Source organism: Sminthopsis crassicaudata, chromosome 3 (assembly GCF_048593235.1).
Source record: "Sminthopsis crassicaudata isolate SCR6 chromosome 3, ASM4859323v1, whole genome shotgun sequence".
NCBI classification, from domain to species: domain Eukaryota; kingdom Metazoa; phylum Chordata; class Mammalia; order Dasyuromorphia; family Dasyuridae; genus Sminthopsis; species Sminthopsis crassicaudata.
This window is the reverse complement of record NC_133619.1, coordinates 181,243,435-181,531,792: the sequence shown is the minus strand read 5'-3', so window position 1 is coordinate 181,531,792 and position 288,358 is coordinate 181,243,435. Positions and strand designations below refer to the sequence as shown.

Sequence of the window (288,358 nt, the reverse complement as noted above, 5' to 3'; positions counted from 1 at the left end):
CGCTAGGCCACCTTCATCTGATTTTTTTTTCATTAATTCCTTTGAAATTCTCGATCTTTTGTTCTTCCATATGAATTTTGTTGTTCTTTCTCTGTTTTAATCATGTAACTATTTAGAGATACAAAATTTCCTCTAAGAACTCTTTTTTTGAATGTAACTTTTATTGCATTGTGATCTGAAAAGGAAGCATTTACTATTTCTGCCTTTCTGCATTTGATTGTGAGGTTTTTATACCCTAATACATGGACAATTTTTGTGCAGATGCCATGTACTGCTGAGAAGGAAGGTATATATTCCTTTCTATCCATATTCAATTTTCTCCAGAGGTCTATTATATCTAAGTTTTTAAAGATTCTATTAACTTCTCTAGCTTTTTTCTTGCTTATACTGTGGCTAGATTTATCTAATTTTGACAGGGAAAGGTTGAGGTCCCCACTAGTATAGTTTTACTGTCTATTTCTTCCTGTGACTGGTTTAACTTCTCTAAGAATTTGGATGCTGTACCACATGATATATATACATTTACTACTGATACCATTTCATTGTCTATGCATTTTCCTTTCTTATCTCTTTTAATTAGATCTATTTTTGCTTTTGTTGTGTTGAGATCAGAACTGCTGACCTCACTTTTTTTTTTGCTATTACTAAATTAGCATAATAAATTCTACTCCATCCTTATTCTATATGTAGCTCTCTGTTTCAAATATGTTTCTTGTAAACACCATATTGTAGGATTCTGATTTTTAATCTACTCTACTATCTGCTTCCATTCATATCCAAATATGAGTTCATTCCACTCATATTTACAATTATGATTATCAGGCATTTCCCTCTATCCTATTTCCTCCCCTGTATATATTTTTGTTATCTTTCCAACCTGTCTCTCCTCAGTAATGTTTTGTTTAAGACTCACCTCTCATATTACTCTTTCTATCACCCCTCCTCTGTTCTCTTATTCCTTTTTCCTAGTGTTTGTGCGCTCCCTTCTATCCAACCCCTCCCTTTTCTTTCCCCTTTCTTCTCCTAATTCCTTTTAGAGTAAGATAAAATTTTATATCCAACTGAGTGAATATGTTAAGGTTCTTTTCTGTTTCTTCCTCATTTTCTTCCATCCTTCCTTCCTTCCTTCCTTCCTTCCTTCCTTCCTTCCTTCCTTCCTTCCTTCCTTCCTTCCCTCCCTCCTTCCCCCTCCCTCCTTCCTTCCTTCCTTCATTCCTTCCTTCCTTCCTTCCTTCCTTCCTTCCTTCCTTCCTTCCTTCCTTCCTTCCTTCCCTCCCCTCCTTCCTCTCCCTCCTTCCTTCCTTCCTTCCTTCCTTCCTTCCTTCCTTCCTTCCTTCCTTCCTTCCTTCCTTCCGTCCCTCCTTCCTTCCTCCCTCCTGCCCTCCTTCCTTCCTTCCTTCCTTCCTTCCTCCTTCCCTCCTTCCTTCTTCCTTCCTTCCTTCCTTTCCCTCCCTCCCTCCTTCCTTCCTTCCTTCCTTCCTTCCTTCCTTCCTTCCTTCCCTTCCTTCCTCCTTCCTTCCTTCCCTCCTTCCCTCCTTCCTTCCCTCCTTCCCTCCTTCCTTCCCTCTCTTCCCTTCCTTCCTTTCCTCCTTCTCCTCCTTCCTTCCCTCCTTCCTTCCTTCCTTCCTTACTTCCCTTCCCTCCCACCCTCCCAACCATCCCTCCCTCCCACCCTCCCTCCCAACCCTCCCTCCCTTCCTACCTTCCATCCCAACCCTCCTCCTTCTCCATCCTCTTCCCTCCCTCCTTCTTCTCCTTCCTTCCTTCTTCCCTACCTTCCTTCCCTCCTTATCCTTCGCTCCCTTCCTTCCTTCCTTCCTTCCTTCCTTCCTTCTCTTCCTTCCCTCCTTCCTTCCTTCCCTCCTCCCCTCCCTTCCTTCCTTCCTTCCTTCCTTCCCTCCTTCCTTCCTTCCCTCCTTCCTTCCTTCCCTCCCCTCCTTCTCCTTCCTTCCTTCCTCCTCTCCTTCCTTCCCTCTTTCCTTCCTTCCCTCCTTCCTTCCTTCCTTCCCTCCTTCCTTCTTTCCCTCCTTCCTTCCTTCTCTCCTTCCCTCCCCTCCCTCCCTTCCTTCCTTCCTTCCCTCCCTCTCTTCCTTCCCTCCTCCCCCTTCCCTCCTCTCCCCTCTCCCCTCCCTCCCCTTCCTTCCCTTCCTTCCTTCCTTCCTTCCTTCCTTCTCCCTCCTTCCTTCCTTCCTTCCCTCCTTCCTTCCTTCCCTCCTTCCTTCCTTCCTTCCCTCCTTCCTTCCTTCCCTCTTTCCTTCCTTCCCTCCTTCCCTCCTTCCTTCCTTCCTTCCCTCCTTCCTTCCTTCCCTCCTTCCTTCCTTCCCTCCCTCCTTCCTTCCTTCCTTCCTTCCCTCCTTCCTTCCTTCCCTCTTTCCTTCCTTCCCTCCTTCCTTCCTTCCTTCCCTCCTTCCTTCTTTCCCTCCTTCCTTCCTTCTCTCCTTCCCCTCCCTCCCCTCCCTTCCTCCTTCCTTCCTCCCTCTCTTCCTTCCCTCCTCCCTCCCTCCCTCCCTCCCTCCCTCCTCTCTCTTCCTTCTCTCCCTCCCTCCCTCCCTCCCTCCCTTCCTTCCTTCCTTCCTTCCCTCCCTCCCTCCTCCCTCCCTCCCCTCCCTCCCTCCCTCCCTCCTTCCCTTCCTTCCTCCCTTCCTTCCTTCCCTCCCTTCCTCATTCCTTCCTCCCTTCCTTCCCTTCCTTCCCTTCCCTCCCTCCCTCCCTCCCTTCCCTTCCTCCTTCCTTCCTTCCTTCCTTCCTTCCTTCCTTCCTTCCTTCCTTCCTTCCTTCCTTCCTTCCTTCCTTCCTTCCTTCCTTCCTTCCTTCCTTCCTTCCTTCCTTCCTTCCTTATTTCTTTCCTTCTCATTTTGTGACTTTTAAGATTGAGCTGTGCTCCTGGGGCCCTGGAGGCACTACCCCAAGCTTCTTGTGCAGCTCTGAACTTTGGCTTTGAGCATAGGGACTCCTTGTGTTTGATATCTTGCTCACAGCGAGAGGTAGCTCCTCCTGGTCTTTCCAGATAACAACCTGATTTCCTGGGGTGACAATTTGCCTTCTGTGCTGGGAGTAGAGGCTGCCCCACTGATCTGCTTGTCTACTGAGCCAGGACCGAGTGTCTCAGTTGCTGATCTGCTGAAATTTAAGATATTCTCACTGTGTTTTCCAGACTGAAGCAGGCTGAACACTTCTTTTACCACCAGTGATACAGATCTTTCTTGAAGTCCTAATAATCTATCTAGAGCTGGAGAGTAGTTTCATTCCATCAAACTGTTCAGAAGCTTGTTTACATATGGTTTTTGAGGGAAACTGGAAAGCTCAAGCAGTCTCTTGGCTTCACTCTGCCATATTGGTTCTGCCCCACAAATTCCTCATGTAGAATTTTCTGTCAGGCCTTTAAGAATAGATCAGAATTTCCCTGGTGTTATCTTGGTGGTTTACTTCATATCATTCAGAGTTATATCAGTCATATTGAGGTTTTGTGGCTTTTGGTCTTCAATGGCAGTACAGTTGTCACCATGGTCACCCTCCTAATGCTATTATTAGTTGCTGGAAGTGTCTTCACAGGAACTTGCCACTGGAGTGGCCACTTCCCACTGATTCAGTTTTCAAAAAGTTTCAACACTGTGTAAACTCATATAGATTAAAGGAGTATTAATACATAACAGTTTAAGTTATGCTTGAAAATGTTCTTATGTGGGAAAGTATTGTTTAAATTTTTCATTTGTTTTTATTAAGAAAAATAAAAACTCTATATATTATATATACATATATATATATTCATATATAGGCCTAGGGTCAGGAAAACTCCATGCATGTATGTGCATTTGTACATGTATGTATGTGTATATATAAACATATTTTATATGTATATATATACACACATTACCAAGCTCCTTTGGTTCACAGATCTAATTCCATTATTTTACAGAAATTGAGACTCAAACTATATCGATAGTTAGTCTAAGGTAACAGAACTAGCTTATGGGCAAACCAAGCCTATAGCCTGCCTCTTCTATTTGTAAGGTTTTTCTTGGTTTCATGACTTGTGAAACATAATTTATCTCATTTTGGTGAGAGTGATCTGAACTATGCTCCTTATAAAGTGTAAGGTATATAAGGTATATAGATCAACCCTAATTAGGTGATAAGACAGGATTTATTAAATAGCATCACCATAACAATAATCTGTTAGTGTTGGACAGCTTAGAGATCCAAGATATTGAGAATAGATCCTCAGCCCCTCTTCCCTCAAAGAGAGAGAGAAGATAACAATGCACAAATAAATGTAAACTTTCTGAAGAAGTGGGAAAAAGCCTGAGTCCTCTACACTCTCTGTGCTGCAAAACAGAGAACCCATAACAATGAGTGACTAGGTTAGGGAAACTGTTGTTGGCATGCCAGTCTCTGCATTCAGCAACTTCAATTACCTGTGTTGCCAACACAGGAACTGAAAGTGAAGATGGTGATATGTTCCTTTGCTCCCCCATTCTTATATGCTTCTCACTCCCATGAAGCATATGTATTAATTACAAAGCTTAGTTCTACTTCAAAAAATTTTATATTTTCTTTTCTATTACTATTTACCTAAAAGCTGTTGTTGAGCTAAAACTGTGGTTAACCCAAAAGCATTGATGATATGTAATTGTTACAGTTGCCCAAAGGCACCTAAAAACAGCAAAAGAAGGGAATTGTCTTTCCACTTTACCAAGATGTCTATCTGAGAGTTCAAGTAAACCAGAGCAATTTGTATAGAAAATTGGCCATTAAACTCCCTAAAGGAAGAGATTTAAAATGAAGCTGGATTATTCATGTTCAAACTTCCTTGAACAAAGTATGAACAAATTTTGGCTCATCTTGACTATACTGTCTTATAGTGGTTGTGATGGTGAATTGTGCATTTAATTCTTCTTTGATGGAATTGGATGACTATGCTTTCTAAAACTGAGTGACTTTTACTGTACCTTTGTGCTATTATTATTGCTGATCCCTGTTTCTCATAGAGAAATTTTGCTTTATCAGGCAACATATGTATTCTTAGTTCATACAACAATATTAACATATTTTATAACAATTTTAATGACAAGTATCTCAATGACTTCAGGAAGTTGACTTTTTTGAGGGAGGAGAAAATAGAAAGGATATGGTGCTTCTGTGCATTCGCTTGGTCTTAATATCTCTTTACCCCCCATCCCATATGAAAGAGTGGTGCTGGAGCTATAAACAATAAATGAAGCAGAGTTTGGCAATTATCCAATTTATTTGATTAATATAAATTGCTAACCTGAATAATTTAGACTACAAAGTGAATTTTTGTGGGAGGATTATATTATTCAATTTGGCAACCTAAATTTGTCAAATTGGTTGGATGAAGACCAAACTTATATTTCGTATTGTGCTATGAAGTCAAAGGCTTAAAAGCTGTTTTGCTCTAAAGTCACATCATATGTCTGTGATAAAAATTAAAAGAGAATTTAGGTCTTTGGGTAAACAGCACTAACTATAATTTTAAAAAGTGGTTTCCTTTAGATCTTAAGCTTAACACTGCCCCTCAGCAAGTGCCATTGACTTTTCAAGAAACTGATGTATTTGTGTCCCATCAATGGTTAAGTTTATGAAGCAAATGATCATCGGCATAACCTCACTTCTAGTTCTAGACTATTCATGAAGAAATAAATACATATTAATTATGTAACTCATGGAATTTTCCCAACCTACTGACTGTTCTTGAAGCCTCTCTTCATTGGAAAGGACTACTGCTTAAACCTCCTGTGCAGGGACTAGTTTATCTGCTATGCCCCAGTCACCACTAATTTCCTCAGTTTTAGTCTTTTTCCTTCAAAACTTCACTTATTATCTTGTTTTTGTCAGACACTGACTGTCTCTATCTCTTATTTTAGTCATCTAAGAACATCTCTGTTTTTGTCTCTTATGTCAAAATATCAAAAATACTTTTGAGGATCTAGGATGTCCCCTCTCTTATCTTCCTTGATTTTCTTTGAATTTCTTCTTCATTTTCATTGCCATATCTCTAAGCAGGCCTTCATCATTCCCAAATTAATGAAACAGTTTTCTAACTGGTCTCTCCACCTCCAGTTTTAGCTTATACTCATCCATCTTGCACAACATGGCCAGAGAAATTTTCACAAAAAATACATCACACATGACCTAAAATCTTAAATCTTACATATCAGAAGTTTAAGTAAATACATACAAATAAGCAGTCATCAGAACAATTTACATAAAACAAAGATATTGTAAACACCATCCTTAAATTTTAAACAAATCTTAAAATTTGTAGGAATGCTAATCAGCACAATGATCAATCACAAGTATAGAGAACTCATAATGAAACACGCTACCTATTTCCAGAAAGGAAAATCATGGTCTCAGATTATAGACTGAAACATAATTTTTTGGGGGGAAGGATGGCAAATAGATTTGTTTTACTTAACTATCAATGTTTGTAATAGAATTTTTAAATAATCGCTTTCTTAAATGTTACCCAAGATTGGAACAACGAGGAGAGTAGACATGAAGAAGGAAGTTAGAGAGTGGGGTAGACAGGTGATGACTTCAGTCTTTTAAGTCAAGTAGAAGACAAGGTCAACTGTTGAAAGATAAGAAATTAGATCTGAGCTGGAGGTTAAAGAAGTTTTATAACTGCCACTATGAGATAATTAAAAGGATTGCCATGTAGTGATGAGAGTCTAGATGAAGTTTGATAATGTAATTTGTATATTAGTCCCCAATCTCTTACAGACAAACTATGTTTGTTTGTTTTGAAGGGGATTTTTTCTAATAAGAATCCCTATGGATCTGTCCAAGCTTTAAAAGGGTCCTCAGAAAGAACTTAGGCTAACAAAAGCAATAAATAGTAGAGTTTTGTTTATTAAGAGAAGGGAACAAAGAAGGTACTTATATATGATCCTGTAGTAAAGTAAGAACTTCAAAGGGAAAAGAAAGAAAGTATTCAATGAAAATCACAATGAGAAAGAAAATCAGTTTTAGGAAGAGTGAAATAAATTGTAGAGGTGGAAAAATTGTTGATAATATTTAAAGAAAAGAATTTCAGGCTTCAAGATCTTAAAAGTGATAGAGTATGGGTGGTAGTTGGTAGTAGATAATATTACCAAATAGTGGATTCCTTAAAAAATAGAATGAAGCAAAAGGACTTCACTGATTTGATCTGTCAATAAGAAATATTAGAATAAAATCAAAAGACTGAATAATTAAAGGTCACAGAATATGTAAGCTACAAAACAAGTCAAAGAAAGAACACTTAAAAATAATCAGTCTCTCTGAAAACCATGATCAAACAAAAAGCCTGGATGCCATCTTTCAAGAAATCATAAAAGAAACAAAAAGCAACTGACATGGCTGGAGGAATATTCAAGACTCATAGCAAGCCTGTTTATGACAAAAATGACACTACTACCCAAGGCAATTTAACAGTTGTAAATCAAAATAAACAGAATTCAATACAATAATGACAAAATTCACTTGGATAAAGCCTTATAATATCAAGATAATTAATAAAAAGGTAGGAACTAGGTAGAATAACATTTTCAGATCTTAAATTATATTATTAAATAACAATTCTCAAAACTATTTGGTATTGGCTTAAAAATAGAAGGAGGAAAAATCAATGAAACAGACAAAGCGGTGAAGAATCAGAAATAATGGAATTCGATAACTCAGTGTTTGATAAATTTGAAAACAAATATTGAGAAATAATTCCTTTTTATATATAAATTGATAGGGAAATTGGAGAGCAATCTGACAGAAATTAGGCTCAGACTAATATCTTATACTATATTTCACAATATGTCCAAAATGGATATGTGACCTGAATATTAAAGTCATACTATTAAAAAATTTAGAAGAAAAGTAGCACAAATATCTTTTTTCAGCACTGGATAGGAGATATATTTTTAAATAAACAAAGGATATAGGCAATTACGAAAAATAAAAGGGATCCTTTTGATTATATGAAGTTGAAAAACTTCTGCAGAAATAATCTCTCACTATCTCTCATCCCTCTTTCCCACTTCCAAGCTGTTGCCAAAACTATCTATTTCACCTTTACAACAACTCTTAAAAATACCCCCTTCCCCATACTACTGCACTATTCTGGTGTTAGCCCTCACAACTCACAACTGGATTATTGCAATAGCCTGTTGGGGGGTCCCTGCTTCAGATCTTCCTACTCCACTCCATCCTCCATTTAATCATGAAAAGTGATTTTCCTAAAGCACAGGTCCAACCATGTCATTCCTTTACTTAATAAATTACAATGGTTCCCTATAGCCTTCAGGATCAAATACAAAATCCTCTATTCAAAGCCCCTCCTACCTTTCCAGACTTGTTACACCTTGTTCCCCAACAAGTACTCTTTGATCGAGCCTCTTGGCTATTCCATTAGCAACACACTCACCTCTTGGTTCTAGTCATTTTCTCTGGCTATTCCCCATATCTGGATTATCCCTCCTCATGTTATTTACTGTCTTCCCTGACGGTTTCAATTAAAATCCCATCTGTCTCTCTCTGTCTCTCTCTCTCTGTTTATCTCTCTCTTTCTCAATAGTAATTTATTTTTCCAAATATATGCAGAGTTTTCAACATTTGCCTTCGCAAAACCTTGTGTTCCAAATTTTCCTCCCTCCTTTCTTCTCCACCTTCTCCCTCCCCAAGCAAACAAGCAATCTAATATAGGTTATATGCTGTGTAAATACAGATCTCTTTAAAATGCTGGGGGAAAAAATCAATTCTATAATCATGTTGTAGAACAAGATTATTTCATTTAGTTCTGTTACAGTGAAAATGTAATTAATTGCTATAAATCATAATCAATAGATAAAAAATGCTGACTCCAGTGTCATTCAGTCTTTTTCGTGAGCTCTGATTGACTTAGATTCAGTTTCTAATGTAGCTGAACTAAAATGTGCTGTTTTTAGAAAATGATTTTTTTTTGGCCTAGGGAAGTAAAATTTTTTAGCCATCACAGCAACAAGCATAGAGCTTAAAGGATTTGGTGGTCTTGTTACTAAATACATACATAGATACAGATATAGAGAGAGTGCCATCTTTTTATCCCTCCTGTTCCTTTCCCTTCTGAGTATCCTTATATTTCTGCACTTTCTCTTGGAATGTAGCATTTTGTAATTACAATCAAATCAAAATTATGGTCTTGAATGAAGGACTCAAGATCCTTCTGTTTTGTGTTCTATACATTTTTATACAAGCACTTCAAAAAGTCATTGTTTCCCCATTTTGACTTTCCTTTAAGCCTTCCAATCCTATTTGAGACTCCTCTGACATTTCCCAGCTTTTTCTGAAGTGTGGATCTCTTCTTTAGATTAATGGTATTTGGCTTAATTTGGGGACTTTGATCCCTAAAAAACTAGTTTAAATAACCTCATTAGGTTAATTAGTCTGTCTCTGAAGATACTTTTCCTTTCCTTATGCAGATAAATTTCATTTTGGTCTTTATTTCAGAAGATTATGCCATTTTAAGAAATCCCAAACATTTTCTTTGGCATTGCTTATACAGACAAATGTACATTTGTCTCTCTAGGAACCCTTACTGAAATGTTATTTAAGTACTTTTGTGGTGGTAGCCAAGATTATTTACTGTGATAGAAAAATTAAATATATTTTGATAGCCCCAACTTTCCTCCTTTGGAAGAAAAAACTATAATGCCCAATATTACTTCTTTTTTTCATACATAAGACCAAGTCACTTTTGTTTAGTCCAATTAATGGTTTTTTTTAACTAAATCATCACATATCAAAAACAATGGAAAAGCAATAAAAAAAACAGAAATCAATATCTCTTGTATTTTGTTTTTTAAAGAATATTTCTCTTTAGTTCCAACACACAGAGAGAAATCACAGGAATTTATTTACTATATTTGGAATGAAGGAGAAATGTCCTAAAAATAGAACTTGCTTCCTAAATAAGACCGTATGATGCATCAGATACCCAAATTTATTTTCTAGTATGAATGCTGTCATTCACAAGTCGAAGACCAAATGGAAGAAGGTAGAAAAGCAAAATATGGCTCATATCCTCCTTGATGGTTTGGGGAAAATGAATTCTTCCATTTGATTTAGAATTTCTAATTTTGGAGAGAGAGAGTTTTTGTTTTCAAAGACAAAGTGCTCTTTTATGTGTTTGTGATAAATATAGCACCTGAGACAACCTACCTCCCCTTCATATATGAAGGGGATAGATAGTTGCCACAGGTTCAAGTACTCTATGAGCTCTATCTACTGAAAAAAAAAATGCTCATGAATGTCTGCCTGATGTGTTTACTTTTTACTTGTCTGTCAGAAGACATAATTAATTCAAAGCAAAAAAAAAAAAAAAAAAAAAAAAAGAAACAGCAAGTAAGAAAAGTAGTTCAAAAATCATTTATTCCATAAACCCAGGACAAATTTTCTCTTACCTCTATACATTATTAGTAGGAAGAGTAGATTCATGTGGGAATCACACGTGAAGGGACACACATGTATGGAACACAGCTATAAGGGCACTAGCACAAAGGTACACCTTATACCTCTAACCTTGTGGGACTGCTAGTGGCTTCCGACTGCTTCTGCTGGGCCTGCTATCTGGGGGGGGGTCTCACCTGGTGTGTAGATTCTACCATATGTTTCTGTCTACTGATCTGATAGAGACACTGCTCACTGGTGTTTTATTTGTTCTCCATCATTGAAAATCATGGGATCCACCAGATACATGATTGTGTATCTCCTTTGTGCTTCTGGATTCTGGTCTCAATCACTATTCAAATGAGGTGCTATTTCTTCTTTATAAAAAGGAAAGGGGAGTTCTCACAGCCTTTGCCATGATAGGCCTTTTCTCTTCAAAAGGAGAATTTTGACTCTAGGGGTCAAATTCTTTTGAAATTTATAAACAGCCAGATTGCTTAGTAGCAATTGTAGGAATTATCCATCTCTTAAAATCTTAACTTTTTGCTCACCAAAGGCAGAATCTCTGTATGACTAACTTAGAGTTAGAAAGTTATAAAGTTGCCAATAAGAAACATTTAACATATTTTTCTTTCAGCAAACTACTAAGGACCATCCGAGCCTGAGATCCTCAGATTTTCTAAACCATTTAGATTCTTTTAGATCTTAAAGGTGAGATATAAAGGAATCAAAACTACATTTGGAGCAACTCAAAATCATCTTCCTCCTGAATCATTGTTGTTTTAAATTCTTACCTTTATTATGTATATATGTGTATTTGCAACAAATTTTGAATCTCCCTATATAAAAACTCACCTTAAGGCAACACTTTCCATAACAGCTTAATGAGATAAGCAGAATAAGTATCTTTAGCCCCAATTTACAAATTGGGAAACTGAATTAGAGAAGTGGGCATCATCCAGGTGCAACAACAAGAGGTTAAATCTGGTCTCAAACACTTGTTATATGACTCTAGGCAAGACATTTAACCTCTCTTGCCTCAATTTCTTCAACTATAAATTGAAGATTATAGTAGTCCCTTTGTCTCAGGGTTGTCATAAGAATCAAAGGAGATATGAATTGTCTAGTCCTTAGGAAAGTGCCTGGTATTATAGTGATTACTACATACATACTATGTCGTCATCATCATCATCATCTTCTTCTTCTTTCTCCTCCTCATCCTCTTGCTGTTATTGTTCTCCTCCTCCTTTTCCTCCTTTTCCTCCTTTTTCTTTTTCTTATGGGCAAAATGTACTTTCCTTAAGCTTATCTACTATTCATTTTTTTTCTACAAGGGAGACTTTTGGAGGCAAGGAAGTTATAAATAAAAGTAGGAGTGAAAAAGAATAAACAAAATAAAAAAGAGCATCAATGAAACATTTTTACTTAAAATATATGGTAGTAGATTAATTGAAAGAAGGCACAAATAAGAAAGGTAGTATTTGAATGAGTTAAATCTAATATGTGCTTTTAAAAATTCCTCTAAACAGGTTCATATTGCCATATACAATCCTATTTTTTGAATTTTTTTTTTGTATAAAGAAAAGTGTTTGTTAAGGTTAGTCAAATTCATAATAAAAAAGAAAAAATAAAGATCTAATTAGTTTTTTAGGCTACCATTTCACACTTATGACTAATTTTAAATTGGAAGTCCACAAAAACCATCCGCTCTTGTGAACTCATTATGTTTCTCCTCTTTCATACTGGTAGAATTGATTTTTTAAACCTTTCATTTATCCCTATTTTTATCCTATTGGATAAAAGATTTTATCATGTTAAGATTTTTGGGAATCATAATTATTTTAGTATGTCCTCATCTCTCCTCAGCTTTGTATCATCTACAAGTTGAATAAGTATTAATATCTATGCCTTTATCTGAGTCACTGCTAAAAAAAAAATGCTAATGAGCACAGGGCTGAGCACAGATCTATGAAGTACTTACCTGGACAGCTCTAAGTTGATATGAACCCATTAAATATTATTAATCTCTGGATTCTGTCTTTCAGTAGTTTCTGGGGCCATATAACTTCGTCTACTCTATTATGCATGTCTAGTTCTATTTCAAGAAAAACAAGCACATTTTCCTTTTTAAAAAAAAGCCATTTTCAGGACAAGTGTGACCTTGGACAAATTACTTAGCACCCTTGGACCTCAGTGTCCTATTCTATAAAATGAGAGGGTTGGACAAGATGGCCTTTGAGGTCCCTTCCAACATTAGATCTATGACTTAATGAAGCCTGACAATTGATTCAGAGAAAATAAACTTCTTGTAGGCACATTCCACTGGGACAATTCATATTATTTTTTACAAGTCCCTTCTACATATTTCCTTTCTAGATCTTCCTCTCTTCCTTCCTTTCCTCCTTCTTTTCTTACCTCCTTCCCTCCTTCCTTCCTTCCTTTTTTCCTTCCTTCCTCTCTCCCTCCCTCTCTCTCTGGTTGGTCTTGGTTGGTCTGCCTCTGTCTGTCTGTCTGTCTCTCACCTCACTTTAATATCTAACCTTTTAAAGTAAAAGCTCTTTTAAGTTTCAGTTTCTAATTCCAGGAACTACTTTTGGGAAAGGTGAGATTTTTTTTCACCACCAGGCAGCCTCTTTGGACTTCTACCCCAGGAATTATTACTTTTCCCTATCTCCTTTTGCCAGTCTTTGACTCAGCTTCTCTGGGACTTCCTTGAGTATGAATTTTTGAACTTTGGATCAGATCTCCCAGTTCCCTCTTTTTTTCTTCCTGCCTTAGTTTTAATCACAAATGAACTCCTTTTACTTCAGATTTCACCAGCCTACCTGTGTTATTTGTTGTTCGTTCTTATTCTTCATCTTCTCTCTCTCTCTCTCTCTCTCTCTCTCTCTCTCTCTCTCTCTCTCTCTCTCTCTCTCTCTCTCTCTCTCTCTCTTTCTCTTTCTTTTTTTTTTTTTTAAACAAATGCTCATTTGGTCATTCAAAGCATATATTTATGTTAAAGGCAACCTCAGCCTTATCCTGAAATCAATCTTCCTCGGACCAGAAGCACTTGGCTGTTCATAAAAATGGACAGTTGCATTTTAAATGAGAAACTTTAGGCTTTCTCAAAGAGTCCACAATACACACATTATCTTTGGATGAAGGAAAGCCTTTTTTTTTTAACCTCCTCTTTTGTAACTTAAAAAAATGGAAATTCGGAAGCAGCTTAGGTAAGTACAAAATATATCTCATGATCAATATTTTATGTACAAAATAAAAGGAAACCTGGTTCTCCAACCTAAAATTCCCACTTCACTTTTACATTTGAATTGACTGATTTTCCTTATCACAGAGTTTTCTCATAATTCAATTATGTATAGTCATTAATATTATATTGCCTTGCTGATCATGACAGCCACTGTTTAAGTGTTAACATTAACTGGGCTTTTAAATGGCTGATAAGGTGACAATATTATGTAATTAACTGCCAATATCTTTTAAAATATTGGGTAAAATCTTATTTAAAAAAAGAAAGAAGGTTGGTTGGTAGTTGTCCATAATTCTCAAAGAAGACCAAAATGACATCACTATGTTAGAGTCCAGTTACAGTGTGTCTGACTATGGCTGATTAGACCAATATGAGTTCAGAGTGCTCTGCCACAAGTCAGACCTAAATAGTCCATATGAACATTTGGGATAGCTTCTCTACCTTTGCTCATCTTATGTTTCTTCTGGACTGATTCAATTCTGTTTTGCTTATATAGTACAGCATCTTCTCTGACAAGGGCATGCCATGCTGAGCACTGCTTTGCCACTGCCTATCATGTCATACAATCATTTCCAAAAATCTTAAGAGATACTTTGAGGGTGTCCTTGCATCACTTTTTTTAAAAAGAAAAAGAAAGAAACAGAGACAGAGAGAGGGAGGGAAGAAGGAAAGAAGGAAGAAAGGAAGAAAGGGAGGAAGGAAGGAAGGAAGGAAGGAAGGAAGGAAGGAAGGAAGGAAGGAAGGAAGGAAGGAAGGAAGGAAGGAAGGAAGGAAGGAAGGAAGGAAGGAAGGAAGGTAAGGGAAGGAAGGAAGGGAGGAAGGAAGGAAGGGAGGGAGGAAGGAAGGAAGGAAGGGAGGGAAGAAGGAAGGAAGGAAGGAAGGGAGGGAGGGAAGAAGGAAGGAAGGAAGGAAAGAAGGAAAGAAGGAAGGAAGGAAGGAAGGAAGGAAGGAAGGAAGGAAGGAAGGAAGGAAGGAAGGAAGGAAGGAAGGAAGGAAGGAAGGAAGGAAGGAAGGAAGGAAGGAATGGAGAGAAGAAGGAAGGAAGGAAGGAAGGAAGGAAGGAAGGAAGGAAGGAAGGAAGGAAGGAAGGAAGGAAGGAAGGAAGGAAGGAAGGAAGGAAGGAAGGAAGGAAAAATAAAACATGATCAAATTCCTTATGAGTTACTAAGCTGCTTCAGAGGGGTGAGCTTTTAGCTTCTAGGAAATTTACAGGTTAATGTTCTCGGAGTTCAGCCAAAACCATAAAATCAGGACCCTAGCTCTATGAGAACAAGTCCAGTAAATCTGCAAAGCTAGCCATGGAGTGAGTCAGACTTCTCCCCACCCCAATGTCTTTTTCTCCCTCCTGTGCCCTTTAACCAATTACAAAGCTCAAAGATCCCAAAGCACAGATCTGGCAACAGAGATAACAGCCAGTTAGCAGAAAATGTTTGTCTAAATGAGTGATTTTGTGGTTAATCAGCATCCACACTAGGAAGGGAGGAAAGTTAGCAAGGTGTTATCTGTTATCTCTGCTGCCAGACTGCCATCCATGTCAGGAATTCTCTATATTGATGAAGTCACAGGTCTGGACCAAGGGAAAATAAATTCCAATTATAAGCTCTAAACGTGCAAGGGCTACTGTTTATCTTGCCATCTATGTTGTGTTCATTATTACAGAACTGCTTTACTATTTCACTGTATCTTGGGTCCATGAAGTCAAAGTCTTTGAGTTCAGAATAAGTGAAGATCAGGAGGTCTGTCTCCTTAGTACTACCTCATTTCAGAAATCATCATGAAAGGTGAGACACCAGTAATGAGACTTTTAAGCACAGAGATTAATGAACCAGTTGTTAAGGCATAAAAAAGGTTTTATAGAAATATCCACCTCAAAGAATTCACAGTTCTTTTAACTATTGCATTCTCCATCAGACTCCTTCTCCTGGCTTGCTTTCTTGCCTCTTCCCAGAGGACCTGCTCTTCTGATTGATTATTCCTGCTCAGAACATCATTTCAAGAGAGGCAACAGAAATATTCCACTTTACCCCCCCCCACTTTACTCTTTAGACTTCTTGTCCTCCTTTTCCTTTCTTTCTCCAAGTGAGCCCCTGAGTAGAGGAACTTGGTGCCACATTGGGTAGAGTACTAGCTCTAGAATCAGCGGGACTTCAGTTCAAATCTAATCTCAGAAATTTGTTAGCTGTGTGTCTCCAGCAAGTTACCTAATCTTTTTTTTTTTTTGCCTCAGCTTCCACATCCATGATGTGAGGATAATAATAGAGCCTACCTCCCAGAGTTATGTGAGGATCAAATGAGATAATAATTATAAAGTACTTAGTACAATACCTAATACGTAGTAGGTTTTTATTATTGTTGTTGTTGTTATTATCCTTATTCTTCCCCACTTTCCAGCTTTCTTTATGTATTGATTTCTTCTAATAGAAAGTAAGTTCTTTGAGGTTAGGGAGTGTCAGACTTGCTTACATATGTATCCTTAATAAATAAAACAGTACCTGACACATAATAAACATTTTAATAAATTCTCTAGATACATGCATCAAAAATTTCATTATATAAATGATTATTTAGTGGACATTTTGAATGGAGATGCTCAGTTGTCACATACTTCTTTCAGATGGTTTTATTGTGATTGGTTCGTATTGTTTTTTTCTACAATCTACCTCTAATTATTCAACCACATCCTGGAAGAGGGATTCTCTATAGTTAGAGAGGTCTTCTGGGCACACCTGGCTGTGGTTGATGTGCTGATTGCATCAAGTCTCAGAGCATTGCCAAACCTTCTTAATTAGATCTATACCCTCTCAACAGAGTTCAGCCTAAACATCCATATAAAAGAGAAAACATCCTATTAACGAATGAAGAATGAGTTTTTCTAGACTAAGACATATAGGATGATAGACTATTGAGTTAGCCCGTTGTTACATGTATTATGGACAGGCACTGTTGGATCCAGAATTGAATAAGAGGAGGGGAGCAGGCCAAATTCTGTAGCAATTGTGTGGCTATGAGGGTTTGCTGTGGTTTATTCTTCATTTGTGAAGAGGACCAATGACATCACAGGGTGATGGCTTGACTTGTGCATGTGTTAGATTTAAATGACACAGAATTGCACAAAGTCATCAGCCTCATTCTCTCTTCCAGACATTCAAGTTCAGTGACAAGACAAAGTCTGGACAACTGATGATGGCTTGGGATGCAATGGATGACTTGGATTTCTGACCAAGCATTCCATAGCAGCTGCTTCAGCCATCAGATGCCTTTATGAGTATTGAAACAAATCGTTCTCATCCACCTGGGAAAAGCTTCACATTCTTGAGGCAGACAATCTCCCAGTTAATTCACTGACAGGTTTGAGGCCTGTCTCCTGAGATGGTCTTACTGGGGGGTGGCTACTGTGCATGTTCTAACTTCTTGGAGCCACTGGTAACAGTTGGGTAAATGTAGACACTTAAAAGTTGATGAACAGCCCTGAAAAGGTAAGGCCACACAAATAGGAAGTAGTCTGAGTTGGGACTTCTTGGGTTCCATCCTGTTCCTGCACATTCTGGGGATAAGATCTAATGGAAATCATTTACTAGCTCAATGACCCAGGTAACTTTCTAATAGTAAGACCTGTAAAGTAGCAGCTTGTAGAGGGATTTTCCTTTCCAGGGAAAGTGATGCTATACATCTCAAATCATAGACTATCACAGCCTCCAAAGAATTTAAATTACAAGCAACTCAAAGGGCATCAGGGAGACACAGGTTGGGTATAAAGAGATGTAGTATGACATAATTTGTATACAACAAGTAGCAAAAAGTTATTATCCTAAAAATGCATTATCGAAAAAGATGGACTATTAACACAGCAAAAATGAGATATTGTTTAAAAATGATATAAGATGGATGAGAAGAATCCCATAGAATGGAAAAGTGTGTCCTGCTAGAGAAAGTAAATACTTAAATTATGACACAGGTGACTATTATAGTACATATACTGTGCTCCTAACTTTTACCTTCTCTTCCTCTTTAACATCGCTAATTTTGTTTTTTATCCTCTGCTTCAAAAATTCCTTTGAAGATAAGGTAGAAAGTAGATGTTATGAACAATGATTTAAGGCCATGCAGGCAAAGGAATGAATTTGGAGATATATTTAAATATATCTGTGAATTCATTGCTGTGAAACAGAGAGAAGTTCCTTCCAAAGATATCTCAACATCTCTAAGCTTGCCATGTGTGTGAAACTCTTGTCCATGTATTCTGTTCAGTTCACCAAAGGGAGTCCTTATGGCGGGCAGGGGTAGGAGCTTCTTTATTTTCTCTTTATATTTCAAGCACACCAACGGGGTTCATATGCTTCCCAATGTTTATCCTTTACTTGCACCAGATAACAATTCTCTTTTTCAATCATACATTTCTTTGATTCCAGCCTATTTGTAATGTTTTGAATTTTGCTCACATGCCTCTCTATGAACCTCTAAATGATACTTCATCTTAGGACATTTCTGTATTTTTCTGGGCCCAATCATTAGATTCTGGACTCAATTTGGGGTGATTGTCTAACATATATATATATATATATATATATATATATATATATATATATATATATATATATATATATATATATATTTATTCATACATAGAGATGATCTTGATAGGGTCTTCATTTAACATGCTCCATCAACAAGCATTTATTAAGAGCTTACTGTGTGCCAGATACTAGGAATATAAATACAGCAAAAAGAAAGATATGTCTTATCCTCAAAAAATTTATATTCTAATGAAAGAAGAAAACAGATTAAATAAAGCTGAAATGGGGGGGTGTGTCTTGTAGAAACATAATAGAGGTATCAAAGTTGGAACCTGGTGATAAATGAAAAGAATGTTGGCCTGAGTGCCCTCATTAAACAGAAGTTTGGGATGTAGCCATCCAACCAGAGGAATTGGGTTAAAGGGAACACAAGGGGCTGAGGTTACTTCCAAGGTATGTATTCCAAGGCTAAAGTGACCTTTCAGGATGAAGTGGTTTCTGGAGCAGGATAGAAAACTCTGAAATAGTTGATCAATGATGGACAGAAACAACTACACCCAGAGAAGGAACACTGGGAAATGAATGTAAATTGTTAGCACTACTGTCTATGTACCCAAGTTATTTATACCGTTGGAAACTAATACTTAACGTGCAACAAGAAAATGGTATTTACACACATATATTGTATCTAGGTTATATTGTAACACATGTAAAATGTATGGGATTGCCTGTCATCAAAGGGAGGGAGTAGAGGGAGGGAGGGGAAATTTGGAAAAATGAATACAAGGGATAATGTTATAAAAAATTACTCATGCATATATACTGTCATAAAAATTTTTTATAATTATAAAATTTTAAAAAATTAAATTAAAAAAAAGAAAAGTCTGAAATATAACCTGATGAGAAATGAAAAAATGTTAATCATCTATTAGTGTGTAATCAGTATAAGATGATAAGCATTTTTCATCTACTTGGTTTTTCTTTTAAAAATTATTTAAATTTATGGAATAAAACAATCATTTCCATAATATAATATGATAAAAAGATGATTGCACATGAAACTAAAAATCTATTGTATACAACTTGCTATTCCTTTTAAATATATAATAAAGTTATTTAAATTTCTTTTTTTCTCTCCCTCCCACCCTACCCTATAAATGGCTACCATCAAATAAAAATAGATATATAAATATAAAATCATTCTATACACACTTCTATTTATCAGTTTTTGGGTTTTCTTTTGTGGATAGTTAGTACAATTCTTCTGAATGGCAATGTAACTCATTCATTAATGAATTTTAAGTCCCTCTAGCAAATAAGTTGCCCTTCATGAATATATTAGAATTGAACATGAAAGAAATAACAGTGATAATCTTGTTTAATTGACTTTCTAATCTGTATAATCAGATGAATCATAAAATAAGGAGACCCCTTCTTGCCATATTGTCCACTATTGTCATGAAGGAGATCCAGCATAGAGTCAAAGTTGAAGAGAAAGATTCTTTATAGACGATGAGATACTCCAGCCTTTTTGCCCCCACTGAAAGTAATATGTTTGTAATGTACCTAAGTGCCAAAAACAAAACAAAAAAAAACAAAATCCTACACCACAGCTTATTCCACACATCCTCAGGAACAAATTGATATTTTAAAAGTCTTATTCCCACAGGTAGTGTGAAAAATAAAAGAAAAAATACTGATTTGTTAGATTTAAAGGTACAATTTAAGTCAGGGGAAGATATATTTATTTCTGGTGGCCCTTAATAAAAAAAAGTAGATAGCATCTGAATATCAGATTTGAAATACTCAGATAGGACCACTCAGTTGATACTGATTTTGCCCTAGATATCTTTCATTTTCCTGCCAATTGTCTTTTAAAATATTTTGTCACAAACGTTAGTTCTCATTTTTAAAAAAATTCTCTTAGTCTTTCCATGTTAGTGTAGTGGGAAAAATACTGGATTTGTTGTTGCCCAGAAGATCTGGATTTGACTACTGGCCCTCTTACTTACTATCTATGTGACCTTAAGTAAGTCAGCTAATGTCTCTGAGCCTCAGTAAAATGAAAGAGTTGGAGTATATAATCTCTTTTTTATTCTACTCTATAATTTATGATTTCATGATCTCAAAGTACTAATGCTAGTTATTACATAATCTTTAATCATTGTTGCACAGGAAAAGAAAGCATGTACATTGATTAAAGGAGTAACTCCAAAGAAGAGGATCCATTGAAATACTTCACTGCCAGATACTTCTCCTTTTTTTTTTTTTTTTTTTTTTGCATAAAACCATCCCTTTTCCCCTGACCTCCAACATTGCTCCAATGCAAATGAATTAGTTATCCCTTCCACATCAAGGAGTAAGCACTACTACTATCTATAAAATCCACATAAAATTTTTTGATCCTCCCTTCCTTGATTCAGAGAAGTCTGAATTATTATGGTATTAAAATATAAGATATGTTGATATTATACACTATTACACATTTATTTTCTGCACTTCTGACTTTTAAAACTTTTCCTGTGTTGTTCACTGGCCTCTGTGTGTTATCTCCCCCAAAATTTCCATTTAATTTCTTATGTTGATCCATTATTGAAACCATGATGGGAAAAGTGATATTGAAAGGAATAATTGTTTTTATTAAACTTAGATAATCTTCTAATTATGCCTCTTGTTGTCATTTACCTTCCTAAGTTTATTCATTCCTCATCACACAGTGAACATGGTTCATCCTCCCTACTCTCATAGAATCTCTAGGGAAAACCAACCAAGGATCTATTGGTTGGCAACTTATGTTTGTTGGCTCAGATACCTAGCAGAATAGTGTTCATCTCCAGTCTTCATTCCTTGTTAGGATTACTAAGTGAGAACTCAGGTTGTCTGGACAGTGACAAGGTGAGAATTCAGGTTTTCTGGACAATTACAAGGTGAGAACTCAGGTTGACTTATAGAAGGAGCAAGCTCATGGCTGAAGTGGTTCTTCCCAGAAGCCCTTGCATTATCCCACGCCCATTCTCTAGATATTCATTAATTCAGCTCTTCACGTCTTCATAAGACTCTAGGATTCTGCCCTACTTCCAAGGTTCAGTATTCTTTTAAAATTTATTATCTATTAAAATTCACAATCCTAAGCCCCTACCAATGACTCTGTGCCAAGCTGCGTCATATAGTTCATGTAATCAAAAGAAAAAAAAAACATTTAGAATGCATAATAAATAATAGAATTGAATCAAATAGTGAACATTCCTGACAGTAGAAAAAGGGCACAGAGAAGTGATACATAGCATGATGCTCTGGGTGAGCATTGTAACAGCCTTGTTTAGTCACTTCCTTTTCAGTCTTGGTAAAGTATTCACAAGTATTGACCTCTCAGGAGTTAGGGATTCGAAATGTTTAGGCCCTGTTTGTGCTACTTGCACTTTTTCCTTCCACAAATTGGCTAACCTCATAGTTTCTGCCAAATCAGGTTGACCTTCACAGCCCATAGCTATGCCTTCAGTCTCATCTAGATGTAGCTACCATTTCATTTAATTTTCTTTCTAATCATGCTTCTACTTCTAAATTATTACTACACATTTCAACACCTTGGTGAAGTTCTCATAATGCAATGTAAACTGTTCACAATAGCATTCCTACATATCCGAGTCTGTGCTGGATAACACTGCTCCATTATGCTCTTCTGCCTAGCCTTCTGGGAAATGGAGACCAAAAATTTTCCTCAAAGCACAAGGTTCTATTTTAATCCCAAATATCATGAAAGCACAGAATATATTCATGGGGCTATCTCTCCATGATCTCCCCTACTCTGTAAAAAGTTTTGTAGTCTTTGAGATTCACATGTCTCGAATCACTCTGGCTTTCATTGAATGAGCAATATTAGAGCCTTTATGGCTAGTTGTTTATGTTTTGATGGCTTAGATGAGTATAAATAGCAATATTTTCTGTTCTGATCAGAAACTTTGAGAGTTTTCCCCTCCCAGATTTTTTGTGATGGCAAATTAGGCCATTTTTTCCCCTTAATTCTCATCTAGCCCTTTGTCATTGAATGAACTTTTGCAGAGATCATTAATTTGGAAAGGCCAAGGTCACCCATTACAACACAAGACATGCTAATCATCTTCCCTTTTGTCTTGTCACTGGATTTCAATGAGTCTGGAAAAGAGAGTGTGTCTGACAATCTTATGCAATTCTGTCTCATTTAAATCTAATTCATATGCTAGTCAAGATATCACCCTCATAATATCCTCTTCAAATCTTTGAGTCCTCTTCAAAAACAAAGGACAAACAACAAGAAGTTTACAAATATCCATCAACTGAAATATAACATATTTCATAAAACACATCTGCAGTTACATAGTTCATAGCATCCACATTAAAGTTTTAGGTTGCAGACAATACATAGATATGATACAGACACATGATATGAACCACTCAAGCAAGGGCTGAAGAGTATGGCCTAATACAATGCTCATATGCAATACATAAAATATAGCACCTATACCAAAGTTGTATGGTCTTGAAAGGATCCTGAAAACTATAGCTCAGGTTCCAAACCTGACCAGCTATTAGACATACCTGTTTCTGTGTAGTCTTAATTTAAGAATGACTTTTATACTTTTAAATAAAGTTTTATTGTATTTTAAAATGTAAATCCATACAAAAACCAGTTACAGCTAGATTTGATATTCTCTCTTTCTCTCTCTCAATATATATATATATATCAATCTCTGCTATATTCTAAATACATATTTCATAGGTAATACAGGATCCATAACACATAGAGAAAAGATATATTTCCATAAGCAAAATAAGTAGGTCACAAGTAATGTATAACTTTACAAGTTATGGTTACACACAAAGCACACAATTAGATGTAGTCCCTTTATGCATATTATCTGCTTAAATATGAACACTCTCTCCATTACTTCTGGATTGTCATAAATCAACTCAGTCACTAACCAGATAATATTGGTACTTTCAGTTTTGTATTCCAAGTGTCTCTAGGTCCATTGATCAAAAGTGTCAATCCTGAGTTTATAAATAGCCCAGAACTCCAGTCTCCCACAAAGCAGGATCTGGTGGTGGTGGTAATGGTAGGGATCCAGGGTTTCCAGCATGAGGGGTGGACAACCCCATTGTGAATCTTTGAATCTTCTGGGCTGCATTGGCATGGAGATGTTACAATCGACAGCATTGGATAGAACTATTCAATTAATAAAATCACAGAATTTATTTTGAATATTTTGAGTCCTGAGACTTTTAAAAGAAAATGTTATGATTGTGTCTTTTGAGGAATATAGTCTACCTGAAATGGTATAATGGAAAAATTACAGGAGATCTTTTTTTCCTGAGGGATTTCAAATATTATATATGTGTAAAAATCTTTTCATACTATTAATCTTAAGCTATTCCATGTACTAAATAAACTGAAAAAAATCTGAGAATGAATATGAGAAAAATGCTGTTGAGTCCGTGGAAAAAAATCTGAAATCATTTCCCATTGCCTCTTGTTAGTCACCTTCTATTCTGCACACACCTTTTATTTTACAAAATATGTAAAGAGTTCTTGATTGTTGTGGCTAAGGTATTCATCTTGTAGGCCCATTAGATTTTTAGGATCAACATTTGTATATATTTATCCTTCCTCTTGCTGTTTCTAGAGAGACAGTGTGGAATAAGGGATAGAATGCAAAATTTGGATATGAACTCAGGAAAACTTAAGTTTCAAACTTTGTCTGATTGTAAAGTAATAGACAAGATACTAAACCTCTATGAACCTCAGTTTCCTCATCTGTAAAATGGGGATATCTATGGTACCTATCTCACAGGGATGCTGCAAAGTTCAAATGAAATCATATATATATATATATATATATATATATATATATATATAAATTGCCTTTGTAAATCTTAAAGTCCTATACAAAATATCCCCAAAGTCTTAGTTCAGTTTTAAGCCTTAAGGTTTAATAGCCTACATCTATCCTAAGACTTTTGGGATGTTCCATAAAAAAATGTCAGGTAATATAATTCTTTGCTTTGGTACTGAGTTTTTAAAAAGTGCTAATCTGTTTTTTGCTCACTTATTTCAGTGTTACGTTGATCTTTTCCTGCCTAGTCAAACTGCCTCACTAGCCATTTTCTGTATGTAGAATTCAGTCTTCTCCCTTAGTACCTTAGTGTCATGCCCAATGCTTAGAATGTACTGCTTTTCTTAGTGTATACGCCTTTAAAGCATAGATCAAGATACATCACTCAAACAATGCCCCTATTTGTTAGCATTTTTTACTTTTTGAAATTAATTTGCTTTGTATGAAATTTTTATTTTTAAAAATTTATTTTTACTCATGTGTGTATACAGAATATCTTCTAGTAAAATTTAAGTACTTTGAGGGCAGAAACTGTTTTGTTGTTGTCTTTGTGTCTGTTTAAGGAAACACACTTGAGAAATGTTTCTTGAATTGAGTTGCTTTGAAATGAACAAAATGAATATGGACTCATAATCAAAATATTGTGATAGTGTCAAATTTTGTAATAATAATAATAATACTTTACATTTACATGGCATATTTTCAGAATACTTTCACATGGGTATTCTCATCTGACCCCTGTGAAGAAGGCACAATTATTATCATTCCATTTTACAGATGAGAAAACTGACACATAATGATGCTTATTGAATTGTCCAAAATTTCATAGCTAATAAGTGAACAAAACTTAGCCCTGATCCAAGGGTTTTTTTTTCCATTATCCCATGCTAACAGCCAAAGTAAAGCCAAGAAATACTAGCCAAAGACATCGGCATAGACATTAGGATATTCCCTTCTTGGTTATCTATACATAGTAGATGACATAAAATTAGTCTGAGAATATTTTCTAGTATTCAAGGCTTTAACTCAATGAGAGATAATAGCAAATGCTTCTATATGAGCCATAATGTTTGCAAAGAATTTTCCAAACTACTTATTAGTTAAATTTTACAGCAATCCAGTCTCTATTTTATAAGCAAAAATGCTAAGGCTTAAACAAGCCTATGGTCAAGGTAGTATTTAATCCCAGTTTTCTATTAACCTAAACAGCTTCTCAAAAATATCATGTAGGAAGAGCTCCAGGCTCTGGGTCACATTCACAGCTGACTTCTTAAGTAACTGGGGGCAGCTAGTTAGAGTGCTGGGGCTGGGGTCAGGAATACTCATCTTCCTAAATTAAAATCTGGCCTCAGATACTTACTAGCTGTGTAATTTCACTTACTCCTGTTTGCCTCAGTTTTTACATCTATAAAATGAGCTAGAGAAGGAAATGGCAAACTACACCAGTATCTCTGCCAAGAAAACCCCAAATGGAGTCACAGAGTCAGACGTGACTGAGCAACCACAAATAAGCTAACTATGCTAGTCTTTACTGTTTCACCTTATCAATGACCCCAACTCCTTTTATCCAGGCAGGTCCTGGTGTGCATTTCACAAGTGTAGAGTATTAACCCTGATCCAGTTTTGAACTTGAGTAATTATTCTCCTCCTGCTTACATGCCCTAGCAATCTTGACTGGTTACAAGTCACTTCCTGCAGTACACTATTTCATAGTGTTGGCATTTATTGAAAAGATACTACATGACAGCTTCGAGGAATGCCAGTCAATTTTACAGTGGAAAAAAGCCTCTGTAGTTTTTTTTTCTTCCCTATGCATGCCTGTATTTGTGGGAATGTATTGTGCGTCTGTGCACAGGGCTTTAGAAGGATTCAGAACAAGAGCAATCTACACAGAGATTTACAATAAAGCCATCTGATTCATTCTGTTTGTTGACAATATCTTGGGTGCCAGAAATAATAACAAAGACTGATTCTGATGTTTAAACAAGATTCAAAGGCAATCATCAGTCAGATGTCAGTGGCAGGAAAGTAGGTGCACAGGGGCCTTGATATCTAAAAACCTTAAAAAGGTCTACAAAGGGGTAGCTTTTACAGGGAAAAAACATTCAAATATAGCACCTACCTGAATAAAGTCACCAAACCTGACATCATGAAACTTGTCTGTTGGTGTGATACTGACTTGAGTTTTCTGATGGAGCTAAAGTGGCAAGAAGTTCTTGTGTGAGCTGGCTGACAAGTATGGATGATGCAAGTGAAGGGAAATTTGTGCTAGAATGGTTCTCAAGTGTCTGGAATTTAATAGATGAAAATGGGATGAAAGACAGTGAACATAAGCTAATTCTGATAGGATGTATTTCTAGCTTCAAGGAACAAACACCCTTGTTTTTCTCTTACACCTCATTTTTGCAAATGTCATTGTAAGTATGATAGTCACACAGGAAGGGAGAAAAATAGCTGGGTTACGGTCAGGCTGTATTAGGAGCACTTGCATAAGCCTATATAAGTGGGTTGACTCAGCAGGAACTAATTGAGTATTTGGGATATGTTTTCCCTTTGATGTGTGCATTCAATTTCATTCGGAATTAAAGAGAGTATATGCATGAGGAATATATATGCTCTTAAAAATATTCAATTTAATTCTTCTGGAAATTTAGACCAGTAGCAAAGGTGTGTTTAAACAATGCCCACCAGTCATTTCTGCTTGTACATTTCCTGGGCAAATAACCTCCTCAGAAGGTCATAATTCATGCCAGGGCAGGGGAGAATTGGATGGGATCCTCTTTCCAACTCTCTGTTCCTGTGAACAACACTTTGACTAAACTTGCTAACCTTTGCTCTTTAGTGCTTCTGTTTCCATGACATCTAAAGTTTAGTCTGTCTTAAATTCTACTAATTTTTTTTTTCATCTCATTCCTTTCTCTCTATTCCCAGTACCTTACCCCCAATCCAGGCGTTCATTTGTGCAACAGACTCCTACTTGTTCAAGCTGTCTCCTGCCTTTCTTCTTCTTCCCCAATCCATTTTCTGTACACTATGTTCCTAGAGTACTGCCTTCATTATGCCATTCCCTTGGTCAAGAAAACTACATAATCCAACTCTAACCTTTCTATTTCTTTAAAGCCTATCTGGCCTTCCAGGCTCTGCTCAAGTCTCATGTCTTCCATAAATCTGTCTTTAATTACTTCCACTTTCACTTTGTCATCCTCTTTAAGTTTCTATTATACTTACTTTATTATGCCAATCAATCCAGAAATATTTACTGAGCGTCTTCTGTACCTATCATTATTTTATGTAGAAGACAAAAGAAATCTAAAATTAAAATAGACCCACTAGAGTGTTAGGATAGCATCCTGGAAATTGCCATGAATTTGAAGTCAGAGAATTTGGGTTGAAATCCCAACATTTACTACCTGTGTGACCATAGACAAATCACTAAATCTTTTTAGACCTCAGTTTCCTGATCAGTAAAATGAATGACTACATAAACTCTTAAGGTTTCTTCCCATTCTAAAACTATGTCCCTAAAGAGTTCATAATCTACTTGGGAAGTTAAGTTTCCATAGGAAAAAAAAGTAATATTTTAAACATAGAAGAGACTTTAAAAATGGTCAATCAAAATATGCCACAACCATTTTTCAAGAAATTTTTACCAGCTCACACAATTTTTATTACCAAAATTTTTATTTACCTCTCCACTTAAGAACTGGATTTCTTCCTTGTCCTGTACCTTACACCTCCTATCCTTTTCTCCTTCTTTCCCCCTAACTCTCAAGTCCTACCTTAAGAGCCTGTAAGGTATATGCAGCTTTGGGTTCATGTTGGAGTTCAAATCGTGGCTCTATTATTTACTATTTACATATCCCTGGGCAAGTGCCTTTACCTGTTTAAGTCTCCTCTAAAATGAGGGGTTAGAAAAGATGATCTCGGAAGTTCCTTCAAACTCATATCTAGATATGTTCCACAAGAAAGGAACATTTCCTTTAGAGAGTTTTTGTATTTTGTTATTCTGCAGTAGAGTTTGGGTTCTAGTCCAAATCCTTCATTCTACAGACTAGGAAACTCAAGACCATAGAAGATGTGATTTGTTAAAAATCACACTTACTAATGGCACAAAAACAATAAATAAAAAATTTATAAGTTACAATTAATTTGTAATTTGGTTGTTAGTATCTTTTTCCCATCTAGATTAGAAGATTATTGAAAGTATTGATTTAGTCTTATGATTTCTTTGTATTTCCTATAGAACCCATCTTGGTGCTAGGTACATCATTAATGTTCAATAAATACTTGTAGTGAATTTGATTTAGCCCATATATGGGCAGTAATATAGTCTGCTTCAACATCTTTCTGAAAAGAGATACAACTGTGAAGTAAATTCAAGAGTGTTTTGGCAAATATTTAACAAGCAGCTTCCCAAAAGCATAATGTACTTTTAGGTGTATTTTGTATTAATAACATTTTCTCCATCATTGCCCTAAATCTAGGCAATTGGCTAAATAACAAATCAAGCTTTCATTTCCAGATTCCAACATTTACACATATTCACACCAAAAATTTAATAATCTGCTCTCTCAAGTGGTAAGAGCTGGTTCTAGCACACTCCTGGTTGCTTTTTCTCTGTGCAAGTTACTGATGGCAGAAACTTGGCCAGCAGGAGCTGGAAAATATGCAATGGGAAAGGGAGAGCTACTCCATAATATGTCCACGGAAGTACTTAGCAAATATTTTTTTTCTCCTTTTCTTTTTCTCTTTCTCACTTTTCTTTCTTTCAAAAAATTTAATTAAAACATTTATTTTTCCATTAACCACAATTATTGGTAGAAGAAAATATAAGGTTTCCAACAGCATCATCATGTTCTTTAGATTTTACTACTGATTGACATACCTAGAAATTTATCCAGAAATTAAAAATCTAAATTGGATTTCAAAATCATCACTAATACTTCAGGGGAACATTTTCAATGATGATGTCACTTTTATGAAATTATTTTCTCTTTTATGTTCTTTTTACATAGCAAAAAGTTTTCTAAAGATAAAGGGAAAAATTGAGCTCACTGGTACTATGACTAGCCAAATCTTGAATGTGCTTAAAGCTCACTACTACAACTTTGGATTCCTAATTATACAGACAATGCTTACAAATTTATCTATACTTATAGTAATCAGGTAAAGAGTATAGAAGTCACTTTTTAAAAAGTTTATGCAGTAAATGTAAACTAAAATACAAAGTTTGTATCATTTAAATTTATTTTTCATATTTGCTTCAAGCAAGGATTTAATAGTAATAACTCATTTCTGTCTAGTCATTTTAGGTTTTAAAAGAATGCAAACATCTAAAATATATTTTAATAAATGTCATGTTAAAATAACAGTACACAATACCATTGTAATTCTTTGTTGACATTTTATAATCCAAAGAGCAGAGTTTGCCAATATGACTTATTATTCTCCAAATTATGTTAATATATAATATGCTATTACTACTATACCATCTCAGTGAAGTGATTTGGTTAGTTAACAGAAAAGTATTACTTGCTTCATGTGTATCAAGAAGAAATATTAATTAAATCTCAATAGATATAACACTGTCAATTAATCTTTTGAGATTATATAGTTTATTGTCAAGAGAGAAAAAAATCACAAGCAAGTTGAGAGCCCAGGTACAGAACAGATTCTGTGCAATTTGCCCTCTGTGCTATGTCGATAAGGTATCTATCACAAGGCTATCTAAGTACACACAATCTAATTAGGTTAAGTTAATTTACTTATGTGAGAGGAAAGAAGTTTCTAATTTTCTTCACTGAAAGTGTTCTTGAATGAATCATGTAGGACTCAGAGGGTCTACCATGATTTTGACCTAACTAAAGGAAAATTAAGTTGTCCTTCACTTGCACTCTGTAAAGAATTGCTACAGATCAGGTGGGTCTCCAGTGCTGTTTTCTGTAACTCATGGAAAACTCCACCCTCACCAATTTTTGTCAAGTTTTTCATAGTAACATTAGGAATGATTTATAATATGGCTTATTTGGGGATGTGGAGAATGGCTTGAAAGAGTTCTATATTATTCTAAATTTTAAAGGTTAAATGTTTGATTTCTAAGGTCAATTCAGTAAGTATTCAAGTATCTAACAAGTGGCTCAGTGGAAAGCACCATGTCTCTGGCATCAGATGACTAGCCACTATACAGTTTCTAGGAGATAGTAAGATATTGCTGCTACTTCCCCAACAACCCATAAAGTACAAAAAGTGAAGGAGGCTTTATTGGCCAAAGAACAAAGGTTCTAAAGTCCTTTGAAGTATTTGCCCAGATAGTATTCATAGACATAGAGCTCATATCTTTCTTTTAATGGCTTGTAACCTATGTGACACTGGGAAATTCATTTAGTTTTTCTGGACCTTCGTTTTCCTTCTTTTTTTTTTTTTTCTGTATAGAGTAGTTTTATTCGGTCCTTTTTCTTTGTCCCAGTGGGGAGTTTATTTTATTTTATTTTATTTTTTTATTAATTTTATAATTTTTAACATTTTTGACAGTACATATGCATAGATAATTTTTTTTTTTACAACATTATTCCTTGTACTCCCTTCTGTTCCGAATTTTTCCCCTCCTTCCCTCCACCCCCTCCCCTAGATGGCAGGCATTCCCATACATATTAAATATCTTATAGTATATCCTAGGTACAATATATATGTGCAGAACCGAACTTTGTTGTTGTTGTTGCAAAGAAAGAATTGTATTCAGAAGGTATCGTTTTCCTTCTTAATGAAACAAAGGATTTGGACTAAGTGAACACTGAGGTCCTTTTTTAGCTCTGTATCTGTTATCCTAGGTGCTGAGCATACACATAAACAAAAATGAAAAATTGTACCTATCTTCCAAAAGCTCACATCCTTCTGGGGAGATACAACATGGACACAGAGAAGCAAGAGCAAAGTCAATACTATCACTTCAGGAGGGAAAGGACACTAAAAACTGAAGAGAATTAAGAAAAGGCAATAGGAGAAGAGGGAGGCCTAGGGGCCTTGAACAGAAAGCCTGTGCAAAGATACTGAGCCAAATTTAGGACACAGAAAATAAGCTAGATTGGATGGTACACTGAATGCTTGATGGGGAATAACATGAAAAAAAGCTTACCAAAGCTGACTGGAGCCCATTCTGAAGTGCTTCAATGACAAACATAGGTTGTATTTTTTGTAGATTCTTAAGTAAAAAATCATGATCAGACCTGTGCCAAAGGAAGATTATTTTGGTAGTATCAGTTGGAGAGGTGATGGATTAGAAACAGGGATACCACTTATGAAACTTTTTTCCCAATTATTCTATTTTTTTCCAATCACATGTAAAAACAAAATTCATGTTCTTTTTTTAAACTTTTGCATTCCAAATTCTCTTTCCTTTCCCTCCCCCTCCTAGGAAAGCAAGCAATTTGATATAGGTCATTCACGTGCAATCATGTTAAACATTTCTTTATTAGTCAGGTTATATATAAAAAAAATAGATAAAAAAAAAGAAGAAAAGTAAAGTTAAAAAAAAGTCTACTTCAACCTGCATTCAGATGACATCTTTCATCATGAGTCCTTTAGGGTTGTTTTTGATCACTATTGATGAGAATAGCTAAGTTATTCACAGCTGATTTTATAATATTGCTATTACTATATATAATAATCTTGTGGTATGACCCACTTCACTCAGTTCATGAAAATCTTTCTAGATTTTTCTGAAAGCACCCTGTTATCATTTCTTATAGAACAATAGCATTCCATTACAATCACATGCCACACCTTGTTTTGCCATTCTTCAATTGATAGGCATCCCCTCAATTTCCAATTCTTTTGTCACCATGAAAAGAACAGCTATAAGTATTTTTGTACACATACGTCCTTTCCTCTCCCCCCTTTTTAAAAAAATCTCTTGGATACAAACCTAATAGTTCTATTACTGAATCTAAGAATATGCACAGTTTTATAGCTTATTGGGCTATATTAGTGTCCCAATTTTCCCTTATCCTCTCCAACATTTATCATTTTTCTTTTCTGTCATATTAATCAATGACAGGTATGAGTGGTACCTCAGATTTGTTTTAATTTGCATTTCTCAAATCAATAATTATTTAGAGCATATTTTCATATGACTATGATTAGTTTTGATTTCTTCATCTGAAAACTGTCTATTCATATCATTTGACCATTTATTAATTGGCAAATAATTAGTATTCTTGTAAATTTGACCTAGTTCTCTATCTATTAGAGAAATAGTGCTTTTATCAGGGAAACTTACTGTAAGAAAAATCTCCCCAGTTTTCTACTTTCCTTTTAATCTTGGCTGCATTGGTTTTGTTTGTGCAAAATCTTTTTAACTTAATGTAATCAAAAAAAATTTTTATGAAGCTATTATAATAATACAAATAGGAAATAATGAGGGTCTGTATAAAGGTAGTTAAGCTGGTTTCCTAGGAATCATGACATATATGACTTCAGGAATCTACTCTATCGTTTTAGTTTTTCAAGTTACTGCTAGAATGCATTTAAATAAAAATCATCATGTTATTTTTTTAAAAATCATGATTTATCTAATTCAACATGCTGTCTTCAAAGAGGATATTGCCTTTTCCCAGACATATTAAGAATCTAATGTACTTTAAAAGATCTTCAGAGGAAAAAAATAAGTTGTGAAAACTCTGGAAATATGAATCTCCTTATCACTGGGTGTACAAAATTCAGATGAGAAAGAATTACAGAATGGGTGAAGCGGAAAACTCCACTGAAGAGAAGGACTGGCTAGCTCTAATGATGTGTTTCAAGGCCATATAAAAGTAAGGGCAGAATAAAGAGGTGACCTACCAAACAGATGAAAGAATCCCAAAGCCCTCCCCTCCCTACCACCTCTCTGGCCTTTATGTCATGTCTAGAGAGAGAACATAGTATTAAAGAAGAGGAAGCAAGGGATAAACAGTCATAAAGTACCTACTACGAACCAAACACTGTGCTAAGGACTTTATAAACATTATTTAATTTTATTCTGAAAATAATCTTATGAGAACTATTATTATTTCTATTTTGGATTTAAGCAAAGTAAGGTTGATAAGTTTAATAACTTACTAGGGAGGATCAGCAAGCTATCAGGCAAATATCTGGGGTACTTGAGGCTGTTTTTTTTTTTACTGATAGAGTACCTCTTCTTGATTTTCTAAAGGTCATCAGAGAGGAATAAGGATCCTCTTTGGTTTGGTCATATTGTATCAAAAGGCTATGTCTTTGAAGCTCATAACCAATTGCAAGGCACAAAGTACCTGTGTTCCTTAGGATAGAACCTTGCTACACCAAACAGATTCAGAGTTTCACATAAAAACCTCTTTTTTTCTGTTTTTCTTTGTAACGGAAAATGCTCATTTTTGTTAATATTTGATAAATTCATAAAAAAAGAAAATTTGAAAATAAAAATAGATGTCAATGCATGCTTGAAAAATTACTGAAGGAAGATGTTTAATGTCTATTAGTTCAATTTCAGAAAACTTTTAGGAAATATTCCTAATTGAACATGTGGTTTATGAACCTTATTTACCATATTTCTGAATCCTACTCAAAAATTATCTTGATAAGGAGTAAGAGAATCATAATAGAGTTATAGAAGGGCAAACCACCTTGAAAAAAGATTTCCTAGTCCCTCAGTGATTATATTTAAGGAAATAAAAAGCCTTAAGTTTGGGCTAAAAATAATTTTACCTCTTTTGTTAAATCACAAAGCCTAAAACAGCCCTGGAGAAAAATCTTTTCTTGTTCATCTCAGAAACAGACAAGCTGAACTGAAGGGAAGGGAAGTATAACTCAAAGTCTTGGATACAAGAAAATCATATTGTTATCATCACCGTTTTCAGATGCAGATTGTCAAAAGACAAATAGCTGAGGCATCTCATGTCTGCTTAAAGATTGGTAGAAACTACAATCCATGTTTTCAGGTTCAGAATAAATTACCTGAACTTGTAAACATCTTTTTTAAGTCAATAAATTCCATACAAGTTTGAAATTTCAACTGACTGGAGCAGTTCACAAAGTAGGACTTTTCCATCAGTCATTATTGTTCAAAAAGGCAGCTTAGTTCCCAAATTGTTGATGTGAGGGAGAGAGTCAACTTGGAGAGAAGAAACAGAACCTAGAATAGTTTTGTTGGTTATATATACAAGTGAAAAGAAGAAATATGAGTAGGGAAATGATAAAGACTGTACATACCCTTGGGCATAGTTTTGCCTCTGTGCATTCCTGCCCCTCTGTATGGACAGAATTGCAGAACAGGTTTGAGAATTAAGAAATTTAGAACTACAGAGCTCTTTGCAGTTAGTTAGGAAAACCTACCGTATGTATGATGATTGTATGATGTCTAACCTTTAGCAGCAGTTAAAACTCTGATAAGGGAATGTGGAATGCTAACCTCCATAAGAAGGGCTCTGACAGGGAGATCAAAATTTGAGGGGAAAAAAAATTAAGCAGAATGGTGCTGGTGGTCTTGGAGGGCCCTGCTCACTCTGTAATATGCTTAGTTCCTGGAACAAAGAATCTCCTGCTGAAGACTAAAGGCCTTCTAGCCAAGGAATGGAAATGGGAATAAGCATTTATAACTGCTTATAATGATTTGTATAATTTATAAATGCTTTTAAAAGAACCTACTAAGTGCCAGGCACTGCGCTGAGTATTTTTTAACAAATATAATGTCATTTGATCCTTGAAACAACTCTGTCTGGTAGGCGTCATTATTACGTTCATTTTACAGATCAGGAAACTGAGGCAAACCGAGGTTAAATGACTTGCCCAGGATCATGCAGCTAGTAAATAACAGAGGTCAGATTTGAGTGCAGGAAGATTAGCCAAACTGAGTTCGAGTCCAGGTCTCTATCTTCTATACACCAGCTGCCTCAGTTAGGAACAGACAGATAACTTATCCAATAAGAAGATAAAAAAATAAAACAATGGGAAAGTCCTTCACCCCATTCAACTCCTAGGAAAGACTCTTGATAGACCACAGCTTAACATTGCTGGGTTTTTTAAAGAGCTTTTTAAAAACTTCAGGACTTCAAGCTAAAAGAGCATGACAAAGTCCACTTTTTTTTTTTTTTTTTCACAAGAGAGAAATAGCATCAAAGCCAATAACTTAGCTAAAGATAGAAGCTGGAAAATGAAGAGAGGGTCCAATGAAGTCAAGCCTGGACGTGATGAATGAAAACCTATACATCTAGCTGAGTAACATTTGGCAGAGTCTATACATCCAGCAGAAGAAGCAGTGTTTGATGGAGAAGGCATTTTCTTTGGAGAGCAGCCCCAGGAGCAGCAATGTGATAACAATATCAGAAGAAATCAATGGTCCTAGAGCATGAGGTGCCAGTTGTTTCCCCAGATGTATGTTCTGTGGTCCCATGCATTCTCTGTGTGTGTCCTTTCATATGAGGGTCCTGGACATTTGGTCCATGGGTCCTGTGTCCTATGTGCGTCCACTTTTACCATGCACCCATGTTTATGTTAGATATGTTGAGTTGCTACTTTTCTTATAAAACTAGTTCAACAAATGCATATGGTTTCATTTAATATTTCTCCTATTAATAGAAGATACATTGTGGGGGCTCATGAACCAGCAGTTTTGAAAATAAGACAGGAGGTATTGCATGTGATGGGGGGACCCTGAAACTGCCCTCTCTGACTTTGGGGGGGAAGCCATGGGGTGAACTTTCTCCTGAGAGAGACCACCCTTCGGGGCAGTTAAGTGGTTTCATCAAAGTGGTCCTAGCCCAGGACTACTACTCCCTACTTAGCTCAAACTTAAGTGGTCTCATTTAGATGGAGATCTAGACCTATATTTCTATTGAGCAGCTGCACCCTCTATTGAGCTGAAAATTAGTATAGGACCACTCTTAGTAGCTGGAACTTAAGTGGTCTTGTTCAACTAGAAATCTAGGCCTGGGGGCAGTGACAACATTGAAGGATACTTCAGTCTCAAATTTCCTATATTTCCTTGCAGAATGTCCAAAGCAGGATTATGCCTTGCCAAGGAACCTCTCTCTCCTTGGCATAGCTGCCTGCCAGGATTCCTGCCCTCTGTGAAGTCATTCTCTTCTCAGTGATAACCCTCTTTTATTTCTCTGTCAGGACTTTGCCACTGAGGAAGTCAATCTTTCTAGCAAAGCTGACTTGTAGTGCCGATAAAACTTCCTTTTTACCACTTATATTTCATGTTCATTCTTTCACATTGGACCTGCACCGACTAGAAGGGGATTCTCACATCTCAGTTCTCTGCACTGCCACTAACAGCATCATTTTCCTTTTCTATTTTTTTGTTTTTGCATATATGTGTTACTATATAAATACATTTTATTTATATATAATGCTATATGCATAGATATGTTGCTATATAAATAAATATAAATAAATGCTAATACATATGTTGCTATAAAAATAATTCAAGTTTCTACAGATTCGTTCTCTTTGAGTAGATTATCATCACGACAGTACTACTCATAGCAGCAGGTAGTCAACTGGCAGCAGAACTTCCCACAGCCTGCTGCCTGAGCAGCTGCTAATGGATCGGTCAGAAGCTGGGGTGCACTGAGATGTCAATTGCTATTTTAAGAAGCAGTAAGAACAAAATGAGGGACCATGGGTGATCTCCATCCTTTGGTAAACTGCAGTCAGTAGTATGCAGGAATCATGGCAGAAAGGTCTTGGCTGCAAATATATCTGGTTTATCACCTAACTCCAACTGGGAGAAAGCTTTAGAAAAAAAAAATCTCACATGCCTTAAGTATTAACAATCAGACAAGAACAAGGTGATTAGAATAAAAGATGTTTTTGTTGTGTACTGCAATTTTTATTGTTTATTAGTTATGATTTTGAGATGAAGCTGTTTTCCTGATCATTGTGGAGGGTGGGCCACATGGCCTGGGGAAATTCCTAAAAATGATCCCCACTCACCTGAATCTCCCCTGGGAAAGCTACCTGGTTCCCATGGGAAGTTCCCACTTCCAAATGATCTGGGAATCACTTTTGTCTGGGAAACAATCACCATTCATATTGATTTGGAAATTAGCCCCTAATCGCTCCCTAGACCCAAACCATATAAAGCTAAATAAAAAACAAGATTCTGTTCTCAAAATTTTGCTACCTTCTTAAACAGGAAGCAGTCCACTGAGGGAGTTTTCTCAGTAAAATAAACCCATTTTTGCCAAAAACCTTGCTTGCAGACTGGACTGAGAATTCTTTCCCAAAACCTATGACCCCAGCTTGGGGACTCCCATTGCTGTTAGGGTATCTCTCGCCCCTCAACAAAGCCTGTTAATATACTTCAAGGGTATTGTGTAGCAAAATGTAGGTAAGGGCAGTAGCAGCTGTTTCATAAATGGTTGTTGTCTCCATTCCCTAAGTAGTGACTCAAATGGATTTGAAAAGCCTGGTAAGTATCCTGTCGGCAAAACAGCATCTGCCATGGCCATCCTAGAATCCAAGGAGGGTTTTTGTTTCTATGTGTATGTGTTTTTGCTAAAACAATGGGAAAGTCCTCTACCCCATTCAACTCCCAGGAAAGATTCTTGATAGACCACGGCTTAGCATTGCTGTTTTTTGTTGTTGGTTTTTTTTTTAAAGAGCTTTTTAAAAACTTCAATACTTTAAGCTAAAAGCCCACTTTTTTTCATAGAAGAGAAATAGTACCAATAGCACCAATGCCAATATCAAATTATCATAGGAACACAAGAATTAGTGCTGAAAGGGCCCTTAGAAATCACCTTCTAATACAGAGAAAGTGAGAAAACTAAGACTCAAACAAATGAGGTGACTACAGGTAGTTTAGGTAACTGTCAAATAGGTAGTAAGCATAAGTAAGCATGAGTCCAACTGTATTTGTTTCCTGATTGAAGGCCAGAGGAAAAGGGACAAAGGTTCCTACAGCATCTTTATTAACTTCCTTATAACTTCTTCAAGATTAAGAATGTAGACTACTTGACTTGTATTATGGGATTCTTTCAGTCAGTAGGAATATCCTGATGAAAGATCTTTTTCAATGTAAGCACAATCCTAGAATCTCATTCCCAAGCTGCTAACAAATAGCCAAATTATCTATAATGGATCTCTGTTCTTTTTCTTTCCCCCATTCATTTTCTGGATAAAATGCAAATGAGTTAGAAAATGCCACTCCCAAAATCCCAAAGAAAAAGGGTAGCCTAAGGGAAAAGAATGAAAGGATGGAGGGAGGGGGGAACCATATATTACCACATATTATGTAATCAGAATTGGTTACATGAGATTTCACAATTACTAAAAAATATAATTTTAAAAATAGATTACAAAAGATTGAAGTCCAGGGAACATAAGCAAAAGAAATGTCTATTAGGTTCAGGTTTGATCTGCATAACATTTCAATGTTCCAACTCAATAATTCAAAAGATATATAATTTCATCATTGTGGATACTTCTCAGATCAAAGATGGAAAATGAAGGTGATGGAGGTTGAGGTCCCTTTAAGATTCCTTTCTGATTTCTCAACCCCCATGGCTGAATATCCAGGCTCAGCCCCCACTGGATCTGAGCTGGCTTGGGTTTTCTCAGCCCCCACAAACAGTTTCTTCCCGCCAGAACTTGGCACCGCCCATAATCTTTTAGGTATAAAAGAGCCAAGCTGGAGCACTCTCTTTGCAGGAGCCCTTCCCCCAAACATTGTATCCTTCCGGCCATGTAGAGGTTCCTGCCCGCCTAGCAGCCACCTTTGGCCCTGGCGTCTTTCTAACTTAACTTTACTTCCAAATTCCTACAATAAACCTTTTTTATCAATCTAGGTTTTCAGGTCTGTAAATTCATTTACAGGGGACACCGCGCCTCATGGGATTATCTTAGTATCTTTGTGCAGGCGAATGGGGTTCCCCCTTTACGGGGACCCCAAAATTGTTACCCTGAAAATTAACTTTAACCTTTTCAGGTCTCTCAGAACCAATCTTTGTCCTTAGCAGTTTGAGCAGCTTCCTGTAAGAAACTGTTTGTGGGGATTGAGAAAACCCAAGCCAGCTCAGATCTGGTGGGGGCTGGGCCCAGATATTCAGCCATGGGCGTTGGGAAATCAGAAAGGAATCTTAAAGGGACCTCAACCCCTATCAAAGGGACTAGACAAGATGACCTCTGAAGTAACTTCTAGTTAAAATTCTGCTTTTGAGCCATGACTTTAAGATTGTACTCCTTTACTTCTATTTTTCAGTTGACCATTTCATGAATTACTGTGGCAAAAAATGTTATCACCTGGGAAATAAGGAATGTGGATGCAACTTACAAAGATGCAAGTTCAAGCTCAATTATTCCAAAACAGAAAATGTTGCATTGGGATAATGTTGTGTGACCTTGGAATGGAGTTCTCCAAGTATGACATGGAAAGGTTTCTTTTTCAGTTATGGGGTGAAATAAATAATCAGGAAGTCTTTTCCTACTCTGAAATTCTGTGATTTTGAGGAAGAAACCTGGGAGTCAGGAGAATCTGAGCTTGAATCCTTCCTGTTCTATCATTTATTTCTGACTAAGGGAAATCTTTTAATTTCTCTGAGTCTCAGTTGCTTACTTGTAAATGGGGGTAAAGAATTATATGTGCATTACCTGCCTCATAGGGTTACTGTGTATATCACAAGATACTGTATAATGATAAGCTGTTTCTCTCCCTCTCCCTTAATTTTCTTCTTTCCTTTCCCTCTCTCTCCTTTCTTATTCCTTCCTTTTCTCTCCCTTCCCCTGTCCTCCTTCCCTCCCTCCCTTTCCTTCTCCCTCCCTCTCTTTCTTTCTCTTTCTCTCTCCCCCGCCCCCCTTACCCATTTATCTATCAGAGAAGCTGCTCCTGGAAGTAAAGATATAAAGTCTATGTAGAAAATCTTTACACTTGGTAGGAACTACTAGTTAGTAGAATTTTTCAAGAAGCCACAATTGGAGAAGAGTTATGGTCCAACATGTGATTTTAATGGATCCATACTTTCATCAATGATTTTATATAATTATATATATGTGTGTGCATATATATATATAAATAAAAGTATATATACATATACATATTTGCCATATATATTTCACAGAAGGTCCATTCAGTGAGCTGTTGGATCATTTAAAAAATAGGTTTCCACGAATCCAGAGAACTAAACAGTAAATGTCCTTAATGTCACCCAACTATATACATCTATCTACTGCCAGAGAAGTGACAGACTGACTCAGTGTGCAGAATGAGACATAGATTTTTGGACCTGGTCAATATAGAGAATTTGTTTTGCTAGAATATGCATATTTGTTATAAGAGTTTTATTTGAGGAATGAAACAGGAAAGGGGTTAAATTCTTTTAATAAGGGAAAGCGAGTGGAAGAGATAATAAATGCTGGTTAAAATAAATGAATACATTTATTTAAAGAAAACAAAAAGGTTTGCATTCAAATTGATTCACTTGATGCTATACATTCTCCAAAATACAACCCAGAAGTAGATATGATAAAAATGTAAATGAGGGTCTTGAGTATGATAAAATTTGTAGGAAAGGGAAGAGAGGGATTTCTTAGGGCAAAAAATGATGATTGTCTTTATCACATGAATGTGTCTAGTCCCTAAAAAGGGACTGTAGTGATCCTCTACAATGAGGAAGGGGACTCCACATTAGAGGGAATATAGATTTATGAAGAACCAAGAGATTCTTAGTGAAATGATGGCTTTCAATAGGGAAATGAAATGAATTGATCCAAAGTGAAGTGGTTAAAAAAAAAAGCCATAAGCAGAAAAAAGATGGAATACAGAAAAAAAGTATAGCTGGAAGGAATAAAACCCAGTTCAGTATTCTTTTCATTACTCCACCAGAGACCAATTTAGCTACTTAACTATTTAGATCTGCAATCTCATCAGAGTATTCTTGCTCTCTTAAACAATTCTCCACACCTTTTCATGCCAAGACAGAGAGCTGGACTTCAAGGCAGGAAGCTCTGGTGTTCCAATCCCCCGGATACTTAGCAGTTACATAACCAGGGAGGAAGTTACAATGCCTCTCAACCTTAATTTCCTCATCTATGAAATGGGGATAATTATACCAGCCTCTAAAGCTCAAGCGACATAATTGATGTAAAATTAAATCACAAACCTTAAAGTACTATGTGAATGTCAAGTATTATAATCTTAATAAGTACTGTAGGGGATCCAAAGGAAAATAAAAGACAATTTAAGGACATTTTGGTGTTAGACCAGATGGTGAAAAGAGGGACCTAGCAAAAATATTTTCTAAAGTAATAAGAATTAGAGGATTGATCAGGGGTGTGGTGACACAAAAGTATTGGTTTTATTTAATATTTTAATTGTATGCTAAGCAAGATGAGAAAAATGAAATTATATTAAATAAATCAGTCAATGATTATTTATTAAATTGCTTACCATGTGTCACACATTTTGATAGGTTATAAGAATATAAAGACAAAATTGAAATAAGGTTCTATAGAGGGACACAACATGTTTATGTATATGGAAACATACAATATGTACAAGGTCCTTTTGAAGTGCTAAGAGCTGAAAAATCAGGGAAAGTCCGTATAGGAGCCCATATAGCATTTAAGCTGATTTTTGGAAGAAACCACAGTGTCTAAAATGTGGAATTAAGGAGAGGGTAAATTCTAAAAATGATAGAAAAAGGAGATGGAGTAGCAGCTGGTGTAACAATAAGAAGGCTAGTCTGACTGGATTGATAATTAAAGGAATCCCAATCAAAATTCCACCTCCTGGAGGAAGCCTTCCCTAAATTCTGTCCTTTTCAATGCCTTCCCTCTGTCGATTATCTCCCATTTATACTTTATATGGCTTGCTTTGTAAATATTTATTCCCATGTTGTCTCTATCAGACTGTAAGCTCCTTGAGGAAAGGGACTACATTTTACCTCTCTTTGTATCCCTAACAACAGTGTTTGGCACATAGTAGGTATTTAATAAATGTTTACTAAATTGAATTGAAGAATGCAAGGAAGAAAATAATACATGAGATGGAATGGGCAATTGGAGGTTGGCTCTAAAGCATGGAAAATACCAAACAGAAGAGCTTGTATTTGAATGTAGAAGTAAAAAGGGCCCAAAGGAATTTCTTAAGTAAGGGAGTATTTTAGAAATATCACTTTGATAGCTTTGTGGAAGATGAAATAGTGAGGGAAGTTTGAGGGAAAGAGGCCATGACAAGCAAACAAATATGTACAAACAAGCTATCATCAGAATAAACAGGATATAATTATTGGATGGAAGGGGCAAGAATGAAGAGGATTTGGGAAAGGCTTTTTGTAGAAGAAAAGTTTTTTTCTGGAATTCAAAGGAAATCAGGGAAGTCAGGAAGTAGAGATGAGAAAGAACATGCCAGGCTTGTGGAAGAGCCAGGGAAAATGCCTAGAGATGAAATATATGTTTGTAGATTGGCCTGGGAATCAAGGTCACTAGAATGAAAAGCTGAGAGGATCTGTTTCTATTTAAGTTTTGACACCAATGGACTAGATGATGTGAAAGGTCCCTTTGATCTCTAAATCTAGGGTAAAAGAAATGTTATAGAGGAAAGAAAAAAGACAAGATTTAGCAACTGACTGGATAAATGAAGTAAGGGAAAATAGAGAGTCAATACTGACACAAGGTTTTGAACCTGGCTTTTAGTTCTAAGTCTGGAGGATTGAGTTTAGGGGAGAAAGATGTCTTTAGGATGTTCAGTTTGAAATGCTCAAAAGGCAGTTTTTGATTTGGGACTTCACTATTTAGAGTTTATAGATTGAAATCCCTTTTCACTGTAGTCAAAATTAGTAAATTACAGCTTGTGAAATAGTTAACATATAACTATCATCAATGAACAATTTTTATTGGAATAAAAATGTAGTGTTAGTCTCACAGATCAAGTATTTAAAAAGCTACAGTTTCCACAGAAAGATTTTTCTGTATATGTAAACAAATAAAGCATTTAGATGGAAAAAAGGGGGAGGGGTATAATGGCAGATACTTTCTTAGGAATAGCACAAAGTGCCTTCTTAGGTAATGTGCTTTAGAAAAAAAAAAAAAAGGTTTGACTGTTAACATGGTGGTACTTTTTTTTTTTGATGGATCAGTGCAAAACAAAAAGTCAAAAAGACCCCCCCCCTTAAACCAGAGATAATATAGAAATGAGTTACAAGAGCCTTTTATTTGGGGGTTAAATGACAAAACAAAGAAATAAACAAGTAAGAACTGCTTTCTTATAGCTAGGAAGAATTGAAAATTTTCCTATGGTCCATTTGAAATATAAGATTCTGAGATAGCAGTCCCTGGTGAAAAGGGGTGGGTTGGCATTGGTTTATAGTTTCCTGAACCATGAAAAGCCTGATCTGTTATTGAACTCAAGACTTTGCCAGTCATCTCGTCTCTGCAAATCAGCAGAGAACTAGAACTATTTCATTGCCAGGAAACATGAATTTAATGGGAGGCCAATCTGTTCTTGACTATGGGTGAATTAACATAATGTCAAAAAGGAGTACTTGGCCGAAGGCCCCAAATGTTCCTTTTGGAAGAAAGGAGGAGGGAAATGATTCTGTTTCCAAATTTTTTCCCTCTCCTTTCCCTAGTTTATTTCACTAATTTACTAGATTGTCTTGGGAATGGGAAACACCTTGTTCTACCAGTTTTGACTCAATCTTTGCTACCTGGCCATCAGATAAAGGACCTTTACCCATATGTGGGAATCATAAGTTTCAGGTCAAGACTCAACCTTTGCTACCTGGCCATCAGATAAAGGACCTTTACCCATAGGTGGGGACCAGAAGTTTCGGGTCAAAGCTGCTCTGAGAGGTAGAAATGCTAAAGAATGTGTTCTGAGAAGCAGCTGCTCAAATTTTCTGGGAATAATATTTCTTTGTTCCTCTGAAAAGGGTTTGAACACTTATCCCTTTCCTCTGACCTCACTAACATAAGAAGTTAGGTTGATTATTTGGTTCTCCTAACTTGATTATCAGGTGAATTCTACTTTGCCCAGGCCACAACATCAAGGCTGATAGCTGGCTTGCCTCAATAAATGATATATCCAATTTGGGATCTTTTTTTAAGGGGAACATGCAAAATCCATTCATCATTCATATTTCCATTCCAAACAAGTCCATTGGTCACTTTTGTGTCACAGCTCTCTAAATAATCTGGTGAAAATGTGGATTCCTTCTCAGAATACTATTTTTAAATATTGAATGAACTGTTAAATTTCAGTTATTGGTGAAAATCAAGATCTAATTTTTCACCCCACCCAAGTTCATGGATCCTCTGAAATCTACTCTCACATGGACCTGTTTCCCCTATTTTTAATCTACACTGGTTCTGACTTTTGGAAAAAGCTGTTTTGTTGCAGACAATCCACTTGAACTAGTGCTTGGCTCCCAGAAATGTCTGATTTGAGCATTTTATTACAATAGATTCTAGAGATCAAAAGACAAAAATGAAGCAATTTTTGTTGACAAGGAGCTATCCATAAAACTAACTACCCATAGAACAATGGTTGAGGAACTGAGTTTCACCAAAGGGATAGAACCAATCTTTAACTGCCAACTAATATATTTGATTTAGGCAAATCAATTAAGAAAAGGGAGGGGAGAGGTTTAGGAAAGAAAGTTAGGCTTAAAACTTTCAGGCTTGAATCATAGAAACCTTCAAGATAGAGGAAGGAAGTAACTGCAATGCAAGTTCCATAGGTTTCACCAGACTGCCAAAGGGATCCATAATACAAAAATTATTAAGCACTCCTATTCTCAATGGCCTTAGTTGGGACAGAGGTAGGAGTGATGAATGAATTTTGCTTGTTCCCTTGCCCTTCCCAAACTGGTTCTATCCTTTACCTGATATTATGGTCTGGGCAAAGTGGCAGCCCCATGACAACCAGGCTAGGAACACCAAGGCAGTGCATGACAAACTGAAACTTAGGGTTAATAACTAGGGTGTCATAAAGGGAAATGCCTTTTTCAAGCTCGGCCTCCACACCCAGAGATAAGCTGAGAAAGCAGATTCTGGCAGCCCTGCCAACCCATATCCATCTCAGATGGGAGGCCTGAGAGATTGTGCTAGCCAACTCAAACAGAATAAGACAGCTGATTCCAGACTAAAAGAACTGTGTCAGGGAAAAGGGGTAAGTTAAGAAGGACTAGGGTCTACTTCCATTTTAAATTTCATGGAAAAGTAGTATTAGCATTTTAAGATTTCTTATGATCTTTCAACTCTTCGCGCCCCCCCCCCTGTTATTTTAAATCTCTCTGATTACTAGATGACATTTCAGAGCCATCAGAAAGAGAAAAAAAAAAGGAGAGAAAAGATGGGCAACCTGTATCCTTTTTTTTTTCCCCAATGTGAAATCTGGACCATAACATGGTCCTTGGCTTTCTTTGTAGTAAAGCCACTGAGAAAACCATTGGTGGCTCTGTACAAGTAAGACGTCTCTAATAAACTAATTTTGTCACAGTGTTATTTCTATTTTTTTTAAACTTTGCTTTGCTCAATCATGGATTGAAAGCTGTAAGGAATGTCAGAGGTCATTTAGTCCATCTCCTGAAACTGTAGCCCAGGATTAAATGATTTAAGCAAAGTCACACTAGAAGTAACTTAATGTATGAGTTTGGTTCAGTTTTGAGATCTAGCAAATTCATCCCCTTTTCAGTTCAGCTTAATCATAATTTTGTTATCTATTTCAAAGGAACACCAAGTTGGGCATTGTAGATTTGCAATTTAATCTTTTTTTTTTTTTAGTAAACTATGTTATGGAAGTGCATATTTTAGTTCCATAAATTAAAAATAAAATAAATTAAGGAAACACTAGTATCACATTTTTCTTTGCTCTTAACAATAGGGGAAATGGCATGCTGGCTGCAGTGTCTCTTGCTTTGGCCCTAGCTCAAACAAAAGGGATTAATGAATGAATAATGCTATTTTATATAAGACTTTGGGGATCTGGCACCCTTCTAAAGGAAGTGTGGTCTAAGGGAAATTATGTTGTGTGCATTACCCCTTTTTCCCTCCTTTTCAAAATTGCTAATGAAATCAGGTTAAAACAAATATTGAGGCTAATTTAAGAAGGAAATAAGGTACCAAAGGGTGAACATATAGCTTAAGAGGGGTGTGTGTCTGGAAAGAGGTTGGGAGTTTGCATTTATGTGTGGGATATGGGCACTGGCCTGATTATGCCTATATAGCTTTGTTTGTTTTTAGCACCAGATGACCAAGTGACGGCCATTCTTCTTGGCTAGCTGCCTCCCTGAGTCAGCTCAGAAGCCTCCCTCACCCTGGTAATAGCCTGGGGTGTTTATCTATATTAGCATATCCCAGAGTAGAGTTCTTTTGACCTCTATTGCCCAGCAGCAAGGAAAATACATTATTTGGTTTTCAGGATCTCTCGCTGATCAACTTTCAGAGCCTACAGAGTGGCAGAAGAGGGTGGCAGATTAGGCAAGAGAAAGGAAACCTCTCTTTAAGTTAAGAAAGCTAAAACTCCAGGCAGGGGCACTTCAAAACAGATAATATGTTCTGTTGATGTTAATAATAAAAAAACATGATAATGATAATTAATATTTATGTAGTGCTTACCGTGTGTCAGGCACTGTGCTAAGCACTTTACAAATGTTATCTCAATTGATCTTTACAACAACCCAGGGAGATGCATATTATTATCATCCCCATTTTATAGATGAGGGAACTAGGCAGATAGAGGCTAAGTGTTTTAGCCAGAATTATACACCTAGCTAAGTGTCTTGAGAACAGATTCCAACTCAGTACTTCCTGACTCTAGGCCCATCATACCAAAGCTGCATTCAAATCGTGAAGGTTTTTTTTTTTTTTTTCCCCCATCTCTAAGGTAAGCAGCCAAAGAACTTATACATTCATTATATAAGCTTCTCTGTTCCAATCCTCATATCCATTACCAAATCTTGTTGATTTTGCCTTGAAGAATCTCTATCTTTTGCTTTTATCCTTGATGCTATTATCCTAATACAGGCCCTCATCATCAATTAATCACCAAGCACTTATTGTCAATGATATGCCAGGCCCCTAGGGATGCAAACATAAAAATGAAACTGTTCCTGTCTTCAAGTGAAGACATTTTGGGAATTTTATTTTGGGAAACAACATATATACACCATATACATATGTGTGTATATATATGTATGCACACACACAAGTACAGTGTCAATAATAGGTAAATTTTTTTGGGGGGGTGTCACTAATAATTAGGAGGGAAGCAGGAAAGACCATGAAGGAAATGCTACTTAATTAGAATTTCACTGGAAGAAGAGATTCTAAGAGCTGGTGATAAGAAGGGAGAACATTTTAGAAATTGGGGACAGCCTTTGAAAAGTCACCAAATTAAAAAATAGAAATCCATATATGAAATTAGCTCTAGAAACTGTGCCTGTGTGTTTGTCTCAGTTTCCTCGTTTGTAACAAGAATACCAGTGTGGCTGGACCACTGAAAATGTGAGGAGAAATAATGAATAACAAATATGGAAAATCAGGCTGGAACCAGATTGTGAAGGGCTTTACATGCCAAAGAGAGGAGTTTGTATTTGATCCTAGACACGTTGCCTAAAGATTCTTGAGCAAAGGAATGATGCGATCAGACTTGCACTTTAGGAATGTCACTTTGGCACCTATGTGAGTGGGTTGGAGAAGACACACAATTAGGATGCTTCTGATATGACATAGATGATGGGATCTGAATTGCACTGCAAGTATAGCAGTGTAGAGAAAGAGATGGATAATTGAGAGATAGAAGTAGAATCAATACAATATGTCAATTAGTCAGCTATGAGGTGGTGGTAAGGAAAAGTGAGGACCCAAGGATGACTCAAAGATTATGAATCTGTAAGACTCCAGGAGCCCTCAACAGAAATGGGGAAGTTCAGAAAAGGGGCTAAGTGAAATGTACTAACAATCAGATACTTGGCTCGCCTGAGAGTAGGCTCACCACCTTCAATCCATCATGCATATAATAATCTTGCTGCCAGACTAATCTTTCTTTACTATTTCATAGAACATGAATTGTAAGAAAACTCCCATTTTGCAGACGGTAAACTGAGGCCAAGAGAGGGTAAATGGCTAGGACTAGGGCTCAAGTTTTGTCTTCCAGTTTAGTGCTCTATTCCCTTTATCTTACCTGTTTCCTATAATATTTAAGTTTACATATTTAAGTTTACATAATATACTAAAGTTTGCAAATAGTGCTATTTGATCTTTACTACAACCTTGTCATTTAGGTGTTGTTATTATTTCCCATTTGACAAATGTAAATAGACTCAGAAGGGTTAAATGACTTACCCAGGTCTATACAGAGCCAGGTCATCAACCAACATTCTATCTACAATAGTAGGCTTTTGTTCCTTGATTCCTATTGCAGCAAGTTGGAACTCTTCTGCCAACTTTTAAGTTTTATTAGTCTTTTGTTTTTACACTGTAATTCTTTCCTTTTTAACAGCCCTCCTTTCTAACAGTGAACCCTTGACTCTAACAAAGCAAAACATTTAAGCAAAATTTCTGACTGGGCTACAGTATCTGAATCTCACAATTATCCATGGATTTCACATCCTCACATTTTTCCTTCCTTGTTTTCAGTGAAAGGAGGAAGTTCTATTTCCTTAGCAATTTTCTAGGACTAAGACTTCCTTAAAATTTATTAAAGCTGTTAAGCTGCCTACATTATCCTAGTCATTGTATATATTGTTCTCTTGAGTCTTTTTTACTGTACATCATGTCATAAAAATTTTCCAATATTTCTCTGACTTCCTCATTGTTGTTTCTTTAAAAAAAATAACCCAAATATATGCTTTCATTAATAAAGGAAATCTTTGATTAAATATTTAATTTACCAATGCAAATGGTCAATTTCTCTGCAATTTAGTCTTAGAGTTGCCTGGAGCTCCTGAGAACTTAGTTGATTTTTTTGTGCATATAGATTTTCTCAGCTTGGAGGCAGTTTCTACATCTCCTGTGCCATATCACTTTTTCATGGAATAGTCTAGTAATCCACATACATCTAGCACAGTCTTCTATCTGTTATGACATACAATGATTGCAGGTGAGCATTAGTGGAGTTAAAAGACTCAGGTTCAAGTCAGAGATCTGACATTTATAAGCTAAATGACCTTAGTTAATCATTTCAATACTCTGGATCAATTTCTGGATATAAAATAAATTTGTAAACTATAAAGTATTATATGAGTACGTAATTGTTAATACTATTCAGGTACTTTAAGATACTGAAATTATCAAGGAAAGATTCAGTTATATTCACTATCTTTATACTAAAAAAGGAAAGTGAACTTCAACTAGAATTGACAAAGATATTTTCCTTCTGATTTTAATATAAAGGCAAATTTCACTTTGCAAATGAGCAAAAACCAGCATGGCTATTGAAGAGAATAAATAATAATTTTGGAATAAAAATAATTTTGGTCTACCTCTTGTCCCTCAAAAATTATTTTAAAAGTAATTGAGGGTTGCATTATTCCTAGTTTTCAGAAAATTTCTTTACTAAATGATATGTCATTTTAAAACTGACATGGAAATTTTTAAATGGCTTGCATCTTGCAACAAAAATAGAAGCCAACAGTTTTTATTTATTTATTTTCCCCCCCCTGAGGCTGGGGTTAAGTGACTTGCCTAGGGTCACACATCTAGGAAGCGTTAAGTGTCTGAGAGCAGATTTGAACTCTCTCTCTCTCTCTCTCTCTCTCTATATATATATATATATGTATGTATGTATTTGAACTATAGTCCTCCTGACTATAGGGCTGGTGCACTATCCACTGCACCACCTAGCTGCCCCCAGCAGTTTTTATTAGCATATATATGTGCATGAATACAAAAAGTAACTTTTAAACAAACTCAATTTCCTATTTTTTTTTTTTTACGCAATTGCATTCAACCACTATGAGATTTTCTACATCTTTCCTTCTCTTTTGGAAAAGCTAATTCAACCACAAAAGATCCAAACATCATAAACCCACAGTAATTAAATGCCACGGGGCACAAATAGAATAGTATTATGAGTTTTATTTGGCTATATGTATTTAAACTTTTTAAAACTTGTATATTTTCTTCTATCTTCATAAATCCTTAAAACCAATCAATCAACAAGTATTTATTAAGTGCTGTAGATACAAGTACAAAGAGTGAAACAATCCATTCTCTAAGCAGCAGACATTCTTTGGCTTTGATAAAGTTCTCTAAGGACCAGTGAAGTGGCAAATCTGGAGAACACCAGCCCTACAATCAAGAGGACCTAAATTCAAATTTGACCTCAAACTAAGTCACTTTACCTCAAATGCCTCACAAAAAAAGGCCTCAAGACTGACAGTGGATATAGATGGAAATCAGAGGCAGAAGATAAGTTCAAGACCTATCACTAACATACAAGCAAGCCATTTAACCTTTCTAGGTTCCCAGGCTGCTCTAGGATCTTCAGCAGATGAGGGTAAGTTTATGCAAAAACGAGCTGACAAGTGTAGCTTAAAAAAAAAAGAAAGAAAGTCTGGAATTCTGTCACCCTTCATGACCTTTAACAGTGGTAAGACATGTTCAATGATTGAAGATTTCTTTTTAGTTTCTATCTCCCTAAGTTTATACAGATAAATAAAAATTTCAGGGAATAGTAGTGAAGCTAGAATGATAACTTACATGTCTTGACTAATATTTTAAAAGAGCAACAATTTAATGAAATTCTACCAGGAGTTCAGCATTGCTCAGACTGTGATGGGGGGGTCCCTACTCTCAAGGAATTTATAATAACTAGAAAGATGATTATTAACATACTTATAGGTAGTAAAGAATAAGGGGCAACATGCATCAGGTGGCAAACGCTGAACTACAGATGTGAAAATAAATTACTCAACATCTGAATAGAGAAGGTTCACGTATGGAGAAAAAAAGAATTTGAGATGGTTCTTACAAGTCCAGGAAGACTTCTAGATTAGGAAATAACATGTGTAAAGGCGAAGTGGAAATAAGTGTGGTTTAGATTGGGGTAGTCAGGCAATTGTGATCAAATTGGCAAAGTGTTAACATTAAGCAGAAAAGAAACTGGAAAGGTATGTCTTAAAATCAATCAATAAGCTTTTACTCAGCACCTGGTATTAAGACTGTGAACTATTGAGTGAAATGAGCAAAAACCAGGAGATCACTATACACTTCAACAATGATACTGTATGAGGATATATTCTGATGGAAGTGGATATTTTCAACAAGAGAGATCTAATTCAGTTCCAATTGATCAATGATGGACAGAATCAGCTACATCCAGAGAAGGAACACTAGAAATGAGTTTAAACTGAATTTTTTTCTTTCTTCTGAATCCAATTCTTCCTGCGCAACAAGAAATTCGGTTCTGCACACATATATTGTATCTAGGATATACTATAACACATTTAACATGTATAGGACTGCCTGCCATCTAGGGGAGGGGGGGAGGGAAGGAGGGGAAAATTAGGAACAGAAAGAAGTGAGTACAAGGGAAAATGTTGTAAAAAATTACCCATGCATATGTACTGTCAAAAAACAAACAAACAAAAATCTATAATTATAAAATTAATTTAAAAAAAAAAAAAAAAGACTATGAGCTATTTAAAAAAAAAAAAATCTCTTTCTCTGCATCTCCAGGATTTAGTACAGTATCAGGCATGTAGTAGGTACTTAATGAATGCCTGATGACTTGATTTGCTATATATATTAGGCACTAAGGATCCAAATCCCAAGATAAGATAGTCCCTGACCTTATCTAATTATATTCTATTGGAGAACGAGGGGAGTTTAGACATGACATAATAGAAAACAAAAAGTTGCTCTATAATTTCTTGAACAGGGATATAACAAAGTTGTATTTTTAGGATGATAAATCACAATGGCATTACTATGATGGATTTCAAGGGCAAGAGTATTGAGAGAAAGACAATAATGAGTCTGATTAAGGATGAGGCACCACAATGAAAAGATGAAAAATCTGAAAAATGTTTTAAAGAAAGAACTGATGAACTTGTAATTAGCATTTCAGAAGTGGAAATGGATTTTTGAGATTAACTCCAATTCCTCAATTTACTTATATATTAGATTGTATGATAGAGCTGGAAAGAGGCTTAAGGATGATATTGTTCAATTTCTTCATTTTACTGATAAGGAAACAGATATGAAAGACAAAGGAGGAGTCAAAGATAAAATTAAAGTTTTGTGGCGTGACTGATGATGGTGTAATTGACAAGAGAGAAATTAGGAAGAAAACTGGTTTTACAGACAAGATGATTTCTAATGTACTGCATAAGAGATATTACATATACAGAGGATGTTCTTTTGGAAGCTAGGACTTACCACCTGGGGATAGGAATGAGGAGGAGACCAACCACATAGAGATTAATATAGCTGGAAATTATGAAGGTAGATGGAGTTTTTAGGAAATGAATTTGTAGGAAGAAAAGGGTCAGAGAAAAAGGGGTAGGGAAAAACTACAGCTAGGAGTTGAGAGGAATAAGTACCATTAAGGACAGAAGGCCATAGTCAAACATTGATGAAAGATCCACTCTGTGCAAGGTAGTGTGCTAGGTGCTGGATATACAAATACTATACAGACAGTCTTTAGAAGACAACACAATAAAGAAAGTTGAAAGGGGAGCTGGGGGAGACGTATGGAAGAATTAAAAAGGCAAAAATGGGTGAGCTAGAGGGGAAATGAGATGTCTGAAGAGAAGTCAGTCCTGTTCCCCTCCTTAAACAGAGAGATTTATGCTCTATCTTCCCATCACTGGGGCAGAGAATAGTTGGATGAAGTGTGGATAACAAGGCTGGTAGTTAAAAAAATAAAGGCAGTTAAGAAAAAACTGTTCAGATATAGAAAAGGCAGGGTAGTGAGATATTGAAGAAACCAAAATAGTTTTGAAAAATAGAGACTCTGAGAAAGTGTTACAATTCTGAGAGTCCACTGGATAAAGACAGAGAAAAAGTGAACTTTGGACACTTAGAAAACAGGTTTCACAACTGACATGTGTACATATATTGTATTTAATTTATACTTTAACATATTGAACATGTATTGGTCTACCTGCCATCTTGGGGGGGAGGGGAAAAATTAGAACAAAAGATTTGGCGCAAAAAAAAAAAAAAAAGAAAACAGGTTTCAGTAAAGCGGCAGGAATTAGGTGTAAGCTGTGAGGTTTACAGCAGGAATGGTAAGAAATAGAAATACTCAATAAAGATCCATCCCTCTTCCTAACCCTCACCCCCAATTTGAAGAGAAAACAGATGAGTTTAAAATAATGGGTTCCAACAAAGGTTTACAAAATAAGCTAAGGAGCTCACATACGTTGTCTTTAAGTATTATTATTTCTGTGACTTGTGCCATGGCTCGGCAAATATAAATCAGAAAAAGACTTACAGATGAAAAAGTTAGATTTTGAATTAAATAAGAGGTTACAGATGGAGAGAGGTCGAGAGGGCAAGAACATATGCAAAATAAAAAATTAGGAGCTCAGACCGCACAAAAGCCCTGGGTTTTTTTTGGTCTGTTTTTTACCAGGTCACCTACAACAGTAGAAATGATCATTGTATTTGCAAGGCTCTAAGAGAACTTTTCTTTAACTAGCATTTAGAAATAGTTGTATACCTTGCGGACGCCCAATGGGAGAAAGAACACACCCGGATGTCCATATTAGAAATGAAACTTCGGTTGGAATTCTGGGGGATTCTTAGAGGCAGCCCATAACTAATGATAGAATGGGAAGAGCATCAGGATGACAGTTCCATGTGGGACCTGACATTCAAATAGCAATGGACTGTGCAGTGAGAACCTGACTGACAAACTGAGGATGCGCCGTCATCAAAGCTAGCCTTCTGCCTCTCCTGTTTCTGAATTATTTCCAGGAGAAATTAAAACTGTTCTGTTATAAAAGTAAATTCATGCAAATGCAAACATTCCCACCTTCAAGGGGGAAAGGGAGATTTCTTCCCCGCCCCCTCCCTCCTTCCCCAAAGGAGAACCGGCTTTCTTTCCAGGGAGTTTAAGGCTTTGTTGGGGAGTCACTCAACAGTTCTAGTGAATATCAAGGATAAGAAATCAACTAGATAAAAAGGCCACCCCGAGGGCCTTCGTTTTCCTAACCTCCCTCCCCCGTACCGCTCTTCCTCCACCCCGTTAGCCCACTACAGCGGATGGGCGGTATTTACTCCAGGCCCAGCGGCGAGCCACCTTCCCGAGCTCGCCCAGGAGTCCTGGAGCCACTTCTACCTTTCCACAGTAGCGTGAGATCCCGCCAGTTTTTCTCATTGGGAGAGGTAGCAGGTTAGAGAGTGAGAGCAGCCTTTAAGCCACCCCGCCTCCTTCCTCCCGCTCCCGTCCCAGTTCCCTCCACGGGGGCTCCGGCGGAGTTCTCTCAGCCTGGAGAACGCATCCCCACTCCCCCCGGCTAGTCCCCCCGGCCCAGGACCTCGAACTCCGCTAAGTGCAAAGGGAAGAGGCCATACTCCGGGCAGTCAGGCGGACGCCAGCTCTGGCCAGAGTCCCCCTCCCCAAGCTCCCCGTCAGCCCTACACGGGCCGGCTGCCCCGGGGCGTGCGGCGTGCCGGGCGAAGCAGCTGAGCCCGGCCCAAGCGGACGGCAGCGAGCGCGGCAGCGCCAGCCCGTGCCCGACAGCCAGGGTAAGACAGGGAGATAGGGGGAGAGGGCGGGGGGAGAAGGCCTCCGGTCGAGCCCACCGCGTCACAACCCGGGCCGGGGGAGGAGCCGCCGAGGAGGCGGCGGCGACAAGAAGGGGAGGAGGAGGAGAAAGGGAGGGGAAAAGGAGGAGGAAGAGGAGCTGGAGGAGGAGGGAGTTGTGTGCATGGGGGAGGGGCAGCTGCCGCCACTGCCGCCAGCTCGGGGTTGGTCGGGCTGGGAGCCGCGGAGGAGAGCGGAGACCGAGAGAAAGGCCAGCGAGCTGGGGCCTGGGAGACTCGGCCGGCTGGAGGAGAAGAGGAGGAGCGGCAGCCGGAGGAGCAGGAGGAGAGCGGCAGCCCGGTCCCCTCGGGAGAGTCCGCCTCCGCCGCGGGAGGGGGAGCGGGAGCGGCGGCGGCGGCAGGGGCTGGAGGCAGCGGCAGCCGCGGCGGAGAGAGCAGCAGCAGCAGCCGCGGCGGCGGCCGTGAGGGGAAGGAGGGGGAGCGGCGGAGACAAAGAGCGGAGCCTTCTTTGGCGGGGGAGCCCGGCCGCCGCCGCCGCCGCCGCCTTCGCTGTCTGGGCTTGAGTGTGCCGGCCGGGCCGGCGGGGACCCCTCCCCAGCTCCTGTGAGTTTGGGTGGGGGGCCGCACCCGTGCTTTCTGCCTCACTACCCCACGGGCGGCTTTCTGCGCTCCGCCTCCGCGCTCCCGGCCGAGGGCGTCCCCTGCTTCCCCATCACCCACCCCCACTCGGGAGGTAGGAGCCGGGCTGGGATGGAGAGCGGTGCGGGGAGAGGAGGGGCTCCTCGGGCTCACTTGCGGGCTGTGAAAGGGTAATCCGTGGGTTTGGGGTACAGGCTACCGCCGGAAACTTGGGCTCATTGAAAAGAGTTGATGTGGGGCGCCCCCTTCCAGCGAGGAAAGGTGGATGGGGCTGGGCGCGCGGGGGGGGGGGGGGTCTCGCCTCAACCCCTTTTCCCCACACTCCGCCCCGTAGTCCGCTGGGGCCCGGGAACCCCTTCCCTCCGTTGAGCCACCTACACTTTTAAACCCCGCTCTTTCTCCCCTTCTTCCATCCTTTCCGTCCCTGCCCGGGGGTCTTTTCCCTCCCTCCTTTCTTTCGCCTCCTGGGCGGGTGTCGCTGTGTTTTGGAGGAGGAGTGCGAGGAGCGCCGGGGAGGAGGAGAAGGGTGGGGGCGGGGGCCCGGACGGTGGGCTCAGGTTGGGAGCCCTGAGGTGGATGGGGGGCGGGGGTGCCTGCACGGGTGTTATGCTCCGCAGCGTTCAGTGATAAGGAGGAGGAAATAGGTTGCGGTAGAGCTCTGGCGAGGAGGGAAGGAGTTTGCCCGGGGAGGCTGATGGGGCGGAGATAAAGCAGCGGTTTTGGTCTCTGGGACTCCCGGCTGCGGGTGGCTCCTGACTGGCGGAGGCAGGAAGCGCTGAGCTCCCAAGCCTCCTGGGAAGTAGCCCTTCCTCCCCGAGCTGGGAAGCTCCCTAGGCTAGAGCTGCGTCTGGAGCGGAAAGAACCTTAGGAAGCAGCCTCGCTCACTCTTGTGCCCACCAGTACCATCAGGTCTCACAGAAGTGATGCTGGCCGAGGGCACGTAACGTGCTGGAGTTCAAATACTCGCTCCTGGGCCGCGCTCCTTAGAAGACTTAGTTGCACTTGTTACTTGAACCCAACTTTCCAAATAGTTTTAAGTTCTCTCGTGTTACAGAAGGCGATTGCACGTAAACACAGCTTTGTGTGTGTGTGTGTGTGTGTGTGTGTGTAGAGATTTCACTTGCAAAACACGTTTACCGATTAACGTTAAAATGCTGGAGAATACTAAAACACCTGACAAATGAGCGAAGCGTTAAACACGTTAATAGAGTGGTCTAGTGTACATAAGTGGGCCTCATTTATTTGACTTGTGCTGCTTTCCCACCTAGTGTATGATTGTTTCAAACCATTTTCTAATGATCACCCCAGATTCCGGATTCTGGTTGACTTCCAGATACTGACAGGGAGGCAGTATGCTATTAAGGCATTAGATTTGGAGTCAGAAAGGATAGGAGCTGGGATTTGATTGAATAAACTGTTTTTTTACCCTCCCCCCCCCCCCAATTCAGAGGAGCTTTTGCAATGTTCATTTTATTTCTTTAGTATATTTCTAAATAGACCAATTTTCTTAACTTGCTTCGGAGGATGCAGGAATCTAAACCCGGCAAGAAGCAAGAGGTGTCCAAGACTGTGTAATAACTCAAACTCCTCCAGTGTTACAGAAGGAACATGCTTAACAGAATCCCGGCCTGTGTTCTTGGATCAAACATTGACGATGATGGTTCCAAATTATAAATGTACATTTTCTTCAACCCACTTTACTGCTTCTCAAAGCTTAGAGAGAGTGACAGGTCAGCGGCAGGACTTTTGGATTGAACTCAGAACTTTCAAGGTCTCTCCTCTCTATCAGGGGTCCTCAAACTTTTAAGTAGGGGGCCAGTTCACTGTCCCTCAGACTGTGGGGGGGCCAGACTACAGTAAAAACAAAAGCTCCCACTCTGTCTCCGCCCCTCAGCCCATTTGCCATAGGGATGCATAAACATCCTCAAGCAGCCGGATCTGGCCCTTGGAACACTGTTTGAGAACCCCTGTATGGTGCAGCTGGGCATCTGCAAACCAGGCACAGTTTGTTCCAGACAGTTCCGTTCAGTTGTACCCATTTACCAGCTATGTGACACTGGACGAGTCATTTCACTTGTAGTGTTTCTGGGCAGCTCAGAAAAAATTGCTGACCTGCAATAATAGAAGTTTATTTAATCCAACCATAGGTCCAGTCCCTTCCTCACTCCAGAGCCAATGCCTTCATTGCCTACTTAACCCAGGCACATGTGGCCAGATCAAAATGTGTTATTTAAAAAAATAAAAACATAACATTACATTTTAAAACTAAATCAATATGTGGCCCCCAGGGATCCTTCTGTTTGGATTAGTGGCCCTGGTCTTCCATTTGAATTTGACACTAATGAAATCACAGGCTTACTCTTTTACCTTTCCTAAAACCAGTTTGCACTAGTCTCAATATTGCCTTTTGGTATATTTCTGGTTTTAATCTATACCTAACTTGTGAAAATTTCTGAACTTCTGTCATTTCCACGACTGCTGTTTTCCAGTAATCAGCAGAAACCGTGTATAAGGGTGTCTTCAAGATATGTGCCATCCTTAAGCATTAAGTACGCTGGTTGGATTCTAGAGTAGACGTACTGGTGGGCACATACAGATTGTATATAACCTTTTATGATCCCCTAAGGATTCCTTAATTGCCGTCTACTACCTGAAACCTTTTCCTTTTACTCTGTCCTTTGCATTTATGTAATTTGTTCTGGCTATAGCTCTGTGTGATAAGAATACTTTTAATTGGTAAAGCTGCAGTGAGCTTTGGGGGAGAAATGGTACTTGAGGAGATAGGTTTGTAACTTTAAAAGTGAGATTTAATGACCTTATAGTGTAAGAGTGCTTGTTGGCTTTGCTGGGGAGGAAGTTTTGAGATCTGGGAAACGGAGTTTTTTCTTAAATGAGTTGGAAACTACCCACAGATCACTCCAGCGAGGGAGAAAACTAAAATGTATTCTTGTTCAGATGGATTGCAAATGGGGCCATCAAATTGTTTCTTTCTGAAAATGAATTATGGAAATACTTCGAACTTTGCTTTAAAGGCCTTAGCTGCAAATATTTGTGAAATGTGCTTGGTAGCCCAGATGCATAGAGTTCAGGCAACTCCAGAATCATTCAAGGCAAGTCATTGAATAGGTTTTTAAAGTAAGCAGCTTCATTGAGTCAGAGTGGTTTCTTCCTATATTATTTAGTGGTAAATAAATCTTTTCTTCTGCAATGACTTTTTCATTTTGAATTTTTCTAAAGTAGCAAGATGTCTCTCTGAAGGCATAATTATTAATCATGAGTTGTAAAGAATAAAAAAATATGATTATAGATATTTATGTAAGTTTTGTATAGATAATTACTTGAAAAAATTATCTTTCTGTACTATTTTCTAGGCATCTTTTGTTCATTGGTATAGAGGATTACCTGCCATGTACCAATATAATAGGTCAGCACATTTTATAAAACTTATAGACTTAGACTCTTGCAAGGAGCACTGAAATGTTTATAAATTACCCAAGGTCACACGGCTATTATGTAGAACTTGAACCCAGTTGTACCTGGTACAAGGTCTGTTCCCTATCCTATTATACCACTTTGCTTCACATTTCCACATATGAATTAAATTTGGTTCTTGAAAACATTTCAGTGAAAATGGAAGTTGTCAGGATTTCTGCTGACTGGGTTATAAGTGAAAGCTAAACGTCTGAAGCAGTACTCAGGGGATATTTGACATATTTTTGACAGATATTTGAGAAAGCCTAGCAGAGTATACATGTTACCTCTTTTGTTCTCTGGGATGCTTTGAACATCGTGGGTTCCTAATTAATACTTTAATGAGATAATGATCATTTCTTTCTTAAAAGCCAACTTGGTGAAGTGGATAGAGAACTGATCTCTTGTTCAGAGAACCTAGGTCTCACTTTTTACATAGACTGGTTTTGTGACTATGGGAAAATCCCTTAACTCTCAGTGCTCTAAGCAACTCTTTAAAACTGCAAGTTGTAGATCTATTTCTAATCTTAATTATCAGAGTTTCTTTCCTGGGGGTTTCCAACACCATCTTCTCACTTTTTCATATTCTATCTCTGTTTCCTCCCCCCTTTTTATTCGTAAAGTTGTAAAATTTTGAAAGGAGCTCCTGAAATATAACAAGATATGTAAAAGTTTTTATAATTTCAAGGAACTATACAAATGTGAATTGCTAATTGTTTTTGTTCATTGAGATGACAAAAGTTTTTTATGTTTACATTCATTTACAGTGTTATCTTTCAGATGTGAAAGTATTCTCCATTCATTCATAAGAATTACTATTTTTCTGTGAATTGTTTATTTGGCACGCTACTAAAATTACTTCTCTGTCATGGAAAACTAAACTTATAGTTACTCAGTGCCAATAAGCTATCATTAATCATTAGCATTTGACATTTTAGGACAGCTCAAAGATAATTAGCTAGGGAAAAAAAATTTCCTAAAAGATCTCTTTAAAAATCAAGAAACCTTAAAAACTCTTTCCTTTGATTTTTTTTTTTTTTTCTTTTACTGTCAATATCTCATTACCTTGATGGTTCTTATCATGGCACCTTTGTCTTTAGAAACTTTGAATGGCTCCCTCTTTTTCAAACATGTTTATTTTTCTGTGACCCTTTTGGGGTTGCTATTTCCTTTCCTAGCTCATTTTTATGGACGAGGGAACTGAGCCAAAGAAGGTTAACTGACTTGCCCAGGATCACACAACTAGTAAGGATCTGAGGCCAGATTTGAACTCAGGAGGATGTCTTTCTTCCCACAAGCCTGGCTGAGCCTTCTTACCTTTGTGCTACCTAGCTGCTCATCAGTGATTTCCTTATTACGTACTTAAAGAAGCCAGAGCTAGATAACTGGTTTTCCAAGTGAACCAAAATTTTTTCATGTCATTTTCTCTACTCGGAATGTTTGCCTTTTTGAACTTTCCATTATTCAAGGGCTAGCATGTTGCTATTTGTTTATGAAACATCACATCTCTTACATAGGATATAATTTTGCCATACCCCTGGCTCATGGCACTTATATTTTTATGTTTTGTTCTATAGCTATTTGTGTTAAAATATCCATGTTACACTTGTAAACTCCTCATGGCAGGAAACTTGACATCTGTAGAATGCTGGATTTAAAGACAGACCACCGGAGTTCAACTTCCCACTCATCTAGTAGCTATGTGACATGAGGCAAGTTACTTAATCTTTTTCAGCCTCAGTTTTTTCATTTGTAAAATGAGATGAAAATCAAAGTGCTCTGTACAGCTTCAGCATAAGTACTAGCTCTTATTTGCTATTAGTACTCAAATATTTGCTGGATAATAACAGATGATAAGTTTGTAGGTGATCTGTTCAGTTTTGTAATGCCCTGAAATTTTAATTTTAGCAAATTTGAAAACCTGTCTAGGACCCATTTTACTTAAAGGTATGTCTGTATAATGGAAAAATGTTCCATTGCTTATCATATAACTTTTTCCAGTCATACTTTGTCATGAAAACAAAACAACAAAAGAAATCTTCTAGTGGGTGGATTCAGTGTTTTACTTGTCTACTGATTAGTTGTTTCTAGAAGTCAACACTAAGTAAGAAAATTAGGTGAAGCATTTCCTTTATTTAGTGTCAGCCTGTTAGAATACCCCAAGTAATTTTCTTATCCCTATCCCTTCATTTATATTTAGCATCTTTAATAGGTGGATTGGCAGGGTTAAGAATTTCAGTATAACAAACTTATCTAATTTGGTAAGGGAAGGCATGGTTCTGGTTAATAAGTTAAAATAGCATATATGGATTAAACTAGGGACTGCCTGGTGTAATCTGGCAGTTTAAGTCATCCAGACCTAATTTCAAGTTTCACCTCTGACACATATTGGCTGTATGATCCTGGATAACACACTTACTCTCTATGTACCCCATATAATTAATACTACCAATTGAGCAGGTGCTGATTTATATTGGTTGAGACAGAAAGCTTCCTTACTGAGAGTTTTTTATGCCATTAAAATCACAGGTATAAAATAAATCATATATAATCATAAATCAGAGTACAATCAGATTTATATTTAATGATAAAAATATACTGAACATAATTTTTGGCAACTCAGGAGATATTCTGCAAATTCTAGTGTTGGATTCTAGTTAGAATCTAATTGATTCTGCAAAGCCTAGTGTTAATTTTTTGTTTTTGGTCATTTCTACTGGAGTTAGTACTGGTTTAAAGGGTAACAGAAAAGTGACTGTTAAAACACATATGTAACAGCAGCAGAATTCTGACTTCACATGGAAATTTAATGATGTTCTGAAGAGATTCCCTCTGCAATTGAGAATAGCTTGTTCTTGTTTTTTTTCTGTTACCAAGCTTTCATTATTTCAGGAAATATCGCTGTTTCCATCAACAGGAGGAGAAATTGGTCTTTGAAATCAATAACTAGGAATAGTTACAGTGCAGTTATAGCTGTGGTGAGAACATTCTCATATAACTATTAGTTATTTATTATTATAGCTATCTGTTATATATATTATAGTTATTTATTATTATATAATATTTATTTCTCCAGTTAAATCTATCAAAATCTTATTTGTACATAGTTATATGTTGTCTCTCCCATTAGAATGGGAGCTTTTTGAGTGAGGGACTTTTTTTTTTTTTTTTTTTTTTTGCCTTTCTTGCTATCCCTTACATTTAGCATAGTGTGTGGCACATTGGCATTCCTTATTGGAATTCCTGACTTAACATCACTGTTAGAGAGCATATTGAAGAATTAAAATCAAAACATAAATCCGGGTTAACCAGTAGAAATAAAGTCCTGGATTGTGTGATTTCTTTGGTATGGGTAACTTTAGAGCTACCAGTGTAGATTAGCATGTTCTCTATCACTTAAGAATACTAAAGAATTGCCTGGCAAAATGAGAGAGGTTAAATGACTTTTCCAGAGTCACACAGCCAGCATGATGGCATTTGAACTGAGATCTTCCTAGTCCCAAAGCTGCTAATCTCTCTACTCTGTCATGTTAGAAATCTACATCATTCTAGTGTTCCTAGGTGATGTCTCATCAAAGTACTAAGAGGACCAGATTCTTCTTAAGTGGTGAAATATGATTTGGTCAGAAGAGTATGGGTACAAAAAAAATTAGAATCAATGAGACTTAACTTTTTTTTTTTATGATTACTGCTTCAAATTTTAGAATCAATTCTGATGCCCAATTTTCGTCAAATCATTCTTTATTATATTTCAAATTAGTTACTAAAATATCATGAGCAGCTTATAACATATTTCAATCTTGTTTTGTGACTGTCCACTTTGGTTTTATCTCAGTCCTAATCCTCTCTGACTTCTTTCCAGTATTCAGTACAAGTTAACTCTCTTGAGACTCTAGTGATAGTGCATTTTTTTCTGACACTTTCTTTGTACTTTTCCCTGGTTTCTCTTTTTTATCCCCTAATAATTGGAATTTCTCAACTTTTAATCTTCAGCAATTTAGCAAGCATCTGACCCAGAACTTAGTATTCTTCATAACAGGCTCAATGTATGAGCCAGATTTTAATGTATGGTCAGACTTTAAACTTCAAATTTAGCAATGATTTATAAAACATCTACTATGTGCTAGGTCTTGGTGATAACAATACAAAAGGAAAAGGATAAGATAACATATGCTTTTAGGATAAATATAAAATAAAGTAAATAAATTAGAGAGAGAGGGAGATAGGCATAGAGGGGAGTGTGGTACTAGGAAAGATTCCTGTGGCATTTGGACTGTATCTTGAGAGAAATGATGGATCCTATGAGGCTAATGTGAAGGTGGAAGCATTTGAGAGATTAGGAAGGCTGAGAGAGATGGACTATCATGTAAAAAGAAGGAAAAAATCAGTTTGGAGTCCTAGGTGGCACAATGGATAGAGTGGCTGGCTGGAGTCAGAAAGACCCAAGTTCAAATGTGACCTTAGATGCTAGCTGTGTGATCTTGGGCAAGTCACTTGGCCCTATTGATCTTAGTGTTAAATGAGTTACAGAAGGAAATGGAAAACCACTCCAGTATCTCTGTCAAGAAAACTCAAAGAGCATCATGAAAAGTTAGTTAGGCACAACTGAACCACAGCATGAGTGTGAAAGGTGATAAAGCCTAGAACTAGAGAAATTATCATGGAAATGGAAAAGGGGGCCAAAAGGGAAGTAAAAATTAAAAAAAAGAAGTTTAGTGTTTTGGAAGGAGAATAATGTGTAATGAGTTTGGACCAGGTTATTTAGGATTTTCAGAATCAAACTGCAAGGTTTATGTATTATCCTGCAGGCTGTAGGGAACTGCTGGAGTTTGAATGGGGGAGTGACTTAGATCTACATTTGGGGAAAAGTTACTTTGATTGGTTTGGGGTAAGAAGAGACTTAAACAGGAAGATCAATTTGGGGGCCATTGCAGTAGTCTAGGTGAAAAGTGATAAGGGCTTGAATTAATCTGATCGATGCATGGGTGGGAAAAATATGAAGGTAGAACTGCAACTAGTAATTAATTGCATATGTAGAGACTAGGTGGTGAAATAGGCCACTGGCCTAAGAGTCCAGAGGACCTGAGTTCATATCTGGTTTCTCAAGCTAGCTATATGATTTAACCCCAATTGTCTCAGGGGGAAAAAGAGTGGATATGTGGATTGAGGGAGAGTGAGGAGGCAGTAGCTAGGGTAAGACTGAGGTGATTAATCTGGGACTCTGGCAAAATTCAACAGAAATAGGGAAGGATACAAATTTTCTGTATGTTGAGAAGCTGTGATATGCAAATAATTATGATTAATATCTCCACCTGCTATAGTTTATTCACCCTCTCCATGACAGAAAGTTTATAGTTCGTTACCAGTTACATTTTATTTCCTTTGACCATAATTCCTTCATCTGAATAGATGAGTTCTTAAATGTTGACATCCATGGTATCTCTTGCATTTCTTCTTTCTTTCTATTCTTGTTGCTTCTACCTTAATTAAGGTAATACATACTCTTTCCCTGCTAATATATCTTATTGCATGGCTTATAAAATTACTTTGCTTAAGCACAGATACAATCAGATTTTCACCTACTATTGAAAATTTTCTCTTCCTGTCCCAAGTGCCTGGAATGTTTTTCCTTCTCTCTGTTTCCTAGCTTCATGCTAAATTGGACAAAGCTTTCCCCTATCTTTCTAAGGCTTTCCTTCTGATTATTTATACTATCTTCTGTATTGATCTTTTTTTTAAACATAGTTATATGCATCTTGTTCCCTCCCCCCTTTAGATTGGGAACTCCTTGAGAGTATCTTTTGCCTTTAAAAAAAAAAAAAAAAAAAATATATATATATATATATATATATATATATATATATATATATATATATATATATGTAGCACTTAGTACATATAGTAAACAATATTTACTGAGTGGCTGACTTCTAATAGTTCTTAGGAGTTTTCTGAACTGTTACCTACAAGAAAAAAATCCTAAATTTGGTTTCCCCCTATCATTCTAACCATATCTTAAATTATTCTTCCTTTACTCCTACCAAATTACTTTTATGATACAGACATGGTACTGATACCTAAACCAGGTAAGTTGAAGACAGAAAAAGAAAATTATAGACCAATCTCCCTAATGAATATTGATGCAAAAATCTTAAATAAAATATTAGCAAAGAAAATCATCCCCAGGATAATATACCATGACCAAGTAGGATTTATACCAGGAATGCAGGGCTGGTTTAATATTAGGAAAACTATTAACATAATTAACTATCAATAACCAAATTAACAAAAATCATGTGATTATCTCAATAGATGCAGAAAAAGCATTTGATAAAATCCAACACCAATTTCTAACACTAAAGAATATAGGAATAAATGGACTTTTCCTTAAAACAGTCAGTAGTATCTATTTAAAACCATCAGTAAGCATCATACGTAATGGGGATAAACTGGAACAATTCCCAGTAAGATCAGGGGTGAAACAAGGTTGCCCACTATCATCATTACTATTCAATATTGTATTAGAAATGTTAGCTTTGGCAGTAAGAGAAGAAAAAAAGATTAAAGGAATTAGAGTAGGTAATGAGGAAACTAAATTATCACTCTTTGCAGATGATGTGATGGTATACTGAGAATCCTAGAGAATCAACTAAACTATTAGAACCAATCCACAACTTTAGCAAAGTTGTAGGATACTAAATAAATCCACATAAATCATCAGCATTTTTATATATCAACAATAAAATCCATAGCAAGAGATACAAAGAAAAATTTCATTTAAAATAGCTGTTGATAGTATAAAATATTTGGGGATATATCTACCTGTTGATAGTATAAAATATTTGGGAATCTATCTGCCAAAGGCAAGTTAGGAACTATATGAGCAAAACGTACAAAACACTTTCCACACAAATAAAGTCAGATCTAAGCAATTGGAAAAAATATTAAATGCTTGTGGATAGGTTGGGTGAATATAATAAAGATGACAATACTCCCTAAACTAATCTATTTAGTGCTATACCAAACTCCCAAGAAACTTTTACTGAACTAGAAAAAATCACAAAATTAATCTGGAAGAACAAAAGGTCAAGAATTTCAAGGGAATTAATGAAGAGAAAAGAGAATGAAGGCGCCTAGCTGTACCAGATCTAAAGCTATATTTAAAGCAATGGTTATCAAAACCATTTGGCACTGGCTAAGAAAAAGAGCAGTTGATCAATGGAATATGTTAGGTTTATAGAACAAAATAGTCTTTGACTATAACAGTCTAGTATTTGACAAATCCAAAGACCCCACCTTTTGGGATAAGAATTCATTTATTTGACAAAAATTGCTGGGAAAATTGGAAACTAGTATGGTAGAAACTAGGCATTCACCCACACCTAACACCGTACATCAAGGTAAGGTTGAAATGGGTTCATGATCTAAACATAAAGAATGATATAAACAAATTAGAAGAACATAGGATAGTGTATCTCTGACCTTTAAAGGAGCAAGGAATTTGTGACCAAAGAACTAGAGATCATTATTGATCATAAAATAGATAATTTGATTATATTAAGTTAAAAAGTTTTTGTACAAACAAAACTAATGCAGACAAGATTAGAAGGGGAGTAATAAACTGGGAAAACATTTTTACATTCAAGGGTTCTGATAAAGGCCTCATTTCTAAAATATATAAAGAATTGACTCAAATTTATAATAGGTCAAGCCATTCTCCAATTGATAAATGGTCAAAGGAGATGAACAGATAATTTTCAGATGAAGAAATTGAAACTATTTGTAGTCACATAAAAAGGTGCTCCAAATCATTATTGATCAGAGAATGCAAATTTAGGCAACTCTGAGATACCACAGGTATGTAACCTGTCAGGGTTGGCTAAGATGACAGGACAAGATAATGATGAATGTTGAAAAGGATGTGGGAAAATTGGGACACTGATACATTGTTGGTGGAGTTGTGAACGGATCCAATCATTCTGGAGAGCAATTTGGAACTATGTTCAAAAAGTTAGCAAAGTTGCATACCTTTTGGTCTAGCAGTGTTACTACTGGGAAAGGACCCACATGTGCAAAAATGTTTATAGCAGCACTTTTTGTAATGGCCAGAAACTGGAAACTGCATGAATGCCTGTCAATTGGAGAATTGATGAATAAATTGTGGTATATGAATACTATGGAATATTATTGTTCCCTAAGAAATGACCAACAGGATGATTTCAGAGAGACTTGGAGAAATCTACATGAACTGATGGCAAGTGAAATGAGCAGAACCAGGAGATCATTATACATAGCAACAAGACTATACAACGACCAATTCTAATGGATGTGGCTGTCTTCAACAATGAGAGGATTCAAACCAGTTCCACTTGTATAGTGATGAAGAGAGCCATCAACACCCAGAGAGAGAACTGTGGGAACAGTGTGGAACACAACATAGCATTTTCACTGTCTCTGTTGTTATTTGCTTGCACTTTATTTTCTTTTCCTTCTTTCTTGATCTGATTTTTCTTGTACAACAAGATAACAACCATATATTGGGTTTAACATGTATTTCAACATATTTAACATGTATTGGAGTACCTGCTACCTGGGGGAGGGGATAGGAGTAAGGAGGGGAAAATTTGGAACAAACGATTTTTCAAGGGTCAATGTTAGAAAAATTACCCATGCATATGCTTTGTAAATAAAAATAAATAAATTAATTAATTAAAAAAAATTATTCTTCGTTTTTGTTCCAGCAAACTGAACCCTCCTTTTCTCCAGTATGCTTTGCTACTTTTGGTCTTTATGTCTTTGTTTAGGATGTCCACTTTTCCTTACTCGTGCTGTTCATTCTTCCATACCCAGAACAAAATGAAGTGATAATAAAGATATCAGGAGGGATAATATGGAATAGAAATATAAAGTATATTTGGGAGAGCATAATTGTAAATGAATATTATAAAAATAATGCAATGTTCGGTACACAACATGAAGCAACCATGATCACATCACAGATTACAAAGATTTGCTGTTTTATGATGTGAATAGCGCACAGACTCAAATTATGACTAGGCAAGGCAGAGTCATAGATGATCAACTTGCTTTTTGGGGGGACCTGACTTTTATAGCTCAAGGGAGCTGGATCTAGGTAGGAAAAGGAGGAACGGAGAAGGAGTTTGGTACCTCTGAGGGAGGAAGGGGAAATAAAGGTGGGACCTAGGGAATGACAGGTTGTGCATTGAGATAATTTAGACTTGTTTTAAAGACAATTTGGGAAAACTGAGTCCCATCTTGGTTGACATTAGCAAGTGGAAGGGAAGTTTTAGCAGCTACTGAGAATAAGATGGTTCACCACAAGCTGGTCCAGAGTTCCCATCAAAATTATCATCTTTCCCATTAAGTCTTCCCTACCTCACCTATGTGGATAACTCCCCATCATTTAAAGGTGTTGTCTTCCTTTTATTTTGGTGATTTTTTTTGGGTATCTTCCTTAATTCACTTGGTCATTAAATTTTGTAGTTAATTTGTGTATATATATATTTCATGTTTCCTGCTAATTCAGTAAGTTTCACGAGGACTTTACTCTTTGGTTTCTCCTACAGTGATTGTCATATAGGATTTTGCACATTTTTGACACTTAGTAAATAATGTATGAATGTATGAATAGATCAAATATCTAGCCAAGTACTTAGATGGAAAACAATGATTAAAAACAGAAAAACTCACCAATCTTAAGTGGATAGTGTTTTTTTTTAAATGGAAGTTTATTCTTGAATTTCAAGTTTGAGGTAGGGGGCACTGTTATGACATATGTATTGCTATTTTTCAAAATACTATACTGATGCCTTTTGTTTGGGCTTTTAAATTTAGCCTTTGTTTAAAAAGTGGTGTTTCCCATCAGATGTTACCTAGAAAAGCAGTCTTGAAGCTATAATTATTCCAAAATTCCTAGCATTTGTGGACAAATGTTTCATCATGCATTTTTGGAAATTGCAATGGCTTACAAGGACAGAGATACAGTTTTAGATATATTCATAATATTTTAGTGTGAAGAGTACCAGGCTTTTGAATTCCTACTTATTTTTAAAGACTCAATTCAAATAGTTCCTTTTTAAAGAAGTTTTTTCTGATAACCCAGGATTTTCCTCTCTTTTAGGCTTTATGTCATACTTGGCTTTTATGTGGTGAAAGTCCATTTTGTACTATAGTTATTGGGGGCATCTAGGTTTTTCAGTGGTTAGAGTGCCAGGTCTAAACTCAGACTCTTCCTACATTCAAATCATGACCCGGGTTAAGCCATTTCATTGCTTGACTCAGTTTTCTCATCTATAAAATGAACTGGAGAAGGAAATGTCATATCACTCTAATATCTTTGCCAAAAAAACTTCAAATGGAGTCAGGAAGAAAGAGACACAACTGAAATGACTGAACAGCAACAAAAATTGTAGTTATTAGAATCATAGATTGATAACTGGAAGGAACCTTAGAAGTCATCTAGTCAAGGGGCTATCAATTTCCCTACAGCAAAATTCTTTGAATCCTAAACCAAATTTAAATGTAATTGGGAAGTGCTTGACAAAATAAATAAAAATACAACATAGATAATGGTCATTTGTGCTTTTCTAAGTTATTAGAACTAGTAGGGATCCCTAGCTATTTGATTTGACACCATTGAACTAGTCTAACCCCCTCCTCTTGCATTTTGAGGAGGTTGAGGCCCAGAGCTGATAAAAGGGAGACATAAAAGTCAGGATTCAAACCTAGTTCACTGGAACCTCCAAGAGTTTCCATCATATTACTCTGTGAATGTGTCACACACCTCTACTAGGTTATAAGTTCCATGAAGGCAAGGGTCATACTACTGGGATCATAGGTTTCTGATAGCTTTAAATCTTAGAAATTATCATAGTCAGCTTGCTCAATTTATGGATGAAGAAGCTTGAGACTTAGAGTGGTAAAGGTCATACAAGGTTTTTGGTAAATGATATTTTTCTTATTTTAATAAATAGTATATTTAATAAATGTTTAATTGGATGGTGAGATAAGTCATTTTTCTGTACATTAAACAATTTTGGAGTATTAAGATGAGATTCAACAAAGAAGAGTAAATAGCTTTATGTACCATATATGTACCATTTTTTTTTTTTTGACAAAGATGAATTTACATTAGTTTATTTTATAAAATGGAGAGTTGGAGTTATTATTTTAAATTTTGTTTGTTTTGCTGAATGATTTCAATACTTAATTTCTATGTATTAAATTTAATTGGTTCAAAGCTAAAATTGTTAACATGAAGGGCCCTAAAATACAGGAAAAAAGTTTTTTAAAATCGTGTTTGATTTGTTAAGGTATTAAATTTGAGAAATATTTATGGACCTTTAAAATAATTGCAAATTATAAATTGAAACACACAGGGAATTTACATTTCATTCAACCATTTTTATGTTGTAATTTAATCAGATTTAGTTGATCTTTGAATTTTGGTGGCCCTCATCCTTTAGTTGGTTATGCCTCTGGCTCTGCATTTCTGGTGTGGGAGGGAGGGATATATCAATTAAATGGAGAGGTGAGATGGGACAGAATGCTTAAGATATTAAAATGGGGGAAGCAAATTTGGAAACAGTTTGAAAATAGACTGTGTGGACACACATGTCTGTTTTGTAGCCTTTCAATAATGTGATTTGACTTGGTTCTGTAGGATTGTACAAATACATTAGTTTTCTTGCTTTCCTATTTTGTGCCAAGTTTAACCTATTTCAGGGTATGTAATATTTTGTTTTATTATTTTTATATGGGTTACTGATATTAAAGAATGTCCTTTGCTGTTGTCTTATAATTGTTTAATATCAAGCACTCACAGAGTAATTTAATTTCCTGATTGTAAACTTGTCCTCTTCTTCTGTAATTCATGCATACTTGGGCAGTTAGGTAACACAGTGGATTCAGTGCCAAGCCTGATATCAGCTGCAAATACTTATTTAGCTATGGGGCAAACTGGGCAAGTCACTTAATTTCGTAATTGTATGCCTCAGTTTCCTCATCTGTAAAATGAACTGGAGAAGAAATGGCAAAACCACTCCTGTATCTTTGCCAAGAAAAACCCAAATGGGATAAAGAGAATCAGACAAGGCTGACAAGATTCAATGACTTATTCTATTGTTTACAACTCAATTTGTAAATGGAATGGGAGTTTTGAGGTTCTGTCATATAAGGGACATTGGCTCTATTGCTCTTGTTGGACTCCAAGGAAGGGATTGTTTTCTAATAGATTTTTAGACATGAAATAGAGTTGTGTGGATTTTTCCCTTTTTGGTTTGCTTTTTTGTTTTTAAGGCATGTTATAATCTGGAACAGCAGAACAATTAAGTATATAGCTAGGTAGTTAGTTATTGGAGAAAGATGGCAGTGAAAAGTAAGAAAGGCATTCTTTAAAGGCAACTAAAAAGAAATTTTAAGTCACAAAGAAAATGTTTTTCTGCAAAGTATGTATCCTAACTCTGATTATACTATTCTTACCAATTTTGGTCCAGTAGTTGAGGAAGTTAACAAATGTTTTAATTACATGACTTGTCCTAGCTGCAGGAGATAGCAAAAGCAGTCATTCTTGTTGATCTTGCCAATTTGTTCATTTTACAGAAAATCATAATCTTAACAAACGGTGTCTCTGTTTCAAACCTTTTTTTTTTTTTTTTTTTTTTTAATTTTTAAAGTGTTGAACCCTGAAAGGAGCAAACTGATTGGAGAAGATTGATATCAGAATTAGTAAAGGCTATAACTACCCTCCAGACTCCTCTTACAAGGGTGAAGTAGATAGGCGCATAGCAAATTATTTTGGAGACAGTGTTTCAGAAGGGAACTGAATGTCTGCTGACCTTTTGGAAGGGGCAGAAATTGCAAGGTTGAAATTGGTCTATCAGCTGCAGAAATGAATCCATCTTTTCAATTCTTAGGGACCTTCCAGTTTTCCTTATTTTTCTTGACTAGTTTTATATTTCTTCTCTGTCCCTCTCAAAACATTCTCTTGACAGCATGAATTTTCTCTAATTTTTTCTTTATCCCCTCTATCTTTTTTTGGTACCTCTCAAAGTGCAATGCATAGTCATTCCTTAGTATGCAATTCTTGCCTCTTTCTCATGTTGCCTACATTTGGAAAAATATCCTGTTCTTTGATCAAGATAATTGGTACTAATCCATTTTTTTCTGTGCTATACTTGTGTTTTTATGGATCAGTAGGTAAGATTCAGTGAGGACTTCGTAGAAATTTTCTTTCACATTCTCCACTTCAAAATAGAAATTAGACAATGGGTCATTTATATTTTCTTTGGGTATGTCCTGCTTGGGTTATGTTTTGTTGAAATAACTGTGATAAATTTGATCTGTTTTCCCTAGATTTAGTTGTGTTGCCTACTGGGCTTCAGCTACAAAAACTAGTTTCTCATCCTAATAATAGATTCCATTTTCACTGACTTCTCTGATAGATTAGTTCCTCCCCTGGAGTAGAGGGAGCAAAAAATGGTTTCCTTGAAGAAGGTTCTAATTTGGAACTGATTAGTAGATACGCCATCAATCCAGTACTTGGGTTGGAATGCCTCAGTTTATAATTCTTTTGGGTCAGAGAGTGAAAGCAAATCTATTGTGAAAATAGACCTAAATATTTCTTTAAGGGTAACATCAGGCTAATTTTTAATATTTAAAGGCTGAGATTGAAATTTCAGCTCTAGTATTTAGAAGTGTACACAGTGACTATAATTATGCTTCATTAAACTTTTTGAATTACCAGCATGGGTACTCTTTTACACAGCTGACCTTTTTGTAATTAAAATCCTTTAATCCCTATTTTTTTAAATGTCCTTAAGATAATGAAACAATAGTTCCTATTTACATATGTTGCATTAGATCTCAATTTCTTTACATGAAATCATGATAATGCTAAGGATTATGCATGTGTGCTTTCATATTTGTTGAATTCAACAAATATTGATTGTATGAACACTCTTAAGTTTGTGCCATGAGCATCCTGATAGGCAGAAATTTGATTGATAGCATCAGAACCAACTCACAGGGAGATGATTTGAAGGGAAAATGGCTAATATCTTTTAATAAAGGATCACTTTTTATATTTGCCTAGTTTCCTTTTTCTATGAACACAACCATTTTATGTACTCATCCTGGAAGCTGCACAGTTGTCAATTGTTAATGGGTCATAACCCATAAAATTTTTTTTTTACTCTTCTTATTTTTGTTGGTACTAAAGATTATAATAGTCTGGACCCAACTTGACAAGTGAGAGAGAGAGAGAGAGAGAGAGAGAGAGAGAGAGAGAGAGAGAGAGAGAGAGAGAGAGAGAGAGAGAGAGAGAATGAGAATATGAATATGAATATGAATATGAATATGAATAATCTTTGGATGTTTCATTTCCTCTTTTATAAAGGATCAAAATAAAATTTCTAGGGGAGAAGAAATAAAAGTACTACCCTCTAGGGAAAACTATAATTGGAAGTTGGTTTTGTAAGTTTTTGGATTTTTTTTAATGAATAGTATTTAAAATAGTCAAGCTCTTTGCTCTCTATTTTCACCAATGCTCTTGATGTTTCTCCCCCCCTTTAGAAATGTGATTTTTTTTTGTTTATTTGTTTCCTAGAATTTTAAGGCTACTACATATAAGATATAGTAGGTAGAACATTGGACTTAGAATTGAGAGAGTTGGGTTCTAACATACGTGGCCTTGAAAATCATTATCATTGCTGCTTATAGAATAACAGTGCTTCTGGTCATCTTCTGAAATGAGAGTGCTGGTGTCAATTTAGAAAACCTTTATTCTTATCCCACATCTGTCAGTCACTAACTGAAGGTCAGATGTTGGGCAACTCATTCCATTAAATCAAGAGCTCCTTGAAAAGCATCTTTTTGTACTCAAGTACTTAGCATTGTACCTAACAGATAGTAGATGCTTAATAAATGTTTATTAATTAACTGACTTAACCTCAAAGGACTTCTATTAATCTCATATATAAAATAAGAAAGAAAGTTGCCTAACTCTCTATTCCTTCAAGTTCTCATATATTATAATTCTTTGACTTTAACTTAACTGTTATTTCAAAATGATTTTTGGTTTCACTTCTCTTCCATTTCATTTCAGGACTTCCTATAGCTTCTTTTTCTACTCAGATCGTAGCTATATAATTTTTGAATTGCTTTTAAATAAGAAATTAAAAAGTTCTTATCTCCATATTTGTAAATGTCATTTTAAGTTTGAAGCAATATTTTTGGATAAACTTTAGGTTTTAAAGGTACAAGTATATGTGAACTTTATGGAAAAACTCATAGAAAATCTAGCTATATCAGTCAATTTTTAGGCTTTATATTTATATTACAAATCACTTCTTTCAGTGCCCTCCTTTAAATAAAATTCTCTTTAGGTTTCAGCTTCCTTAGCTGCACAGTGAGAGGTTGAACTATACTATCTTAAAGTCTTCTACTTAAATTCTGATATTCACACTTCTTATTGAACATCAGCTTCTCTGGCCATGTCTGATAAAACTGTATTTCACCACTCTTTCTAGGGAGGAGGGAAATGCTTACTTCTTCATTAGTAGTCAAGAATAGTCATTAAAATTAGTCTATTTCACTTACATTTACATTTTAATTTATAATTTTTATTAAATTTGTTATATTTTTGTTTATATTTTTTTAGTTATTGTGTTTGTTATCTTGGCTTTCCCAATTTTTTTTCCTCAGCTTATTTGAGTCATTTCTCTGAATTTCTCATATTCGTTTGTTTCTTATTGTGCAATAATTAATGATCATGTCCACGGTTTGTTTACCCATTTCTCAGTAGCAAAGCTCCTACTTTGTTTCTAGGTGTTTCTTGGGTTTGTTTTTGTTTTTTTGGTAATCAAAAAAGTGCTGTTCAGAATTTTGTTATATGTGGGGCCTTTTGTATTTGACTCCTTGAGTATATATGCTTAACAGTGGATTCTCTGGATTAGACATACCAAAAGTATATTCATTGTAGGGGATATTAAGAGATGGTAGATAGAGCTTAATTTGTCATAAAGAAAATATCTGACCTGGAAGGGACCTGAGAGATCCAACCCCCTCATTTTACACATGAGGAGACTGAAGCACAGAAAATTGAAGTGATTTTCTCCACCATATCAGTATCTAGTAGAATAGCCAGGATTAAAATTTAGGGCCTCTGACTGCAAATTCAAGCAAGCACTGTTAATAGAGGTTCTGGTGGAGAAGTTTGGAGTTGGGTCTGCTCATAGAGAACCTTTATTGGTTCTTAGGAAATTGACCTGATTAAAAAGTGTTTTAGAAAGTTGGGCAACATCATGCAGACCATTAAAGGGAGGAGAGATTGAAAGAAGACCAGCTAGCATATTGGAGAAATTCAGTCCTTTACTTGGAATAAACCCTCACCTTCTTTAATCCTTTTCTAACAATCCTTTTTCTATTCCTGATCATTTCCCTCTCCCTTTCTGCCCTCTTTTTCAGCTTCTTATTTGTTGGATGGAGTGAACCCATAGCATCTGTCTTTGGGAATTCCTGAGATAAGATGATGGCTTCCTGTTTTATTGTCTTAACTCATCTTAATGAATTCTTGTTAGGGAATCTAATCTCTCAATTTAAATCGTTGCACTACTCCCAACCCTGGAAAGATATCTTACCCTTCTCCTCTCCTACTCCTAACCCCATTTTTCAACCCTTTTCTCTAATCTTCCTCTCCCTTTTTACCCATGTAATTCTCCCCCCATCCCCTTTCCACTCCTGAAAAAAAAGCTGTTCATTTCAATATAGGAAACTTTTTATCAAGCACCCTTGCTTCCTGTTGTTAACCTCTCAGTATATCAGCCTGAGAATTTTCAAAAGAAACTAGTTTCTTCCATAGAGAAGTCTGACACACAAGAAGACAGAACAGTGCTTACACAACTTGAGAAGCTGGACTCGGAAGTTGGTGTTTAGAAGGGTAGATGTTAGGCTAATATGTTATGCTGTTGATAGAGCTGAGTGGAGCAACAGCTTTTCTCCTGGATTTTTTTATTTCAAGTAACCCCTGTTCTATTCTCTGACTGCCAAAATAAAACTACTATAACTTGATAAACTTGAAATCTCAGGTCTTTATAAACTCTAGGAACTTTGTTTCAACTTAGACTTAACCATTCATGTCTTGAGTATATTATAACTGACCTCTGTGGTAAAGCGGTGAAATTCTGTGATAGAACTCATTGGCCAATCATGCTATTAAGTTCTTGTGAAACTTAACTACTCCCTTTAATGTTGTTTGACTTAATGTTGGGTTTTCATAAACTTGGATGAAAAGGGGTTGAACTGGCTCTATCTTTACTATAATCATTTTATCATAAAGTTGAAAGGAATTCTTGAGTTTATGTGGCCATTCCAAATGATTGAGTATGCTCATAAGATCATTAATCAGGAGCTGGAAGGATCTCAAAGACCATATAATAAATTTAGTACAAGAGTTAATCTTAAGGGAATCTGTGAACTTGGACAGATCTTTTGACTGTGTATGACCTTTGGTTATTTAAAAAGATTATTTTGATAAGTAGATGTTAATTCTTTTTAATAAAAATTAACACATACATATAAAACATATATGCACACATACATACACACACACATACACAAATATATGGGGCAATTAGATGACACAGTAACTAGAATGCTGAGCCTTGAATCAGGAAAACCTGGTCTCAGAATGACTTTGGGCAAGTCACTTTACTCTATTTCAGTTTCCTCATTTGTAAAATGAACTGGAAAAGGAAATGGCAAATCACTTCAGTATTTTTGCCAAGAAAATCTCAAATGGGGTAACCAAGGCTTATATATAACCTAAAAACGTCCAAACAACAACACAAATATAATTCATATTGTCATCGTCTAGTCATTTCAGTTAACTGTTTTGCTCAGTGCTTTATTAAATAGGTAATTTGTGAGAGATTTGGTGTTGGAGGGAAAGCCAAGATGTATGTGGTTTATACTTCTCTTTTGTAACATTTTTGGTATAGAGCTGAAAGGGACTGGAGAGGTTGTTTATTCCAGTCCTCTTGTTTTGTAGGGGAAAGAGGCCAGGGCAGTTGAATGACTTGCTCAGGTCTCATAGATAGTAATTCCCAGAGACTATATTTTAACTTGGGTCCTTCGACTCTGGTGCCTGTATTCTTTCTACACTGTGCAATAATGATAAATAGGAAAGGTTCATAAATATTGAAAATTAGGACAGTAATAATGAACAGTTGACTCAGGAATTTTTGAGTTTTTTGTTTTTAAGATATAATTTTTTTTAGTATTTTAATAGGTTTTTCAAAAGGATTGAGGCCCATAGTATGCTATACCTATAATCTCTTCAAAAGTGAGTGACCTTGTGTTCTCAAAGGCTATACCAGTAGAATACTAATAACTGACTGATCTTACCCAACTGGAAAGGGTAGATTAGGTATCTGGCAACGAGCTTCTCCAAATTTAGGCATACAATCTATCACCAAGTCTACTGTCCAAGATGACCAAATTTTTTTTGGTTACAGGGTTTCTTTTTAAAGATGACCTATTAAGTTCCAAAGGGGTTGAAGTTTACATTGATTGAAGTAGGACCCACACAGATGAAATCTCATAGTCTTGGAGAATGGATGTTATCCTTTTTAAACAAGATTTAATGCAAATATAATTCATTTGCTGTTCATATAACTCAGATCAGTGTCTTTTTGAAAGTACTTGTTGGTGCTGTTAATGGAACATTGATGCTATACAATTTTTTAGCATTTTTTTCCTATTTTATGCTGTCTTTAAAATTGAAACTAAGTTGTACCATCAATAGATATATTTCTTCAAGTCCAATATCTTGTCTAAATATTATAAATCTAGTTATTATAACATTGTAAATTTTTATAATTTAATAAGCCTTTCACTTTTGTCTGGCTTAATTTTATTTTGTGTGATTAATACCCAGTTTGTGGGATAAAAATTCCCAAGAAAATGGAGACTTTTAAAGAAGGCAGAATGAACTTATTGTAAGCCATTATATTTTTAAATTACTAAATTATTTTTATCATCTATTATACATATTCCTTTGTATTTTCAAAATGCTGAACTTGAAATTTTGTTGGATAACTCATATGCTTAGTTTAGTATCTAAACGATTGTGGCTATGTGACAAAATTATTATGGTGCTATTTTCAAAAGGCAGCTTACTAATTTTAGTGTTAACATTTTAGTTCTATTTAGCATCTGGAAAAAAAAATTAGTGCCAACATCAAAACAATTAAAGCTATAATTTGTAATTTGCCCTCTATTTCACACTGAGCAGTATATATTCCTTTTAACATTCAACCTTTTGGATTGGTGTAAAACGGCTCTTGTAGTACACCGTAGCTAATTAATACCTAGTGTACTAAGTGAACTAATTTGAGAATGTTGAAATTTTAATCTGAAAGGTATAATCACTCAGCAATTTGTTTTGGTTTTGAAGGTAGGTTATAGTTGAATATATGTTGAAATCTTGCTTATAAGACAAGCAACTAACTATAGTCTAGAATTTGGTATAATAAAGGAACAAATTGGATCTAATTCAAGGACTTTATTATAACATAGGAACCTATAGCTTACCAGGGTTTTAAACACAAATCCTAAAGATGGAGATATGAGACTCTAATATATTAACATTTGAAATTTTTACTAAGGCATGTATTTGGGGGTGGGGTGAGGAAGGGGATTGATTGCTTCAGAATTCTAGTGAGTGCAGGCAAAGGAAATAAATCATTTGAATATTCATATTGTTTTGTCTCTTTTTTTAAAAAAAAGTATACAAAAGTAATTTTAGGAATATAAATATCATCTTGCCTTTTAAACCCTGCCTCCCAATTACTTGTGCTTTGGTGGACTTTGTTCTTAAACAGGGAGATATTTGGGAGGAAGAATTTCATTTTTAGGTCTTTTTTCTTCCTGATACTTTTAAGACATTAAAAAGATATGGAATTGTTTTGTTATGCAGTTGTTTTTTCAGTTATGTCTGAATCTTTGTGACCCAGTTTGGTATTTTCTTGGCAAAGATATGGGAATGGTTTGCCATTTTTTTTCCCCCAGCTTATTTTACAGATGAGGAAATTGAGGCAAGCAGGTTCTGTGATTTGCCCAGGGTCACCCAGCCAGTAAATGTCTGAGACCTGAGTTTGGGACTCTGTTCATTGCATCACAGGCCAGACATAATGTTAGTTGCCTTTTGTGATGGCATGTGTTGCCTCTTGTATTAAGTATTTTTAGCTAGCATTTTCATTTTAAGACAAATGTTTTAATTTCATGTTGAATTTTTGGTAGCAAAAAAAACCCCTATCACCTCAAATCTTCAAAATCCAAACAGTTTTAAATATAGTCTGAAAGGGACAGTATAGTGAGCTAGATTATAAAGCTTCTTAAACTGTGGTCATGATCCCATATGGGGGTCTCGATACTGAATATAGAGGTCACAAAATTATGACTTATTATCAATAATGTTCGATTTGTCTATCTATTTTATATACCCAACATGTAAAGATTTCTTGAGTAAGCAGACAAAGTTTGAGAATCCTTGAGCAAAGAAAATCTGGGTTCTCATAGTACTAATCAATCAATACATATTTACTAAGTTTATTATGTGTGAAGTACAGTAATAAGTATTAGGGATACACTCCCCCCCCATAAAAACCCTTGCCCACAAGGAGCTTACATTCTTAAACAATTTTTTTCATTTATTTTACTCTTTTCTTTTGACTTCACCCCTCTCTCTCATTGGAAAAAAAAAAACCTACTTTTATAACAAATATGCATAATCAAGAAAAACAAATTATGACTTTGACAATATCTAAAAATATTTATCTTGATTTACATCTTGAGTTTGTTGCTTTTCTGTCTGGAGATGGGTAGGATTCTTTGTCATTGGGTTTCTGAGATAAAGGCTGGTTGGTCATTGCATTGGTCACTGTTTTGAGTCTTCCAAAGTTGTATGTCTTTAAAATGTTATTGTTACTGTATAAATTGTTCTGGCTGTTCAGCAGCTAGGTAGCTCAATAAATAGTGTAGACTTCAAGTCAGGAAGACTCCTCTTCCTAAGTTCAAATGTAGCCTCAGACATTGTGTAAACCTGAGCAAGTCACTTAAAAGCTATCTCATTTTCTTTCCTCAGTGGTAAAAAGGCAATAAAACATCCAGTGCTAGCATAGTGCCTGAGTACATTACTATGTCTTTAATAAATGGTTATTGACTGATAGATGGTTCTGTTTTTCTTCAGTGAAATTGCCCCTTTAATGCCTTTTGACCCAAGTAGCTTACATTCTAATAGTAGACATCTTGCACACATCAGAATATATATGAAATAAATATAAGGTATTATGGGAAGGGGTGTAACATTTCTGATCTTCAGTATCCTTGGTAGCAAAAGGAGAGATTTAAGGATATTTCTTAGGGTTTTAAGACATTTTTACATTTGTAAATATGAAAAGGTAATATAGAATATAAAAATTGGAAAAATGCAGTCTCAGACATTCCCAGGCTCAAGAGATTCATTAAAAAGTGAATCTTTGAGGGAATGTTGTTGTTGTTGTTATTGTTGTTTTTCTTTCTTTTTTTTTTTATCAGAAAAGGGGGAAAAATTGTATGGGGGCAGAAAATGTCAGGTTGACAAGGTATTTGATCAAGGTATATTGAATAAAAGATACAGGGCATCCCCAAAGTCTTAGTGCAGCTTTTAGATAATAAAGCTTAACAATAACAATAACTCTATTCTGACCAATTAAGCTGGAAAAGTCTGACAATAACTTGATGTGTCCTTGCTAACTTAGGTACTAATTTAATAATTTAGATACTTACCATATTTGATATTCTATTTCTCACCTCTAATCTCTTATTAAAAAGTTCCATAAATTTCATTAGCTTGAAACTGATCTGTGTAGTTTAAGCCCAGATTAGGTGAGTGCAGCTTGATGTTGCATAGCTAATAAAAGCTGCTCTAATGATCCAGCTTCCTGTTCACAAAGATGAAAGTACCACCATCTTAGGTTGTTACTGATAACTTCCTCTCCTCCACCAACTACAATTTGCCACCAAGGTCCAATTTTCCTTACCTTGAAATTTTATTTAGATTTGCTCTCTCTTTTTTTAACCCTATTCTTCTTGTCTTCAAATTTATCATTTCATATCCAGAGTTGCTTCAATAATCTGACGACTCTAGCCCCATTTAGTCCTTCCATCTTGTATTTTTATCTTAGAAGTGTAAGTGGCATAGTAAATATCATTGTACTTGGGAGGCAGGAAGACCTGAGTTCAAATCCAGTTCTGTGACTTTGGGTAAATAATTTAATCTCTCTTAGCCCCCTCATCTGTAAAATGGGGATAATAATAGCATTTCCCTCACAAGCTAGCTCTAACCATCAAATGAGTTTATGCATATAAAAGGATTTGCAAACTTTGAAGCATTGTAGAGAATTCAGCTTTTATTTATTTATTCACTTATTTTATTCATCATTATTTATATCATATATTTTACCTCCCCTGACGGAGGACTTCCTCATTCATATAAATGAATATATGCTTACCTCTAAAGTGTGATTAGAAGTCATCTTCTTGTACTTAGAAATATGTTGGAAAAGTCATCATCTATTTTGGATTCTTGGAAGATTGCAACAACATGCTGTGATTGATTTACCATGAATTAAATCTATGATTTAATTTATCTAAGTCATACCATACCTTTTCTTTTCTTTTCTTTTCTTTTTTTTTTGTAATTTATTAATTTTATAATTATAATTTTTTTTGACAGTACATATGCATGGGTAATTTTTTTTTACAATATTATCCCTAGTATTCACTTTTCCAAATTTTCCCCTCCTTCCCTCTACTCCCTCCCCTAGATGACAGGCAATCCTATACATTATAAATGTGTTACAGTATATCCTAGATACAATATATGTGTGTAAAACCAAATTTCTTGTTGCACGGTAAGAATTGGATTCCGAAGGTATAAGTAACCTGGGTAGAAAGACAGTAGTGCAAATATTTTACATTCCTTTCTCAGTGTTCCTTCTCTGAGTGTAGCTGGTCAATTCTTACAGATCAATAATATTCCATAACCTTCATGTACCATAATTTACCTAACCATTCTCCAATTGATGGGCATCCATTCATTTTCTAGTTTCTAGCCACTACAAAAAGGGTTGCCACAAACATTTTGGCACATACAGGTCCCTTTCCCCTCTTTAATATTTCTTTGGGATATAAGCCTAGTGGTAGCACTGCTGGATCAAAGGGTATGCACAGTTTGATACCTTTTTGGGCATAGTTCCAAATTGCTCTCCAGAATGGCCGGATTCTTTCACAACTCCACCAACAATGCATCAGTGTCCCAGTTTTCCCACATCCCCTCCAACATTCATCATTATCTTTTCCTGTCATCTTACCCAATCTGACAGGTGTGTAGTGGTATCTCAGTTGTCTTAATTTGCATTTCTCTGATCAGTAATGATTTGGAACACTCTTTTATATGAGTGAATATAGTTTCAATTTCACTGAAAATTGTCTGTTCATATCCTGTGACCATTTATTAATTGGAGAATGGTTTGATTTCTTATAAATTAGAGTTGGTTCTCTATATATTTTGGAAATGAGGCCTTTATCAGATCCTTTAACTGTAAAAATATTTTCCCAATTTGTTACTTCCCTTCTAATCTTGTTTGCATTAATTTTGTTTGTACAAAAGCTTTTTAATTTAATGTAATCAAAATCTTCTATTTTGTGATCAATAATGATCATACCATACCTTTTCTAGGACTTTTATTTTTAGATAGTTGAAACCTTGATTTGTCTTTAAGATTGCTGTACCCTTTATTATCAAATGATAATTCATGTAAAACTTTATACTTAAAAAAATTCTCTACCTCTTTCCTGAAGAAAAACAACAGCTTTTAAGTAAAGAGTGAGCTTTTCTCTAATAAAGAGTCAACTTTCATGATAGAGGTGAAAATAGTTGGAATGATCAATTTTTTTGTTGTTGTTGTTACCATGATATGGCTAACAGGTTAAATAAATGAATAGCTAATTATTACATAGAATAATTAGGAAAGTTAGAAGAAATAAGTAAACCAGTTATATAGATTAGGAAAAAAATCTTCAGTCTAACTGATAAATAGGCTGACATGGCAAATAGTGGATACTGCATGGGAAAAATATGTAGGCGTGTAGCACAGGCAGAGCTGCACTAGGAGTGAAGCAGTAATCTCTTAGCATTTGGGGAGGGGAGGAATGGAATGCTGACATTGGAAGTAGTGGGAATGGAATAAATGCTTGCTATTTTTTTTTAAAAGTAAAATAGTTTATTACTATCTAGAAGTCTTTAGAAAGATCATCTGTCTCAGTCCTTTAATTTTGCAGGTGAATAAACCAAGGCCCAGAGATTTGCCTAAGATGATATAACTGGAATTTGAACCCAGGCTTTTTAACTTCAAATGTACTGTCATTTCCACATATCTAACCTTGACCTATTTTTTGTCAGTAGCATCAAATTTAATTTGGCAGTCTTTGCATGTATTCCTGATAATGGTTTATTTAAAAAACAAAAATAAAACCGTATTTATAGACTCCTTTTTTGAGTGGTATGGGGGTGACTGAGTCTTGCCTAGACTAGAAATTCCGTGGCTTTTAACTGGGTCCAGTACCACTACTAATCAGCACAGGAGCTTTGTCCTATTGGGCCACTTTTCCCCCCCTCTTGGTGCCTCTCCCCCTTCCTGATACCTTACCATATAGGTGTCAGATTTAGTGGAGAGACTGGATTGACAGGTGATCACAGTTTAGATCTCCCAGGCTCAAGAGATTCATTACCTCCAACTTTTTAAATAGCAGAAATCACAAGTATATACAACCACACCCAATCCCATTTTGGGGGTGGTGTTATTGAGGACATATATTTTATTTAGACCCCAACACATGTCCAAACAATTAGCCGAAGGAAATCATCTTACCAATGACATTCCCTCCCAAAAAAATGATGTTAGGGACAGAAAGTATCTTTTAATTGTGCATTGCATTGCTAATGCAATGGCATTAGCACTGACTATTGTAATTGAGTAAAGCTTGTGCCTGTTGACTGTTTGGCTCTGCTTTCTGTATTCATAATTCAGACAAGTATCTCAATTCCTTTCTAGTCAATTCTTGTAGCATAATTTCATTTCATACTATCCCCCAGCCATTGGACATATTTTATTTACAGGTTTTTTAAAAAATCACAAATAATGCTCCTTTGAACATTTTTATACACTTGAGGTTTTTCTTGCTATGAAGTCTTTCCTTAGGATGTAGCTGAAATAATAGAATATCTGGGTCAGAGAGAATGGACAATTTAGTAACTTTTCTTGCATAATTTCAAATTGTTTTCCAGAATGGTTGAACTGATTCACACAGCTCCATCAGTAGAGAAACAATGTTTCTGTTTTCCTCCAGCTCTTCCAACAATGAGCTTCCATATTTTTTGTTAGCTTCATGGGCATGATGTGGTATATCAAGGTTTTAATTTTGCATTTCAGTCATCATGTTCTTTAAGTGATGAGGAATGGCATTTGAGATAGTTAAATGTTAGATTAAATAGTAATGAGTCATCACAAAATTTACAGTAATTTATGTCAACATCAATGGAGAAGTTAAAGGATTGTACTCAAGATGAATTATTTTACTCTCTGTGATGGCTCTGTTTGTTATATACAAGTTACTATAGCAATCTAATGGTATTCTTTGAGGAGACATGCTTTTTCTATGAATAGATATCCTTTTCTTTTTTTTGTTGTTGACTGTGCATACAGTAAACAGATCTAAAGGATAGAAAGATAATTTCAGAGTAACAGAACAAAACGAGGTTTCAAGTTTTGTCCCTGCCATGTTAGCTGTATGACTATGAACAAAAAATTCAGTTTCTTAGCTTCCTGGGCAGCTTTCTGTGTCAGTTAAGTTTCAGAACAGTTATGGATCTATATTGGTCCCATTCTTCACTGGTTACCTTTTGCATTGATAAAGGTACAGTTGTGGACAAAAATGAAGTATTTAAAAGGTAATTTTACTTAAAATAACACAGACCAGACTAAAATTTCACATATAATAGAAGAAATAATACATCATTGCTCTTATTTCTTAAAGATGTTTTTAAAATTAACACTCATTTAAATTTTTTTTAAGTTCTAAATTCCTTCCCTTACCCCTTGAATGGGAGGAGACATTATTCAACTATATACGTGAAGTCATACAAAAAATTTTTGTATTAGTCATATTCTTTAAGAAAACACAAGTAAGATACAATGGAAAAAAGTATGCTTCAATCTGCACTCAGTTCATCAGTTCTCTCTCAAGGTAGAAAATATTTATTTACCATAGTTCCTTTGGAACTATCTTGGATTATTGTACTGATCACAATGACTTTGTCTTTCACAGTTGATAATCCTTACAATATAGCTTTACTGTGTGCAATGTTCTGGTTCTTCTCGCTTCATTTTTGCATCATTTCCTGTAAGTCTTTACAAGTTTTTTTTCTGAAATCTGCCCGATTGTCATTTGTTGTAGCATAATAATATTTCATTACATTCATTTACTGCAACTTGTTTAGCTTTCAGCCATTCCCCAATTGAAGAGTGTAGCGAGCTGTCGTCTCCAGAAGCTGCCGGATCACTCTCTGGGAAGAGATCTGCTGTGTCTACTCAAATCTCTCCGACAGATTCTTCTTCCTGTAACGAACCGTTGTCTCCAGGCAGTTGCTGTTAACTCTTGTCCTTAGAAGTGACTTCCCTTCCTGCAGAGAGCCCCGTCAGGCCTGATGTAATGCAGAGAGTCTTCTTCTTTCTCTGAGAGTCCTCTCTTTTATTCTCCCAGAGAATGGGCGTGGGATAATGCAAGGGCTTCTGGGAAGAACCACCCCAGCCAATGAGCTTGCCCCCTCTATCAAGTCAACCTGAGTTCTCACCTTGTAATTGTCCAGAAAACCTCAGTTCTCACTTAGTAATCCTAACATCTCCCCCTTTCTTTTGATTTAGAACATAGGACAGTCATGACCTTGAAACATAAATCCATCAATATGGGAAATATTACAGATAATTACATAAATGACCTTGAAACATAAATCCATCAATATGGGAAGTATTACAGATAATTACATAAATTACATAAGCATATAGTAACATAGTAACATAACACATGTTAGAAGTATATAACATAATCATAAATTGAAAATTTATAAATGTCCATAAGTCCATTGTCCATTAGTCTCATCTTGTGTGAGGAAGTCCAATGATTCCTGCTGGTTTTAAAGTTCTTTAACAGTCTTCTTATTATCCATGCTCTTTCAGTATCAGATGTTTCTTAGATCTTCTCCTTTATTTTGAGGTCTTTCTCTTTTTCTGTCTCTCTCTGATGGACAAGGCGAATATGACTCGTTGGCACCCATCTGATTCCTTCTCCTGCTGAAGAAATACAAGCAAACCCTCTCCCCCAGGCAGTTAACCTATCTGGTCCCTTCCATTCACCACTTTCTGGATCTCTCCACATCACCTGGCGATTATCTAAGGACAGTGGAGATGCTCTCACTGGACACTGCCCTTCTGGTGGGTTATAAAACCTGTCTGCTGGAGCCAGTGCATCTTTGTCAAAAATTAGAAAATTAATGGTATAGAGAACTAAATTTAGAAGTTCCCTAGGGCTACCTGTGGCTCCCCCTTTCTTTTGTTTTTGGAGGAGTGTCTTAATATCTCTGTTTCTTCTCTCTACTATTGCCTGCCCTTGAGGATTAAAGGGTATGCCCGTGGTATGTAAAATCTTATACTGTGCACAAAAGTGTGTAAAATGTTTGGACGTATATGCAGGTCCATTGTCTGTTTTTATTGCTTGTGGCACACCCATAATTGCAAAAGCTTGTATAAGGAATTCAGTGACCACTCGGGCTGTCTCTTTTGCTGCTGGCATTGCAAATGTGAATCCTGAAAAGGTGTCTACCACGACATGAATAAAAGATAGACGACCAAAAGATTTATAATGGGTCACATCCATTTGCCAGATTTCATTGGGTCTCAAACCACGAGGATTCTTCCCTGGAGGGAGTGTAGGAGCATGGAAAGGAAGACAAGCTGTACAGCTTTTTACTATGCTCCTAGCTTCCTCTCTTGTGATTCCAAATTGTAAACGTAAAGCTCGAGCAGCCTGATGATATTTAGAATGAGATTCTTGTGCTTCCTGAAATAAAGGACTACTAGCTAACATGGTTAGAAGGCTATCTGCCTTTGAATTTCCATCAAAAATGGGACCTGGAAGTCCACTATGTGAGTGGACATGCAAGATATAAATCTTGCCTGGATGTTTTCTCACTTGCTCTTGAAGTTCTTTAAAGAGCTGATAAATATTAGAGGCTGCAAATTTTATTTGGGCTGTGGCAATTCTTTGTACTACACCTACTGAATAGGCTGAATCAGTAATTATATTTACGTCTCCTGGGTAATAAGTGAGAGCTAGCATGATAGCAAATAATTCATTCTGTTGAGTGGATTGAAAAGGAGTCCTGATTACTCTCTTTATGGTTAAATCATGAGAGTATATGGCACAAATATTTTCTTTGGAGGCATCTGTAAAGATTGTTGGTCCTTTAAGAGGAACCTTAGAAACCTTTTCTTCAAAAATCCATCGCCAATTATGTAGTAGCCGGGTAATCTTTAATGGAGATCCATGTGCAAAATTTGGAGCGGTGGCCAATAAAATTTGCCATTCTGGGATGTTCTCACAGCATACATTAATCTGTGCGTTAGTATAGAATGTGTATATTTTTTCAGGACTTATCCCAGATAATTGTGTTACTCTCTTAATAGCCTTTAATAAAATCCTAGCCACAAGCACTGGGTAAGGTGTAAGGCTTTGTTCTGGTTGTGCTGGGAGGTTCACCCACTCAATCACTCTGTCTCCTTGATGAAGGACTGCTGTGGGTGCCTCTTTTGTAGCAAAAACTGATATTTCCAAGGGTTTTTGAGTGACTCTTTCAACCACATTGGATAAAGCCAGTTCAACTTCTCTCAAAGCCTTTTGTGCTTCTTTTGTAAGCTGGCGTGGTGAATTTAAAGCACTGTCTCCCCTTAAAATGTCATAGAGAGGTTGTAGTTGATTGGTAGTTAAGCCTAACACTGGACGCATCCATTGGATATCTCCTATTAATTTTTGAAAGTCATTTAAGGTGTTCAACTTCTCTGTTCTTAAAGAAAGCTTTTGTACTGTGAGTGTCTTAGGATATACTTCATATCCTAAATATTGAAAAGGAGCATGTCTTTGAATTTTTTCTGTAGCTATATGCAGTTTGTAGTACTTTAATGTTTCCATGGTCCTTTGTAGACATGCCTCTAACATTTGTTCCTCAGGTGCACATCCCAAAATATCATCCATATAATGTAACAATATTACTTTTGGAAAGGCTTTTCTTACTGGAGCAAGAGCAGCTGCAACATACATTTGGCACATAGTAGGGCTGTTTTTCATTCCCTGTGGCAAAACTGTCCATTCATATCTTTTATAAGGCTCAGCCAAATTAACACTAGGCACTGAAAAAGCAAATCTTTTCATATCCTCCTTATCTAGAGGAATAGAATAGAAACAATCCTTAATGTCTATAACCCATAGAGGCCATTCTCTTGGCAACTGAGTAGGAGATGGAAGTCCAGGCTGAAGAGTTCCCATAGTTTCCATCTGTTCATTTACTCTTCTTAGATCAGTTATCATCCTCCATTTTCCAGATTTCTTTTTCACCACAAATACTGGGGAATTCCAAGGACTTAGAGAAGGCCGCAAGTGTCCTTGGTCAAGTTGTTCTTGCACTATGTCTAATAAGGCCTGAATTTTATCACTTCTTAAGGGCCACTGTTCTACCCACACTGGTGAATCAGTCTTCCACTGAATAGGAACTGGTGAAAGTGCAGGTAGGCCTTCAACAGCAGCCCTGCCTAAAAAGCCGAAGTGCTTATTTGTAATCCTATCTGCTGTAAAATGTCTCTTCCCCACAGATTGATGGGGATTTTTTCAACCACAAAAGGAGTAAAAGCTCCTGTTTCTCCTTCAAATACCCATCTCAAAGGCCTAGCACTAACTTCTGCTGCTATTGATCCTCCCACCCCAGACATATAGGTGTCTGCTTTAATCTTTGGCCAGTGACCGGGCCAATTGGCACCTCTAATAACTGTACGATCTGCACCCGTGTCTACCAATCCTTCAAATGGTATTCCGTTTATATAAATAGTAAGCATAGGTCGGTCAGCTGTCACAGCTGCTGTCCAATATATTCCTGGATTTTGTTCATTGGAGTCAAAATCTAGGCGACTATCACTAGGTTGCTTATTAGGGGTCCGTAACAATAAGCCTGATGCTACTACTTCTCCTGGTTGATAAATCACACGTTGTCTGCCTGTGTTAGTGACTGGGATATTAGATACACGTTCTCCAGTCTCCCACATCAGTGTATGGATGGACACTGTTTTGTAGGCACTCTCAGAAGGTGAAATGGTCAAGCCTACTGTGCCTGGAGGCAAAGGATCCATAGGCTCAACAGGAACAGATTTCACTTCTCCAGGGAGTATCTCGGTAGTCTCTACTGCACACAACTCTATTTTTCCTAATTTCAATCCCTTTCTTCCATCTGATTGCCTTTTGGCTGATTGATCATGTCTTAAAATTCTCTGGATGTAACCTCGGCTGCCATCATGCCCCACTTGGGGGGCTGAAGCTGGGCCCCATCTGTCATTTCCCTGGGTCAATCTACATTCGGAGGCCCAGTGGAGGCCCTTGTGACATTTTGGACATGGAGTTTTAGGTCTTCTCTCACCCTGTCTTCTCACTGTATCTCCATATCTACACTGAGCTCTTAGATGCCCAATTTTTCCACATTGAAAACATCGCCGAGTTTCTCTAGAAGGCCCTTGCCAGGAGGGACCCTGTCTTTCCACATTCATCATTGTCCGGGTGTAAAAAGCATTTGTTCCCACTGTAGCACAACGTCTTATGATCTCCTCTAAAGGAGCATCTTTGTCTAATCCCCATATAATTCTTTTGCAAATCTCATTGGCATTTTCCTTAGCCAGATGTCTGGTCATTATTTCTGTAGCTGAATTTTCTCCAATAGTTCTTTTGACAGCAGTTTGCAAACGTCCCACAAAATCTGCAAAAGGTTCATTGGGACCTTGCTGTATTTTAGTGAAAGCCTCTCCACGATCTTTCTGTCCAGGAAGGACACCCCAAGCTTTTATTGCAGCCTTAGCAATTTGTTCATATATTGTCATGGGATAATTAATCTGTTCCGAATTCTCTCCATACTGACCTTCACCAGCTAAGTGCTCAAAAGTGAATTGTGTGTTAACTCCTATTTCCAAATTGCATCTGACTTGAATTTTACATAATTCATGAAATTCCGCAAGCCATAATAAATTTTCTCCAGGTTCCAGACATGTCCTTGCTATGGATTTCCAATCATTCGGGGTTAGGACTTCATAAGACAAGCCATCTAGTAACATTTTGACATAAGCTGATGTAGCCCCATAAAGGGTACAACCTTTTTTCAAATCCTTAATTTTATTCAAATCTAAAGGTGCATATCTTCTCCTTTTTTTACCTACAGAGTCAGTATTTTCAATCACAGGATATGCATGTATAAAATCACTTATATCCTGTCCTTCTCTCTTAGCTTTAACCAATGCTTTTTCTAATCTTGTCATAGGCTTAGGCTGCTTCACAGGCAAATCTGTTTGTGTTTCTGCCTCTTCCCCTCCTCCTTCTTGCTCCACCCCTGAAGGGTTAATTGAGGGAGGAGATGGGAGGTGCTCCTGTTGCTCAGAATTGTACTTAACTTCATTGTTATCTGATTCATCCTTTTCACCTAGTTTAGTTGACACCTCCCCATTTTGCTCCTTCATCTCTTCCTTTAGAATAACATTTTTTAAAGCCATTTGGATTAAATTGTAGGTATGAATTGTATCTTTGGAAACTGAGTTTGGTCTGGAACCAAAGGGCAAAATGTCACAAAGGCAATTGTAGTGTTCACCTAATTGCTCTCCTACTAATTTCCACTCATCTGGATCCAATTCTTCTTCCAGAGAAAAACAAGGACATATGACCTTCACAGTTCTTAAAAGTTCAGTAATCTCCTCTAAAATTATAATCAATCCTTGACTTTTCATAACCTTGATGATGCTCTCCAAACATTTTCCTTGAACAGAAGGTGTTTGCCCCATTTCACTATAAGAGATTCCTGGTTTAGCCCTTAATAAGTTAAGTTCCTTATTTATCTATTAGCACGCTCACTTAATCTTTAACAAAGTTTCCTCGTTACTCACGGTTCTGGGTCAGAGAGACTGAGATCTAGATCGGAAGCTTTTCCACTGGAATCAGGACCGTGTCTGTCCCTGTTCGGGCGCCAAATTGCGAAGGTCTGGTCTAGCTCCTCTTGTCAGGATAAGCAAATGTCCTTGCCCCACGTTGGGCGCCAATTGTAGCGAGCTGTCGTCTCCAGAAGCTGCCGGATCACTCTCTGGGAAGAGATCTGCTGTGTCTACTCAAATCTCTCCGACAGATTCTTCTTCCTGTAACGAACCGTTGTCTCCAGGCAGTTGCTGTTAACTCTTGTCCTTAGAAGTGACTTCCCTTCCTGCAGAGAGCCCCGTCAGGCCTGATGTAATGCAGAGAGTCTTCTTCTTTCTCTGAGAGTCCTCTCTTTTATTCTCCCAGAGAATGGGCGTGGGATAATGCAAGGGCTTCTGGGAAGAACCACCCCAGCCAATGAGCTTGCCCCCTCTATCAAGTCAACCTGAGTTCTCACCTTGTAATTGTCCAGAAAACCTCAGTTCTCACTTAGTAATCCTAACAGAAGAGCATCATCTGAATTTCTAATTCTTGTCCACCAGAAAAAGAGCTGCTGTAATGTTCTCTAGTTTAGTTTCCTCGGGGTCTCTGGGAGCAGCCTTTGTTTCAGTTCAGTAATCACAAGTGCAGCGAGGTGTTAAAGTCCAAATTCTCTATTATCTATTTCAAAGTCTTGTCTCCTTTCCTGGGGCCTGGTTAGCTTTCTTATAGTCCAGATCCTTTATTATCTCCTAACAGGCTGGGCAGCTTTCTGGGGAACCTTTCAGTCTGGTCTTGGTCTTAGTGGGAGAAGTGCAGGAGTCCAGGCCAGCCACCAGGAAGATTGAAGATCGAATTGAATTTCTCCCCTTGGTTCTGAGAGCTTAAGCTCCTGCCACCAGTCCTTTGCCTTCTTTCAGAATGTCTCTGAATCTCCCTGGCTGAGGCTTCTAGCTTATATGTTTTCCACACTCAGTATGCATCAATCATTGTATCACTAGGAAACCATTATTTGTTGTAGGATTAAATCAATGCTAAACTAGATTTAACCATTGTCTCCTCAATTCCACTTAGTACCTTGTTTCAAGTTCTGGCCCACAACAATTCCTTGTAAGATTAAATCAGATATACTGAACCATGCTAAATTAGATAACTATTGTCTCTATCAATTCCACTGACTTAGTGCCTTGTAAGAATCCTTTGTTTCAAGTTCAGAGTTGGAGCCCATAACAAACTGCTATAAATATTTTTGTGGATAGAGACCTACTATTAATATTGCTGGAACAAAGGGTATGCACAGTTTTATAGCCTATAGGGAATAGTTCCAAATTGTTCTCCAGAATGATTTGTCTGCTTCATTCCTGAGTATTTCACACCTTCTTGAAAAAGGAGAATTTCTTTATTTAATAATAGTTAACATTTATATAACACTTTAAAGTTTACAAACATTTCTTCATTTTATCCTCACAACAATCCTGAGATACAGGTATTGTCATCCTTATTTTACAGATGAGGAAGTTGAGGCAGAAAGCAGTTAATTTTCTTGTCCAAGATTGAAAGTGCTAGAGCCTGGATTTAAACTCAGGTCTTTCTGATTGAAGGCCTAGCACTCTTTCCATTGTGCTACTTTCTAGCTTTACTTTTTGAATTATTGTGTGGATAATGGATTGGAAACATAAGAGACTGGAAGAGAAAAATCAATCAGGCTCTTGCATTAGGTGAGAGATATTGGGGGCCTGACTCCCTGACATTGCTTGTATGGGATATAAGATATTCTAGAAATAGAATCTCTAAGAATGAACAACTGATTAGATGGAAGAGTTAAAAAAGAATGTAAGCCTTGTGATAATGGTTCTTTCAGCCAACATATGGAAATTTGCAGAAGTGATGGATATTAAGAAAAATATGAGTTCTATTTTGGACATAATGAATTTGAAATGCTCTTGAGTGTCAGAGTATGAGTTGTCCAGGATGCAGTGATGCAATAATGGTATTCTAGAGAGAGATTAAGGAGTATGGATTTGTGAGCCATTTACATAAAGAAAATTAAAGAAGAGAACCTGGATCATATCTTTGTGAGAAATCTACACTTAGGGCATGGTTGAGGTATCAGTGAATAGTGAGGAATGGTCAGAGAGATAGGAGGATGAGATGAGAACATTGTCTCTAATGCCAAGATAAAAGAGAGAGGGTGCCCTGGGAAAGAAAGTATCCCATATCACAGAGAGGTCAAGTAAAATAAAGATTGATGAAAAAACTATTGGATTTACCAGTTGAAATATGGTAATCCTTTGAGTAATAGGGTAAAAAAGTAGATTGCAAGGGTTGAGAAACCCTTGGAAGTGGGAAGAGTGAGAAGAAATAGAGACAATGAGTTATAAAGACCCTTTCTTGAAATTTGGTAATGAAAGACTTGATTGAGGAAATTGCAGAATGAAATAAGATTTTCTATGGATGGAGGAGACTTGTATAGATACAAGAAGACAATTGAATTAGAAGAAAGCATATCATGAACACTTCAATATTTCCTTGCTATATGTGGATTATATGTGAAGGTAATATTTGAACCACATGTACTGCTGGTCTTTTTAATCATTAATGTGTGTATTAGACAACAACACTGAAGGGGAAATGACTCCCTGATTATTTGTGTTAGGATAATATTATGAGGTCAGAGCCTGATTATTAGGTCACATATTTGTAATTTAGCTTCCAAAATCCTTTCTAGTTCTCAGATTTTATGATTGTGTGATGTTCATAACATGGAAGAACATGACTCTTAACTGAGGGCTAGGAAAAAAAATGCCTAGTATCTATGCATTTTAAGAACTCTCTGTGAGCTCATTTCGGCTAATAATAGGGAGGGAGAAGAAGGCTGCTTGGGAGTCACATTTACCATTAGTTTCTAGTAAGTATCTGAGAGAAGGAAACATGCCAAGAATAGACACAAAGACCCAGACTTAGAGAGTGATGATACACAGCATAGGTGGCAGTTTGGGCCATTAAAATTTGCTTCAGAGGAATCAGCCCCACAAGAAAGTGATTAGTTGGGACTAGACAGGAGAAAGTTTATCTTCTACAGGTTTCCTAATCTGAAGCCAAAAATGAAGTTTACTTTAGGAAGTCTTTTGAGAAGTCTTTTTTTTTTTTTTTTTTTTTTTTGCTGGTAGTTTATTGTGTAGAAGGGGTTGTTTGAACCAAGAAGCACATTCTCAGGCAGTAACCATTAGTATACAATGAGGTATACTGAGGATACCTGATCCATCACTGTATGAGGATATAAGTGAAAGTATCCCATGTTCTCAGAACTTTAAAGAATGTTGATACTAATTATAAATTGAAGACCTCTTAGAGGATTCAGACCTCTCATTTGATAGATAAGGAAACAAGCCTAAATAAGTGAAATGATTTGGCTAAAGTCACATAAGTAATAATTGGCTGGTTCAGGATTTGAATGTGGATTCTCTCATTCCTGTATACTTTGTTGGAGAGACAGATTTCAGAGGCTTTGAAACAAATTGGCTAGCTGCTGTGATGCTTAGCAAGGAAACTGGGTAAAAATTAGAGTGAAGGAATTTAAGCAGGAGGGAGCTAAGAACTTCCTTCACTATTAGACTTAATGAAGATGAGACAGGTAGATAGACCTTTTAGATTGAACTAGATCTTATTTGGAAAGCTCCATCACCCGTGGCAATTCTATGAAATTATGATAAGGGGATGAATTGTGAGATATTGTAAAGGAATATATGAAATGAGGAAGAGTAATTTTTTGAGTATAACTCAAACTTGGTACCTCTGACATAAATGGAAATAGAAATGGGAGAGAAAAAAATCTCTTCATTAAGTTTTTTTTTTTTAATATAATCTTGAAGCTTAAACTTTTGAAAATAAAAGGATAATTTGAGAACTCCAAGAAATTACTTCCCCCCAAATTATTTTATTTATTATGTATTATAGCAACTGACATTGTGTTGTAGTCCCAGTTTGTTGAAGACCAGGATCATATTTATGGCCAAGCCAGAAGACACTGTTCTACTGTCATCAAGGAATCCTCCTGAATTTAGCAATATGATTTGTTTTACAACCATCAACTAGGAAAAGCAACTAATTGTCAATTATGTCAATAGGGTAACTGCTAACCCCTAAGCAAGAAAATAGTTGTTTACTTTAATTACTGCATTTTCCATTTTAGTTTGTGCATCTTGATGCTACAGTTTGCCCCAGATTTCTTGACTAAACTTTTTATTATTTAGGACCTAGCACAGTGCTTTGCATACAGTTGAAACATGATAAATATTTATTGATTTCATAGAATCTGAGCTTTGGAGATGAATGGGACCTTCATAGTTGTCTTATCCAGCCTCCTCATTTTATATTTGAGAAATAGACCCCCAGAGAGATTGTTAACTTGTTCAAGGTCACTTAAGGCAGAAACTAGCAGAGGCAGATTTTGGCATGTAAATCCAGCATTTTTTCTACTGCATCCACACAATCTCCCCAAACTGAAGCTTATTTTAAATTTTCTTTAAGTCTTAAGGCATATTATTTAAGTGCTTTAAATGTGAATAAGTAATATTATCAATTCTGGATTAAAAATGTTAGTTGGCATACCAACAATTAATGTGTGTTTTAGTTATATACTTATTATTTTTTTTTGCAAAGAGGAAAATTAAAAAAAATTAAAATTACCTTTGTAGCAAAGTCTATTTCAAGCTTTAATCTCATGTCTGAAACTTACTATTTTTTTTTTAATCTATGACCTTTAGTATAACTTGGAGCTTTTTTTTTTTTTTTTTTTTAATATATATAGCTTTGGTCTTATGGTGATATCTTTGAAAGAAATTAAATACACACATTTTGTGATATTTAGATTAAGACTGAAAGTTTTTGTCCATTTTATTAAAGTTTGCCATTTCACTTTAAGGTGGATATACACACAATTCACAATTCTAATTTAAAAGGAGCATATCATAAAATAAGCTACTGTCTTGTTAGAAGAGAGCTTTTTACTTTTTTTTTTTTTTTTGTCTTTGGGACATTCAGAAGCTTGTTGATACATATTGAAGAAATGTTCCAGAAGCTCTTATTGACTTAAGTAATAAAAAGAGGTATTCTCCATGAGTTCAGAGTTTTAGGTGGGTGAGTGTGGACCAGTAACATAGAATTGAAAACTTTTAAATTTTGCTGTCTTAGCAGTATGCATTCTAATAATGACAAAAGATAGAGCAAGATTGATTTTTTAAAAAAATATATTTTAAAATGTTTTATTGATGCTTTTTCCTTTTACATCAACTTCATTTCTAAAACGTGCCTTTACCAACATTCCCTTTTATTAAAGATTAAATCAAGGTAACAGAAAAGCAAAATTTGCAAAAATACAAACATATCAACTATGTCTGATAACATACACTCATGATACTCACCTTTTCAAGAAAAGGAGAGTATACTTTCTCATTTCTAACTGGAGCCAAGGTCGATTCCAGATTATTTTATTATATTTATATTATTATAACTACATTATTAAAAACATACAATGTTCTGTTTGGGAAAAGCAAAGCTTAATTATACAGAAACTATAAAATTAAAGAAAAAATCCTTTCTTTCTGTTAAAAACAATTAGATAAGATATTAACTAAGCATCTAGTCTGTGCCATATGCTGTGCTAAATGCTGTGGATACAAATTCATAGGATAAATACATAAGTATTTATATAAGTATATAAGATAAGTACATAAGCATAAAGAGAATAAATATAAAGCAGCTGGATAAAGTATAGGGAGGAAGTTACAATCAGTGTTGGTCTTAAGAAAGGCTTTATTAAGATGGTGATACATGAAGTTTTTTTGTTTTGTTTTTAAGGAAGAGAGATTGTATGAGATGAGGGTGAGAAAGATATTCATGGGGTTGGACATTGCAAAGACATGGGCTTAGGAATTGGAATGTCATTTGTGAAGAACACAGAGGAGCTAGGATCAGAGCATGTGAAAGTAGGGGTAATAATGTCTACTGAAACTGGAAAGAGAGATTGGAATGGATTTTAGAGGTCTTTAGAAACTAAACAAGAGTTTATATTTTATTCTAGTTGTATCAAGGAGCCTTTGGACTTTGTTGAGAGGGAAAGTGACATGGTTAGGTCTGCTCCTAAGGAAAATCATTTTTGTGCAGAGTGAGTTAGAGTGGTGAGGGACTTGTCAGAGAATCTACTGAAGAAATATTGTAATAAATGATCTCCAGGAGAGAAAAGAGGTTAGATGTGAGAGATATTCTGGAGAAAGAAGCTTCAGTATTTGGAGACTGATTAGGTAAGTGAGGGTGAGTGAGGGTATCCTTGGATAAAACCACGGTTTTGACTCTGGGAGACAAGAAGCTATTCTGTTTTTTGAAGAAATGGGGAAGTTAGTAGAGGGTAACTTGGAGAGAAGGGAAAATGAGATCAGATTTGGACATGTTTAATTTGAAATGCCTCTGGGACATGTAGTTGAAAATGTCTAAAAGACAGTTGGTGATGCTAAACTTGAGGTTATGGAAAGAGTGGAGGTCATTTGCATAGAGAGGTGATAATTAAACCTATGGAAGATAATGAGGTACTGAGAGAATGCATAAATATTAGAAAACCTAGGACTGAATTTTGCAACACACATTGTTAGTGAATATGATAAAGATAATGAGCTTGCAAAGGAGACAAGTCAATCTAGAATGTGAACTCTCATAATGCAGAAAGTAGAAAGTACTCGGGAACAAGGTAGTCAACAATGTGAAAACAATATCCAAGAAGAAAAAGTTGGCAACAATATTCAAATGCAGAAGATAGGTTGAGAAGGTTGAAAGAGATTGCAAAATAGGTTTGAGGAAAAGTTCATCAGATTTGGGAATTAATAAATCACTGCTTTAAAGAGAATAGTTTCAGTTGATTAATGAGGGTAGAAGCCAGATTACAAAGGGTCTGATGAGTAAATGTGAGAAGAGAAGTGGATGCAGCTTTTTCAAGGAGCTTGGCTGATAAAGGGAAGAGAGAGATGGCTTGAAAGGCATGATAGGACCTGCTGCAAGTTTTTTAAGAATTGGGGAAGATTGGGCCATATTTGAAGGAAGAAGAGAAACCAGTAAATAAGGAGGGGTTGAAGACTGAGGGGGTGATAGTGATTGAGGTTGTAATTTGTTCGTAGAGAATTGAAGAAGGATTGAGATGAACTGAACATGTAGAGGCGTTGGCCTTGGAAAAGAGAACAGATGCTTCTTTGCCAGAGACTGGCTTAAAGAGAGAAGACAACACATTTGTCAGAAGGTGTGAATAAAGAGATGGGAAGGAGAGAAAGCTGAGATTGAATGACTTCAGTATTCTTAGTAAACAAGAAGACAAAGTCTTGAGCTTAGACTGGGGGAGGGAGGAGGCATGAGAGGCTCTAGAGAAAGGAAGAGAAGGTTTGGAATGGCTTCTATAAGGAAGATAAACATCTATAAACCATAGGGAGGAGTGTGTATGTGCGTGTGTGTGTGTGTGTGTGTGTGTGTGTGTGTGTGTACACACACAGATACATATATATGTCTCAAAGATAATCATAATATTCTTATTAAATTAAGTTTTTAATTAAAACTATTGGGAGAAACGTGTGTTTCTAGGTATAGATATATAGTCAGTTCTATATTCTGTGTTTAACTTTTACAACTTCAAACATTTGTATGACTTTATTAGTTTTGACAGCCTTCACAGTCTTGGCTATGTATAAGCAATACCCAGTGTCTTCTGAGCAAATGGGAAGTCAAAAATTAATCTATTTGGAGATGGATACCATTTTATATCCTGAATTCTTTGGAGTTATAATGGATTATTTTATTGATCAGAATAACAAGAGTATCACATTTGATTATCTTTGCAATTTCTATGTTATTATGTACATTGTTTTCCTGATTCTGCTCTCTTTACTTTGTTTTAGTTCATGTAAGTATTCTCAGGCTTTTCTAAAACCATTACCTCATGATGGAGAATTTTTTCTAATGTAGGAAAATTGTTTATTTACTTTAATATAATCTAAAATAGCTTATTTTTGGTAGATTAGTAAAATCTCTCATCTCTGATAATGTTTTCAAAGTATGGACTGTCATTCATTTGTTTCTTTTCTAATCATGATGGAGAAAATTCTTAAAGCACTGATGTGTAACAAAAATTTTATACTTGGCAACTTGGCTTCATAAAGCAGTTTCCATGTAATAGGTATTTTACATTTGGGTACTTGTCTGACAGATATAAATAACATCATGACTGGGGCAGTGTTTTATATATACATTTTGTAGGTTAATCTGGAACTTGTCATATTAGCTCCTTAATTATTTCTAGGTAATGAAACTTGTGCCCAAAATAAATAAAACACATTTTTATTTAGGGTATTTGCTTTATTGAGTGTGTTTGTTTATTAATGATTGCCCTATCTTTGTGGAAGTTACACAAGAGTTTTCAGACTATTTTGTTTTATCCTTCTTGCACAAAATTGTTTTAAGTTAGGATGAAAAGTCAGTACCTTGTGACTGAGAGAGCTTTATATAAGAAGCCAAAAAATCTTTGAGTGTCTTGCTTTTCACTTCTCAGATGGAATTGCAGACCTGCAGGATAAAATGATTTGACAATATAAACTGAATGCACAAATAGAGTATTTATTACCCTGTCTAGTATTTTTGGTAGCAGTCGCTTATTTGGTCATGATAGGTATTGTTTTGAGGATGTTACTGAATTTAAAAATTAAATTCCTAAGGCTACCTTGCTGACTTCAATATGTGGTTCTTTAAGTATTAAAATCTAACATACTTATAAACAAATAAGACTAAAACTTTTCTTATGACTAGTAAACTAGTTCTGCATAGAGTTCCAAGAAAGGAATTCTATAAATGTTTACATTATTGGAATGAATATCTTTATACCTTCTGAAGTTACTTCTTTGAAGGGAATAGCATTCTATCTATGTCGAATTGGAATTTAAAAAAATTTCTGTAATTCTTTTTCTCTGTATTTTATTTTACTCATCTAAAATGAGCAGAGAGGTCCATAGACCTAATCAGAGTGCCAAAGGGGTATCCATGTCACAAAAAACCTCCAAGGACCCCTCTTCTAGAGACTTTGTTTTAAAATAATAACAGCAACAATAATAAACCATTAATTTTACATTATTTTCTTTTCATGATCTCTCAACCCAATAGTGTTATATTAGGCTGTAAATTTTGAGCTGACAGGGAATGTCCCCAAGGATAGGGTAAAAGGAATGAAATCTCCACAATCCCTATTTCTGTACTTTCCCTCTTCACAGAATACCTATCTGGTCAAATCAGATAATTATTTGGTTTTCTTTTTGCTCCGGGAAAAAAAATAGCAGGGGTTGCTTAAACAGTTTAATAACTGATGGATTTTTTTTTGCTATATTTTCCAAGGGAAATATTATATGTATCTTATTTCCCTGCAGGTTGTTTTGCAGACAAGGTCCTCAGTTTAATTTTGGACAATAGAAACATATATTGACATGTACAAGTTTTGCTATCCCTTTAAGAATATATGCAGGGCAAATGCCCATGCAAAGAGTGCTCAGCTTTCTTTTCTAAGAATTTATTCTGATTGGGGTTTAGACAGTCTCACATTTCTGAGTATATTAGAGTTTTTCCCTTTTTTTCTTTCAAAGAATTGCCTTCCACTTCAACAAGCTGGAAAGTGTTATTGAAAAGGTCTATGCTACTATGCCTTCGCATTTAAAGGAAGTGATGTTCTTAAAGTGTGATTTCTGGGTTGCTCTGTCAACTATACTTATCACACTATTTAAATTACATTTTGAAGATAGCATTATACATCAGGAATTCTTAACTTGTTTTTTGTCATAGACACCTTTGCAATTTGCTTGTGGAAAATCTCATGTATGTGTCCAAGCCAGTAAAAAGATTGTGTATATTCAAAATAAATACAAAATGATTGAATAGGGTAGTGTATTAACCATTGAAATATCAAAATATTTGACTTACAAGGTTTTGAAGGGGACTCCAGTCGAGATTCCAAGGAGCTGAGATGGGGGAGTAAGTGAATTTTAGGTATGAGACCTATATGAAAGTCATGTAGGCAAAATGTGGGAAATAGCCAATAGATAGATTTGACTACAGTGTATAATGTAAGGGAGAATAATGTGAGATCTGTGCAGTAACATGAAAACTGTCTGTAAAGATAGATTGGAGGCAGACTGAAGGGCTCGCCAGACAAGTGTTTTTATTTTATTCTAGAGGCAATGGAGAGCCATGTAAGCTTAAGCAGATTTGCTAAGCTTTTGCTTAAGGAATGTCACTTTGGAAGCTTTGTAGAGAATGAATTGGAAAGGGAGATGGGGAGAGTAGTTGAGGCCTTGTTACTCCAGGTTAGGCCCCAAAGTAATGAATCTGGATTGCTGGGTGGGAGGGAGAGCAAGGGGCTCTGTGAATAGAATTAAGAGAAATGCAAAAGCTTTCATGCAGGTAGAATTAAGGAGACTTAGCAACTTATTAAATATATGAAGGAGGCAGAGAATGAAAGTAAAGACTTATTTTGAAGTTATGAACTTGTGTGACATACTTTTAAGTGTTGGTGACTCTTCTATGTTCATGGATACTTTTGGCAGACTGGTGAAGTCTATGGACCCTTTCATAGAGCTTAAAAATGAAAATAATGAAGACGACACAATAATTTCATGAAATGTAGGAAACTACAAAATATTCATGTCATTATAGTCATATACATCATAAGCTGTGAATTTTCCATGAAATGGGGCATGCAAATGAGGGTTTTGAATAACTGGTAGTGTGTGTAGTAGAAAGCTCAGGGGACTTGGAGTCTGTGGTTTTACTAATAATTATATAGATGAAACTAGGCAAATTACTCCATGGACTCCATGAGGATGGAGCTACCACTAACTAAACTTTGTTTCCACTCAATACCCAGTATGATGCTCTGCATACAATAAGAAGTTGATTAATAATTTGTTGATTTGGACAATCTGTTCTTTCCTTTGTTAAAAGGGAATTAGAGTAAGCAATGGAGTGTTAGACTTTGGAGTAAGGAAGGCCCCTTGTTTTTGACACTTACTCTGGGCAAGTCATTTAACTTCTCTCAATCTCATTTCCATGTCTATAAAATGAGGAATGATAATGGTATGTTTTGAGCATCCAGTGAAATGGCAAATGTAAAGAAGCCTTACATAAATGCTCTAACCTATCAAGTTCCTTTGAGTTTTAAAAGTCTATGATTTTATGAAAAGGAAATCTAGCTTTTTATATAGACTAGAAAATATGTTGATGCAATACAAACCTAACAATTAATAGTGAAATAAAAGCAGGAAATTTTGCAAACATGGCTGATGAGAGCTGATGAATTTGGAAAAATTCTATTTTTGCATCCTAGCATTGCATATATACTCCAAACTGTTTTGGATGTCAGAGCATGAGAATATCTCTTCCTATATGAAATAATATTTGAAAAAATAGATTAGGAATTCTGGTTTGTACCTGGTGAGTGCTTAACAAATACTTGTTGGATTCATTGTACATAGACTTAATGATTTAGGAAAGAATAGTGAACATACAATCAGTATGCTGGTTTAAGCCCCACCTCTGCCACTTAATAACTATGTTTTCTTGGGCATGTAACAGATCCTCTCTAAACCATGAATATAGATGGTTCTCCTTTACTTAAGAAACTGTGCTGACACTGAGTCTTCCTGGTCAGTGCCCATCATCATCACCATCAACAGTTTGCTCATTTGTAAAATGTGAATGAAAAGATGTGTTCTGATTTTCTCAGTTATTATAAAGGACAAACGACATCTTTCATTTCAAAATAATGTTGGAGCTATTCAAAGACAAGCTATTATTATTGTCATATCCAATTATGAATTCTATTAATGATACTTATTTTTGCTACTTTTTTTTACTGAGATGTACATACATTAGAAATGGTACTCTATTTGCAATAAATGTGGTAATTTTCATATGAATTTTCTGGGTGATTGAACTTAAAGCTACTACTTCATGAATACTTAAATGAAAATTTTTTAAAAGTATGTTCTTAGTATTAAATCATTGATCAGTGAAATGATCAGATCCCACTTCAGTTTTCAAAGTTGAATAATTTCTCTGTATTTAATAAAGAAATATTTACTAATACAGAACTGAAGAAGGCTACATCATCTAGTCTCGAATTTGAAATGTAGACCCCTGAATTATTTTCCAAGTTTTTAAGATAAAGGATTGCAGAATAAACATTTTGAAGTCTTTCTAACTTTCAAGATGGGATCACTTAGTCAAAGGACATGGGCAGAATTTTAGAGGCAAAAGACCTCTAAACTTTATCTCTTACCTCTTTGGACCTCAGTTTTCTCATCTGTACAATGAGGGGATTAGATTAGTTGGGATCTTTTCAGCCTTTGATCTAGGAACAGTCCTTAAGAGTGTTTGCAATTAAAACAGGTCCATGAGGACTATGAATTTAGATTGTTCTCCTTTACTTATAAAACTATGCTGACACTGAATCTTCCTGGTCACTGCCCATCACCATTATCATCAAATAGCTAACTCTATATAGTGATTTAATGTTGCAGAAATGCTTTACATATGGAATCTTCTTCCTTTTTTTTTTTTTTAATAGAAGAGAGGATTAAATATGTTGTTGATCTCTCTGTGTATTTAATTATTATGAGTACTAATGAAAATTCACTTTTGTCTTGTTGTAGGCATTCTACCATTGCTCAGTTCCCAGGCCTTAGATCTTTTGAATTTTAATTCTGTTCCTTAGAGAATAAATCATGACTTCCAATACCACTAAAATATGAATGATCACAAATGTCCAGTTCTAACTTCTTATATGAACTCCATATTTTTTGATAGACTGCTTGACAATCAGGTTTTTATTGAACATCTCTTGATCCTAGTTTTCAAAGAACTTTCACTTTGAATAAGGAGACTGATAACTTTTCTACAGAACTTCTTTTTCTGTAGTTCTTCAGAACTTCTACCTTCTGCCATCCTCTAAAGCTTAACATAATAATTAAACATCAAGTCCTTCTTTCAAATTGATTCCAACTTTATTATCTCTATCAGTGATATATCAGTGATCTATATATACCATCATTCTTCAAGTCACTCAAAATTGGAATCATCCTAGTACTTTGTTAGGCAACATGGACTTAATCATTCTTTGTCATGCCTATCAGTCACCAAATTCTATTCGTTTGCTTTTCAGTATGTCCTTTTATTGACTCTTGGTTTCTCATTTTTCAATAGTGATTTTTGATCAAAATAGAGGAAACAGGCCAAGAGGAATAAAATGATTTTCCAGAGTCACACAGATTATAGAAATAGCACAGGTTGCATTTGATAGCAGTCTTTTGATAAGTTGAATGCCCGCGCCGTGCCCCCCCCCCCACTTTACCAAATGACTTGAATTCTTGTGTTTAGGATTTTTATATTCTCATTATTTAGATGGTTATGTGACTTGGTGGATAGAGCACTGGATTTGTGGGCAGGAACACTGGTGTTTCATTCCTACCTCACACTCTTGCTATAGTTCAGTTCATTCATCTATAAATAGTTAGTACCTCCCTGTTGGAAAGATCAAATGAGATAGCACATATAAAATGCTTTAGAAACCTTGAAGCACTTTATAAATGCTAGCTCTTATTAATAATTAGAATTCCTCCCCATTTGCATCTTAATTTCTTTCCTTACTGCCAGTTGGACTGCCACCACTAAGAGAAAAATGAAAAGAGGATTGATGCCCTAGGACAGGTCAGTTTTTCCAAATGACTGTCTATCTGAGCAAAAACTAAGGTTCATATTAGCTTTAGTAGCAGTAAGTCACACAGAAATTGTAAGTAATAGCTGAAAATAGCCTCATTCAAGATAATTAAGCAAGGAAACATTACATTTGTAATGCTCAAATTTTCTCAGTCTTTAAAAAAATAAAAGACTTCTCTAGCATCCCTTCTCCTCTATATAGTTTCTGTCCTCTTTCTTTCAATAAACATTAGGAAAAAATTATCTATACCCAGTGCTTACTTTTCTTTCTCATCTGTCCTTTTCTTAGTTCCTTAACTTCCCTTTATCTTGGGTTTGTTGAGACAACCTTCTCAGAGGTCAAACATGACCTTAGAATCACCAAATTTTTTAACCTTGTTTTAGTCTTAATCCTCTTTGATTTTTCTGAAGCATTGAATACTTCAGCACTTGTCCCTTTCTCCTTCCTTGGCATTAGAGATCCTATGTATATTCTTCTACCTCTTTAGCAACATACAGTCTTTAATTACTTTCTCTTCTCAACTACTGATATGAATATTGCCTAGATTTTTGTCCTGGATATACTTCTCTAGCCTCTCTTCTCGGTTTCCCTGGGAATTCTCATTCACTCCATACTATTACCTTTATCCAGATAATCCCCAAATCTGTCTTTTTGTTTTTTTTATTTTTTGTATTCTGACCACTATTCCAAGGTCTAGATTTGTCTCTAGCTGCCTATAGGAAATCTATCTAGATGCCCTCTCTGCCCTCAAACATCACATGTTTCAAATGGAATTAATTTAGAAATTAAAACATCTGTTGTTTTACAACTTTTTTTTTTTTTTTTTTTTTTTAATTATGAGACTACCATTTACCTAGTTTCCAATCTCTTATTTTTGGACTCTTCTCTTTTTCTCCCTTCTCATGCCCACTCAGTTGTAAAGTCCTATTGATTTTTTTCTTAACAATATTTTCCTCATTATTTCTCCATTTTACTTCCATTCCCACTCCCATCATTGTAGTTCAGATTCTTATTGCCAACAATTATTACAAGAACACCCCCTCCTGCCTCTTCTTTTTTTTTTTTTTTTTCTTCACATCACTGCCATTACAATATTTTAAAAGCCTCCTAATATTAGAATTCTTTCACCCTGGCTCCACAACTTATCTTTTTGCAAACTGGACTGTTTGCTATATCTTTGCACATAATCGCTTTTAGTTTCCTTTGTTCACATATTCTATGTTATATTTCTCTTCCTTTCACCTCTTCATTTCTGTTTGTTGAATTTTCTGCCTATCCTTTAAATTCAACTCTTGTACTTCCTTGGAAGCTCAGAGTCACATAGTTAATGTGCATCAAAGATAGTATTTAAATCTATATCTTTTTAATTCCAAAGCCATCTTTGATCACTCGCTACTGTGTTGTATTGTTATTGTATTGTTGGTATGCCTTCTCCATTTAAAAGACTGTAAGCTTCTTGAGGATAGGGCTTGGATAGCCCTTTGATGATCTCTAAATTTTGAGTGTAGTTTTGTTTGGATAGCTAGGTGATACAATAGATAAAGAGCTGGGCCTGGAGTAAGGAAGATATCTTCCAGACTTTACATCAGTACTAGTCATGTGACTAGGCTAATTTTTGAGTATGTAGTTATTGTTTATTACATTATAATTGCATGTAGCCAAATTGAAATTCCAGATAAAAATGGGTACACATTAACCTCTAATTTAATTTAAAAATACTAAGAGTATTATATTAAATATATTTATTTTATTACTAATATTATATTAAATAACTTTTGAAATATACATGTAAGAGCTTTTTTAAGAATTTTTTTTTGTATTTTGAAAAAATCTTTTAAAATCAGAATGTTATAATGAATAGAAACAAGGGTAAGTGTACCTGCAGGAAAAAACTAAGCTTAGGGATATCAGACTCAGTGTGTGAGATAAGAGTAAAACTCTGTGAGTAAAGCAGAAGCCAGATTAACATGAAATTAATACATATTTAATGAAATAAATTAAAATACAGTACAACATAGATAATACCAATATGTAGTTTTCTCAGTCCATCTGCATTATTGAAGGATCAATTTCTTTTTCAGTTTTATGACACCATTGGCTTAGCTGAGAGTCTAATGAGTTTCTTTGAAATTTAAGTGAGGTATGAATGGTGGATAATTTACTCTGGATATGGAGACAAATAGAAATTTGTTTGCATTTATTTATTCTTTAAGACAATACCTGGCACATATTAGGTGCTTAGTAAATGTTGATGGATTAGTTACACACACCCAAAATAAATCATGGTCACAGTTAAATTGATCAATATTGTGTGTGTGTGTGTGTTTGTGTGTGTGTGTGTGTGTGTGTGTGTGTGTGTGTGTGTGTGTGTGTGTCTGTGTATACTTATACACATATATGAGCAAGTATGGGTTTATCCATACATACATGCTCACACACATTGGGCAGCTAAGTGGTACAATAGATAGAGCACTGGGCCTGAAGTCAGGAAGATTCTTCTTCCTGAGTTCAAATGTGATTTCAGACACTTACTGTCTCATCTCACCCTGCTTGCCTCAGTTTCCTCTTCTATAACTTAGGGAAATGGAAAAGTACTAAAATATCTTTGCCAAGAAAACCCTGAATAGGGTTCTAAAGAATCAAACTAGACTGAACGACACAAACATATACTTACATATATTCATATACACATGCACATATAAAAACTAGCCATTTGTGGAGTTGAACACTTTTAATGTAAGAAATTCTTTAGAAAATTCTTTAGGGAAAATGGCAAGTAGAGTTTTCTAATATCTTCAGTAGATTATTTAAACACTAAATTTCAAATCTGATCAACTCCTTGTTGACAAAAGACTATTTTGCAGTGTTTTCCATAATGCTCAAGAGACTTGACTAAAGTATTCCTTTGATGCCTCTTGGTGATACAAAGGTAATGAAACAGTGTCAGCAGCAGGTGATAAACTCTAACATAGTGTTGATTAATTAGAAGGGTTTCAAATAGGCCTGGCCATGAACAAGTATGTACCTGTCTTCAGAAGGACTAAACTTGTTAAGTTTAGAGAGGCCCAATATAAAGTTGGCCATGAGGTGATTGATAGCTGACACCCTATCAGATGTGGCATTATGAATGGATTTCAGTGATCTTTTAATCCATTAGTTCTCAAACTTTTTGATCTTGGGATCTCTTTATATTGTTTAAAATTATTAAGATCTCTTAAAAAGGTTTATTAAGATTATATATGTATTGATATTTACAATATTGTTTTGACCTCATAGATCCCTTTAAAAGAGCTTGGGAACTCCCAAGGACCACCAAACCATACTCTGAGAACCACTGCTATAGTTAGCTTAATTCTATAGATAAGAAAACTTAGGTCAAAAAGGTCAGGTAACTTGTCCTCAAAAGTCAAAGCCACTCAGGATATAAATATGTTTAATGAATAATTAATTGTTAAAGCGGTAATGCCCCACTTTGGACACCATTTGACATAAGATATTGGATACATCTTTTCTCTCATATTGCTTTTCTTTTAATTTTGTTGGGGCAGCTAGGTGGCACAGTGGATAGGGTACAAAAATCTTTTCAACTTGTTACTTTTACCCATCACAATGGCACATGTTTTCTTAAAGTTGTCTTCTGAAAAATTTTTAGTTTCTAGCTATTCACCATTCCTCTTTCTATATTAAATGTTTTTCTAAGGTATAATTTTAGCAAAAGTTCTATTAAAGATCCAATAATAAGTAACATACAACTGAAAAATAATCAGTTAATTGAAAAACAAATTTTGTTACAAAGCATTTTGTGGAGCTCAAACTCTTAGTAGACTGTATGTACCTGACACTAAGGAGATCAAATCTCAGAGTTCATATAAAGGTCTTTTTAAAAAGGTCTTTAAAAAACATGTTAATTTATTGCAGTTTGTGTTTATCAATCAAAAATATACTAAGTACTTACTAATATTATATCAGGCACCATGAGATTCAAAAGAAATGTACGACTTCTTAATTTCAAATATTTAAGTGCTTACTGTGTGCTATGTGTGGAGGGATAAAAAAGATCTCATCTTTATGTGGATGCTGATCTAGATTTCCTCTACCTTTTGAGACGCTTATTTGTGTCCTCTAAATCTTAATATTTTTTTTTTCAATTTGTGTCTAATTCTTTGTAACCTCATTTAGAGTTTTCTTGGCAAAGATACTAGAGTAGTTTGCCTTTTCTTTCTCTCCTCATTTTACAGATGAGGAACTGAAGGCAAAAAGGGTTAAATAGAATTGACCAGGGTCACTTGGCTAGTAAGTGCCTGAGGGTGGATTCTAGGTCATGCTGCTTTAAAATTTGCAAAGGGCTTTATACATATTATCTAATATGATCTTCATAAGGTTGAAGGAGGTTAAGAGTGATTTGATCAGGATCACATAATATCTGAAATCAGATTTTTAATTCAGGTCTTTCTGACTTGTAAAGGCTAGCATTTCATTTACTGTGTTCCACTTAGCTGCATCTATATATGTCTGATTCATTTACCTTCTTCATTTTAGATCAGGGGTGGCAAACCTTTTTTCTGCCAAGGGCCAATTGGATATTTATAACGTTATTTGTGGGCCATACAAAATTATCAACTTATTTTAATTCAAGCAGTGGGAAGTTGTTATATCTAACTTTCAGCTCCTCATTGCCTTCAGTTGCCTTCTCTCAGGCATGATCAGGAGTACTTATATTCACTGATCTTTTACTTAGGTCTTATTCACTGCCTCACATTAGTTCTCTTTTCCAAAGTCTAGAAGAGTAGAGACTTTACTTTTCCTGAGGATCCCATATCTTACACTGATTATTACATTATTCATTTCATTTCCATGAGGTTTTGAAGCATAAGTGAAAACTGAATTGTTTTTCTCCTTCTTCCCCCCAACATTCTATCAGTTGTATCTGCATCTGCATTATATGTAGCTTTAATAAATTGTAAATTATGCCATTTATAGACAGAGTACAAATAGTATGTCACATACTAATTGCTTGGCATATTTACCATTTCTGTGACCCGCTAACAAATCAGATACACAAATTTTGACATAATCCACTTTAGTGAATGGCAGTTGTTATTAATCAAATACAGTTGTTCTAGAAGAAACAGTGTTCTAAAGCTGAGGCTTAAAATGCAAAGTCGCCATAGTGTAATACATGGATGCCATGTGATCTATTTGTGAGTTCAAGTTACTGCTGTTATTTTTTTGGGTACATAGTGTTATAGGATTGGAGATAAAAATCATAATTTAAAGAATTGGTACAAAATTCACAATTAACTGAGTAGAAACGAAATATGTTTATTTTGAAATTAGTCTATGTCAGCTATTAGTCTACTTGGTAACAGCTCTTACTAAAATCTCAAATGAATAGAAAATTGAAATTACAGTACTAGCAAACAAGAGACACAAATTTTTCTCTCAGTATCATTTTTTCCATTCATTCGTAATAGCTTAGAGTTCCCTGTTATCCTGAAATATGAGCTGTGTATTTCATCCAATGGATTTTCTTTTTGAGGGATTTCTATTTAAATCCTTTCCCTTTTGAGTCTGTCCACAGATTTTTATAAAATGATGTAATTGGAGACTGCATTAAATTACCTTATTATGTTAATTGGCCTGCTGCATGTACCTTATATTAAAGTTCAAGGTAGAAATAAAGCAACAAGTAATTCTGTTGGTTCAGAAGTCATTCAATCTAATTTCTGTAAAATAAGATAATAAGTGAAAAAGCTATTCCATTTTTCTAGTTCTCAATTTATTTGTAAAATGAGTAGTTTGCACTAAATAGTAATGCTTTCCTCAAGCTTTAAAATTGTACTCAGAAAAAAAAAAAAACCATTGAATTGCAAAAACTAGGAGTTGGTTTTATGAAGAAAAAAAACAAAAAACCCACAATAAAATTAAATCCTTGATGTTCTGCTGGGCACATGACAGTATTCTTTTTTGTTTTGCTTTATTTTGTTTTGTATTCCTTTTATGTTTTATTTTCTTTGTCAAATTTTTGATTTTTCAAAAAATTTCAATTTCAGTTGCAAAAATTTTTCAAATGTTCAAATAAAATAAATTAAAAAATAAAAAGCTAAGAAAACTAAATATGAATTATTAAATATGAAAAACATAAATATAATGCTGACAAAGGTGATATTAAAGCAATTATAAGGAGTTTTTTCCAGTTATATGGCAAATAAATTTAACAATCTAAATGAAATTAAAAAAAACATGCAAATTCAAAAGATTAGTTCCATATATATAAAAGTGTGTATCATAGGATCATAGATTTGAGTTGAAAGAGACTTGAGAGGCCATTTGAGAGACCATCCAGTTTTCTCCATCCCCTCATTTTTGCAGGTGGAAGGTACCTGAGGTACAGAAAAGTGAAGTAGTGATTGGCTCATGGTTGCACAGCCAATAAATGTCTGAGGCAAGATTTGAACTTAAGTTTTCTTGACTCTTAATGTAGTTTTCTAACAGCCATATAATATATAGTTGCCTTTGGGGATCACTGTACTAAATACAGTAAGAAATACTTTTAAGTTTTTTGTTTTTTTTTTTTTGTAGAAAAAAAATTGAGAATGTTAAATGTATAGAACTTCAGGAGTGGGGCTCTCATTTATTTTAATAGGTATAAGAGATAAAATCCTAAATTATAGGAAATTTTCACCAGCTTAAAAAAACAACAACCCACCAGTGAACAGTATTCTTATTATAAAATGGACAGGTTTCTGTAGTTTTGAGCTAAATTGGTTTTTTTGGTTTTTTTTTCCCCTAGAGCACAGTGTGGTCACCTGGCAAGTATAGACTTCAAAAGACTTTTTATGATGGCTGCTTTAGAGGCTGACCTTTCCAGAAGAGAAGGAAAAGAGAACTTGGTTCTATTTCCTGCCCTTATAGAGGGAAGAAGTCATTTAAAGATTGTACTGTTAACATTGGAAGGGACTGTCATTCCATAGATAGTAATGATAGAGAGATAAAGTTTCTGGGTCTCAGAGATAATGACTGCAGCATATTTATACATATTTGATTGGATTACAAATCCATTGCTTATCAGAGAAGTGGTAAGATACCTAGATTTGACCTCAAATTCCAGCTCTGCTACTTTCTACCTTTGTTGAATTAGACAAGTAGTATTAGCTCTCTGGTTCTCAGTTTCCTTATTTGTAAAATTTTGAGATTGGTTTCGGTAACCACAAAGGTTATTCCAGCTGTAAATCTATGATGATTAAAAAATTTCTTGACCTGCCAAACAGAAACTCAGCCTGTCTTCTAGAATATTGTGAATGTGGGCATGGTGGTGGGAGTGGAGGGGTGAGCTTGGGGAGCACTGTGGTGCAATATAGTCAGATTTTCCCATTTTGAGTTTTTTAATATTGGGCTATTTGTGTCTTTGTAAGGAATATTTCTAAAGTAGTTCAGCCACAAAGTTCCTGTTTCCCTTGTCAGTTTCAGCTATGAGCACATGAGGCAGGGGGATTAAAATGAGATATTTTGGCTTTTCTATTTGGTGTCTAAGCAGGTCTTGTGGTGAAAATGTCTAAGTAGAGACATTTTGAGGAGTTGTGAGTTCATGAGATACTGGAAATTTTACCTTTTCATTCAGAAAAAAAAAGGTAAATGAATTCAGTACTTGATCTCAAGAAAAATAAACAGGGTCATATATGCCAGATATCACAATGCGGAATTTGGAGTCAGGAAGACTTGGGTTCAAATGTGACCTTAGATACTTAATATATGTATGTCCCTGGATAAGTCATTTAACTTCTGAATACCCCAGTTTTTTTCCATATGTAAAATGAAGATAATAATAGCATCTACCTCCCAGAGTTGTTGTGAAAAGTAAGTTAGCCTAGTTCAGTACTTAGTACATAGTAAGCTATATAAATGTTAACTATTATTAGCAGTTATGACTCTTCATGGGGCCATTTGAAGAATAGAGGTAGAATATCAGAGCTGTGGATACTATGAGAGAAGACTAGAGAGGAATAAAGAGAATTAAATAGAACCTCTTGACAGTATGTAGGGCTAAGCATATGTTATAATGTGAATGAATGCCTCATTACTCCTGCTTTTCCTGGGAGGAAGATAAACATGAAGGATTATTGAAAGCACTCATCAGTTTTTTCAGTCAGAGGTTGAAATTTCACATTTGATATCAAAAGCCTGGTAAGGACATTGTACTTTTGGATTGAAGGATGGCTGTCATTTGGGGAAATTTCTCAGATGATATTGATGAATCACTTTCATCTTTGTGGAATTGGTAATGAAGCACTCCAAGGAATTCCTTTCAACTGAAATTGGACACTCACTATGCAGCCAGACAAGGCCCTAGTCAGTGTGACTGTATAAGTGCTTATGTAAATTTTATGAGTAACTTTTAATGTAAATGATGCCTGCAACCTACTGGCTGTAAGCCTTTGTCACCAGGTATCAGAATACAGGCACTCTGGGCTTCCCAGGAGCTGCTGATTGAATTAGACTTACTAAGGGTTGCTGAGGCTAGGGATGGTTATACAAAAAACTCTGCTTGCAAAACATGAGTTTATAAGAAGAAAAGTACCCAGTGACATTGACTAAGTCACTTAAACTTTCCTGGGCTTTAGTATCACATCTTTTAAAAGAAGGGTGATAGAGTGAGGTTGAACTAGATGAACTCTTTTAAGTCCTTTAGGTCACGTTTAGAAGGTGGACGTTCCAAAATCCACCTGAACCAAGCTTGTTGTCTTGTGGCATATCATTTGATATGCAGTCATAAATTCTGGGCAGTAAAACCCAGTTGACAGTAAGCTGCTAGTAAATAAATGGGTCTAAGTATAAGATTAAAGGTAGAAACAGGTGTTTTTAAAGGACTTTTTATGTTCCCGGCACTGTTCTGAGCATTTCACAAATATCTCATTTGATCCTTACAATAGCTCTGGGAGGTAGGTGGCTATCATTATTCCTCTTCATTATAAAGTTGAGGGAACTGAGACAGACATAGAATAAATCCCTTGTTCAGGGTCACACAAGTATTGTGTCTGAGGCTAGATTTGAACTTGGATCTTTCTGACTCCAAGTTGAGTGCTTTGTCTACTGCACCACTGTGTACCTGCTAAACTCTGAATTTTGCTTATGGCATATTAATAATAATGATTTTTTTCCCACAATGTTTTCTTACATTGCCAGATTTTTTCTGATCATCCAGCATTATAAGGATGGCCCAGTTGATAATCTTAGGAACTGTGATATAAATAATAGACAGCATGTTGTTTCATGGAAAAGCTCATCATTGCCAAGGGTTGGTCTGAAAAGCCTCTTAGGAATGAGATAGTTCACATTCTTAGGAATTGGTATCCAGGGCAGTCATGTCATTAGAAACCCAACTATAGGAAGTTGTCTACAGAATTCTTGGAAAATTTTATAGGGGGGAAATGAAAAGGGAGGAACCTGGTTCTTGAGATCAAGGGCTTATCACGGGCCCACCCACATAAGCAGGAGGAGATTGCTATGAAATGGGCCTCCAAGTTCCAAAAAATTTAGGGGGATTAAACTCCCCACACCTTCTGTGAGTGAAAGGGTATCTGTTTTAAGACTAACATCTTTGATAGGATAGGAAAAAAAGAGCAGTGCTAACTAAGCCTAGTTTTTAGTCTCATATAGTTAGAATGTTCCCCAGATCATAAGAGGTGCCTAGAGCTCCAGCCGAATCTGCTAATGGAATATACTCTAAAGTACAAAGTGACAGTGAGGTAGAATTAAATGAGCTAGCTACCTTAAAACCAAGGTTAAGATAGAAACCAAACAGTAGGAATCTGAGGAGGAAGAAAGAGTGCTGAATGGATTTGGAGTGCTACTCATAGCTGTAGAGCTGAAAACAGATCTCAAAAAACATCCACCCCAACTCCCTCATTTTATAGATTAGGAAACTGAGGTTTAGTGGTCTAGGTAGAGTTTAATGATTTGCCTAATGTCATATAGATTGTATCAGGAATGATTTGAACCTAGGACCCCTAAGTCCAGAGCCAGTATGTCTTCCTTCTTCTGTTGCTTGGCTGTCTCTGACCATGGTCAGCCAAATGGGAAAGAAACAATTAATATTTTTCAACAAATGGGCCACTTGGTGTCTTTGTATCCACAAGCCTAATAGAGTGACTATTTCTTTGGTTAAAATAATGTCCACTAAATGGAGAAGAGTATTGAAGTGCAATATAATTATATCATTCCTGCAAATTCCAAACTGATATAGCTGCAGTGACTTTTACATAGTGGGTTTTTTTTTTTTTTTTTTTTTTTTTTTTTTTTTTTTAGTAATGAAGGACAGTCACAGGAAGGCTGTTGGTCCCTTGTTATTAATACTGACAGAACAAGAGTTCTTGTGTGGTAGGATAATTCCTTTATAATTGAATTTTCTTAATAAGAAAGGAAGAACTGACATGAGAGAATTAGGTAGGGGGAAGCTCTAGGCTAAATGTACACAGTTAAACTTAGCCCTTTTATTTTCCTGTAATATATGCTATTACTGGTCAAGAGAGTGGCTTGTTCAAAGGAAATCTGTAACCCCACCCAGGAAAAAAAACCCCATCAAAACCCCTAAATTCATATCTTAACTGATTTTAGTCTAGTCCTGTTATCATCATATATTACAGTTACTGAATTAAAGAGAGGAAAAACAGAAACAAAACTTTTCCTTTCTTGCTTTCTCAAATGAATAGAATGTTTTATTAGATACTTTAGTAAACATGATGCTAGAACAAGTCAGTAGTGATTTGAGGGATGTCAATTCCTCATTTAGAGTAGTCATTGGGACCAGTAATTTCTGATCATAGTTCTTTTGCCCAATGGAAGAGTCTGAAATGGAGAATATAATACGGTATAAAGACATACTAGGAACTTAAGCAAAATATCTTTAATGTCATTTCTTTCCTGGCATGCTCAGTTTATAACCACAGAGAAGAATTGCAGTCAAAAAGAGTTAGGGGAAAAAAAAGACTGATCCTGCAAATTTGGGTTGATTGTTTCTTATAAACTTGATGTAACCTTGTCATTTGTCTGTTTTCTGAGTCCTTTTTAAATGGGCTTTCAATTTGTTTCCCCGTCTAGCTACCTGAGTGTAATGTTGTGATTATTGAAAGATCTTTGACGACTTTGGGAGAAAAACAATCTATATACTCCTTGTTTTTCCAAGTTAATCTGAATCCTAAAATCTTTATTATTTGTAGGAATAGCTTAAGCAGATTGTATATATTTTTTAATGCCCATCATTTGAGATATTTAAAGTATCTAATATGAAGTGTTTGGTATTAGTACATTTTGTATTCAGTGAGTTATTTTAGAATTTACATTTTGTGGTCACCTCATTGTTAGTCTACAACCTAAAATTTTAAAAAGATTCTTTCCTAGATGGGAAAAACTTACACATTTAACTTGCTTTGATATTATATTGTAGCTATAAAGGAGACACATTTTAGGCTAGATGAAAGGTATTACATACTTAAAGGATTATTTTAAGAATAAAAATTCTTATTTAAGAATAAGATACATTTAAATATCTGAAGACTGCATGGTACAGTGGAAGGTACATTGGTTCTAGAAGTCAGAAGCCTTGTATTCAAATCCCACCCATGACAGCCTCTGAGATTACTAATTGTATAACTTTGACCAGCTGTCCTGGGCTATAGTACCTTCACTATAAATTAAAGGATAGGCTTTATAATCTTTAAGGATACTTCAAGTTTTAGATCTAGAATTTCCTGTTCAGATCTATGATTTCCTTTCGCATTCCCTACATAATCATGGTTACAACTATTAAAATATAATTGATTTCCTTTGTAATCTTATGTATTTTATTTTATGCATTTAAAAGCACTTTGTGAAGGCTTTACTTGACCAAGAGATCTAAAACACACACAGAAACACACACACACAGAAACACACACACACACACACACACACACACGATTCAGAGCCAGGATGTGTTACAAATTCCTCAAACTAAATGAGTTCACAATTAATTTGATCATATCATCCCAGATTCTTCCTTCCCAAACGAGCTGCCTTGTCTCAATCTCTTTTAATGGTGCCATTATTCACTCAAGTTTCTCATGTTTAAAACCTTGAAATCTTCTTGTATCCAGTTAGTTGCCAAGTCTTATTGATTCTGAATTATAATATTTCTTTTATCTGACCCTGCTTAAATTATTTGAATGTTATAGTTTTTCTTTATTCCCTCTTCTCCATCACATTGCACTAAGATTCTTACCCACTCCATCTCCTCACAACTCTTTTTTGGGTTTCCTGTTGCTTACTGAATGAGGGCCAAAGTCCTTAGCCAGAGATTCCAAACCTTATATAAACTGAAGCCATCCTGTCTTTCCAGCTTCATCTCTTTATGAGTGTGTAAGACTAGGACTAAGTGGCTTCTAAAGCACCTGCTAATTCCAGATCTAAGTTTTTGTGATTATACCACTCCCTTCCACATATTTTTTTCTCTAGTCAGACCAGACTACTGGACATTTATCACATTTCCTTTGTGCATTTACTCATATTTGTTCCTCAAGCCTAGAAATAATGCCTTGCTCTTCCCCTTCATCCACTTTTGAAATTCTACAGACACATAATTAAAAACATACCTCAAACACAAACACTATCCATTCTATAAATAACAAGAACAGCAATAATAACATATTTATATAAAGCTTCAAAGTTTCCAGAATACTTTTCTTACACTACTATCTCATTTGAGTGTTACAAATATTTATTAAATACCTATTATGTGCCAGGAACTGCACTTAGTTCTAAGGACATAGAGGAAGGCAAAAACAGCCCTCCTCTTAAGGAGTTCACATTTTAAAGAGGAAGATAGCATATAAAGAAACTAGGTATATTAATAAAATGATCATTTTACGTACATTTCTGTTTTCTCTGTATTTTTTCACATATAGAGTGTGAATTTTAGTTGATATTTGTTAAGTTCTGAATAAAATAATGGATAAAAAAAGTAAATGGAAAGTGATGGCAAGTTTTTGGAGACACTGCAGGTGTTAACTATTTACATTTTATAGATTAGGAAACTGAGACTCAGATTAAGAGAGTTAATCTCAATTAATCAATCAGTTGATTCATAACATAGCTAGCAACTAATGCTAGAAATGAGGTTTGAATTGATGTTCTCCCGACTCTTAAGGTTAGGGCTTTTACATTAAACCTATTCTTGTGCCCTTCTTTTATTCCTCTCGATTGTTAAGGATCCTTCTTACTTCAACTTTGATTACTTCATTTCTGCATTTGTTATATGTTCTTTTAGATGGGAGGAATTATATGTGTCCCAAATATTGGATTGTTTCTCACTTCCTGGAACAATAGCGCTCTGTGTAGCAGGTACTTTGCATTTTGTTCATTGTATTAAATTGCAGAATTTGATGTTCCCCTTTTTTTGTGCATATTCTAGTGTATAGAGCTTTGGAATTAAATATTATTGCCCTGATATTAATAGCCATCAGATGCACCTGGTACTCCCTTGTGTAGAGTCACATAGCTAATAAATGTCACTTCTTCATGATTTTTAGGCACAGCATTTCTATCCAGTTTGTTGTTCAGATAGGATCAAAAGGCATAGAGAGAGATACAAATGACTTTCAAGTTGATTCTGGTGGCTTTTTTGTCCTCCCATTGATCTTTCTTTCAATTCATAGTACTGTATTGCTGAAATTGGGTGTCCAAGAGATATATATTCCATATTCCACTGCTATTTCAATATTTATGTCATCTTACATATATATACCATGCTTGGGGTCATTGTTAATTTCTCACCCACTTTTTTTTTTTTTTTTTTTTTAAATTAAGGTCCGTCTTGAAGCTGATCAACTTATGTACTCTCCTGTTCCTGAAAAAGTTTTTCTTGCAACTCTGCAGATATATCTTCAAGCAACACCCAAGATACCATCATTTTTGAAAAGCAGTAGTTGGGGTGTTCAAAATTCTGCTTTTCCTGTCAAGGTATTAAACCTGTATCTCTTTGGTAGCCTTGAATAATTTTGAGATTTTGTTTTTGTTTTTTTATATTGGTTCAGTAAAGTTATGCAAATGACCTAATTTCAATTCTTACTTATGTGTTTATCTCTTTGTCATAAACATATGCTATGCTGGATTTTCTTCACTGTTATGCAAGGTATTCAGTATTGCAGTTGTTTGCAATGAGTCATAAGCCTTTTGTAATTCATGAATGTACAGCATGTGGGGATTTGATATTCTTTACATTTTTTCTTAAAATTGCCAGGCATGCTATGGCTCCAAAGAAGACATCTAATCTCTTTGCAGAGGCAGATGTTTTCTGACTTTTTTGATTTATTGATCAATTTTCATGTTTATTTATTTATTTTGTCTTGTTGTATGAGATGGTTCTCGGAGAGCAAAAAACTGAAGGAATGATGAGGGAAATTTTGATGATGTAAAAACCCTAAAAAATAGCAACAAATATTTAGTTTAAAAAAATTGCCAACTTGCACATACTTGATTGATGGTTGAAAATCTGGTAACAAAGTACACAGCTAGGTGACACAGTGGATAGCGGCAAAGGATAAAGTCAAGAGGTACTTAGTTCAAATTCAGCCTTAGTCACTTGACACTTAATGGGTAACTCATTAAATCTTGATTACTTCACCAAAAAAGCAAAGAAAGAAAAGAAAAGAAACTGACTCAAAACTGGTGGCTTCCTCTGTTGTGGTAATACAATTTGCTTATATAATTTATAGATTTGCAAAAGAAATGAATAATGGATAAAAGTTGACAAGGTTGTTAGGGTCACTTTTATTCAAAAACATGGTAATTCTTTGGGATTTTCAGATTTGGTTCCTTATGCAATGTTTCTTATTTTTATTTTCAGTTCCATATTCTTTTCATTCTCCTCTTCCGTACCTAATTGAGAAGACAAGAAATACATTAATTACTACATCTATAAATCCACATTATGCCTATTAAATAATATATTCTATCTTTCCCAGCCTTTTTATATTTTTCATGTATTTGGTGGCCATTCCATCTCAATGGAATATAATGGAAAGATATAAGGGAATGTTTCTTTTTGGGCTCCTAGGATACTAGTCTCTCAGGAAACATTGTAATATAGGGCTTTTTTTTTTTTTTTTTTTTTTTTTTTTTTTTTTTTAAACAGATGGGGCACATTTGTTTATGGCCTGTATTGTGTTTATCTTTTTTAGGGTTATCATTCTTCTTAGCCTTAATTGAAAATGTCCTGAGACTCCTTTCCTGCCTGAAGGCCTATAACAATCTTAACTTTTTCACTCAGTAGATACAGCCAGGCAGGAAAGAAAGTAAAATCAAGTCTTTGGGGCCTTGCATTCCTGCTTGAAGCCAGTCCAAAAACCTTTCCTTATCATGTTGTAAGTGAACCATAGATAGTCATAGACTCCCAGGGCCTTCCTCACATACTCCTGGAAGATGCCTAACTAGACAGCTACCTCATTGCCCAGTTTCCTATTACAGGCATGAATTTTACTGGAACTATATTCTGAGGTTTCCCAGGAAGAACTTTGGGTTGGGAGAAGCACACCCATCATAGTATCCCACAAAATATTGCTACAAGTAGTTAATAAATGCTTATTCAAAATATTGATTGATACTGCAAGTGTTTAATAAAAATTCATTGAATTGAAATCTGAAAAAAAAAAAGAAAAGAAAATTTATTTCTCTTTCAGTTTATTTTTTTCTCAGTTTCCCCTTTGAAATTAAGTCAACAATTTTTTCTAGATTTGAGGAAGCCTCTCCTTATTTCCTGGCAAAACCGTTCTTTCCAAGCTTCCTTTTGCTTTTATCTGTATTCATTCATTTGATGTGTCAACTGAGTTTACCTTCTTAATGAAGCCATCATAGTGTTCACTGACTCCTTTCCTCTCATTGAACTGAAGATGTTATTCTAGTAAGTGAACCTTTGCTCCTCCATGGAACAGTTTTTTTTTGACAAAGTCCTTAGCACTTTTCTTACTTGTTTTTTTAAAAAATGATGTTTAAGATGCTTGCTGCTCTGAGAAATCAATGATCCAATATGTTACAGATGATTCTTTTCTCCAGTGACAGATAACTCAGAGAAGTACTTGTCTCATAGTGCTGAGGACAAAAGAGATTTGATAGAGTGGCTCCTCATTGGGACTTCCTAATATGCATTGCTTATAGATAGTTTTTTTTTTTTTTTTTAACTTAGGATTTCATTTTAAAAATATTTCCAGTATTTTACTAGAATGATAGCTTTTATTGATATACTTCTAAAAATATATTCATAAAGAAATAATAACATATAGAGGCCCTCCTTGGAAAAAGCATGAATTTGTGTTCTCAAAGAGCTCCACTATGAATTTGTGATAAGATCTTAATGAACAACCATTCTTAAATACCTACTGTGTACCAGCTACTATGCTAGGTGTTTGAGATCCAAGAAGTAAGAAGAGAAAGAATCCCTGCTCATATCCTTGCAAAAATGGATATTTCCTGCTCCTACATTATTATTCGTAGTTTTCCTATGGAAGCCAATTCTAACTGTTTAAATTATAGATATAAATCAAAACCCTGTAAAAATAGAGCTAAGCAATTGAGTGTAATCTTAGTAATGGTGGACTATGGGTATAGAACAAATTAAATACCCAAACTTCTCCAAACCTAGAGGAACCTAAATTCCCCAGATCACTTCTATTCCAGAAGCCTATTTGAATATCACAAGACATAAAAGATATATCCAAGAAACTATAATACTGGGAAAATTGGTTAACATTATGGGAAAGTTTATAGGGATTATTTCATGTAGGAGTACCAGAGAAGACTTTATGGAAGAAATAGCATTGTATTTTACTTTATTACCATCTTTCCACTTTCAAAATTTGTTTTATCGATACTGTTTAAAAATAATTTTTTATTACCCCATGAGTAAATTACTCCTTTTTGCTGTCCTCTCCTATAGAACTCTCTTATAACAAAGAAGTGTAGTCAAGCAAAACAAGTGACATACTTACCATATCTAGTTATGTAGGTAGATAGACAAAACACTTATTAAGCTCCTACTATGTGCCAGACAATGTTGGAAATACATACTGAGAATACAAATACAAGTAAAGAGAAAGATAGCCTCTCTTCAAGAAACTTATGTTCTAGTGGGGGAAGTGGCACATAAATGGAAGTGAAAAATAGGGGCTGGGAGGGAACAAGTTAGAGAAATAGTTCAACTAATCATAGATTGGTTTGGGTTTGAAGAAAGCATGACTAATGTGGCTGCTTCCTCAGATGGAGTTTTGGGAAGGAACTCAATAAGAAGGGGTAGGGGTGGAATGGTAATCTGGGGAGTTACAAGTTGTTCCAGATTTGGATGGGTCAACACAATGATGGAGTGAATGATATTTTAACAGGTCTTTGAATTAGATCTATAATTTAAACAGGTAGAATTGGACTCTGTAGGAAAACTGAGTAATAACGGCAAAGTAGCAAAACAGGGCTCATACACATATACACATATATGGAATAGGTAGTAATTTATTTTATCTGGAACTTAGTGTGTGAAAGAGTTTAGTGGTAATTTATAAGTAAAGACTGGAAGGAAAATACAGTCATAAAATGTGTGTCTCGAATGAATAATCATAGAGATGATATGGTTTAGTCTTTTCTTTTTATATTTGAGGAAACTAAGACCCAGAAGTTATTAAGGTCACACAGGTAATAAATAGCAAAACTAAGACTTTAACACAACGCCTTTGACTTGAAAAAGAGAGGAAGAATTATTAGGGCATTATGGCGGTATTCTAAGAGATAATACGATAGAAGCAAAGAAATGGAGAAAAAAGGATGGTTAGAAAAATGTTTTAGAGGTAGAATGCATAGGCATTTGGTGAATGGACTTAGAGAGGAAGAAATATAAGATAATGTTGGGATTCTAAGTCGGGCTAATTGTCATTAACATATAAGAAATTGAGTGGATTTGGGGGGCAGAATGATGAATTTGATATCTTCAAATTTTCATGTTTTCAAGTAGCATGCTACATATATATTGCTTATCTCTTACCTTTTCTACTTCAGATAAAAAAATGAAAATCTTTTTTTTTGTTGTTGTGTTTATTTTTTACTGATCTGTCAATTTTGATCCTCATTTTGAGCAACTTAAAAATGGTTAGGATACTTTAATTGAAATAATTGTCTTATCTTTATGTTTGTTGGGAATCTATTTGTTACTCTAAACTTTTTAGATCAAATAAAGAAAGATTTGAAATTAAACAAAATAATTAGGGCTAGAGTAAAGAGAAATTTAAAACTTTGACGCTATTAGAAGAGCAATAGAGATATTAATATTATATGCCACACCTAAAAGCCTCCTAAAAAACCCAAAACATAATATTTTACAAAAAGTCCTTGTTAATTTTATTCCCTGGAATGAGTTTTAACAAGCATCATGGTGGACATTGTGGTAACCTATTAGCCTGTTTTTTTTTTTTTTTAATTAATTTTATAATTATAATTTTTTTGACAGTATATATGCATGAGTAATTTTTTTTTTTTTTTTTTTTACAACATTATCCCTTGTATTCATTTTTCCAAATTTTCCCCTCCCTCCCTCTACTCCCTCCCCTAGATGACAGGCAATCCCATACATATTAAATGTGTGTATAAATCCATACATATGGATTTACATATATGTAAATCCCATACATATGTGTGTGTAAATCCAATTTTCTTGTTGCACGGTAAGAATTGGATTCCGAAGGTATAAGTAACCTGGATAGAAAGACAGTAATGCAAACAGTTTACATTCAATTCCCAGTGTTCCTTCTCTGAGTGTAGTTGTTTCATGGATCAACTAGCCTGTTTTTTTAAAAGCTGTAGATGACACCTGACACATTCAGAGAATTGAGTTTGCTTGGAATTTTACAGCATTTCCCTAAGTCCTCACTACCCTCTCCTCCACCAAAACTCAGTCTTATTTCCCAAGCCTTTCATGAAGATGACTTTAAAAGAGTGTTTTAAATGATGCCTATTTAAGAGTCTTTTGTAAAGCAGATCCTTTAAGCTAGCTCATTTCTAGCCCAAAGTAAAACATTTGTCAAGAGTTTATACATTTCTTTCTCATACATTTTCTTTCATCGGGAAAAGATCTTTCCAATTTTGGCTATAGTTTCCTTCCAAGGATAAGTTTCATCTTTTCATTTGAAATGAGAGAAGTATTTTTCTACTCTTCCATCTCTCTCTCCTCAGTTGAAATAGCTTCTTTTGATTTGAATCAGCATCCCAGGTTGTGGATCTGATCTACGCTAGTTTTGTAACTATAAAATTTAATAGTTTCATTTTCTCTATCTCCATTATAACAGAGACCCTTGATAAATTTGGGGATAGAAAATCATGATTAAGGGAGAGTAGCAGATAAATAAGATCTAAAGCTATGTTGTGTGTAAATTGCGAATATATAAAGACAAGAAACATACTATTTTATATCTGCTTTTACAGAGTGAGAATGTTCAAAGTGTAAGGGACCATTGAGACCATCCAATTCTATGATTTTACATCAAATATTCTGTCATGTACATACAGTGGTTCCTTGATAAATTTCATTTGTTAGTTCTGGCAGCTTGACTTTTCCCAACGGAAAGACCTGGTTAGGCCTGGGACTCTAGGAGCCTAAGTTTAAAAAACATTTGGGAAAGATTGCATATGATATTTTCACAATTGCAATATGTTTTTTTATCAAATCTTATTTGGTATCATTAACTTATGTCTTCTTGATTCCACTGGCATTCTATACACTGATCCACTTAACTATTTATTGACTCATAAACATTGAGTTTGTACTATGTGCAATGTACTGTACTAATAAAATTCATTTAATAAACATTTGTTAGTCATTAAACAATTATTAAGTGCATACTGTGCCAGATACTCCAGCGTACATGCTGGTGACACAAAAAAGAGCTTTAAGGATTCTAAGAACTCAAAATCTAATGGGTCAGATGAATGGCATTTTAAAGAAATTTCATTCTTTATTCTGTTTTAATCTATAATTTCCTTACCTAAATCATATTCTTACCTAATTAATTCAGATTAGTGATTGACAAACTCAGCAACAAACACACTAGCATTCTAGATCTAGCTTTAAAAGTCTTAATGTCAATATCATTTAAAATCAAGAGGCTTTTCTTTTATTGGGTGCAGATAGCAGTTTTCTCTGCTCCATTAATATGAGTGCAGTCTTGAGTGGGAGTGAGGATAGCTGTTTTATGCATTTATCATAAAATGCAAAAATCACCTCCTCTGAAGTCTTGCATGTCAGCTAAGAGGAATGAATTCAGAAGAGTAGCTTCTTAAAAAAAGGTGTTTTAAAGTCCAATATGTCACCTTAGACTTGAATGACAGTGAGAAGGGCTGACACAATTTATCTGTCTTCTATCTATGTCATTCCTTGGCAAAAAAAAAAAAAAAAAAAAAATTCTCTTGTGCTGTGGGAGATGTAGTTGATCTTTTTTGATCATAACTGATTTTACAATCATATTGTAATTGTCTGAAGTGGTGTATCTTGGCCCCTAAGTAGTTAAGCAATTAAAGGAGAAGATTGATTTTTGTTGTTGATATTGTTGTTCAGTTGTTTCATTTATGTCCATTTCTTTGTGACTCCATTTGGAATTTTATTGGCAAAGATTTCATTCTCCAAATGAGGAAACTGAAGCAAATAAAATGATTTGCCTGAATTCATACTAGTAAGTAACTAGTCATAACTAGTAGTATCTGATTATTTTTTAGTCTATCTCATCTCTTGGTTCAATCAAGACTTTCTCTTAAGTCTGGGCTGGAGAGAATTATTTCAGTTCAATCCTATGTATGGATAGTGAAATTCATACCCAAATCTTTTTTCCCCTTTTCCTTTTTTTTTTTTTTTTTTTTTTTAAATTGCAAAACTGGGAGGGAGAGAGGAAACTCAGGTCCTCATGTCATACATCTTGAAATCCCTGGTCTATGTAATTTTTCTCTGGAGGCCCTTCTTAGTATTGAATTTTACTAATTTAATGGGTTTAAGATAATATTTCAAAGTTGTTTAAATTTACATACCAACTATTAAATAATTTGAATAATTAAAATATTCAGGGTTTGACTTGGTGAATCTTTCGTACTCTGGCTGTTAGTTGGAAAAAGTGAGCATTTATTAAAACTCATCAGTAACAATCTCAGTTTCTTTCTGATTACCTTTCTGATATCTGATATGAGTCCAGCCTGACTCTCCTAGCATTTCTTTGTTAAAAAAAAAATAAATGATTGATAGGATTAATATGAAGTTGACTAAGAAGAACTTTGTACTAAGGTACTTAATAAAGTTAGTATATAGTGTTAGGTACACCATTACATCCAGGTATAGTGGTGGTACCTGCTTCTTACCTCATAGGCTTGCTATGAAGATGAAATGTACTGATGTATGTAAAAGTCAATAAACATTTCTTAAATGTCTTAAATGCTGAACACTGAGGATACAATGTCTGCTATCAGGGGACTTACACAGGACAATTATAAGATGATGGTATGTTAAGAATTTGGAAACATGTCCTCTTTAGTTCTTCTGCTGTATCTGACTCTGTGATCCCATTTGGGATTTTCTTGGCAACTACATTGCAGTGATTTATCATTTCCTTCTCTAGCTCATTTGACAGATGAGGAAACTGAGACCAAAGTGGTTAATTAATTCTTCCTGACTCCAGGCCCAGCATTCTATCCTCACCACATCAGCTAACTGCCCTATGCTAATTGATTATACAGTATAGAATTTGTTCTTTGGTAGGTAAATGAACTATGCCGCTTATATATCCTGTTTGAATATATGGCATCCTCTAGAATAAAAGATCTAGATATTTAACCAATTTGGGCTGGGAAACATGAGCAATAAGAAAAATACCCAGTTTGGAGGCAGACGATCTGAGTTTGATTTCCCAGCTTTACCAGTTATCTCAAAGTTAAAACTTTGGGCAAATCAGAGAACCTCTTGCACCACAGTTTCCCCATCTGGAAAATAAGGGAAATGGATTAGATGATCTGGTGAAATCCTGTGCTGGGGTAAATTATTTGCACACTGAAGTTGACTCTGGCTAAATCTATAGGTTTTTAGCTTAGAGGGAAAGTTCTAGAAGCCAGGTGAGTGAGAGAAAGAAGGTGCCTCTGTGCTGATTTTGTAACTTAATGCTTATCCAGAACATATCATCCATAGAGTCCTTCTGGAAAGTCAGAATGTGTCTGGCATGTTTCCTACAGTTCTTCTCCACCCCGCTCTATCTTATAGGCTATTGATCCTCAGTGTGGCCAGTGACTCTTGGAAGTCCACAAGACCCTTTCAGAAGACCCACCTGCTTAAAACTGTTCTCATAATAATACCAGACTCTTTAATGTCTACTATGATGAAACAGTGCACATAAACAGAAGCTCTTTAGAGTGTAATCGGGTCCTGAGGCCAAAAAGCATGAGAGCCATTCCCTAATTATTATTTTTGCTTGTATTATTGGAATAACCTCCAGGTTCCTTTTCATCCTCTCTATACTGCTTACGGTTTGCTGTTCCTAAAATACAAGGTTAACCTCAATTTAACATTGTCTCAAAAAATTTTAGTAATGTCTTTATACTTCTAGTCTTAAATATAAAGTCCTCTCTTTGGCATTTCTGGCTCTTGGCAGTATGGCTTATTATGTATGTATTAATGTACTTCCTATCCTCTGTTTTCTAGCCAAACTGGACTCCCTATTATTTCCCGTATGTTCATTTCATTTCTTTATATAATTACCTATTATGGCCAGGCATTAGGAATACAAAAAGAGGCAAAAGGCAGTTCCTGCCTTCAAGGTGCTAAGAATTTAATGGAGATCAACAAAGAAACATGTACAAACAAGCTATCTACAGGAGAAGTGTTTAGGAAATAATTGAGAAGGAAGGTGCTTGAATAAAGATGGTTTGGGAAATACTCCTTGTAGTAGATCACATTTTAATTGAGTCTTGGAGGAAGCTAGGTACTTTCTGCTACTGCATTAGGCAGAAACGAAGAGGGAGAGTAATATACACACAGGAGGACAAGTTGCATATCTGAAATGGGTACCCATCCTCATCTCCCCTTGTAGTATTTTTTAATTCCTCCAGCACTCAGCTCAAGTATTTCACCTTATATTGTGTACAGCTTATCCTCATTTCCCTAAACCAGTCTCCTCCTCAGAAAATACTTTTATTTATTCTTCATATACTTCATATTTGAATCATTGTCTTCATATGCTTCTTCCCCCCATTACAAGGTAAGGTCTTAGAGCCACTTATTAAATATTTTTTGAATCAGTGCGTGAACATAAAGTATTAATATTGACCTATTTCTTATGTTATTTTCCTTAAACCTGTATTCTTTCATGCCATATTGCAGAGAAGTGTTTACTTATGAGTTCATATTCCTAATTTCAAAACCCAAACCAAACCAAAAAAACAAACAAACAAAAAGAATATTGGCAAAAATAACAAAGCATTTTGAACATGTATAAGAATGAGTTTGTGGTACTACAGAATTTTTCTCCTTCCCCTTTAAATTTAAGTTTAAAGTCTCCTTGTTTAACTACGTAGTCTTTTTCCTAGTCTATAAATTATTCTTCAATTGGTCCAAAAAAGCAAAACTTTTTTTTTTTTTTTTTTTTTTTTTTTTGGCTGAGGCAGCTGAGGTTAAGTGACACAGCTAGGAAGTGTTAAGTGTCTGAGATCACATTTGAACTCAAGTCCTCCTGACTTCATGGCTGGTGCTCTATTCATTGAGCCACCTAGCTGCCCCTCTTCCCCCCCCCCTCCCCCCCCCCGCTTAAAATTTTTTCCTTCCTTTTTTATCTCAGGGGTTTTACATACCTCTGAATCATCTAGATCACTTTATTCCAAGTCTAAAATGATCTAGTGCAAATTAATTTGAGAAACTAGTTACCTAAAATAAAATAAAGTGAGTTTTTTTAAACTGTAAGTTGGAGAATTATAAAATTTGTTTGATATAAGGTAAGGAAAATGTATGAGCTCTATAAAAGTAGAAGGTAGGAGAAGGGGAACAAGCATTTATTAAATACCTATCTTATTTGATCCCCACAATAACTCTGAAAGCTAGAGGAGCTTACTATTTCCATTTTACAGTTAGAAAAACTGAGACAAGCAGCAGTTAAGTGACTTTCCGATGGTCACACAGTTCTCATGTCTTCCTGACTCCTGATCAGTTTCTGAATCTGCTATACCACCTAGCTATTACTGTGTAAAATTGCCTTATTTTAGAGGAAAATTCTTGAATGAGTCATTAAAAAATCATTTCTAAAAAGAAGCCTTCATCACAGAGAGGTTTCACAAGTCATGGCAGACTCAGTTTTTTTTTTTTTTTTACAGATTTACTATGCTAGTCATTTGTGGGGTGGGGATGGGTAGGGTATATATCTCATGCAGATTTTAGCAAAGCATTTAATAGAATATTTCATATTTTATTAAGAAAAGAAATACTTGTAGAAAGGAAGTTACAATGTGGACTGGACCATAATACAGTTAGATGGATTTGGATCTGTTTGAATGGCTAGACTCAGGTAGTAACTAATGGTTCAATTCAACCTGGCATAATTTCTTTCTACTTAAGGTAGGTGCTTAAGATATTTCTGTCTGACCCTCTATGGCCTAGACAGATTGCATACTTTTTAGATTTTCACATCACACAAACCTAGGAAGAAACTGAAGGGGGAGCGGGGAATAGCTTTAGTTAGTAGTCAATACCATCGGCACTGAAGCATTTCCATCACATGAAACACAGATATAGCTGTGTTGTTTTTACTTCTTCTTCTTTTTTTTTTCCTTTTTCCCCTGAAGAATCTTGCTTTCTTGTGGAACTCTCTGGATGACTGCATCAGGTTAGAGCATTGGGCTGAATATAAGAAAAGGAATTCGGGAGAGAGAAATATAAAGTTTTATATTTAGTTTCAAAAAATCAATTTCATAGATTCAAGATTGAGGATGGGATAGCATGGTTGGATAACAGTTTATTTCAAAAAGTCCTGGGGCTTTTGTGGATTATAAGCTCAATAGGAGTCAGCATCATCATAGAGAATCCACAAAACCTACTGAGATGTCTTGAGTTGCATGAAGATAAACATAGCAAGAAGGCAATAGTCCCCCCTGCACTCTGCCCTTTTCAGACTTCATCTGAAGTAGTGTTAAATTTTTCTGCCACAGTTTAGAGAGGACATTGATAAGCTAGAAAATTCAGAGGAGTAAGACAGTGATGTTCAAAAGTGAAGGGATAAATAGCCTGGAAGAGAAGGCTTGGGGGTTTGGGCAGTGGAATGTTAGAGCTGTTTTTAAGGTTTTGAAGGATTTTCTTGTGAAGGCAGTATTAGACTTGCTTTGTATTCCTCAGAGGGCAAAGTCAGGAGTGGGTAGAAGTTAAGAGAAAAGTGGATTTTAAGGTTGTTATCAAAGGATCAGCAAAAGACTAGGAAGGAATAAACTTTTAGTTTTTTGTTATTGCTTTAGTTATATCTGACTATTCATGACCCCATTTGGTGGCTGTTGTTTTTTTCCAAAGATACTGGTGTATTTTGCCATTTCCTTTTCCAGTTCATTTTATAGAGGAATTTGAGGAAATAAGGATTAAGTGACTTGCCCAAGTTCACCCTTACTAGATATGTGAAATCTGAGGTCAGATTTGAACTTTGAAAAATGAGTCTTCCTGATTTTAGGTCCAACATTCTATCCAAACAACCTACCTGTCCCTCTTGTTTTCAGTACATTAAAAAAAAAAAATCCTTTCAGAGCAATATAAGATTTGAATGCAGGTCTTCCAATAGCAACTCTAATATTTTCTTGCTACTTCATGCTGTCATCTGGGAAGATGGAGGGGCAGAGGAAGACATAGATGTAAAGAGTGTTTTCAAGTAGCATTTGTAAATATGGGATAGATTGAAAGAACATTCGTTTTTATTTCTCATATTGTAAATATCTATAAATCCCACATGAATAAAACTCTTTGGACAGATCCTCAATAATTTTTAATAGCATAAAGATACTGAGAACAAAAGTTTGAGAGCTACTGGTTTAGTATAGACATGTGTTGATTTATAGGTAGTAGAGATAAAAACTTTTAATTTAATAAATTCATTTTTTAAAAAATTGTTTATTGGTGCCTTTATTTTTATATAATAGCTATTCCTGGATATAAGCTCTCTTGTCACCCCCATACTGAAATTTCCCTTGTGACAAAAAAACCCCAAAAAACTAATTCAGCAAAACCATCTGATATGTGTACTATGTGACCAGATCTGACAGTGTTTCCATTTTTTTGCCTTAATGGTATCTCACACCTCTAGAGGAGGGGAAATAATGTCATGATCTGTTCTGTAACAGATTTTTGGTTTTTCAGCTACTCAGTTTTCTTTTTTTATGTATAATCTTTTCATTACTCTTTAAATTAGGCATCTTTTAATCCCTGTGAAATACTATTCTATTCCATTCAGTATACCTAGTCATTTCTCTATCAATGGGTACTCAATTTGTTTTTAGTCCTTTAAATTTCTGTTCAAATGCAACAATTTTTCCTCTCAACTTTCCTCCCCCACTGGGAAAACCAGAGTAATAAAAGCCTTTACAAATATTTATTGTTGAACAAAATTAATTCCCATTTAAGCCAGATCTGTTTATCTAATCCATACACATATACACACACGTTTATGTATATAGGTACATATACCCAAACACATTGTTGTTTGTCTTTCATTTTCGAAGAGGACCAATGACATCATTGGGATGTCTTGATTTGTGCATAAAAGCCAAGACAACTGAAGATGACCAGGGATGCAGTAGATGACCATCTACCAGAAAAATTCTTCACATGATTGGGAGAAACATCCCTCCCAATCGCCCAGCTAGTTTGAAGCTCATCAGTTATCCTTAACCCTGGTTTAATGTATCTGCCAAGATGGTTTACTGGGGTGTTTCCATGCTATAATTTCTTAGAACCTCAGGTGAGAGTTGGACAAGCTGCCCTCAAAATTTACATATAACAGCATGTGTCTACATATGAATTATGTGTGTATATGTATACATCCATATATATACATTTGTGTGAATACACACAGTTGTACTATAGGCCCATAAGCTCTCTTTCTGAAAGTAGGTTTCTGTTTCATCCTGAGTCTGCTGGAATCTTGGTTGGTCAATTCAAGTTGTTTGCTTTTTATAATATGTGGTTCTTGTATAAGTTGTTTTCCTGTTTCTGTTACCTTCACTCTGCATCAGTTCATACAAATCTAAAGCGATTTCTCTGAAATCATTCCTGTCATTATTTCTTATGGTACAATAATAATATTATATTACTTTCCCCTTGAGTTTCCAATTATAATTGTTTTCTGTTAAGTTTTAGTTACTTTATTCTCACCATAGAAAATAATTTTATCATTTAAAAATATAATAGTAGATTTATGTACTGCAGAAAGTGTTTGAAAAAGTTAAAATATTAAATATTATCTGCATTTAAGGATCTATCATTAGATCTCAAAATCAGGGGCCAGACTTCATGTTTATGGAAAATTCTCTCACCTCACTCAAATTCACACCAAATCTTCACCATATCAACTTGTAATTGGTATAGAGTGAATGTTTGAATAAAAATGAAAAATAGCATATTCATGTGCTGAACATGAAGAGGCAGAAGTGATTTGTGATCTTCCATAATATCTTAATTTTTGCTGGAAGATTTGAAATGTTATTTCTTATTTGTAGAGGAGAGAGAACTTAAGCCTATTTGGAAACTAAAAATAAATACCCCCCCCTTGTTTTTTTTTTTTTTTTTTTTTTTTTTTTTTTTTTTTTTTTTTTTTTTTTTTTTTAATAAATACCCTTAAACAGACCAGAACATTTATATAGAAAAGCAAACAATTAAGAAATGGCATAATCATAGTTGGAATTTGGTTGAGTAGGTTAAAATTATAGTCTTTCTTCCTGTGGCTTGTATAATGACTTAAAATCTATTTTTAGTAGATATTGTAGTACTGTTTACTTAAAATAGCACAAGTATCTGTGTACTTTACTTGTACTGTCCTCTGATGAGTTTCCATTTTTATCTATATATTTTAATGATGTGAATATTGTAATCTAGCAAAAAAAAAAAAAAACTTTTAACAAATTACACAGTTTACTTTTCCTCCATTAAAGCTAAGTGGCAAGATAGAGTGCAGGACCTGGGATCAAAATTTGATCTGAATTCAAATCCAACCTGATCAAGTCACTTAACCTTTTTTTTGCCTCAGTTTCCTCAGCATAAAATGGGGATAATAATAGCACCTACCTTTCAGAGTAGAGGTAAGGATCAAATGAGTATTTACCACTGGCAGCATGTATGGAGAACTATAGGTTTTACAAAAAACTTTATATCTGTTATCTCACTTATAAAGAACACCTGATTTTTTAAAATTAATTTTATAATTATACATTTTTGACAGTATATATGCATGAGTAATTTTTTTATAACATTATCCCTTGTATTCATTTTTCCAGATTTTCCCCTCCCTCCCCTAGATGACAGGCAATCCCATACATTTTACATGTGTTACAGTATAACCTAGATGTAATATATGTGTGTAAATCCAATTTTCTTGATGCACGTTAAGTATTGGATTCCGAAGGTATAAGTAACCTGGGTAGATAGACAGTAGTGCTAATATTTTACATTCAATTCCCAATGTCCCTTCTCTGGGTGTAGTTGTTTCTGTCCATCATTGATCAGCTGGAAGTGAGTTGGGTCTTCTTTATGTTGAAGATATCCACTTCCATCAGAATACATCTTCATACAGTATTGTTGTTGAAGTGTATAGGGATCTTCTGGTTTTGCTCATTTCACTCAGCATTAGTTCATGCAAGTCTCTCCAAGCCTTTCTGAATTCACCCTGCTGGTCATTTCTTACAGAGCAATAATATTCCATAGCCTTCATATACCATAATTTACCCAACCATTCTCCAATTGATGGACATCTATTCATCTTCCAGTTTCTAGCCACTATGAAAAGAGCTGCTACAAACATTGTAGCACACATAGGTCCCTTTCCCATCTTTGGTATTTCTTTGGGATATAAGCCCAGTAATAGCACTGCTGGATCAAAGGGTATGCACAGTTTGATAACTTTTGGGGCATAGAGGAACACCTGATTTAAAAAAAAAAAAAAAATCAGGTTAGACATATTGAGTTAGTTTGCTGTTAATAGAAACCACACAACTGTCTTGCTTTTCCCAAGGAATTTGCCTAACACTACAACTGGGATTTTTCTGTCTTATATTCTTTTTATTTGCATTATCATTCTCCTATTTCTGGTTGCTTTATTCAGTGTCAGTTTATAAAAATCATCGTGAGGCTCTCTGAATTTCTTTTTATTTGTTGTCATTGTTTAATTGTATTAGAATATGTTCATAAATCATGATTTTTTTTTAATTCATTTCTCATCTGGTCAGTTATTTTTTTCCAATTTGTTTGCTACAAAAGCATGCTACTTATGAATATTTTGATATATATGAGATATTTTTTTTAGTCTTTGCCTTTCTTGGGATATATAAAGTATTAATTAAAGGGGGTTCAGGGACTTTGCTACTGTAATTACAAATTGTTTTCTAGAAAGGTTGGGTCAAATCACAATTCTCCCAACAATATTGTTTGGGTACTTTGCCTTTCCATAATTTCTCTAGCACTTTTTTTTCATTTTTGCCAATTTGGTCCAACTATTCGATTTTCCTTTCCCCTTTGGCAAAATAAGACTGTCTCAACAGTTTAATTTTATCCCATTGAGGCATGTTTTGCTACTAATAGCTCTTCCTTCCTTTTTCCCTTTCTTAAAAAAAAGGTATCATAAACACCGTTTTAAAATCACTACAACTAAAGTAGTAAATTTTCTTGGTATCACGATTTACATTTAAATGAATTTCAATAGTTCAAATGTCATAAAAGGTTTTTCTTGATTCCTTCTATAGAATTTTTTTGTTTTTGTCATTGTAAGATTGTGGTAAGGTGAACTCTTCCATTTTTTAAAACAAGTTTTGCTTTGCGTTATGTATTTTTCATTTATGATTTCTTGAAATATAGCTCTGGAAAACCAGGCTTTGAAAAAGTCCATTATGATTCAAATGGAAGTACTTGACAATGCCTTTAAACTCAGATCTCTTTGGTTTTTACTTATTGGGAAATAATAGACTCTAGACCAAGCCTCACTTGCTCATTGTTTGGGTTTTATTGGCTCAGTAAATCTACATAGCAATTCTTTGTGTTCTTGCCAGAAACTCTGAGGCTTTTCCCACTTCCAGATTCTTTATCTAGGTAAACTAGGCCAACTTTTGCCTTAATTCTTATCTAGCCTTCTATTGTCTCAGAGAAACTGATATTTGGGAAAGACATGGGCCATTAACAGTAATCCTGACCTGTGTCTTGCTGGTAGATTCAGATGACTCTTGTGGACAGAGTACAGCTATCTCACAAATCTAATTCACTTACAAGTCAAAATATCACCCTACTGATGTCATTGATGAACAACAATAACAAAGATCTTTCAAGATTTCTTTAATTTTTGCACTTATTGGCTCTAACTGCATTATAGTATCTCCATTATATCACTGTATCAAACTTTATCATTCTATAAGTATTGGTCTGTCAGTTGCTTCCACTTCTTTGTAATTACAAATAATTGTTTAACAAAAATCATTGAAACAGATAGTTAAAAGAAAAAAATAATAATAATTCTCCTGAAATCTGGTTCCAGTAACTTTGTTGCTGGATTAAAAAGTAAATTATTATTGTAACTTAAATTTGTTGCTATAGTTCTGTACAAAAAGATGTTTTGAGTTTGTAATTGTGCCTTCAGTGGCATGACTGTACCTCATTGTCCCTAACCTTGCCAGTTTTCTTACTTAATGATCTTTAATTATTTTTTCAATTTGTTTGGTGTGACTTAAAGGATACTTTAATTTGCATCTTTTTGGGTTTTTTTCAGTAATCAAACATTTTAAAGTGATTGTTAGCAATTTCTGTGCAACTTAGAGTCCTGGTCTTAAGAGTTAAGAAGACTTAGATTCAAGTCTTGTCTTAGACGTTTATTATCTGTGTGACTCTGCAAGGCACTTAATCATATTCAACTTAGTTTCTTTATGTAGAAAATGGATAATAATAGCATATACTTTCTAGGATTATTGTAAGAATTTAATAATGCAGAATAAAGAAGGAGCTTTGAAAATTTCTAAATGCTATTACCAATATTTCTTTTTATTTGAATAGTAATCTTTTACTGACAATTGTGATAAGTAAATTATTACATTATATTTCATCTTTTATTTTTTATTATGCTCATCATCCAGCTGGAATTCACTGAAGTACCTGGAAATAGTTGTGGGTCTAAACCCCAGTGCTTAAAAATTTGTCATTATTTTCCTAAGAATATTTATCAAATGATGAATCTTGTATTCTGTTTTCACTTCTGCATGTTTGTCAAATAATGATTTTCATTATAATTCTGCTTATCACTAATATCTTCTCAATTTCAATTTTCACTACTTGTCACTCAAAAGCTTTGTTTCATAGAACTCTTCATCTGAAATCCATGACCAACAAACACTTTCTTCATAATTTTCTTTGTCAATACTAAAATTAGATTTCTAAATTTAATCTGTGAGTCTCATCTAATTTAAACCCTTGTGGTGTTTTGAAGTTGTTCTGAATTAAAATCTCATTTAATTTATTGTAAAGTCTCAATAGAAGTGGAAAATCAACTTGACATTTCTGTGAAGAAATATTAAATTCATTGGATTTTGGATACAACAAGGGGTGTAGTTGGCAATATAGTACCAACTTCTGTGAAAGTAGGAGAAAAACTGTTCCAAATCTTTGAGATAGGAAAAAAAAAATTCAATATGGGGAGGTGACAACCTGCCGATTTGTATAGGGGGAATTGAAGGAAAGCTCTTAAATTTTTCTGTATACATTCAGATTGAAGACAGAAGGCATTGCTTACTACATTTTACTAGGTTATGATAATCTATGGAGGCTGTCAAGATGGATGGAAAATGTGTATGTCCTCATTTTGTCTGGTTTCCTGTCATGCCATATGGAAGATAAGTGTAATAATAGAGAAGTAATTGGATTTGCAGTGAACCCATGACCAAAAATGGAATTCATTATGATTTTACCTCTGTTATGCTTAGTGAGCAGATGCAAAGTCTTTCCTAACAGTAGTCAGTTAAAATAAAATTCCTTCAATTGCTGTTTTTATTTGTCAGCTTTCATGTCTTCTTTCTAGAAAAAAAAAAAAGTCATGTGTGATGGTAAGAAAAAAGTATTTTGAACAATAAGTTTTGACATTTTCTTATTTAATCTGTAAAATTTTTATTTTTTAATATTAAATGGGTAGCAGTATTCTTGTAGTTGTTATCATTATTTGGGTAGTTTGAAAGAAAGTGTGGGCTGAACTGAATATGATAGGGTGATTCTAAAAAAATAAAACTGTAGGGGGAGATTAAAAAGGAATAATTAACTTATACAAATAAGGCATAAAAGGAAAAATTGATACAGCAGAAGGTCTGGAGGTAATTCTGGTACCTTATCTTAATCAGGAGTGTGTTTAAAAGATAATAACATAAATATTTAAAAGGGAATTAAAAGTCTTCTAATTTCAGAAAGAATTAGAAGAAAGGCAAGGGGATAGAGTTGGGGCAGAGAATAAGGGAATTCTTAAGGGGGGAGTAGGTTAAGGGAGGTAGGGTAGTCGGTAGAAGTAAAACTGAGGAGTGAGGAGAGAGATCGAATAAATAGAAGGATAGTGAGTGAAAAACAGGAAGGATGAAAATAAACAAGTAATTATGCTTTAGAATCTGAATGGGATAAATTTACCCATAAAATGGAAACAGCAGATCAAAGATTTGGATTCAACAATATGTTACTATTAGGAAATATTATAAAAATAAGAGATAAACATAAAAGTGAAATAAAGGGCAGGAGCAGAATTTATTTTGTAAAAACTAGCAGGGATAATACTCATGATCTCAAAGACTTAATCAAAAGTGAAAAATAGAGAAACTATACTATATGTCAGCAATATTATCCAGTATTGTTTTAGACCATTTAAAATATCTAAACAGTATAAAATATCTGAGTATGTTTGACAAACAAATATAGAAACTATATAGATCTTTTCTACCAAAAAACTCAGGTCTAAATAATGAAAGTAATATTTATTGTTCATGTGTGGATAAAGGAAATATAATTTTAATTATATTAAGTAATATATAATAATAATTATTATTATTCATTTAAACTAAGTAATTATATTAATTAAAATGACAATTTTACCTACCCATCTATTCATTCAATGTCATTCCAATTATATTATAAAAATTATTTTACTGAGTTAGAAAAAATAATAAAGTTAATTTGGAAGAACCTTCAAAGAAACCGGGGGAAAAAAATGTAAAATTGATTCAGCAGTATCAGACCTTAAACTACATTGTAAAGCAAGAGCATTGTTGAAGTTTAGAAGCATAATTTTGATTATTTTTAAATTAAAATTTTCTTGTATAAATAAAACCGAATGTAGCCAAGAATGGAAAGAATATAGAAAATGGGGGGGAGGGGGAAGGAACTTTCATATACAATTGCTGAGGTAGTATGGAATTCAGTTGGAATATGCCATAATATAGGAAATAATGACCTATTTGATATAAAAAGACATGGAAAGACTAATAAAGGAAGATGCTGTTCACCTTCAGAGAAGCAGATAATGGGGAAAAAATGTGTATATGTATTTATAGATGTCTATGTGTGTGTGTTTTCTTGAAATGTAAATTTGTTGTTTTATATTGTTTTATATGTACCTAGCATTTTTCTTATTTTGTATTTAAATTTAAAATTTAAAATTTACAAAAAAAATTAAATGGGCATAATATAATTTTAATTGATTTCTTCATTAGAAGTAAGAACTGGTTTTTAAAGGATGACTAGCTATATTAATCTGATTTAGTTCATTTCAAAAAAGAACTAAATTATAATTACATTTTCATTAATTTTCAATTTTGTTCATTCTCACTTGGGTTCAAGATTAAATTATCTTCTACCTTTATGATTCTCAGAATGAGTGTCTGTCAATGTGAAAAGAATAGAAGTTGATGTGGAAGGAATACTAATTGGAACCATGGCATCAGACGTTCATTATGTGACTTTTGTGAAAGTTTTTGTGTATTAATTTTTCTGCTTATAAAATTAAGATGTACAGTTCAGATATTTTTCCAAATTTGAATCATGTTGGGGATTAAGACATGGTTTTGATTTGGAAATTGTGTGATTCTTCAGGGGTCAACCCAAAGTCTACACCTTAAAAAAATTCATCACATATTTTATTGTTATTGATAAAACCTCATTAGGTTTTCAAAAAAGTGTCCAGAACATAGTAACAAGGATCGTGTAATATATGATTAATTAATAAAACAGGAGATATTGAGCCTGGAGAAGAAATTTGTTATCATCAGTATTTGAAGAACTGTTTATTTGAAAGATTTGTTCTGCTTCAAAGGGCAGAATTAGGAACAATGTGAGTAGCAGTTGGAAAAAAAGGGGGGGAAGAAATTTAGTGTAAGCAAAAACTTCCTAAAGTTATAAGTTATAAAGTTATTTCCTAAAATTATAATGCTGAAGTGAAATGAGCAGAACCAGGAAATCATTATACATGGCAACAACAAGACTATACTATGATCAATTCTGATGGACATGGCTGTCTTCAACATTGACATGATTCAAACCAGTTCCACTTGTGCAATGACAAAGAGCCATCTATACCCAGAGAGAGAATCGTGGGAACTTGAGCGTGGACCACAACATAGCATTCTCACTCTTTCTGTTGTTTGCTTGCATTTTGTTTTCTATCTCAGTTTTTCTTTTTCTTCCTTCTTGATTTTTCTTATGCAACAAGATAACTGTATAAATATGTATACAAATATTGAATTTAATGTGTATTTCAACATATTTAACATGTATTGGACTACCTGCCAGTTAGGGGAGGGGGTGGAGGGAAGGAGGGGAAAATTTGGAACAAAAGGTTTTGCAAGTGTTGGAAAAATTACCCATGCATATGTTTTGTAAATAAAAAGCTTTAACTAACTAACTAAATAAACAAACAAATAAATAAAAATAAAATTATTAAGCTGTTTCAAAGTGGAATCTGCTACCTTGAGACTTGAGGGAGTCTCCCTTTTTGAACATTTTAAAGCAAGATCTGTTTGATCATTCAGTAGATATTCAATAAGCATTTATTGTACACAAACCATTATGCCAGGTATCAGAAATACAAAGATAAAAATAAGTTACTCCTTGTCATAAAGGAATTTACATTATGCTGGGGGGAAATAACAAATATTTATCCAAGTCAATAGAAAATGTGTACATATCTACAATAAAAACTTACCACTGGCAGTATTAGGAAATTTGATTTGAAGTTATAAAGGGAGCTTGAGAATCCAAGGGAGGAATTCTAAGCATGGGGCATGTGTGAGAGTCAGGTAGGCAGAATATAAGATATAGCCAATAGCCAGATTTGGCTACGGTGTAGTGTAATATGAGATTCAGGGAGCTAGTCTGTGAAGGGCTTTAAATGCCATTCAGGTGTTTTTATTTTATACTAAAGGCAATGAAGAGCTGGGGAAGTTTAAGCAGAGGAATCAGACTAGTGCTTCAGGGCTGCTACTTTGACAGGCCTATTAGAGGATGGATTAGAGTGGGGAGAGATTGGAGGTAGGGAGATCAATGAGTGAGTTGTTGCCATAGGGTAAGCCAGAGGTAATGAGAAGCTGAACGACTGCAGTGGCTATGTGAATAGAATTATGGAGAAAAATGCAAAGAAACACAGTAAAGATAGAAGTGAGAACATTTAGCAATTGATTAAATGTAGAGGAACAGAGGTGACAGGTAAAGACTTATTCTAAAGTTATGAACTTGTGTAACTAACTCAAATGATTAGTGACTACAGATAGGAATTGGCAAGGTAGGAGGTGTGAGTTTTAGGGAAAAGTTAATGGCATGTGTCTTGGACATATTAAATTTGAAGTGTTTATAAGGGATACCCAGCACATAATTAATGGTGTAAAACTCAAGCTCAGGAAAGAAGGGCCAATTTTAACATCTAGTTCTAGACATCATCTAAACAGACATAAAGAAAATCCATTGGAACCAATGAGATCATCAACAAAGTATATTCTACAAATACAAGTCTGTCATTTTATGTATGTAGAATATAAGTATATGTTATTTTCTATGTACTATATAGAGTATAGGCATATACTGTTTTTTATATTTTGTTCAGGCATGTCCTACTTTTGGTGACCCTATATAGAATTTTCTTGGCAGAGGTACTGGAGTGGTTTGCCATCCCTTTCTCTAGTGGAAAAACAGAAAAGTTAAATGACTTCTCCAGGATTACATTTTTAATAAGTGATTAAGGCTAACTTTGAACTCAGGTCTTCCAGACTCCAGGTCTGGAACGTTTATCTCCTGAGACTTCTCACTTCCTATGTTCTATGTAATATATATTATGTACTTTATGGAGTACAGAGACACACAGTTTTCTCTGTATAGGTATATAAAATGAAGTGCTGAGTACAGAGCCTTTGAGAGGATCCTCAAATTTCAACTAGGATTAGAGAATTTAAATGCTTTTCTCACAGGTAATTCAAATAGAAGCTCTCTGACTCCATCTTGGGGCAGCAAAGTAGCGCAGTGGGTAGTGGTGTGAGGGGTCCTGAGTCAGAAAGATTTATCCTGATGGGTTCAGATCTGGTCTAAGACTCTAGTTATGTGACCATAGGTATGTCACTTAACTTTGCTTCAGTTTCCTCATCTGAAAAATGAGCTAGAGAAGAAAATGGCAAACTGCTCCTGTATCTTTGCCAAGAAAACCCTAAATGGGATCATGAAGAGTTGGACAAAACAAAAAGATTGAATAACTAGAAAATAACTCCAATTTCAGCACCCTTTTTGCCTTCTCTATGGTAGATGAGGGTGACCATTTGTCATATATAGAAAGTGTATTTGCTTGTTCAGAGAAGAGAGAGTTGGACTAGAGACCTCAGATTTTTTTTTAACTTCTGGAATTCTGTGTTTCACTTCAGGACGATCAGGCTAGTTAATGTCTGGAAACCAGTGGGGATGTTTATATCTTGGAGAAGAGAAATCTTAAGTGATTTAATACTTGCCATTTTGAAGAGGAATACTTATATTTGACCAAGGCCTTTCAGTTGTTTTGGTATGTGTGTGTGTACATCATGGCATCTCATAATAATAAATTTAAATGTCGTAAATAAAATACTTAGGATTATATAGGTAACTCAATTGTATTTGAAATACAATGATCAACTTTTAAAAGTTCAATGATCTTAAGTTAAGAAGACCTGTTCTTTTATAGGAAAGCACATTTTTTATGTAAAGATCTTTTTAGTGATAAAATGGCTGACCACTCAAAAGAATATGCATTCAGGTCAAAGGATGCCTTGAATAAGAATCTAGCTGTCTTTTTCAAATATGATGAAGTCACATGAGTGTCTTTATAGCTACATGCACTCTTGGCTAAAGTAAAAAGAAGGAAGGAGGGAGGGAGGGAAGGAGGAAAGAAGCAAAGAAAGAGAATAACTTAAATAATTCTAATGAGAGTAAAGCATTTCCATTCAGCATGTGCCTGAGATATAAATCTGCCATTTTTTAATTGACTCAGTTTATACATGCCTCTTATACTTGGTATAAACATCTAGCTGTGCTGATTCCAACTCTGGAATGTGCTCTTAAACATATCCATTATTCAGCTCAAATTGATGGAGCTCTTGAGGAATACTTTTCATTGACCTTCCTAGTTTTCTAGTCACCCAGAAGACCTGCTATTTCCATTTGGCTTCCTGTGTTCTCTCTTGCCTCACTATAAAGCAGAAATAAGAATGTTTGTGTATGTGTGTATGTGTGTGTGTGTGTGTGTATCTTTGTTATATTTTTCCCCTAAATCAGTTTAAAAAAAAAACCAAACTTACTTATGTATGAAAAGGCTTAATTACTTTGGTCCTCTTGATCCAGCATGTAGTAAGAAAATGTTATTTACAATTTTTATAGCAGATCTCTTAGAGGCATCTGTTTTCTGCACAGATTTTATTCTCTTATAGATTCTTTAGCTAGCCCTCTTTTAACTACAACTATTTTCTTGGCTATTTTATTTTGAATATAAGGTGCCCCCTTCAATGCTGACTTTAGAACCTCACCCTCACCTAATATGTCTTAAATATAGATTTACCCTGCTGCTTTAAGTGATCCTTAATGTTAATATTTGTTTTTAGTACATGGGATTCTGAAGAGGAGATAAATATGGTTGAAAAAACAATCTGACATGGTTGTTGTCCTGAATGTTGTAGGAAGGCTTTCTGCATGGAGAAGGAGGTTGTTGTGCCAGATAAGGTCCATCCTTACTTTAAAATCTATTTTATTCCATGGTTCTGTTCCAGATGATTGCTAGAAAATAGCATTTTTATCCAAGAATTATACATTAATTACATTGAAAATTATTTTGAAGGCATTGATTGAGTTATTGAATATTCTACATAATTATTTTTTATTGGATTGACAAGTTCTGCATGGATAATCTTCATTTTGTTCTTCAAAACATTTAGAATTTGTATTGTAAAGTAAAACTCTATATAATGAATTACATTTCTTCTTAGGAATTATATTAAGATTATGGAAGTGCCAAGAATTTGGTACAGAATCATAAGTATGGTTAGCATAGATATGTGTCCAAAAAAAAAGGCACACCTATAACAGTATAAATTAAATGCCTATCATGTGCCAGGCAGCATACTAAGCTTCCATACTAAATATATATGTATATACTTTACAAGTGTATACAACTATACAAGTATCTCATTTAATCCTCAACAATTCTTGGAGGTAAGTGCTATTATTTCCCCCATTTGGCAGTAGAGGAGACTACGTGGCTAGTAAGTATCTGAGGCTGCATTTGAACATAGGTTTTCCTGTCTTCAGACTCGATGTTCTATATTCAGTATTCTACTTTGCTGTCTTATTATTTTATTTAAAATAGGAAGATAATTTTCTGTGTCTTATAAAACAGACTTAAAGGACGTAATAAATTATGCATATTGATTATTAGGGATCACAGACATAGGTTCCACAAAAATACAGCCGCACTGCATTATAATAATGAGGTACTTGTACTGTACGTGTAAGATGCAATCATTGATTCCTACAAATAAATTCCCTTGAATAATTAAAATTTAAAGCTTGGGAGATTTGAGAGAGAGAGAGACAGAGAGACAGATAGACACACATAGAGACACAGACAGAGAGACAGAGAGAGAGAATGAGAGAATATGAGTCTGTGATTGGCCTAGCTCACACATCTTTACAACAATAAAAATAAAGATTTCTAGCAAAGTTGAAATCTGGTGCTTTAGAATCATTCCTAATGAATGCAAAGATTAAATTATTTTTCTGTTTTTAAATATTTGAAGATATCATGAATTTTGAAGAACCAGAGTTGGCATCTATTTTCCTTTTTCACAACTTTTTGTGAATATCCAACCTGAACCCCCATACAGAATCATAGGTATGACTAGTAATGTAGCACAAAAGCAATTATATTTTTGAGGATTACTTTCAATGACAAAATAAGTTTTGTTTGAAAGGAGCAGCTGGAGGGGCATTTGGGAAAAGAGAAGGGAGGGACATTTCTACTCTTCCTTGATTGCCAAGGATTTTTATGGCATAATTGTATGTGTATTGGCCTCAGGGAAATTTTTTTTTAAAAAAACACCACCTGGCAAGACCATTTCTATTTCTCATCTTCCTGGGTCACTCCATGCATCAGCACAGCATGGGAGTCAGCTTCATAAACCATGAAATGAATGGATAGAATGGTAAAGATGCATAAGGTAGGCATTGTGTGTGCAGAGTGGGTGAAATTTAAAACAGGGAAGTATAGGACTTCTTTAATCACTTCTTTGACCATATTTCCTAAATGCATTCATTAAGTTCCTTTGTAACAATGACATTTATGTTTTAAGATAAAAAAATGAATGGATCATTGTTTTTCTTTGAAATGAGGCTTTAGAGTAGGAAGAGGTAATTAGTTTTGATTTTTTTTTTTTGCCAGTTGTCCATTGAAGTAGATTATTCTTTCTTATTCTTGGTTAAATGGTCAAGGGTCTAAGTAGATGATACTTATCTTGAACCTTCCCCCATCTTTTCCTGCTGCTTTTTTATAATTGCTTACAAAGCTAATCTGGTACTTCTTACCTAGGCAGAAATCTTTTTAGAATATTCAGACAGGAATGACATATTTGAATTTGTGCCCAGACTTTGCATTTGGTTGATTTTATATATGACATTAATTTGACAGCTGCCATAGGAAGTCCAGTATATGATTTATTTGCGTCTTGAAAGTATTCTGTTTCCCTCATTGATTCAGTGTAATTATTTTCCAAAATAAGTAAAATTTTCTGAAATGACAAAAATTGAAGTTAGAGTGATAAAATCATTAGGGCAAATCATTATCTGGTTTCATCATTGTTCTTTTTTATATTTGTCTGGTTGTAATCTTATGGTATAGGGAAAAAGCACTTTTTGATAATATAATAACTTCAGGAAAAAAAGATGAAATAGATCCCTAGGCCTATGGTGTAGATAAGTGAAGATAATACTTAAAAAATAAGATCTGGCACTAGTAAGGGCTAAATGCTTTACTTCTCTTCCTTATTTGTGGATTTTTTTTGAGATAAATTGTTTAACCCTTGCCTGTACCAAAGTTGTGATAATGTTTTTTCACATGGTAGTATGAAAGATTAAAAAAAAGGGAGAATATATTGCCTTAATGCTACTTAGGTTCAGAATACCAAAGTCTAGTACTATGCATAGAAACACAAAACAGTAAAGCCCTCATTGAAGAAATAGGTAACAATAGGAAAAATAGTCAAATAAGATGATGAAGACTGGTGAGGTTGTTTGGGGATTTAGAAGGAATGGATTACCCTCTCAAATCAGTCAAATCTGCTTCATTTTTATGGAGTTCTCATCTTGGTCTAGCAAAACCAGGCTTTGGATGAAGGAAGTGAGAAACCTGGTCTGGGGTATGATTCTGATTCCTAGTAATAGGTGACCTTGGTGATTGATATTCAGACTCCCAGCCTACCTGGAGAAAGGGCTTTTAGCCATTTTATCTACTTTTACAAGGGTGATTCAGGTTTTTTTGAGTTCTACCCTAACATTTTATTTATCAGGTTAAGGTGAGTAAAAAACTAACAAAAAGCGTTTTTAAAAATCTCATTTTTTAGGGAGGGAAAGCAGCGAGCGAGAGAGAGAGAGAGAGAGAGAGAGAGAGAGAGAGAGAGAGAGAGAGAGAGAGAGAGAGAGAGTGAGTGTAGATATATATCAGATGTGAATGGCTGCTTTTAAAGTAATTTCTTTGTAGAATTACTGAAGTGAAAATTTGATGCTGTGTAAAGAATGGTAGAATTTTGAATCAAGGGCCTTAGTTCTATTCTTAATGCTGTTTTTTATTATATGTCTGACATTAAGGAAGTTGTCTAATCTTTTTTGACTTTAGTTTTCTCATTTGTTAAAAGGTGAGGGAGTTTGAAGTCCTTTTTAGATTCTAAATTCAGGTTATGAAATCAGCCCTGCAGGGTAACCCTCAAGTATTTTTCAAGTTATCTGTAAAAATTTTACATTCCAGTGAAAACCTTGCTTGTCTTAGTGATTTTCCCACTTCCTTCAAACTAGGCCATCTTTCTTCTGCTCCTGAGGAGGAATGACCAAATTATGGGACGAATGCTGTAGAATTAACATTTCTCTGACTTTGGTTACTTTCTTAACTTTCTTAATACAATCTCAGAAAACAAATCATCTTTTTTGCATATTTTTGTGACTGTATTAACTTAGAGTAAGCTTGTTGTTTATTAGCCACTCCCCACGCTACCATCTACCCAACTGTGCTAAATGATTGTTATTTTCATATTTGATCTTCACAATAACCCTGAGAGTATAGTATTATTGTCATTTTATAGATGAAGAAACTGAGGCAAATGGAGATTAAGTGACTAGAATCACAAAGCTAGTAAATGTCTGATATTGTATTTGAACTCAAGTTTAGCTGACTCCAGGACCAACAAGCACTCTATCCATTGTACCATATGAAAACTTCCTAAGAATCATGCGGCTTATATGTATTAAATGTAAGACTCATTCTAGCTCTTTCTGACTCCAAGTCCAGTATTCTACCTACTATGTCAAAATCTCTCTCACGTTCTTGACAAAATTTTTTTACTAAGACAGAACCATACTTTGGAGTATTCTCTTAGAATCCTCCTGTTCTTGAAGAAGCTATGTTGGCTCTTGGTTATCACTACTTCCTTTTCTAAATATTCACCAACAGTTTTAATAATAAATATGCTGTATGGACAGCTGAGTGAAACAGTGAATATAGAGTGCTGGGCATGGAGACAGGAAGATCTGAGTTCAAATATGGCTTCAAATATCTAATGATTGTTTGACCCTGGTCAACTCACTTAATCTCTGTCTCAGTTTTTTCATCTGTAAAATGGGAGTAATAATACTACTACTTTCCAAAATTGTTGTGAAAATCAATTAAAATAATATTTATAGGGGGCAGCTAGGGGGTCAGTGGATAGAGCACCAGCCCTGAATTCAAGAGGACCCGAGTTCAAATCTGGTCTCAGACATTTAACACTTCCTAGCTGTGTGACCCTGGGCAAGTCACTTAACCCCAGCCTCAGGGGGAAAAAAAATAATAATATTTATAAAGCACTTAGTATTGTAGCCTGAAACATACTAGACTTTTTATAAAAATTAGTTACTGCTGTTGCTGCTACCACTACTACTAGTAATTGATGTCAGTTTCATTGACCCTTAAAATTTCATTTTTTCCTTGTTGGGGAAGATGGAGCAGTAGGAATCTGGGATTTAAATAAATTTAAACATTTAAACAATTTAAACAAATTAAGCATGAAATCAAAATTTACATTCCTCTGGGCAGAGTACCCACAGATAAGGTAAGATACCCTATGTGGACAGAGGGAAGGGAAAGAAAAGAAGAAAGAAAAAAAGAAATATCTATATTTATATTCATATTTTGACATTTATGGGTCAGAGCATGGCATCCAGGGTCATCTTCAGTCATCCTGATCTGAATTTTGCCACTAGATCTAGATAGCTATGGAGTACAAAGCATAGTGGTGACTTTGCACAGCTGTCCCTTGCTTAAATCCAGCTCACTTATGTGTCTTGGCTTCATCTGCCTGATGTCATGGTTCTCTCCAAGCATGAAGGACAATCAACAACAGAGATGTGGAAGTTCATAGATTTAGCTTTAGAGCTGGAAAAAAACCTTCCTAATTATTCAGTTCAACATTCCTCATTATACATTGAGGCCAAAAGAGGTTAAATTGTCAGAGTCCTCACTGTCACCCAACTAATAATTAGCATGTCCTCTGACTCTTTAGTTCAGTTCTACTGCTGCTGTACCATAGCAGCAGAAGGAAGACTCAATCAAGGACTCAGTCAAGTCCCCCTTTTAAAAGGAGAGATACCGTATAAATGTTGAGGTTTCTAGCTCTGCTAGTTGTGGATAATATTGCACTTAATGCATCAAGCCCCCACAGTATTAAAGAACATCCTTAAGTAATATTGGCCTGACTCCATAAGAAAAGTGTCTATTATTTGGACCAGGAGTTCTTAATCTTTTTATGTGATGAACCCTGTTGGCAGTCTGATGAAGCTTATGAGCCCCTTCTCAAAATAATGCTTTTAAGTGCATAAAGTATCTAAGATTACAAAGGAAACCAATTATATTGAAACAGTACCAAAATGCTTATATCCCCAGACTCTAGGTTAGTAACATCTAACCAAAAGTTTTATGGACAAAATTATTCTACTAGCTCATACTGGACAGGCATTGAAGATGAGCATTGAGCTAGTTCTGCAATTGAATAGGTGGAAGTGGGTAAATTGGGTTGAATTTTAAAAATTGTGTTCAATGGCACCCAAATGTTCCCTGACATACAATCATCTTTTCAACTACAGTATTCTTCCTGTTGATCATATTTGGGCAGGGTCTGACTCAAACCAAGTGGTTTCTATTAGATTGTTGTTATTATTGAGTCATTTTAAGCTTTATCTGATACTTTGTTACTCCATTTGGGGTTATGTTGGCAAAGGCACTGGAGTGACCTCTCATTTCCTTTCCTAACTCATTTTATCCAAGAGAAAACTGAGACAACAGGATTAAAGCATTGCCCAGGGTCACAGAGCCAATAAATGTCTGAGATTTGAACTCAGAAAGTGGAATTTCTCTGACACCAGGCCCTGCATTCTTTCTCTTGAGCTATCTTTTTTCTTGTTCTGTTTGATACTGAAAGAATATGAGATAATCATAGGTCATTCAGCAATTAACAAAAGGAAATTTACTTAGCCACAGCAGTAGAAGGACTTTACCAAGATTATACTTTGAGGACACTTTGAGTTCACTTTGAGTTGATTCACCTGAGCTAGCTCCTGTGCCTGAATTGCCTATTGTGATTTACCAGTCAAGCATTAGTGTGTTGCTGGACCTCTTTGAAGTTTCTTTATTCTTGGGAGACAAAGAAATGATGTCATCAGCCTGAACTTTGTCCCTTCAACCAATCAAGTCTCAGATATGATGTTAGTACCTTTTATGGAAAAACTCCCCTAACTTGCATAAGAGTAGGAGCTAGGATATTGCTCCCGTCCCATGTACCTTGTAATTTCTGCAAAATCAAAATTATAAGACATTAGGGAGCAACAAATTGTTTTCTTTGGCATTAAGCTTAAGAGATATTGTTGTAACCCAGTGAACATTACTTTCTATTCCCTGCCACATGGGACAAGACATACTTCATTCTACACACCTAAAGTCTACCACCTTTCTGCTGAGAAGAGAAAGACATGTTATGCTGGAAGTTTTCTGAAATCGGGATTGGTGGATAGTTACAGTGATCAGGATTTGCCATCTTTCAGTATTGTTTCCTCTTTATTTGTTCTGTTTACTGGGTAAATGTTATCTTGGTTCTGTATACTTTGCATCCATTTAATGAGGGAAAGGAAAGGGGGAACCCCATTTCTCGGCACATAGATAATCCCATGGGGCGCCGTGTCCCCTGTAAAGTGAATTTACAGGCCCGAAAACCTAGATTGATAAATAAAAGGTTTATTGTAGGAATTTGGAAGTAAAGCTCAGTTACAAAGATGCCAGAGCCAAAGGTGGCCTCTGGGTGGGCAGGAACCCTTACATGGCTGGAAGGATACCATGTGTTGGCTGGGAGGGCTCCTGCAAAAAGGGCGCTCCGGCTCACCTCTTTTATACCCAAAAGATGATGGGCAGTACCCCTAAGTTCTCGGCAGGCTTTTCAGTTAGCTCAGATCAGAAGGGGGCTGGGCCCGGATATTCAAAGGGTGCCTTTGACCAGGATTTGTGAATCAAAGTCAGCTATGGGTTGGGCAATTAGAAAGGAATCTTAAAGGGACCCCCATCACATTCTTCACAGGATATCTGAATTTGTCATATTTGTTTTACAGCACAGTAGCATTCCATTATTATTATTCTCCAATCAGCTTCCAATGTTTTGCCACTATGGCCTCTCGCTTAAAGTGATATATTTGCAGTGTTCATCATGAAAATTACTCATGGCATAGAGTAGTTCCACCAGAAAATATATTTTTTGGGGAAAAAAAATGGTGAACTGGGTCTTTGGACCAGGATCAGATGGATAGCCTCAGTATTCTACAGTGTGTTAAAATTTCTGTGATTAAAACCCTCAACTTTTTTTGGGTAGATCCCTTTAAGAGTGATTTCTGAAATAGTAATCACATAAAATGAGGAGGTAAATAGATTACATATAGATTACTTATGATCTTCACTAATAGAAGTGAGATTATAGAACTATTAAAATATTGACTTGTTCTTTTTGCTTCCATTTAAGTTCAGTAGTTTCTATGTATTTCATTCATTTGTTTATTTATTCTGTATTAAGTCTTTTATTTTATACATTTTAATATTCTTAAAGTTTTTTTTTGTTTTGTTTTTTTTTTTTTAGTATTGACAAAGCTCTTAAATTTTTTCTTAAAAACATATAATGGCTGTATAGTATACTACTTTCCTTCCCTTCTATACAATAAAGATATGATTTTATAAACTTTTGGAGTTAATTTTTTAAAAAAGATAAATAAATTAATGTCTTTGGTGAAATTTCTGACAGTAATGCATATTGCTATAATATACCTTCTCTTTTAGTAGAGCTATTTCTTAATCCGTGTGAAATTTTAAAAAAAATATTGAGTTATGTTAATGCCTATCTTCCCCCCCACCCTGAGGTTGGGGTTAAGTGACTTGCCCAGGGTCACACAGCTAGGAAGTGTTAAGTGTCTGAGACCAGATTTGAACTCGGGTCCTCCTGAATTCAAGGCTGGTGCTCTATCCACTACACCAACTAGCTGCCCTTGTTAATGTCCATCTTAGAGAATAGAAACATTTACAGACACTTTGGCAGATATTAGAATAATATTTTACATGACCCTATCTTACCCTTTTTCAACATATTTTCTTCCTTCCCAGCAACATTAATAATAGCAACAAAAATCTCCAAGAAAAATAAAATGCAACCTTAAGAATTGTTAAAAATAGAAATTACTTGGTTTGTGTCTTTTAGTGATTTCTTCATTTCAGTGCCCTAGTAGATTATAAAACTTAAGAAAAGATAATTTTAATGTATTGAATCAATAGTTTTAAAAGCCTACTCCAAAAAAGAATGGAGTCACATAAGGCTAATTTTAAAAAATACTGTTTTGATCAATTTTTTTCTTTTGATGTTATAACTTTGACTATGAAAACGATTTTATTATTTCCACTCCCTTTACTTTTCTCACCTTCCCTTCTCAACTTTCCCCTCTCTCTTCCTCTCTTTCTTGTTGTTATTCAGCCATTTCAGTTGTACATAACTCTATGTGACTTCAATTTGGGGTCTTCTTGACAAAGATACTGAAGTAGTTTGCCTCATTTTACAGATGAAGAAAGTGAGGCAAACCAGGGTTAAGTGATTTGACCAGAATTAGTATGGACAGATTTGAACTCAGGAAGAGGAGTCTTCCTGATTCTAGGCCTACCACTATCCATTGTCCATCTACCTGCCCCATCCTCTCTCTATCACTCCCTTTTCCTTCTCTCCCTCCCTCCCTTCTCTTTTCCAGTCTCTCCTTTTTCTCTTCTTCCTCCTACTCCATTCTCTTGTTCTGATACTCTCCCATTTTTCATGTATAGTTGAATTCTATTACAGATCAGTACTGGAGTTTTTAACCTGTTCAGATTTTCAACTTTGTTCTCCTTAGGAAGTCTGATGGCATATCATATTGGTGCCAGACATTTTAGCTCTCCTGCAATTCAAAAATCTCAATCTCAAGTGATCTACCAGCTTCAGCCATTTCAGCTTCATGGATTGTAGGGTATCTGTCATCACATATTTGCTTTTAGTAAGTGTTTTTTAATAAGGAATAATGCTGAATATGTTAGCTTACTTTTTATTAGATGCTTTAAGACAATATTATTTCCCTCCCTGTATTTACAGAAGCCATAGTAAATTAGAGATAGTTTCAATTTTCCCTTGAAAGATCTAAGAGTTTGACACCCCTCCTCCCCAACTAGAAGGTTTTTATTTTAAAATTCAGATAGTATTTCAGATCATTAGCAATAAAGTTACGGTAGATAGCTATCACCTCATTTGCTTGGGATTTGATAATCTTTAGATTCATCAGTGTTTCATGTTCCAACTTGCCTCTGTAGATTTCCTCAATATCTAAAATAGGCATTGCTATAAAAATATTTGTAGTAGTAAGACAATGAAAAGCCAGAATAGTATCAAAGACTAAAAATAGATACAGATTTTGTTTTTACATATACTCTGCCAAGACAAACTATCACCTAATCCTGTTTTTCAGTGAGTGATTATAAGCCAAAAAATGTACAAGGTATTTAATTGTGAAAAATTTTATTCAGTCTCTAAGGATTATTTCAATTGGTTATTGCCCATTGTCAAATCCTTCAGACATAGATGGTATACTAATCAGATTATTAGCTGATATGAAGCTGGAAAGATAGCTAACAGACCAGTAATTATCTAAATCTAACAATAACAGCAAGCAGTAATCTGAAGATGATCAACTATAAATGACTTTGCTACTCTTATCAGGACAATGATCTAAGACAATTCCAAAGGACCCTCGACAACTATGACAATTGCTATGCAACTCCAGAAACAAAACTGATGACCTTGAAGTACACTTTTAAAACTTAATTTTTTTAATGTGTTTTCTTTTTCAGCATGTCTAAATATGGAAATATGTTTTTTTGTGACTACACATATATAATTGCTTTTTGAAGACATAGAAGAGGGAGAAAAATTGTAACTCAAAATTTAAAAAAAGATGAATTTAAAACATTTTTTCACATATAATTAGAAAATATCAAATGAAATCAAATGTAAAAAATATCTGATATAAGTAAAAAGATGAATAAAAACTTGGATATTTTAGTAAATTTCAAGTGCAATGTGTTTTCATTTGCTCATTTATCCTTTGCATTTCTTCTTCTGAAGAATCATGTCTTCTGACTACTTTACCTATTGTTAGAATGATTCCAGGTGTTTTTTGTCAATTTTCTGTATCCTTTGGCTATCAGAAATTTATTAATTTATTAATTTGATGCAAATAATTTTCTTTTTTTTTATTTAGAATTTTTTTTCACAGTATATGTGCATGAGTAATTTTTTTTATAATATTATCCCTTGTATTCATTTTTCCAAATTACCCCCCCCTCCATCCCCTCCCCCCCATGACAGGCAATCCCATACATTTTACATGTGTTACAATAAAACCTAGATACAATATATGTGTGTAAATACCATTTTCTTGTTGCACATTAAGTATTAGATTCCGAAGGTATAAGTAACCTGGGTAGATAGACAGTAGTGCTAACAATTTACATTCACTTCCCAGTGTTCCTTCTCTGGGTGTAGTTGTTTCTGTCCATCATTGATCAACTGGAAGTGAGTTGGATCTTCTTTATGTTGAAGATATCCACTTCCATCAGAATATATCTTCATACAGCATTGAAGTGTACAGCGATCTTCTGGTTCTATTCATTTCACTCAGCATCAGTTGATTTAAGTCTCTCCAAGCCTCTCTGTATTCCTCCTGCTGGTCATTTCTTACAGAGCAATAATATTCCATAACCTTCATATACCATAATTTACCCAACCATTCTCCAATTGATGGGCATCCATTCAACTTCCAGTTTCTAGCTACAACAAAAAGAGCTGCCACAAACATTTTGGTACATACAGGTCCCTTTCCTTTCCTTAGTATTTCTTTGGGATATAAGCCCAGTAGTAGTACGTCTGGGTCAAAGGGTATGCACAGTTTGATTACTTTTTGGGCATAATTCCAGATTGCTGTCCAGAATGGCTGGATTCTTTCACAACTCCACCAACAATGTATCAGTGTCCCAGTTTTCCCACATCCCCTCCAACATTCTTGGGAGTCTTGATTGGTATAGCACTAAATAAATAGATTAGTTTGGGGAGTATTGTCATCTTTATTATATTCGCTCGGCCTATGCAAGAGCACTGAATGTCTTTCCAATTATTTAAATCTGACTTTATTTTTGTGGCAAGTGTTTTGTAATTTTTCTCATATAATTCCTGACTATTCTTTGGTAGATGGATTCCTAAATACTTTATACTCTCAACATTTGTTTGGAATGGAATTTCTCTTTGTATCTCTTGCTGTTGCATTTTGTTGGTGATATATAAGAATGCTGAGGATTTATGTGGATTTATTTTGTATTCTGCAACTTTGCTAAAATTCTGAATTATTTCTAATAGCTTTTTAGCAGAGTGTTTGGGATTCTCTAAGTATACCATCATGTCATCTGCAAAGAGTGATAGTTTGATTTCCTCATTTCCTACTCTAATTCCTTGAATCTCTTTCTCGGCTCTTATTGCCGAGGCTAGCGTTTCTAGTACTATATTGAATAGTAATGGTGATAGTGGGCAACCTTGTTTCACTCCTGATCTTACTGGGAAAGGTTGCAGTTTATTTCTATTGCATATTATGCTTACTGACGGTCTTAAATATATGCTCCTGATTATTCTAAGGAATAGTCCAGCAAATAATTTTCTAATACTAACTTTTCCCTCCTAATTATCTCCATTAATTTGTGCAAAAGTTCAAAATTTTAATTGTTATCTTGTATGTTATCTTTTATGATATCTACTATACCATGTTTAGTTAAAATTTTTCCCTGTTCCTCTCAAACCCCCCTCCCCATCACCTGCTCCCCAGCCATGTGAAAAGTATTTTGTCTTAGAATGAATTTTTCATATGAATGTACCTACGATTTCATTCTCTGTAATGCACTTCCCTCTCCCAATTCAGGTTAAATTCAGGCTTTGGAGTTTTATAGTGTAGAGTTGCTTGACCAAAGGTGACTTACTTGATCAAGTAACTTGACCAAGTGTCTCATAGCCAATAATAGCAGAGTCAGAATTTGAATCCAAGTCTCCTTGGACTTCCTTAGTTCATTGTACTATGCCAGAATAGATTTTCATTGTTCTTCATAATTCCATTAAAAGACAGCAGGATCCATAGAGTCCTTAATCAACAGGTTTTTATAAACAGTTGCAAAATGTCAGCTAATCCAATTCCTTATTTGGATAAAAGAAAAATTCTAGTTTAATAAATAATTCAGCAGTTACAAATTATTTTTAACTGAAAACTATATTTAATAAAAATTAAGTAAACTCGAGGAGGAAATAAACTTATTATTAACTTTATATTATAGTCACATTTTAATTTTTTTTGTCTTAAGAATACTGTACATGATTTTAAAGAAGGGAAAGGGACCTGTATGTTCAAGAATGTTTGTGGCAGCCCTCTTTGTAGTGGCCAGAAACTGGAAACTAAGTCGATGCCCATCAATTGGAGAATGGCTGAATAAATTGTGGTATATTAATATTATGGAATATTATTGTTCTGTAAGAAATGACCAATAGGATGATTTCAGAAAGGCCTAGAGAGACTTACATGAACTGATGCTGAGTGAAATGAGCAGGACCAGAAGATCATTACATACTTCTTCTTTTTTTTTTTGTTTTGTTTTTCTGAGGCTGGGGTTAAGTGACTTGCCCAGGGTCACACAGCTAGAAAGTGTTAAGTGTCTGAGACCAGGTTTGAACTCAGGTCTTCCTGAATTCAAGGCTGGTGCTCTATCCACTGCACCACCTAGCTGCCCCCTGATCATTACATACTTCAACAATAATACTGTATGATGATCAATTTTGATGGACGTGGTCCTCTTCAACAATGAGATGAACCAAATCAGTTCCAATAGAGCAGTAATGAATTGAACCAGCTACACCCAGCGAAAGAACTCAGGGAGCTGACTATGAATCACTACAAAGAATTCCCAATCCCTGCATTTTTGATTTCCTTCACAGGCTAATTATACACTATTTCAAAGTCCGATTCTTTTTGTATAGCAAAATAACTGTATGGACATGTATACCTATATTGTATTTAACTTATACTTTAATATATTTAACATGGATTGGTCAACCTGCCATGTTGGGAGGGGGTGAGGGGAAGGAGTTGAAAAGTTGGAACAAAAGGTTTTGCAATTGTCAATGCTGAAAAATTATCTATGCATATATCTGGTAAATAAAAAGCTATAATTTTAAAAAAGAGAAGGAAAAAAAAAGAATATTGTACATTGAACTAGGAATGAAATTATTTTAAATGGAGAATATTTTCCTATATATGTTTCAGTTTTTTTTTTTTTTTTTAGAAAACTCTTCAGTAAACTATATAATTGGTTAATCATGTTTTTCAATTTCAGTGATCATGTGCCTAAAAATATTTGTCTTGCTGCTTGATACTATCGTTTTTTACAGAAGTATGTTTTCCTCTGTTGTTTAGATTGAATGCTCTAATTATGAACTAAATTGAAATGATACTTTTAACAGATAGTTTACATATTAAATTAAGCTGTAGGATATTTCCTTTAAATCAAAAAAGAAAAATATTTTGATATTCATTATATGAATTTCCACAAAATTTTATGTAAGATGTTGGTGAAATAGATTGGCAAACTGCCATGAAAAGCATCATGCTTTTTAAAAAATGTATTCCCCAGATGGCTTGTAGTAACCCTTAAGTTGACTCACCAAAAGCAACAAATAAATGATTAATTGCATCGAAATTACTTTCTGGGTTCAAATTTTATTTTCCCTTTTGCTAACAATTTTAGTTTTTATTTATTTTCAAATTTAAAAGTCCAGTATGATTTATTAAGCTCCTACATTAACTTTTTTTTTTTTTTTTGAAGTGTCACATTGGAGTATAGAGATGAACTTGCAAACAGGGACATGTATGCATTGGCAAAGTGAATTTGCTATATATTCTGGAGGCAGTTAGTGGTTCAGTGGATAGAGTACTAGACTTGGAGTCAGGAAGTTGTGTCTGATTCTGTGTTCCATTTGGGGTTTTCCTGGCAAAGATACTAGAGTGATTTGCCATTTCCTTCTCCAGCTTATTTTACAGTTGAAGAAACTGAAGCAGACAGGGATAAATGACTTGCCCAGGATCATATAGGTAGTAAGTGTCTGAGGCCAGATTTGAACCTTAAGAAGATGGGACTTACTGACTCTAGACTCAGCAGTCTTAGCTACCTCATCAAAGCCTCAAGATATTTAACTAGCTGGATGACTTTGGGCACGTTATCATCCTCAGTTTCATCAACTATGATGATAGTAACTCCTAATTCACAGGATGCTAGAGAATCAAATGAAATAATAATTATAAAAGGGGCACCTCACTTAGAACTGGCACAGTAATAGTAGGCTCTATATAAATACTCATTGCCTTACTTTCTCCAAGAATAAGCCTCACTAGCAAAAATCTGTCAGCAGGCAAGTGAGCATTGTGATTTAAATCCAATGAGCAGCTCATTTCATTAATATTCTCTTCTATTGTGCTATCAATTGACAATAGCTGCACAGTCCCAAGGAAATGCCAGGTTGAGTACTCCCAAGAAAGGGATAACTACCCAACAGTGAATGAAAACTATTGGCTAGGACCTGTTGACCCTTTTAGAGAGCTATCATTTCATTGTTAGCATTTAACAGAACAGTCTGAAATGGCTATGTCAGAATTCTTTTTCATATCTTAACACTTAAAATATGTCCATTGTTGGATCATTATTTTTCTTGAATGGTATCTCTGGAGTTATTGCCATGTACTTTTGGACAAGGAAGACTGCCATCTGAAAATGCTCTTTTAAAAAAATCCAATAAGCTCTTTGATCTGAATCAGCTCATACTTATTTTTAAAAAGGAAATTAAGTTAAATTATTGTTTGTATAATTATTTTTCCTCTCACTAGAATGTAACTAGATACTTCTGGGTTATAATTATGATAGTAATGAATTAATTGATATTAACTGAACTATTATTAAGTTGCTCCTCTGGATAAGGGTTGTAATTAAAAATGTCATTGAACTCTAAGCTATTGGTGGGCTTCAGGGTCTCCTAAAATATTATTAAAAGACTGAAAATATTTACTTGAATATAGTGAATACAGTGTAGAATATAATCTTCATATGATTAGCAAGGAGGGGGGATGTATATTAATTTTTTTTTCAAATTTGATTGTCTTATTGGGCTTCTTTATATAACTTTTTTTTCTGGTCAGAAAATCTGAGGGTTTGGTTCTTTTGTGAGCGTAAACTAGTCCATCTTTAGCCTCAATTCTTACCTAGCTTTTAATTATTGAATGGATGTTGCCTCAAACAAACTGAGACCTGAGAAAGACCTTTGCTAATTGTCTTGATTTATGTCTTGCCAGTGGACTTTGATGACTCTGGAGGAAAGAATAAGGCTATTGTAATAAGGCACAGCTCTCTGTCACTTAAATCCCATTCACTTTCAAGTTAAGACATCAATCTCCTAAAGTCATTAGTCCTCTTTGAGAAAGAAGGACAAACAGTAACCTTTATCTTATACATAGCTTGCTTTATATATATTTGATTCATTGTTGTCTCCTTCATTAGATTGTAAGTTTCTTGAGGTCATGGACAGTCTTTTGCCACTTTTTGTTTCCCCAGTACTTAACACAGGGTTTGTCACATAGGTACTTAATAAATGTTTATAGATTGGTTAACTTTCCGATCATGAGTTTATCCAAATTTAGCTAGATTAGCCCTTCAAAGTCTTTCTTTTTGTCAAATATTCTAAATCTGCCTCATTCTTTAAAAAAAATCCCTTCCCTACACTCTCTCATTCTTTCAAACTCTCATGGTATATTTCTTTTCCTTTCTCATCCGGATTCCTAGGAAAAAAGCTATCTACACATATATATATAAGCTATCTACATATATATATATTGCTTCCATTTTCTCATTTTCCTTGTGTGTTCCAGCCTTTTACAATATGGTTTGTGACCACATCACTCAACCAAACCTCCTCACTCCAAACACAAAACAAAACAAAACAGAAGTCTCCTACCTGCCAAGTTGGATGTTCTCTGACAGTTTTCATCCTTCTTGACCTTTGCTATATTTGAAACTGCTGCACAGCCTTTCCTTCTGGAAATGCTCTCCTTTATGGCTTCTTGAGATACCACTTTCTCCTGATTCTTTTCCTTTTTGTCTGGTCATTCTTTCTTGGTCTTCTTTGCTTAATCATACTTACTTTAACATGCAGATATTTACCAAAGACTCTATGGTAGGCCTTCTTCTTTCAATATCTTGAATGGGTTGCCTAAGACAAAGAGACCTAAGAAAGACCCTAAAAAAGCTGCTCCAGTCGATTAGATCCATGTCTTGCCACTGAACCCTGATGACTCTGGAGATGAAAGTGAGGCTGTGACTTTATACAGCTCTGCCTCATTTAAATCCAATTTATTTGCAAGTTAAGACATTACCTTCCTAATGCCAAAGGTCAAATAATGAACACCATTTATCTTGTAACTGTTAGGTTTTGTGTCTTTTTAATTCTGCTTTCTTTGTATATAACTCCTAGCTCTATACTATCTTTGTAGTTTCTGTAGTCCCTTGCTTTTCCGTGCTGCATCATCAGACTTTCTGTTCCCTTACTCTCCCTTACCTAACCCACATATCTAATCTAGTCAAATATTGCCTTTTCTGTCCTGATATTATCTTGAATAGCTGATATTTTCTCTCTTTTCACATAACTATCACTTTAATTCAGGCCCTCATCCTCTCTTGCCTACATTATTACGACATCATTTCGATTAGTTTTTTTGGCTCAAGATTTTCATTTTCAATCTATCCTATGTGCAGTTGCCAGAATGAGGTAGAGCTAATGATCTCCCTCTCCTGTTCAGTTAACTTCAGTGATCTTTACTGCCTCTAGGATAAAATACAAACTTCTTTGTTTGGCCTTTTAAAGTACTTTCCAACTTGATTCCAGCATTTATTTCTATCCTTATTATAACCCCTCCTTACTCTCTGCAGTTATGGCAAACTATCTTCCCTCTTCTTAGATCCACAGATCTTCCTATCTCTCTCTCTACAAAGCCACTGTAAGTTTGTCTTGAAGAGAGTGTCTTTCTTCCTTTAGGGTAAAGCCCAGCCTGTCTTCTGCATGAAAATTTTACTCATTCTCTCTAACTCCTTTGCATTTAACTACTTGCTGTGTATGTATAAATTCTATGCTATACATATTTTATATGTACTCATCTTTCTCTTTTTAATGTAAGTTCATCATGGTTAAAGATTGTTTGATTCTATTATTTTTTGTTAGAAACAATCAGCAGGATGATTTCAGAAAGGCCTGAAAGAGACTTACATGAAGTGATGTTAAGTGAAGTGAATAGAACCACTAAGAGAATTTTGCATACAGCAACAACCAGATAGGTGATTATCAACTCTGATGATCTTGGCTTTTTTCAGCAGTGAAGTGATTCAGTGCAGTTCCAATAGATTTGTGATAGAGAGAGCCATCTGCATCCAGAAAGAAGACTTTCTGAGGCTGATTGTGAATCACAACTTAATATTTTGACTTTTTTTGTTGTTGTTTGCTTAACTTTTTTCCCCTCTCATTTTTTTCTTTTATAATCATATTTTTTCTTGTGCAGCATGATAATTGTGGAAATATGTATAGAAGAATTGCATATTTAACCTATATTGGATTACTTGCTATCTAGGGGAAAGGAACAGAGGGAAGGGAGGGAGAAAAATTTGGAATACAAGGTTTTGCAAGGGTCAGTGTTGGAAATTATCTTTGCATTTATTTTGAAAATAAAAAAAGAAAGAAAACAAAAAAAAAGTTTACAATAAAATGATAGATGGACAGAAATGTTGAACACATATAGCCAAAACACCTGCTCAGAGAAAAAAAATAATCTACAGTTAACATTCTTCTCTGATACAAGGATTTATACTTTACTTACTAATGCTGCTTCTCCTATTAGGTAGCTAAATTCCTGTACATATCAATGTATTTGTTGATATTTGTATTCAAGTATCCCTCTATGCTTTCAATTAGATACATTATCAGAGACTACCATGTACTTGCAGCCAACATGACTTGTAAAATGGAGTTGCCAGTCATTCCCTTTGAATTTCTTAGAAAATCAGCTCTGATACTTGCATATTCCAAGACAAAATATGAAATAATAGATTTATCCTCTACTTTTCCTGGAGTTTGAACTTGGAACCCATCAATTTTAGGCCAATCTTCCATTTACTGGTTAACAAATTTATGTAGGGTTTTTCCAAGTCATTTTGTGACTTAGGTAGCTGTTATATATGATTTTTTTTTTCTATAATATAATAATCACCTGATGGTACCATAGTTTAGAAATAATGTGTCTTCAAAAGTATGTATTAAAAAAACCTAATAATGATATCTTTGTGTTCCCCAGATATGTTAAAATACAAATTAAATGGAGTAGTTTTTAAATTTTGTTTTGTTTTGTTTTGTTTTGTTTTTTGCTGAGGTAATTGGGGTTAAGTGACTTTGCCCAGGGTCGCACAGCTAGGAAGTGTTAAGTGTCTGAGGTCAAATTTGAACTCAGGTCCTCCTGATTTCAGGACTGGTATTCTATCCACTACACCAACTAGCTGCTCCAAATTCAATAGTTTTTAATGGCAAAAAAGAGGTTGTTTTAAGTATCTTTATTTTGAGCTTTTGTATTTAAATATCATTATTTTAAGTCTTTCCATCTTAGTACTCACCAGAACATTTTTTTCCAGTAGTATAACTGTTGAAAAACAAATCACCCTTATAAAGTATCAATTAGACTTTACTGGAAAAATAGAAAAAATTATAATGAAATCCGAAATACTATTATGTTAGGTTATTGTTATTTGGTTGAAAGGGGAAGGTCAAATTCAGCCATTAAACTAGTCACTTTGAGATTAACTACTAAAATACTACCAAATATATGATTGGTTCTTTTTTTTTTGTTTTTTTTTTTTTTAATATAGATTTTATGCTGCTGTTATACCACTTAATACAAATATTCTGGATCAGAATTATCTGTGAAACTTTCTGCTAAAGGTGAAATTTGAAGACAGTTCTACAATTCTGTAGCTTCTGAAATACCATCTCCTGATAGTAATTTTATTAAAGAGTAGTACCTCATTTTATCTGTCACATCTTGTAACTGTGCCAAAGGTAAGTCAAATTATGCTTTAAAAGCTTAATTGGGTCTTGCTAAGGTATTTGGAAGGACAGTTTTCTACTTTTTCAGTGCAGGATTTGGACTCTATAAATATGTTATCATTCAGATTTCTAGTTGCTGAATTAATTCAAGTTTAATTTTTTAAAAGACTTAGTTTAAAGTAAGATAATTTTTCTTATTTAGCTTGTTTCTTTGCATATGTTAAAGTGAAATGATTAAGTCTTCTTAAAAGGGTTATCTTCTTTCCCAAAATCAAATACTAGTAAGTTTTAATTCCTCTTATATTTAATTGATAATTTGTCATTTCACTGATCTTCTCTTATGCAGTAAGTAGAGACAGTGTACCTATCATATTTTATTTTTGCTTTGTCCACTAAGACTGCTTACCCCCATGTGTCAATAATATTTGAATGTGAATGTAGCCCATGGCTTCAGAAAGTTATAGAGCATATATATTATAATCATTATTGTAAGAAACAACTTTTTCTAACAAAAGGATTAGTCTCAGCCAGGGACTGACATTTCTTACCTTCTATTGCCAATAATAAACATCTATGATTATATATCATGATATTATATCAAGTAATATCTAGATAAAATTCATATTTAGGGAAAACAAAAGAATGTTAGTCCCTAGATATTAATTGTGAGAGATTTGACCTGTATGTTTAGAATTCCTCTTTTGTAGACTGAAAAACTGCCTTAAGTTTTGTCTTGGTTTTTATAAAAAATATTTCATGAATATTTTTTTAAAGGCTAAACATATTGATTTGTTAAGAGTCTACATTTGCACTTTCACTATTATCTGGCAATTGATTTGAATTCTTGAACATATTTATTTGAGTGTTAGAAATTCCAAAATGGTCATATCAATGATGATTTCTTTAGTAATTCTTTCTTTTATCAGGGACACCGATTAATGTTTTATGGGAAGGCTATTTGATCCTAACTTCTTTTAATAACTCATTATGAATCCAAACACTAATGAATTTCTATGAACCTATCCTCAACTAGTTAATATTCTGTGTTATTTTGATTGTATAACATTTTTATACTATTATCCCTTTGGGGAAGAGAGCTAATAAATTACAGATATTTTCTACTTCAGTGTAAAGTGCTCTTTAAACTTCTTGATATTGGGAGAAGTCCCTACCTTCTTCTGTTTCCTTATATCTTTTGTTTCGTATGTGAAAAACATAGATACATATGCCATCACAGATTTTATACAAGGATAGAAGTTGTTGGTGTTTTTTGTTTGTTTATTTGTTTTGTTTTTTATTTTCCCCATTGGTATTATTTGTGATGATACCTTTTTGACAGCGCTAGCACATTCTGCCAAATTTTTTCAGGTTCTATATTAACTGTTATGTTAAGTTAGCACATTCTTCATGAAGTCTTTCTTTACTCCTCCCTTGCTCCAAGCCAACTTAATTTCCTGTGGCACTTTGAATCTCTCCTTTGCCCTCATCATTCCCTACTTTGTATTATATGTATACATATGGTGTCCTCTCATTACAGTGTAAACTTTTGAATTATGTCATTTCGTCTTTGTGTCTTATTGCTTTATAGACCACGATCTTTTTTAGGATTGATCAAATGGATTTATAGTGAGGCAGACTTCTGTTTATTGAGTCCTATACTTTAATAAACTAATGTCACCAGGAGTGTAGCCTTAAAGTAAACAAAGGCTATTTTATTGGCCTTTTTTGCTAGTTCTAATTATCAATTTTGTTTCAGTTCATCAATGGAATCAAAAGCTTACCAGTTGGAAAAATCATGTAGAAATCATTAATTACTGTTAAAATATTAGTAATATATTTGTGGAAAGATTGTTTGCATAATTTTTATTTTAATTATCTATAAAGTAATCAGAAATTTATTATTTATTTGCAAGTATTATTTGTGCCTTTTGTTTTTGCAGCATAATTATTTCTGTATAATATTTTCCTATTTTCACTCCCACTGCAAACAGAATTTTCCCTTATAATAAAGTATAAGAAAGGGGACTCCTTCCCTTAATTCAATTAAAGTAATCACAGATGAGGAACTATTGTTTAATACCCATCCAGTGATATGTGAATAATACCTTAAATCAAAAGTGATAATCTCATTTGTTGATGGAAAATGGCCATGCCTTTAAATGATTATTATAAAGCAGTTTGCCATTTCAAGCAGTTGTGGAGACCCCAGTGGTGAGAAGAACAAGGTATATGTTGGGGGAAGCAGGGTTCATCAGGGAGTTTTTCTTTCCTGCTCCCTCTTGGCCAAAAAGTAGAGTGAAGTAAGAAATGTGGTAACTGTGGAGAGGAAGCAGCTCCAGCAACATAGTCCGTGGAAGCAGAGGAGAGTCAACTTTGGACTCAACATGGGGATAGCTCTGACAATAAGAGTGTTGTGTGTTTCTATAAGAAGAGGAAAAAAGACATTGAAACCATGCAATTGAGGAGTCATGAGTTGCTTCAGTACAGTTAATTCTGCCAATGTTTGCCTTACTGCCTTTGAATCTGTGCTCCCTCTACCCTCTGATGCTGTTTGAATTTGTCAGAAATTGGCTTTAGTTTATGGAGAGGAATGTTTTGTTATTGTTTTTATTATGCTGTCTTAGTAAATGCATTTGCTATGAGTCACTAGGCTAACTGTCCAGAGAGGGTACATCAGTAGGGCCTTGGGAGCTACATAGTAAAAAAGAACCCTAGAACCTCAAAGTAATAGTTGCCCTATAGGGAATATTTGAGAAAGACTTTCCAAACTAAACAGTCAAGAAAATAAGCCAATGCACAGTCATATCTGATAACATGTGTACTATTCTGTATCTAAAGTATGTTTCATTATGTTTTCTAGAATCCCTACAGTTAATTATCTTTTATTATTCTTTTGTGTTTCTGTAGTCATTATATCTATTATTTTCCTGTTTCTTTTCTCTTTGGGATAACTGTTTATACTAATCAATTATTATGTCCATGTTCTTTGATTATATGCAGATAGTTGGGGGGGGGGGATGAGGAGACACTTCTTTTTCTGATTTCAGGGAATTGCACCTATTTGCTTTGCTCTCCCAACTTAATTAGTTTTATTTGATTAATTGTTTTTAATGTCTAAAATCTTTTTGGGCCTAAGCATAGGAGGTCTGGTCCTGATTTGTTGGGCAGTTGCCATGTGTTGCTTAATAAATTAATAAATATAAGATCGAATTTTTGTTTCCTTAGTTATTTCTTTTTAAACCTGCCACAGGTTAAGTTAAAGACTGCCACAAGTCTGCATCATTTAATGCAAGACTTCCTGTTTTTCTCCAAATTCATCTTTGTCATTTTTCTTTAAAATATTTTAAAAGGTACAATTTGAAGAAAAGTCATATTGATAACCTTTATAAAAATAAATGGCATTTCTGAATGTCCCCTGCTATTCCACAAAATAAGTATTAACAACTGTATCTGTTATACTGTCAAGAGAAAAAGTAACTTTGCCCCACATTATATATGCAGTGTTCTAGCTGAATGATTTAATGCCTGTATGAAACTGGAAAGGTTAAGTTTCATCAAATGTTTTCCAAGATAATTTTTTGCATTTTCAATTCCTCAGAGTTTAGCTTCTTTTTAATTATCTTATCTTTTCACTTGGTTCTGCTTCTTTTACTCAGTATCATTTTATACAAATCATTTCATGTTTCTCAGATTCCTTCTCTTCATGCTTTCTTATTATACAGTAATATTTCACTAAATTGATAAATCATAGCTTAATTCAGCCATTATCCCAGGTGATTGGGATCTACTTTATTCCAAAATTCATAGCTACCATAAGTGTATCTATGAATATTTTGTGATATATATAAGGTTTTTTCCCTTTGGCCTCCTTGGAACATATGCCCAGTAGTGAGATTGCTGGATCGAAGCTTATGAGTGATTACTCAGTTATTTTTTTTCCACATCGTTTCTGGAATAGTTGTGATGCTGTGCAGGGGCTGAACTCCAAAAATATATTGGGGATCCTGGCTGGTGTTGGAGGTATCTCAAAAGAATTTGTAGGCTTAGTTCTTCTCCAAATCGAGAGGCAAAGATTTTATTGTGCTGCCAACAGTGGGCTTAATTCCTAAAGAGCCAGTGATTAACAAGAGAGAAAGTAGTGCCTTATAATAGAAAAGGAATATCCTGGAGGCTTGACATCTATAGCTTGTCCTCCAAATTGGATATAGTAACTGTGGAGTCAAGATAATCCTGTCAATGCCCCTCCCTGCTTGCCTTACAAAGTAACTGGGAAAGATTTTAACCTCAAAGGGCTTTAGAGGGGATACAGTATCTTTGGGAAGTCAACAGATATCTATCCAATGCAACAAAAGCCCACTTAAGTTCTACTAGGGCCTTCTGTCAAAGCCCCTCCCTGTGGCCCACCTGGCTACCTGGGACCTAAAGTTTTTCTGAACCTTATTCATTCTATCGTTTAGATTAAATTTACAGCTTCACAATAGTGTGTGTATGTATATAATTATACACATATATAATAAATAGTGTATTAGTTTCTTTTCTTTCTTTCTCCCAACATTAAATGTTTGCTTTTGGATGGAAGGGGGTCATATTTGCTGGGTGTAAGATCCAACTTTAGAGTTGTTTTAACTTGCATTTTTCTTAGTGACATGAAGCACTTTTTCATGTAATTGTTGACAGTTTGAAATTTTTCTTTGGAAAACTGTTCATATCCTTTGGTTATTTATTGTTGGGGTTGCACTACAATTTTAAGAACTTATTACATAGTATACTCCATACAGGTATTTTATAATATTATAATATACCTGTATGGTATATTCTATCAGTTATTTACAATTGTACTTTCATGATATAAATAATATTTCATTGAACAAATATTGGATACTAGGGAATAAAGTGATGCTAATATATATATATATATATATATATATATATATATATATATTCGTATATATCAGATGGTTTGAATTTTGTGGGCTGAGTAAAATAAATTAGACTTTAATTTCATAAGGATCATTTCAGTTTTTAATATGTATATCCAGACTATAAGTTAGTTACCATCATGTCATAATTTCCAATTTTAGTCTGGAAACAGCAAGAGCTTTGTTTAATGAAATATTATCCTACTGAGAGAGAAAAGAAGAGTTGAGCATTATTTATGTAACCCTTTCATTTGCAAAATGCTTTACAGTCATGTTTCTGCTGCTGGTAGGGAGAACCAGTTAGCCTCTTAATAATAAATTAATAAGCATTTATTACATGTCCACTTAAGCACCATATTAAACTCAGTTAATTGTTCTTTAGTTGTTTAATGTCTTGACTCTTTGTTACTCTATATGGAATTTTCTTGGCAAAAATACTAACGTGGTTTGATATTTCTTTCTTTAGTTTATTTTACAGATGAGGAAACTGAGGCAAACAGGATTAAGTGATTTGCCCAGGGTCACCTAGCTAAGTAAGTATCTAAAGCTGGATTTGAACTCAGGTCTTCCTCACTCCAGGATTGACAGATCTACTGGACTACCTAGTTGTTTTAATCCTCATTTAATACTTTACATAAAAAACAGTAACAGCAACAACAAAGCTCATATTCTGACATTTAAAAATTGTTTCCACTACTCAATATACTGGTGCTTTGTTACCTTTTGGAAACTTCTAGAGAGTAATAGTCCACATCAGATGTCACTAGTCCTGGATGGGAAGACTGGTTTTCTCATTTGGCAAACTCTCTTCAAACTCTTATGCCCTTATCCCATAGATAATTGGGGCAGCTTGGTGAAATGTCAGGCTCAGAGTCAGGAAGACTCATTTTCCTGAATTCAAATCCAGTCTCAGAAGTTTATTAACTGTGTAACCCTGGGCAAGTCACTTAATGATTCTTTTTGCCCCAGTTTCATCATCTGTAAAATAAGCTAGAAAAGGAAATGTAAACTATTCTAGTCACTTTGCCAAGACAACTCAAATGGGGCCTAACTGAAAAAATGACTGAACAAAACAATAGCTACTGCAGTAGAAGAATCATAGTCAGTGCTACTTCCACAATAATGAGCATTATTAATAACCCTTATATTAGAGTTTTAGAAATTTACCTGCCCATCTTTTGCCATTTTGATGAATACTTAAGGGTAAAATAATTCTGGCTAGTTTTTTGGGTTCCCTAAGATTATTAAATAACATAAACATTAAGGATATGTTTCCTCTGCTCTTGCAACACAAAAATCATAAACAGATCTGTTTAATTGATAACTAAAGTGTTGTAGATCAATGAAAAAACAAATCATTGGTCTTTTCAATAATCTAAAGGCTTGAGTCCGATGTCTGGATCTGGCACTTAGCTAATAAACTCTGTGATCTCTGTGATTTTACTTAACCATCCTCTCTTATTTTCCTTATCTCAAAATGAGGACCATAACAATATTGGCTAGGTTTTACTGCTGCTTTACAGTGATATTTTGATTAAAATATTTTATGCTTCTTATTTTACTTCTCAAATTCAATTTGCTTTTATTAATAGCACCTACTACTATGCTAGGTACTTGAGAGTCTTCATATATTTTAAAGTACTATTATTAATATGTGTGGTTTTCTATTAATTATTAACTAGGAAAGAAATCCCCAAGTAGAGAAGCATGATACAGGTTTAAGAGATGGATGGATCCAGAATCAGTCAGGACAGTATAGAAGGGAAAAGTCATGTATTATCTTTGACTTCATGAATTGTTAATAGGACAGATTGATAGCAGACACCAACAAAATAGGCTCCCTCAGAGCCAAAGATTTGGGAAGTTATTCTTAAATCCTTAAACCTTTGATGGGCTCTAGGTTGGAATAAGTAGATGAGAAATATATTCTCATCTAAACTCTTTAAAATTCCATTCAACTAGTCCAATTCATCTTTTATGGAATAATAATAGTAACACCTAACATCTCTAGAGGACTTTCCATTTTTTTCCCCCAAGGCACTTTAATATCCATTATCTCATCTTCTCTGCTATACCCATGACAGCCCCTGAAGTAATTAAGGTGGATAGCATTCCTATTTTAGAGGTGAAATTGAACCACAGAGAAGCTAAATGAAATGCCTAATTTCTCTCCCCTTTTACCTTAACTATCAGGAATCTTAGAGAAATTAATTCATAACTCTGAGAAAAATACATGGTGACTTAGCATAACTAAGGAAAAGAATGGGATAAGAAACATAGTTGTTTTAAATCTTCGCTGTTTCTAGTGAAACAAGAGCAGCCTTTTATTATTGGATAGCATACTTGGTTACCAAACAAATTATTGAAACTCCAAGTGGAGTCCAGTGGACTTTATTTTGATTTCTAGTAAAATTCTAGAATGTGATATTAAAGCAATTATTGGTGAACAGATACAAGTGATAATAAGGGGCCATCATGTCTTTTTCAAGAATTGAGAAATTACTCAAAGATGGTAATAATATTGGAACAACTATAGAAACAGGTAAACCATTCCATTGGTTTTGTTGAACTCCTTTTTTGTCATTATATGTACTTCACAAATTAGAAAAGGGCCCAAGTATTCAGATGACTAATATAAAAGTAAAAAATATTAATAAATGTAAGATTTTTAAAAATTGTCCATGTTAGACTAAGACTACTTTTGTTTTTTCTTTTTGAATATGATTGGCAGACTGGTAAACAGATTTACATTAGATATAATTTACCTAGATTTTAGTAAGATAGTCAGCATACTTTCTAATGATATTGTGAACTAGATTGAAAATAATGTATATTGGAAGTAGTAAATAAATTTATGAATAATAAGTAAATTATAAGCCTTTATTAAGCACTAAGTTAGTGTGTGCTAAGTACTGTTATAAGTATGGGTGTACAAATGGAAAAAAGCAAAATAATCCCTTCTGTCAAGGAATTCACATTGTAATTTGGTGAGACATCACATAAAACAGCTATGGGCCAGCTAAGTCTCAGAAGTGCAAAGGGTGCAATGATAGGTCAGATTGCAAGGCTCAGAGGTCCTTAGGTTACCTAACTAGGTCTGTAATGTTGAGGAATTGAAGACTGTAGGAGCAGGGCAGATCCTAAGGCCTCTGGGTCTTTCAATCTCATTAGAAGGAATGGATCTGTTGACTTTGCTAGAGCAATCTAAGCAATGCTTGAGCATTCTGAGCTGGGCAAGAAGTGGTAGTATCCTGTGGTGGTGGTGGTGGTGGTAGTTTTAATTCTTTAGCCCAGCCCGATCCAGGTGTTTTCTAGATTGGCTTAGGGAAAGGGGAAAGGACCAGTGAGGGGAGGTATTTTGCAGGGCAGCTGGTACAGTGTGGATAAAGCACTGAACTTGGAATATCAAAAACTATTATGAGTTCAGAGTTAGCCTCAGACATTACTAGCTATGTGATCCTTCCTGTAAAGTAAAATACTTCTTCCTGTTCTTCCCTAAAAAAGTGTAAGGCAAATGCCATTTGATTCAGGTTATTTTATTTATTTTTTTAATTATAGCTTTTTATTTACAAGATATATGCATGGGTGATTTTTCAAGTATTGACAATTGCAAAACCTTTTGTTCCAACTTTTCCCCTCCTTCCCACCCCCTCCCCCAGATGGCAGGTCGAACAATACATGTAAAATATATTAAAGTATAAGTTAAATACAATATAGGTATACATGTCCATACAGTTGTTTTGCTATATAAAAAGAATCGGATTTTGAAATAGTGTACAATTAGCCTGTGAAGGAAATCAAAAATGCAGGCGGACAAAATAAAGGGATTGGGAATTCTATGTAGTGGTTCACAGTCATCTCTCAGAGTTCTTTCCCTGGGTGTAACTTGTTCAGTTCATTACTGCTCTATTGGAACTGACTTGGTTCATCTCATTGTTGAAAATGGCCACGTCCTTCAGAATTGATCATCATATAGTATTGTTGTTGAAGTATATGATGTTCTCCTGGTCCTGCTCATTTCACTCAGCATCAGTTCATGTAAGTCTCTCCAGGCCTCTCTGTATTCATCCTGCTGATCATTTCTTACAGAACAATAATATTCCATAATATTCATATAACACAATTTATTCAGCCATTCTCCAGTTGATGGGCATCCACTCAGTTTCCAATTTCTGGCCACTACAAAGAGGGCTACCACAAACATTCTTGCACATACAGGAACCTTTCCCTTCTTTAAGATCTCTTTGGGATTTAAGCCCAGTAGTAACATTGCTGGGTCAAAGGGTATGCACAGTTTGATAACTTTTTGAGCATAGGTCCAAATCATTCTCCATCATGGCTGGTATATTCACAATTCCACCAACATCCCAGTTTTCCCACATCCCTTCTAACATTGCGCATTATCTTTCCCTGTCATACTAGCCAATCTGACAGGCATATAGTGGTATCTCAGAGTTGTCTTAATTTGCATTTCTCTGATTAATAATGACTTGGACCTAGGATATACTATAAGATATTTAATATGTATGGGAATGGCTGCCATCTAGGGGAGGGGATGGAGGGAAGGAGGGGAAAACTTGGAACAGAAGGGAGTACAAGGGATAATGTTGTTAAAAAAAAAATTACCTATGCATATGTACTGTCAAAAAAAAGTTATAATTATAAAATTAATTAAAAAATAAAAAAATTAATGACGAAGCATCTTTTCATATGGCTAGAAGCAGTTTCAATTTCTTCGTCTGAGAATTGTCTGTTCATATCCTTTGACCATTTATCAATTGGAGAATGGCTTGATTTCTTATAAATTAGAGTCAGTTCTCTATATATTTTGGAAATTAGGCCTTTATCAGAAACTTTGACTGTAAAAATGTTTTCCCAGTTTATTGCTTCCCTTTCTAATCTTGTCTGCATTAGTTTTGTTTGTACAAAAACTTTTCAATTTGATATAATCAAAATTTTTTATTTTGTGATCAATAATGACCTCTAGTTCTTCTTTGGTCATAAATTCCTTTCTCTTCCACAGATCTGAGAGGTAAACTATCCTATGTTCTTCTAATTTATTTATAATCTCATTCTTTATGCCTACATCATGAGCCCATTTTGACCATATCTTGGTGTATGGTGTTAAGTGTGGGTCAATTCCTAGTTTCTGTCATACTAATTTCCAATTTTCCCAGTGATTTTTGTCCAACAGTGAGTTCTTATCCCAAAAGTTGGGGTCTAACTGTTGGATTTTGTTAGTGATATATAAGAATGCTGATGACTTATGTGGGTTTATTTTGTATCCTGCAATTTTGCTAAAGGTGTGGATTATTTCTAATAGCTTTTTAGTAGAATCTCTGTGGTTCTCTAAGTATACCATCATATCATCAGCAAAAAGTGATAATTTGGTCTCCTCATTACCTACTTTAATTCCTTGAATCTCTTTCTCGGCTCTTATTGCCGAGGCTAGCGTTTCTAGTACTATATTGAATAGTAATGGTGATTAGTGGGCAACCTTGTTTCACTCCTGATCTTATTGGGAAAGGTTGCAGTTTATTCCCATTACATATGATGCTTACTGATGGTTTTAAATAGATGCTACTGATTATTTTAAGGAAATGTCCATTTATTCCTATACTCTCAAGTGTTTTTAATAGGAATGGATGTTGAATTTTATCAAATGCTTTTTCTGCATCTATTGAGATGATCATATGGTTTTTGTTAATTTGGTTATTAATATGGTCAATTATACTAATAGTTTTCCTAATATTGAATCAGCCCTGCATTCCTGATCCAGGTTATTATTATTTTTTAAAATTTTATAATTATAACATTTTTTTGACAATATATATGCATAGGTAATTTTTTTTACAACATTATCCCTTGTACTCCCTTATGTTCCAAATTTTTCCCCTCCTTCCCTCCACCCCCTCCCCTAGATGGCAGGCATTCCCATACATATTAAATATCTTATAGTACATCCTAGGTACAATATATATGTGCAGAACCTAATTTTGTGTTGTTGTTGTTGCAAATGAAGAATTGTATTCGGAAGGTAAACATAATTTGGGAAGAAAAACAAAAAACATGCTCACAGTTTACACTCATTTCCCAGTGTTCCTTTTCTGGATGTAGCTGATTCTGTCCATCATTGATCAATTGGAATTGGATTAGCTCTTTTCTATGTTGAAGATAGCCACTTCCATCAGAATACATCCTCATACAGTATCATTTTTGAAGTGTATAATGATCTCCTAGTTCTGCTCGTTTGACTCTGCATCAGTTGATGTAAGTCTCTCCAAGCCTCTCTGTTTTCCTCCTGTTGGTCATTTCTTACAGAACAACAACATTCCATAACATTCATAAACCACAATTTATCCAACCATTCTCCAATTGATGGACATCCATTCATCTTCCAGCTTCTAGCCACTACAAAAAGGGCTGCCGCAAACATTTTGGCACATACAGGTCCCCTTCCCTTCTTTACTATTTCCTTGGGATATAAGCCCAGTAGTAGCACTGCTGGGTCAAAAGGTATGCACATTTTGATAACTTTTTGGGCCGATCCAGGTTATTTTCAAAGATTTTTCATTAAAATTAAATAGCAAAGAAATGTGGAAAGAACATTAGTAATGATCTTTAATTTATTGATTTCACTATTCTATTATTCTCAGTATTCTATTCTAGCTAAAGTATTCACTAGCCATTTTAGTTAAATAATGAAGTGTAATTTATTTGATAAAACATCCTATTACTTAAAGGGGAAAAAAGGGATAAACCCATATATATATATTTTAAAGGTAGGGTATGAACAGTTGCTTTTGAGAGGCAGGAAATATTCCTATTCTTACTATCCCCTATAATACCAACCACAGTGCTTTTATTAGAAGTTGACATTTTCTAAACGTTTATTGATTAGATTAAATTTTAAATTTTCTATTCATATATAGTGATAGAATCATTTCCCCCAAAAGAGAAGGAAGTATTTTTCTTTTTCTTATTATTGGATTCTTGGAAAGCTGAAGAAACAAATAATATTCCTCTATTTTCCCCCAGATAATAAATTATGCTTATACACTTCCTTGAACATATGTTAAATTAATAATTGATAAAATATAAATAGGGAACTTCTCTTGGTTAGTATAAAAATACTCTATATGAGACTAGCTTACTCTAAAACAGATAAGAATTTATGAGACAAAATATTAAAACTGAACAGAAAAAAAAAGCATTTTTCTAAAAGAAGGCATGTTGCCATAAAATGTTAATTAAAGATAAATATTCTTTGTGATCTTCTCAATGTATAGCTTCCCCCTACAGGCAGGAGGGGAAGGAGGAAAGGAGAAAATAGAGAAGGAGGAGAGAGAAAGAGAGTAGAGGGAGGGAGGAAAGGAAGGAAGGGGGGGAGAAAGGGCAAAGAGAAAAAGTAGGGAATGTGTGTGTGTGTGTGTGTGTGTGTGTGTGTGTGTGTGTGTGTGTGTGTGTGTGAGAGAGAGAGAGAGAGAGAGAGAGAGAGAGAGAGAGAGAGAGAGAGAGAGAGAGAGAGAGAGAGAGAGAGAGAACAGGTCTGCAGCAAGAAAATCATTGAATCACTGAAATCCCATTCATGGAATTTGAATAGATAGAGTCAGACATAGTTCAGTAATTCTAGTATATAATAGTAATCTGAAAGTAGTATAAGAAGAAATTAGGATTAGAAAATTGTTTTCATACTTAAATGTTTGCTGAGGTGGAAATTGGTGATGTTACATTGATAAATTTCCCTTCCTTACCAACTTCACTCATATAATATCTCAGTATGCAAAATGGAGTTTTTTTTTTTTTTTGTTTTGTTTTGTTTTTTTTTTAAAGCTGTTTGAAGTTCTGAGTTTCTCCTTTGCAATGATTTTAAATCATTCAATTCGGGGAGGGAAAATCACTAAACTGTAGTTCTTCAGTTAGATTCCTTTCTGACAGGTAGGGAGGGTGTGTTTGTGTGGGTATGTGTGTATGCATGCACAGCCTTTAAAATGTTGTATAAAGTTAATTGTTACTACTATTATTTTCTTAACAAAGTTACAGAATGGATTTTCTGAAACTAAAAAACCACCACATTTAAATATATGGAGGTAGATAAGTTTATTGTTTTAAAACTCTCAAATTATTAGTAACTAGTAAACGTCTGTAAATTTTTATCTAATTATATCCTTTAATACTTAATGATCCCCTTGATGAAGGCATTCTTTCTAACAATACACCACATAATTTCAAAAAACAATTTTTTATTGATTTTTTTTTTTAATATCACTTGCCGATATACCTGTCCCCCTTCTAGAGAGCCATTTCTTATTTTAAAAAAAAGAAAAGAAAGAAAGAAAGAATTACGGGTAAGGGAAGTTCCTTTTTTGGTGAAGAAGCCACTTGGTAATAATAATGTTTGGGCCTCTTTAGGAGACCAAAGCCAGGATGTCTTTTTTGACATTAGACCATTTTCCTTTGTAGTTTTTTTTTTTTTTTTTGGGGGGGGGGTTAGAAAAGGCAACTCATCTTCCTCTTCCTCCTTCTCCTTTCTTCTCTTCTTCCTTCTCATCATGATAAAATAATAATAAGGTTTATGCCTCTGCAGAGTCTATGGCCAGAGAGTATTTTTGGTATGAGACCACTTTTCTGTAATAGAAATGATAATAGTAAAGATGATGATAGCATTTTATTGTACTTTCAGATTTACATAGTACTTTTTAAATGTCATTTTATCCTAGCAACATCGATGATCTTTTATCTCCACTTTATAAATCTCTGTACTCAGAGATGTATCTGAGGCCAATTAAAACCTAAATTTTCCTGGCTCCAGGTCCTGTGTTCTATTTACTGCATCCCCTCAGGCTTCTTGAAGCTGTATTTTCCCTGGGGTGGCTATCTTTCTAATCCTTCTATCCTATTTGCTAAATCTTGTCCTGACTTTCACTTTGATCAGACTCTCCAGTAAAATAACATGATCTTGGTAAGAAAAGGAGAATGTAGTATTTCATCATGTCTCACTCCCCTCACTTTCTTTGCTATTTTCTGGTACTAGACAAAAAGGATTTGTCTCCTTAAGGAGTTCCTGAGCCTGGGAATCTGGAATTCTCCATTACTTGATCAGCCTACTGAATGACTGCTCCACATATCTCTGTTCAAATTCCTTCCAGCTATTTAAAGCTCTCAGATGCAGTAGTCAGTCATTTCTGTTCTCTTCCTGACCCAGTCATGAAGGGATTATAGCATCTTCTACCACAATGTTTATACATTTAAAACTTCACCACTATTACCACAGTTTATTTGAAATGGCATGGGAAACTTCCTCTTTTACATATGAAAAACCTGTGCATCATTGTAAGTACCAGAAAAAGAACCTGTTAAGAGGAAAAGATATGTGTGGTACGGAAATGGTGAGGGGTCACCATTTAATAAAAAAGCTCCAGAGAGCTCTAGAGAAAAGCAAAGTTTATTGTACATTCTTGTGAGAAGGGCATCCCACCCTTCAAGCAGACTATCTAAGAGAGGAAGCACCTCCTGTGGGCAGGACAGCACTTTTAATCCCTAACACAAAACGCCCCCTCCCACCACTGACCCTCATCCTCATTGGCTGAGAGTCTTACATTCTAAATGTGAGATCTGCCCATGAACTTGAACTTGACCAATAAGTACATAGTTGCCCATATTTGGATGAAATAGGGAGAAGCTATCTTAGGAGGGGAAGGCAATGCCCTTTGCTCGAACTTCAGAGTCCTTCAGGCCTACTCAAACTCTGAAGTAGATGAAGCCTTACTCGATTTTTGCAACTGTCTTGAGAGATCTCACCTCATCTCATTTAGATAGAAGTTAGAAAGGAGAATAATTGAGAAAGCAAGGTGCTAGGCAGATTTGAACATAATGGAAAGTCCGAGGGAAGGTTGGCTTTCCCCTAAGACTAGAGGGAAGGCTGAGAATGAGTATTAGTAAAAATTTTTCTGAGATAAAAGAATAATTAATGAATTTTATGTGTTCAACTTTTTAAAAAAAAATTGGTAAATAGTAAATAAGATCATTTTTTGGAGTGTGAAATTTGGGAGACCCTGAAGAATATTAAAATTATAGAATTGCCATTGTTTATCCTAAAACATTTATTTTTGTGTGAAGAGCATTCTTGAAGAAGAGAACAATATTCTGTGTTCTGTAGTTAGACCAGAAGAACATGTAAAAGAAGAATTTCTGTAGTAGAAAAAGAAGAACCAGAAGAACCACGTAAAATCTAACCCGGTTATATACTACATGAAAATAAAAAGTATAAGCCTATTAAAAAAAAAAAAAAAAGGTGTAGCATTCAATAAAACAGCCTTATTTTCTCTTACTGTCTTCATTAGAAGGAATATTTTCTCCAGAAATCTATATATAGGCATTCTCAGTGTTGACTGTGGACAGATGTTTATATACTTCTCAATTAATGATAGAGAGCTGTAGAAAATACTGCAGATGGCTCAGGGGTGGGGGTGATGATCCATATGGGCACACTTAATGAAAATTTGGTTGTCTGGCAGGATTTCTGCAGCACTAAGGATTTTAGAAAATTCTTTGAAAGACTAAGTTGATATGAACAGGTTGGGTTTTGTTTTTATTTTGTTTGTTTTTTTGTTTTGTTTTGTTTTGTTGGTTTTTTTTTTTTTTTTTTTTTTTTTTTTTGGCTTGCTTCTTATCTATTATAAAAGTTTTTCTGTTTTACTGTGAATCTTGAATACCTTGAAGAATAGAGGATCCAATATGACTCTGTTATAATTCACTTGCTCATTATAACATAAGAAGTTCTTTACATATTAATAAGTTCAGGAAATATTTTGGAATTATTTATAATAGTGGATATTGTCAGTAGAAGCAGTGTATGATGGTGGATGCTAGGGAGACCTCACTGAAAGTCCTGATTCTGCCTTATTCTAGGTTGACCTCAGATACTTACAAGTTATGTGACTCTGGTCTACTTAAACTAACCTCTTCCTGCCTCAGTTTGCTCTTCTATAAAGATGGGTAACATAGCACCCACTTTCCAGGGTTATTGTGAAGATCAAATGAGATAAGTTTTGCAAAGCACTTAAGCATACTTCCTGGCACATAGTAAGTGCTATCTAAATGTTAGTTATTATTTGTTGTGTTGTGTCACTACTCCTGTACCTGTCTATATATTTCATTGAAACAAACATCAGTTTAATTGAGGCTTAATGTCTGCATCATTGATTTGATCAGTGTATTATTGATTGTTTGATCGCTCCTGGTTTGGGAACTTCCTTCCTTTATGCACCTTTGTAGCTGACCTACAACTTAAAATCTTAGTGCTATCTGGGACACTATGACTTGTCTTTTAGACAAGTTAGTTAGAGACAAGGCTTGAACCCATACTTTCCTAACTTCACGATTTCCTAACCTCTGTCCTCATGGTGCTCCTGCAAAGTTGAATAAACCCCCAGAAGTAGTGACATCAGTTATCTTTTGCCAGCCAACTAGATTTACACTGATGATGCCTACATCACTCCTCAGCCATTGGACGACTGATGTGTTCATTCATTCTGTGAGTATTAACTACTACTTGCATGCAATAGATCGTGTCTGCTACTCAGAATTCAATAATAAATGATAAATGTTCTTTATCCCAAAAGTACTACAATCTGTCATGTATTAATTAAGAAGTAATTTATAGTCTCATATTTAAATGGCTAATGAAACATAATTTCTTTTTACCAAAGTTACATTATAGCATCATTTTTTAGCTTCTAGATATTTATTCAGTTTAACTCTGCAAACAGCTTGATTTCATTTTTTATCAGGGCATAAAAATCAGGATATTTAGAGGTAGTAAAAGACCTTAGTACAACTCTTCATATCTGGTCCAGGCCTTTCCTTTTGCTGATGAAGAAACTGAGACTTGTGTTTGTTATTTACTGATAGTTACACAGTTAGTAAATGGGAATTTATCCTTTCAATAGTATCATATTTGATTCAATAAATAAGTATCTGCAGACTTCTAGACACTGGAGAGGCAAACAAATGTAAAAGATTCTGTCCTCAAGATATTTTTCAGTTATTTGCAATTATGTCTGATTCTTTATAACCCTATTTTGGGTTTTCCTTACAACAATACTGTTATAGTTTGTCATTTCATTTTTTTAACTCATTTTATAGATGAGGCAACTGAGGAAAACAGGGTCACGAGACTTGTCCAGGATCTACCACACAAGTTGTGACTGTCTGAGGCTGAATTTGAATTCAGGAAGATGAATTTTCCCTTTTCCATGGCTCAACAGTCAATACACAGTATCATTTAACTGCTCTGTCCTCAATACAGAGGCAGAGAGCATGTCCACATGTAAGTGTATAAACTATTTCCAAGTTGGGGAATTAGGATAGGTCTCTTTAGTAGGTGACTTTTCTTTGAGGGAAGTTAGACATTTTAAGATTTGGAGATAAGTTGGCAATGTAATTCAGCTGGAATTATTTATAGTTTGCAAAGCACATTATATAGAATAGATTTACTAAACTGATGCAGTATATGAGAATAATAATTATTATTTGCAATATTCATATGTGAGGTGAATGAGAATGAGTAGTGGAAGTTGGCACCTGGTTTGCAAGCTTAGATGACTAGGAATAGTGATGATTCCATTGATAGTAATTGGACAGTGGAAATACAAATTAATAAATCTATTAAACCACCCTCTCTAGATTCTAACCAGATTAGGTGACTTATGTCCAAGAATATTGTGGTTTTAGTTATTATATAATGTGACTTACAGTAAGCATTAGTAGTTTGTATTTGCTGCACTTTAACTTTGTCTAGTTTGAACTGCTGTGTGATCTGCACATAAGAATTATTTGATGAATTGGTATGTTTATGATCATATTTCTTTGGTGAGTTAATTTATTTTTAGAGTTGGCCTCGAAGATTGCTTAAAGTTTTTTCCCCAAAATTCTTAGGACGATAATACCTGATACTTGTGCCATACTTTAGAATATCAGTTCTGAGAATGTTGGTTGTCAGATAGATCCCCTTTGAAGTCCCTAAGATTCAGGGGGCTAGGAGGTCAAAACTATTTTTATATCATATGCACATATTTAACCTATATCAGATTGCTTGCTGTCTTGGGGATGAGGGAAGTGAGGAAGGGAGAAAAATGTGGAATACAAAGTTTTGCAAAAATAAATCTTGAATATTTTTATATCATAAAGGCTAATTTATTGTCTACTAAAATGTTGCCTCTTCCTTTTCCAGCTAATATATCTATATGAGGCATGATTTTCCTCATGTATTTAAACCAAAATAACATATCTCACAGGGATTGAATTCAGAAGCAGATATAAGAATCCAGATGTCTTGTATTAAGTTAGACATTGAAGAGATTTGCAAAAATGTGTGAAACAGTGCTTTTCTCTTTAATTTCTTTGTTTGGTAAACTAGTTTTTTTTTTTTTTTTTAACCAACAATTGTATTATATTAATATGCAATAGATTTATTATTTTGTTAAGTATAGTTGTTTTTAATGAATTCATTAATGTTGGTTTCTAACATCTATAAATACATATATAAACAAAAGTTCTTTATAGGTTCCTCAATTTTTATGAGTGTAAAGGAATCCTGAGACCAAAAAGTTTGAGAGCTGCTGTATTAGAATAACAGGAAACTTTGAGAGACTTTGTGATTTTATAGTCATAGCACTTATATACAGAGGTAACATTAGGGATATTATCCATATTCTACTATTGAGAAAGTTGTGTCTAAAGCTATCGCTATATATATATATATATATATATATATACACATATACATATACATATATATGTGTATGTATATATATATATATATACATATACATATATATATGTAATACATATATATATATGTATATGTGTGTATATATATATATATATATATATATATATAATTTAATTTCTAGTAGGTATTTCTTCAGTAGTTTTCATTTTAAGTATCTAAGATGAAAGCAGATTTCAATCAAATGATCTGAAAAAGAAAATTATGTAACATATGGTTGAAATAATTTTCCATGCTTTCATTTCTGCTGAGTGATAGATTTGATAAAACAGCTATTTTTAAAAATTACACTCTTCCATAAGATAGAATGAACATTGTGCCTTTTAATTTGCCCATGTAAGTAGCTGAGAAAATTGTATCTATTTACCTGAAATACAATAACATATAACTCAATAGGATCAAATAAAAGAGTTAAATTAATTGAAATGACATTTATTCTCACTGTTTTGCCCAAAAGCATACTTATTAAGCTTATTATGTATTCAGATCAAATTCCACTTTTAATGTAATATGATAGGTTTTAAAGCCCTTAAAATTTGTACTTAAAATGTGAAATATGAATAATAAAAATACATAACTCATTTTCTTCAGGGAAAGATGAAAAACTTAAAATATATACAGTTTACTTGGTTATCTCTCTATTGAGGGAAAAAAGTAAGTTTCTAATTTGTCTATTTTCAAATAATGAAACTATTTTAAATTAATTAGTCTTAAGCAGGACTTTTCAAATCTGGGATTTGTGAATTTTTTAAAAAATATTTTCAATTGCTATTTTTGAAAAAAAAATCCAATATACCTCGTGTTTTCTATGTATTTTTATTTTTTGCATTTGAAAACATTATTCTGAGAAATGATTCATCACCTTTATCCGACTGTCAAAGGGATATGACACAAAAAGAGATTAAGAATCCTAATCCAAACAAAGAAAATATTTTATCTGTATAAGAAAGCTTAAAAAACTCTTAAGTGACTTATACCAACCTTTTTCACTTACATGAACTTTATCAGCAAATTTTTAAAAACACATTTTAAAGGCCAGCCTAATCCTTGATATATATTATTATTGTTATTTTTACCCAATTCTTCAAAATAGATTCTGTTACCAAGTATTAGGGAACTGGCAAAAAAAAAAAAAAAAAATGGACAAGATATAGTGGCCATAATCTATTTTGATTTATTTATGAATTTTATCAAAGAAAGATAACATGGATTTATTGACTCATATGTTGTGGAACTCTGTTCTTTGGTAATATATTAAATTCATTGTTTTATTAATAATCATGTGTTGATATCTTAAAGCACCTTAAATTTAAAAAAAAAATTGTCATTTTGCCCATAATCCTAGACAAATATTCTGTGTAGTGATAGGGTATCTCACATCTTAAAATCAGAAGAAAAAACTTTGAATTCCTGTTCCACTGAAAATGTTGGACTTTTGGGCCAGTGTCACAAGGTGTCTCAAAAGAATTTGTAAGCTTAGACCATCTCTAAATCAAGAGGCAGAGATTTTATTATTACACCATTGACTGGTGGGTTAAGTTCCAAATACCTTTTGGAAGTGATTAACAAGGGGGAAAACTTAGGCTAAGTTCCCTAGTAGAACTCACTATTAACAGGAAGATGACACAAAACAGGACAAGTTCCTAGAAAATTTACTGCCATAAGGGAGGCAGTTCCTAATGAAACCACAATATTATAAGATGGATTAAATTCCTAAAGAAGTTACCCATTGTGACACTTAGTAAACAGACTAACTTTAAAAGGAGTTAGGAAACAGTGGAGTACCAATAGTTTCTTTTATGGCAAAAAAATTAATCGTAGGGGTTGTTATCATAACTTGGCCTTTTGATTGGATACAATAACTGTGGTTAATTTTTTTCAGTTCAAGGAATTCGATAAGGAACTACTGCAGTAAAGGGCCCAACCAAGAATCAAGTAAGGGCTAGATAATTCTGTTACTGCTTGCCTTCCTTTTCTGTTGTTTATAGTAATTCAGACTCTCTCCCTGTGACCTATCCAGTTATCAAAAACCTGGAGTCTTTTTATTGGTGTCTCATTCACTCTCTCACCACGTTATTGTATGATCATGGGGATGTCATTTAACTTCTCCAAGTCTCAGTTTTAGAACTTGCATTTAATTATAATTTTAGACTGTCTTTCAGCAACTATTGTCCAAGATGAAGAAGAGGTCCAGAAATTATGTGAAGAACTGAGGAAAGTCTTTTAAACTAAGTTATTGTCCTTTAATAATCAGTAACCTCCTTGGAAAAGTAGTCATAAAGGAGAATGGAAAACCTTTTTGAAAATACAAATTAGGATCAAAAAATGAGAGGCAAGATGCTTGTATTTTCAGGCATCTATATGATTAATAACTTTTTAAAGAAGGAACTCAAAAGGCTTTGGAAATTGGAATATTGTGCATTGTAAACATAGAAATTGTATATTAGTAGACAAATTAACTGATTAAAGCAGGAATCTTTTTAGAATCAGTTGCGAAGAACAAATTTATTTTTAAAGGGTTTAAAGATCAATATTTATGGTTACTGCAACTCTAACTTGATATTTATTTCTTTTTTCAGTTCTTTTGAATTTCCCTATATTCCCTATATTCAAAGAAAACCAAAACAAAACAAAACCTTTGTAGCAAATGAGCATAGTTAAAGAAAACGATTTCCTTAGTTGACTATCTAAAAAAGAGATACTTCAGTCTCTACCTTAAGCCTGTTATCTTTATCTCAGGAAATGGGAAGCATGTTTTATCATAATTTATTTGGAATGGTCATTGTGTTGCTAATTGTTTTTTTTTTTTTTTTTTTTTTTTAATTTTTTATTTTATTTTATAATTATAACATTTTTTGACAGTACATATGCATGGGTAATTTTTTACAACATTATCCCTTGCACTTACTTCTATTCAGATTTTTTCCCTTCCTCCCCCAACCCCCTCCCCCTGATGGCAAGCAGTCTTATATATGTTAAATATATTACAGTATAATTTAGATACAATATATGTGTGTAGAACCGAATTTTTTGTTGCACAGGAAGAATTGGATTCAGAAGGTAGAAATAACAGTTTACATTCATTTCCCAGTCCTTTTCTGGATGTAGCTGGTTCTGTCCATCATTAATCAATTGGAATTGGATTTGCTCTTCTCTATGTTGAAGAAATCCACTTCCATCAGAATACATCCTCGTACAGTATCATTGTTGAAGTGTATAATGATCTTCTGGTTCTGCTCGTTTCACTCAGCATCAGTTGATGTAAGTCTCTCCAAGCCTCTCTGTATTTCTCCTGTTGGTCATTTCTTATAGAACAGTAATATTCCATAACATTCATATACCATAGTTTACCCAACCATTCTCCAATTGATGGACATCCATTCATCTTCCAGCTTCTAGCCACTATGAAAAGGGCTGCCACAAACATTTTGGCACATACAGGACCCTTTCCCTTCTCTAGTAGTTCCTTGGGGTATAAGCCCAGTAGTAGTATGGCTGGGTCAAAGGGTATGCACATTTTGATAACTTTTTGGGCATAATTCCAGATTGCTCTCCAGAATGGTTGGATTCTTTCACAACTCCACCAACAATGCATCAGTGTCCCAGTTTTCCCACAGCCCCTCCAACATTCATCGTTATTTGTTCCTGTCATCTTAGCCAATCTGACAGGTGTGTAATGATACCTCAGAGTTGTCTTAATTTGCATTTCTCTGATCAATAGTGATTTGGAACACTCTTTCATATGAGTGGAAATAGTTTTAATTTCATCATCTGAAAATTGTCTGTTCATATCCTTTGACCATTTATCAATTGGAGAATGGCTTGATTTCTTATAAATTAAAGTCAATTCTCTGTATATTTTGGAGATGAGGCCTTTATCAGAACCTTTAACTGTAAAAATTTTTTCCCAATTTGTTACTTCCCTTCTAATCTTGTTTGCATTAGTTTTGTTTGTGCAGAAACTTTTTAATTTGGTGTAATCAAAATGTTCTATTTTGTGATCAATAATGGTCTCTAGTTCTCCCTTGGATACAAACTCCTTCCTCCTCCACAAGTCTGAGAGGTAAACCATCCCATGTTCCTCCAATTTATTTATGATTTCGTTCTTTATGCCTAAATCTTGGACCCATTTTGATCTAATCTTAGTATGTGGTGTTAAATGTGGGTCCATGCCTAGTTTCTGCCATACTAATTTCCAGTTTTCCCAGCAGTTTTTGTTAAATAATGAATTCTTATCCCAAAATTTGGGATCTTTGGGTTTGTCAAAGATTAGATTGCTATTTTTATTCACTATCTTGTCCTGTGAACCTAACCTATGCCACTGATCAACTAGTCTATTTCTTAGCCAATACCAAATGGTTTTGGTGACTGTTGCTTTATAATATAGCTTTAAATCAGGTACACTTAGACCACCTTCCTCTGACTTTTTTTTCATTAGTTCCCTTGCAATTCTCGACCTTTTATTCTTCCATATGAATTTTGTTGTTATTTTTTCTAGGTCATTAAAATAGTTTCTTGGGAGTCTGATTGGTATAGCACTAAATAAATAGATTAGTTTGGGGAGTATTGTCATCTTTATTATATTCGCTCGGCCTATCCAAGAACATTGAATGTCTTTCCAATTATTTAAATCTGACTTTATTTTTGTGGCAAGTGTTTTGTAATTTTGCTCATATAATTCCTGACTCTCCTTTGGTAGATATATTCCCAAATATTTGATACTATCGACTGTTATTTTGAATGGAATTTCTCTTTGTATCTCTTGCTGTTGGATTGTGTTGGTAATGTATAAAAATCCTGAGGATTTATGTGGATTTATTTTGTATCCTGCGACTTTGCTAAAATTCTGAATTATTTCTAAGTGTTGCTAATTGTTTAAACAAGTCTCTGATTTTGAAAAATGGAAAATAAAAATGGTGATTATTATAATCCTTTTTAACGTGCATTTAAAAAAATTTTTTGAGTTCCAAATTTTCTCCTTCCCCTCATCGTAAGGTGGTAAGCATTTTGATATAAGTTATACATTTGAAAATATGTAAAACATTTCCACATGTTAGTCACGGAAAACCCTTTTTTAGAAAAGGTCAGCTCTTACAAAATTCACCAGTATAAAGGAGAACAAAAGAGGCCAGAAGTTACTTCAGGTTGCAATCATTTAATCTCTTACCTAAGTGAAAAGACAGGACAAGGGACAGCCCAAGTTTAGCACATAAGCTCATTTGGGAAACATTATGAAGAAGGATGATGAGATATTACAAATAGTATTGCTTCAAAACATGGCAAAAAACACAAGTAGAGTTCAAACATATCCTTGAAGTATTTAGACTAAGTTTCTACTAGAGGACTTTTGGATGAAACTGAGAACAACAAACAGATGTAAAATGAAGAGATCCACTAGCATTTTTAGTATAATCTGTTTTTGTAGAAAGCAATAATGGAACCTCCGTTTTGGAAGTCTGTTGCCTTTACTACCCAATGTACTATGTGTGGAAAACCAGCAGTGTTGCTTTAGAAAATGACTTGGAAAGAGTGGTGGTCCAGCCTGAATATATCCAGAAGAAATATGGGCATAATATTTAAATACACATACATACATATTCTGGGCATTTCAGTTCAATAAAATTTTCCAAATAGTGGAAAACATCTTACATTGTGCTTTAACAAAACAATAACTAGAAAAGACAATGAAAAAACATAGGCAACAACCAATCCATGTGCCTACTTGGTCTTGGTCATGCTTGTAAAGTCTTGATGAGAGTTCCTAAATTGAGACTCTTGGATTAAATTATGAGAAAAGAAGAGACGGATTTTTGTTGACTATCCTTTATAGCCTATAGCAGGGGTTCTCAAACTATGGCCCGGGCAGCGCTGAGGATGTTTATGCGGCCAGCCGGTTATAGCAAATGGGCTGAGGGGTGGAGACAGTGTGAGTTTTTGTTTTTACTATAGGCGGGCCCTCCAACAGTCTGAGGGACAGTGAACTGGCCCCCTATTTAAAAAGTTTGAGGACCTCTGGCCTATAGAAACACTGTTCTTTAAAAACACTATGGCTTTGAAGACACAATTTATGAAGAGGTATAGAAAATATATTTTAATACCTTGAATTTTTCATCAGAAAATACAAGAAACAGTAGTATATAGTAGAAAGAGGGATGGCTTTGTAGTTGAGAGAGGCTTACATTTTCTTCTTACTAAGATACTTATCCATCTGAATGACTGTGGATAAGTCACAAAGTTTCTCTTACTCTCAATTTTTTCATCTATTACTGTTGACAATTATAGCTGTACACATTAATTCATTGAATTGATGTGAATTAGATGCTGCCCAAGAAAGTGTTTTGCAAACCCTGGAGTTTTCAGCTATTATCTTTTGAATCAGTAAAACAAAATAGGTAAAGTCTCTTTTCAAGTCTTCCAAACACAGGGCTAGCTCTGGCAATGTGTGCGTGTCATCCTCATTATTAGTGGACATCCTTGGAAAATATGCTGCCAAGGGAAGTAAACTTCTCTGTGAAATTCAAAATGTCTCCATTTGCTGACAACAGTGGTTCCACATATATATGGCATAGTGCTAGCTGATGCGGCACCTGTGTTTTCTTAGTGCTTATTATTAGGCCAAAATTAGCACAGGAAGCAGATAAACAGAGTGTAGTTTGTTGCACCTCAGCTTTGGAAGCTCTATTGAATGCATAATCATCGGCAAACAAAAAATCAAGCACTAAGCACTCTCTCTACTTCAGTTCTGGTCTATATATAGATTTTTCAGATTGAAGCATTTACTATTAGTGTAGTAACTGAGTTTGATGCTACTTTTGTCCTCACTGAAGGTGTTTGACAACATAGCTGAAAACATAATGCTACAAAGCATGGGAGTAAGCACATAGCTTTCTGTCACTCCATTAGTGACTTTCCCTGGTGGAATGCGTGGATGAGAAGACTTTGTTCCAATGTCTATGAAAGCAGGTGGAGGCAGGTGCTGTGGAGCCTTTAAGAATTTTTTTAAAAAGATATTTCAGGTCATCCACTACATCTTGAGTCATCATCACCAGTCATCTTGACTCTGTCCTGCCAATGGACAGTGATGACTATAAGAAAGAGTGAAAGTAATTCTGTCTCACTTAAATCCATCCAATTTACACATGAATCAAAAGACATCACACAAATGTCTAAAAACAAATACCATTGGTAACTTTCTACCATAGTACTACTATGATTTAATTACGAGGTCATAATTTGGAAAATAGCTTCCTCTATGAAACAGTCTCCCTGATTTTTGACAAATCAATGTAATAAATGTATGACAGAAGAATAGAGTTATTCCTCTCTAAGAAACAATCCCTCATCCTACTTGCAAAAGCAAAAAATAAGGCTGACAAAGTTGGATCTTGTCCACTCCACATAAAATATCATTATAGCAAGAAGTAAAAGTTATTTTATGAAATTATATTATACAAATATGCAGATGAAAATAAACTGAAATTATATTCTTGGCATTGAATTAGCAAAAGAAACAAAGTCAAAGAAAGTAGGAGGTATGTTGGGATGAACATCTATCTTTATTCCCGAATTTACTCCTTGTTTTTCTAGGTTTCCAGGCTTTCCCCTGTATATATAATATATGTATATAAACAATTACAAGTTAGATTAATTTCTTTAAATTGCAAATTCTTTAAATTGAAATTTAGTGTCTTAAGACATATGATTAGCATATCCTCTGTGAATAGGAGCATTTGGAGATCCTTAACCTAAATAGGGAACTTCTTGTTTGAGCTGTGCCCTAAGCAGAGATTTTCCATAATAATGGGAAACAATTTAAGATGCCATCTGTTTACAAAATATTCAGTGGAACAATAATGTAAATTTATTTCTATAGTCAAATTTACTTGTCTCAAAAAATCTGTATGTATACTGAAGAAATAGGATTAAGTAAGTGATTTGGCCAATCAGCTAATCCCAGTGGTAAAGTTTTGAATGCTGTGGATAAGATCTCTTGATAGTATATTTTTGAGGGATGTCCACAGTGATAATGAAGTTAATATACATATTGCCAGAATTATCCCAGTGTTTGAGAGTCTCCAAAGGAAAGTGAGAGACAAGAGGTATTAGACTGACTACCAAATTGAAGGTTTACCAGACCCATTGTGCTAACCTTATTGTTACATGCCTGTGAAATCTGGACAACGCTAGGAAACTAAATCACTTTTATTTGAATTGTCTTAGGAAAATTCTGAAGATCCCCTGGCAGGATTATATACTAGACACTGAGATCCTTATTTGAACTAAGTTACTAAAGCATTCAAACTTTACTGCAGAATGCCTGATATATACTTGCCAAAAAGACTTCTTTTATTAAGAATTCGTACCAGGGCAAGCATGTACAAGGTAGTTAGAAAAAGAAACACAAGGAAACTCCCAAGGTCTCTCAACTTAAAAATTGGTTGAATGACATGGAGACACTGACACAGGACTGCCCAGCATGCCATGCCCTTAAGAGAAGATTCTGTGCTCCATGAGCAAAGCAGAATTGAATTAGTTCAGAAGAAATGTGAGAACTGCAAAGTTAGAGAATCCACCCCAAATGTTTATAGGGACTACCTGTGGCAGAACTTCCAATCTCTTGTTGGTTTTATCAGACAGTCATATACAATATATCTTGACTGTAACATAGTGCTGTCATTTTAGTTTTCTTTCAAGAACAAAGAACAGCAACCAAGCAACCAAGTTCATGTAGGCTTTTGTCAGCTATGAACAAAATAAGTAGGTATCTGAACAGTGCCTAAGTGCTTAGCAATTTAAGTTAAAATCTAATTTGAACATTTGGCTTTTGTTTGTTGGTACACAAGAAGTCACAGAGACTGACTACTTACACATTAGTGCAGGAGTATAATTTTAAAATATTTCTGCATATCCAGAAAGAAATTAGAGCATTTTAGAATGAAAAAAAAAAACCCATATAAATTATCCCTTTATTTGTGACTCTTTACAAAAGTTGTAATAAATATATGGCTCAGATTGAAGCTTGGGTAAATATCTCTATTTTGACATCTTTCCTTTTTATTCCTAAAAGTCTAAGAAAATCATGTATAAATCTCTTTTACCAAGCCTTTTTGAACTTCAGCAGTGTTAAAGATCAGATGGAAAAAATTTTTCCTTATTTTCTTAGTTTAATCTTTCCCTTTCTTTGTTTACCAACTTTCTTAATTAAGTTGATTAATTTTTGTGTGAAATAGTAAATTTATTGTTTATATATAAAAAGCTATCACTCTTATATATAAATATGCAAATTATTTGTAGTTAATGATTTGTTCTTCCAGTGATCTATCTTCCACTAAGATCCTACTTTCTTGATTCATTGTGTTGTGGAGGTTAACCTCAGGTTCTCTCAGGTTATACTAGTAGAGCTCAAGTTCTTAGAGGTCCTTCCAAAGCTGAAAAGAATTTGGGATTGAACCCTGCAGTAAAATGTGCCTCTCTTCTTAAGGACTAGTCATTCAAAATTCTAAAAAACACATCACCAGCCTGTCCATAGATGTATTTTTCAGTCACCGCAATTCAAAAAAAACTCAACTAACGTTAAAAGGTATTGAGATCTGAATGAATTAAGTACCCTTGCTAAAAAACATGAATCCTTAAAATATTTTATTATAAAAATTGTCTATCTTATAAAGTGAGCTTCTTAAACTTTCCAATTGCTACATCATCCCATCATAACTAGGATATAAATCAAACATTTAATGATCATAAATCATAATTTTATAATTCCTACATTATTATGGGACCCCATGTGGAGTCATGAGCCATAGTTTAAGAAGCTGAGTTTTAGAGTATAGATCCTTAAAGTATAGTCCAGGAACTCTGGGGGTGCCTGAGATAGTTTTGAAGAGCTCCAAGAGCTCAAAACTGTTTTCATAATAATACAAAGACATTTTCATTTCTAATATGATAAATGCCAATAGATAATAATCCATATAAATAAAGTTCTTTGAGGTCCTCAATAGCTTATTATTTTATTTTCATTAAAGCTTTTTATTTACAAAACATATGCATGGGTAATTTTTCGAACATTGACTCTTGCATAACCTCTTGTTCCAAATTTTCCTTTCTTTACTCCCATTCCTACTAGCTGGCTAGTAGTCCAATATGTGTTAAATATGTTGAAATACATGTTAGATCCACTGTATGTATACATATTTATACAGTTATCTTGTTGCACAAGAAAAATCAGATCAAGAAGGAAGAAAACAAAATGCAAGCAAATAACAACAGAGAGAGTGAGAATGCTATGTTGTGTTGCACACTCAGTTCCCACTCTCTGGGTGTAGATGGCTCTCTTCATTACTGAACAAGTGGAACTGGTTTGAATCATCTCAATGTTGAAAAGAGCCGCGTCCATTAGAACTGATCGTCGTATAGTCTTCTTGTTGCCATGTATAATAATCTCCTGCTCATTTTACTTACCATCAGTTCATGTAAGTTTCTCCTGGTCTCTCTGAAATCATCCTGCTGGTCTTGTTACAGAACAGTAGTATTCCATAGAAGTCATATACCATAATTTATTCAGCCATTCTCCAATTGATGGCATCCACTCAGTTTCCTGCTACTACAAAGAGGGTTACCACAAACATTTTTGTACATGTGGGTCCTAACTCTCCTTTAGGATTTCTTTGGGATATAAGCCTAAGCCTACTAGTAGCACTGCTAGATCAAAGGGTATGCACATTTTGATAACTTTTTGAACATACTTCCAAACTGCTCTCCAGAATGGTTAGATCCATTCACAGTTTCACCAACAATGTATCAGTGTCCCAGTTTTCCCATATCCCCTCCAACATCATTATCTTTTCCTGTCATCTTAGCCAACCTGATAGATGTGTAATGGTATTTCAGAGTTGTATCAATTTGCATTTCTCTGATCAATAGTGAGCACCTTTTCATGGGATTACAAATAATTTCAATTTCTTCATCTGAAAATTGTCTGTTCATCTCCTTTGATCATTTATCAATTGGAGAATGGCTTGAACTATTATAAATTTGAGTCAATTCTTTATATATTTTAGAAATAAGGCCTTTATCAGAACCTTTGAATGTAAAAATGTTTGCCCAGTTTTTTGCTTCCCTTCTAATCATGTCTGCGTTAATTTTGTTTGTACAAAAACTTTTTAACTTAATATAGTCAAAATTATCTATTTAATGATCTCTAGTTCTTCTTTGGTCACAAATTCCTTCCTTCTCCACAAATCTGGGAGGTAAAATATCCTATGTTCCTCTAATTTGTTTATAATATCATTCTTTATGTCTAGATCATGAACCCGTTTTGACCTTATATTGGTATACAGTGGGTCTATGCCTACTTTTTGCCATACTTGTTTCTAATTTTCCCAGCAGTTTTTGTCAAATAGTAAATTCTTATCCCAAAAGCTGGGCCCTTTGGGCAAATACTAGATTGTTATAGTCATTGACTATTTTGTTCTGTGAACCTAACCTATTTCACTGATCAACTTCTCTATTTCTAAGCCAGTACCAAATGGTTTTGATGATCACTGCTTTATATAAATATAGTTTTAGATCTGATATAGCTAGGCCACTTAAATTTGCTTTTCTCTTCATTAATTTCTTTGAAATTCTTGACCTTTTGTCTTCCAGATGAATTTTGTTGTTATATTTTCTAGTTCAGTAAAATAGTTTCTTGGGAGTTTGATTGGTATAGCACTAAATAAATAGATTACTTTAGGGAGTATTGTTACCTGTATTATATTCACCCGACCTATCCATAAGCATTTGATATTTTTCCAATTACTTAGATCTTATTTTATTTGTGTGGAAAATGTTTTGTAATTTTGCTTATATAATTCCTGACTTTCCCTTAGCAGATAAATTCCCAAATATTTTATATTATCAACAGTTATTTTAAATGGAATTTCTTTTTGTATCTCTTGCTGTTGGATTTTGTTAGTGATGTATAAGAATGTTGATGATTTATGTGAATTTATTTTGTATCCTGCAACTTTATTAAAGTTGTGGATTATTGAACACCATCATATCATCTGCAAAGTGATACTTTGGTTTCCTCATTACCTACTCTAATTCCTTTAATCTCTTTTTCTTCTCTTATTGTCAAAGCTAACATTTCTAATACAATATTGAATAGTAATGGTGATATTGAGCAACCTTGTTTCACCCTGGTCTTTTTGGGAATAGTTCAAGTTTATCCTCATTACTTGTGATGCTTGCTGATGGTTTTCAATAGATGTTCCTAACTGTTTTAAAGAAAAGTCCTTTTATTCCTATACTCTCTAGAGTTTTTGTTAGAAATGGGTGTTGGATTTATCAAATGTTTTTTTCTGCATCTATTGAGATGATCTTATGGTGATTGTTAATTTGGTTATTGACATAGTCAATTATGCTAATAGTTTTCCTAATATTGAATCAGCCTTGCATTCCTGGTATAAATCCTATGTGGTCATGGTGTATTATCCTAGGGATGGTTTTCTGTAATCTCTTTGGTAATATTTTATCTAAGATTTTTGCATCAATATTCATTAGGGGGATCTATTATAATATTCTTTCTCTTTTCAACCTACATGGTTTAGGTATCAGTACTATGTCTGTATCCTAAAAGGAATTTGGGTAGGAGTCTTTCTTTCCCTATTTTTTCAAATAGATTATATAGTATTGGAGTTAATTGTTCTTTAAATGTTTGGTAGAATTCACATGTAAATCCATCTAGCCCTGGGGATTTTTTCTTAGGGAGTTAATTAATAGCTTGTTCTATTTCTTTTTCTAAAATGGGACTATTTAAGTAATTTATTTTCTCTTCTATTAATTTGGCAATCTATATTTTTGGTTGTCAAATTTATTGGCATAAAGTTGGGCAAAATAATTCCTTATAATTGCTCTAGTTTGCTCTTCATTGGTGGATAGTTCTCCTTTTTCATTTTTGAGATTAACAATTTGATTCTCCTCTTTCCTTTTCCTAATCAAATTAACTAACGGTTTATCTATTTTGTTGTTGGGTTTTTTTTTTTTTCATAAAACTAACTTAATTTTATTTATTAATTCAATAGTGTTTTTTTTTTAAGTTTCAACTTTATTGATCTCCTTTTATTTTTAAATTTTCAAGTTTGGTATTTGATTGGGGGGGGTTAATTTGTCTATTTTCTTGCTTTTTTAGTTGCAAACCCAATTATTGATCTTTCCTTTCTCTATTTTATGCAAGTGAGCATCTAGAAATATAAAATTTGCCCTTATTATTGCTTTGGCTGGATCCCACAAATTTTGGTATGTGGTCTTATCATTGTCATTCTTTTGGATGAAATTATTGTGTCTATGATTTGCTATTTCACCCATTCATTGTTTAGGATGAGATTATTTAGTTTCCAATTTCTTTTTGGTCTATTTTCCCCTGGCCTTGTTATTGAATGTAATTTTTATTGCATCATAATCTGAAAAAAAATGCATTTGCTATTTCTTCCTTTCTGCATTTGATTTTGAGGTCTTTGTGTCCTAATATATGGCCAATTTTTGTATCGGTTCCATGAACTGCCAAGGGGAAAGTGTACTCCTTTCTGTCTCCATTCAGTTTTCTTCACAGATCTATCATGTATAGTTTTTATAGTATTCTATTTACTTCTTTAACTTCTTTCTTATTTATTTTGTGGTTTGATTTATTTAGTTCTGAAAGAGCAAGTTGAGATCTCCCACTATTACAGCTTTGCTGTCTATTTCTTTTTGCAGCTCTCAACTTCTCCTTTAGGAATTTCCATGCTAATACCACTTGGTGCATATATGTTTAGTATTGATATGGCTTAATTGTCTATGCTACCCTTTAGCAAGATATAGTGCCCTTCCTTACCTTTTTTAATTAGATCAATTTTTGCTTTTGCTTGATCTGAGATGGATGACCACCCCTGCTTTTTTGACTTCACCTGAAGCATAGTAGATTCTGCTCCAGCCTTTTACCTTTACTTTGTATGTATCTCCCAGCTTTAAATGTGTGTCTTGTAAACAACATATTATAGATTCTAGCTTTTAATCCAGTTTGCTATCTGCTTACATTTTATGGGAGAGTTCACCCCATTCACATTTACAGTTAAAACTACTAATTCTCTATTTCCTGCTATCTTATTAACCCAAATTATACTTTTCTCTTTACTTTTTCGCCTTTCCCTCCTCCCCAGTATTTTACTTATGAGCACTACTTGTCTTAAGCAGTCTTTAAGACACCCTCCCCTTTTCTTATACCTCTCCCCTACTATTTCTCTTTTCCCTTCTATTTAGCCTATCCCTTTCCTTTTCCCCTTTCCCCTTCCACTTTTCTATAAGATGAGAGATGTTTCTTGGTGAAACCAAATTTATCTAATATTCTTTCTTTGGGCCAAATCTCATGAGAGTAAGATTCACACAATATTCATCACCCTCCCTTCTTTCCTTCAGTTATAATATGTTTTCTATGCCTCTTCATAAGATGTAATTTCCCTCATTTTACTTTCCCTTCCCCCCTTTTTTTTCTGTTACATACAATCCCCTTTCCATTTCTAGTTTCTTGTTTATATTATTTGTTTATATTATAATATGTACTCTCAACATATACAGAAGTACAGTTCTAGAGGATTTTTTTTTCTCTTTTTACTTTTTTAAGCTTCTCTTGAGTTTTATATTTGGAAGTCAAATTTTTTTGTTTAGCTCTAGTCTTTTCTTCAAAAATAAATGGAATTCACCAGTTTCATTGAATGTCCATCTTCTTCTCTGAAACAAAATACTCAGTTTAGCAGGGTAATTTATTCTTGGTTGCATTCCAAGTTCCTTTGCCCTTCAGAATATCAGATTCTAGGCCCTTTGAATCCTTTAAAGTGGAAGTTCTAAGTCCTGAGTAATCTTTATTGTGACAATCCTTATTGCATTGTTTCTTTTTCTGAGGCTGGGGTTAAGTGACTTGCCCAGGGTCACACTGCTAGGAAGTCTTAAGTGTCTGAGACCAGACTTGAACTTGGGTCCTCCTGAATTCAAGGCTGGTGCTCTATCCACTGGGCCACCTAGCTGCCTCTATTGTATTGTTTCTTTCTGGCTGCTTATAATATTTTTTCCTTGGTCCAATAGTTCTCAAATTTAGCCACGATATTTCTTGGAGTTTTAATTTTGGGTTCTCTTTCAGGAGGTATTCAGTGAATTCTTTCAATAATTATTTTACCTTCTGATTATATGACATCTTGGCAGTTTTCTTTGATGATTTCCTGAAAAATAGTGTCTAGGCTCTTTTTTTTTTTTTTTTCATCATTATTTTCAGGGAATGCAATAATGCTTAGATTGTCTCTCCTAGATTTGTTTTCCAGGTTGGTTGTTTTCCCGATCAGGTTTTTTCTAATTTTTTTTGGTTTTGCTTGACTGATTCTTGTTGTCTCATGTCTTATTTCCATTTGTTCAATTCTGATTTTTTGTGAATTATTTTCTTAATTTACTTTTTTTTTTTACTTATTTTCTTCTTATTTTTGTATTTGCCCAATGGAATTTTTAAATGTTATTTTGTTCTATGGGATTTTTTTCCATTTCACAAATTCTATTTTTTAAGGAGTTATTTTCTTTTTCTGATTCACAATTCTGTTTTTTTGGGAGTTGCTTTCTTTTTCCATTTTTATCAAATGTATCTTTTAATGAGTTATATACTTTTTCCATTTCACTAAGTCTATTTTGTAGTGAATTTTCTTCAGATAGTTTCTGTGTTGCCTTTTCTAAACCATCTTGCAAATTTTTCATTTCCTTTCCCCATTTTTCTTCTAGCTCTCTTTTAAGATCTTTTTTAAAAAAAATTTTTTTCTAGAAGAGCCCTCTTGTGTGATAAGGACCAGGTTATATCATCTTTTGGGGCTTCATCTGGAGATAATCTGCCCTCAGGCTCCTCAGGGTTTGAAATCTGTTCTTCTCTTTTGCCATAAAAAGTATCTATTATCAGAGCCCTCTTTGGTTTTTTACTCTTTTTTTTTTAAAGATAAGTTCTGCTTTTACGTTGGGGGAGGTTTTCCAAGTGGCCACAGCCGCACTGGGTCAGTGCTGATTCAATCTAGGTTCTGGGTGGGCATGGCCAGGTCCTGTAAGATTCTACTGTTTGGGGGTTCACTATTTATACCTTTTGTGTTTGTTTTACAACTTCTCTGCTGATCTACTGGCTTGCCACCAGGGCAGAGTTGCCAACACTGCTGTAGATTCCTGAAGATTCCTTGTAGATTCTCTGCTACTTGGAGTCTGCACTGCTCTGTGGAGTCAGCAACGCCCCAGGACTCTGTGCTGTCTGGGCTGGTGTTTGTACTCAGCTGTTTGTGTTAGGCTGCCTCCCTCCTGTTTCCAATTGAAACAAACCTTTTCTGGCCATCTTCGAAATTATCTTCTGCTGATAATTTGTTGCACTCCCAATATTTGTGGATTCTGCTGGTCCAGAGCTGATTCAGAGGCTGGATTTCATAATTCGTGTGAGGGTTGTAGAGAAGGTCAGAGAGAAACGTGTGTCTTCTCCACCATCTTGGTTCTTCCCTCCTTCTCAATAACTTTCAAAAGATTAAAAGCGTTCTGAGACCAAAAATTTTAAGATCCAGTGGCCTAGAGGAGCAAAGGAGGTAATATAAGTTAAAATGTTCTGCCATTGTCAAATATTTTTTAATCTGAAACATGAAACTAATATATTTGTATTAATGAGTAAACTGTCAACACAGGTTTTTTACACAAAATTAGAATCAAAGAAGATTAAAATACATTTAATTTTTAACCTTTCATGGTTCACATAAAATCAGTACTGCCTACTTGGGATAAGTAATCATTTGGAAGATGTCAGTGACCCTTTTTTTAGCCACATGAATTTCTATGTTTCAAGTAAATAAAACTGTGGAGTGTTAATAGGGCAAAGGGAAATGAATGAAATGGAGGCATTCAAACCTTTCACCTAGACTAGTTACGTCTTGGTTTGTCACATGAAACCTATAGTATTTTTCAGACTTACATGTAAACTAAAAGGGTGAAATGTTATCATAATCATCATAGTTCACCCATTTGTTTAGTTGTTTAAATCCTGTCTAACTCTTACTGACACTATTGGAGCATTTTTAAAATTTTTATTCATTTTTCATTTCCTTCTTTAGCTCATTTTACAGAAGAGCAAACTGAAGCAAACATAGTCAAGAAACACATTTTAGTAAGTGTCTGAGATCAGATTTGAACCTTAGGAAAATGAGTCTTCCTGACTCTAAGCCCCAAGCTCTATACACTTGCCACCTAGTCAGCTTCACAAATTAGGTTGTGGTAGTTCACACCTTTTTCCTCTAGATAGTAGATTTTAATAACTGAGTAACTTGGGAAAATCAACCTTTTGGAGTCTTAACCTATAAAATGATAGTAATTTGCCCTGCCCAGCTTTCATTGTTATATATCAAAGGATCTATGTAAAAAGGCCTTTAAAAATATAATGTGTCCTCACCATTTAAGGTAGTTTGTTATCTGAGTAATAAATATGCTTTGCTTTTTTTTTTAAAGCACAAAATCAAACTTTATGAAACATAGATTGAGATGATTGCTTATACTGAAGAACTACTTTATAAAATTGAGTTTTTCACCTGTGAATTTCTTTGATTCCTATTTATTGTGATTAGATTTTTAGCTAGCATTCTGTATACATTATGTGAGAGGAATGCATCTTTTGAATACAAAGTGATATAATTATATTTCTGAAGTAGGTTCCAAAGCAGATGAAATTTGTTTTTGTCCACATCTCTCCTTTCGGTACCCCCTTTCCTCTTTAGTATTTTAATTTTTTTTAATTGCTTTTTTTCTGGCAGAAAGGTATAATTAAAAGAGCACCAGAATTTTAGATTGCTTTGCTGATAACAATGGGGGGGGGGGGTTGACAACCCAAGGGTGGAGAGGGATTTCTTTCACTGTTCCCTTTTTTGTAAAATGAAGAGGAATGTGGGGGGGGGGAGAGAAAAAGGATCCTTCAGTGACCCTTAGACTGATTTATAACCTTAAAATTTAATAATAAATAAAAAAAAAACCTTCCTATATTAGCAATAGGAAAAAGATTTGGGTTTGGGTTGGGTTTTTTTTTTTTGTTTGTTTGTTTTTTGGGTTTGTTTTTTTTTAAGTTTTTAAGAACCAGTGGCCTAGAGGAGCAAAGGAGGTAATATAAGTTAAAATGTTCTGCCATTGTCAAATATTATTTGAATCTGGTTATTATTATTTGATTATTTATTTTAAATTCTTCCACTGGTAGGAGGTTTTCAAATTACCCCTAAAATAATATCACAAATAAAGTCCTACAAGACAGTCAAGTCAATTGAACTTTAAGGCCAGTTCTCTTAATAAGAATGTAAATGATGTACCATGAATCAGAAATTTTAAGCTTTTTCAAAAAAGGATCAAATATGTGTCTTCACATTTTCTTCTAGTCATTTACCACTCCCCAAAACATGATAAATAGTTATTGTTGCCTTAGGTGGAAAAAATTAATTAAATATAGTTAATGAGAACAAAAGTTATGTTTTTATCAGTTTCTCCAAGTCAGGGAAGGTATAATTATCTAATGAACATTTTTCTTTGAATCTGACCTCTTTGCTTCTGATCTGGACTTAAGTCACAAATGGTGAACGGAGTATATCAGAATACTCTCTTTATTTCATATAAGTTTCAGTGGATAATGTATAAAATACCCTCTCTTGCATTCTGTTCAAACCCTGCTGTTGCTGTTCCATATTGGAAATCGAAGTCAATTCTTTGAGGAAGACAATATGTGGGAAAATCTCTTTCCAGCCCATCCTGTACATTCCGCCCAGATAAATCTTCCTCCATTCCCTTTGCTTTTAAGGACTTTTGTCAATGGCTCCCCCTTCCCCATAGTGGATGTAGGCCAAAATGTTTAACCTAGTTTCTCCTGTAATCTGGAGCCAACTTTGTATTCCATTCTTTCTAACAGAAATTCTCTGCTACAGATTGAATTACAATTTTCAGGCTTGAAATAATTTATTTTTCCTTTTTAGTACAGGCATAATGCAACCCATCTAGTATAATTACCCTTCAAGGCCCACCTTTCATCTTTTGTCTGTCGTGAATCACTTCCAACCTACCATAATATGGTCTTTTCTTTATAAATGTATGTAGTATTTGTTGACTGTAGTAACTAATTCTGTACAGCCTTGTACCTCATAGGTAGTTTGTATTCAACTATTAATGGATATCTTAGGTTTCTTTTTTTTTTTTTGTCTATGTGCACCACTAGATTCCTGATGACAGAAATTTTGTCATTCTTTTTTAAAAGAAATCTAATTCTTTTACAATATTTTAGAGGAGAAACAGTATGGTACAGTGCTATCCACTGGCTTAGGAGTCAAAAGACCTGGGTTCAAATCCTTTCTCTGATGCTTAATATCCACATGACCTTGTTTGAGTTATTAAGCCTCCCAAAGTCTCAATTTTCTCACTTGTAAGTGACAATTTGTAAATGACAAGATTGAACTAGAGAGTCTCTGAGATTCTTTACAACTCGAAATCTATAATTTTATGATCCTTTTGACTTTCATATATTAGGAACTTAGGAACTATTAAACTATCTCTCCTTTTGCATGAGCTTCTTATATTTTATAGTAAAAAGATTCTATAAATTCACACACATACACATACACACAAGTTTATCAGAAAGTTTTGTTTTGTTTTTTTCTTTCTCCTGAGAGGGAGAAGATAGATTTTCTATTGCTATACTATTTAAATACCTAGTTTGGAAAATATCATGTTATTTACATACTTTTTAAAAAATAAAACATTTTGTTGAAGAATTCATGTTTATTTAAAGTATTTATAAGGGTATATCTATGTGTAAGGTATTGGAAGAGATTTATATAAGATTTGCTGGAGTCCATTTCTATAGGCTTGTTTTGCAAAGATTTCATAGTTGAACATTTATACCTCAGAAATCAACAAATAGTACAAATCATGCCTTGAATTATTATTTTCTTGATTTTTCTAGATTTAAGAAGGAAATAAAAAAGATAATAATGTAAATTAAACTTTAAAAGTGGAGATCTGATTGTTTGTTAAATATTTACCAACACATCTTTAGATTATTTTTACTTAATAGTATTTTATTTTTTCATTGCATGTAAAGATAATTTAAAACATACATTTTTGTAGGATATTGAATTCCAGTTTTCTTCTCTTCCCCCAAGACAACAAGCAATTTGATATAGGTTGTATATGTACAATTACTTTAAACATTTTCCATATTAGTCACATTAGAAAAATCTAAACAAAAGGGGAAAAGACATGAAAAAGAAACAACAATTACAAAAAAGTGAAAATGTTACATTTCACTCCACATTCAGTCTGCATAATTCTTTCTCTGGATGAGAATGGCATTTTTTATCCGAAGTCTATTGAAATTGTCTTACCTGTAATTCTTAATGAAATAGGATAAAATTCATTTTTAAAAGTCCCTTTGTTATACATTTCCTGCCTGTCAGTTTGTGAAACATGGAAACCTAATCAAATACTATTCTATGAGTACTTCTTTCAGGGATCTTTTATGGCTAGAAACCTCCTGTTCTCTAAGAGAATTTTTAGTTCATTTTATTGTTAGTAGATACAACTCACCCACTATCCAAGTTATAAACAAGTAATAAAGTAATAACTTATTAAAGTTATCTTAAGGTACTATTTTTGAATAATGTTTATTTGTAAGATTTGCTCAAATAGACTTGACATATTTTTCTAATTTTTAAATCACTAGTTTGGAAATGTATTCAATATACTAAATAAAAAAATCATTTTCTCCTGAGAGTGTAGATATAAAGGAAGTAGAACTCCAAAGTATTAAACTTAAGGTGAGGCCATTTTATATCATTAACTCATAAGTGAATAATGTTTGTTTAAAATTAATTGGAAATCAGTATCTTAAATCCTGACACAGAGCACGCATTATTCAAAAACAAACCATTTGCTGTGTAGGATTTATTTTAAAAGGTAACATTTCACATTGTTTTTAAATGTTCTGTGGAGCTTAATTTAATGAAGATCATTGTAAGGTTTCAAATATTTAACTATAAAACTGAATCTAGTCACAGAGGTGTAATAAAAGGCTATGAATGTATAAGCTTTCAAGGTGAGATGAAGGATGGGTGTAAGGTGTTTTGGATTGTTGTCTAATGGGCATCTCCAATGTTTTGCTGGCAGAAGGACTCCATGAAAGATGACAGAAGAAGTTATTGTTATAGCAAAGTGGGATTACACTGCACAGCAGGATCAAGAACTTGACATCAAGAAGAATGAGCGTCTGTGGTTGCTAGATGATTCCAAAACTTGGTGGAGGGTAAGGAATGCAGCCAACAAAACAGGATATGTGCCATCTAATTATGTGGAGAGAAAGAACAGTTTGAAGAAAGGCTCCCTGGTTAAAAATCTTAAAGACACATTAGGTAAGTGTTACATGCTCATTAGGACAAACAGTATAGAACTGACTTATTTTTCAAAAATGAAAAGCTTTTACTTTTTCTTTAGGAGATGTTTTTAAAGGTCTCTGTTGAATGACAAGTTGTTCTTTCCAGTTAGCTTATTTTTTCAATATCCCTGTGAAAAATTATACAGATCAAGATGGGAAAACATGTTTTTTGTCAGTTCAGAATGATTCTTGAGTTTATAGTCGTATGTAATTTGACACTTGAGTATGTTTTGGACCAATGCACATGTTCTTGTCTTCTCAAATCAGGAGTCAAGAGGCTTCTGAAGTAAAATTACCACATCAAAAAAAAAAAAAAAATCTATAGCTGTGCCTGTATCATTCCATCACATCTTTTCTACAGTGTGTCAAATGTGTATCTGTCTTTCTTGTAAAATCTAATACCTTTGGCCTTTACTCATAGAAAGGAAAATATATAAGAACTGTGAATTCAGGTGGGGGCTTTTCTACCATTTTAATTTGAAATGAGGAAATGGTGTTTTATGGCTGATGTGGTATACGTCAGGGAAGCCCTCCCTGGTCTATTATGGTGCCATGTAGTTTTTGCTGAGGCAGATGTATATATGGCTTTAGATAGAACTGTAGATTATTTTTTTTATAAGAGATAAGCATCTTACCAAGAACTCTGCAGACTTGCTGATGAAGCCAGGAAAATGATTTTTGATCAAGATCCTGCAAGACTGGGTGTCTGGAAGCAGGCACACCTTAAAGCCTTCTCCTGATACTGGATTGACTGGTTATTACAGAGGTTACAAGCCTTTCTGGAAAGCCTAATTCCTCCATGAGAATCCTCCCCTCCCCCCCAATTACATCTTTCCTTGGCATTCACCTTATTTGGACATATTTCAATCCCTTCTCTAATTCTTCATTGGCTGCAAAGATTACAGTCTATCTGTAACAACTAATTCCCCTAGGTGAGTCTGAATCCCCACCCTTGATTACATCTCCCATTCCTTACACTTCCAGTACCCTAGACCTTATGTTCTTTTACCCTTATTTGGATGTGTATATACACTAATTTCTGGCTTCCCTTTCCAAGTTTCATTTCTTTTGTTCCATGTCAGCCTAACCTTTAAGTGTCAGTTTTATTTTTCTGATTTTAAGTTTCATTTCATGGCATTTCTCTAAATTCAAGTTTTTTAGCTCTGTGGAAACTAAATTGTCACAATTTTTGGAAAGGCAATATGTTAGAAAGATAATGCTGGACTTAAAATATTGTAAGACCCATGTTCAAATTTCACCTGCAAAAGTAAATTGTCCTAATCTTAGGCTCAGATTCCTTCTTTGTAAAATGGAGAAAATAATTTTCCTACAACTATTTGGTTTTAGGAAAGTGCTTCATAAATCTTAAAGTGTTATGAAACTTTCTGGTAGAGAAATTTTAGATCTGAGATGAAGAATATTGAGGAATTTATATTCGAGGCTTAGTCATTTTATTTATTGGTGCTGATACAACTACTTTCATCTTTGAATCTTCAAAGGCAGGATATATAAAGTCAGACTTGTGTTTTTAAGCTATTAGGATAAATAGTGGCTTTAAATATATTTAGTTGAAGTAGTGCATATAGTTATATTTAGGACTTTCAATAATATGATTATTTCTATGTAGTTATCATTTTTCTCAATAGTCTGCTTAAATTTTTCTGATTTTTTTAAAACTATAATGATGAAAAGCAGAATTTTCTGTTGGAAACATTTCAGAAGGGTTCAATATTATTATCAATTTCTCTCTAATTTATTTGTCCCTTTTATACTATGTGAGATTTCTAAGATGGATTTGAGGAAATAATTGTATTTTATGATTATTATAAGGAATGAGAATAGTATAATCTGGTGAATAAAGAGCTGACATTGGAGTCAATTTGAAACCTGGATTTAAATCCTACTTTTGCCATATGCCTGTGACCCACAACCACTTAAATTTCAGTGCCTCAGAAAACTCTTTAAAATTATAAATATATAAAATTATAAATATATAATAAATATATAAAATTATATAAATATTGAGTAAATGATAACCTGTGAAGGGTATCCTCTCCAGTTTTCTACATCAGTGAAATCACAGAGGAATACTAGAGAACTGGACCTGATAGGTTCATTCATGAAACTACATACTTCTGAAGAACATTGCTTTTTTATCTTTTTTATCATCAATATCTATTAAAAATACTATTACTGGTTTCTTCAAGGGAACTCAAAGCTCTTTACTTAAATTAACTCACTATCTTTTTATGTTAGTGAGAAAAATGAGACACAAAACAACACAAAAATCATAATTAATTTTTAAAGATGCTAAGTTTTTATGTACTGTTTTCCATCTAAATATTTATTTAATCAATTAAAAATCAATCAGTGAACATTTATTAAGTGCCTACCATATATCAGGCATTGTGCTAAGCCCTAGTGATGCAAAAGGAGGCTAAAAACTGACCCTGCCCTCTAGGAACTATACTGTCTTAATATACAAACAAAAAAATAAATATGCAAACAAATATATACAAAGCAAACTATGTGCAGGATATATAGGAAATAATTAACAAAGGGAAGCCCTTATAATTAAGAAGGATTGAGAAAGGCTTATGGTAAAAGAGGAGATTGTAATTGTCACTTAAAAATTGTAATTGCCAAGGAACTTTCCTCTAAATTGTCCCTTGATTCTTCTCTTACATCTGTGTGTCATTTGAAGAAAATATAATTGTCTATAAAATTTAACTAGTAATAGGGAGATAAGCACCACAGATACTTTGTGTCCTGAAACTTCAATTGATTCATTCATTTAACTTTCAGACTTCATTCAGCAGTCAGATTTCAGAGATGTCCTGGTTTCAGGTTTCAGTTTATTTTCTTGCTCTTTTAAAACTCTCTGAAGGTGCAAACAGAATTGTAAAAGATAGGAAGCAGAATTTAGAGAAAATTGCATCATCATCTCTGAAATAATGAAGATTTAGTTAAAATTTTTGTTATATTCACTGCGTTATTAAGGGAAAATAATCCTTTTGATGAGGTTGGGTAGCAATATCTAGTTCAAAATAAACGTGACAAATTCACAATGACCATTCTCTTTGGCAAAAGGCAAGCTTATTTAGGAGAAGAGATTACAGACAAAATAAGAGGTAAAATAGATGAAATAGAGTTGGGAGAGCATATTGTTAGCAAGAAAAAGACAAATTCCCCAGGGGAATTCACAGTTAACCAGGAGAAAGGAAACTCCATGAGGTAGGAGTAAACCATTTATTGGCAAGTAAATACCATAAAAATGTTCAGCCGAGTAACTAGAGTTATCTAGAGTATGGAGAAAGACGCCATTAAAGGGAAGGCACTGTGGGGGAGAGGAAGAGAATACCTCAAAGTGGGTTGATCCAGAAAAGAATTTAACAAAGATCTTCATCTTAAGCAGCCTTGGGGGTTTCTCAGAGAAACCAGGAAAGTAAAGAAACAAAGGAAGGGATCCTGGAGCCAGATGGAATGTACCTGACAGATCAGGTCCCAGACCTTTCTAAAGAGATGCTAAACATTATCTCAAAGGTTGTTTAAAGATGCACAGAGTTTGGGGGATAGACAATGGAGACCTATAAGAGTTCAGTCCTTATAGTCACTCCATACTTGATGATGTTTAGGTTTTGGGATTTCCTTTTGGGGAAGCAAATGATGAGGTCTAGATTTAGGGAACCAAAATGAGATTAGGGTTCCTGGTGGTCAGGGAATTAAATGATAAGGCCTAGTGACAGGTTCGGGGTTCAGAGAACCAAATGGAGAGGTTTGGATCCCCTACAGCTCCTTGGGATTCAGCACAAGGGCAGAGAGTTTTGGGGAACCCCCTTTTGGCAGTGCAGAGATTCTCTGTGAAGGAATTTACAAACCCAAAAAGGTTAGACTGATAAAAGAGATTTATTATTGGCCTTGGGAAGTCAGCCTTTACTATGTAAGAAAAGCTGAATTCCTCAAAGGGAAAGTCTGACAGAGAAGTAGAGAGATCCCTACAGAGGGGCATAAGTCTTGTTAGGGAAATAAGTGAGAATAAAGAGAGGGTAACACTGGGCAGAGGCCTGCTTTGGCATCGCATGACATAGCCTAGCATGGCATGGCATGTCCGGACTTCTCTGCAAAAAAGTGAGGTTTTTAATTGCCATTTTTATAAGGAAGGTTTTGGCTACATTCCAAGGCCTGCTCCCCCTCCCAATGAAGCTGGTGGGTGGAGTTGAATTGAATAGAAGATCTTTAATTGAATGGGGTTGGAATTCTTTTAGCTCAGGATTGAACCAACCCCACCTACATAACAGAATGAAGCTGTTTATCTTCTTTCCTCTCAGGGTTGAAGGAGATTTTCTCCTTCCAAGAGTTTTAGAGTTTCGGGGTCCCTTTTTCATACTGATAGGATAGTCTGGGACTTGTTTATGTCTGCTAACAATTGGTTGGACTTCTTGATAAGGGGAGAAGACAGTTCACATCACTTGACTCATACTAAAAGAAGGCTAGAGCAATTAACTGGACTTCTTTCTGTAGGCTTTGGTTGTGTTCAGTTAAAAGTACCTCCATGGTACACTAGAATCTAACAGAATCATACAGATCATCTTAATAAGGTTTAGAGTAGTCTCGATTCCTGGTATTCTAGAGGTTAGTGGCTATAAGAGAATGTAAGTAATATAGTTTCTATCTAACAATGAACTTTCATTTTGCAACAAATATTCAGGAATGAGTGAATTCTTTCATTCCTAAAACCTGTGGCCAATTTCTTAATAATTCTCTTATTAACTACATTTCTTTTACCACTTGTCCATTGTCATCAATTTGTATGCAACAAGTGGACAAGTTTAATTTCCCACAGACCCCTCCTTCCTCTGCTAGCAAACAATCTAAAATTAATCTATGTTATAAAACAGCTTCCCTTGTTTAGGTGGCCTGATCGACTAATAGATCTAGGGCATGAGCAGTTTGGTTAATTATTACCTCAAGGACTGCCTGTAGCCTAATCAACCTATTTAACACACGTATCAGTGTTCGATACCCCCCCAACTACCATCCTGGGCCCATATTTTGAGTCTGTATTCTTTTATAATTCTCTCTGGAGGCCAGGCATCTCCCCACCCATTGGCATCATTTGTTTGGGTCAAAGAAGAATTAATGTAGGTTAGGGAGTGGTCCACATTTCGTGTTTCCCTTTCCATATCTTTGTATAACTGTATCCCCAATTACCTGCCAATGCTTGATGAAGAAAAAGAAAAATTTAGGTCTAATTATACCTATATAACAGACCCCAGTCCCCTTGTTGGGTAAATGAGTATAAGCTGGCTGACCACAGATCCAATAATGTCCCTTCAGGGCAGGATTATTTTCATACTAAAATATGAAGGGTCCACTTGAAGGTGGAAAATACCTCACATCTCAGAGACCTAAAGGTTCTCCCTCCTTCCCCCTTCCCCCCGTATTAGAATTACATCTCTAAAGATGACTTTCAACTACCCACTGGCAGATGCAACCATTTTCCCCAGTTAGATCCTGACGGCTCCAGAAACTATTAAACATTTTCCTAACAGTGCCTTCTCTATTCTCCCACTTTCATTCCATTGAAGTGTAAGTTGAACCTGGTTCTACGCTATTCTGGGGTCCCTCTCAATCAGGGATTAAACAGGCAGGTGCCATTTTCCTCGCACACCCCTCACTCCTATTAGAACTTTGGATACAGCGAATTACTGATCCGTCATAACAAATTATACTGGTTTGATTTCATCTATTCACATACCTACTATGTAGTCTATAATAGCTCTCTTCTCTGACCTGCAAGTAAATGTCCATGTACATTCACTTTCTCCCATCCATGGCCCTGTACCAGGCTGATGTAGGCAACATCTCCCTAAAACTGTACTGATCAGGGTCCAGTGATGCTTTTCTTCTGCTGACTAGAGACCTGTTCCATTGTGTATTACTGACCTGTTGCTCAAGCTCCAGGCCAGAGACAGGGGAACTGGAACCCAGGGCCACTGTGTAAGTTGATCAGGTCCCCCACATATCCAACAGTCAGTCAATTTTAAAGTTAATGGCTACTGTTTGGATGAGGATTTGAAAGGTATTTTCATACCCTACTGCTCTCGAGGTACCAGTACAAAGGGTGTACCCACATAAAATCATACATGCATATACAAGGCACAGTCTCCAACCCTTTGGGTTTGGTTCACACCCAATTCTCCTTACTAGTATATAATACCCCTAATTCCTAATAATACAGTTCAACAAATTGTAATATCTAGTACAAAAAAAGAAAAGTTCCAAGAGAGTTCCTCAAATGAGACAAGTCAAAAAGATTTTACATGCACAATTCATCAGTCTTTGCTCAGCCACACTTTCAATGTTCCTGGATCAGTCTCTACTGCCCACTTCTTAGGCGCATCCATGGGACCTTTGACTTGAGTGTGATGTGTCCAACTTTTCTTTTTGGTGCGTATTGCCATATCTGAAGTCAACAGGATTTGGAACGGTCTTTTCCAGCTCAGGGTCAGCTTGTCCTCCTTCCATGTCCGAACCAGGATCCCATCTCCAAGCTAAAACTTATGCACTGTGAATCCTAAGGGAGGAGTCTGAGCAATAAGCCCTTTTAGGTGTAAAGTTTTCATATGTTGCAATAAAGACATGACATATTTTCCTAAAAACAAATCCTTGGTCTCAAAACATTGGATCCAAAGAGGAATTTTGAATCCCTTTTAGATAAGGGTGACCATTCAATAATTCGTAAGATGATGATCCCATATGCCTTCGGGGTTTTTTTCTAATTCTTAATAAGGCAAGGGGAAGGCACTTGGTCCAGTGCTGGAACTCTATCTTCCCAGAAATCAGCCGGAGTCAGGATCACTAAACGTTTTTATTCTTGATCTTTACCGTCCCCTCCAACGCCTGGTCACGAGTTACCTGGGTCCATATTGCTTCTCTGCCTTCCCTCCTAAGTGGCGTTTCTACCAGATCTTTCAGAATCTTAATTCTGAATATTAAATATTTTCAAAACCTGATAATTCCTGATGCCCCACGTTGGGCGCCATTTGTAACATGCCCTCCTGGCAGTTACAATTACTAGTCTGCCCTAGGCCCAACAGAGTACCTTTGACCACTGACCTTTGCAGTGTCAACTCTACCCGGCTCGCCTCCTCTGAGGCCTTCAAAGGTCTCTGGCCATGATCTCTTGAATCTATAGTTTAATAACTGGTAGCGCACTCAAGAACAGCCACGTGTAATCTTAAAAGCCTTTATTATACCTACTGACATAATGCCCTGACTTGATGCAATTGTGTCTCTAACTCCAGTTTAGTCAGTTGCTGTTTAATTTCCTTATCTATCCTTTCCACTTTACCCGATGAGGGCAGATGCCATGGGATATATAAGTCCCATGATATTTCTAGAGCTTGGGCCACAGATTGGAGGATCTTAGCCATGAAACGGGTGCCTTGGTCCAAATCTACCTGCTCCACCATCCCATACCCCAGAATGATATGCTCAAGGAGTACTTTTACAACTGCTGAGGCTGTTGCCCAGTCAAGGGGAAAGGCCTCCACATAAGGTCAGATGGTCCACTACGACCAGCAGATATTTGAGACACCCCACTGATGGCAGCTCGGGAAAGTCCACCTGTATGCTTTTGGAAAGGCCTGATACCAGGAGGCCTTCTTCCTTTTTGGACTTGTCATTGGGCCTCCCTATTCATCCTCTGACAAACACCCGCTGACCAACTGTCTGCTATTGTGTACAAGCCAGTGCCACAAACTTAGCACCATATCACACAGGCCTTGGACACCCTAATGACTGCCCTGATGTAAATGTTGGAGTACATGTCTCATACCTGCTGTGGTCAGTACCTCTCTGCTGTCAGGGAGGAACCAGTGCCCTCTTTATCTTTCAGAGCGCCAAGGCTTTGGGTTTTCTGCTTCTCTTCTGGGGTAAGGGAAGGTAGAGGCATTAGAGGCAGAAATGCCAGAATTAACACCATCATCTCCTCCGTACTTACAGATTCCTCTTCTCCAGGCTGTTTTACCTCCTCATCTGCAAAGCAGTCTCTCCTTATCTCAAATGAATCTCCTCTTTGGTGCCCCTGCACATGAATCACTGCAATATTCTTTTTTTTTTTTTTTTTTTAATTTTATTTATAAATTTTTTTGACATTATATATGCATGAGTAATTTTTTTTTATAACATTATCCCTTGTATTCATTTTTCCAAATTACCCCCTTCCTCCTTCTACTCCCTCCCCTTGATGACAGGCAATCCCATATATTTTACATGAAATCACTGCAATATTCTTAGGCAACATAAGATTAGTTAAAATTTCAGTGACCAATGCCCAGTGTGCCAATCCCTTTCCTTTGCTATTTACCATTCCCCTTTCTTCCCATATTTTCCCAAATATAGGAACAATTCCCCAAGCATATTTTGAATCCATACTTCCAGCAATTTTAGGGCTTGATTTACTGCATATAATTCACAAATTTTGAGCTGACCACTCTTTTGGCAAGAATCCAGCTTGAACCAGAGTCAGATCTTCCCCATTAACAATAGCATATCCATTTTTCCATTTTCCATTAACTATTCATGAGGAACCATCTATGAACTTTCAACAAAGGGATCTCCTACAAATCTTCCCTAATCTTAGTTTGGTAATCAATCACATTTGGACTATCATGTTCAAGGGACACATGTTCCCCAGGGGAAGCAGATAAGAACATGGCTGGATTAAAGTTATGGTCTGGTGAGAGTGCCAAATCATCTTTTTCCAATAATATTGCTTCATATTTTAAAATCCTTGAATCAGTTAGCCACCCCCCCCCCACTCCCCTTTGATCCAGAATTGATTGAACCTGGTGCAGGACACTCACTATTAAACTATCTCCAAAGGTTAATTTCTGACTTTTCTTCTACCAAAAGTGCTGTGGCTGCCCTCCCTTTAATTGTGCTAATACTCCTAAAGCCACATCGTTTACTGTATTTACATATAAATGAAGAGCCTTTTCCAATGATGGCAAAAGTAATACAGGGGCTGGTATTTCAAAACTTTGTTCCGCTTTTGAATCCTATTGAACTATACCAGGCTTCTCTTCCAACAAATGAGTTAATAAAGGCTTAGTTAATAATGCATATTCATCAATCCAGGTTCTACAATACCCCACCAATCCTAGAGATCTCTGGAGACTTTTTTCGTTCTAGGCTTAGTAATTTGAAGAATCCCCTCCACCCATACAAGGTCTAGTTTTTTTTTTCTTAAGCTTATAAAACGGCCTAAATATTTTCCCTCACATTTCACAAATTGCCATTTGTCTTGGGAAACTTAATCCCTGTGTCCCTAGATTACTTAACAGACTGATAGTAACTTGGGCAAGGTCACTCTTTTTCCTCCCTGCCACAAGAGGATCATCTACATATTTTAAGACTTTTAACAGTAAGAAATCTATCCCAGAATGTTCACACAATTCTTACATATACCCAAGTAGATGTTTCATAAGTTGAACATTATACCAATTATTTTGCTTTTGAAATACCCAATATACAGAAAAATCCCAAACTACATATTGCCATAACAAAAACATTTTCAAAAGGACAAAGGCAAAAACTATTATACTTGGAGTTCCTTTAAATAATTGGCATTAATACAATTAATTAACTTCCTATTTTCACACAAAAGAACCTGAAAAGTTCTTAAAAACATCATATTTCTGATCATATTCTTCAAACAAAAAAACCATTATGTTTCAAAGAAACAAATATTCAGTCAATTAACATCGAGTGAAAGCAGCCTGTCTCCTCCCACTCAACTTTACCAGTTGGGCGGGAACCAGAAACAAAGAAGGCAACTTCCCACTGCTGCCCTCCCCCCACCACTCAATTTCCTACAAAGAAATTCTTCTCAAGATTTAGGCAATCACTTAATTTCCTTTCTTTTTCCAACTGATTTCTTCTTGATATCATTCAAGTTTCCAATTTACTCCTATAAATCAGTCCTTCATAAATCTGCTTTCTCCTCTCCAGTTCCCTTCAGAACTTTTAAGATTCACAATACCTAGATAACTCCATAAAACATAATAATGTTAAAAAATTACCCAACATGTTGCAGAAGGTAACATACTGAATCAAACTAATACAGCTACTTTTAAAAGTTTTCTTTCTTTTTCTTTTGTCTGAGTGTTCTTCTAACAGTATTAGCAGCTCTTTCTCATGGGTCCAGTCAGCTTTTATGACCTCTTCTGCCAGCTTTCGATCAAATAAGGCTTTATTGCTCTTTCCTTTATCAGGCTCTGAAAACTGCTTTAAGGGAAAAACTCTCCCATAAGTTTAAAATAGCCAAGTTCCATTTACTTACAAATTAGTACATCAGGTTAAAAAGATTTAAAATCATGAGCAAATTTTCAAATAACCAATTTCCAAATTTCTTAACATTGTTCTTACAACTTAACAGGCCTTTTAAATCAGCAAAACAGACTAGGGGCTTTTCCTAGGACCCCTGCCCCTGGAGAGAATGTTTCACCTTGAACATTCTTCCCTCCCAGAATCCAAACAGAGTTTCTCTAAACTTCCAATCCCATTTAGTGCATCTCTCTGCCTTCCCAGAGAATGCCTAGATATTCCATGATTTAAGACCAATGCATTCTGAGCCACTCTGAAAGAATTAATACTCTGACTGAATCCCAACTCCCAGCAATTCAGCCTGCTATTTCTCTAAGCCTGCAACATAGAGGCTGAACTCTTATCTCTTACGAACTTGCTAACTTTTAACATGGGACAAAAACAACACAAAGCACAAACATATATACACAGACACAAGTAGAGCTCTTATTTTCACCTATTACATTTCTTTTTATACCTAGCTACCATCCTGACAAATTCTTTTGACTGCTTTTATCCCATTTTTACAACTTGGTCTCAAACCAAATTGTCAGTGAAGACCAGTTGTCTTGCTGCGTGGTCACTCCAGAGAGAATCATCTTAGGAAATCCTTCCTTTGGGGTCAGAGAAGCAGTCCGAACAAAAGCAATTTTTAGGAGGGCTAATCCCTCAGGTCTCCTTTGACCCAGCCAATAGACCCCCAGATTTCTAAGCTCACCTGGAGAAACACGTGTTTACTTCAGACTACTGCCGGCTCGTCAGGACTCTATTTCTCCTTTTTATCTTCAATTCTGCTTTTCACTGAGTATTTCCACCTTGGGTCTTTTGTCAGCGAGGGAGGGAGGCTACACACCCAGAGCTAGAGAACACAGAAAAAAACTATCCATGGGCGCACCTCTCCCCGGTCAGGATGTGCAGCCATCTCCCCCAAAGATTCATCCTGGACTGAGCCCCCAAACTGTGAGGGATAGAAAATCCTATCCAAAAATGACTACTCAGAGATCATTCATAGAAAAGCAGAATTATTTATTAGAATCTTGAGAAGCGGATCCCATCCTGGTCTGTGAGCCAGATTCACAGCAGGAGAGAGCCACTCCCTTGAAGATGCTCACGACTTTTATACATTTCAGACAAAGAACCTCCTAAATCCCACTCTCTATAGGTTGTGATTGGTCATATTTGGTCAGTGGAATGTAGCTGGCTCTGTGATTTATAGCCACTTTGGCCATGTGTAGGTCAATCCCTATTTGGGCAAAGGAATGCAGCCTAGGCCTTCATGTGACTGGGGCCTATAGGCCTGATTTTACTTTAGCTAGCAGTCTCTGATCAATATGTGCTTAATCTGTAAGTTCTTCACCATACCTTACTCCACACATATGGAAAATGGAGTTTTGCACTGAGAGAATTCAGTTCTCAGTGGACAGAAAGTCCTGGCAGCAAAGAGGGCTGCCAAGGTCCTTCTGCAAGGACTTTAGTTGATGGAAGCTATTTTATTGAGGGTCTTTGTGGGGGTTGGGAAGCCTGAGCACATCAGAACCAGTGGAGGCCGGGCATCCCAAGCAAGTCAGAGTTGGGGCTAGAAAAGCCCAGATCTCCTATTGGAATTCAAAGGGTTGCTTTTTGACCAGCATTTGTAATTGAATCAAAGGCACTGGCATCCCGGAAAGATAACTTGTCTGGGGAGGATATGCCTCTGCCAGGAGGGGCTGGGAATCTGAAAGGAATCACAGATCAATAGGAAATTCAGTTTCTTAAAAGGACCACAACCCACTTCATTCCTCCCATCAGCAGTCAGAACTTAAATTCATTTAAGGGAAAAAGGATGATGATCTCAACTTCATGTAGATGCTTCAAGCTGACAAGGGTCATAGAAATTTGGGCGGGGGTGGGGGGTGGGGTTCATGCCAGGAGGTGAGCTGTGAGGTGTGGGGTCTGAAAACGATAGCAGGGCATCTGGTTGTTTGTCATGTGTCCCAATCAGTCCCTGTGTGCAGGCTGGAGGGCAGTTGAAAATTCTCAGCTTGAAGCCTAGAGAAGACAGATCTCAGGAGCAAATTATAAGTGGGGTGTCCTGCAGAGTGGAAATGAGGACATTTAGGGATGGGGCCTTTTTGCAGGAAATGCATCAGGTCCTGTTTGTGGGCTGCATTAAGAATGCTGATGGCCCATCTAACAATATCAAATGCCAAAGAAAAGTATAAGAAAATACTAGGGGCAAAAAGTTAAAAAAAAAAAATGCTCTGAATCCCTGGGGCTGATGGCTATCCCAGGGTTAATTTTTAAAGAGAGAGTTGGAGCCTCAATCTCACCAGAAGAATCTCCAAGATGGTTTGGGCAAAGATCCTGAGCCTTCCCCCCTTTACTATCTCCACTCTTTATGGGGGAGGGGTGGAAGGGGTCAGAGGGAGTGAAAAGTAGCAGCCCTACCTACCCAGTTTACCGGCCCCTGAGGTGTTCGGTCTGTCCTGGTGGATAAAAGGGGAAACAGGGCCAGACCCCAAATTCCTACCAGAGAGCAGTTTCTCCGGTTATCTTCTCAGAATAGTGCTGGCCTTGGACCCCCAAGATGGGTTCCCAGAACGGCCATGTGTCTCCTTGGTCTGGAGTGGGGGGTGTTAAAGAGACACTTCCTCTCTTGTCTCAAGTTCCTGCTTGAGGGCAGAGCTTTCTGGTGAGGTCCTTGAGGAAGGTCCTTGGTCTCTGGAGGGGCTGGGCGGAGGGAGTTTCCTCAAGCCAAGTATCTCTGCTCAAGGAAGGATTATAGAGGCAGAGGTATTTCTAGATTGTGGACAAGTAAAAGCTCTTAGTTTTCCCAAATTCTTGCAACCTCTCACTTTAGCGCTAGAGACCGAGAGTGAGACAAAAGGAGGCCTTTGTCAGTCCACAGCAATTCGTAAAGAATTGTGCATGAGTAGAGCTTTAACAAGAACCCAACCCTGACCCGGGTCAGGCTTGGGTGTCCACTGCAGGATAGGGCAAGAAAAAAATCCAGAGTTCCAGGATTTCCTGGTCCTGCTATCTCTAAAAATTGAGTGTGACAAAAAGAGGCCTTTTTGCCTGAAAATGCAGATATTCTCCCTGGGGAGAATATTGCCCGCAGCCCAGACCCGGTCTGGGTGCCCACTACCTTTAGAGATAGAGACAAAAGGAGGCCTTTTGTCAGAGAAAGCAGGTATTCTTCCTGGAGAATACTGCACCAACAGCTCAAAACCCAAATTGGTTCTGAGTGTCCAGATATTCAGAATTCCCATTCAGAGAACCATAAATATGAGATTTAGAGTGGTGTAGAGGTTAGTAGCTATAAGAGAGTTATTAAGAATCCCCTTTAAATCAGCCGCAGGTTCTAGGAGTGAAAGAAATCACTCATTCCTGAATATTAGCTGCAAAATGAAAGTTTATTGTTAGATAGAAATCAGTTTACCCAGAGACGGACTTTTTCCATAGTGGCAGATCTATGGAAAATGTGTTGAGGGCAGTAGCCCCTTGGTATTCTTTGTTTGATCTCCAACTTCTTTTGGGACTTGGACCTTTGATACAAGATGTGGTCAAACTAGTCTGGGCTATCTGAGATGGCCAGGGTTTTACAGCCCCCATTCTAATCTGCTCAGATAGACCAAATGCCATCAGGAAATTCCTTTTGGGAAGAGACTTCTGACTGTCCCCAAAAGATAACAAGAGAGTCCTTATCTTAATTTACATCACTCTCAGGAACCTCCTTACATCACTGCATAAAAGAGAGAACGGGAATCTTCTCTTTGCAAATGGCCTTGTACCATGCAGCCATTTTGCCCACCGGCTCTCCGGTGTTTCCATTCTAATCAATAAAGACTATGTTTCCATACAGCATTAAGTAGCAAATTCCTTTGCTGCCGAACCCGCCCTTGGTTACTTTGGGGAAGGAAGGAAAGAGAGAAAAGGAACTGACCTATCTCTGTTTAAACCACAATTTACTCATCATTTAATACTCATCAAAATGGATTTTTGCACTGAGAATGCAGTTCTCAGTGGAAAGAAAATCCTGACAGCAAAGGGAGTTGCCAAGGTCCATCTGCAAAGACTTTAGTTGATGGAAGCTTATTATATTGGGTGTATTGGTGGCGGCTGGGAAGCTCGAGCATATCAGAACCAATGGGGGCTGGGAGAAGCCATATCTCCTATTGGAATTCAAAGAGATGCTTTTTGACCAGGATTTGTAATTGAATCAAAGGCTCTGGCATCCTGGAAAAACAACTTGTCTGGGGAGGATATGCCTCAGCCTGGAGGGGCTGGGAATCACAAATCAATAGGAAATAGTTTCCTAAAGGGATCACAACCCGCTTCATTTTTAAGGGATTGTACCTATCTATCATGAAATTTACTTTCAGAATGTTTCTTAGTTTATCTTATACATGAGTGTATGTTTCCTGAAAATATTTTATTCTATTTTCTAAAAGGATCCCCCATCATTGTGGCCTATGTTTTCTGTGGTTTATTTGCTCAAATTAGTTTAGTAAGTTAAACAGAAAGTATATGTTAAATACTTACTGCATTAAAAGAGCCAGGAACACTGGTCTAAGGATACCAAGACAAAAGAGCTCTTGCTCTGGAGTTTACATTCTTTTTTTGGAGGGGAGCTGGAAGTAACATTTATAGGTGTAAATAAATACTAAAGATAGTATTTTCCTGGGGATGGGATGGGGTGGAGAATCTGGTGAGCCCTCCTTTAGGAAGTAGCTTTTGAGTTGAACTTTGAAGGATACTAGAAATAGAAATGACCAGGTTAGCATATAATTAGATTTGGAATGTGTGAGAGAGTAGAGTTGAGGATATTGTTTACCTAGATGACTAGAAGAATGATGTATTTAACAAGAATGAAAAAGATAAAAGCTAAGCTAGGGGAATATTAGGGAATTCCTCATTTTTCAACAGCTTCTAATATAAATGTTGCTTTCTTTTTTTTCTCATACCATTGTCATTACATTTTCAATAAGAAAGATTGTAACTCCCTGGGCTTCCCAGTGGCTGATGCTGTCACATCTGGCCTTGAACTGTTTGCCTCCTGATCTCCAATCTCAATGTTCTGCTGGTATTGAAAATTCAGCTTGCCCCCTAAGTGTGGAATGTGAGCTCCTTTTAGGGTAATCACTTTCATTTTGTCTTTGTATCTATAGGACCTAGAATAATGCTTTTCACTGGATATTTGTTGCATCAAATATTTGTTGAGTTGAATTGAAATCTAGGATCAGCTAAGACCACAATTGCAATACAGCAGAAATTTTATTTTCTGTGTAAGAGTTACAGACATATACAAGAATGAATAATAGATTTTTATGTATTCTAATACTGACTATATCCAACTAGCTATGTGACCTTAGGTGAATTACTTTAATTTCTCTCTTTTAATTTCTTCATCTATAGAAAATGTGTAATTAATACTTATAAGGTTTAAAATTAATTAAATCTTTCTAAGAAGAACTTTGAAAGGGGGAAGATAACTGTTGAAATTTAGCTTTCCAATTATAGCATTCCACATTATTATGAATTTTTTCATTTGAAAATTAAGTTGGTTACCTAAATTGTTTTCCCCTGGGTTTCAATTTCCAAATAAAGTTCACTGGAAAAAAAATCAGAGCTCCATATTGTACTTCTTGACCATACATTGATGTCATTAGTAACTATGGGTCAATAAAATTTTTAATTTACTTTATTGACAGAATGTCATTAACAAATGCCCTTTTTGGAAGCTACTCAGCTATGAACTCTGATTTTCTTGTGTTACCAAATTTTGAGAAACAAAATAGAAGAAAATTTTAAACTTAAGTTTTTATGGGACTTCATATTATTCTAATTGATTCCAATTCCATGGAATTGTAACCACATCCAGCTTAGTTCCAAAGTGTTTAAGTACTTTGTATCTGGCAACGTACTAGGTGCTGGGAATACGAATACAAAAAAAATGAAACAATTCCTGCTCACAAAGAGATTATTACCTAATCTATATTTAATCATCATTTTCATAATTTTCCTCTAAACATGAGAAATTGGTAGCATATTTTTTAAGACTTCTCTTGTTATCCCTTACTGTGCTGAGTAGTTTCAAGTGTACCTTTAACAAAAAGCCTCTGTTAGGAAAGGAATATGTTAGCATTATTTTTGTTCTTTAATAATTTATAATTTAATAAAACAGCATAAGCTATGTTACTTCCACAAGGGTAGAACATTTATGTAATATATCTACTTTCTCACTCAATTTATGCTCACAAGTGGTCAAGAGAATTTTTCCTCATTCAGCAAGTAACAATTGTCATAAAATATTTCTGCCGGCAATATCTGGCCTATTTTGAAGAGATCCTGTATAAGGTTTATGTAAAACTCTTAATTTTAGAAGCAAGCTTTCTTGGAAAGAAGAATTGGGTTTATGTTTCTTTGTCTCAGGACAGAAGTAAGACCAATAGGTTAGAGGAGAGAACATTTTTATCTCATTTTAAGAAAGAATTTCCTAACAAGCTTTTAGAAAAAGGTATTGACTTTCTCAGTTGTTACTGTGGGGAATGGGGAAAAAGAAAAGGGAAAAAGGAAGGAGGTTTTTTTCAAGGAGAGAGTAGATATTCCCTTGTCAGGGATGTTAAAGAGGAGATTCATGGTGAAACTATATGACCTCCAACATCTTTCTAGTGCTAACTTATATATATATATATATATATATATATGTATGTATATGTATATATATGTATATATATATATATATACATATATATATGTATATGTATATATATACATATATATATACATATATATACATATATATACATATATATACATACATATACATACATATACATACATATATATACATATATATATATATATATACATATATATACATATATATACATATATATATATATATATATATATATATATATATATATATATATATATATATATATATATATATATATATATAAAACTGATGCTTGTAATTTGATTTTGAAAATCAAATATACTGGATTGGTTTTTATATTAAAGGTACAGATTTCTCACCAAATAAGAAGCATTTTAAGAATGTTGAGACCATTTTTATATAGCTGTAATCAAGCTATTTTTTCTTATATTTCATATAAATCTAGTGACCTATAACTTCCACCTATTAGTTCCAATTTTATTCTCTAGGGTGAAGAATAAGTCTAATTACCTACTCCCAGGGTTATTGGGAAGATCAATTATAAAATGCTTAGCCCAATGCCCATGAAAATAATGAGCATTTTATTAATACTTATTTTCCTCTCTTCCTCCTTTTCTTTCTCACTATAACGTTGTCCATATTCTTGCATTTAGAAATATTGCAGTATCTTAGGTTCATGGATTTCCTGCTGAAAGAGATCTTATAGGTTGATATACCTGGAAGAACATTTGCTAAAATGATGAAATTAGGATGCTGTGGGGGGAGGGGAGAGGATATTTGATTTCTTTTTGCTGTTGTACAGACTAGCTCAAAATCAGTCCTGTTGTGTTCAAGATAATAGCTGGACTTCAGCTATCTAGCACATAGTTGAAGGTTACGAAATCTTTGAACTGCAAAGGGACTACTTTAGAAAACTATTGCTTACTCTCAAGCCTTACTTTAGGTTTGAGGAAACTAAGACAGGTGGCATTAGGGCAGGAGTAAAAGCCTGATATCCTTATCTTCAATTCGGTGCTCTTGTCATGTCCTGAGTTATTCCAGGTCTAAACCTCAGAAAAGTCACCAGGACAGCAAGAGGGTTTGGGGGTCTTCCCTACTATTATAGGATGTGGAGCCGGAAGGGTCTTTAGAGATATTCTTGTTCATTTTTTTTTTCTTTTTCTTTCTTTTTTTTTTTTTTTTTTTTTTTTTTTTTTTTTTTTTTTTTTTTTTTGAGGTAATTGGGGATAAGTGACTTGCCCAGGGTCACACAGCTAGGAAGTATTAAGTGTCTGAAGTCAGATTTGAACTCAGGTCTTCCTGATTTCAGAGCTGGTGCTCTATCCATTGCGCTACTTAGCTGCCCCTTTTGTTCATTTTCTAAGGAAACTGAAGCCAAAGAATTGTATGGAAAGTGTAATTTTGGGTCTGTAACTGAGTATACTTCATATGAAGAGATATATTGATGTATTTGGGGCCATACATGACAATGACATGCTTGTATACCATAGATACATACATACAACTTTCCAAAAATCTTGGTACAGTTTTAAATTATTAAAGCTTATATTGCACTAAGATTTTGAGGTCACCATATATATATGTAACTTTTAAACCTGTGATGGAAACATTTTTTTTTTTTTTCTGGGTAAATCTTGCTTAATCTTAAAAAGATTTCCTGGCTTCATTTAAGGTCAAATCAATTGGTGAGTTGGATAGAATTTTGGTTCCCTCTTAACTTGGAAACAGTTTCTTACCCTCTTATCCATTATTTATATGGCCTTCCAGTTGCACATCAATTCTTCAGACAAGTTCCTAGCCTTCTTCCCTAACACCACTCCATGGAACGTAATCTGAAGAAAGGAGAAAAGGAAGAAGTAGATGGGGAGAGGGAGGGAGATAGAGAGAGTGACAGAGACAGAGCAGCAGAGAAAGTGTGTGTGTGTGTGTGTGTGTATGTGTATGTGCACGCACGCGGACACGTGTGTGAGAGAGAAAGTGTTTAAAGTTTGCAAAATGCTTTCATATCTACTCACAGGTATTTGGAGTTGTTTATTTTTCAAAGGGCACATCAACTCCATAGTAGCAGTGTTGATGTGTGGAAATGGTCCTCTGCAAAACCAAATCCCCAAGTAAAGGGATTTACTTTTTTTTTGGCAGTAGCACCAATTGGGCAAGGCAGGAAGTTGGGGAGTTTTAGACTTTTGTTATGTGCTAGCACCACATCTCTGACTGGCTTCTCCATCTCCCTCCCTCTTTTCTTCTCCCTTCCCCTCCTCTCCTCCTCTCTCCCTGTCTTTGCTTCTTCCCCCTCCCTCCTTCCCTACTTATCTCCTACCCTCCCTCCCCCTCTCATTCTCTACACATTCATTTTTTTAAAAAAGAATTTCCTCTATTTTCCATGTTTTCTATTGTCCAGTTCAGTGAGAACTTATTTATTTATTACAAAATCTACTATGTATAATTTGCTGGCGTGTAATCCTCTTCCCTGCCTCTTTCTTCTGACAGTTTTTATTTTCTTCTTGGTTCAGAAAGGAAAGTAAGGAAGAAGTGATTATTTTATTTCTATTTCATGAGCATTTATTAAGTACCTGCTTACACATATACACATATTGTCATTGTCTGTGTGTATATTCCTTTGTCAGAGGTCAGAGACTGACCCTTAAACTTTGAATATTTCCCAGTGCTATGCACACAGACAGTTGCAAGACAAGATTCAATTTCATTAATTTTTTCAGGTTTTATTGTCTCCACCACCACCCCAAAATTGAGAGGACGAAAAACAAAATCTTTTATTTATATATATATATATATATACACACACACACACACACACACACACACACACACACATATGAAGTCAAGCAAAACAAATTCCTACACTGATCAAAAGATGAGAAAGTTGTTACTCTTAAAGATAGGAGGAAAAGCTTTGTGGAGGTGGTGATATTTCCATTGAACTTTATAAATGGGAAAGAAAAAAACAGGGGAAGGAAGACATTTTCATAGTATTTTATTTTTCCCAGTACATGCAAAGATAGTTTTCAACATTCACCTTTGCAAAATCTTGTGTTCCAATATCTTTTGTTCCTTTCCTCCTCCTTTCTCCCCCTCCCAAGTCAGCAAGCAATTCAATGTGGATTAAACATGTGCAGTTCTTCTAACCATATTTGAAGGAAGACATTCCAGAGAAAACCTCAGTTTTGCTGGGATCCACACTAAATTAGAACTAAGAATATATGTGATAAAACTTGAAGGAAAAGCAGTATCAGATTTTAGGATTGTAGACTTTAGAGCTGAAGTAAATCTTCAAGGTTATCTCTCAAGATAAGAAAGGGCAAGGGAACGTCCTTTTTTTTTCTTCATGTTCCCTGAAGTATTTTGTTTTGAACCTCTCTACTGTACCACATTGTAAATTTGTATTTAGGATTGTTATCTGAATTCATGTATTTGTACCTTGGTCATGCTGTATGAGGCAGGGATTGTCTTAACTTTGGATTTCCCCATGCCTGGGCAGTGTGACTTGTCACTTAGAGTGACAAAAACAATATTCTGGACTTGGTAAGGGCATAGTAAATGAACAAATTCAGGATGAGTTAAGCAGTTTAAACTTTTAATTTGTTTCTGTAGGAGATAGGTGTGAAACTGAAGATGAATTCACACACTTTACAGAAGCAAGAGCATAGCCTTTTATCCCTTCTCCTGGCCACAAAGTCTCTCCCTCATCTCTCCACTGGCTGGGGTGATGAAATTAATTAATATTCATTCCCAATCCTCCTAACATACATCCCTTAACATGCTATCCCCCACTTACATACATTATATGACCATTAAAATGAGCTTTAGCTCATTTTAAGTTAAAGTTAATATTTATGAATTAGTTAAGCATGTGTACCCTTGCTAGGCTATGACCTTATTCTTACTTTCAGCTTTTTTTTTTTTTTTTTTAGCTATACAGCTAGTTCTGCACATTTTTACCTAGTTTCAGCTAGTTTTAGGAACTTCACTTCCTTGGACTATTTCTGTTTCCAGGCTTTTAGATTTCCTCAACTATGGGAAACATAGCTGGAAGGAAAAATCAATAAGTAAAAGTGGGATGATTGAATGAATTCAGCCATTCTTTGAGATAGTGTACTGCAATGTGACAATTCTGAAATCATGTTCAAAGTAAGGGTTTTCAGTATTTTTCTGATAGAAGTTGATATATATACATCTCCCTCTAGAGAGATTTGTTCTTTGGCTTTTCTGATATACTGGTTGCATAGAAAGACATAATATATTCAGTATCTTTTAAAATGTATTCTTATAATAATAGGTGTGAATTATAGTGATAACTACTTCTAAAATTTAATAAAGCCATACAGTGATTTGAATGGAAAAATTTACAAAAAGCTCAGTAACAGATCTAAATATCTTATAACTGTACAAAATAGATTTTTAACTAGACCTTCCTTCCTTCTGTTGGATAAAGGATCAGTGTGTGATTCCACTGAATTCTTGTAATGTGAAAATCAGAACCATTTTGTCAGTACTAAATAATTAAAATAGAATTAGTTTGTATTAGTGGTGTGCACAGTTCAATATTCAATAGGTATGATATCATCCATCATCATCTTTCCCATTATGTCTTAGAACAGGGCAAGCCAGGACTGATTATTTTCATTATGTGTTCTATAAAATTCACTGTCTAGTCTGATTTTCTTTACTTTGAATTTTCCACCAAAATGATTGAAACATCATTCATTGAAATGATATGTTTAATTTGTCTCTCAAAATTGCTATTTGTATCATTTACCAAGTTGGGGGTAATTTAGAAATTTTCTAAAAGTCATATCCTTCATATTATTTATACTCAGTTCATGATTTAAATCTCTAAGAAACTAACTTTATACCAAAACACTACAAAATCAGTCTTATTTTTCCCCATGATATTATGCTTTAATAGAGGCTGGTACATAATAAATGCTTGCTTTTGAGAATTTTAATATATGTTAGTTTCAGATATCAAATGTTGGAATTAATGCTTCCTATTTTTTAATCATTTAGTTGTATTCATATAAAAATAAATATGTGATATGTTATAATTTAAATTTCTTTAAATCTACTTTGAGTTCCATGTCTTGTATGGTATTTTCTATATCTTTATTTTTACAATGGAAATTGTAAATTGCCCACATAACATGGAACTTTTGCAGTAATTACAATGCCAGATACCCAAAATAAACTTGGATTAGTTTTTGTATATCAGCTGTGCAAGTATTTGGAACCAAAAATACAAAACAAATTACAACAGATTAGTAGGAGGATAATTAGAGATAAAATAGGGACAGAGTGTTAAAATCAGATTCTAATAAAAGGGGGAAAAACCCATTATCAGATAGAGGGAAGGATCTTATTTTGCTTTTCAAAATTCAGGAATAAAAGGCCTAGACTTGATAGGTTATACTTCTTAAATTGCAGTTTAAACATTGATGTCTTGAATCCTATCGAACTATATACTAGATCAGAGGGGTCAAACATTTGGCTGCCCCCATTTTTGTTTGAGTTTGACAGTATTGCACTTACTAGCATTTAAGTATGGGCTTCTGGAACCACCGAAGCTTGAAACCTCTCTGGCATCCCCACTTCTTCTCATTCTTTCACATTATTCTATTTATAGTCATTTGCCAAATTTCTGTAACCACCATTTTAATCTAGGGCCCTCATTATTTCTCACTTAGATTATTGTACTACCTTTCATAATGTCCCTACACACTTTTCCAGTGGGGATCATTTAGTTTAGCAGACTGATCTCTCCACTGTAATCCATTCTACACACTACAAGATTAATTTTTATGCACAAAGCTGATTGTATTAGATTTGTTTCATATACAGATTCAAGTATTTTACCTAGCAAAAAAAAAAAAAAAAGGAAAATAAAATAAATGATCCCACTTAATATATACTTTGAAATGAGCATTAGCGATGTCCTCATTCTACCATATAAACACTCATAATAATGGTACTTGTTCTCCTTAGAGGGATAGAGGCAGGAAGGAAGGGAAGGAGAGAAGGAAGAAGGAATGAATGAAAGGAAGGAGGAGATAAGGGAGGAAGGATGTATTTATTAAATGCCTTTTAAATTAAAGGTATTATGCTAAACACTTTACAAATATTATGTTGTTTGATCCTCAAACAACCTTGTGAGGAAGGTGCTATTTTTAGACCCATTTTACAATAGAGAAAATTGAACCAGAGAGAGGTTAAGTGATTTGCACAGGGTCACATAGCTAGTATTTGAAGTAGAATTTGAACTCATATCTTCCTGACTATAGGCCCAGTGCTCTGTCCACTGGATCCAGAGAGGAGTCCTTGGTAAGAGAGGCAGCTGATACCTACTTCTTATCTCTCAGCTTGCTAGACTCATCCCTGAAATTATGATACAGGTTGCCAGCTTTCTTTACCTACATTATTCTAATAAATCAGAAACTATTCCTGTTGAAGGTGTGCTTTGAAGATAGGAAAATTTTGATGTTAGCATTTAATTCTGATATAAGTTGCCTCACTACTGCTGTTGTCTGTGATCAAAATTCTTCTTCTTCTTCTTTTTTTTTTTGGAGGCTATTTTCTTTTTTTTTATGTGTAAACATATTTATATAATTCTCTTGATGTACAAGAAAAATCAGGTCAAAAAAGAAAGTATAAATGAGTAAGAAAACAAAATGCAAATGAACAACAATAAAAAGAGTGAGAATGCTATGTTGTGATCCACACTCAGTTCCCACAGTCCTCTCTCTGGTTGTAGATGGCTCTCTTCGTCACAAGACCATTGGAACTGGCCTCAATCATCTCACTGTTGAAGAGTCACTTTCATCAAAATTGATCATCCTATAATATTGATGTTGCCATGTACAGTGATCTCCTGCTCATTTCACTTAACATCAGTTCATATGAGTTCTCTCCAGGCCTTTCTTAAAATCATCCTTCTGATTGTTTCTTATAGAACAATAATATTCCATAATATTCATATACCATAACTTATTCAGCCATTCTCCAACTGAAGGGCATCCACTCAGTTTCTAGTTTTTTGCCACTACAAAAAGGACTGTGTGGTCAAAATTTTTCAATGGGGTTTCTTATTGACTTCCAAGGAATCTCTCTTGCAGCTCCAAACCTTAATATGTTACTTTTCTATATTTCTTATCTCCTCATCTGGAGTATAAATTTACTGAGGGACAAGAATCATACTTTACTTATTCTTGAGTCTTCAGCACCTTGTATAAACCTTTATACATGATAGGCACTGTTTATGGAATTTAATTTTTTGATTGGGTTACTATAGTAATGGTTTGAAACTCAAATAGAAATAGTGGCTAGTAAATTCTGCATAAGGATCAGTGTAAGAATTTTTTAATACCTTTAAATTAGACTGTTAAATCTAGTTTCCTTAGAGGAACTAAGTGAAGTCTTTGACAAATTTATTGTACCTATTTTCACATTTGTAAAATTTTGATACTATTCCTTTCAAGCTCAGATTTTTTAAGTGTTAATCTTTAGTTTTGGAAGACAGGAACATGAGTTATGAATGAATTCTGTTGTTTGGTTGTTTTAATCATGTCCTACTCTGTGATCCCTTTTGGGGTTTTCTTGATAAATATACTGAAATGGTTTGCCATTTCCTTCTCTAGCTCATTTTACAAATGAGAAAACTGACACAAACAGGGTTAAGTGACTTGCCCAGGGTAACAGCTAGTAAGTGTCTGAGATCAGATTTGAACTTAGGAAGATGATGTTCTGACTTCAGACTCTGTACTCTATCCATTGTACTATCTAAATGTCCCTAAATGAGAGAAGTAAAATTTTTGTAAGATGTCTATCATAATGTTCTTCCATATGAGATCCTTAAACTTTTCACTCCTCTTCATATATCTAAAATTTGAAATTTAACACAAAGCATTATCTTTTCTTTATTCATGTATTCATTTATATAATACTTAGATTTCTCTTTCCCTCTATTTCTTTTAGTTTTTATTTAAGACGTATGGGCTAATTATTTTCTTAAGGGATGTTTTTACTTAAGTTAAACTGATCTAAAATATAGCAATTAAAAATGAAACACAAAATATTTCAGGATCATTGATTTAAAGCTGGAGGAAATATTAGTGGCCATCCTGTTCAGATTGCTTGTTTTTCTCATAAAGAAATTAAAGCCCAGGGAGATTGAGTAATTAAAATTGTCAAGATCACACAAGCAAGTATCAGAGCTGGAATTTGAACCCACATCCTTGGACCCTGATTGTAACCTTGTTTTCCTGCCTCATCTGAAGAGATAGGAAATTATATTTGCCATTTGTTTGAGAATAGTAACAATCACTAGTAGATGGAAGGAGATAACCGATAGTCACCAGACAAAATTAAGAAGAAAGTGGGAACATATCAAATATAATAATATTATTTAGTATGCATTTGTAGAAAAACAAAAGCATTGTTGGTAAAACTATGAAGTGAATCACTTCTGGGAATGTGACCTACTTCTTAGTAAAATGTGCATACCCCAAAGAAATTAGAAAGGAAAAGGACCTGTATATATAAAAATATTTATAATTGTTCTTTTTGTAATGGCAAAGAACTGGAAGTTAAAAGAGTGCTCATCACCTAAAGAATGTTTAAACAAATTATGGTGTGATGGGGGCAAGTCACTTAACCTGTTTGCTTCAGTTTCCTCATCTATAAGATGAGTGGGAGAAGGAAATGAAACAACCTAACAACAGCAAATGAATGTAATAAAATTCCACTGTGTTTTAAGAAATGAGAGTTTTGAAATTTTTATTTTTATTTTATTAGTTTGTTTATTTTGCTGAGGCAATTGGGATTAAGCGACTTGTCTGGGGTCACACAGCTAGGCAGTGTTAACATGTGTCTGAGACCAGATTTAAACTCAGGTCTTCCTGATTTCAGGGCTGGTACTCTATCCACTGCACCACCTAGCTACCCGAGTTTTGGAATTTTTTAAAATTAAATTTGTTTTTATTTATTGTATGAGTATATTCTTGAGTGTGAAATGCAGAAGAAGACATGGAAAAATCTTGTTCATGTTTTTTAAAATGTTTTTAAAAGTTTTTAAAATATGTACTTTTAATATAAACATAATAGAAATACGTGAACATTCCAAAACAAAGACTAAGAAGATTGTTTATGAAACAACTTGTTATATAATTGTTGTTGTTGTTGTTTAAGCTTATGTTCAGTATATTATAGAAATAACAAATCGCTTCATTTATTTGTGTCTTCTGCACTGTTTTTCAACTGAACTCATCATTTCCTTAGTGTGAGAATCCTCTTCACCAATGCAGGTCATCACCTGCTCTGTAACTTGAGAAATGCCTGTGATGTTTCCCCCTAAATTGTCTCTCATATAAACCTTATCTTCTCTAACAATCAGAAAATGAAATTAAGTGGAACAGAAAATACAAGCTGGTATTACTAGCTAAGATTTGATCTTAATACTCATGCTACAAATTTCTTCAACTTTACCTTCATAAATCAAATTAGTGCATATTACTGTTGGCCAAAAGAACATCTGCTAAGATGAGAGAGAGACACAGAGAGAGAGTATGTGAGTGTGTATATGTAACATGTTCCTTTGTAGTTTTTCTAAGTATGGTAAATGAAGACAGGCCATAATGGCTTTATGTGTAGGAGGTTAATTTAGTTGGGGAAAAAAAAGGAGAAAAAAGAGTAAGGAACTTTTTTTAATATTATGCTCTAAAGTAGCTCTACTGAAGATCTATGGTAGCTATATATACAGAAAAGAATAGATATAAAGCTTTGAAACTACTAGCTCTCCTTTCTAGTCTAATGATGATGAAAAAAAAAATTCACCCCTTTTTCCTCACTTTTTACCCTCATTTGCTTAGTACTAAAGACATATATGAAGGGCTGTCACATGGAAAAAATAATTGACTTGGTCTAATGGACGTCAGAGGGGAGAATTTAGAACATTGGATAGAAGTGACATAAAAGGAACATTTTTTTTTAAAGGATAAAATCTCTCTGTGTCTTAAGAAGAAACTTTTTGACAATTAGGATTATCTAGAAGTAGAAGGGGCTATCTCAAGAAGTAATGGGATGTCTCAGTGAAATAAGCATGTTTTTGTTCAGATACTAATACAACTAGACCAGGTCTGGGGTCCTTTTGAACTCTTAAGAGTCTGTGATCATTTTAATAATCTAAAGTGGAAAAAGACCAACTGAAGAAAGCATATATTCAATTACTAAGAAAGGAATTTTGATTTTCTATACACTGCCAAGGGAATCTACTGAAAACACCTAATAAGACTTTCCTAATTATTTCTTCCCCAATCAAACTCTTTTAAGTTTTATTTCTCTGAATAGTTATAGTGGTACTTATATATTCTGTTAGGACAGAGATAAATCTGTTTGGAAAAAAGAAAACTTCTTTAGAAATAGTAAAAGCCAGAATTAGCATATTTGAGGACATTTCCTTTCTGAAAAACAAGGCTTCTTTTGGTGAGAGAAATTTTTTTTGGAAGCTCATGTATATAAAATAGATATTCAAATAATATTTACTGATAATAAATCATAATTTAGCAACCACCACATTGTTTTATTAAACCCCACAAGAGGTCATACAGTTTAAGAAACTTTGTTGTCAAAAAAACTTAACTAGCATAATTTTTTCATAAATGATGAATTCCAGATTCCTATTAAAAACCAGCTATCACTTCCATTTAAAATTAAATATGAGGATATCAAGAAGGGACCAAAAATATTAGAAAGATCAGATTCTTAATCCAAAAGCTTATAGCATGCTGCTCATGGATGAGCCAGTATGTAATTATTTGTAACAGTAATTTATCAATTGGAGCATAGCATAGCATAGAGAAGCATATGTGTTTTTCATTAACACTATCTACATGGTAAGTTGATTACAGGAAAGTTTATTCACAAAAAACAACAGATTAAGTTAAACCATCAGAATAATGAAACTATAAGAATATGACATGTAAGGATAAAATAGACTTGAACCTTATAGAATTTTCATCAGGCAAACTATGACAGCCCTAATATGGGGCTGATATTCCATTATTTCTGGTTAATTCAGAATCAAGTCTTTTTCCTTTCAAGTCTTGTTGAAAAGATTACTAAAATAAATTTGTTATAATGGCAAAGATCATAGAATCTTAAAAAGTTCAAAGGGACCCTAGAGTTGATAACTTTATGCTTATTATATTGAGAAAGGGCCCATTACATTACTTGTTAGGGTGGCCCCTTTCACATCTGGATAGACCTAATTTTTAAGAAGTTTTTTCCCTTTTAACACAAAAGGTGTTTTTCCCTCTAAATTTTCCTTTAGTGTAATTTCTGCCTATTGTTCTAAATTCTTCTCTCTGGGGCCAAAGTAAATCAATTATCTTTTCCCCGTGATAGCTCTTCAGATATTTGAAGGTGGTTACCTTCACCAAATCTGATCAAAATCTCTTTCAAACCAATTCTCTCATGATAGGATTTTGAGATTATTGAGCATTCTGATTGTCCCCTGCTCTCAATACTTCCCAGCCTATCACTACTTTTCCTACCCAGGACTAAACAGTATTTCAGATGCAGTCGGATCTGCTAGAGCTCAGGAGTACCATTCTACCTCAGACCATGTACTTACTTGAGTAACTCTACTTACTTGCTTGAGTGACTGGGCAAGTCATTTCTACTTTAAAATATGGCGTTAAAATCAGTTAACCACTAAGGTCTCTTCTAACTCTTAACTCTATAATTTTCTGATTCAGAGATCTTTCTACTCTTGGATGCTATATCTTTTTAATACAGTCTTGCAGACTAGGTTACGTTATCTTTCTTGGATGTCATATTACTATTGAATTTACCCATTAAAATCCACAGATTTCTTTTAGCTAGTTATGCTGTTCTCTGTAATCATGTCCCACCTCTGCACCATATTCCATATATTAAGTTCTTTTGTTGAATCCAAGTGTAAGAGTTTCAAGTTTTTAAACAAAAGTTTGGAGCCAGAAGTTTCCTTATTTGGAAAATTCAGATTCAGGATTAGTAACTTCCTAGTTGTCTTCCAGTTCTAAATCAAGAATGATTTGAAATTCTCTATAAATCTGTATTAATCTATGTGTTTCAACTCTATTATATTTCAAGATAATATTCAGCCTAACAATAGGCCAACCTGTCAAAATCTTTTAGAATTATTTTGTTGTTATCCAGTGTATTTGTTAGTTATCCCATCTTCAGATGGAATAAAAATGTTATCTTCCATTCTTTTCCCTAATCCTCATAAAAATGTTAAAACATTATTAGACTGAGCAGAGATCTTTTGTTCTACTAAAGGTTTTCCACCCTTTGGGCCCCAGTAATTCTGAATCAACTTAATTGTACTTCCTCTAACCCACTCTCCATCTTTATAATAACAGTAGCATTAAAGAGCTTGCCAAATATTTTACTAAAACTAGATAAAACAAATTTTTAATTTATATTGAAGAATGTTACTCATATTGAAAGGTTGTGGGGGTTTGTTTTTTTTGGGGGAGGGAAGTTTGGAACTCCCACCCATTCCAACTTTGTATTGAATATATGCTAAGTAAAAATTGTTGATGGGTTAAAAAAAATAAGGATAAACAGGATAAACATACCTACAGTATCCCCTTGATCTATAAGGAACACTGCAAAAATAAAAAAAAGAGAGGAGCTGTCAAAATTGAAATTAAGGTAAAGTGAGGCACAAAGCTCTGAGCACATTCAGTTTATTGGTAAGGTTAGCAGTTACCAGTCTTTAGCTTCTCAGAAAGCTAAATGGTCTTGAATGAAGGCTGACAGGGTAATTTTATGAGTAACAGGAGGATCATCTAAAAACTAGAAGGAAGCATCATAGGTGGTGAAAACAATATGATTGATTATAAAACTTACAGCATCATAGATGTACGAGACAGTATAATTGGCTGGAAATTTGGAGTATAGAGATAGCAACAATCCCTTCTTCCATTTGTACCTGAATGTTCCTTGATAGTGTCCATCTGTATAGTTAGTGTCACAGAGATAACAAATCAAACTCCTGAAGGACAGCCAGTGTTGCAGCAATAAAGACTATCTTCCCTGGACTCTACCTGAATCCTTCAAGAATAACTGTTTTCCTTAACACAAGAATGGAAGAGTGATTACCAGGAGATCTGAACCTCTAAACTTAACTTAGAGATTATGAGTGATTTACAGGAAAGCTGAACATTTGAGATAAATGAAATGTGAGTTAGATGATTACATAAAATGTTGGTAGTGATACAAATGAAATCAACTACAAAAGAGAATCAACTTGATTTTCTCAATATTCAGAGCTTAATATTTATTCTTGAGAAAGTCATGCTCATTCTTTGTAATCAATGCTTCTCCTTCCAGCTTTTCCCTGACATCCCTTTTAATGACAGACTCTAAATTGTTCCCATATAATTAGATGCTCAACATATTTCACCTAACAATTAAATGATAGGCCAATATTTCATATGCTCATTCAGATTGTATAATACTATAAATGTAGAAATTGGGTTTAATGTGCATTGGCTCAAGAACAGATACTAATAATGATTTCCTTTCTACCAAAAGTATTATGCAGAGGAAAACTGTTCATTGAGTGATCTAGATAGTTGGGTTCCCATTAATAAAGACTTTACTCTCAGTTGTAAATAGTGCTTGAGTTTTAAAGAATAGACAAAATGGATAAGTAGAGTTCTTGCTATCATACTAAAGATAGCTGTTTTCATTTCAAACACTGTTTATTCCTTTCTGGTGAAACTTTGCCAGGTAAATGGTATGATTTAAAAACAACATCGCAGAAATTGGAGGGAACAAGAAAAAGGAAAATTAAGGCAGAGATGAAAATCAGAAAAGTAGCTCAGATTGTACTTTGCATAAAATGTAATAAATTTGCCTTGTGCCTAGATGTTATCTTTGGGGAGAGGGTTGCTGAAAATTTTTAAGAAAAAAAATGTAGAGATGACTTTTCTAATCCCTTTAGTACTATTTAAATATAATAACCAAAACAAAAATAATAGAAAAGCCCCTCCTACTGATATTGCTCCCATATTTCCTTTCTAACAATCTTTACCTGATAGATAGCCTTTACTCATCAAGTAAATCTTCAAGATTCATCAAGTAAATCATCAAGAATTTCTGCCCTGTCATTTTCTCCATCCCTAGTTCTTATCTTCTTGCTGTAGCTCTTTACCTGCCCATGGAACTTTACCCACTATGTTGTCAGTTTTTACCTTTTGAGTTGCTGGCTTGTGTCATAAGAATTACAGAGAAAATTGAGAGTGGAAGGACAGCATATCAAAGGAAATGAATACTGAAAGAAAACTTAGAAGATAAATGACATCTAAATTCAGTCCCTGATCCCCTGTCCCATTTTACTACTGAGGAAACTGAGATCCAGACATGTTGCCCTAGGTCACAAAGACTTTTATTAATGTCTCAACTTCTACCGCCAAAGAAAATATATTAAAAATATCCCCTTGAAATTTTGAATTCATTTTTCCCACCAAAATACTGATAAAATGTTGATTAGTTTCATAATTAGTGTGGTTGTCCTTGTACCCTATGCACCATTTAAAACACTTTCATTAGGAAAATCTATTCTGAATTTCAAATAACTAAAAAATGAACCTCTTTTAAAACAACCTGTTACTGTTAGTAACTGCCTAAAATTAAGTAACAAATTTAGAATAGGTATTAAAGGTGAAAGTTTATTAATTAATTAATCAAAATTAAAAGGATCAGTTTCTCTACTCTAAAAAGAATATGTAGTTATTCAGAGATGAAAGAGAAAGTTGAAACTTAGGGAATTGTCTGTTTGAAATCTAAATCATTAGTTTGTGGGTGGAGAGAACAATGATTCAGTCATTAGAATTATATATGATGCAATAATGAGATCATTAGATTTAGGTTTACATTTTGACAAGCATCTTTAAAATTCTAAAACTTTGCAGTGTGGATAAACATTTTTTCTCCCCTTTATATTCCTTAATTCCTGCTTTCATGTAGTCTTGCTTGACAGATGTTATTCAGTATCTAATGTTGGAATTTTTCATCTGAATTTAAATTTTTGCTAGTTTTCCCCTGAAGCAAGTAGTTTAAGCACCATTTTCCTGTAATTGTATCTCAGAACACAATAAAATCATTCCCTCCTTTGCCAACTTTCCAAGTAGTATATCTGCTCATGCTTAGTTGAAGAATGATAAAATTATGGAAGGATTAACTCAGTGTGGAAGCTTAGATGAGCTTGTAGGCTGGAGGAGCATATTATAAGAGGTCATAGGGTAAAGACTTGGAACAGTACAGAGTGGCTTGTTGGCACTCTGAGAGCTCTTGCATTAAGTCAAGGAAGTAGGTCATTATTTTCAACTTAGTACAATAGTGACTCCAAGCAGCAGATTCCTTTCACATCTTGTGTTTCAATCTGGCTGGTTAGTAGCATAGCACTTGGTTTTGTTTTGTTTTGTTTTTTCTTTTCTTTTTGAATTACCTATTTGAATATACCAGATTTTTTCTATTATGCTTTACAAGCACTTAAGCTAAATGTTTTTGGTATATAATGAAATAGCACAGCCATTAAACAGAAGTAAATTCTGGTAATATAAAAATTATGGTATCGATATTTCCAAGGATAAATAAATAAGTTAATAAACAACAAAGATAAAACCCTTTTTCTGGCTTTCCTATTTTAGTTTTCTTTTTATGGGACCCTTTCTGAAATTAGTTTGGACAGAGCTTTGCTATTTTCTTTGCATCTTGTTGTTATTATCTTCTTGCTTCCAGGGGGAAACTGACAATGTGTTTGCATCTTAGGATGGTGTCCACTGAATACTTTAAAGTAGTACAACTTGAACAACGTTGGGCAAACTATCAAAAATAAGGCACAATTTAATGTTATAATCTTAATGCCCAGAACTCTTTTCCCCCATCTCTTGATATATCAAAGGACTACAACAGGAGCTTTTAATCTGGAATCCTCTGATTCCTAATGAATCAGTGAATTTGAATTAAAAAAAAACCCTGCATCTGTGTGTTCATTAACTTTTGGTTTTCTGAGTTCAAATCCAGCTTCAGACACTTTTTAGCTGAGTAATAATATGCTTCAGTTTCACATCTATAAAGTGTTCTAGAGAAGGAAATGGTAAGCTACTCCAGTATCTTTGCCAAGAAAACCCCAAATAGTGTCATAAAGAATAGGCTATATATAACTGAAAACAACAAAATGCATTCTGCATTTAAAATAGGAAGAGATCTACAGTTGGGTCACCAGTTCCTAGCTAGTGCCTGGAAAGATGTTTTTCTATCAAAGTTTGGCTTAAAGTCCAGTGCTGACATAAGAAGTCATTCTGTGGTGAGTAAGCAAAGAAGGACATATGCCTCAAAAATCTAACTCACGTCGTGGTTGGAAATTTTTAACACCAATTTTATTCCTTAAGGACCTAATGCATTCTTAACCAGATCCAGTTTAATACATCACTGAAGAAGATAAATATTACCTGGAAGTACATTAGATAACTTTAGCAGTAGTTAATTTATTTGAAGATTCATTAGCACTTACTTTCTTCTGGTGGAGAACAAAGATTAGAACACAGCAGGTAAGTGTGAATGGGGAGAAAATTTTTAGTGTTCACTTAGAAGTTAGAAGCATCAAGTCATTACCTAGCTAGAAGATGGTGCTGTTCTTCAAGACCCTGAGTATTTATGTGGGGCAGCATGAGGATACCCAGTATTTTGAAGAATGGCATACTTCTTGTATATGTCATCAGACTCGGTGGATGACTTGGTTAATTTTGCTACTCATTTTTTTCTTCTTTAGTTTTTATCATGAAGGCCTTTGAAGGTGAAAAGGGTTATGTTTGAAAATTAAGGTGACATTAAAACAGAATATTTATATTAAGGACAAAAAATAAGTATATAATCAGAATAAGAATTAATGCAAAGATTTCTAGAATTTGGAAGAGGAAGCTTACTGGTCATACAACCCAGCCTTCTAACTGTGCCAAAGTATTGACATTCTGTGAGTTCATATTTAATATACCTGAGGGATGTAGAAAGTTTCCCCAGATGACTTATCTTTTCAGTAAATCAAACTCACTTTCCTCTATTTTTATTGAATTTTTTCAATATTACCAGCAATTTTGCAGATTTCCAAGTTAATGACAATGTTGTTGGTGGTATTTAATTATTTCATTTATGTCTGACTATGACCCTATTTGGAATTTTCAGATATTGTAGTGGCTTGCCATTTCCTTCTGTAGCTCATTTTATAGATGAGGAAACTGAGACAAAAAAGGTCACATAGCTAATAAGCATTTGCTTATTCTCCTTTTACATTTTTTTTTTTTTTTTGGGTATTACCAGTAACTTTGCAGGTTTCTGAAGTGAATGAATTATAAATCAGCATTAATTAAGCCATCTGTTGAAATATAGTTTTGGACAACCAGTTAATGTTTCCTGATGGTAATCATGAGGTCTCCTAGTCACACATGGCCAGTCTATTTCTGTGCATTGCTTTTGTTAAGTTGACAGTGAAATTTGTTATAAGCCAAAAATGCTTTCCATTTTATATTTTGAAAAAAAGTTGACTTTATTAATAAATATATGTGTGTGTGTGTGTGTGTGTGTGTGTGTGTGTGTATATGTGTGTGTGTGTGTGTGTGTGTATATATATATATATATATATATATATATATATATATATATATATATATATATTTTTTTTTTTTTTTTTTTTTTTTTTTAATCACTAAGCTTTTTCCTTTTGTTTCTGACAGGACTGGGTAAGACAAAAAGAAAGACAAGCACAAGAGATGCCTCTCCCACCCCTAGTACAGATGCAGAGTATCCATCTAATGGAAGTACTGCAGACAGGATTTATGACCTCAACATCCCAGCCTATGTTAAATTCGCATATGTTGCAGAGAGGGAGGATGAACTCTCTCTAGTGAAAGGATCCCGGGTCATCGTGATGGAAAAGTGTAGTGATGGCTGGTGGCGAGGTAGCTACAATGGACAGATTGGCTGGTTTCCTTCTAACTATGTTGTAGAGGAACTTGAAGAAGCAACAGCTGATTCCCCGAGTTTTCTCAGTTTAAGAAAAGGAGCATCAATGAGTAATGGCCAGAGTATGAAAGTGCTCCATATTGTTCAAACACTCTATCCTTTCAGTTCTGTTACAGAGGAGGAGCTCAACTTTGAAAAAGGGGAAACAATGGAAGTTATTGAAAAACCTGAAAATGACCCAGAATGGTGGAAATGTAAAAATTCCCGAGGGCAAATTGGCCTTGTTCCTAAAAACTATGTAGTCATCTTAAGTGATGGTCCTGCCATGAACACTTCCCATCCACCTCAGATAAGCTATACGGGGCCATCTTCTACAGGACGGTTTGCTGGAAGAGAGTGGTATTATGGGAATGTTACACGACATCAGGCTGAATGTGCCCTTAATGAGCGAGGTGTTGAAGGTGACTTCCTTGTTAGAGATAGTGAATCTTCGGTAAGTACTGTTCAGTTTCCAAATCTTCATCTTGCTAATTTTATTGTTTCTTTTGTTTGTTTGTCTTTTATGACTAAAAAAGGCATGAGAATTAAATATTTGAGTACTTCAAACAGCTATGATATTTGTTGTCCTGAATCTACCTCCACTGACACAAAAAGCTGCCTTTCTGGGACTGAGTGGACAGTATTGTTTGAAGAAAGAAATTCTTGTTAAAAAGAATTTCTTGGGGCAGCCAGTGGATAGAGCACCAGCCCTGAAGTCAAAAGGACCTGCCTTCAAATCTGGCCTCAGACACTTAATACTTCTTAGCTGTGTGACTCTGGACAAGTCATTTAACCCCAATTGCCTCAGGAAAAAAGAAAAGAAAAGCATTTCTTATTTGGAGACTAATTCTGAGTATGAGTCTCTCCACACTTAACTATTGCTACTCTTTGAACAGAAGATAAATAGCGTGCCATTTCTCCTATACTTGAAAGCTTTAAAAAATAAATTAAATATTATATTATTAAATGTTTTAAAATAGATTTCCAAATACATAAAATTTTAAATGACCACACATAAAATTGCATATTATTTGCAATTGTTTGATGTGTATATTAATTTGAACAAAAACTGATCCCTCTCAAACCTTTTTAGCTTGGTAAGTGTTACAGGTTTATATTTTGCTGGCATAGTGTTTTGGGGTATAAAGTCATCTCCACAATACAGTGAGGCATTGCTGGGATTTCATTTCATTTCTTCATGGTGTGGAAGGAAATGCAAACACATATGAATTGTGTTAGTAGCAGCATATGAGAGTATGTAACTCATTTTTGAGCTTCTGTTTTAGGGAGAAAGTACAGTAAGTGATGTTAACTGTTTAAAAAATTGTTTACTCGAGTGCTAAAGGAATAGTTATTCACTCACTTGCTGTTATAATTTATGCTTATTTCATTCTTTCTGCCAGAGCACCTTCCTTCTCCAAGGAGGCAAAGTGAATGAGAAACTTGAGTTTTATTATCTATGGATAACTAAAGTATTTATTAGGTTTATTATCTGTTTTCAGTCATTTTTCTACTATGTAGATACAAATAAAGTTGCTTTTCATTGTTGACAACATAAGGTTGCTCTTCTGTGAATAATTTTTTTTAACCATTCATTAATACATTATTTCCTCTGTGTCAAACAAAGGTATGAGTACTTTCTGAAGTGCCTATTGATTTTTTTCTTTTTTAAAATCCTGCCCACTCTGAGGTCATCTTTATTGCTGGTATTGCAACCATCATTTTTGAATAGCTTTTCAAGAATGTAAGAGTATTACTAAAAGAATTGTGGCTTTTTTAAGTGATCAGAAGTAAGTTAGTGATATTAATACCACAGTTAATAGTTCAGTTATATTTCAGATGTATCCAAATCTTTGTGCCTCCCTTTGGGATTTTCTAGTGAAAATACTGGAGTGATTTACCATTTCCTTTTTCAGATCATTTTATAGATGAGGAAATTGAGGAAAGAGGGTTAAGTAACTTGTCCCAGATCACATAGCTAGAAAGTATCTGAGGCTGAATTTGAGCTCAGTAAGATAAATCTTCCTTACTTTGGGTCCAGTGCGCTATCCAGTGCCATCCAGCTGTCCCATCAATACAACATGAATTGCTAAATTTATCCTTATGAGGAGGCCAGTATTATGTAAGCAAAATTTCTTCATTTACTGTATAAAAGATTGTCTTCGCTAGTTTTCATAAGTTTCATTTTTTTTCCTACCTCTAGTTTGGACATCTATATAATGAAAGACCTCTCAAAAATGTTGACTATAAGAGTATAACATAATTTACCTTGTTTGTTCATTGTATTGATTCTAATTTCATTCAATCTATTGATTTTTAAGTTGTAGAACATACAACTTTTTTTAACTTATGTTTTGTTCTTTTATTTCTTACTATGAAAATATTAATGCCTCTGAATCAAATCATATATTCAATATTTCAGATTTCTTATGGATTTAAAAGTAAAGAAGTTTCATTACTTCAGATAGTTATTAAAATGAGATTTTTGCATTTTCAAGGCATTAAGAGGATACCACCATCATGGTAGAAATTGCAATTGTCTGTAATAAAAATTTCATGGAACTGGAAGAATTTTTTTTTTTTTTTTTTTGGCTTGGGCAAGCAAGCATAGAGTATATCTAAGCATACTACGTCTGGAATTTTTTTTTTATCATGTCCAATATTCTTTCTGCAAGGCATTGCATTAAATTATTCTCAGGGGTTATAAAGTTCTGTTTATAGCTTCTTTAATATTATATTCATATCTTCAGAAAAAATCATATATATATATGTATATGTACTATATATATATACATATATAGTAGAACTTTTAGCCTCTTAGAAGCAAAACTAAGAAAAATACTGAAACCCATTATGGCATAATACCTAATCTATCCCAATTTATTATTTTTGGGGAAGAATTTAGCTTACCCAGTGGAAAATTTCTTTCTCACTGTGATGGAGAGGCACTGGAAAGAGCATTGAACTTGGAGTCAACAAAGATCCAGATTCAAATTCAACCACTGATAGGAGCTATGTGACTGAGCAAAGCATTTAACTGTGATGACCCTCAGTTTCCTCTTCTATAAAATGATGCTAAAACTGATGGGGCTTACTTTTCAGAGGTATTGTGATAATCTATTACAGGTAAAATACTTCAACAACAAATAATAACAACAACCAAAAAAACCTAAGAACATAGAACAGAATTGTAGTTAAATAAAAAGAGGTTAACAAGTTGATCAGACTGAGATTTTAAAAGATGTCTATATCTTGGTGAGTCCAGGATTCTGAAGCTTAGGTTTTTGAGTTAAGAAACCTGATTTTATGAGTTTACACAGAGTATAATAAGGATCTGAGAATCATTCACACCCACCATCTCTTTGATATCATTCCTATAATGGTGTATGATGCATAATTCCAGTCTCTGGAGAAATGAAATTAAGAATTGGCTAAAAGATAATGAAATGGTACTTGGCAGAATGATCTAGTACATTGCAAATAAGGACCTATACCAGGGGATTAGCATAGAGCACCGAAGTATGGGACCTACCAGCCTGAGGGTTGCACCTCCCCAGTGCTATCTAAATCCAATTAAAATGTAATTGGGAATATTTTTAACAAAATAAATAAAAATTCAAAGACTATAGATATGTTAATAAGTAATTTTTCAAAAATTAACATACAGTTCTCAGGAATCCTTATATATGGTTTAGTGGCCCCCGTTTCTCTCTCTTTCTTTTTTATTTTTCCAGACATGTATGTGGACAATTCTTCAATATTAGCCCTTGCAAAATCCTGTGTTCCAATTTTCCCTTTTTCCATGGTCTCCCCTAAATAGCAAGTAGTCCAATATATGTTAAACTTGGTAGAAATACATGTTAAATCCAATATACGCATACATATTTATATAATTATTATGCCTCACAAGAGAAAAAGTGAAGCAAAAAAAAAAAAAAAAAGTAAGCAAACAACTACAAAAAGAGTGAAAATTCTATGTTGTGAACCACACTCAGTTCCCATGGTCCTCTCTCTGGGTGCAGATGGCTTTCTTCATCACTGAACAATTAGAACTGGTTTGAATCATCTCATTGTTGAAAAAAGCCATGTCCAACAGAATTGGTCATCTTATAATCTTATTGCTGCTATGTATAATGATCTCCTGGTTCTGCTCATTTCACCCAATCCCAGTTCATGTAAGTCTCTCCAGGCCTCTCTGAAATCATCCTGCTGGTCATTTTTTACAGAGCAGTAATATTCCATAACATTCATGTATGTGTGTATGGACTTATTCAGTCATTCTCCAATTGATGGGCATCCATTCAATTTCTAGTTTCTTGCCACTACGAAAAGGGCTGCCACAAACATTTTTGCACATGTGGATCCCTTTTCTTCCTTTAAGATCTCTTTGGGATATAAGCCCAGTAGTAGCACTGTTGGATCAAAACGTTTGCACAGTTTGGTATCTTTTTGAGCATAGTTCCAAATTGCTCTCCAGAATGTCTTGGGATCCATTTACAATTTCACCAAAAATGCATCAGTGTCCCAGTTTTCCCATATCCCCTCCAACATTCATCATTATCTTTTCCTGTCATCTTCGCTAATCTGAGAGGTTTGTAGTGGTATTTCAGAGTTGTCTTAATTTGCATTTTTCTGATCAATTGTGGTTTGGAACACCTTTTCATATGACTAGTAGATTCAGTTTCTTCATCTGAAAATTCTGTTCGTATCTTTTGACCATTTATTAATTGGAGAATGGCCTGAATTCTTATAAATTTGAATAAATTCTCTATATATTTTAGAAATGAGGCCTTTATCAGAACCCTTGAATGTAAAAATGTTTTTCCAGTTTATTGCTTCCCTTCTCTGCATTAGTTTTGTTTGTACAAAAATTTTTTTAACTTAATATAATCAAAATTATCTATTTTGTGATCAGTAATGATCTTCAATTCTTCTTTGATCTTAAATTCCTTCCTTCTCCACAGATCTGAGAGGTAAACTATCCTATGTTCTTCTAATTTGTTTATAATATCATTCTTTATGTCTAGATCATAAACCCATTTTGACCTGGTGTGGGTCAATTTCTTTCAATACTAGTTTCTAATTTTCCTAGTGGTTTTTGTCAAATAGTGAGTTCTTATCCCCAAAGTTGGCATCTTTGGGTTTGTCAAACACTAGATTATATAGTTATTGACTATTGTGTCTGATTGATTATTCTATTTCTTAGCTAGCACCAAATGGTTTTGATGACCCCTGCTTTATAATATAGTTTTAGATATGGTACAGCTAGGTGGCCCCTGTTTCTTTTTGGGTTTGACAACACTGTTATTAGCAAAAGAAAAGACTTGGTAAAAAAAGATGAGTTAATCCATGTATCAGGCATGATGGATAACTGATAGCAACTTAAGGATCAATATCCAAGCAATGTCCAGAGAAATGGCAAATGTCCTTCAGCACTGTTGGATGAGATATCCTTTCACAAGTTTGTTTGTACCAAGACAACAGCTAAGGTCTTACAGGATGGGAAGTCAAGGATAGATTTCATTCCTTAGCATTGTGGTGGGCAGTCATGCCAATGAAATCATAGATTTGTTGAGGTATCAAATAATGGAGTTGAATAGAGATAAACCTTAAAGGTAACTCGAATATTCGTATTTAATATATAGAACTCTTTTCCCTCTCTCAAACTTTCTGGAAAAAATCAATTCAAGAAACATTTATTAAAGTTCATTTTATAAGTAAAGTACATTATAATCAAAAACATGAAAATAAGAACCAAAAGCTCTTGAGGGAGTTCACCCAAAATGTTGGAAACCCTATAAGCTTATTTCTTTTCCCACTGTGGAATATATTTTCTAGTTGTCCCCTAGATAGAGCTTTTTTTGTTAAGCTCTAGCATTTTTCTTTGTCTCCCCCTCTTCTTTCTAAGGTTTCTATAGAATAGCACTCTTCCTTAATGATAACATTAACTTAGACTTGTTAAAATCTAGTAAATCATGCTTTATCTTATATCAGTTAATTCATAATTTTCTTGAAGAGAAACTTGGGAGAAAGCTTATGCCCTTCTTAAGATCTGGGAAGCTACTTTATCTCAGTAATACATAGAAAATGCATAGAAGAAAAAAATCTTCTGCATATGGCTAACAATCAATTTCATGTTGATTTTCATTTATATGTTTTTATTTCAGAGTACAAATGTAAATTCCTTGAAGACAAGGATTGTTTCATTTTTGTTAGCACTGAGCATGGTGTTCAACGTATCATGAACACTTAAATTCTACTTAGTTCATTGTTCTGTCACTGTGAAGACTATGGAAAACTCAAGCATCCTATCTTTCCAGAAGGCCATAGTTGTATCTACCTCCTCATTGCTCATTCTCTTTCTTGAATTCTACCCTAAATATAGAAGTCAAGACCTTGGGGTCCTTCCTCAAAGAAAAATATAACAGAAAGGAAAGGAGTTGAGTGGATAGATGAGTTTTAAAACTCTTGACTCGAAATTTCCATAGTTTTTTCTCTGTACTATGCTGTTAATAAATTGTTCTATTTGGGGGATTTTTGTAATGCAGTATATACCAACTCATTCTTTGGAGAATCTTCCTAGGTCAATGAAATTTAACCCTGGAACAAACAAGTGTTTGGAGGACTACTTTTCTGCTTACTTTACTAAACAACATGCAATATACATCACAACCCTTCTTGACAACTAAGAGGTATCATTATGAGCTCAGCTGTAGTAATAGGTTGTAGTACAGTGATGCCATGGAGAGGAATGGAAGTGAATAGGACTTAACCTTAGCTTGCCTTTCACTAAGTGTTCACGCCTCTCTTTTTGTAGTTAGTAGATCTGTAGTGTGTAGCACAATGATGTCTACAGGCACTACAGGGGCAGGACTGTTTAATCTCTCTGTTACCTTCCTCTCACAGCAGTCTAGGTAGTCACTCATCTGCTGTTCTCTGATCTATGTTTCTGCTTCTGCTGTTTGCTGCTTTCTTCCTTGTGTACTCTTATTTCTTGTTTTCTCTTACCTTTTCCTCTTGATTTCTCAACTTTCCTTACCTTTCATGTGAGGAGGGCCTTCTTTTTATAACCATAGCCACTTTTTTTTTTTTTGTTTGTTTTGTTTTGTTTTGTTTTTGGTATCCCCAACCTTAACATATGCTTTGCACATAGTATATGCTTATTTGGTTTGGATTAGAGGGAAGGAATAGATAGTGTCCTGGCATTTTTAAATTCATAACATAATGTCTTTAAATAGATGAACCTTAGCCTAAATTATTTTTTCCTGGAAGCTCTATAAATTGCTTACTTAGTTATTCTTTCTTTAGTGTTGTATACATGACAACTGCAGTCTTTAAAATATTTTCTGCTTTTTTCTATGTCCTCCATTTAATCTTAAAATACTTGTAGCTTAAAATATAATCATTATAAAAATAAAATATCAGTAACATACATTCAATAAAGCCATGAACACACAATTTTTAATATTGAAGTAGGGAAAAATTTATATGAAACAATTGGTTTCCACAAAACATCTCCTGGACATTTGTTGTTATATAGAATTGTTTATTCCAGTTGTTTGCCACATTTGCCACATTTGGCATGTGATATATTTCATACATTCCTTGATGGGTTACATATGAGCAGAATATTTTATTTCAAAAAAAATCAAAGCATCCTAACTTTGGAAGACATCTCTAAAGCTAACCTGTGGATGATCCCAAGTGTTAAAAAATTATTCCTTCCATTGAGCCTAAATATGTAATATCAACCTCTTGTTGCATGGAATGCCCAAGCACGTCTTTTTATATATATATATATATATATATATATATATATATATATATATATATATATATATATATATATATATATATATATATATATATATATATATATATATATATATATATATATATATACATATACATATATATAAAGATGAGATTGTACTTTTTTCCCCTCATTTTCTTCTTTGTTCCCCTAATTATCTTGGAGAAGAGGGTAATATCACCTAAAAGAATATCTTTTGTTTAACTTTATAAGTGGTTATTATGTTTTAGTAAAAGAAAGAAAAGAAGAAAACTGAACACACAGAGAGAACTTTATTAATGTAGAATTTAGGGCTAAGGCATTGAGTGTTTATATATTTGAACCTTTCTTCACTAGTACAAGAAAATTATTTTACCAGTGCAAAGGAATACCTGCTCTGCAACTTAACTGTAGAGTTAGTTGATTTGCCAAACATCACATATCTTGAATCTTTTCAATGTAGAGGCTGACTTCCTATCCGCTAGATCATGCTCTCACATAAACATATACTAGTTGAATTTAATTCTTCCCATTAAAAGAATAGGAAAATATCACATCTAGTGTACAAATAAACACAATTGTAGAATCTGAAGAGATTTTACTTGTAAATCATAATATGGCAATACGCTGTTTCTTGGATATTGTATTCCTCATAATTTTATTATGTTTTAAGGTTAATTAGAAGATGGATAACATAAACAAGATTTGGAAGTAATTAAGATTCCTAAATCTATAGGTTCTAGTTTTTTATAATTCTGGACCATTATTTCTAAATTATCTGTGATTAGGATGTTCATGGCATATGTGATGACAAGGAGGGCCATAAAAGCATGACTATATCAGTACTAAAGACTGAGTTTATTTCCACAGTTGGCAAGATCCAAGTAATTTGTTTTGTAAGTCGAACCTTTTTACCATGATCAAAGCTATCTCTATATTCAAATATCTGCTTAATTCAAATATGAACATGCTTCTGTGTAGGATGGCTTGGAGTTGGGAGAGACTGGGAAGACTAAGAAAATGCCTATTGGAGTAGTTCAGGTGAGATGTGATTAGCATCTGAACTAGGATGGTGGCGGTTTGAGCAGAGAAAATAGGATTTGTACAAAACATTATGGAAGCAGAATGACAAGATTTGCCACTGATTTGGCAGTATCCATCTTAACCGGTCTGGATTCTACTTTTCTCATTTGTATAGTGAGGAGATTGGATTGGATGATCTAAGTTCACCTAGTTCCTTTTTTAAGGTGATTGAGTTTAATTCTGTGATTGTCATAGAGGTTCAAGAGGAATTATTATTTTTTCCATTGAAAAGATCAATTTGGAAGCTCTTTGTAAGTTGAGATAGTAATGCATTGGTAGAGGTCCACATGAAGTGCTAATGTATTAAAGATGCTCTTCCAGAAACTGTGGCAAGTGATCATGACTTAGGTGTGAGGGACAGGGATAGTATTTAGCTTCAGAGTGTGAGACTTTTAGAATTTGTGCCATTTGTCATAATTCCTATGTTTTAATTGTTAACATTTAATGTGTGTATGTCTATGTGCAAATACATACATGCACACAAATATTTTCTGAACTGGACTTGTGATATCATTCATATAAAGAGCTACAGGTAAGGGCCTTCTTCTACCAGAGCAAATGGGCACATTCTGTACAATAGCTAGTTCTAAAGAATTGTTTGGGACTCTTAGTCACTAAGTGACTTGTCTAAGGTTACATAGGCAGTATGTGTGATTAGAAACTGGATCTTTGTGACTTCATAGCCAGCCCTCTATCCATTCTGACATGCTGCCTATTAGCATAAATTCACATATAATTTATATTATGTTGTATTATACATTGTTATATGTTTGTATTATGTTATACTATATTTATCATTTTATAGTATATTATTTATTTAAAGTAGTAGTGATATTATTTGAAAGATTTTGTCTTTAAATGTATTTGTGGCCTTATGGGAGGAAGCATGCTATAGTGAAAAACCAGTGGAGTCAAAAGATGTAATTTTGCTTCCTATTTCTTTTTAGCTGAGTTACAGAAATCACAATGGATCTTATCAGAAAAGCACTTTGTGCCTCAGTTTCCTCCTCTATAAAATGCAGATCCTAATATTTGAACAGTTTTACCACACTTACATGGAATAAAAATGAACTAGTATATATTTAGAGCTCTTTAAAGTTTATAAAGTATTATGCAAATATACATTTTTATTGTTATATTTTAGTACTTTAAAAGATCTTTTATTTCATTATTGTGAATCCTCCCTTTTTTTCTATAGTAGATGGTTTTCATTAATTTCTGTGGCCAAAAATGCATTACATGAAGACCAATCTTTTGAACATAAGTAACTCTTGCCACATCTAGTCAGGCTGGGCCTCCCTCCCATAACCTGTCTTTCAAACTCAGTTGGACTTAATCACTGCCTATTCCCAAGTTATTGCTTTCCAGGATCTAGGGATCCTTTCACTCCTCATTTAGGCATCAGAGTAAGCCTTCATTATTTTTAAAAATCCATAGTAAGAAAAATTGATCATAGTACCATGTAGTTTTATCTATGGTCACAGATAGTTAATTGAAGGATTATAACTAAAATTCATGACTTTTCACATATGATGTTTGTGCACTTAATCTCTGCCATTTTGCAGATGAGCTAACTTTCTAGCAGAGTCTATGGTCGCTTTCAAGGGAAATGGAAGGAGGGAAGAAAGGAGAGAGTTATTGAAGTTCCTAATAATATTCATCAAGAATTAGCAAATTAGTGAATACTACCTGTGCTGACACTTCTTTTTGCCTAGTAGTTAACTAAATTGTGCTGTCCTCATTAGATGTGGAACCCAGCAGAATAATAAATTGTGCTTAGGTTTGTGCTTTTGTTCTGAAGACTGATTGTTTTTGTTTTTTTGTTTAAAACAGAACAATAACATCAAAAACGTCCTCTCTTGATGATCTTGATGTAATGATACCAGTCAGTCATTTAAAGGAATAAATAGGTCATTAGGTTGGGAATGGAATAGTTAGCCGAGGTAGATGCTTTTTACTTTTCTGGCTGATCATTTTTACACATCAGCTGCTTGCTGGTTCATATATGTTAACTGATCTGTAATACACATGCTGACATACAGAGAATTTTTTCCTCACTTCCTCACCTGTTGCCAGAAAACAGTAACTTTCTTTAGTCATTAAGTGCCTCCTGACTGTGTTAGATGATAGGAAACCTTATGTGTGCCAGCCTGCACAGAGAAATGGGGAAGGTATATCCTTTTCCCCATAGTATTGCCTTAATTCTCCTACATTGCCATTTGTAAACCTACTTTCTCGCTTCTCTAACACTGGAGTTTGGGGAAAAGGGGGTTATGCTGCCACTTTCATATTTACTGCCTCTTTTATCTTGTAGGTTAGCAACCCCTCCTTATATTCAGTTCAGCCATTTAATGGGAAAAACTGTGCATGTATACACATATCCACAAAAGGCCAAAAAAACTGATTTTTTACCACCAGCATTCTTAGATATTGCAGTGCAGTGTCTCAAACATTTTGATGCATTTTAAAATTTTAGTACTTTCAAGCTTCAATACCTTAAAACTACACTGAGACTTTAGGGACATCCTATATAATTTGCACATTTGTGCATTTCTGTATGTGTATACATTTAGCTATTTTTAAAAAAATTTTATAGGTTTTATTCCATTCGTATACATTGCACTTTAAATGTGCTTCTGATTCTATTGATCATTTTAATTTTGTTAGAAAATTTGTGAATAATTTTGATTAATACTATCAGTGTATAAATTGACTTTATAGCTAACTGTACAGTACAAGATTATGAGATTTCATGGTTAATTGGTGGTCTTTACTTCTTACAGCTATTCTCTGATTCTACCTCTTAATTCTTTGATTTAATAGATTTGGTTCTTTCCTCCTTATTAAAATATCAACTATACTCTGCATCATAGCTTCAAAGTATTCAGTTGAAATTGAACAAGAAAACCTACCTGCTCACAATTTTCTTTCAGCTTCTGGAATATGAAATTAATACAGATTTTTGTGAACATATTACATATGTGTAGTATGGTAACATTCCAGTAATATATAGCTTAATATGCTTAATACTTGGAAGACAGAGAGACAGAAAGAGAGGGAACATACATACATACTCCAAGGAATTTATATTTGGCTCAGAAATGTTTGAGATGAGATTCAAGACTTTTTTCTTTCATCTTATTCATCAAATAGATATTGATAACAAAAGAGTATTACATGCATTTGTGTATGATAGTTATTATTATTAGACTGAAAGACAAGAGTGTGTCTGGCATGCAGCAAGATACTTAACAATCTCTTAGGATCCTTGTGATCACAAAGAAGGACAAACTCTGAGTACTCCATTCTTAAATCCAGAAATCCAAGAATCAAATTTTAACTGTAGCTTGCAGCCCATGTGATCTAGAGCAAGTATTAAGCTCTTGAGACCCTGTTTTTGTTTTGTTTTGTTTTGTTTTTCATTTTTAAAATGAGTATGGACTTAGATGACACTTAAGCTTCCTTCTAGCCAGTTCTAAAGCTATGAACTTACCATACTGTATGAGCTGTGTGTACAACCAAAATTAACTAGAAACTAGGTAAATGTCTTAAAATGGAGTGTAAGGGGAAATACCAATGGAATAAAAACATGAAGGAAAATGAAGGTGAAAAACATGTAGTCTAAAGTGTAATTTAAGTATCCAAATAGAGAACATCATACTGAAATGGATCCAGAATCATGGTAGAAAAAAGTATGTTCCTGTTAGAGTGAATGAACTGTACATGGGAAGGAGGGTTGGGCACAGTCACAACATTTGAAAATTGAAAGGGATTTCATCTTTCACCTACTCCTACCTTTAAACAAAAGATAGCCTCACTATAACATGTCCAAGAAATTATTAATAGCCTAATATCACTTGTTAGCACAGTGCTGGGCACATAGGAGGTGGATATTGAGTATAAAAAAGGGCATGAAATGAGAATAAATTTCACTGAGTATGAAAGTACTAGCAAATAACCTCCCACTGCCCCCATGTTAGGAGGCAGTAGTTTAAACATGCCCTAGAAACAAAAAGACTGTTCTTTTAAGACATTCAGGTCTATATCAAGGTAGGTCATAAGATCATAGATTTAGAGTTTTCCATGTCTACTTCAGCTTTTCTGACTTGTAATTCATCGTTTAGCATGCTGCTTTTAGTATTAAGCCAATACAAATTTTGTATGATATTTTTAATGCATTATTTGGATAAAGGCATATTTAAATGGTTTATATTTGTTCTGTAAATGTCGGTTGAGAAAGGCTTGGTGAAATGACATTTCATATAATTTTAAAAGTGGATTCCAAGTATTATGGGTGTATATGTATAGGTATATGTCTGTACATACACACACATAAGTATGTGTAAGTAACACATGTACATTCATATATACAAATTATATATATTCTAATAGTTATTGGTGGTGACTACTCAAAAAGCTTATTTAATCTTTCACCATATAAATAAAAGTAGTGTCCAGAATAGGCATATAAGTGGTACAATGGATAAAACATCTACTCACCTTCCTTCAAAGAAACTTATTTGTCTCAATTTCTCATCTGTTAAAAATGACCTGGAAAAGAAAATGATAAAACCACTCCAGTATCTTTCCAAAAAAATCTCCAATAGGATCCCAGAGAGGAAGTAAGGAAGGAAGTAAAATGTATAATTTTGGTGATATGAAATTAAAGAGATTTTGTGTAATTAAAATTAGATAGGAAAACAGGAAATGGAGAAGAGGATTATAGCAAGTTTCTCAGATAAAGGCCCCATTTCTCAAGTGTATAGGGAATTTATAAAAAATAAAAGCTATTCGCCAATTGATAAATGGTCAGAAGATATGAACAGACACTTTTTTAGAAGACAGCTCTTAATAATCACTGTTGATTAGAGAAATTCAAATTAAACAACTCTGAGATTCTACCACTCATCTATCAGATTTACACTAAATTCAAAGGTAATTAAGAAAGATGTTTTCTCATGAATTCCTAAACTGTCTCATAAATTGGCCCTAATCTTTACCCTTGTACATGAAAATTCTTTTTATATTACATTACTTTTTATTTACTTTCCCAGGCCCATCTCTTACTGGCTCATATGTATATATTATTTGTTAATGACAGCAGACAATGTATGCATATATGTATACGGACACATATTAACAATGTAAATAACACATATAGATATATACACACACACACACATATATGTCACAAAGTGACAAATCCTTGCTTGAGCCATAATATTTACCTATCAGGCACCAACATTGTTTCCCCTCTCTTATAAAGATACAGTAATAATACCCAGACTCAATGAGAGGAATGATTGAAGTTGGGATTATATATGCAAAATAGTTAGAGTTATAGATAAATAGTAATTGGGGAAGGAGGGGGAACTAAGAGTTGGCGGCAGGGAAAAGATCTTTTTTTTCCCCTAAGAGACAACATTTGTCATTTGGCTTACTTTATTCCCAGTATCTGAAAATCCTCAAAAACAATGCAATTAATGCCTTCTAAAATTTTTTTTGCTCTCCTCTTTTGGAAGGTCAGATTAGTTTTTGCCAGTCTTTCCTTAGTCTCCCTTTCTCCACATCCAATCAAATGCCAAGTCCTGGCCATGGAGAAAGTTTATTTGACTGGAGGAATGATGAGTTATCATAACTTTAGAAGTGGTAGGAACATTAGAGGCCATGTTCTCCAACCTTCTCATTTTACAGATGAAGAAATTGAGGTCCAAAGAAATTAAGTGACTTGTCCAAAGATGCATAGTAGATGACAGAGATTGGAACAAAAAACAAAAACAAAAATTCCTGAAGATCTTTTATGAATAATACCCAAAATTAAAACGTCTGTGGAGAAACTCTGGGCTGTTTGTTTTGGTCCAGCTTCTCAGTTGAACATATACAAAGAGAATGTGTTAAAAGTATTTGACAGCCTAAATTTAAACTACCACTTAATAATATTAGCATAACACCCTACATTTATGGGGGTGGAGTGTAGCATATTCCTTTTCAATCTGAATTTCCAGAGTATTTTTTTAGAAAATTGATAACAAAGGGATCCCTACAAATTGGGGCCAAACCTAAGGGGCCTGGATCCTCCTTCATATATGTGATTCTATCCATTGTTCTTATATGCGGAATTTTTTTTAATTACTCTCATTTGATAAAAGTTCTTAAACTGGTATCTCTAAACTTAAAAAAAAAAAAAACAAAAATTGTAACTCTTCTTCAATTAGGCAGCTTGGTGACAAAGTGGACACACTGCCAGGCCTGTTTTACCTCTGTTTCCTCATCTATAAATGAACTGGCAAACCACTCCAGAATTTTTGCCAAGAAAACCCCAAATGAGGTCATGAATTGTAACACAGTGTAATTATTTTCCTTTGTAATTCTATGCATTTTATTTTATGTATTTAAAAAAAAAAAAAAAAGCATTCCCAGAAAGTATCCACTGACAGGAAAAGACTCTTTTTGAGGCACTTCAGTACAAAATATATCAGATTTAAGATCTATGTTGAGTTCTATCTCCCTCCCTTTATAAATCTTAAGATCTTGCGAAAGATAGCTACCTTCCATAAGCCTCAGTTTTCTCATATGTAAAATGGGAATAGTGACAATACTTCTGGGAATAGTGACAGTACTTCTCAGAGTTGTAAAGATTAAATGAGATAGTAGTTGTTAAGCAGTTTGTGAACCTCACTATATCAATATTATGTTTTTGGAGGGGTTCCCCCTGAAAACACATGTATGAATACATGTAGTAGTTGGTCCTAGAACCTAAGTCTGCCACAGATCAAGACTTAATTTAGTTTAAAATCATCTTGAGTACTGCCCTTATTGCCCTAGTCCTCCACCTAGAGTAGATATTCTAAACCAGAATAGTAAGACAAGTCAAGACCCAACCAAATCTAGACCATGACTAGACAGATATTTAGAGAAAGACTACGGGGGAAAATAAGATGAAGTTTGCCTTGACATTCCCATCAATAAGGAACATCTTAGCCTTATAAACAACTATTTCTTATTTTTTTGTTTTTTGTTTTGTTTTCTCTGAGTTTACTAGCAATATATAATGTATATGATTTGGGAATTTTTTTAAAGCAGTATGCAAAAATAAGCAAATATGTAATGTTTTAAAGTTTTAAAAAGTACTTTTTCTAGCATATCCTTCTGAATTAGGAAGCATGAAAGTTATATCCATTTTGCAGATAAGCAAACAGCCAGTGATTTGCCTGTGGCCACCTCTAGCCAGTAAATGTTGGACCTAACTGCAAATTAATATATCACAAAACTCTCAGCATAAGAGGCATATAGGTGTAAAGGGCAGGAACTTTGGAGAAATATACTTTTAAGGCTCAGTATGATTGATTTAAATAAGGTGTTAACTCAATGGAATTGATTAAGACAGTAGTTATCTGGTTTAGCATGTGAGTTCTCTAGTTCAGAATGATTGATTTAATCTTACAATAAATAATGGTTTCCTAGTGATATAATGATTGGTTTATACTCAGTATACTATAATGATATAATTGTAATAGAGTATATAAACTGGGCACAAACTCAGAGAGGGACTGCAAGACAGAGACCGTCTTGGTGGCTGGTCTGTCCTCCTGCCTCTTCCACTGAAACCAAGAGACGTTCTAGAAGGCCTCCAGAAAGCTAGCCCGGCCTCAGGTGAAGGAGACAGACTGTGAAGAAGACAATAAAGACTTTTGGACTTTATCCCTGGCTATTCTCATGGAGATTATTCTGCTAAAATGAAGCCTGGTCCCAAGACCTCCAGAAAGCTAACCAGAACACTACATAGGGGGATATGAACTAGAATTGCTAATAAGTTCATATTTGATCAGCTAAAAAGCTGACTGTTTAGTGAGGTCATATTATGGCCTTAAAATTGTTTAATTTTAGTAATTCATGCTAAATCTCCCTAGGCAAACACACTTGCTAGAAACTATGATATCAAATAATACAGGAATTAGAGGTATTGAGAAGATATAGGTAGACAAAGTGAGACAGTTATCTGAGAAATCTCTAGGCAGTGTAAGCAATGTAAAGAGAGGGCAAGATCCTAGGATTAGGCTGGCCTTTAGAGATCTGCCAAGTGAAGAAGACCATCCTATCTTCCCCATCATTGGGGTTTGGATATAATGTGTTAAAAACATAATTGTAAAGTTCAGTGACGATATTGGATGTGATATGCCTGTGTTCTTCCTCTTATTTCTTAGGGAAAATTTTCTGTGCTTAAGGTGAATTTTTTTTTTTTTTTTTATGTGCTTGAACTCTGCTGCCTTATTTAAATATAAACTTTGACCATAAATAAAGATCATTTTTCCCCATTGCCTCAATTAATTACACACACACACACATACACACACACACACAATTACTGATTAAATTAAACTTAAAAATTGTTCAATTTAAAAATTCTAACTACTTAGTTTTGATTTTAATTTTGTTGTGCTCTTATAACATGGCTCATTCATGTCCATTTTTTAAGGCATCAGGGGATTTGTGATCTCATCCATCTGGACACTCACTTTGATGCATCTTACTCATTTCTGTCCATTTTATGTGATACCTATAAATCCCTTCCAATCAGTGCTCTGGAGACCATCTTCTAAGAACTGCCCAGCTACTTTTTCCATTATACATCTCTGATGGCATCCTAAAGCCTGTTTCTCTATTGCAGTTCTTTGCCTGTAATATGTTAGAGCCTGTTCATATCTACTATATATCTCTCCATTGGCCTTTAGGTGACCCTTACCTTTAATTTTTCCAGAGACTTGTGAAAAATAACTAACTATGACTAACAACTATAAAACAGCCATGAAAGAATTCTCTTGTTAAAAGAAATATGGACCTTTGTTTCAGGAAAGAAGCTTAAAGGTCATTAAAAGGTAATTTTCCAAAGGTGCAATGTTTCCTTCCTCCTATTCAATTCTACACCCAACTGATTTTCTATGCACATTATCTACTGAAATATGTGGGTTGATGGACAAATTCTGTGTTGCCCATCCATCTATAAACATATGATAAAAATTCTTCATCCACTTGGTTTTTCTTATGTGAGCTGAACTCTTGAGCAATTTCTTAGGAAAGTTTGCAATTTGCCTAAGCTTAATGATCATGAAATAATGGCTGAAAGACTTCGCCATCCATAAGACTCCCTTTTCACTTTGGACTCGGGGCATTGCATTTTCCATGCATAATGGACCAATACCTTATGCCTCAAATAATATCAAAGAGTACATGGATAACTGACTGCTGATTGAGAAATTATTCCAATATTAGTAACCAGTGCTTTCCTAGTAACAAGTAATCAGATTTCTCTGTTGTGTGTGGATATGTACATATACATGTATGTGTGAATTCACTCTACTGGTGCTACCATTCCCATTGCCTTCCTACTTTCTTCTTAAAATAGTTATTCATTATATATGAGGCTTTTGTGTAGTTTGTACTATAAGCCTTTTAACTTTACATTTGAACTATAATTTCTAGTTAATTTTTTTTAAACAATTCTCTGTTAGGCATATTTCATGCAGTTCTTAAAGAATCTTGCTGCTTCCTTATTTCTGCATCAGATATAGGTACATAAGTTTCAATCATCTTCCTGGATGGATTGTTTTGTTCTGATTTGTAAATGCCCCATGCAATTTCTTTTGTTGCTTTTGGATAGTACATAAAATTAACTTCTCTAACTCTTATTTACCTTACCAAGGGAAACTTATGAGTGGATTTTCTAATTAGTTGTAATTTGTTTTTATCTCTTGGCTTCATTTATGGAACTGTCAAGAGATTGATAATATTTAAAAACTCTCACCTGATCCATCTATCTCACTCTGTATCTCATCTCCTTTTTGTGGCTAACATTTTCAGGATGCTGTCTCCAATAGATTCTTCCATTCTTTATTTAGTCTGCCTTCTGTCATCTGAAACTATAGTTATTGCTTCCATATCATGAGGGTTGAGGCATCTCATATACACATACACACCTTGCAATCTGAAAAGTCTGCATAAAATTTTTCAACCTTCCCTTCATAGTAGAGAAGTCTTGATTTTTTTTTCTTTTTTTTTTTTTTTTTTTCTTTTATGGGATATTTACAGTACCTTATTGTAAAATTTGCAATAAGTTTTTGGTCATGGGCTCTGTGTCGTCTGTGGCTTCCACAAAACTCCCCCAAAATTCCCATTTAATTTTCTTATGCTGACCCATGCTATTTTGAAACCACAATGAGGAAACTTGTGATGTGGAAGGGATAACTGTACTTTTCCCCAGTTACCACTGATCTCTTAACTACCAGATCTAAAGGTCTTTTCTCCAACGTCATTCTTCATGTGCCTTTGATACTGTTGATCAATCTCTTCTCTATATACTTTCCTTCCTCTATGTTTGTGTAATTGGGCCTTCACCTGTTTCTCTCACCTGTCTAGGCTTTCTTCTCTTCTCACTCCATCCTATTCCTTTGATCTTATTAGCTCCCATGGATTCGCCTATCATCTCTATGCAGATAATTCTTAGACCTTTTTTCTCTAGTCCTCACCTCTCTCCTGACATCCACTCTCCCATTGCCAACTGTTTATTTGGATATCTTGAATTGGATATTCTGTAAAAGATACCCAAAATCTCTTCAAGACCAAAATCAAACTCATATTTTCCCCAAACCCTCCCTTCTAACTTACTCTTTATCATCAACGTTACTATCACGTTTTCAGGCACTCAAGTTTCCAACCTATTTAACATCCTTGATTCCTCAATCTTCCCTCTCCCTATTCAGTCAATTGCCAAATCTTGTTATTTCTGCTATGATAACATCTTTTACATATTCCTCCTTTCTCTCCTTAGGCACTGCTACCACCCTGGTTTAGGCCTTCATACCTCGTGTCTTTACTGTTGCAATAACCATCAGGTTACTCTTCTTTCTCTTAAGTCTTTCCCTACACCAATCCACTCAGTTATCAAATTACTCTTAATAATAACTAACATTTACATAGCAATCACTATGTATTAGGTGTTTAGTATATTTTCTCACTTTATCCTTCTAACCCTGGAAGGTAAGGTGCTATTATCCCCATTTTACATGTGAGGAAGAACAGGCAAACAGAGATTAAATGATTTGCCTAGAATCACACAGCTGTAATGAGTGTTGAAGGCAAAATTTGAACTCAGGTCTTCCTCACTCTGAGATTATATTCAGCGTAACCTGTAAATATTGTGTTTGTACATAATTGTTTGCAAGTTGTCTTCATCAGACTGTGAGTTCCTTGAGAGCAAGGACTGGGGTGATTTTTTTTTAACCTTTATTTCTCAACATTTAGCCCAGCACCTGGTATGTAGTAGGTACAAAATGTTTCTCAAGTTATTGGTCTAGAAGTATGTATCATTTGTTGATCATTGGCCAGAAGATTTCATATTTCTTTACTCAAGCCTAAGTTAATGTTTCTAGATAATCCAGAATCTTTGTCATTCTTAGTACCCTCCATCTCCTGTCTTGTTTTATGGCCATTGTCATTTTGCATTTTTCTTTGTTTTATGGGTTGCTGTGGCCATCCTGCACAAAGTTGCTTTACCTGAAGCCTTTCTTACATAATAGAACTAACCAGATTACACTCCCCTGATGAGCCATCCACATGAGATTTTGAGAAGGTACATTTGTGCCATTCACCAAAATATATTGATCTTTGAATCTCTGTATGAATATGTATCCTTTGTTGGCAAGAGCAGTAGCCATGTAAGTAGGCTAATTCTTCCTCAAAAGGTATTGAAATTGTCAATACTTGGCTAGCTCTGAAGACTCAGGATTATTAACATCACTTCTTCTTCAACCCAGGATAAAGTATCCATAAGGATGTTCAAACACCATGTTCACTGCTTATCTTAATGTATTATTGTGTATAGTTTTTGAGTATCTTTTCCTTCTCTCCTCTGGCCTGTCCACCACCTTACTATAGGCCCTCAAAACCATGAAGCAAGGGAGTTTTACTCAATTGAGTCAAGTTGAAGTGTCCTCAATGCTTTTGCTATTTAGTTGTTTCAGTCAAGTCCAACTCTGTGTGACCTCATTTGAGGTTTTCTTGGTAGAGATACTAAAGTGGTTTGCCTTTTCCTTCTCCAGTTTATTGTACAGATAAGGAAACTGAGGTAAACAGGGTTAAGTTATTTTCCCATGGTCACATAGCATTTAAATATCCGAGACTGGATTTGACTCAAACAGTTGAATCTTCCTGATTCCAGGCCCACTGTTCTATCCACTTTACCACCCAGCTCCCTCAGTACTTATCCTTCCTTGATAAATTCTACTATGGCCAAGTTAGTCTCCTGTTAACTATTGAATGACCGACAAGTGTCTCATTTTGTTTTAGTATTAGATAGAAACTATCCTATGACTGGGCTGAATCAGGCCCAAGTCAGAATACACTTTGATTATGAAAGTTTGCTTGTGTAGCACAATCTATGTGGAAGTGAAAAAAAAAAAAATTAGACCACATCAGAAAATTAATATATTAGAATTGCAATTGTATAATGTTGCTATGCTACAACCCTGTATTACAGGATTCTCAGAATTCTACGGTTATTTTAGGGGAAAATCTTAAATATTAACCAAGTCCAGAGAAGTTTAGAGTTTGTTTTTTCTTCAAAACACACATAACTGAAGAAGTGTCCTTTAAGTAGCTTCCATTGATCTTGCTTAGTCGTCCCAGCTTAAGTAGTATGCTTGGTGAAATCTGTGATAAAATTGTTTTTTATGGTTTTCCCAGTGTAGTGGTTTAGAATAGCATGCTTTGTGTATATTCAAATTAGAATGAAGTAGAAATACATAGTCAGGGTCCCTTTATTGCTTTACTTTTGAAAATTTTGAAGCTATATTTTTAATGTGATGTTTTTCCCCTAAGAAAAAGCAAGATAGGCCCTCTAGTGGCTGTCTTTCTGAGGAAAAAGGTACCTGGAAAACAGAATACCTACCTGCACATGAGTCTTGTTCCCTGTTCCTTTGTTTAATGTCACTTTACTATATATTCATTGATATATTAATTTTTTAAAAAAAGACTTCTATTCCCTTCTTGTGCTCTGATGTTTTATCTTTTTTGGGCTATATCTCCCCACCTTTGTTTTCTTAGAATCATTTTTAAGACTGCCCCACTCCAGATGCTTAATGCCTTCTCCCCTTGAAAACAGGAACTGTTTTTGCCTTTTTTTATATCCCCAGGTATTTAGCACAACATGTAGCACATGGTAAGCACTTCATAAATGCTTGTTGACTGATATAATGAGCCCTTGTGTCTAATGACATGTCTGTTTTGGTCCATTTTCAAAGAAATGTCAATTTGCAAATAAGTAGGAGAACGTTACTCCAATTTAATTAGCTTTTATAACCATTTTTGAGGGTGATGGGGAAGGGGAGACATATAATTGCATAAGAAAAGAATATTCTCAGGGTGAGATTGGGAAATGTGTTAGGCTCAAAAACAAGAGACTTAGGTTTGAATCCTGGTTCTTTTACTTTCAACTTTTATGGGCTTGGGTAAGTCACTAAATTGTCTTGCCTTAATTTCTTCATCCAAAAAATGGAGTAGTATTAGATGGCTTCCTCTTTTGAAGGGTCATATCACTCTTCATACCTGTTCACAAGGTAACATTCCCCATCCCCCCAATTAAATTAGCAAAGAACTATGTTTTCCTTATTTCAAAGAGTGATAGAAACAAGTAAGTATTTATTTCCAGGCTCTGACCCTGCCAATATGTAATTAATTTGCAGTAAATTCCAATTTATCCAGTTGTAGGAATGCAATGTCATGGTTAATTAAATAATCCTATTTTCTAAGAATTACTCCATTTACCATGCATGGATTGTTAGAACTGGAAATGGTTTTAATCCAGCCCCCTTCTTTTAAAGATGAAGAAACTTTAGTGTAGGAATTCATGCCTAAATTATATTAAACATAATTACCTTTATTGATTGGAAAGTTATATAAGAATCTTGTAGTGCTTCAGTGTCATTATTGTGAACATCAGTCATCATAAAGTACTAGGGGGAAAAATCTATTTGAAAGTTAGTTATGGTTATTTGGGCTTTGGGGGAAATAGACATTTGTTACATCAGAGTAAATTCTTTTCCTTCTCACATTGAGTTTTGAAGTGTGTGGCTGCTTAATGGTGTTTGGTGTACCCCCTCTACCAACCCCACCACATCCCTTTTTTTGATCATGTTATAACCCAGTTATATGTGTGTGTTTTTTCTTCTTACAGCCCAGTGACTTCTCCGTATCTCTTAAAGCATCAGGGAAGAACAAACATTTCAAGGTGCAGCTTTTGGACAATGTCTATTGCATTGGACAGCGCCGGTTTCATACTATGGATGAATTGGTGGAACACTACAAAAAGGCACCTATTTTCACCAGTGAACATGGGGAAAAGTTATATCTCATCAAAGCACTTCAGTGACATTAAAGAGGGGGCTAGGCTGCCTAGTCCACGTCTCACTAAATGCCTAGTCCGCTTCTCACTAAACTACAGGCCTTAGGTCCAACATTCACCTACAAAGAGCAGAGCTGACCTCCTACCTGATACAGTCCCAAACCCAGGGCTCTTGCTTCTCAGAGGGCTTTGCTCTATCATATGGTTTGTATTTGATTTATGATTCATTTGCCTAATTTGTTTTTTCTCCCCCCAGTTGGGTTTGGTTCAGTTTGCTTCCTCTCAGGTTAAAAACTTCAGTGAACATTATCAATACTCACTTCCATGCCTGAGTTCTAAAGCCCCCTCTCTCCCTGGTTTACAGAATTTAGAGATGAGAGAGAGGGAAGTGAGTTTGGTTTGATTTTGTTCTTTTTAATTGGAGACAGTGTTAATCTATTCAAATTGTTCATGGTGACAGAACTCTTAGTTAAGAGACATTGGGCACAGTTTGAATGCACTGAAGCTACAGCTAATTAAGTGAAATATAGTAGACATAAACAGTTGTGGCTGTGAGTTCTGTAGCTCTTTGGCTTACCAGGTAGTGTATGACAAAAATTCTTAGGCTCTAGTAGCACTCTACGCTGTATTCTGCTATTACATTGCTTCCTTGACTCTATATAAGAGTACACCAATTAAAGCATTTTGTAATAAGACTTCTTAAACTACTATGGTAAGATTGTAGTAAAAGAAATCTAGTGTATTTTGGTCTGTGGTTGCAACAAAGAGAATTTCCCTTAAAGCTGATTTGCAAGAAAAAGAATCGGTGACTTATAAAGGCTAAAGGTTTTGGTAATCTATACAACCAAATGTGCCATCCACATAATCCTTTTTCCTCTCACCCTTCTGCTTGTTTGAATTTAACAATTATGTATTTAATTCTCAAAGTAATATGTATCTGTAGCTATTTGTTGACACTAATCCAGATGATTACAAAAAAACTGATCTTTTGGGGAAGTGGGGCTACCAACACTATATATATATATACACACACATATATATATATATACACACACACACACAAACACATAGAGAGACATATCTATCTATATAGATATAGATATATGTTGTGTGTGTGTATATATATTATTTGCTTTACAGGGAAAATTCTTCAGGGTTTACAAAAGATGATGTGATTGGTAGTGAGACACACAGAATGTTTTTGAAAAAAAATGCATTTTCTGTTTTCTTTACATTTAAATTTCTTTATAGTTTGAATATACAATCTTGAGATGGCACATTCCTGAGATTGAAGAAGGGGTCTTGAGATCCCTTAAACTTGCATACAGTTTTTTGGATATTGTAATAAAAAAGGTATTATGTCAAGATCGAGTGTGTGTCTTTATCTCTATTAGCACTCAAATTCAGTAATAGCAATTAAATGAATACCAGATTTATCAAATTACTTGGGACCTGAATGGTGAAATTTTTAAAGAGTTTTAGTGCCTTCACTATGTTATATTGTGTGCTCTTTTCCTGATGATGGTATTGTTTGTTGAAATAATAAACAGTGAAATTATTTTTTTAAAAAGCTATTATCTCAATTATCACCTAAGCTTGCTCTTATTATTAATCAAAATATCTGACATTTTATCAAAGCTGGTATTAATCTAGTAGTTACAGTAGTTTTCCTATATCCCAAGGTTAATTTGAGGATTAAGTGAGATAATATTTGTAAAGAGCTTAGTCACAATTCCTGACATATATTAGGTGCATAACAGATGCTTACTTTTGTGTCTTCTCCTATCCATTGGCTTATATAACTTGCTCATTTAAAATACACACACACACACACACACACACACACACACGCTTGTATGCGCGTATATTTCCTCCTTAGTAAAAACTATATTATCCTTTTCTTTCTTATGATTTCTATAAATTTTAGACCATTCGTATTATAAATTGAAGATTCCTTTACTGTGAGCATAGCTACGTATGAATGTACAACTTTTGTAGTCAAGTAAAACATCCCCTTTAGCATCCTGACTTGTAAATAGCATCTCTGGAAGACCTGTTTGCACAGATGGTTAGTTTACTTTGGAGAAACTGAGATTAAATGTTTTAATGATAAGGTGGTCTTTTTGCTTTATAGCTAGAATCATATAGCATTTCACCAAATAGTGAGTTCCTTTGAATTCATATTTACTTATTTAAAATATGATTTGATTCACATACTGGGAGCATTGTTTGATAGGCCTCTTGATTTACAAAATAGTAGAGGTTGTAAGATGGAGCTCATCTGCCTCCCAAATTATTCTAGATACTTCTGACAGCTAGAAGAAGAACCACCAATAAGACTAAAATCAGCTTTTATTAACCACTTGCTACTTTTTTGACACCATGCTAGATGCTGAGGATACAAAAACAAAAGTAATACAGTCCCTGTCCTCAAAGAGCTTACATTCCACCAAGGAAGTGCTTATACAGAATTTGTACAAATCAGATACAGGGTATTTTAAATTAAAAACTAGTAATAAATGGTGTGGGCCAGTGAGTGGGAAGGAAATCATGAAACACATTTGGAAGGTGACATTTGAACTTAAGTCTTGAAAGAAATGGGATTCTGAGAAACAAAGTAAGTTGAGAACTAAATATAGAATTATTTGTAATCTGTTATGAATTACAAGATACTAACTTTGGCAATGTTGTCTTAACATCCTTGTTTACTTATCATCACTGTGAAAATCTAGCTTCAAGATCCAGTTAATGAAAGTGGAAAAGTCCACTCTCCAGTATAAATAAGAAAAATCTATTGATAACTCTTGCTATCACATGGCTTTCTTGCAGTTTTCTCTCAAATTCCCTCTTCCTCAGAAATCTAACATCTATAAGTCAGTCAGGTTCTCTCCCAATGGAAAGTAAGGCCCTTGAATTCATAGATTGAGTCACATTTGTCTTTGTATTCTCAGCACCTACGACAGTACCCAGCACATAATAGGTGATAAATAAATGCTGATTAATTGTTGCTGATTAAAGTCTTAATGGGTACCTAATTTTCCAACTGTCTGTCAGAAGAATTACTATATTTGGATGAGGAAGAGATTAATTAACCTTACAACTTAAAGATTTAATCCATGTTCTTTTGTTTTCTTAAACACTTCACCTAAAAATATATTATAGTGCTAGGTTCTATTACTTAAGGCCAAAAAAAATAATAATAATTAAAACTAGATTATCTAGAGGGCAAAACCATCTTCAGGATTCCCTTTAAATTTTCCCTAACAGAGATAACTTTCCTGTCTCCAAGAAATAATTTCCAGTTCAAATTCTGCAGTTGCATGCCCAAGTTAGACAGAACTAGATTAAATGTAATGAGAAATGTTTAACAAAATTTGCAAAAATGCACTATGATATAGATATGTTCACTTGTGGTTTTATGATAGAAGTTCAGTTTTTACTGGTCTCTCAAATGATGGCTCATTCATCAAGAATGATCATATCAGGTAGTCAGTGTGTACTCTATAAGGTAATCTTCCCTTCTATGCCCTCCTAGAATTGCATTGTTAGACCTTGAAAGCTGATCCATATTTAGTCTTGAAGGTCTGCAATAACTGTCTTTGTCCCAACCCTGCATCCCTCATCCCAATGGTCTTATTTGGTTTTTCATGGTATACCAATAGGAAAGAATTCATCCATCTTAGAGGAGCCTCCAGTTACTCAACAGTGGCAAGGCCTGTCTCATCGATTTCATATCTTCACCTGATTCCTATAGCATACAACAATTAATTGTTCCATTTTACTAAATACTGTTGGGCAGGGGTAAATATCTTTTGTGACATGGGGAAATATAGACGAAAAAGCTCTTCTAGAATTTTGGTTGTCATGAGAATCCTCATTATGAGATAAGAAGATAAATCTTTGAAGATATTGGTGAGTAGTAACTAGGATGCCACAGAAGTTGATTCAAGACTGGCCCTATACTCTGAAATATTTATAAATGGATTAATGGATCAATTATCATCATCATTAGCATTATGTCAATATATATACACAGATATATATATATACATATATATATATATATTAATGTGTGTATATATGTATGTGTGTGTGTTTAAAATCTAAAGTAGGCGCTATTATTCATTGTAAATGAGGAAATTAAGTGATGTGACATAATGCTTTAGAAGAAAGTTTTCCTCACTACAAAGCTGATTCTCTGTCCTTTATACCATGCCATATCTCATTGACTTTCAATATAATATTAGTCCTGGGAGTAACCAGAAAGGTGATCTAGTCCAGTTCCATCTTCCAATAAATAGGAAACTAAGCCTTGTAGAGATTGTGACTTGCCCAAACTCAGACAACTAATAGAGAAAACATTTGCCATATGCTAAGTGTTGGGAAAATAAATTGGAGCAATATAGCCCCAGCTTCCCAAAAGTTTACGTATTAAAAGGGGAAAGTAACACATAAAAGAAAGCTAAAGAGGATGCTAAGGGGAAGGACTCTGTAATAAGTTGTGTAAGACAAGGAGGAAGAAGGAGAAAAGGCGTTCAGAGTAGAGTTATAAATGAAGTGGAACATGGCCTCATCTGGTATCAGTCAGGACTTGAACCTAGGTGTCTTGACACTGTAGGTACACTGTGCCATGCTGCCTCAATTGCCTAAAAGATGCATATGACAAGTGTAAGAGTTAAAAAATATCTGTGTTCATCTAGTCAAAATTATATTGTAGCATACCCAACTAGTGGTCATCCAGTCTCTGCTTGAAGGTGGGAAAGCTTTTGAGACAGCCTATTTTGCTTTTGGTTTCCTTTTTAAGTTTTATTGATGTGTATTGTTTTTTTACATTATAAATATTTTCTATGACTGACCTGCATGTCTGGAATGCTCACTTCTCTACTACAAATTCTGACTTCCTTTCAATCTCAAATAAAAACCTCCCTTTTACAAGAAGCATTCCCTAACCTACTCTTAATTCCAAGGCTTTTTTTTCTTTTCTTCTTAGATACCTTTTTATTAGCCTATACATAATTTGCTTTATATAAATTTGTTTGCATGTTGTCTCTCCTGCTATGCAAGGCACTGTGTACTAAGTTCTTTGAAGGACAAGGACTGTCTTTTGTCTCTTTTTATAGTACCTATTGCTTAGCACAATACTTAGCATATAATAGATGCCTAACAAATATTTATTGATTCATGCTTTATTATTAATTCTTGAGAATTCTGGATGATCATTTGTATGGAAAATAGTTCTTCTAGCTTTCAAAGTTGTTTATTTGTGGTGTATAAATTATTCTGGTTCTGTTCATTTTGTCCCTTATCAGTTTATAAAAATCTTCAAAATTGCTGATTTTTTTTTTTTTATGTAATATAAATTTTTCTGGTTTTTGCCTGTTTCCCTGCATCAGTTCTTATATGTCTTTCCATCTCTCTGACATTTATTTCCTCATTACTTACAACATGACAGTATTCCATGTTTGACCATAGGACAAGTCATTATTTTTCCTGAACATCAGTTTCCTAAATAGCATTTAAGATCCCTTCTTGCTTACTACAGATCACTGTTCTCATGAACTATCTTTCTACCTGTTACTTTAGTTAGACCCTCTCTGGAAAGTATCTCTTTTGCTTTCCTTGTTTCCTCTAAACATGTACAGATCATTTTATTTTAAAGATTAAAAAATCATGCTGTGCTTTATGACTAAAGCCATTCCCTTACTACTCTTTATTTCTTACTCTATCTATTAGCAATTTGTCTTCTACTCAACCATTTGCCACCTGAAGCACTTGTCAATGAGTACAGAAATATGCAATCAGATCCTAGGACTGATTGAATCTGTTATAACTCCATATATTGCAATTAAATCCAGCTATTTGGAAACTGAAATTAAGCATCATCAATGATGAAATAAGCTCACATTTACTTAAAATCTTATAAATTTACTAATTATGTAGACTAGTCTGTTTTATTTCTCCAAAAATAAAAGCCCTATTAAAATAGAATGCCAAATGTCATCTATAGTCTACTGTGATTTGTCAGACTTTTTTTTTTAAAGATTCATTTAAACATTTATGAAATGCAAGGCACTGTGCTAGGCATGGAAGATAATTACATTAATATTATCTCAATGCTTTTTAATTAGAATCTATAATGTCCTTTTCATGATTATCTTTGAGGTTTAAATTTATGTTAAAAGCGTATTATTCACACATGTATTTATATCACAGAAAGCATGAATGGGAAAAGTGTGATTTTAAAATGGAACTCTTGCACTGCTGATTTCATCCAGTCTGATTCTCAGATGTTTTATATATATATATATATATATATATATATATATATATATATATATATATATATATATATATATATATATATATACACACATATATGTATATATATATACATATACACACATATATGTATATATATATATATATATAATAGCCCATCAGAATTCAGATTTCTAAAATCAGAAAATAAGTGATAAGACTAACGTAATATTGTGTTTTGTTTCAGAAACTAGTACTCTAAAGACTAATTTAAAGAAAGCAAATCATATCATTGCCATAAAAATGATGAAGAAATCTATTTTAAAACTTCATTAAAGAAGCAAAAAAATTTACATTAATTTTATGAGAGTATTAGTGAAAGTTACTAATTCCATTTAGGATTGGTCAAGGAATAATATTGGACAGACAGCCCACCTATTAATGGATTTTGATTTCTTTAATCTGTACACCTACTATATTATTCAGGGGCTTTTGTAACAGTCTTCTGGAGGGTAAACCAGCAGAATTATGATAATTCAAATAATAACATGGAATTTTTTGTGACATCCAGATGGCACAGTGGGATTCACTAATATTCATTTCTTATTCACTATATAATAATATGATAATGATAGTGGATTGAATTCATTTGGAGTCCTAATATTTTCAAAGAACATTACCTATTTTGTTCTCATAACAACCCTGAGATAAAAGTTATTTTTATTCTCTTTAACAATGAAGAAATCTTGGCTAAAACTAAATGACTTTCCAAAGATCATACAGGTAAAGAAGAGTCTGAGATAGAATTTGAAGTTTTCCTGTCTCCAGCATGCTTTTCACTCCAGAAGCCATTATTTGACAAAAACTGCTGGAAAAATTGGAAACTTAGTGTGGAAGAAATTAGAGCTCAATCCACATTTAACACCATACACCAAGATAAGGTCTAAATGGGTTCATGAATTAAACATAATGATATTACAAACAAATTAGAAGGAATATGATAGTTCACCTCTCAGATCTGTGAAGAAGGAACGAATTTGTGACTAAAGAACTAGAGATCATTATTGAACACCAAATAGATAATTTTGATTATATTAAGCTAAAAAGTTTTTATACAAGTAAAACTAATGTAGACAAGATTAGAAGGGAAGCAATAAACTGGGAAAACATTTTTACATCCAAGGGTTCTGATAAAGGCCTCATTTCTAAAATATATGGAGAATTGACTCAAATTTATAAGAATTCAAGTCATTTCCCAATTGATAAATGGTCAAAGGATATGAACAGAAAATTTTGAGATGGAGAAATTGAAACTATTTCTAGTCATATGATAAGGTGTTCCAAATCACTTATTGATTAGAGAAATACAAATTTAAGATAACTGAGATACCACTACACACTCCTCAGATTGGCTAAGATGACAGGAAAAGATGATGACAAATATTGGAGGGATGTGGGAAAATTGGGACACTGATATATTGTTGATGGAACTGTGAAAAAATCTAATCATTCTGGAGAATAATTTGGAACTATGCTCAAAAAGTTATCAAACTGTGCATACCCTTTGACGAGATCTTAAAGGAGGAAAAGGGTCCCACATGTGCAAAAATGTTTGTGACAGCCCTTTTTGTTAATGGTTAGAACTGGAAACTGAATGGATGCCCATCAATTGGAAAATGGCTGAGTTTTGTGGAATATTATTGTTTTATGAGAAATGATCGACAGAATGATTTTAGAGGGGCCTGAGCAATTTTCATGAATTGATGCTGGGTGAAATGAGCAGAACCAGATTATACAAAGCAACAGCAATATTATATGATGATCAATTCTGATGGATATGACTTTTTCCAACGATGAGATGATTGAGGCCAATTCCAATGATCTTGTGATGATGAGAGCCATCTACACAGAGAGAGGACTGTGGGAACTGAATTTGGATCACAATACAGAATTTTCACTTCTTCTGTTGTTTGCTTGAATTTTATTTTTTCTCATTTTTTCCTTTATGATCTGACTTTTCTTGTGCAATGAGACAATTGTGTAAATATGTATGCCTATATTGGATTTATATATTATTTTTACCATGTTTAACATAAAAAATAAAATAAAATTTTAAAAAGTATCACAGTTAAGAAGAAATGGGAGAGTACAGACATGGCTCAGGTTAAATGGTAAGATTCTTCTTAAAATTGTTATTCCTAGGAAGTAACTCATCAATCAAGACCCCAGTGATGTTTCCACAATACAGATGACAACCCATGTAATCTCTCTTTGGGAAATTCAATCAGTCAAGAAGGATTTATTAAGCATCTACTATGTGCCAGGCACTGTGTGCTATGTGCCAAGTATTGATAAAGACACTGGAGTGGTTTCCCCATTTCCTTCTGCTTGTTTTACACATTAGGAAAATGAGACAAACTTGGCCCTGGTCACACAGTTAGTAAGTATCTGAAGCTGAATTTGAACTAAGTCTTCTTGACTAAAGACACCTCTGTATTCACTGAGCCACCTAGTTGCCTCCTGAAAAACTATATACGAACTCTCTCTCTGTCTCTCTGTCTCTGTCTCTGTGTGTATGCAATAAATTGGAAATAATCAACGGAGAGAAGCTAGCATTAACTGGGTCTTAATAGAAGCAGGGAAGACAGAAGGCAGAGATTAGCAGGAAAAAATTCCAGCCATGGAGAAATGAAGAGAGAAAGAAACAAGCATTTATTAAGCACCTAATATATGCCAGGCACTGTGATTTCAAGAATGTTAAGTGCCTAGAGTCAGGAAATAAAGTATCTTGTTCAAGGAATAGCAAGTTGATGGGTGACAATGGAAGGCAGATTATATGGGGAGGAACAAGGTATAAGAAGACTGGAAAGATAGGTGTGTGATAGGTCCTGAATGGCAATTGTATTTTTAAATAAAGATAGTGTCTTGATCAAGAATACTGAGAAACATTCAGGTGCTTTTGGAAGTTTTGAATAGTTTTCCATCCATTTACTTTTCCAGGTCACATCATGGTAGCTTCTGAGCAGCTTCCACCCTTCCCTAAAGCTTGCCAAGGAAAGTGGAATCAATAACTATATATGTGAAATTTTGAGAATGGCAAAGCATCATGTATATAAGTGAGAATTTGAAGTTACATTGTTAAAATACATAATTATCTTCTCAGTTGTGTAGAACCAGAATAGAATCCCCAAATTCCAGAGTAAACCAGAAGAAAAAAATCCATCCATAGTCTCATTTGGCCAGAGATTGTTTTTCCAACAATATTTAAATATTTTAATTACAATATTTAAATTGTAACAAAAACAAATTTCTATTTTAAGATTTTTAAAATTATTTATAAATATACCATGAAGTAAGGTAAATAATATTTCCCCCCATTTACAGATGAGGAAACTGAGGATTAAAGAGGGTTAAATGACTGAACTTGCTTCTACAGACTCCAAGTACAGCATTGCATTGTTTCCATTGCAGGCATTCCCAGCTTTATTAACTCTAGCATAGTTTTTTTTTTTCTTTTTTAAACAAACAACTAAAGCATAAGCTCCAAGAAGTGTGTCTTATCTAAACTTTGCATTTCCTCCAGTGCTTAGCATAGCATTCCATCTGTAGTAAAAACCTTGTTAATATTTGTTGGATGAATGGTTGCTTATGTATATGATATTTATCTTTGGTTTCTAGAGTATTTAAAATTTTTCAGTGAACAAAAATCCACTTTCTCTTCATTGAAAAAAAAAAAAGAAAGAAAGAAAAACAAATATGCACAGTTAAGCTAAACAAATTCCTTCATTGTCAATGTCCAAAAAAAATGTCCAACGGCTCAGTATGCACCCTGATTATCATTTCTCTATCAGGAAATGGATAGCATATTTCATCATGAATTCTCTAAATTCATGATTAGTCACTGCATTGATTAGAATCTTTCAAAGTCTTTCAAAGTTGTTCATCTTTACAATGTTCTTGCAGTATAAAATATCTCCTATTTCTGTTCATTTTACTTTTGCCTTCTTGCAACTGTTTCCTTCACCTTATCTACAGCATACTAGTATTTTACTACCTTAATTTGAGGAGAGGCTGTGTTGTGAAATGAGTGCTAAACCCGGAGTCAGGAAAACTCATCTTCCTGAATTCAAATGTGGCCTCAGATACTTAGTGGCTGTGTGACCCTGAGCAAGTCACCAAATCCTGTCCTCTGCTCTTCATCTATAAAATGAGCTACCGATAGAAGGGACAAACAGATCACAAAGAGCCAAATTCAACTGAAAAGCTACTAAGCCACAATCATCATTTATCTATCTAATAATGGGAATCTGCCATACTTTTCAGTACTTTGCCATCACGTACGTACACACGTGCATGTGCACATACATTCTCTCAAAATGCTATAAATATGTTTGTATTTATTGGTCCTTTTCTAATTTAATCTCTCTGGGCTCTAGGCCCAATAATGTTATTACTGTGTCAAACTGTAAGCCCAAGTTAGTAACTTTTGGGGCAGCATTCCAAATTATTTCCAGAACAGTTGGCTCAGGTCAGCTCCACCATTGTACCTGTGTTCCTGAAACCCCTCTAGCATTTGCCATTTTCCTTTTTGGTCAACTTTGCCAATCTGATGAGTATAAGGTAGAATTTCAGAGTTTCATTAATTTGCATTTCACTAGTGATTAGGAACATTTTAAAAAATATAGCTATAGATAGCTTGGATTTTTTCCTCTGAAAACTTTCTGTTTGTGTCCTTTGATTAATTATCATTTGAGAATGGCTCTTATGATTATAAATATGTATCAATTATTTATGTTTTAGAAATAAGGTTGATATCACGGAAATTTGCTACAAAGATTTTTTTTCTCAATTACCTGCTTTCCTTCTAATTTTTGTTGTTTTAGTATGCATAATATTCACATGTAGTTCAACTGATATGTCACAGTTCCTTTGTTCCAAAAGCTGCTCTAATATTCACAGTAAATTTTTACAAGTCATCCTAGTGAGTCATTTTCTTAATTGCTAGGTCATTTGCCGTTTGGAAAAATCACTGAATGCTAGTTTTGTAGAGTATCTGAGTTCTACTATTCACTACCTGACTGTAGAAACTTAATCAAAGTTGTTTACTTCTATGGAACTCAAATTTCCTTACCTGTAAAGTTAGGGATCTTGGTAGTGCAGTGGCTGTAGAAACAGATCTGGGGTCTGGAAAATCCAAGTTGAAATCCAGCTTCAGGAACTTCATAGTTATGTGATCTTGGGATAATAACTTTACCTCACTGGGTTATTGTGAAAAGAAATGAGATATATGTTAAATGTTTTGCAAATCTTAAAACATACAAATTCCATTATTAATATTATTATTGTTGTTGTTGGATTTCATTAGATGAAATCTAAGGTTCCTTCCAGTCATTGGTCTGGGTTAGAAATAGCAAAATTAGCAGCAGGTATGAAAGAGTGGGTAGAGAAAGGAGTTAGGCCAACTAACCACAAAAAGCAAACAATTGGCAGCCCAATATCTGGAAAAGAAAAGAGAAACTTAAAAATGGAAGTAGGAACTGTATTATCACCCAATATGGAATTTCATATTGCCTGGATGACTGCGAGTCATCAAGAAAGCAGGGAAGTGTGTAATGCAATCCACTTTAAAAAGCTTTCCTTTCACAATGGTTAAAAAAAAAAAAAAAGACATCATCGGTGCTCACAGAAGTAAGTTTCAGTTATCTGGATAATTCACTTGGAGAGCAGCTTAGTCCCCAGTGCTGCCAGATAAATGAGGTGTTACCTAGTTTGATTCTTCCAAATGACCTTCAGCTTTGAGCAACAGGACCCTGAAATTGGGATGTGAAGTTACAGAACTGTGGCAGCATACTTTGAAAATGGGGAATAATGTATTAAGCTGGTTAGCTGTGACATTCTGAGCATTTCATTAGTAACTCCAGGAGGCAATCTGGTTTTTAAAAGACTTGGTCATTTATTAGCTGTTTCAAATCTCTTCTATTAGGTACAGGCCTTTTCCTGGAACCATTCCAGATGTGAGAAGAGGAACAACCCCTGGACTCCCACTAGTTAGTGGAATGAGAATGAAAAGCTGGGGGCAAATGAGGGCTAATGAGATCATGGCCATGGAAGGAAGTGTTTACTGGGCTCTGGAGCCTTGCCCAATCCACTGATGGTGGTGGGAAGGAAGGGGGGAGACCTCCTGGACAATCTTCACAATCCAGTTGGACCAAACAAAGGAACTAAAAACCATTCACTGGGGAAATGTTTCTCACCTGTGGTTCATTATTTTCTAGTTTCAGAACTCACGTTTGAGAGAAATGGTACTTCTGAGATTTATAAAAATATAAAAGCACTATTCATGCTGAGGAGAGTATAACTGTTCAAGATGGTGATAAGATCAAAGAAGTGAGGATTCTTGTGTGTGAGATAATGCATATGATGTTGGACTAAGTTGTATTGATAAGGTTTTTTTTTCTCTTCTTTTTTTATTAAAAGGGGTTGGTCTGTGGAAGGAGCAGGGAATACACTGGGAGATATTTGTTCTTTTATTTAGTCATTTTAGCTTTTCATGACTCCTTTTTGGAGTTTTCTTGGCAAAGATACTGGAGTGGTTTGTCATTTTCTTTTCCAGCTCATTTTACAGATAGGGAAACTGAGTCTAAATAACTTGCTAAGGGTCTCACATCTAGAAAGCATTTGAGACTGGAATTTGAACTAATCTTCCTGACTCCAGAAATGGAGATGATTTCAAATCAGAAGATGCAAATAAAATTTTGCCTTAAAAATAGCCAGAAAATTCTGCTGGAGGAGAAAAGAAAGAGGTTCTAAAGAGGACATAGAGAAGTAGCATAATTGTGTCCCCACCATGTTTAATATATATTTTCAAAAATTGTACATAATAGAAGCTCATAGTTTCACATAAAGTCCTTTCCATTTTCTTGTAAATTGAAATGCTCATGTTTTGTTGGCATTTGTTGAGTTGATAATTTTTTTTTTTGCTTGAAACTAAAAAAAAAAAAAAAAAAAATCTGCTGCAATCCAGAAGCCTTCATGTCAAGTTCTGTGAGGGTCAGTGACTGCAAAGTCATTTGCTCAGAGCTCAGAGCTTTTTTTGCAGTCAGGTCAATGCTCTGATGCTTATTCCAGTTCTCTCCAAAAAGTGAATTGACCTCTCTTTTGCTGCTTAATGAAGCACTTAAAAATCAGCTTTGAATGGTGTAATATCAAAGAGAAATTGTGAATGAAAAGAATAAAGATTCCCAAAAAGGAAAATTCAGAAATGTATCCTATAGCTTGGAAAATAATGAAATAATCCTAATGCATATTTTTCTTTCTTTTTTTTTTTTTTTTTTTTTTTTTTTTTTTTTTGTTCAGGCAGCTTTTGATAATTCTTACTTTAAAAAGCAGAAGTTATGTACCATACATTCTTGAAACTTCCTCATCTACTAGAATAGATGGAGGCAGTTAAGTGGCTCAATAGATAGATGAGCCTAAAGTCAGGAAGACCTGAACTGAAATTCAGCCTCAGACACTAGCTCTGTGGCCCTGGGCAGATCACTTAACTTACCTTAATCCACTGGAGAAGGAAATGGCAAACCATGCCAGTATCATTACCAAGAAAACTCCACGGACAATATTGGTGTGAGATGATGAGGTCACAAAGCAGTGGATGTGACTGAATACCTCAACAACAATATTTACTAGGTTGGTTTATGGTGCTTATTTTTTTTCCATGAGAAGTGGAGGAATTTACAATATTTTATTTTTCCAATTACTTGTAAACATAGTCTTCAACATTCATTTTTGTGAGACTTTTAAATTCTAATTTTTTTCTCCCTCTTTCCCTTACTTCCCCCTTCCCTAAGATAGCAACTAATCTGATATGAGGATCAAATTTATTAATGGAAAAAGCATTTTTTACCTTTTTAAAAATTATATTTTATTTTTTTATTTTACATGTAAAGATATTTTCCCCCCTGAGGCAATTGGGGTTAAGTAACTTGCCCAGGGTCACACAGCTAGGAAGTGAGGTCAGATTCAACTCAGGCCCCCTTGACTTCAGGGCTGGTGCTCTATTCATTGCACCACCTACTAATTCCAAAACTCTAAAGATTTATCTAAGATTTAGATAAGTTCTGAGATTTAGATAATTTAAATGTGGTTTTTATAAAATTTTCAAATTCTCTCCTTTACTTCCCTAAGACAGTAAGCAATTTGATATGGGTTACTTTTTTGTAATCATATAAAACATATCGAAAAAGTCTTTTAAGACACATTTTGTTTCATTCCCTCATTTGGCAAGTGAGAAAACTTGAGACCTAGCAGAGCTAAGTCTGAAATCACAAGGCTAATTAGTGACAGAGAGGACCTGGACTCCAGGTCTCCTTTCTCTCAGGAAATTGTTTTCTTACTACTCTATCCTGCCTTTACCATCATATTCATTGGTTTGTCATCAAGCATTTATTACTATGGCTAGGCACAGTACTAAGCAGTAAAGACAAAGGCAAAACCCCTCCAAAAAACAAAACCATGATCTCTGCCTTCTAGGACTTCATGTTATAACGGGGAACACAACATGTAAATAACTAGAGACCTATAAGATACCTGCAGAAGGCAATCTCAGAGAGAAAGGCACTAGCAGCTGAGAGGACCAGGAAAGGTCTCCAGCAGAACACGTAAGACTTGAGGGAGTCTTGAAGGAAGTTACAGAAAGTAGAAGGGAAAAGAGGACATTCTAAACATGATAGTTAATATAGAGACATGGAATTGGAAAATGTGTCATTTTTGAAAAACTACATATAGGCCAAAATGGCTACATCACAGAAGCAGGGGGAGGAAGTAAAGTTTAAGAAAGCTGGAAATGTAGAAAGAGGCCAAGCTATGAAAAGTTTTAAATGTAAAAAAGAGCATTTTATATTTCATTAGGGAGGTAATGGGGAGCCACTGGAGCTCACTGAGCAGTATGCAGACCTACATTTAAGAAAAATCCCTTTAGAATCTGAATGGAAGATGTATTGGAATGGGGAGGCTAAGAAAATAATTATAGATTATCGTAATATGGTTTTCCCCACTGGACAGTTCAAGAAGGAAAAGAATGTTTTTAAAAGCTGTTTGAGAGAATTCACCATCTTAGAGATAACCAATTGGGTATGCTCCAGTTCTGAGGGAAAATCTAACAGATGTTATCACAATTTCATGACTTCATCAAGATTTTCATATACATTGATATGTTCCTCCTAGACACTTCCATTAGATTCTGGTCCTTACCTTACTATATGGTTTTTATTTCATCTCTAGCATTGTAGCAACATCCTCGAGGTTATGTGATGCTGATACATCTTACACTGAAACTGCTGAAGTGGGGGTTACCAATTCAACAGAACTGCATGGTGAGAGTTAACATCCCTAACCATAAAGATGATTAAATGCAGGAAACAGGCTCTTGGAGAAGGTTTTAAAGCAAGATTCAGCAATTTTTCCTAAGGTCAACAGTGTCTGCCCCTTTGGCGGCAGCAGAGATGTGGAACAATTAAGTCTCATGGGCAGAAGGGAAGAGAGTGTGGCAATGACAATTTCCCCTAACACCATCTTGGGCCTGTGTGCCAAGTTGTCAGACATTGAGGATGCCATCGAAAGAGTAACAGCTGGGGATCTGAGGCTGAAGGGACACGCAGTTATCATTCTATTTAAGGGTTTAGAGATCATGTCGTGGAAGATGTTGGTCATGGAGTAACAGAAATTGTCCTGGGAGTGGTGATGGAAAGAGTGGACAGAGAGCTGGCGTTGTGGTGAAAGAATTTGGGTGGCCAAGAGAGCATTTGTGTGGTGAGCTTAAGAGTTTCTGAATCCGTTCAGTGTAGGAGGAGTGATTCAGAAGTAGTGGGTGGAAGCTTGGAAAGAGTGAGCAAAGATTAAGTGGAGGAGAGAGAATGAATGATATGACAGAAAGAATGGAGTTTGGAAAGTGAGCAGAGAAAGCCAAAGTGGAGGGGGGAAGAAGCAAGGGAAGAGTTTAAAAAAAAAAAAAAAGAGCTATAATAAGAAGATTTAATCTTATGCCATTTATCCTATTCATGTATTTCTGAGTTTCCTCCAAGTCAGCTTTGGGAAGAGAGTGCTTGGGAAACAACAAGGCGACCCAGAGCTTTGGGCATACATTTTTGTGAGTTACATTTGCAAGAGTTCTATTTAAAGTTGTTAAAGAAGTTGCCTCTGGGAGAATATCAGTCAAAGAGAACATGCTTGAAACTCTATCTGGAATGCTACAGGAAAAAAAATTAGTGTGGTACAGTGAATAGAACCCTGACCTTGGAATCAGAAGACCTGGCACTTACCCTCTGTGTGACATTGGACAGTTTTCTTCAGGACCTTAGTTTTCTCATCTGTAAAATGAGAAGTTTAAACCATATGGTCTCTGAATTTCATTCCAACTTTATATCTATGAGTCTGACCAGAGAGATGTGGTGAAGGTAAAATGGGTAAGACTTAGTAGATGGCTAGAAATTTTGAGTGAGGAATAAGACTCAAAGTTAAGACTTGCCATGACTTGAAGACCTTGATTGCTCTCTGGTAGCCTTATTAAGGATGGTTCGTCTACCCTTGTCCCTCACAAGTGGGAAGAAAGATGACTGGTACCATCTTTTAATTGGGAGTGGTGGAAGAGAATAGTAATATATTTAATTAGGTGGAAAGGGAAGTGTCATAGTTGTGAAAAATGTCAGAGAAAAAAGGACAAAATGAAGTGAGTCGTTTGGAAGAAGGAGATGTCAAAAATCTGGATTTATAATTATACTGTTCCCATCATTTGCGATCCATCTTTTATAATAATATTTATTCATTTACCCCCCTGTGTGTCCTTGGAATTGTTGTGCTCCTGAATTTAAAAATTCACAGTGTCCCTGTTTCTTCTAAGCAGCAAGTTTTTTTGGCCTCTTGAATCATTTTGGGAAATATGAAGTTTCCTGAAATTCAACCATCAGCTTTTTTTTTTCATCCTGAGTACCTCTTTCCTAAGAAATTTCATTGTTTCAATGAGGAAAATTAGTAGACCCTCCCACTCCTAGCCAGAGCAATCTCCAGGAAAGGGTTGTTTTCTGTTGGTGTTTAACACTTGGGAGTCACCTTGGCAAGGTAGGCAGGTGGGTGGAGTGAATAAATGAAAGCATACACTGGAAAAGAACAATAGCCTTATTATCAGGTGACAACTTAGATTTTATTAGTACTGTAAAAATAATAGCACTGATTAATACAGAGTAAAAAATATGTAAACCGTTCTCAGGTTCAAAGCAATTTTGTAATTTCTCTTAGCAAAACTTTTCACTGAAAAGAATCACTTACCCAATGAGGTTTAAGGCCAAAGGAAACCAAAAGTTATCAGAAACGAAGCCCTATACATCATTGTGCCAGCCCTGCCATGATCTTCCTGGAAAATTCATTCCTGGATCCTGCCATACCCAAAAGATTATGAAAAGCTTTCTTGCTGGGAACAGACCTCCCTTTGCTCCAGTTTCATTGTTACCTTTCTTGGTCTTCTCCTGTTCTCACATCCTGGCATGAGTTTAAACTGTTTCCCTTATTTTGATTGTCATCCTCTAAGGATTCCCTTAGTCCACCGTCTTCTTCACATGATCTTATATTCATTCTCCACCTTCAGACTTACATAACCTAACCCTATCTTTTTTGTAGTCTTTGGTCCAGAACTTAGCCTGCTAGACCCATGGGGTTTCTTGATCATTTTTGTATCATATGCTCCTTTGGCAAGTCTGGTGAAGCCTGTCTGCCCCTACTCTGAATAATGTCTTGAAATGCAACACACAAAATACACACGATTACAGAGAAAATAAATTATATTGACATACAAATATCAAAATATTTTTCATGGACCCCCCCCCCAGTTAAGAACCCTTGGGCTAAAGTGAAGGAAGGGGAGTAGCTCTAAGGTTTTATTGGGCAAATAGGGTAGAGAGTTTTCTTTCATTAAACTATCTTTGATGAATCTAAGTGCAAGCTGTAAACTAATGGAAAAACTCAGCAGCAAACATGGAACAAGCAGATGGGCCTTGATAAGAATCAATCACATTGTACTTGTATAGCTGACTGCTATTTTCATACTCTGTATATGCATATATTGGAGGAACTAGAACACAGACCTCCCTCATCCTTCACAATCACAGCTGGGACTATCCAGTTCCACACTGACTTTAAACTCATTCTTCCCTTTATAACACGCTTGCCTCTTCTTGCCATTTGGTCTCTCTCTACACTTTGAAAACTCCACAGTTACTCCAACACTCATCATCACCCTCTGTCCTCAGTCAAGTTCTGTTCATTTTTTGCATGTTCACTGTTTAGGATAAGTCAAGCCTCTAGACTCCTAATCACAGGAGCAGCAAATAAGAAAGGAAAGAATATAGTCAAGAAGGAGAAAGAATATAGTCAACAAGAAGGAAGAAAGGAAGAAAGGAGGGGGGAAATGGAGGGAGGGAAGGAAGAAGAGAAGGAAGAAAAGAGAAAGAGAACAAAAACGAAAAACCTAAGTTATGTGCAATCATTCAGGGTGTTTGAAATCCCATCAATAATTTTATTCTTCTCTTTTTCTCATCTTTCATCCCCAATTAATTATTAAATCTTGTTTCTACCTCTGAAGTATATTCCAAACCCACCTCCTCTTCTCAATTCCTTTATCAATCTTTAATATGTACCCATTACAGACCTGCCAAGGCTATTACAGTAGTCCTCTATTTAGTTTTCTTGACTTCAGTGTCTACCTTCATATATTACCTTATGCCTAGAAATGCTAATGACTTTTTCTGTTCAGCAATCTTCATGGCTCCCTCTAGTCTATTGAATCAAGTTTCCCTATCTTTTGCCATGCAAGGCCTTTGATTTTCTGACATCTTGCTTTTCTGGACCAACATTGCAAATATTTATAGGACATTGTTGCCCTTCATCACTTTAAGTTTAACATTTGTTTGACTTGAGTCATTTTTCAGTCAAATCTGACTCTAAAGATACTAGAATGGTTTGCCATTTTCTTCTCCAGTTCATTTTACAGATGAGGAAGCTGAGGCAAATAGGATTAAGTGACTTGCCCAGGGTCACACAGCCAACTTATTTGAATTTAGTCATCTTGACTCCAGACCTGTCACTGTGCCACTTAACTGTTCAACATATTCAATAGCAAAACAATCTTTCTTCCTGACCCTTGTGTTTCTCCTTATTTATGTCAGTATGTCAGTATGTCAGTCATTCTCTTAGTCTCTTAGGAGTAAAATCTTGGAGTGATCTTTGAATCTTCTCTCTCATATCGTATTATCAAGTTCTCATTACTCAAATTCATCCCTATTTTATATTGCTGACTGCTATGCACTTTATACTTCAATAAACTAGACCATTCTCTAGATTTTAAAATGTAACCTATATTCTCTTGCCTCAGAGAGTTAAGTAACTGGTAAGCACTAAAGGTGGAATTACCTGAGAGGCCCACATTAGAAGGGGAAGGATTGTGGGAGTATTGAAGGGAATAATTGTGTTAAGTCAAGTACAGGATTAGCTATGGTGGAGAGAGAAGGCTATTTCCCTCTAAATTCATCTGTTGTTTGTTTAGGTTTTGGTGTTATCAAGTTTCCTTTAAAAGAGAGACACCCCTATTCTCATAGATATGTATAAATATAACTTCCAAAACCATTAGTATGTGCTGGATGATAATAAAAAAATCTGGATAGTATGTTGAGATATCTATAAATCACAAGCCTTTATTTAACAATTTTGCTATATAAACCTGGAACTGGAATTCGCAGTTTCTCTAACCACCTTTCTTTCAAACATCTTTTTTTCATTTGAAGGTGTCCTAGCTTTTTCAGTTGTTACCCTTAGCTCCTCGTTTGATTGAAACTGCTCTCTCCAACATTACAAATGATTTCTTAATTGTCCAAGTTAATTATCTTTTTTCAACCCTCTTGCTTCTTGATTTTTTTCAGCTACATTTGACACTGTTCTTTCTTTTTTTCCTGAATATAATTTTTTATCTTGATTTTCGAGACAGTATGCTCTCCTAATTCTCCTCCTAAATTTCTGACCCTTCCTTCACATTCTCCTTTGTTTATTCTTTTCACATTTATTAAGTATGTTGTTGCTTAGTCATGTCTGACTCTTCATGATATCATTTATAATTTTCTTGGCAAAGACATTGGAATGGCTTACCATTTCTTTTCCATTCATATTAATGAAAAAAACTGAGGTAAATAGGGTTAAGTGACTTGCTCGGGATCCCACAATAGTAAGTGTCTGAGGCTGGATTTGAACTCAAGGAGATGAATATTTCTGACTATAGGCCCAGCACTCTATATTATAGATTGTGCTATCTAGCTGCCTACCTCAAAGTCCTCTCTTGGATTCTCTTTCATCTGTCTCACCTATCCCCTTTTCTTACCTATTTGCAGGGTCTCATGCAACACAATTTTTTTTTTATTAATAGGGGTATGTGATTAAGAAAGTTTGAAACAATTGTACTCCTCTATACTGCCTTTCTAGATTATAAATCTACTCTAAATCCTGAACTCTCCATATAGCTTTCTCAATAATGTTTAATCAATTAATTATTATTTATGAAACATCTATTATGTACAAATGATGAGGTACAAGAAGTTATGAAGTAGGGTGTCATCTGGAATGAATTCACAGACTCAAACTATTTCTAGAGCAAAGCTTCATTATAATGCTTAATAAGCAGACAAAGTTCCTAATGAGCTTCCAGTTAACAAGGAGAGAAGTGGGACTTTTTATGGAAATGACCCAGAGCAAGGTGTGCTAACGATGCTAATTGTGCGCATCAGTAAATCAAGTAGTGGTCATGGTCATCCTGTTTATAGGAGGTAGCTTTGGGAGTTGATGTCTTTAGCTTAACCTCCAGATTATATAAGGTAATTGTGGACATCAGTACAGATAAGGTCAGTACAAGATAATTCTACAGATCAGTTTGTTCTTTACAGGGGTCCACTCAGATACTAGGTTCCTGCTAGAAACATGATCTTTTTTCTAGAGTCTATTCACTCCATCATTCCCTCCTCAAATCTGACCCAAAATCTTTTGGAGATATGGGGCAAAAGTCTTATTTTCTGAAGCTGCCTCCTGCTGGGACAAATGTCCCCACTTGAAGGAGCTGGTGAGGTTGAGGTCTTGGAAGCTGGTTGAATCAGTCTGGTGGGTGCTGAGTGTCAGGATCAGAAATAGAATATTTTCCAGGATTAGCCATCATTTGAAGGTTAATGGACTGGAACCTAGAATAAACAAATCTAGGGAGAAGGAGAGGTAGGGCTGGTAGCAGTTAAAGAGGTGCTTAAATGGCCAAGGTTTAACCTCATAGCCAGCCTCAGAAATAACCAATGGGAAACCCAGGACCACAATTGGGAAACTGAGTCAAAAGGATCCTGCCTTAACTTTAAGCCAAAAATTGTCCTCCCAGCTTTTGTCCAGGTACAGGATCACATCGTTCTAAGTAGCTTTTGGCATTTCTCTGAATTGTAGATTACTGACTTAATGATTCATCAAACACTCACATCAGAATATACCTCAAAATAATATCAGGTATAATCCCAAGAGATTTTATCTCAAATAGCACATTTCATTAATCACATTTTAGGAGTAGATACAGTTTTTTATACTTTTGCTGAGTTGCAGAAAACAATAAAAGTTTACCAGGACTCATACATATAAGAAATTTCATTTAAAATCCTTCACTTGTTTTTATTTTCTTCTCTAGTTTAAACTCATTCTGGCATAGAAACCAACCATTAAAAATAATTTCTGTATAATAAAAAAAAAACTTGTATATTGTCCAGTAAGCCCATTCTTTGTTTGGAAACTATATAACTCAAACAACCTCTTTCCCAGGACTAATGACTTTGTCCGTACTAATGGTTTCAAGAAACTCAGGGATGCCAGAGAAGGGGCAGTTACAATTACTAGTCTGCCCTAGGCCCAACAGAATACCTTTGACCACTGACCTTTGCAGTGTCAACTCTACCCGGCTCGCCTCCTCTGAGGCCTTCAAAGGTCTCTGGCCCACAATTTCTTGAATCTATAGTTTAATAACTGGTAGTGCACTCAAGAACAGCTATGTCTAAACTTAAAAGCCTTTATTATACATACTCACGGAATGCCCTGACTTAATGCCCTGACTTATTAACTCCCTAGTGAATACCTGGTCTGAAGACCCACGTGTTCACTACCAAACTCCTTACCTCTGGGCTATCCATCAGCTTGGCTCGGCTTGGTTCCTCCTGCCTGCCCATTTTATCTAACCTTAGGGCTACTGTGTGCTCCCACCACCCCAAGAATGGGGAAAAGGGTGCTGTATACCCTTATACCCCAAGGCAAATAAGATATTTGCAAAACAAATCCAGATAAGGCTTTCTCCTTCTGGAATTTTAAAGTGACAGCAAACTCCTTTTCTATTTCCTAAAATTCCCAAATTCTCAAATCCTCTTTCCACTGTCAGTAGAAACACATTACCATTTCCTTTCTGCCCATGCTACTGTCATGTAGGCATGCTTAAACTTCTTCATTTTCCTCAATATATACCTGTTCTCACTAGTGGACTTTGATTAGAGCCCCTTTAAAACTGTATCTCTTGTTTCTTTCTTATTCTGATCCAACACTAATATTTTCTTCTACTTGCCTTTATTAACATCTCAAATAATCTTCAGTGCACTGAATATATTTTATTTTTCTTTCCCTCCTGTCTATCCATTTCTGCTACAGTCAGGGAAGGTGGGAAAGGGGGAAAAAGAAAAAAAAAATTCTTTCCTTCACTGCCCTAAAACAAAGAAACTATTAACTTTGTCTATTGTTTTTAAAACCTTTTAAGTAAGATTTAATCTTATTTTTCCTTAAAATAGCGTCTACAGGGTGGTACCTCAAAACTCACTAAAATGTTTCAGAAGGGGTGAATTCCTGGAACTACCCCAAAGTCTCAGAAATTCTTTCCTACAATCTTAAAATAATTACTCAACTCCTTAATGCTTAATTTAAAAAACTCTGGAATGTGCTAAGATGTTTTTAGTTGTTCTACTTACCAAATTTTATCATTACTTATCAAATTATTTCTGTAGCCCCAACCTGACTAGTGTTGGGAACACCAGGGGGAAAAAAAAGTATCTCCTAAGCTTTTACTCTTTCCTTATAATCTAATGTCCCACAAAAATTTATGGTGAGAGTTAGGCATGTTAATAAATCTTTCCCAATGTTCTCTCTTACCACAGTCTTTAGGAGTTTTTCTGGCCAGCTGAATTTTAAATCTTTCAAATGAACCAAATCTTGCTCACAGAATAATTTTTTAAAATTAATTATAGCTTTTATTTACCAGATGTATGCATAGGTAAATTTACAGCATTGACAGTTATAAAACTTTTTGTTCCAATTTTTCCCCTTCTCCCCGCCATGGCAGGTAGACCAATACATGTTAAATATGTTAAAGTATAAATTAAATACAATATATGTATACATGTCCAAACAGTTATTTTGCTGTACAAAAAGAGTCAGACTTTGAAATAGTGTACAATTAGCCTGTGAAGGAAATAAAAAATGCAGGTGGACAAAATTAGAGGGATTGGGAATTCTATGTAGTGGTTCATAGTCATCTCCTAGAGTTCTTTCTCTGGGTGGAGCTGGTTCAGTTCATTACTGCTCTATTGGAACTGATTTGGTTCATCTCATTGTTGAAAATGGCCACGTCCATCAGAATTGATCATCATATAGTATTGTTGAAGTATACAATGATCTCTTGGGCCTGCTCATTTCACTCAGCATCAGTTCATATGTCTTTTCAGGCCTTTCTGAAATCATCCTGTTGGTCATTTCTTACAGAATAATAATATTCAATAATAGTCATATACCATAATTTATTCAGCCATTCACAGAATAAAATTTTAAGAGACATTCTGCAAATACAGAAATACAGATAGAGACAAAATGACAAGACAAATACACACAAGAAGGTGTACAATTAAAATATTAATTTTAGGAGAGTCCCATGAGTTGGGGTTGAGAACTTCTATCTTTTCCACCAGCCATAGAGAGGAGGAGGAGGAGGGGAAAACAAGAGTTCCTGTAGTTTTCTTACCTCTGCTGGCATCCTGAAGAGGGAGGAAACAAACAGCAGATATTCCTGAATCAGGGGTCTCCAGTTAAGAGGAAATTCTAGGGCGGCCCATGATATGACAGGCTCAACCTAAAAACCCAACAAACCTTGCTAGATGCTTGAAGGGATGACCCAACTACAAGGTGAAAGGATGACTTACCTTGACTAGGAGAAGGCTTGAGCCAACAGAATGATCATCACACAGATCACCAAAAATGATGAGATACAAGAAGTTACAAGATAGGAATTCATCTGAAATGAATTCAGACTGAAACCATCTTCAAATCAAGGGACAAAGCTTTATTATAATGCTTAACAAGTGGGCAAAGTTCCTAATGAGTTTCTAATTAACAAGGAGAGAGTTAGAACCTCTCATGGGAAAGGACCTAGAGCAAAGTATGCTAACTACGCTAATTTTGTGCATCAGTAAATCAAATGGTGGTTGTGGTCATCCTGGATTTGGGAGATAATGTCTACAGCTTAAACTTCAGATTGCATATGATAGACATCAGTACAGGATATGTCTGAATATATATATTAATGTCAGTACAAGATAATTCTGCAAAGCCAGTTTCTTCCTCACTGGGGCCCAGTCAGATCCTAAGTTGCTGCCAAAGACATAGGCTTTTTGCTGTATATTTTGGCATCCTGCCGTGGGGGCTCTATAAAGCACCCCAACTTGGTTTTTCGTTTTGTCACCCCAACTTGGGGGCTCCAGAAAGCAGGACACAACAGTTTCTTTTAATGATCAAAATTTACATTCTTTTGGGCAGAATTCTCACAGATATATACAGACTGTTTGACTGACTTCTGACTTGTAAGAACACAGAAAGTCTCAACAAAAATGGTAGGATTTTGACCTGGCACCAGAAAAAAGAGAAGTAGTTTAATAGGATCATAGATTTAGAGCTGAAAGAGGCCTGATATGTTTATCTAGCCCAACCCTTTCATTTTGCAGATGGGGAAACTGAGATTCAGAGGAGTAAAAAGATCCATCCTGGTCTCAGGCAAGTGGCGGGATCTGAATCCAGGCCCTCTAACTCTGACTCTATTTCCATTGTTGTATGCTCCTGATAAAGAGGAACAAGTGATACCATTCAAAATGATATGGAATTTACTCTCTTCCCTTGTCAGAAAGAAGCCTATCTGGCTATTATCAGCATAGCCAATTCCCAAACTATCCTGTTTTTGTAGAGTGATTTGTAAAGATGGAACTCTTTATCAGTCTCATTACTTCTGCGCATCTTTAAACAGCTTTTGAGATATTGATTAACCTATCTTTAGACAAATCTGGAGCTTAGTCTGTCAGGTACATTCCATCTGGCTCCTTGATTCCATCCTTTTAAGCTATCACATTCTTCCTGGTACTTTCCCCTCCTGAGAAATCCTTGTATTTCCCCTACAAAAGATCTGCTCATGGTAGAGATCTAAGTCCTTTTTAGGACTCTCTCCCCCTCTCTCTCCCTCTCTCTCTCTTCCTCTCTCTCTCTCTCTCTCTCTCTCTCTCTCTCTCTCTCTCTCTCTCTCTCTCTCTCTCTCTCTCTCTCTCTCTCTCTCTCCCCCCTCCTCTCTCTCTCCCCCCCCCTCTCTCTCCCTCTCTCTCTTCCTCTCTCTCTGCCTCTCTCCTTCCCTCTCTCTCTGTTTCTCTCTCCTCCTCCCCTTCCTTTCCCTTTCTCTCTCCTTTTCCCTTTCTCTCCTTATCTCCCCCTCATAGTATCTTCCTTTTAATGGTATCTTTCTCCTTACTATAGCTAACTCTGGTAATTCTGCTACAGTCTGGTTGTTCTCCCATTTCACAGAATATTCCTTTAATGGATTCTTCCAAATACTCCATTGCTCTCCAAAATCTATTTCATATTTGTCAAATCTGGTGCCTATTTTACCTTTTCATTTTGTCCCTAATCTCTTTTCCTAAATAAATCTATCTTTTGGCAAAAAGAATGGCCATTGTGTTTATTTCAAACTAGGAATTGCTACCCTGACCTCACTAAAAGTATGCTAGATTTGTTACCAATACACAAAACATGTTCCAGAATCGTTTGTAGGTCAGTTTGGAGCAGAGTCGAAAAGTTAAGGCCAGGGTGGGTGAAATCTTTCTATGACAACTAAGGAATCAAACTTTATCTGATGGACAGTAGGGAGACTGGGAAGGGTTGGGACAGAGCAATGGTTTGATGAAAACAGTTGCTTTGGGAAGTTTAGTCTGACACTGATATACACAATGGATTGGAGAAGGGAAAAATTACAAGAGACCACTGAATAAGCAGCAGCTGTTTAAGCAAGAGGTGGGCAAATAGTGCCTAATTGAGGGTGGTGGTAAACAGTAAAAAGGGAAAAAACAGAACTTGGTAACTGGATTTGGTGGTGAAGAAAATCTGAAGTCTCAGTTTATGTATCTATAAGATAAAGGAATTGATTAAGACTAGTATCTTGTTCAGCTCCAAAATTCTAAGAACTTGAGATAAATGATATTTCAGTCTCATGAGATATACCTGTAGCCACCAGTTGCTAGGTGTCTGTAGTCAACAGAATTTCTCCAAACATATAACCAGCTGGGACCGGATCTTTGACAGCCCTCATGAAAGAGGGGCCTTTTTTGGGGAAAATAAATGTTCTTCTTA

At 35.0% G+C, this 288,358-nt stretch overlaps 1 protein-coding gene across 7 annotated transcripts; it reads left to right on the top strand.

The window, feature by feature from the left end:
* Positions 1-54,357: 54,357 nt before the first annotated feature.
* NCK2 (NCK adaptor protein 2) lies at positions 54,358-262,723 on the top strand. Of its 7 annotated transcripts, XM_074299690.1 has the most exons (8): positions 54,909-55,467; positions 118,837-118,989; positions 162,642-162,831; positions 179,203-179,274; positions 179,886-180,069; positions 202,729-202,970; positions 237,821-238,542; positions 261,191-262,723. In XM_074299690.1, exons 6-8 carry the CDS (start codon positions 202,745-202,747, stop codon positions 261,383-261,385), a joined length of 1,143 nt encoding a protein of 380 aa, XP_074155791.1. In that variant the 5' UTR covers positions 54,909-55,467; positions 118,837-118,989; positions 162,642-162,831; positions 179,203-179,274; positions 179,886-180,069; positions 202,729-202,744; the 3' UTR covers positions 261,386-262,723. The 7 variants fall into 7 exon arrangements, with proteins under 7 accessions (XP_074155789.1, XP_074155791.1, XP_074155793.1 ...); XM_074299692.1 differs by lacking the exons at positions 179,203-179,274; positions 179,886-180,069 and adding an exon at positions 168,205-168,271; XM_074299688.1 differs by lacking the exons at positions 54,909-55,467; positions 179,203-179,274; positions 179,886-180,069 and adding an exon at positions 54,358-54,716.
* The last annotated feature ends 25,635 nt before the right edge of the window (positions 262,724-288,358 follow it).

What these genes read in the sequence shown, in the direction of transcription:
- NCK2 (XM_074299688.1), top strand. Translation starts at nt 202,745, where the DNA reads ATGACAGAAGAAGTTATTGTTATAGCAAAGTGGGATTACACTGCACAG. An exon ending in AAATCTTAAAGACACATTAG is followed by an intron (nt 202,971 to 237,820) that starts GTAAGTGTTACA and finishes TGTTTCTGACAG; the next exon opens with GACTGGGTAAGACAAAAAGA. An exon ending in TTAGAGATAGTGAATCTTCG is followed by an intron (nt 238,543 to 261,190) that starts GTAAGTACTGTT and finishes TTCTTCTTACAG; the next exon opens with CCCAGTGACTTCTCCGTATC.